Source organism: Tachypleus tridentatus, chromosome 7 (genome assembly GCF_004210375.1).
Source record: "Tachypleus tridentatus isolate NWPU-2018 chromosome 7, ASM421037v1, whole genome shotgun sequence".
Classification (NCBI taxonomy): Eukaryota; Metazoa; Arthropoda; class Merostomata; order Xiphosura; family Limulidae; genus Tachypleus; species Tachypleus tridentatus.
This window is the reverse complement of record NC_134831.1, coordinates 136,602,808-136,820,084: the sequence shown is the minus strand read 5'-3', so window position 1 is coordinate 136,820,084 and position 217,277 is coordinate 136,602,808. Positions and strand designations below refer to the sequence as shown.

The 217,277-nt window shown below is 33.0% G+C and overlaps 3 protein-coding genes across 16 annotated transcripts; 2 read left to right on the top strand and 1 right to left on the bottom strand.

Moving 5' to 3' along the window:
- Positions 1-583: 583 nt before the first annotated feature.
- LOC143256680 (F-box/SPRY domain-containing protein 1-like) lies at positions 584-36,281 on the bottom strand. Of its 3 annotated transcripts, XM_076514202.1 has the most exons (5): positions 35,571-36,281; positions 26,959-27,200; positions 17,284-17,367; positions 3,184-3,241; positions 584-2,610 (listed from the first exon to the last, which is right to left on the bottom strand). In XM_076514202.1, the coding sequence occupies exons 1-2, from the start codon at positions 36,150-36,152 to the stop codon at positions 27,015-27,017; spliced, it is 768 nt and encodes a 255-aa protein (XP_076370317.1). In that variant the 5' UTR covers positions 36,153-36,281; the 3' UTR covers positions 584-2,610; positions 3,184-3,241; positions 17,284-17,367; positions 26,959-27,014. The 3 variants fall into 3 exon arrangements, with proteins under 3 accessions (XP_076370317.1, XP_076370316.1, XP_076370319.1); XM_076514201.1 differs by having other exon boundaries at positions 584-3,241; XM_076514204.1 differs by lacking the exons at positions 584-2,610; positions 3,184-3,241 and adding an exon at positions 7,745-9,386.
- LOC143256679 (phospholipid-transporting ATPase IF-like) lies at positions 36,278-125,966 on the top strand. 11 transcript variants are annotated; one of them, XR_013031436.1, is made up of 29 exons: positions 36,278-36,486; positions 44,806-44,928; positions 46,392-46,481; positions 52,160-52,348; positions 57,147-57,275; positions 58,060-58,214; positions 67,087-67,151; positions 67,558-67,639; positions 72,420-72,558; positions 76,885-76,966; positions 77,939-78,054; positions 79,236-79,397; positions 81,449-81,609; positions 85,538-85,680; positions 86,629-86,732; positions 87,161-87,274; positions 88,862-88,984; positions 95,498-95,646; positions 96,142-96,295; positions 97,176-97,278; positions 97,656-97,801; positions 98,944-99,003; positions 101,195-101,243; positions 107,093-107,231; positions 108,792-108,857; positions 110,180-110,283; positions 111,297-111,459; positions 115,897-116,016; positions 121,779-125,966. XR_013031436.1 is itself a non-coding variant. In XM_076514194.1 (29 exons), exons 1-29 carry the CDS (start codon positions 36,421-36,423, stop codon positions 121,962-121,964), a joined length of 3,558 nt encoding a protein of 1,185 aa, XP_076370309.1. In that variant the 5' UTR covers positions 36,278-36,420; the 3' UTR covers positions 121,965-125,966. The 11 variants fall into 11 exon arrangements, 7 of the variants coding, with proteins under 7 accessions (XP_076370309.1, XP_076370308.1, XP_076370311.1 ...); XM_076514194.1 differs by having other exon boundaries at positions 101,116-101,243; positions 115,900-116,016; XM_076514193.1 differs by having other exon boundaries at positions 101,116-101,243.
- Positions 125,967-139,135: 13,169 nt separating this feature from the next.
- Gyg (glycogenin 1) lies at positions 139,136-155,375 on the top strand. 2 transcript variants are annotated; one of them, XM_076514191.1, is made up of 7 exons: positions 139,136-139,304; positions 148,503-148,644; positions 149,932-150,106; positions 150,517-150,679; positions 152,097-152,223; positions 153,240-153,420; positions 154,402-155,375. In XM_076514191.1, exons 1-7 carry the CDS (start codon positions 139,295-139,297, stop codon positions 154,606-154,608), a joined length of 1,005 nt encoding a protein of 334 aa, XP_076370306.1. In that variant the 5' UTR covers positions 139,136-139,294; the 3' UTR covers positions 154,609-155,375. The 2 variants fall into 2 exon arrangements, with proteins under 2 accessions (XP_076370306.1, XP_076370307.1); XM_076514192.1 differs by lacking the exon at positions 139,136-139,304 and adding an exon at positions 145,758-146,450.
- Positions 155,376-217,277: the final 61,902 nt, after the last annotated feature.

Genomic DNA, 217,277 nt, shown 5'->3' with positions numbered 1-217,277 from the left:
TTTAAAAGAAGGGACCAATTATTTGCAATTTATTTCATTATACACTAGATTTAAATGTTAAAAATTATAAATGATCACTGAAATTATTTTTAATATAAAAAACCTGAAGTCATAATTTTATAGTGTTTTATTGAGCTTTCTTTTCAATCATATGTAGTATGTTAACAGAATTAATATTAGAACTCTTATTTTAAACTACCAACACTACAGTTAAACATACAGATCTTTAAAAACTCAATTAACTAAACACAATTTTAACATTTGCTTAAAGAGAAGCATATAGAAATATAAAAGCCTTTAAGTACTGATAGTTAAAAGAACTTCAGGAATAATATACTTAATCAGGTTTATCACTGAAAGCTACACTTATATGTAAAGCTTTGGTATTTCCTTATTGTCAACATAACTATAGATTCAGAAACAGATATTTATTATAGGTTATAAAGTAAGTTATATATTAATTTCATAAATATACATTCATTGACAAAATCCATACAACTACAAAATATTCAGAAATTTTTCCACTATTTTTGTCTCTTTCCAGTATAAATTTACGATACTTGTCTTAATTTCTTAACAATTCTTTTTCCTATTTTAAATAAACTCGATCTATAAGTATAGATCAGAAGAACAATGTTATTCCATTTAAATGTTAGGCAACCATGAAAATGGCCTGGTTTTTTCACATTATTAAAGACAGATCAGGATGAAACAATTAATGTAGATAAGGCTGTTTAGTATCTGTACCACAATATAGGGTAGGGGTCAATAACATATGGTCCACAGGCCTGACAATCTAATCTGTCTGGCTCAACATTGCCTTTAATAAATTTAAAATAAATAGAACCTTGTTTGAAAACCACTCATTAGCAATTAATGGTATTTTAAATTATGAAATTGGTATTAAAAAGTGATTAGATCAATGGAAAGTAAGTTATTTGATGAGATTAATTCATTTATCATTGTGAGGGTGTGAGTTTTATGTGCATAGATCCATATGCATAAGGATTAGAAATTAGAATGAATGATGATCACTTTTCAGTAATGTATTTCTCTCTCTTTTTCATATATGTATATATATTGTTTGTGTATATGCATGTGTGTGTAATTTCCTGAACACATCCAGTGTCCATAGCCCTGATCTGACTGAGAAACAAGTTCAGTAGAGTCAATTCTAAAGTTTGCCTACTTTGGCAATAATTGTTTAATCATTAAACAATTATCACCAGAGTAAGTGAACTTCAGAATTGGTTCCATCTCTGCATCAATGTGGAGGTAGAACCATTTTCTTTAACTTAAACTTAAAATAAACTCAATTTTTTTTCAGCAAAGTTAAAGATGACAACAAAATATAGAAAAGTAGATGCTGAATTTCGAGTGTTCCAGGAAATTTGGACAGTGAACTATTTCTTCGTGGAACATTGTGACAAACCAATATGCTTAACTTGTCATGGACCTATAGCTGTTAATAAGAAATTTAATGTTAAGTGTCACTACAAGACAAAACACCAGAAATACAGTGACTTGACAAAGCAAATAAGAAAGGATAAAACTGATAAACTGAGGAAAATTTTGGAAATGCAGAGTTTGGTAGTCACATAACAAAGTGCAGAATCAGACAGAAATACACATGCCAGCTATGCAGCTAGTTCATTTACAGCTAAAAACATGAAGCCTTTCACTGAGGGGGGGAATTTATTAAGGAGTGTTTGATGGCAGCAGTAGACATTGTATGCCCTTATCTGGATAAAAAATAATTTATTTTCTGATATTATTCTCTCTGCAAGAACAGTTACATGATAGGTTAAGAAATGTCTGCTGATGTGAAACAAGTGCTATGTGATCATTGTGACAGGTTCCAGTACTTTACAGTTGCACTCGAAGAAAGTGCAGATGCAAAAGATACTGCACAGCTCCTAATATTTTTGTATGGTATCAGCTGAAATTTTGATAATGTTGAAAAATTCATTCAACTAGTACCTATTAAGGGCTCTACTACTGGAGCAGACCTACTTCTATTCTAATTTTAAGTTTTAAACATTGTCCTTCTTACTTATATACATGAAGAAAGGCTCTAAAATAATTATATACTATACAGATTTAATAAATGGGAACCACACTTTGTGAGAGATCTTTGCATGTATGTGCATATGCACAATTAACCAATTAAGTCATAGTACATAATACAAAACACCTTTTCCTCTGCAACATATATGAGAGAAATCTCAACATAGATGTGTCACTTACAAAGAATACCAATATCACCACTAAAAAAGAACCATGAAGCATTGAATTATTCTCTAATCTGTTTTCATATCAGAACTCATCCCTATGAACAATACTCCCTTTACTAATTTGATGTTTGTGTGTCTTTAGTTTCAGAAAATCTAAATTCACTCATAAATATGCATTTTCTACATATAAGCAGATTAAAAGTATGTTCACTTGCAAAATTTTTGTTTCAAATAAGTTTTACCCATTGAACAATAATTTTTGTTTAGAATACAAAGTCCCATACACCAGTGATAATGTGGTATCTTAAACTGTTAGTGCATGCCATCACCAAGCAAGTGTAGTTTTGGCAGGATTCTCATGTAGAGCCTGAACACTCTGAAATACCAAAAAGTGTATAAGTGCAAGTTGAAATCTGTCCTTAAAATGTGTAGTTTCAGCCAAGATAAAGTGTAATTACAGTTAATTTTCTATTAACCAATATATGATGTTTTAACAGTTTAATAGGTATATACTATACAAATAATTTATGCTGAAAATAAATTTTAATATTTTGCTTTCTCTGAACAAAGGAGTGTATGATCGTTGACTTCATAATATTCTAATTTGGAATTGGAATTTGTAAAAACAAAATAAATGAAATTTAGACTTTTCTGAATTATTTTAATTTCAATTGTACAACTTTATTATCTAATTATACAAAATAGTCTTATTTAAGGGAAAACAGACACCCTTCATTTAATTTAAAATCTTAATTCTTTTAGCTAACATGAACAAATTTTTACTTCTAATTGTAAGTATTTTCATTCTGGACTCAGTCTATACATTTTAAAATGTCCCAAGATGAAATAAAAGTTTATTGATAGTACGAGAAACAGCAGCTGAGAAGTTTTAGTTTTTAACAAAGTAAATGATGACTGTTGCCAAAATATACTTAGTTGTGTGACTTACATTTGTTCAACTTCCTTGACTTTTAGCTTGCTTGTTTGAGAGTGTCAGGTTTCCTTGACTTTTTAAAAAATAATAATGAAGTTTGTTAAGAATGGTAACAGAATTTGTAAAGAATCATACAATGATGAAATGGGTAGCCAGGTAATACTTATTATATGTTAACATCTCATCACCACTAACTAAGGAGCAGGTGAGTTGATACATATAGTAATTCTTTATCATAATATAATGTTTAAGGACGACAAGGGGCCATCTTGGCTGTCCCATCCTCTAAGCCAAACTAAAACTACTAAGTAACAAAACAAATTAAAACCAGATCTTATCATTCATATACCAATCAAGCTTTCTTTTAAACTTCCCTAGGACAACCACCCTATCTGAAAATTGTCTCAGCTGAAAATGGCTTCTATTTTGCTTAAATCTATATTTGTATCCTCTGGTTCCATAATTTTTGCAATTAAGTGTGAAAAAATGTTTATGCATCAACATTATAAATTTCTTCAATCAGATCCCCTCGAATTCTTCATGTGAAAACACTTGTAAGGGTCTCTTTGTATGACGACAACTCCATCCCAGGCATGATTTTAGTAACCCTCCTCTGAACCCTTTCCAACAATTCAACGTTTTTCCTAAGGTAAGGAGCCTAAGACTAAACACAGTACTCCAAATGTGCCCTAACCAGTGGCTTATACAATGAACTTATAACCTCTTTAGACTTGTATTCAATGTTACTGCAGATACAACCTAAAATCCTATTTGCCCTATCACAATAAACAGCACACTGCTTGGATGGCTTAAGAGACTGATAAACCATTACATCATGGTCCTTTTCTTTCATAACACTGTTAAGGTTATTTCCATACATTAACAGACACTGAAGTTGATATGTGTACCTAAAATTAGATACAGTAGTGTTTTACGTAAAAACAAAGACACAAAGATTCAGTTCACCTTGAAGCTGTTTTTAGAGTATAGTACAGGGTGTTCACGAATTTTGGAAACACCTCTGACAAATCATATCAGAATAACCATTTAACACAGAGATATAAAGCCTGTTGCATGTGAAAGAATAATCTTTAAACATGTGAAAGCAAGTCCAGAAGTGTGCATTTGAACACAAATTACCCATAACACTATTACTGGTCCTTTTAATTTTATAGAGGCACCTCTTAAAGGAAACAAGTGCCTTAACATGCAGTAGGATTTTGCTGGAAACATTACACTGTTACCAGCAAGGTTGAACTGTGTTAATGTATTCATAAAACCTTCACAAAGGTTATTCCTGCAATGTTACAAAATATCTGATAAGAGATTGCATATAGACTGTAAACATAACATGCAAGTCATTATTTACATGTTAAATAATGTTGATTACATATTGTGTTTAAACATTATTCTTGTATGTGTAACAAACCATTTGTTTTATGTTATATCATTTTTCTCCATATGATGTTTTAAAAGAATGTCCAAAATGTTTAGACATCCTATATATCAGTATTACTGGTGCATATTTATTCAATAAACTACAAGAATTTTCTTTCACATTTTTTTTCTGGGATAAACTTTATTTCATAACTGATGTGGCACAATGCATTTGAGTGCCGAAAGCAAAGTATGTCTGTGATTATATACCCCAAGATGTTTTAAACAAGTATGTTTATAAAATGGTGCAGTTTCATGGGCAAATAGATTTTTCACAACAAACATTATCATCTACTTTAATAACATCCAGTTTTTGTCAGTCTCAGCAATATGCATGCACCTTATTATAAATATGTGCAGGTACTTCATTTCAATGGATTAAACAAAGGACAGATGTAAATATACTTTAGTAGACATTCTGTACAATAAAAACCAAAAGTTCATCACACTATTTAAAAAAGTCTAATGTTACACTGTAGAATAATATTATAAGTTTATTGACTGATTGTATTATGTGTAGTAAAGTTTAGCCCTCACTAAACCAAAGCAATAAACATACACAAGTTGGAGTATTAATGTTTCTCTTTATTGAATATAGGCAATACTTAACTAATATAAAGCCTATAACAAGAGGACTTGGAGATTTTGGTGTCTGCATTTAGAATTCTTTTGTATTATTCTACAAATGTTTTGCAGGTCTCTGCTAGTCTAGAAATAAAACCACTGAATTCATATGAAACCTAGATAAAGAGGAATTGAGTTTAGGAAAGGGAGAGCTGGACCCTTTCCTTTGGAAAGAAAACCCTTACAATTAAAACCAATCAAAAATAATTCTTTCACTCTACTAAATACAACCTCACTTCAGGCCATTAGCCAGATTAAAAGTGCATTCCAACTGCTATGCTTCAGATAAGAAAATCAAAGACAAATTAAGAAAGTTCTTTGTTAAGCAATGCAAACTTAATTGATAACAAAAAAGCAAAATTAGTAAACTATGAATAACCCAATTCAACTTGCTCTATTAACAACCTAGAACTTTCTTCTCCACTTTTTTATGTCAATTATTAATTCTATAATTTCTGGGATTTCATGATATTAGGCTGTCTAACATCTTCTCTGTCATAAAAAACCTTGTTACAGTTTATGAACACTAACATAGATACATGAAATATCATCTAAGACCTACACAAAGTTAAGGTAGCTTATTAAAGGATTGTTATTCCAAGACAATGTAAAACTTGAAAGTGTAGCATTCAGTTAAGTTCATTAACAGCACACATACTTTACTTACAAAACTTTAGACCAATTGTGTTCACAGAAAAGCAAAATATATTGCATTAGTGAACAAGTGGCACACTCCATAATACATAAATGGCTAATAAATGAAAAAAAAAGAAAAGATGGATGGACCAATTAAATGGCAGTGCACATTAAGCACAAGGCAAATTAAATTTAAAATTTGCAATTTCTTGCTTTAATCATTATTTTTTGTCAAAATGTATTTAAAATAAAATGGATTTATGAGTGATACAGCATAAAAAGCTATCATTACATACAAAATCTGAATCATGATATAAATATTCCATCTTCTATTACAGCACATCAACTGTAAAATGCTTTCATGTAATAATACTTTTAAGAGGGATGTTTGTACATGTTTTGGATTTCCTGACAAAGAAGATGTCATTTCATTATCTAGCTAAAGGAACTATGCAATTTTTTTTTAAAAGAGGAGTGAATTTCATTTGAATTAGGCTTAGTATGAGTGGCATTGGTGCTTAACTTGCAAATAGCAAATTGTGAGATTGAAATCTGATGTCAAACATGCCTCCTTGTTCAGCTATGGAAGTATTATAAGGTGACAATCAATTGTACTTTTCCTATAAAAAAAGAGTAGATTAAGAGTTAGCAGTGGATACAGATAGTCACTTGCCTTCCCTCTGATTGATAGTTTAAAATTAAAGATGGCAGTAAACAGCCTTAATAGCTTTGCAACAAGTTTATACATATGCCTGTGACTGGAATAAAACAAAGACAAGGCTGAAAACCTAAACTAGATAAATTCTCAAAAATAGCTCCCTGTTCACATGTATTATGCCCAGTTCCCTACTAGGACTGAAACACGTATTTCTGGAGTCATGTTTACTTGTATTTTATACATATCTTGAGCAAGTTTAAAGAATCAGACTCTTGTGCTTGGAAAGCATGAGCCAGACTTTAACATGTAAATGGTATATCCTCCCATTACTGCTACTGTGCTGATAACACCGCAGCAACAAAACATATTATTCTGCTGCCTACTAAGCACCATTCAAACTGATCACAAGGGAAGATTTAAAAAGACATGTACATAGGTACAGCATTGTTAACAGTTAATATGGCTGAATGCACACCATACTGTCTGCTTAAAAACATTCTGACTTTTCAAGCTTTCTCATGAACATATGGTACATGAAACTGTGTCATGAACAAATTCTATGATCAACTGTTCCTGAAGAGTGTGAACATTTATTTGGATGTTTTAAAATATCTTGAAGAAACCAAGAATCAAATAAAGAACTGGATAACTTAGATTACTGCTATGTAATGCACAGGATATGCCATTTGTAGTTTTAAAGAGAAAGGATCTAGTATTATTCATTTATAATGTTATTAAGGAAGTGAACTCATTGAAGTTGTGTATGCCATATATTCACAGACATGTGACAACATTTGATATTTCGATCATAAAATTCAGTATGTCTGATCTAACACTGCTATTAACTTGCAAGTTTAATACAACTAACTTGTAAACTTATAACATATTGGCCAGTGAAGGCCATAAATTTCACAGTCTATGGAACTTCTGATTATTTTAAATACAAACTTACTTTGATGTAAGTGAAAATAAAAAACTGCACACTTTTAATTACAGAGTATCTGAAACTGAATTAAGGTGGAGGAATAATTCATCTAACAAAAATGCAAATAAATAATATTGTGCAAGGTAAACCATTTCAATAGGAAACTGATGAGATATCCCATAGCTCTGATTTCACTGGTAATACATATTCTGAATACTGCAATGGGGAGTAAAATGTCCTTTTCAGAAGGTGATTTGTATGCTCTGATTTCACTGGTAATACATATTTTTCAGAAGGTGATTTGTATGCTCTGATTTCACTGGTAATACATATTCTGAATACTGCAATGGGGAGTAAAATGTCTTTTTCAGAAGGTGATTTGTATGCCAAATGTGAAAAAACAAGACAAAAAATATTTCACTTGCAATAGATACATATTCTGAATATTGCAATGGAGAATAAAATGTCTTTTTCAGAAGGTTATTTATATGTTAAATGTGATAAACACCAGGACAGATCAATTTTATGGTAAATTTACTAGATGGCTGCTAAAAAATGTATTACAAATAGTTACAAACACCAAGATGCATGAACAACATTTAGACTGAATGACAGAATTAATGTTTAACATGTGATCTATATAAATTAAGATAGCCCTAATTGGTATGGCAGAGAAAATCATGTATTTTCCACACATTAAAACCAAATTACTTAAATGGGGACATTAGTAGAAAAGTATAGCAAGAACTAAACATTTAAAGTTTGACAATTCAATTTATATAAACCTGGCAGTTGATGTTGCAGGTTTTCAGTCAGTTCTACAACTACATGTCAACTCCTGACTGATGGATGAATGAAAAGCTGTGACTTAGTTCAGTACAAAAAAGGAATTATAAACCTGGCAGTTGATGTTGCAGGTTTTCAGTCAGTTCTACAACTACATGTCAACTCCTGACTGATGGATGAATGAAAAGCTGTGATTTAGTTCAGTACAAAAAAGGAATTATCAAAAACTGAGCTCAAAGAAACACTAAAAATCTTCCTCTAAAATGTTGTTTAAGAACTGATGACAACACTTTAAAATGCAATCATGAGCATTGCTGAGACAGTTAAGAATTGCTGAATGATGCTGTATTTATTGTGACTCTTTGCTTTTCAGATCCAATGATTCTTTGCTGAGAGTTCTAAAAAATGCAGTGTTTAGTGACAAACTTTTATCAGCAAGCACATTTTTGCTTAAATTTATTTACGTTTTAGAAAAAAAAGAATATTCACTGGTTTGAAATAAAATTCTGTGATCAGAAAGTTACATCCTACATATATTTATTTCAGTATTATGAAATAAAACACCAAGACAAGCTTCACTAAAATACAAATATACTAAATATAACTGATTAAATTTACTGTTACTTTACAATTCATTGATATTTACTTATCACCATTTATTTACATGCATAGACTTTGCAAGGACTGCACTCCAGAAATTAAGCACTTGTTCATACAAACCTGTTGGCACTACACAAGCAAAAACTATTTTTCAACAGCTGTTGCTTCAATGTAAACATGATAGTAATATTTTATATTTTCTTTTCATTACTTTAATACATTATTCAAAATGAATTTGAACAAACAAAAATTATCACAACAGTTCAACTTCTTTCTTGAATAATTAATTTTCCATTTGGTAAATGATGAAATGGCAAGTATAATTTCATGCATCATAATACAAGTTGTTTAGAGGTTTAGGTTTCTTTGTTCCAATCTGTTCAGAAAGCTGCCTGTCTTGCATAAGTTAGTGATCAGATATATACCACTAACAGGTCTTTATAATAAAGAAGTTACATTTTGTGGGAGTGATACCAGTAAAAATTTCACTGCACTGATCAGTAGATTTTAGCTCCAGCCTGATAGTTTAGTTGTATCTTGATGAATATTACTCTGCAATAAACATGCATTAACACCTTGGAATACATTTTGCAATATCTTAAATACATTTACAATTAACTGGCTAAATAACTAGTTATTTAATAGATGAAGTATTTGTCAAAATATATAATTAACGAAATTTTGTACAATTCATGTAACTGCTTAAGTTAATCCCATTTCATGTCAGATAAATCACAGGTTGTCAAGATAACAAATCTTAGTTACCAATGATGTTAACACAACTGACCTATAAGGTATTAAATCAAAATTCCTATTAGACTACATCATTTTAGTGTTTGTGTGTAAATACTAAAGTTATAATTTTCCTATACTGAAAATGCATTTCGATAGGTACTTCCCTCTTCTCACAAGATTAGCTTTTCCCATTTGTGCTGCCCTCTGTATGCAAATGTTTTGTTTCCATAATGCATGCCACAAGCCTTCTATACCCCTTTCACTTCAAAGTTGGGCAGAAGATGTAAGCAATGGAAGATTGTGGGAAAGACAGTGGGAAGTGTGAGCAGAGATAAGTATCTATCACAAATATATTTTCACAAAAGGAAAATTATAACTTCAGATACAGTACTTCCTTCCAGTCACAAGACTAACTGGAATCCCACATTAAAAATGAGGGACATGTGTGTGTGAAGAACAAAAGTACACCACTGAAAGTGTCTGAAGGATACTTTTGAAGATGAGGGAAACAGCTCAGATAACTAAAGGAAGGGCATTACACCACTTCTGAACCAGGTGCCTTTTCACCATAACCAGCTAGGAACAAACATGGTGAAAAGGAAGGAAGTACATCCAAGTAGGAGATTATAGGTATGAAAAGTGATCCCAACAGGATAAATATGGTAACACATCCCACACATGTAAAGCAGGTAATGGAGGATGTATTTCATGGTGTAAAATGGAAAGGGTGAAGCAGACCTTACTTAGAAAGTCAACTACATTCAAAACCCCCTCACTGGGTACTGACATCCATGAAGGTTATGATGAGAATCAAAGTAGCTTCATCTCAAGCCCTAAAATCAGGGATGTGAGGAAAACGCAGACTTGTACAAAATGGTTATTTAGCCAGAGATCCAAGAGTTTAACAGTCAGTATTCAAGGGAAGTGCACTGCATGAAATCAACAACTGTGACCATGAGACTGGTCCAAAATGTCCAAAGGTCAATAACATTCCTATCACAAGAAAATGAGGGAGAGTGTCTAGGACAGAAATGGAAATATACCATGTACTCACTCCATAACCCACTACACAGAAGGAAGAATTGAGTGAGGGAGATAGACAACCCCAAATTTGTGTGAAGACATGCTGATTGGTTCATTCAATATCCAAAACCAGTTTGCAAGGTACTGACATCTGTGTGAGGGTAAAATGAGGGCACCCAATTGAAGGAATGAACTTGAATTGAAATGTGATACAATTCAGATGAGGATATGCTTTCTACACTGGCAGAACACTACTATCCTGCTCTGAATTGCATAATTACAACCATCCATGTGGAACCAACCCAGTAAAATGCCTCTGTGGTTAACCACCTCAGCGGCTTGTAACTGGTAAATTGTAAGGACTCCCATGCTCCACTGGAAGAAGATGGAAGAATTGGAGTGTCTGGAGAAATAGTTACACCTGAGAAAATAAAATTGATGATCATGAAACTCTATTTTGTTAAGCAGACTATATTGATTTGTTCAGTCTAAGCATAGCAGGAATGAGCACCTATCTCCTTCTGCTTTAACCATGCCATCCATGGGTGTACAGTCACAGATCTATTTGTGAAGCACAAATCACGAGGTTATGTATCATCCAGTGATCTTATGATCTGCAAGGTGAATGTGCTGAGCCATGGAAAGAGCTCATGAATCAATATGGCATACAGTGTGGATTTGTTTGTGTATGTAAAGAATACCTGGTCAGGCACCACTTGCCACTGAGTAGGGTCCAAGAAATGGAATTTTAAGCATGAGCTCCTGGAAAAAAAGAAAGTATTAATAAAGACTTATCTAGCATTACAGCCACATTGAAATCTGAAGTATAGTCACAGGTGGTAGGCAAGAAGAAGCAGAAGCCACAAAGTGATGTAAGTAATGAGAGATGAACAACTTCTGAGGGATGATCCACGTGCCTGACTGTAGGAACTAACCAGATCAAGTCTTGTATCATGCTACTAAAACGTTTTGTCATATTGTATACTTTCAATTGTTACTTTTCTTCATTATAGTTGACAGTTGCTTATTACTCAGCACTTGCTATTTAATAAAAAGATCAGTAACACAACACTTGGGATGAGTTATTGGATCAGAATACATCACACAAGAGAGTGAGCAATAACAACCTCAACAGAAGGAAGAAAAATGGTTCACACTGGATAAAGAGACAGGAGTAAGTGGGATACCTGCCAATGTATATATGGGCCATTTTCATATAAATATCCAAATAGCAGTAAATACATGAACAATAAAATATATTGCATTTGAATATACTGATAGCATAAAACTTTTACATCAAGCAAAGACACCTGTAATAATGTCAATCAGAAAAAAATGCAAATCTAATGGATCAAAGTAAATAAAACAGTGTAAGTGGTTTATATCCATTATTTTTTCTTACCATTATGTGATCAGCTGAAGCCTTAGCGAGCAGGATCACTCATTTTTGGAAAACATTAGAGTTACATACATATTTGCCTGTATGAATCTTTAATATACATGATTGTTATATTGTATATGCATAAACTTTTTAGCATACCCAAAAATAATTTTAAACATTAAATCTATAAAACTGTCCTGCTTTTCTGATAAACAACTGTCTTTACTGTTATTCACTGGCCATTAGGCTGTGTTAAAAGTAAGGTTTACATTTGTAACACAAGATGTCACTGCTAAAAATGCCAGGATGTTTGGCAGCCATGATGTATTCTGCAGAGCAAACTATTCTACACCAGTTCTGAATATTTATTCTCTGTAAGTATGCTACACGCACCTGTCGTATAAATAGGTTGTCTTTACTAATGTTACCGTTGTTCAAAGAATAAAATTAACATAAAATTGAAAGTTTAAGATCTGAGTGAGGTTTATTGTATCTTCATTTTAAGTCATATACCAAAGTATATAAAAGGCAAGGTCACGGTGTAATAGGGTATATATGTCTTTACTGTTATTATGATCCATTAATGGTAAAAACATGTATATAATGGTAAAGACTAACCTATTAATTTACATAGTTTGTTGTTATACCTATAAGGCTATGTCACTGTCATGTATGCTTCATATCTGCAGCCAAGTTTTTAAAGCATATTGTCCATATATTATGCTGAAGAAACATTTATATTTGTCAAGTTGTATTAGAGTTTTATACATTAAACTGACAAATTTATTGCTGTGATCACTAAAAGGGAATATTATATTATATATTTCAGATCTTGTAAATTTTTGCAATGCTGCCTAAAAAACAGAAGTCAAATACAGAGGCAATGAGGATGTGTAGAGGGAAAATAAAGGATGATCCAGAATGATACCAACAGTACTTGCAGAAAGAATGAGAAAGATATCGCCAAAGAAAAGCACAAGGAAAGATTTTGGACATAAGAAAACTGTCAAAGCCAGAACAAGAAAGACAAAGGAGAAAATGGAAATGTGAGAAAAGGAGCCAAAGAAGAAAAGCAAATGAGAAAGTTGCAGCAATGGAAAAACTGGAAACCCCACCAACATCACCTGGGTTTTCTTGGGCTGGTCCCTCAAATCATCAGAAACAAGTTGGAAGAAAGAAAGTTAGACGGGCTGACAGAAAAGCTTACAGAACTATTGGGAAGCAAGAAAAGCAAATAAGAAAGCTGAAAAATAAAGTTCAAGCTCTGAAATGGAAAATAAATCGACTAATGAAATTACTACTACTAAATTCATGAAAAAAGAAAATGTAAATGAAATTTGATGGGAATTAACATTGATTGTGTGAAATGTGCAAGCTATAGTGATCCTTGAAGTAATATGAGGTCAGGTTCTGAACTTTTGACCTTTTCCCAATATTTACGGTCAGGCTGACAACCTTAACTAGACGCCGCTTCAATGTCGGTATTACAACATCGCTGTAGGTCAGAATAACAACGTCATATTGATGTTGCTTCTTGCTTATGGTCATGACTGACCTAAACCAACAAAAATACAACATCATCCCAACGTCATAATGCCCACTGGGTTGGCTGTGTTTATTATAGACCTATCCCTAACATATACTACAAGGATGTAATTGATTTTTCCAAATCATTGGGTTTGTATTTATATACTACAATGATGTAATTGCTTTGTGTGAATCAAGGGGTTCATATTTGATAATTATTATAGGGAATGAAATGTCTTTACCATTATAAGATTATCTTTACCGTTATGATGGTAATGGTAAAGACTGGAAAATGCTTGGCAATGAACACTCACTGCATACATTTATAAATACTCATCAAAGTCATGATAAGACATAACATTTTGCTTAAGTTCTATATGGTTTGATATTAATTGCTAGCCTTAACATAAAAATACTATCAATTTTATGTCTTTACTGTTATGACAGGGTCTTTACCGTTATGATGAGAACAGTAAAGACAGATCTACAAATATTAAAGTTTCTCTAAATTTATTAAAAATTAAAATCATGTTTGCACTCTACTAAAACTTGAACATGGGGAGTAATATATATTGATATAAAACATATGTGAGAAACTTAATTTTTTTATCATGTCTTTACCATTATTTGGACATTTATATGAAAATGGCCCATATGTCACAGAAATACCCTCAGATATCATCCACAATATAGAAAGGAATAGTTACAAAATCATTCAAGAGATTCCGACCTAGGTTCCATTGGATGTGGAGGACCAGCTGAAGGGATCACATATGAGTCTGGTTAAGGGGTAAGAAAGCAGTCAGCTACAGTACCTCGGAAGCAGAAAGTGAAGGAGCTAACATGGCATTCCAAATGGAACAGTTTTACAGAACAAAGTTGGAGAGGAGAAAATTGGAACTGACTGAAATGGGTGTTGAAGAAAACACTCAGATAAATGAGGTATTGGATGGGATAAAGGATGAAGAAAGAACTTCTCCAATTTAGCCAGTACTACTTGTCAACTCCTGTTTGAAATAAGCAAGAAAAAGTCAGTTGTCCATGAAAGCACATTCTCATAATATGAAGATGGAGAGTAAAGGTTTGTACCAGTTGACAGAAAATGTACAGTGCCAAATCCAGCCTAAATGGTAGGGCACAAAATTGGCATATCACCCCATGATGGACAAACTGAATATAAGGATAAGCATGCTTCCCTACAGGAATATACAGATAAGCAATGGAGATGTCTATCTTGGTCATCCAAAGACTCAGAGAAAAAACCCACAGAGAGAAAGGTAGGATTCCATGGTGAATCACGGGGTGTGAATATATCAGGCACTTTGATAATCAATCTCCAGTCCTCTGTCTTTATTGGAACTACAAACAAACAAGAGTAAAACCATGAAACTATGTGGAGCAGGTTTGACAGCCAGTTGTGTGAAGAGATCTTGCACAACCTCAAATAAAAACTGACATGACAAGGGATCCTGAGAAGAAAAGAAAACAGGCATGTGAGACAAGGAAGGGTAAAAAAAAGTATGACAAATTCCTCTGAAAAAACCCAGTGAACCAGAACATCAGAGATAAAAGGTCTCCACCAATGAACAAAGGACACCAGATTAGTCCTACCAATCCCAAACCCACAGAGTAGTCACTGGAACAACTGTTGATGTATCAGGCATCATTCTCAAAAATGACAAACATGGGCACCATGGGAAGCAGGAAGAGGAAAGAACTGGGAAAAGGAGAATTGAGAGAAAGGAATTGGTGCCACGCTCATCTCTGACTGAGATAAATGAGCCATCAGAGGAGAAAGGGTAGATTATTGTTGGATCAAAGTTACCCTTGACTCCAAAAACTCCAGGATTGTATCAAAAACAAAACTTTTGAAAAACAGGGCCACTTGAAGGTCCAGTAGATAAGGAGGTAGAGCTTAGGAAGGCACAGCAAACTCTGAAGGGGACAAACAATCAAAATCCTCTTCAACCTGGCCAGGTTTGAAAGGCTCATGAGGAAGTATATGATGCTCAATCTTCCTGTAAATAAAAGCTGATAAATCCCCTGATAAGTTACCTACACTTGTGGCCTAAAGTATGGTATAAGAAAAATAAGATGTACCCAAAGTGGTAACATTTACTTTGGAATTCATGCTTGATATCAAACAAATTATTAACAGCAAAACATGAATAAATCCAACACTTTCAAAAATAAAGTGGAAACACAAATTACTGAAATAACGTACATTAAGGCAAGCCACTTCAAGAAGTAAGAAACAAAAAGAAAGACATCTGCACTCAAGCACTGCCAAAGGAAAAGAGATGGTTCAGTAGTGATGCACAAAAGAAGTTGTGCATTACATGAAGGTAGTCCTCTTCTGTTAGTAGAGAGATAGTGCATATTGATTTACATAACAGAGATGTTGGAATCTTTGATTCCAATGGGGAAAAACATGAGGCTTGTAGCACGTGTTTACATAATGAGGGCAGTACAAATTTAGAAAAGTTATTCTCATTAGCAGAGAGAAGTACTGTATCAGAAGTACACGTAACTGTATACACATAATTCTGGAAAAAGCTATCTGATCCTTAATAAAGATACTTAACTTTCAAACTGTTTTTTCTTAAGGCAACATATCACATATCTAAGTTTTTATCACTTTTTTTTTTTACCTTTATGTAAAGCTATGCTGAACTGGAAGCCATACTGGACTAGCCAGTTAAATAAGAACAGAAAAAGTGTGCTATGATTACACATTTAGATCACAAGCCTATGACATCACACCATCATAACCAAGGTTGTGAAACAATGATTGGGTAAAATGGATAAAACTATACTTGTATTAAAGTTGCAAGGTCAAATTAGCATTATTTTGATTTTCCTCTTACGTGACTATGAGTGCAAAATTATGCTCAAGAGAAAAATCAGGAAATTCAAAAATATTTAATGTTTTTGACAAATGGATGCTCAAATCAGCCCCAAATCAAAATTTACAATTTTTAATGCATAACTTTAAATAAATATATTTTTATTGAATAAATTTTAACTGTGATGTTGTGAAAAATAACTGCAAGTTTATTTTCTATAAATTATTCAATTTACTGTTGCAATTTTCCCTTGAGGCAGGATTCATCTGTCCAAGCATGATAGTTAAAGGTTACAACACCAGTTGTTTGAAAAAAAAAGCATACTTTTTTTTATGTAGAGTTTGATAGAAATACATACAGCTTTGGAAAATCTTAGTATTCAGTATCATTATTCAAATAATATGAAAGTTCTTTCACTAAGGATGATGCAAATGAAAACAATTGCATACATTTTTATACACTTCAAAATAAGATATACTAACACACATAATATGCAGAAATGTTAATGTTATAAAATAAACTTTTTAAAAGTTAAATTGCAAAAGAGCTATATGATATAAAAATGGTTAATTTAAAAACTGATGTATGTAAAGGTTGATATTTTTAATATCAAAAACTATTTTCTCTTCACATTTATAAAACTATTAGTGAAACAATCCAATGTGTATTAAAACATTTCTTAATGTATTTAAAGGTGTAAAGCTATTAGATGGATAGTAAAAACATAAACATCAACTGTTAGAATTGTCTCAGCAGAATAAGAGTGAAAGATGTTTCTGAGGTGAATTTGCTTGTATGTAATGTTAATTTTTTTATATTTCATTTGTATCTTTTGTTTTTACAATTATTTTCTTTCTCAGGCACAAAGCATAAGAGTTCCAGAGGTCTGCTAGGTTTTTTGATAAGCTAATACACATAAAGTTCAGTTCAGACTCACAGATCAAATTGGACCACCAGGCTAGAAAAGAATGTACTTCACTAGCATCCTGGAATGATATGGATGGCTGCAACCTTACTAGATCTGAAATATGAAGTCAAATATTGTAAAAGCTATTGTTACAATGAAAAATATTATTTAATAAACATAATGCCCTTAAAAAAAAGTGTGATTTATATTTAAACGTTTCTTTAGGCTTTCAGATCATATATGTCCTAGAAAAAACAAAAAGCCATAAATTATACTCTACAAAACATGCAAGTTTCTCGAATGTACAACTGTTCAAATTAAACCCATTTCTCCCACTATTTAATTTTTTCTGTCAAATGGTACCATACAATATCTGACTAGTATGATAATATATTCTACTGTATACAATTGTCTTATTTTGTAATGCTGAGTACTGTACAATAAAAAAATCTGAACATGAATGTAAATCATTTTTTTAGTACAATAATAATGTTTGAAGATAAGGAAATATTAATATTTTCTTTACTCACCATATCACAGAAGAGATAACTATTACTATTCACCATTGCCAAAAAAAGTTTTTTTCTCACCCCTACATATCATAATATGTAATGCAGAAGTCTTTTCTATGATTAAATCAGTATTATACTATTCTCTTCAATCAATAAAATGGTGACACATCTTCCTTACATTGTACTACCCTTGAGTACTTTGTTAAATCAAAAGCTTAGTCCTAAAACGGTATATATCTCATGTATATTTTAAGGTAAGGAAAGAGTTTGATTGATTGATTGATTTAGTGTTTTATGGCACAAAGCAGCGAGGCTATCTGCGCCAGACATTCGGTAAAAATGTAAAAAAATAAATAAATAAATAAATAAATGTAGTAATAGACATAAATGGAACTGAAGGTAAAACAAAAAAGTATAAAACCAATGTTGACACCTAGTCTACAATGTTAAGATAAAAGGTAGAGTATAAGAAGTTGTAAGGTATTTACTCTAGCAAAAAGGTAATGATCATAACCCGCCAGGAAGATTAACAGGTAAGTTCAAGAACCACCGTCAATCACCTGAAGTTGGCCTTTCCAGTCCTGGTTCTGGGTTATGTGTCATAGCAGCTATTATCAAAATGTAAAAGAAAGTAAAAGTTTTAAAAGACACTCCGCAAAATCGTAATAATGAGTAGCCAAATGTCCAGTAAAAGGATAAAGTCAAGTAAATGGAGTAAAATTTGTAGAAGTAATTGAAGATAGAAGCAAAACGGCAATTAAGACAGAAAATGGCGTAAAAACCAATGTTGACATCCAGTCAACAAGGTTGTAAAGAACTACCTGTAGCAGAATGGTAATGATCGTAACCCGCCAGGAAGACTAACAGGTAAGTATAAAAACCACCGTCAGTCACCTGAAGTTGGTCTTTCCAGTCCTGGTTCCGGGTTATGAGTCAATATGGCCAGTACTAAAAAGTTAATTAGTAAAAGTGTGAAATGATATGCAGTAATAGTATAATAACAACTCGCCAGGATGACTAACGAGTAGTTCAAACGGATAGTTCAAACAGGAGCGTTAGTCACCTGAAGTTGGCCTTTCCAGTCTTGGTGTCGAGTTATTTAATGTTCTGGCTAGTGTCCAATGTCAAATTGAATGAGAGAGATTAAAACTGTAAAAGGAACCACAATTAAAAGGTGTAATGAATAAACATGCAACACTTAAATGAGATTAAAAGGTTAATGGCCATTAAAAATTAAAACATTATCAAGGTGGACAGAGTCACCATCACCAATAACTCTGTCCAATGTTACAGATTGACCCTGGGAAAAAATATGTTTAAAATATTGCCGTCGTTGAGAATTGTAACGATGGCAAGAAAGTAAAATGTGGCTGATAGTGATTTGAGTGTTACACAAATTACACATTGGTGCATCAGTTCCAGATAAAAGAAAATGATGAGTTAAAAACTGTGACCAATGCGTAGCCTAGTGAGAACAACTTCCTCCTTCCGAACTTTACGGAAGCTAGATGGCCAAAGTCCAATTTTGGGTTTGATTTGAAAAGTTTGTTGTCACGTTGCTCACTCCAAGTGGACTGCCAGCTGGCACGAGCCGACCCTTGAAGATAACACCATAGTCCATGTATGCGGAATAGGCATAGGAGTGATGGTGCTGAAGCAGACATATTTAGCTGCCATGTCTGCAAGCTCGTTCCCTTGAATACCAACATGGCCTGGTATCCAGAAAAACTGGATTGAAGTAGCTGCTAATGAGAAACGGGCCAGTCGGTTACGAATATCAGCGAGAATAGGATGTGAGCCAACGCGTGTAGCGATTCCAAGGCAAGTATAGAACTAAGCGAATCAGTATAAATAGTGCAGTTGGAGTACTGCTCAGCTGCAATATGATCCAGGGCAAGAGATATGGCATACAGTTCAGCAGTGAACACAGAAGCTGTAGAAGGGATTCTGCGTGCAACTACTGATCCATAGCAAACCATAGCAGAGCCCACTGAATTACCTGATTTGGAACCATCTGTATAAATAGGAACTGAATGATTGTTTGAAAGATATTCATTGAATAAAAGACGGTACTTCAATCTGGAGTATCTGCCTTTTTAGGTGACTGAAAGAAAGGTCACATTTGGGGCTGTAATAAGCCATGGTGGGATGGGCCGACCTGTGGAACATGCAATGTTATCCAAGGACAGACCAATTCATCCAATTGCTTCCGGATGCGAAGGCCAAAGCGAACAATGACAGATCGTCTGTTCTGAAAAGTACTGCCCACCGAGGAAGGAAAACACATTTCCAGGTGGGATGCTTTGGTAAGGAATGAAGTTTGAAGTATATTGTAAAGATAGTTGCAAACGGCGAAGGTGTAGAGAAGGTTCATGAGATTCAATGTATATACTTTGAACTGGAGAGGTGCACGGAAAGCCCCAGTGCAGAGTCAAGTCCTTGGTGATGAACGGGGTCCAGCATCTTTAAGGCTGAGGTCTGGCAGAGCCATAGACCATTGATCCATAATCGAGTTTCGATCTAATAAGAGCACGATATACCTTTAACATTGAACAGCGATCTGCCCCCAACTGGTAGAAGAGAGAACACGGAGGATGTTCAGTGCTCTTGTGCATTTGACCGAAGCTGCTTTAAGTGTGGTATAAAGGTCAGTTTACGATCAAAGATAAGCCCCAAGAACTTGGTCTCGGGACAACTGGCAGCAAAACTCCACCGATATGAAGTTCAGGATCAGGGTGAATACCCGTCGACGGCAAAAGTGCATGCACACAGTTTTGGAGAGAGAGAAATTAAAGCCATTCGCCATAGTCCACTTCCATTACACAATTGAGGGCGGTTTGTAGTTGCCGCTCAATATATCTCATGTTTGACGACTGACATGAGATGTGAAAGTCATCGACATACAGCCCATTCGCAACAGTGAGAGGGAGTTGTTCAGTGATGGCATTTATCTTTATACTGAAGAGTGTAACACTCAATACACATCCTTGAGGGACTCCAAGTTCCTGTACAAAAGAACGGAAAGTGTCGAACCCACACGAACCTGGAATCTCCTGTCCATTAAAAAATTTTAATAAACATGGGTAGATGGCCACGTAACCCATATGTATGGAGGTCTCAAGAAAACGCCATACCTCCATGTTGTGTCGTAAGCCTTCTCTATGTCAAAGAATATTGATACAAGATGTTGGCGGTTGAGAAAAGCTTCTCTGATAGATGTTTCAAGACAAATTAGGTGGTCTGTGGTGGAGTGCTGTCGACGGAACCCACACTGGGTGGGCGAGAGGAGGTTGTTTGATTCAAGGAACCAAACAAGACGAGCATTAACCATCCTTTCTAATGTCTTACAGAGACAGCTTGTCAAAGCAATTGGACGGTAGTTTGAAGGAATCTTGGGATCTTTCCCTGGCTTAGAGAAAGGTAAAATAATAGCCTGGCGCCAAGCATCAGGAAAAACATTCTTCTGCCAGATCCGTTGAAAACAATCAGAAGGACATTAAGAGAAGCAGGAGATAAATGGTGCAGCATGTCATAATGAATATCATCAGGTCCAACAGGCGTACTGGCAGACCGATGAAGGGCCATTTTAGTTCCACCAGGGTAAAAGGACGATTATAGTCAAAGAAACAGTTAGTTCGAAGGAAAGAGGTGATCGCTCCGCCCGAGTCTTGATGGCCAGGAAGGTGGAGGAACAAGCAGAAGTGCTAGATACCCGCAAAAGCTTTCACCTAGAGTGTTAGCGATGTTCGAACATCAGTCACCTCCTGACCATCAGAGAGTAAGATCGAGAGGGGATAGAATTGTAGTGTCCATTAACCTTTGAATCCTGTCCCATATGATCTTGGAACTGGTGGTAGAAGATATACTGGTTGTGAACTTAATCCAAGATTCCTTCTGGCTGTGACGTCTTACCCACCTAGCATGTGCACGGGCCCGTTGGAAAGCAACCCGGTTTGAAAGTGTGGGATATCTACGAAAAGTATCCCAGGCCCGCTTTGAGCCTTCCGTGCTAAGTGGCAAGCAGGATTCCACCACGGACGAGGATATCGTGGAAAGCGTGTCGAGGTTTTAGGAATACACTGAGCAGCTGCATGTGTAATACAGTCAGTTACCGCTGCTACACAGTAGTCTATTGATGGCTGATTTACGATGGCAGGATCAAGTTCTGAGAGCAGTGAAAGTGGACCAGTCTGCCTGATCCAGCTTCCACCGGGGCACGCGGGTAGGGTGGCATCGACCACGGCCAGTCTCTCTTATAAGGATTGGAAAATGATCACTGCCTAGTGGATTACTGTCAACCCTCCATGAAAAATGGGAAAATAATGAAGGGGAGCAAACTGAGAGATCAATAGCGGTAAAGGACTGACTAGGTGCATGAAAGTAAGTGGAAGAACCAGTATTGAAAGAGAAAGATTGTGATCAGAGAGCATCCGCTCTACAGATCGCCCCTCCCATCAATAATAGCACTTCCCAGAGGGATGATGTCCATTAAAATCCCTAGGATTAGAAACGGAGATGGCAATTGTTCAACGAGCATCCAGATCTGATTGATCATAAGTCTTTCCAGGGGACAGGTACAGAGAACAAACAGTGATGGTATGACCCAAGGAAATACGGATGGCTACAGCCTCCAAGGGTGTGTTGAGTGACAAAGACAGGGTGGGCACGTGTTGATCAACCAACAGTGCCACCCTCCATGTACTCGACCATCACACAACCTGTCATTTCTGTACAGAGAAAACTGCCGAATGGAGACAGTATCAGCAGTTTTGAGAAATGTTTCTTGTAAAGAAAGACAAACAGGATGGTAGGAAGCAATCAGCGTTTTGATATCATCCAGATTAGAACGTAAACCTCGACAGTTCCATTGTATCAAGGTGGCCATTTTAAGAACGGGTAGGTGAAGTGGCTGGAGAACCCTTCGGTTTACGACCACGTCTTTTTTTCTTTACTGTCTTTAGTTGGAGGAGGTCTATCAACCTCCATGGATCCTGCTCTGTGTCGGGTGGGCAGGTTTTGTTATTGGAAGGGGAATCTAGTGACTGAGGGCCGAACGAATAATTGTGTTGTCTCTTGTGGTGGGAGAAAAGATGTATCAGAAGAAATGCCTGTATTTGAAACTGAAGGACGTGGATCTTGAGGTGTGTTGGAAGATATGGGAGGGACAGAGATAGGTGTGGTAGTTGATTCATCAACCTTTTTAACCACGGAGGTCAAAAGGCTTTTCATTTGTTTTGAAAACGATTCTTTGGAGGCACAGAGAGATCTGTCTGCACTCCCACTGTAGTTGTGGAATGAAGTGCAGCAGCATATGTCGAGATGGAGTTGTGGACAGCAATTTCCGAGCCTCAGGATAACTAATGTTATGTGTCGTTTTCAAGCGCTGCACCTCTTTTCCTCCAACCATTTTGGGCAAGAATGAAAGTATGAGGGTGAGAACCATTGCAGTTTACGCAATGTGGGTTCATGTCACAGTCATAGGCATCGTGGTCCTTGCCTCCACAACGAGCACATGTCAGGGAACCACGACAAGATGTCTTTGAGTGGCGAATCTCTGACATTGGAAACATCGAAGAGGGTTTGGTATGTATGGCGAACCCTGCAAATGAGATAACCTGCCTTGATAGTGGCAGGTGCACGTGGTGAAGTAAATGTTAAAACGAGGGTATTTGTTGGCAGTGTAATTCCATCTTTGCGGTGGAGATCGCCTCACTGCAGAAACTCCTTGAGTGGAGAGACCAGCGAGAATCTCTGACTGGGAGCGTTCTTCAAATCCTTTCAACAATAACTCCTCGTGAAGAATTCAAGGCAGCATGGGGTGTAACCTCAATAGGTATATCCCCAATTGCCTTTGATTTCAACAGGAGTTCACTGTGTTGGGATGTGGATGTTTCAACTAATATGTCACCAGATCAAGTTTCTTTACTGATTTTGGAGAGCCAGCAAGTCCCTCTAGTCCCTTTTGAATAAAAAAAGGGGACATTTGCCCTAAAGGTTTTCCGAAAGAGAATGTAATATAAGAAAATGAGGTACATGTGTTACTGATGTTGAAGATTGCTGTTCTGAGTATTCAAGGCGTGGTAAACACCCATTGACTGTTTTTTACAATTTTATTTAAATTTTTTGAGGATCCATAGGAAAAGGAAAAAATTTCGGTACCCACTGACCCCACCCACCATGGAGCCCTACAAGGGGCGCACTACAAAGTCACGCAAGGACAATGCAGCAACGCCAGGGTTTCGTGAGCACTATACCCAAACACCAGCATCAGGCACAATGTCCACAACACCCGTTGAGAACTTCCAACACTGGTACTTGGTTGACTCTAGCCCAAGTGGACCAGCCGATTGACCCAAGGGGGGCCACCCAAAGGCCGCCCGTCTACAGGAATTCGAGGCCAAAGTGGTGTGTTAGGGTTGGACCCCTCAACCACCAGGATCTTCTCCTCCCCTTCACGGGTCGCCACGCACGGCAAACACGTGGGTGGATGTTTAGATCCCAGAGAAGGTAACCAGATAGAACAGAACCTTCCCTGGGAGGTCCCCTCACCACGTACAGGAATCCACACCGAGGGGAAGGAAAGAGTTACTTTCAGATTACTTTACCCTTTTTTCCATTGAGTAAGTAGCTACAATCTCTCATTGAGAAGAGGGACTAGTGCAGATAAAGAAATTAAAAGGGTGAGCTACTTTCTGAGACTAAGAAAACTCATGGAATATATGTCAACTCAGTGAGTAGAACTAAAGCAATTGTCAAAAATACCTTCTGCAAGATACTAAGGTGTCTCATAGGTAGAGAATGTAGTGACAGCTCAAATGGTCTTGTAATTCATCAGGTCTGCAGTTCATGTGTGTTTAGTGTGGCTAGAGCAATAAGTGAATACAAGAAAAATACCAGAATAAGCAGGTGTAGGGATGAATCACCTCAGGCCTCTATCCCAAGAAGAACAAATGACCCAAACAACTGGCACAATCATTGGAAACAGTCTGGTTCTTAGTATGGACATGGCCTGCACTACAGTACCAGGTAAACACCTCAGTTCTACTTCTGATTAAGGGAGGTGTTCTCTTATCCTTATACAAAAGGAATTACACTGACTAAAATGTGAGCTCTCTATACTGACCTACTCAGCAGTGTGGGCTTGGGAAGCAAGGGTTCTTTCACTCAGTTGAAACAGGAAGGAGGATGTTGTAAAGAGAAGAACACTGAAAAAGATGCATAGACTGAACTAGAATAATCTCATATGCATAATGCCCCACACTGTACAGTTGGTTATCTTACCACAAATAGAAACAGCAGATGCTAGCCATTTGTGAGGACAGGGACCACATCTGATGCTATCATTTTTTTTGTGAAGAAGAAGTACAGTTTGAAAGGTAAAATATAAATACTGACTGGGCAGTCTTGTAGTAAAAGTTGTTGAGGGTTGCAATGCAGAGTCTCAGAAAGAAGGGATAAAGAGGCCAGAGAGACAGAAACTTAAGCAAGTTAAATACAAAGATGAGTAGACTGAAGTATGGAAAGAGAGAGAGTCAAAATTTGAGAAGATCCTCAGTCTGAAAAAAAGGACTCAAAGGTTAAAAGACCTAGAAAAGACAAAGGTTCCCAACAAAAGAACTTTCGAGGAAGAAGTAGTAACTTAAAGTTGATGTGGAGCTGAGACAGGAAAGAAACATGAACACAAAAATTATTGTTCAATAAGATATATGATTTAATTAATCGATTTTTTTTTCTTTTCTTTAATGGAACCAAGATTGATTATTGATGTCTGCCTATACTCTATCTCAGAGTTTATGATGATGGCTAATTACCCTTTCCAGGAAACTACATCACAATCTATAAAGCACTTTTTCTCCAATCTTGTGATTTTGGTTACTTATGAAAATAAAATTAATATAAGAAAGATAATAATCCTTATCAGAAGCCCTAACTGAAATTATTTTCAATGTAAAAGTCAACAGCAGTGCAAAAGATCCTTTATTTGACAAAAGACTTAAGAAAATAACATATCTAAACAGTGTAGTGCTGAGGAAAGAATAAGCTTTTGATATACACAATGTGCTAAATGAAAGTATTTCTCATGAAGGATGTGTTGTCCTCCATTGGTGGAGAATTATAGTCTAATTGTGATTGCATTACAGACTCACATGGTACATGTTATTATGTATAGGAAGGGTTTCATTCAAAAGCTTGCCACAAGTGTAAAAAATTTTTCCACAGTGACATGAGAAAAGAGCCACTTGTTCTGTGAATAACTCAGTAGCATTTTTACAATATAAACTACATGTATATTACCAAAAGTATTACAAGGTACATGTACATCTGAGCCAGTGATAGTCACATAGAATAAATGTATGGTTGTGTGTGGTTAAAAAAGGTGGGAACTACTACACATGACTCATCTGAGTCAAATAGTCATGAAGAAAGAAGCTCATGAATGTTAAGAACAACAGTTATTGGATGTAGCAATGACACTGAGAATGGTTGTGACATCCAGCCTCTTTGCTTATATCTAAATTTAGTGTGGGTATTATAACAATGCTGTACTTTTTATACTAAAGGAATAATATGCAAAGTTGAGCATAAATATAAACAAATAATGCTCAGAATTTATTTTGATGAGACCAGAATCCCACTAGAATTCAAATGAACCTTAATGAGATATTTTGCAATGCTGTCCAAGGTGTTTCATCTCAATACTTTTGATAATACAAATTATGCATAATGTGTTTTTAATCCCATTATTTCATTATACATTATGAAAGATTTTTTTTTGAAGCACTTATATGGGTTAGTTTCAAAAACAACAACTGCTGAAATGTTACATTTATGGGCACATAAATGTCTACATTACACTACAAGTTTTTTTTAAGAATAAACATTCTTTTTAAGAATGTTAATATAAACTATTGCATAAAAACCTTTTATCACATGATCTTAAACAGCCTTATAAAGGCCAAAAGACTCAAAAATGGATAACTTATGTGACAACACTTTTGTTATTATTATAAACATGTTGCAAAATGTACAAGTAAATGTCGAATGTTGTAAAAAAATGTTAAACACATGACTGATGAAAATGGAAAGTTAAAATATATGGAGTGCATCACTTGTATTTATAGCATATTACAAACAGGAAAAAGAACAAAACATGTAAACATAAGTTTAAAACAAACCAATATTTATAACATACCTTCTGATCACATAGGTGTTTTAATACAAAACTGACTGTATACATATATATATTTGTCAACCATCCAATGGGTGACCTAAATATACCATTGACACTTCTGTGTTTCCATAAACTGCAGAGACAGCTGGGTAGAATTTCTTGTCAGGAAGTCCACGAAATGCAACACCAAGGAACTCATAATTACGTTCAAATGCTAAGGTGCTGTCTTCGCAATCCAAAATAACACGAATTCGCTCACCCTTCTAAAGTAATTTCAAATTAGAATAATGAGCTATTACAAAACAAACATACATATAAAATGAAACACTAAGGATTAAAATAAATGCTTCAATTCTAATGATACACTGAATTATGATGACTACATATCAGCTACAGTGTGCTATTAAATGAAAAATTGCTGACAAAATAACTCAGAGATTAAAAAGGTTTTCATTCTTTTTGGGGTTCATAAAGCTATCTTATGACATCCTTTGAAGAAAACAAATATTATTGATCTGTAACAGGCAAACTTCTCTGTAAAAGAAGTTTCAAGCAGAAAAATGTAAATCTAGTTAAAATACTCACATTTTTAAGCCTTATATTCCTTTTTAAGACTTCATTCTGGGGATTATTTGATTTGCATGACTTATATGATAGGAGGAGTATACTATCAAAAGTTTTAAATATTATATGCCCATTGAACATGCTGTAAATTTTTATATGCTAAGCTTGAAAAAAAGCTGCCCAGGAATAAATGATACAAAGTAATATGTATATGGTAACTTCAACATTAAGTCCTTCTCCTTTTCCTTGCATAAGTGAATCTCTAGGTATCTAGTGTTCAACATCCCCTCTCTTTCCTCTTTTGTATGTAAATGGACTGAAATATAACAACAACCTATATAACTGCTGGTGAATCCAATTTTCTGATTTGGAGATCCATAAACAGTAATGTAGATGATGTCATTGACAATCTAAGACTTCAAGCACTTTATGCTTTACTTAAGCTATTCAAGAAACAAGGCAAGAAAAACTCCTCACCAAACAGTAGCCTTTGAAAATATGTAAAAAAAAGCAAGTAAACAAGAAGTAAATGTCTTTGCTTGGAGAACTTTCTAACAGTTGACCTACACTTTCAGGACATTCATTTGTTACTTCTAAGGTTGCAGAAAACAATGGTAAGTGCTGGCCAATTTCATTTTTTTTATTTTTTACATTCTTTGTAAACTTAATCTAAAGACAACAATGAGCATGAACTATTTGGTCCTTAAGACTGTTCTTGCACATGCTCATTTGAGAAAAATTAAATTTTTCCTTACATGATCATGTGTTTCTAAAATATAAAAGCCTCCCTGTATACAGTAGCTGTTTCTTGCATGTATGCTGTTAAGATTTTTCATGCACCATTATTTTTGAAAAATGTGTCAACAAAGTTGTGTTTTGATGTGACTGCTCTTATATATATTGTAATCTTCATGCAACAATAGTTCACCACCAGTAGGAGGACAATACATATACAGTAGGTTCCCATAAGCACTTTTACTTGAAGTTAACTTCATTCTTACATGAAACAAGACTAATGTATACTGGTAGTAAGGGGAAAGGGTAAGAAGATCTGCAGACAGATATATATGAGAAATACATTTCCTGCTAAAGAAAATTTTAATTTTCAAAAGCATATACTTGTTTCTCTTTATACACACTAACTGGAATTCTACATTGATGTAGTGGAAAGGTCGGTGTAATTTGACAAACCTGAGGTCCTTTCAGAGAAAGCCCATGGAGTGTGACACCCTATAGTGGGGGCTAACTAGAGGGGTTATATTCATGAGAGATAACATCGATTTCATGCAGGGTATAGCCTTCACCCACATAGAAGCATGAAAGGAGATAGGGAAAATGAGCTAACGTGTCACAGGAATAAGCACAAAAAGACACGACCAAACAAGTATTTGCACACAATGGATCAACTGAATACAAGGTGTAGTGTGGCTGTGGAAATAATTACACAATATAGTTTGGTATTGTTTATTGTACAATTTACTCCCTATACATACAGCAGAAGAAACCTTTGTTGCATCTACCTGTTCAAAACCACTGGGAAATTGGCATATAATATAATATTAGGGTTACCTGCACTATACCCACATGGACAACCCTGCCCTACTTTCCACCATAGTGTGCTATCCATTTGGACTTTTACCCTGGAAAGATCACATAACTTATGAAAAACTCTCCAAGTCAAAGGGTGAAATTCACATTGAGGAGATCCCACAGAAGTAACTGTACCTGATCAGACCTAACCACAGTAGAGATATTTTACAGGAGAGAGTACAATGGGTAACTACAAAACCACAGTATGTATGAACCAACGTGGATAGTTTTAATATTTTCCATTACCTCTTACTTGATGTTGATTTGGAAAAGTATGTATGTAAGTGTATTTTGTGAGGGAACACAGGCCACTAGGTGAGTTTCAAGGTGACACCATTATTAGAAGTAAGTAAAATTTAATTAAACTACATGAGCAACATTAGCATCAAATGTAAGTAATAATCCAAACATGAATAATATACAAGTTTTAAATTCTTAATTTTATGAGGCAATATTAAACAAAAATCCTCAACTTCCCTTAGTACAAAAACTATAACATTTGCTCTCTAGATATCTTCTCTTCTCTAATTCATTTACCACCTCTAAGAAGTACAAATATTTAACATAAATTATTCATTTTATATTGTTATATCTCAGGCAAAGCATATTTTATAGCTTCAATCTTATCTGGTTACAGAGCCATAAAATTCAAAATCAGACTCCTTTTGCCAAGTCCATCTTTCACATCCTCTCTTTCCCAAGTTGTCAATAGTTATCTCTGATGCTTAATACTGTACTATTTATAACCAATACAAAGTTTTAATCCACCAAATGATGTATTATATTACAGTGTTTTTTGTAAAGAAAACCATGTATTTTACTTCCAATTCAATTTTTATATCCACAAGAAATACATTGATCAGCTTAGCTGCATTTTTAATGGTTCTTATCACAGATTTAGAAACCAAGAAAAATTATCTACTTCTTATGTATTATTATTCTGTATTCCTAAATGCACTGTTTAATTAATTAAATAAAATATTTAGTGCATTAGTGCCATTAGTATAAAAAATAGGGTCAGGTTTCATTGATAGTAGACAATAAAATGAAAGATTTGTCAGAGTAATATATTTTTTTGTTTTTGATGTGTATTCTTTAGTTGTTATTATAAAAGTAACTAAAAACACTTTAGTTTAGATAAGATTAGGTTAAACAAAATGAAGAAAAATAATAATAAAATTTTTTCTCAAGGTAGGCTTGCAACTAGCCTGTGCATTACTTAATTCGATCAAGAAACCTAAGCTTCATGTTTACCCAAGTGATTTACAACTTGTGTGGTGGAATTATTAGTTAGACATGGTTCAAAGGGCATTATCAAAATAAAACTTAAATATTAACACGTGTATACTGTTAAGAGTTGAAACTATTTTAAAATAAAATACAGATTCATGTTAGAATCTGAGGTCATTTCAGAGATAGAAAAAAGGCAATTTAGATTTATTCCATATATCTTTATGGTGGATATGAAATTGGTCAAACTGATCAACCTCATACAGAGTTAGGGTAAAGGAGATAAATTATATAAAATATAACAGTATTACTAAATAATAAGAACACAAGAAATAATTTATGAAATTTATAAAGGAGGTTTTAGAGAATACATAAATTAAATGTGAGATTTTTGAGACAAAAAATAGTATTTTTAACCTTGACATGAAAATTAATTGAAACTAGGAACAGTCAACATTTTGATTACATATATTAACAGATGATCAATTTTTAGTGACAATACTTCATTAAAAATTATGATTTTTGTTGTCTTTAATAGACTCTTAATGCTAACTGAAACCTTGTGAAATGATGTAATAGTATGGAAACTATCTATAAACTTCAACTTGGGGCCATGAACTTGGTCAGTTTGACTGAGCTCGTGGCAAGGGTGTTAACTCATTAAAATTGATAACAAGACCACACAAAAAAATGGAAATTGGTGAGGAGAAGCTTAAATGGAGGTGAAACATCCAGATGATGAAGAAAGTGTTGTGAGTGTTGTCCACCTCCCTGCCTGTAGCATCTCATTCTTTAGTTGCTGAAAGAAAGAGGTTAAGAGTGAGGCAAAGAATAAACCACCCAAATGAAGTGCTAGGTTCAATTAGTTAGTGACTGAAGATTCCTGGATGAGGAGATGTCACACAGCAAGAATAGGTAATTACAGACATCATGATAGGCAGCTCTGTGTTTTAGGAAATACCAGAAAGTAGAAGGAAGGACAGAAAATGTCAGAAGAGCATGAAAAGATAAGATGGAACTATGGCATAAAAAGGCAAAAGTTGTATACTCTCAACATCAGTTAAACAGCCTGGTAAATAAGTCAGAAAGATGGGCAACAGAAGAAAAGCCCAGAGGCATAAAGTGCATGATGGAACAGTGACAAAAAATACCATCTGTATTGGGGAACACAGAAATAAAGGGGTGAATTGAACAGCATAAAAAGAAGGGAAATGCAACATGTGAATCTGCCCATTTTTATCCCAGTTAATTACAGTTGCATTGTTATTTATACTTTTGGTTATTAGTTGACTCTTCCTCATCATGAATTCTGATGTTAACACTTCAGGCACCACACCTGCAACTAGTTCTATGTCTCAGGCTTCAGGAATTGGTCACGTGGTGGAAGATTTTTTAATGTTTATTTGCCCATTGTTACATTGGTCAACCTCTGTTTCCAGACCTTTCCTTACTTCCTCTCAAACAAGCTGAGCCTGTTCATGTGGACGAGGACTTGAGTTGCTTATTTCCACCTTCTGATGTTTTCTCATACCCCACCTGAAGAGTCAGGACTGATTTGGTCTTTTTAAGATTTCTTTTCTCAGGTATGTGACATTTTAAACCTGTCCCCCTATTTCCCATGAACTCCATCCTTCTTTACTACATAACCAATCTTCCTTTCCCTATTTGTTTTTTCCTCCCTTCCTGAATGTTTGGATACATTCTGACCAATTTGCCTCTCAATAGAGGGAAGTAGAAGGCATGTGTAAAGAAAAAAATTGCATATAGAGTGCAGCACAGGATAAGAATAGCTAATCTTATGAGTGGATAAAAGTACTGTATCAAAAGTGATGCTCTCTATGTCATTCAAAACTAAGAGCTCCAACACTGTATCCTAAATATGGTTGAAGCTGCTGGAAATCAAAAGGTCAAGGAAAAACAATGGGGAAAGGAGAAAACTAAAAAGAGAAGAAAAGAGAGAGACAGTGAGTAAGAACCTGGATGATCCAATAGCTGTTTAACAAAGAAGTGCTTCCATATGACTTGAGCCACCTGAGTACAAAGAGAGGTAGGTAGTTACTGGCAGGATGAACAGATGCTACTGCTCTTGGAGGATAAAACAGTAAGGGCAGATAGAGAGAAAGAAAGGAAAAAAGTACATTGACTACACAAGGATGTACAAGAATGGATAAAATGGGAAACTAGAAAAGTAACAAAACATTGATGGTAAATAACTTCTGACCAAGACTATAAGGTGAGAAAAACACTCCAAAGGCTTTGTGGCAAGTTAATGGAGCTGAATTAGTCATGTAGGAAAGACTGAGAAGGGTGACTGACAGAGCAGGGACCATCACCTCTGAAGAATTCTCAATCTCACAGAAATCTTATGGGGACAAAAAAAGAGACAAAGACAAGACTATCTGGATTTCAGAAAAGAGTCTATGATTGGAAATAAGAAACAAAATAAATAGCATAGAAAAAGAGTAAGAAGAAGGCAAAGATAGGAAAAGAAAGTCCTAGTACAGGATAATGGAAACAGAGGGTTAAAACCCTGCCAAAAAGAAGGTATTCTGGGAATATCCAAAACAGATTGAAAGAGAGAACCCACATGCCATGTTAAAGGAATTATGGAAATTAGGAAGATGAGGTGGGGAAGAGTAGGAATAATGTTGAGACAAGAAAATCTCATGATGAATACTAAAGTCAGGAGAAAGGAAAAGAATAAAACTTTAGCCTGAAAGCAAGAAATAACAATCAAGGAGGAATATGGGACACAGAAGAAAGGGAAAAACATTGTACAAATCAGACACAACCCTTAAGATAGAAAGAAATGGCATGTTCATCAACAGAGAACAATGAAGCCAGAGCAAAATCAAACTGTAGAAATAGCTGGACAAAATGTCAAACTTGCAATCAGGCACAGAAATGAAGAAAACACTAAAAATGAGAGGAACTGGGAAGGAAGGCAAAATCCATTAAATGGTGAAAACTAGCAATAGTGTCTTTCACTGATATAGAACTTCCAACAGCCACAAATGTGGTAGAAGCTATGAAGAGTTTTGAAACATTCGTTGTAGGGTACGTAAAGTTCTGCAAGGCAACATAGTAAAGGAACTTAACTAGACTCAGTTCAGATGAAATTTTGGTTTCTTGAATAGACCTAAAACTAAGAGATAATAAAGCTGCAGAAACATGAGAGTTCATGAGGTAGAATTGCACTAAAATGTCCTTGGACTTCTTTTTTTATACAACAATTGTTACGTACAGGTTTGTGGAATTAAGAAAATCTTAAAGAAAGGGTAGTGGCCTGGCAAATTAATAGATCATAGGCCTAGAAAAATGTTGGTGCACAAAAAATTTGAAGTACAGATAAAGGTACAGAATAATTTCTGTTAGCAGGGTTGAAAAACAATGTAAAAGGCAACCCTTAAACAGCTTGTTGTTTCATGTAGTTCAGAAATGAGAAACAGAATTAAAAATCTTAGAAAAGTCAAAAATAAAAAATAGGCATGTACTGAAACAAAGAAATAGGCAGAAAGACAGACACTATGACATTAAAGATTACAAAACAAAATGATCATAAAGGTCATGCAAAATCTTTCAAAAATAAAGAAAAAATGAAGACATCTACTAACATTACTTAAGAATGAAAATAATTTTGAATACAAGTGTTTATGGGGATCTAGAGTATGACAAAAATGTATTGTCTTCTTATTAGTGGAGGGCTATTGCTGCATGATATTGCATCATGTACTAGTACAATTCAAATAAAATATGCAGTTTAAGTTGGGAAACAGTTTAAGATTAGTGGCATGTGCAAAACATAGCTACTATATGCAAAGAGGTAAGGAGATAATTGTGAAAGTTAAATTTAAACCCATAATTGTTAGGAAATAAATTATTTCTTCCTTAAACTGCTGTAAAGTGATGGCTTCTACTAATGCCAATGGCAACTCATTCCATTAATCAATCACCCTATTAGAAAAATAAAATTGTCTTAACTTGGACTTAGATTATATTTCCAAATTTAAACTTGTATTATCTTCAGAATGCAGCAAAAAGAATTCAGAGGCTTTATGTGATTAATCCCTCTAATAATTTTGTAAATTTTAATAAGGTTTCTTACCCTTGCTTTCTCAAGAGATAGTAAGATAAAAGATTTTCTGCAAGATTACCCCTACTCAAAATCATCCTCGAAGCTCTCTATTAGATGAATATTCTTTTCTAAGAAAATAAGACCAAACTGTACATAATAATCCAAGAGAGACTTCACTATTGATTAATAAAATCAATGATTTTAAAAAAGAGGTTTTCCTGTCTCAAATATTTGCTGAATTTTGTTAATAAAGTTTTTTCTTTTGGATAAAGGCACCCCTAAACACTAACAATTTTGAAACAAAAATTAAGTCATCCCATATTCTTCTGTACTTAAGACAAAGAAAAAACACCAGGTATCACTCTAGTAATCTGTTTCTGAACTCTTTCTTGCAGTAGTAAGATTAAAATTGCATATGGTACCTCAAATAAGGATACACCAGAGTTTTATACAAGGCATTACAAAACTGTGTGTTCTTAAGTAAAGAGAAACAATACTTCTATTTTCTATTCTCATCAAATCTACAATGTACACCTTAAAATTTTATCAGGAATCATACCTAATCTTTCTCTTATTTTCTCATATTTCAACATTTCCCTTATAATAGATGTACAGGTATGTCATTTTGAAAGTCCACTCCCCAAATGCATAACTACATTTATCAAAGTTTTCTTATTTTTTCAGTCATTATACACTCATACAAATGAGATGTTTTTTATTTAATAACAAGTTACTTTTCTTCATTATATATTCTAGACTAGAATTTAATTGAATACATTTTTTTACAGCAGCATCTTATTACATGAAAAATATAGCATGCTTCATTAAAATTTGTGTGTGTATAGAAACATAAGAAAATATATCAGGAGACTATCAATTTCCTTTGGAGTCTTACTTAAAAGCCATATGAATTTTTTTCTTAAAAATACGTAACATTTCTGGTAAGTCTATTTTTTAAAATGACGGACACAACATTTCAATATAAAAATTGACACAACCTCAAGAATGCTTTTGAATCATGCAAAAAAAAAAAAGATAGATTGACATAACAATTTTCAAGTTACATAAATCATTATGGTTTGAGAAGTTTTAAAATTTTTAGGCCCAGTATATATTTGTAAAATGATTAAATTATTAGTTGCTCCACGTACATGGATTCTACTGCTTTACTTACCTCATACTTTGGAGCATTATTTAACTGTGGATAATTCCCCTGACTGTCACCATTGTGAAGTAAAAGATTATCTACAAGATTCCACCCCCAACTCTCAGAATTAGATCCTAACAACGCAACATAACCTGTACATTGTATTGGAGCTTTTTTTGTAGCAATTCCTATAACTGCAACTGTTCCCAAAGGTCCCTCCCACCACACCTCCCAACAGTGGCGGCCAGTTTTGAAACCTAATTTTCCTTTGGCGGCATCAGTACTCTGGGCAACTGGATTTCTATGTAAGGTAAAACAATTGGATTTAATATATATATTTCTGGAGCACTCACTAGGATCCCATGCATGATAAAATGCGCGAAGTTTTGCTTTATAAGTTGGAGCACTTACTAATACATCTGATTTGAGTGCATCTTCTGCAAGTTTTCGTACACAATGCATCCTCCAAACATCATTGTTTTCGTCATTCAGTAGTTTATACCAATGTCTACATACTAGATAGCAACACCGTAAATCATTTAAGTCCAAGAAACCGAATATTATTTCCAATACATTATGTGAAAGTTGAGCCCACTTCGCTGTAGCCATAACCACTGAAAAAGCTAATTCATCTCACGAAATCTCGTATAAACGAGAAGTGCGATTTTAACGTCTCACACAAATAGAAATCATGTTTTACCGTGGGTGAGAGACGAATGTAATTTAAGACTATTTTCCTTTTTTAATATAGTAATAAGCTGCAGTAGTTAAAGGATATGAATGAGATTATATGGTAGATTTATTCATTTCTTTCATTAGAACTAAGTCTCAATATCCAAAATAAAGTTTATCGTAAACATTAAACTTCAAGTTGAACATGAAATTAAAAAGCAATGACGGGATATTTGGACTCAAGCTCAAAAATATCCACAGGTTTATCAGGGTAAGTAGTGCTTTGTCAAAATGACGTAGTACGTATTATTGTTCATAACTAAGTAGAGACGTATTAATACTACTAATTAACGATCTTATAATATTTGTTTTAATAACAATGTCTTGTGTACATTAATATACACTTCAGAAAGTTCTGACATTACTAGCACAACGTTTATGTTCGAGAGAAAATAATTTTTGTTATTTCTCTCTATTTTTTACCTATTGACACTACTGAAGCATAATTCTAATATAACTTACAAATATTTTTGATTGTATACTTCTCTCTGTGGAACCATTGTTTTTAATTTACGGTCGAAATGATAGCATTTAGAAATCAACCGGTATTACGCCGTGCGCGGAAATGCACGCAACGAGCCATATTGATATTGTTTTTTAATTTTTAGAAAAAATATTCACAAAAAGATAAAAAAATATTTAGAAAAAGAAATAAATTAAAATTTAATACATCACGTGAATTAATCAAATAAAAAACTTGTAAGAAAGTTGTATGGCATTAGTACTATGTCGCAATGGCATAAATATTTTTTTGTTGAAATGCGCGTTTACATTATTTAGGTTCTCATGGTTTAGACTTCGCACTTACTAGGGTTAAAGTAGATAACTGACGGAAGTGTTACGTTAGCTTTTTATACTGTATTTTCTGCATCAGCTACTTCGATATCGAGTAGGAACATGAATCCAAATGAACATTATATCTCCACGTTATTAACAAAAATAAATTCCAATTCTTTGTAATTGAATACTTCATCTTTCAAAATGAATTTAGGCAGTAGGCCAATTAAGTAAACGGATGTTTAGCGTCGCTGTCCACATCCTTTTTTACAGCCACCTCCCCTTGTTTTTGGTGCAAACATTCTTTAAAAAAGAGATACTTAAAAAAAAGACTTTTTCGGAAACTTTAAATGCTTTAAACTTTCTGAGATTATGATATTTATCTCAAGTGTTAATCTTATGTCTTTAGTGAGTCATTTCGTCTTAATTTCTGTTACCATTTCTCTTTTTTAGCCCTTTTGTATCCCCCTAAAGAAATTACTTTCTTGAATTTGAAGCATATTATTTTAAAATATCACTAAAGATGTCCCACATTTTCTTTTAACTCTATACCTCAATTCAGTAATGAAAAATCTTTTGTTTTTACCTCAAAATTGGTTTCTGAAGTTTAGAAATTAGGATTTCATCTGATTTCTTTTATCTAAAGATGTAATAAAATATGTTTCCTTTGTCAGGATGAAATCTGTTATTTTTCTTTGCTAGCTGACGTTTAAAACATTTATGGTGAAAAATTTTGTACTCAAAAGCAGTTTTATAGAATACACTTTGTTCATCAGATATAATCTAATATTTCAAATTAATATAGAACACATCTAAGTTATAATTCTTATGTTTCTGCCTTGATACTTTGGCTATGCAAGTGTTACTTGTGCATCAAAAAGACACACTGAGTAGTTTTTTACTCACTGGAAAGCAACCACTGCATTTAATATCAGCACTTTCATATAGATCAGGTATGTGAATACATTTATAATATAAATCTAAGAGCTGTATTCTTTGTGTGTCTGTCAAGAGATTTGCACACCAGTGGCTCTGAACATACTCTTACCTAAATTCATGTGTTTAATGTGAACTGCACTTCTGCATAATGATTTGAGCATGCAACAATCACTCTCCACCAGACCAAAGTCTATGACTTCTGGGCCTGTGATGAACATGACAGTCCTTATTATAGGTTCTTTCGTGCACACTTGTGTGCTCCAGGGAAATATTTTCTACAGTTGTTTCTTCTTCTTTTTCTTATCTGTGTCTCCTTTCTTGGTTCATCTGCTATTTGGATGGGTTGCTTTCCTGAAAAAGTGTCTCTCCCTCACACTTCTTTGGGCTCCATTTCTTTGTTCAGAAATCTGTGGTAGTGTTCTTGATCCAGCTTCTTGTGTTCTAGCATCTATCCTCATTGTTTTGTATTTTTTCTTGTTTTTCTCATTGTTGATGTTCTGTCTTTTCTTAAGCCTACTAAATCTGCATTCCAGCTTCTTGGCCTTCTACTTCCTGACCTGCCACTCCCCAGTGTTGGAGTTGTTGCTCATCAATTTGTATTTCTCCTTTGAACCCTTTACACAAAGTTCTTTTACTTTTGAGACTTGTGCTTTCACTTCTGTTAATCATTCTTATGGGCCATGCTTATATGTGTCTCATTTAGTGGTAGTTGCTGAACCAGTGGTGATCTTCTCAGGATTTGTCTTCCTTGACTTTATGCCTCCTTTCTCTTCTTCTCATGTTTTTATTTTTGTGGCTCATTTGTATCATTACTACACTGGACATATCCCTTCTCCCTGATTGGATCTTCATTACTTCTCTGTCAGACTGGAGGGTTGGGTTCACCCAACATTTATATTCTTTACCTTTTCATTTTCCCATTTCCTTCCTTTTTTCATGGATTGTTTGATCAGGAACCATTATATCTATTTTGTGAGTGTCGTTTATTACATACGTCAAAGGGATACCCATTTCAAGGCTCTTTGTTTCCATGCATTGGAGTTGCTGTTTTGATTTTTTTCTCCACAAAGTTCATATTGTAATCTAGTCATCTAGACTGATGATTTGCCTTTCTTTCTCTAATAGGATTCTCTTCATCTTCTGCTTTTTATTGCATTTACTTTCTGTTTGACATGTCTCTCATCACTACCTTTGCAACTCTTTATCCTTTTTCAGGTCTCTACTTTTTTATACTTTAGTTATATCAGCAGATACTTTCATCGAAGATTGGTCACTCCTTTTTCTTTATACCTATCCTCCTCCTTATCTCTTATCTCACTTTAATATTCAATACACCTCATTGATAGGCTTAGTCCTGCTTTTCTCTGCTCCTTTATCTGGCATCTGGGCTCTCTTTTTTTCTGTCCCATTTTTACTTTTTTCTCTTACTTTTTCTCTCTTCCTTTGATACATCAGGTTTGTCCATTTCATTCTTTGCAGAATTGGATTCTTCATTGCCCTTTTCCTGATCTCATTCCTTTTGCCCTTTATCTCTTTCTAACTATCCATTGTGTCAGGATTTTCAGTATTGCTCCATCTGCTTCTTTCTTTGGGACATCCTAATGTGACCTACTCTGCTAATTTTCATTTTGTTGTTCAGCCATGATTTGCTGGTTTTTGGGGCAGATGTATTTTCTGTATTTTGCATTCTCATTTGCTGTCTGGTTTACTTCTCTTGTCCTCCACTTTATTTCAGTTCCTCCTCATTCATTGACTGTTTTGTCCTACTCCTTTGCCTAAGTAGAACTTTATTGCAGTTCTTACATTCTTCCATGGATCTTGAGTCATTGACTTCATGCTTACTGTTCCATCTTTCTTCTCTGTCTTGCTTATTGTCATTCAAATGCATATGCCTTCTGTGAGTTGTGCACTCTCTTTCATTGTACTTCCTTGGTCCAAACCAAACCTTTCTTATTAATACTTCAACTACTTGAGTGGTGAATGTCCTTTCATGTTTTGACAAATGCCTCACTTTCTTTTGGCTCATTCTTACTGGCTTTTGGATGAGACCCTTCATTTTGAAATTTGGATAGTTTTGCACAAGTCCATTTTCTTTTTGCTTCATCTCTGGCTCTTTCAAAACGTGCAGGGTTTCTTTTCACTCCAGATTCTGTTTTCCTCTTCATGTAACTACATACTGTCTTTGAGAAGATAAGTACATTTTCCTTTTAGGGACCTTCTTCCTTTTTGTGGATCCCATAAGATGGTTGGTTTTATCTTCGAGTATTCTTATTTCTCAAAAGTTACAGTGGGCCATCAGTAAAGGAAAATGCTCATTGCATCCATCCTGGCTCTTCTACTTAGAAATAGGGTATGATGCAAGGCAAACTAGATATGTCATTGTGATTTTTAATTTTTATTTACTTGTCTAATCCAAACCACACTATTTCCATGGAATATTTTGGAAAAAGTTGGCTCTAAGGAAGTTACTGTACACTTCTTTGGATCATGCTTTTTTGCTTTTAAAAATAGGGTTTCATGGTTTTTAGATCAACAGTTGTTAGATTTCATGTTACCTATTGAGGGAAGGTGTCCCAAATCAAATGCTAACCTTGCCCATGCCCAATATCCTCACCTTCTTATCCCTTGGTTTCATTTTTTGTTTTGTTTTTCATACATCTATCTGAGAGATTTTCTGCAGGTACCCTTACCTTTCTCTTCTTCACTTTAACCCACATATTCTCTTCAGCTCTGGCATTACATACATGTTATCTGTGCTGGAATCTTATCATGCAGCTTTGCCTCGGATCAATTTACCCTAGGTGTATCTTAGTGGTTTACATCTAACACCTTTTCTGAAGCATTACATTATTTGATATGCTCCCAGAAAGTATCGAATCTCAGATTGCATCTTTTACCAACAATCCACCACTCTCTCAACTTTTGTAGCTTGTTTGTCTCAGTTAGTGTCTGACATGCATCCTATTTATGTTTTTTGTTTTTCTCCCTTGGGTATGTGGTCCTCTGTAACTTTACTGGTTCATCTTGGTCATGTCCCTGTGAGATCTCTTCAGTGGATGCTTTACAAGCAATGGAATCTTGCTCTGGATCCTCTTTCCACCTCCATTTCTCTTCCTCCTTCCCTGTGAGATGATTTACATTGATGGCTGGATAAAGTCCATACATTGGTGGGTGTGCCACTTCCTCCCCCATTATAGATCTCCATCTTTTCACAGACACATCCATTCAGGGATGAGGGGCATGGGTCAATCAACAGGAAGCTTTGGGCCATTGATCTCTGGAAGAAACCATATTGCTTATCAGTGTTTTTGAACTTCTAGCTATACAGCTATGCATCAATTTCTCATCTTGCCTATGGTTGTATGGTGATGGTTCATTCAGACAATTCTACAATGGTGGTATATATCAACCACCAAGGGTCATCTACTCCAGAGATCTGTTTTAGGATGTTGGATCTATGGATCTATTGCACCGGGCCCATGTACCTCACATTTGTCTTATAGCATGATTTGTGCAGGGTGCTTTCAATCTAGTCTTTGGTTGTCTTTTCTGCCCTGACAAGATATATCCAACAGAATGGATATTAGATCCAATCATTTTTAGGGATCTTTACCATTAGTGAGGTTCTCCCCAACATTAATACATTTGTTACAGGCTTTAGTACCAGGTTGCCCCCATTTTTGTTACCAATATTGTATCCACAAGCTTTGGTGGTTGATGTCTTGAGTCAAGGTAGGTCCCACAAGTATCTTTATGTGTACCCTCCCATCCAATTGCTTCATCTGGTAATTTTTTATCCACTCCTCTCCTTGTTAGGTTCTTCTGATTGCTCCCATATGGCCAGATCAAGCTTGGTCTTCAAGGTAACAACAACTTCTATTTCCATCTGTCCCTTTTCCACGATTTCCCTCCCTTCCTTCTTCATCATCCCTAATCCAATATTCTGCATTAAAACCTATATATCCCGCATATTTATTCCTGGCTCTTGTTCTGCCCTTGGCAAGATGATCCAGTTTCACATGTTGAAAAGCTTCCTTGTTAGCTAGTGTTTTATGGCCATCTTTCATGGAAATATACCAATGCAAGTGGAAAGTTGTTTACTGTTAGTTCACTAACAGGTGGTTTTCTGCTGACAAGTCTACTGTAGCTTGAGGGTCAGAATTTCTTACCTGGCTTTTCAACCATGGATCTTTAGTCTCCTTGCTTTCCAGATTATAGGAGTGTACCATACCTTTCATTTTATTCAATCCCATAGGGTTTTTACTTCTTCTATTCTTACTGTGCTCATGCATTCATTCCAGATACATTGCCCTCCCAAGTGTCCTGTACCATTATGGAGTGTATGGGTATAGAAGAAAGGGGATTGATATCAATCCCTACCTTGTCTTGGGTGAATAACTCAGTGTGGTCTGCTTTTCAAAATAAGGTTTTGTGGTCACCCATTGCACTGTCTCTGGTGAAGTCTTTCTTTGGACTTGCCACATCACTGTCATCCTTCTTTCTTAGAACTGAGTATGTGAGTCTTTATCACTTTTCACACATTAGGGTGGTTGATTGCAGAGGCACCCTGTTGAATGGGTTCCACTAAAAAATGGCTATGACCATTAAAATGAAAGATAGCCAATGGTGCTCTGCTAGTGTAGATGAGATGTGGTCTTCAGAAGAATTGAGCTGTCACTTTGCAAGATGGTATGACCTCCTGAAACCAGTTACACAACCACTGGAGCCATCACCTTACTGAATGATGAGGCCTCCTGATACAATTTACATACACTCTGGAGTTCAGCCATCAAAATTGCAAATCACCCCTTCAATTGGAAGCCCTCATCATTCTTTTCTAAGGAGTTTTTGAATTAGAGTGAACCAATCACCATTTAGGTTGCTTATCTTCCTCCCTCACCTACTCTATTTGTGTTGTGAATCACAGCATTCGTAGAAGATATTGTAATAATTTTATCCTTGACTATTCTTCATTCTCTTCTTATGGGGATGCTATTCCTTTAAGACCTTGGCTTGCACCACAGTTGGAGGAGTTGATTTCATGCAGTAGACATCCATTCAATACTGGATGTCAATTCCCAGATTGATTATCAGAGATAATCCTGTTATCATACTCAGGAATTAGTGCAGGTCATAATCTGTGGTTTGTGGGTTTGAGGTGAAAAAAGTATCTTGATTCCGCTGTTGCATGGATGTCAGTACTCTGCAAGGAAGTCTTGTATATAGTTGAATTAGCATGTATGGTCTGCTACACTTAGACATACATTCTTGTTTATCCACTTTTCTCTTATGGGATTGAGTTAACTTTGCTTACTCTGGTTAGAATCACTTTCCTACCACATTCTCTCCCACTCTGATGTGCTCCTCATAATTTTCACATTTATGTCTTACACATTCCACACGTGGGCAAGAGTATATCTGGCTTAGAGATAGTGTGGTTCCAATCTTCTGATCTTCAGATCTGTGTCTCCCCTTTTCAGGGGTACCCTGTGGATGCTTTTGTGGATGTTTATTTCATTCCCTTTCCTGTCCCCCACCAGTACAACAGTAAGTCTATGGATTTACAATGCTAAAATTAGGGGTTTAATTCCCCTCAGTGGGCTCAGCAGATAGCCCAGTGTGACTTTGCTATGAGAAGATGCACATGCACGCTCATTCTTTTTCCAGTCCCTCTTTATTTTCAATGTGAGATTCTAGCTAATCTTGTGAGAGGGGGATAAGTACTAAATTGGAAGTTATCATTTTCCTATACAAATATGTATTTCTAGTAGGTACCTACCTTTCCTCACACTTCCCACCCTGATTACCCACTACTCCAGTGCTGACATCTGCCAAACTAGTGCTAGTCTGGTAGAATAGTGTAGAGGGAGTTATGTGCATCATGTGAGAATATCATAAGAGGTGATGCATAATGATTTACATGAGTGACATGTTGTAATATAGTAAATCCAATAAGTGGAAACAGAAAGTTTGTGGCATGCATAAAGAAAAGGTTTGAATATAAAGTAGAACTAAACAAAAATATCTTACTGTGTGAAAGGAGGTAAGAACCTATGGGAAATACATTTATAGTAGAGGAAAATTATAACTTTCCATTCATTTGACTGCACAAAAGATAAAATATATTTGGTAGTAATAAACATTTTTTTTTTTTTTGTTTCATGGCCTAATAGATAATATATGTGTTAAAATACCAAAAGAATATTTTATAATCAACATTTATTCACCACTTAAAACTTTTAAAACACTGACTGTAATGTTAGTAATAATAAGTCTATTCGTAGTCTAAATTCAGAAACATGACTTAAGGCTTAGCTGAAACACTACTTGGTAAATTTTATTTTGTTTTTGACTACAACTCAGTGTTGCAAAAGTTCTGAATTAAACTATTCTACTGGTGTATTACGAAAATTAGGAAAAAAAGACCCATTGAAAACTGAACCTTTCCAACAAATCAACAGGGGTATTGAGTATTCAACATAAACACTATACTTGATCTAAGAACAATCAGATGATAGATAGTTTTGTTGCTAACTGAAAATTTGTATTGTTGAGCATTACCACAAAGGAACATGAATGGATTCTTGACAGAATGGCAAAGAGAATAAGCCTTTTACAATTCGTGATACTATATTTACAAAAAAATGGAGAAACAAAGAACCTGATATATATATATATTGTTTTTATTTTTTAGGTCATACAGGTCACAGCTTTGAATAATATAGGTAATTTTTGAATATTTCTTTAATTTTGATGTTGCATTGACTGTGAATAATTTGTAGATACTTTAAATCTTACTTTTCTCTCATTCTAGAAAGCCTCAAGTCGAAAATCTTTCTCTCTGTCTAGAACAGTCTTTGTTGGACACAAGCACCCACCTGGCAGTGAAGATGAAGTTGAAGAAAGATTTCCTGATAATATCATAGTTACTTCAAAGGTATTATTTTTGAAGACATGTCACAGAAGAACATTTGTATTTGATTTATTTTCTAATTTTTTTGTGCAGTTGTAGAATTTTAACAAAACTCACAATATCATTTAGGTTATGTCTTATAGAGCCTCAAAATGGTTTTTAGAATTAAGCAACATTTAATATAAATATTTGTTAATTTTTTCTGAATTAGACACAAGTGAATCCATTTCGAAGAATGGCTTATAGTATTTCTTTCAAATCATCAAGAATACAAAAAGGCAATTATAATAGTCTGTAATTAAGAGATGGAGTCATGAGTTCAAGGTGCTGTTACAAAAAAGATGCGTTGAAATGAAGTGACCCATTTAAAGCTGATGCCAGTTTACTTATTATGAGAAAAAAAATACCTCTTCACTTAACAGACTGATTGGTTATGCTTTTGATTTTTATAATTTGCAATTTCTGGTTTTCATTGATCATCTTTATAAGGAACAGAAAAAAATAACCTGCACTATATGTTATTTAATTGCAGTGAAAGATTATATTCTGTGTTATGCTATGACAATGAATTTATTCAGAAACTTAAATGTGGTCTGTGTCAAATGCTGATTAATTCAGTTATAGGTGTGAGCTTGTGATGCAGATATTGATCTAAACTTATGACGTGGGCAGTACATATACATATAAGAGTATTGTTGTCATATAAAAAGTTGCATCTCAGGTCAAGATGTCTTCTTCCCTGTTTTATTTAATTTACAGACTTTTAGTACAAAAAAAGGTGCTTGCTCAAATTGCAACTGAAATTAAATAAAAACAGTGTGAATCAAACAAAAATAATGTAGAAGAAAAGTATTTTATTTTAATATGTGGGTGTGCTGAAGAACTGTTGCAGCCTTATAAACATTACCCGAGTGAGATAGCAGATATGATACCTTGTGGTTTCACAATATAGCTTTTATATTTAAATTTTGCATATTTTTTTATTTCAATAAGGAAATTTGCATTTCAACCATCCAGTCAGTTCTTTTTTTTTTTTCGATGAAATCTGTACATGTAGGTTTAAATTATATCACTTGCAGAGTAATTTGAACATTTATGTTTCATGTGTCTTATAAATCCCTAAAGAATATACAATTTTGTCTCAGCTAATATTACTATTTTTGTTACATCTATTTGTATTGTACGGGTGAAAATTGCTAAAAATAAGTACATATGATGAGTAAGGATGGTATATTAAGATTATATGAAATACCTGTACTTACTTACAAAGGAAAGTTACTTATTATAAATTTACAAATTTTATTTAAAATTTATTTGAATTGTTATTAGCATGCTTCATTTGTAAAACATGGATATTATTGTTATATTTGCAAAGAAATTTATTACTTCTAGAATGTAGTTCAAAAACATTTTATTAGTTGACGTTTACTTGTTTTTGGTTGTAATTAATCAGTTCTAACTGATTTGATTTTTATTCACTTTTTAAGTACACAATATGGAACTTCATTCCAAAGAATCTTTACGAGCAGTTTCGAAGAATAGCTAACTTCTATTTCCTGTGTATTGCAGTTATTCAAGTAAGTGAATTAATACCTTTTTTCATGTAATTTTGGTGCATCTATATATGTAGGTCTCTTTAACCTCTCGCATCTATATAGGAATGAAAGTATACACTGTTGTCATTTCAGGTCACTTACAATGTTTTAATTCTCTAACTATAGAGGTAAGTTTGAATTGACTGAACTTGTAATCATTTCATATTTGTTGTAGTTTTCATACAGTAATGTTTAACACAATATTTGTATCTTCACAAAATTTGGCAGATATTTGGTAAATTACAATTCTTTCGTACAAAAAAAATATAATTTTTTTAATAACTTGTTTGAAAGATTTGTCCAGGAATATATATATAACTTTTTTTTTAAACTACTGTGGCTGCAAATAGATTTCCTCGTTAAGATTAAAAATGCTTTGTCTCAAAAATCTCAAATTGCATTTGAGTCATCTATAAAACCTTCTAAGTAAATTTCAAATGTTTAGTGAAACTTTATATTTTATCTTATTTTCTGTACCCAAACTCTGTATGAGATTGGTCAAATCAAAATAAATCCAAATTATCCTTTTTCTCTTTTTAGAATGACTTCAAATTGTAATATGAAATTACATTTGCTGATTTTAAATGGCTTTAAATCCATAACAGCACACATTTATTTATATTTAAATGTTATTGTTTTATTTTTCCTTTGAACCCTAGGCATTATTTGCACCATTATAAGTTGTAAATTATTTAGTCTGCATACAATATACATAGTGCTAACAACTTACATTACTTGTAAGCTTACCTTGTGAACATTTTTTATTACGTTATTGTATTTATTATTTATTTTACATAACATAACCTGAAATTAACCGAATACATTTCCTGTTTTTACATTTTAATTAGTTTTATAATAATAAATAATGAAAAACATAAAGTACTTATATGGGTCTTCTTTTTTTGATGCTATCAGTGACACTTCACTTTACTTTTTGTGATAGTGATAATTTTTAAATGGGAATAAAACAATATAATATAACAGCTCATTTAAAAGAGTAAAGCCTTGTCTTTTTATCAGTTATAAATAATATGGTATTAAAGGTCAGAGAGAGCTAGTGACAATTTCAGAAGAATAGGATGTGACAGGTCATCATGGTACGAGTTGTCTGACTGTCTTTTTCGTAGTTTTGTAACAAAATAGGATTGAAGGCTAAAACAGTTATGCTTTACATGAGTAATGACGACATTATAATGAATAATTTATGTTTAGTTTCCTACTTCTTGTAAGGTTGGCAAATAAATTAGAGAACAGTGAATGCCCAGAGAGAAAATGTCACAATTCTCTTTGTAATGGAAATTCAGGATTTTTATAATGTTGCCTTATAAAATTAAGAACTTAAACTCATATGCTATTAAAATGTAGATTATTAGCTATGTTTTTATGCTATATTTATTGGTATACCATGAAAGGAAAGTAGTTTCATTTTAATTTTGAATATAACTGACAAAACCCTCTTGACATGCCTATGGATAGAGGATTAATAGAAATTGAAGTAAAAATTAACTAATGGTTATTCTTAAAAAGCAGGTACAAAGCTCCAGAAACATTTATATCTGTACGTGTGTATTTGTGTGTTTTAATATTGTAGTGTTAGAATATCTGGTAGTGTGGCATGAAATTCTGTCTTTCACTCATACATATAAAAATTATTTTTTATTGATAGAAAGATTAAGAATACTACTGTTACTTTTTGCACAACTAATTTTTTCATTTGGAAGAGTGCTTTTAGTTTTGGTTTTATTTTAAAAAAACAGTACTGGTCTCTTGGAAAAAATGCAAAGAACCATAAGAAATGGCATTTTATTTCACTTTTGGAGTGTAAGATGAATTTTAAATAATTGTACTTAATTTGTTGTGGAATAAAACTAAAAGCAATTTAGTTTTGTTTAAATTTGTGAGGTGATTACAAAATATCCTTCTTTTTAGATATTCATAATTTGTAATGGTGATTCCAATTTTAAGAGTATAAAGTAAGCTTTGAGAGAATAGAACCAAATATGTTCTTTGTCAAGTTATTTGGTGTTTGCTGTTTTTTATTTTTCCCTGGATAAGTGCACACAAATGGGTGCAAAATATTACATTGTTTTGCTGGTTGCTATTTCTTGTTTAGAGACTGAGTGAGAAGGTTGTAACTTCAATGTTCTTTATATTCTAAAATGCCAAAGTCATTGTAGTCTTTACAGACTTAGGCAGTGGTGGGATTCAAACATTTTAACAACTGGTTCTATCTCGCTTTACAAGCCTCCATATTTTGCAGTGAGAAATAATAAAAGTATCTTACTGAAATAACCTATTTAGCATGCTTTAAATATTTCCAAATTACCACTTGATAATCATCAAAATCTTTATTCCTTTAATGTTTGACTCTGTTGTCATCATCTGTGTGGTTTTTTTTCTTAGCCATGTTTGAACTGAATAAATTGGATCCTGTGCATCCAATGGGAGGCCAATCAAATTAATTGTCATCAGGTTTGCCACAATTTCAACTGTAAGGCAGCTTCTTTTATCTGAATATATGATATTCATTATTGAAAACTTTCTTTCTGCCTCTGTGGAACTAAGAGCAACAGTATTGATGATATTTATAGCCTTTTGTACAGTTCTTGGAATTTCATGATTATGGCAGTTTTGTAGGACATTTTCCACATAGTCATAAAAATTATTAATGCTTGTTTCAGGATGAAAGAGCTCACTGAATTCATACAATTTTTCTTCAGAGGCTTCCAAGGGACAACTTTATTAGTATTCGAAGAATCTGGTTCAAGTATGTTTACCTGTTCGTGAATTTTATTGTCATTTTCTTGAACATTATATTTTGATTTTAATGGATCAAAATCCATCAATCATATTTTTTATTACTGATTCCAGTAGTTTTTGATGAGGAAGGCCTAATATCTTTGGTTTTCAATAAACTCAGTTTTCCTTTTTAAAGGTTCCTCTACTTTCTTTGAGCATTTCAAATGCCTTAATGGCCTTTTTTTGTTACTTTTCAGCTCTTGCTAAATTCAAATTTCTGGATTGAAGGGCATTAGAAAGTGAAGAAATTTCTTGTAGTATATCTATCATTATTGCTAAATCCTCCAGGAAGAATTTGTTGCAAAGATGGCTAGCTATTCCTGAATATTTTTTCTCAGTAGAAAAATATTTGTATAGTGCTGGATAAGCACACCATACAGTAAGTGTTAATCTTAGGCTGAAAGCAGCCCATCCTGGTCCCAAAACTTTACCAATCATCAGAATTTCTAGTCCAATTTCTTCCAAAATGTTGAAAAGTTCCATTTTTTTTGTTTGATTGGTGACAGATTGTGTAGATTTTATCTATGAACACTTTGAAGTGATTCACTTATTTTATATCAGTGATAGAATCATCTAAAACCAGTTGCAAGTGGTGATTTAAGCAATGCCAAATTATGATGCCATGAAAATCATTTTTAAGTTTAATGCTCACCTGACTTGCAGTCAAGCATTACATCTGAATAGAATGCAACCAAATTATTTTTCAAATATCCACTATAAAATCCTACACCTTGCAGACTTTTTAATAGAGGTGTGTATATAGTTTCAGCATCCTGCCCTTTCAACTCAACCAAATCAAGAAAACATTATTGATGACAGATCACAATCTTCAATTTTTACAAAAATTATGATCACAGGTTTGCTAGATGTGGTTGAAGCTTCATTAATGAATATACAGAGTTTTAAGTTTTGTTCAATTGTTTTAATTTCCATTGGAATGTGGTAAACTATTTTAACAGCAGTTTTCCCAGAATGGAGTCCCACTCCCATGTCCAGTCTATTTTTTATTTGTGGTTCAATCTCATCTTCAATGTTTTGCTACACTGTAAATTGTATTAAAAACTTTACATGTAGAGCTGATATATTTTTGGTTTATTTTATCCAAGCATTTGGTAATTACATCATTTGCACAATCTTTCAATTCGATGAAAGATGTTCATTTTTTAATTTTTTCTGAGAGATGTTTGCTTCAACACTGTAGCCTCTCCACTCTATTGATATGTGAATTACCTTCATGTTTATGGAATCAAATTTGGCACAGTGATCACAACCAATTTTCTTTCTGCAAACAACCAAACCATATTTTTTCTTGAACTCCTCGGCCTGCTTCATACTTCAGTAATCTGGAAGAGCAGTTGCTGGATTTTCATCATCTCTAGTCTGCACAGTTGAAGTGGAAGTTTCATCACTTCTTGGAATTGCTGGTGTTAGATGTTCAATTGGATGTTGCTTTGAAGTTTCATTTCTTGGGGTTTTTTCTTACAAACTCCAGTATATCATGTTGCTGCTTCATTTTAGGGGCTGAAGCCTAAAATGCCAAAATTCCTTTATTCAAAAATAAATGTATTAATATAACTTCTTATTGAACTTTCACCACAAGGGCTAAAAATATAGAATTATTTTCTAATTATTTTTATAAATTTTCATATGAAAACTAATTTTGTAATCATCTTTTAATTTCATTTGATGGCATATAAACCAAGAAAATTAATGTCAAACTGTTTTTGCAAATATTGTTTTTAGGTGACTGTTCTGCTTACATAAGGAATTTTATTTAAGTATATGTCAACAAGCATAAATATAGTGAAATATAGTTTTACCAAGCCATACAATTATAACACAAATGTAGTACTGTGATGTTATGGTTCATGTTTATATCTATTATTGGAATAGTTTTTCTGTGTGAGTACTAGCCTACTAAGCCTAGTATCCAAATTTTATATCCTGTCAGTATGAAAATACAAGCAAAGATAGATTCAGTATCTTGAGTAAACACATGAGATGTATTTTATTCCCTTGGATGGTCAGATGCCATTGGGTACTATGTTTAACATTTTTGGTAATATGCATATTAAAAGAACTTGTCCATGTCTGAATACATTTAATGTTTAACTGGCACAATTTGGCTTTAAAAATGTGAGAGGCAGCAGTATTAACCAACCAGTACTGAAACAGTCGACAACGAAAACAAAACATCAATCCAGGCTAAATCTTCAATCCATGAACTTTTAGTTTTGCTCTAGAATAGTAAAACCTACAAAATAAAATTAAACCTCATAGTTTAGAGTTAATAGCATAGATGTCTGCATAGAGTGCATCATTTTTCAAAATCACCTTTTTATTCTCTGTCTGCTCAAAGTATGATAGATAACTGATACCAAATGTTCACACAGGTAAATGTAGGCCTACATTAGTCTACAGCAGTGCTCCTCTTCCTTTGTCTAAGATGGCTGATCTGTCACTTGTAGAGACCCATGCAAATCCAGCCTCAAACGTTATTGTACTAATTTACAATTGTGTTATTGTGCGACTTTACATTGCAAGAATCCCCATGGTGACAGTCAATACATTGTACATCTAGCATCAGAGGGCTAAGAGCCAGTATGACCCACTTTGGCGAACTTGTGAAATTTTAAGAATATGTTCTTACGAACCAGTTGAATCCTGCCACTGGACTTAGCACTCACACATTTTAAAATAAATGGGTATAATAATTTAAAATATAAACAATTTGTTGATGAGGGTTGGGTCTGATTTGCTCTAACTATGTGGAGAATGCCAGTTCTACATCAAAGTGTATATCTCTTCTTAGGTTTGTTCTCAACTAAATTATAATAATATATGCTTTGTTTCTTGTACAGCTAAGTATAAACAGTCCTGTCAGCCCACTTACTAGTCTAGCTCCACTGGTATTTGTGGTTACTATTACTGCTGTTAAACAAGGCTATGAAGACTGGTTGAGGCACAAAGCTGATCGCATAGTAAATCACATGCATGTTCGAGTTATCAAGAATGGAAAAATAACCAGAACAAAGTCTCAAAACATCCAGGTAGATACATTGAATGTTATATGTCTCTAATTTTTGTAGGAAGTTCTCTTGTTTTTACTAAGATGTTGTTCATGTTTTTGCTTTATATCCATACATTTTTATTATGTTTCTAAACTATGGGTAATGTTTAAGCTCACACAAACACAGTAACAAATATTCTTCATGTAAGTGAATGAAGTCAGTGCCATCCCAAGGAAATTAGAGCTTTGGGCTAAGTGTGAATTTAAGCCCCATGCACAAAGGTCACATTTAAAAAAAAATACAAGTACAGACTTTAAAATATGTTGTTATTGAACATTCAAAAGTTTTATTCAATTTCTACATATATTAGAAACTACAAAATGTAAACACAAACATTTTATTTATCTACAGTTTTATTTATGTCTTTTTTCTTGTTTTTTCATTTATAAAGTGTAATGGATTTACTATTATACATCTGTTTTAATATTGATGTTAATTTAAATTTATATTTAGAAATGCACATAACTTTTACTGTTAAAACTGTACTGCAAAATTCCCACCTATTCAGTAAAGTCGTAGAAGATTCTTGAATGTAAGAATCAACAATATGTGTCTATGTAAACTGGTGTATAGTCTACATTGTGCATGCTGAAGTTTCTAGAACCTCCTCTCTTTACATCTATAAATGTAACCAACAAGAGATGCCAAGAGATTATATATTATTGGTTTGCTTTAGTTGATATACTATACACCTAAATCCAAAGTTGTAAGGGTGATTAACATTAATTAATCAGGAAATTCAGATATTTGACAAGAATTGCTTATAAATTTTAAACACTACAAACCATTTAACTTCAGTTTCACATCAGACATTATTATTTTTATGAATGACATTATGTAACTTAGGTGGAACAAAACTTGACATAATAAATAAAGAAACCAGGGCTAGCTAGCTTCCCTGTTAAGAGAATTGTAGCTCCATCAACTCAAAATTAATTTGCTCATTGTGAACCCTCAATAAAGATATTAAGGAAGTTTCAGACCAGAAAGAAGATTATATTGTTTGCAAGTTTGTAAAACATTTGCATGTAGGTCATTATTTGTAACAATCATTGTTGTAAATTGTATTATTGTTTGTATATTAAAATATATTTGTTGCAAAAAAGAAACTGTCTTTATAAATCTTGTTGATAAGTATAATCAATTGGATACATATTGTCATTTATTTAACTTCAAAATATAAATTACAGTTAACTCAGTTTTAGGATATTTGAACTTGTATTACATAACTAAGGTCACAAAAACCATAATCAGAACTGAGATCACAAAGCACATCTGATATGATTGATATCAAGGCAAGAGTGTTCTGTTTCAGTTGAAGTATACCACTATGAAGCTCATTCTCAATAATTTTCACCTTTGCAGTTTTTGACCATCATTATAGAAATATTTGTAAAGTAATTTTAATGTTGCATAAATACTGGAAAATGATTTAATTCTTTTTCCTTTGATATGTAATGTTTGAATTTGTGATACTTAGATATAATTTCTTCTTTCTCCTAATATATGTTATAAATTAAGGCCAGCCTTTCATAATTTTCTTTAGTTTCAGCAGAACCCATATCATTAAGTTTTCAGAAGAACCCAAAATGATTACTGATTTCTTTATATGCTTCAATTTGTACTTTTTTATTTGAAGTTAGTGGATGGTAATTTTCAACCTTGAATTTTAAAATTTTTTTTTTAGGGGACATTTATTAATGTCACTGTAATTAGTTTTGTTTTTGCTTTGCACTCTTATTCTTCAGATTGACTTCTTAAATTCTGAATATATAACAATAATGACTGAAGAATGTAGACAACAAGAGATAAGTTTAAATTCCCTTTTTTCAAAATTTTACATCTTTCATTAAAACAGGTAAGAAAACAACTTCAAATTTGTTCATCTCCTTGCAGGGATTTTCAGTATCATGTTTTGTCTTTCTTATTTGACTAGTATTATTAATCAAGTAATCCAGAGTTGTTTGGATGCACTTCTAGATTTCATTTAAATTTCTCTTACCAGCATTTCTATATTTTTCAATGTGCTTTTTAAGGAATGGATCAAACATGCTAAGCAACTCTAATGATTCTTATAATTACTGTTGTGCTGTAAAACTTTTTGTTGCCAAACATTTCACAACATCAATAATCCTGTTGTCACCATTTGTTGAAATCTTTCAGTAATGCTGAGTCCATTTGGTCAAGTTCTTTTTCTTTCAATGGCTGCAGTAATTGAACTTACACTTTCAATGTTCATGTCCTTTTTCATGTTCAGAAATTTGACCGTCTGCATGCTTCCAGTTATCAAGACCCATTGTAGTAAAAATCAAATTTGTACTAGAAAATAAGCTGCAAACAAGGTAGTAGATTGAACCAGTCGATAGTGAATATAATAAGAACTATCAGTGAGCAAAATGTGACTTGCATTTAAAAGCTGAAAGCAACAAATACCTTTTCTGGACTTTGTAAATATGTTCTTAATTCTTAAAATCACAGCCATGATTCTTGCATAATGAAGGATCATTACTGATCATAAAAGGATGTAGCTTCTAATAGAATGCTACAAAGTGATATTAGTTGATAGATTTGCTTCAACTGAAGCACTTTTTTCAGTTGTCAACTGTGGTGCATCTTATATTACCTTGTAATGATAATGATTTGCATCTTCAGTAGATGATGAAGCAATAATGTTGTCATCATTATCTTTTTTACTGGGGATAAAATGTGTTGAGCTCACAGATGCAGAAAATGATAATGGGTTTGACTGTAAAGTGTTTTGTACTTGAAGAGATGAATCATTCCTACTATAATGGACATGATATGTATATATATATTTGTTTATGCACATAAATGAAATACATACACAGTGGTGATATCTACTGAGTGGCATCACAAACAAAAATTCATAAAAGATCTCACACTTTGGTTGCTCATGAATCAGACAGTTATAAAAATAATTATGGTATGTGGAACAACAATTTGTTTATCACGTAATGTAATTTTAGATTAAAGTATTCTCCTTACAACACAAATATGACATTCACTAGGACTGTACATGAGGGTTTGATTACATCTTTATTGATGTAATTTGTAAATATTGTACTAAAAAATAGAGTTATTTTTTCTGTAAAGGGCAACACTTTTAATACATAAAATCATTACAATTTATCTGAGCACAGTCCAAACATTTTTCATGTGTAGTTCTTCCCAGGAAAATCCTCTTTTAGAAAATGTGCATTTTTTTTCTTTTTTACTTTTTTTAAGGAATTATGAACACTACCATGTACTGCACACATGACTGCACATGAGGCATTTCTGCTAGTTTTGATAATTGAGCTGTTTCCTTTTTTTTTCAATGCTTAATTTAAGTTTGCAACACCACTCTGTTAGGTCCATTTATTCATTACAATAATATAATGGGGCAATCATAAAAATAATGCTATTTCATAAAAGATGAAATTTTGCAAACAAAAATGAATATTATGAGAGTGAAAAAAGTGATGAATGTGTGACTGCTAACTGATGCACATAAGTCAAATTAAAAGAACATATATTTGCAGTTTCAGTAGCTTAAGATGTAAAAAACATGAGATTTTATTGAGTATAATAAGCAAGAATAATAGATACTTTAAAAAATAACAAGCCATAGAAATCTACAAAACCAATAGCTTTCATCTTTGTGTAAGTATGAAACAGAATTCCTAAGAATTCAGCTTGGAAAGCAGAGACAAACACAGTGTAGTGCATCACTTGAATTAATTACATTTTGGATGAGGGTCTCTGATGTATAACCTGTGTCTTAAGATGGCACTGCATGAAGTAACAAAGCAAGTAGCTTTATTTATGTGTAACGTATAAATGTGCTTCTATAGCATGTTGAAGTTGTTTATGTATTTTATATATATATATAATCCTAAAGCAGTACAACATATTCAAAGTGTCTGCATAAACTTATAAATATATCTCTACATATTCAAATTGTGTGTGTAAACTATAAACTTACCTTTTCAGCATATTGATACTGTGTGTTTAGACTTTAACTGTACTCTTCCAGCATGTTGAAATTGTGTGTATAAACTGTGATGTCAAGAAAACCCACTTGTAGAGAAATATATATGCAAAAACGGCTCATTCGCTCTTCTATGTAAAATATTTTCTCAACCCAAACGAGCCATTTTGGATATATATGTGTGTATAAACTATTAACATATTCCCATGTCATGTTGAAATTGCATATATAAACTACTAACAAACTGTTGCACTTTATTGCAATTGTATGTAACTATATACATACCCTTACATTATGTTGAAACTGTGTGTAAACTGTAACTGTATTCTTACAGTATGTTAAAATTGATGTTTGAGTTTTAAAGAACAGATGCACATTGGTAAAAGTTATTCATGCTAACACACTACTTACAAGAAATTATTATTCCTCTCAGCTGTGTTTATGTTAAAACTGTAAAATTTGCAAACCAATTACTGTTTACAGTGAAATTGAAATTTGCAAGTAAAATGACAGTGTGACCAAAGAGGGCAAAGGGAAATGTTCAAAATGCGAGAAGGGCTTTTCATTTAAATTTATACATATTTTAGTTAAGCCTAACCAGATGTGTAACTCTACAAATAATGTTTTAACATGGATATCATTCTAGGTGTAATTTGGTTCTTTGGTGGCTATTATTTCATATGGTTAAAAAAAATCCCAAAATTCAGTTAATCAGAACAGTTGTTTTTCTTATGATTTTATAGTGACAATTTCATAATGTAATCACATGAATATGTCTTTAATTAGGTAGGAGATATTGTTAAGGTGAAATCTGATGAGGAGTTTCCTTGTGACCTTGTAATGCTATCTTCTAGCAATACAGAAGGAGTTTGTTACATCACAACAGCTAACCTTGATGGAGAAACCAATCTCAAAGTAAATGTGGTTGTTAAACTATTTTTCTATCACTCAGAAAGGTTTTATATATGTATAACTCATAGGCCTTTATGTAAAAAGAGAAACATAGCATGGTTGAAAATTGAGAAAATTAGCTTCAATATAAAAGTAGAAAAGTGTGGATTAAAAAGGTACACTTAATATATACTATTTTTACAATTACAAATTTGCTTATTGCTCAGAAAGAGCTCTTATAATCAAAGGAAACATGTACTCTGTTTTATTCTGTTAAAATCATGTTTGAAGTATGGGTATATACTGCAGTACAATAACATATTTAACTTAATTGTATTCACATGAAGCTGTGTTTGCATTTTGTAAATTTTTCATTTTGTGTGTACTGACCTAACTTAGTTGTCTAATTACCAGAGTGTTAATGATACACTGATGTGTAAGGAGTATTTATGAGTGTCACAATCTAAAATTTATAAACACTGAACAGCCAGTATTGTATGTTAATCTTTCAAACAAGTAACTTTCTATCTTTATTCATAATAGTGAGAAGATTATTTTATGGTTAAACTTATTCATGAAGAATCAAGGTTGTGTTTGTTGAAAAGGCTGGTGTTTATTTTTGGTTAATGCTGTTAGTATTCATAGATTAAAATATGTTCTATGTTGGAAGAACCTTAGTGATGCTATATTCTAAAAACCAAATGATCTATAGATATGAGGAAGTAATTTATTTTAAATAAGTAGAATTTTAATAGAGTAAGGTTCTGTTAACACTGCATTATTTTTTTATTACTGTTTTTCAATCCAGGTTCACGAGTGTCTTCCAGAAACTCGAGATTACCAGACGGCAGAGAGTTTCAGCAGCTTTTGTGCTTCCATAGAGTGTGAAGAACCAACAGCAAACCTTTATACATTTATTGGAAGAATGACATGCTACAAAAATATACAAGAAACTAGTGTTGGGTTAGGTTTTCTAAATATTTTTGCACTGATTGTTTTTGGTGTGGAATGAAAATTGTTAGTTATGTAAAAAGTGAAATGTGTATAGAGTAACTTTTGCCATGAATAGGAATTTTTGAAATTCTATTTATTATATCTGCTTTATTTTAAACTTATTACGATCTATTTAAAGGATGCATTTTAACAGTAAATGTAACGTGTGCATGTTATTATGAAACAACAATCATAAAAAAGAGCTTGGTGGTTTAGCTTTTCATGTTGACAGGTCTGGTGAAATAATCGAGTTGATTTTAAGATAGTGATTATGCAAGTTGAATTTTGTATGTACCATAGAAGGTGGCTGATTGTGGCCAAGCAATTAGTTGCAAAATTGTGAAGCTGAGCTTCTGTTCCATTAACAACAAAAAATATGAGGTGCATTATAAGAGTGACAGTCAAATCTCATTATTTGGTTTAATAATTACTAGTAATGAGCACTATTGACTAGCTTCTTTCTTCCTAGCGTGTTACTTTAAAATTAGAGTCAGTTACTTCAGATAGCCCTTGTGCAACTTTTCAAAATCTCCAACAAACAAATGAACAAAAAGAAAGAAATATAGAAAGATGTGAATCACATGATTTTCATAATCTAATACTTAGATTCATTCAGTTGTTTCTTATTTGCTTGGCACTACTGATTAACAATAAATACCTTTCATGTTAGCATATATGAAAATATGAAAGGTGCTGTCCTTAAGTTTCAGATTGTAATATTTAAACATAATCCATTGTCAGGAAGATAAGGTTTAGGGTTTCATTTGTATATTTTTGTGGAATTATAGAAAGAAAAGTTCTTTAACAGATGGTAATGATTTTTTTTTTAAGCCTGTGTTTCCCTTGTTAGTACAAGGTAAATTAGTTAAGAAGGAATGTAACATATATATGCATTTATATATTGTAATCTTATGTATTATATTACTTTCAGTTAATTTTATTTGTGCTCTTGATTGAAATATTAACAAATGAGGAAGAAAAGGTTATTCTATTTCTTGCAGTCCACAATTTTTCAACATTTTTTGGAGATAATCATATTTTGGTTTATTGTTTCTGCTTTAGCTACAATGAGTGTCATAAGGAGTGTTTTTGTTTGTTTTGTGTTCATTATTATATGACATTATCATCAACATACAACATTTATGGCTTAACAGTTCTTTTACTAGCAGTATAGAATATTGTCAGTAGTAATTTTTAGTATATTAATTTCAAGGCTGAATAAAAGGCAGTTTAACATATTGAGTTCTAAACATAATGTTTTGCTAGCTTTTCTATTTAAACCATACTCACCTGTAAATCTGAACCAAATATGGCTTGGGTTGTAATATTATGTTATTTTTTTCCACATGTAAATTTCATTTTCATTAGTTCAGAATTTTAATGTTTTAAGATTAAATTTCACTTGAGCTGTAGTTAAGCTAAAAAAGAGTAATTTTTACATTACCAAATATCAGTAATTTATTTTAATGTCTGGCTTTAAGTTAAAAAAAATTATTAGGTTATTCAGTATCAACATTCTTGATGTAGATATTAACCATTTCCTTATGGATCATGGCTCAAAAGCCATGTCATTGCATTTGATGACTCATATTTAAAGTTTTATTGAACTAATATTTCATGAATTTATGTCATTAAGTTTGGTATCAAACTGTAGATTATATTTCAGGCTTTTATGTAATACATTATTTTATTAAGTTATTAAAAAACACACCCAAACATCAGTTTTTCTGTGTCATGTGACATGTTGATTGTAACACTGGTTGAAATTAGATATTTGTGATGTCAAAATATAGTCTGTAGTTTTATACTAATTAGGAACTTAAATTACCAATACTGAAAAGCTAGAATATAAAATAAGAGCCTTCTGTCTTTTCTAATTGCTGAGATACCACTCATACTGAATCAAAGACAGTTGCCTCATAATGAAAGGATTGATGTTATAGTAGGTAAATGATATTAATAAAGTAAAGGATCTATTTGAATACCAAAATAGATAATCTTCATATTTGACTAGAAAAGTAGTAGAGAAAAAAAGAAAAGGAATATATAAACATGAAAAAAAAATTTAAGGATTACAAGGGACTGCTTGACCACTAGCATGTTAAAAATTAAAATTGTCTTAGTTAAAAATTACTTGTATTGCCAAATTTTATATATATATATATAGGTTTAACTATTCTCAATTAGGTCCTCTTTTATTCTTTTTCTTTCAAAATAAAACAATTTTAGAGATAATAACCTGTTTTCATATGACAACATTTTCATCCCAGGTGTCATTGTAGTAGTCCTTCTTTAGATCAGTTTGGTGTCCTTACTACCAAAGGGTGCCCCAGACCAAAAACAGTGCTTCTAAATGTGGTTCTAACCAGTGACCTATACAATTAAGTTACAAACTCTTTAAACTTGTATCCAGTATTTGTGTAGGTACAGCAAAAAATCCTGTTTGCTGTTCTACTAGCAGTGACAGATTTCTTGGATGGTTTAAAAGATTGATGAACAAAAACACCAAGATCCTTTTTTTCAATATTAATGCTGTTAAGGTTATTCTCACAATTTTATACTTATATTCAAATTATGATAAACTCATGTGCATTACCTTGCATTTATTATAATTAAAAGCTTTGTGGAATTTTTCATCCAACTCCACAAATTATCTCTTCATATCTAGCAACACCAAAGACTAATATCATCTGCAGATGTTGATACTTTATTGACCACTTTTCTATACTAACTTATTCCTCACACTTACAAATATAATTTTTAACAAGCTTTTAATATGGCACCTTGCCAGATGTTTACTGAAAATCCAGATGTACCAATTTCACATCTTTAAAACATTAAACTCTTCAAAGACTGTTGAAAGTTAGTAAATCAGTATTTCTCCCCAATAAAACTATTGGCTACTCAACAGAAGTTTATACTTTTATTAAGTTTTCTTTAATGACTTTGTAAACAATTTTTTTATGAGACTTTCAAAATCCTTTCTCATCACTGATGTTAAGACTAATGGGCCTTTAATTAGAGGGGCAGGTTTATTATCTCTTTAAAAGGAGGAATAACATTTTCTAACTTTCAATCTTCTAGAACTTTCTCACTATCAATGGATTCATGGTAGGGAAGCCAAAGTCTAGTAATGAAGATGAAGACAGTTGATAAAACAGAACATTTTATTTACAAAATTAGAATGTTTCAGAATAATTTATTCCATTCTAAGCAAGACGTGAAAACTGTGTTACAAAGACGATTATTAACTAAAACCATAATAACATAATCACTAGTGTACTTAGTTATTAAGGAAGGCCTCTTTGGTGTGGATTCCTGTACATGATGAGGGGACCTCCCAGGGAGGTACTGTTCTTTCAGTTTACCTTCTCTGGGTGACCCATGAAGGGGAGGAGAGGATTCTGGTGGTTGAGGGGTCCAACCCTAACACACCACTTTGGCCTTGAATTCCTGTAGATTTGTAGCCTTGGGGTGCCCCCCAAGGTCAATCAGCTGGCCCACTTGGGCTAGGGTCAACCAACTACCAGTGTTGGATGTTCTCAACAGGTGTTGTGGACATTGTATCTGATGCTGGTGTTTGGGTATACTGCTCACAAAACCATGACATTGCTGCAGTGTCCTTGTTTGGCATTGTAGTGCATCCCATCATAGGGGTCCATGGTGGGTGGAGTAAGTGGGCACCAAAGCATTTTTTTTCATTATGGATCATCCAAATAAAAACTTAAATAAAATAGTGAAAAAACAGTCCATAGGTAAACAACCACATCTTGAAGATTCAGAGCAGCAATTTTCAATATATGTAACACCTGAACCTCATTTTCTTACATTGCATTCTTTTTCAGACAAACTTTTAGGGTAAATGTCTCCCTTTTTTATTCAGAAGGGACTAGAGGGACTTGCTGGTTTTCCAACGTCAGTCAAAAAGCTTTGCTCTGGTGACATATTGGTGGAAACATTCACATTTAAACACAGTGAACTCTTCTTACATTCAAAGTCAATTGGTGATATACCTATGCTGCTTTGAATTAATCACAAGGATTTATTGTTTACAGGGATTTGAAGAACAACTGAGTCAGAGATTCTCACTGGTTTCTCCATTCAAGGAGTTTCTGCAGTGATGTGTATCTCCAGTTGCAAAGATGGAATTGTGATGCCAACCAGTGTCCTCATTTTAACATTTACATCACTGTGTCCACCTGCCATCGTCAAGGCAGGTTATCTTAATTGCAAGGTAAAGCCATACATTCCAAACCAGATGTTTCCAGTGTCAGTGGTTTGGTCACTCAAAGACATCATGTGATTGTTTCTTGATGTGTTCTCATTGCTGTGGCACAAACCATGATGCCTGTGAGTGTGAAACGGACACTCATTGCATGAAATGCAATGGCTCTCACTCATCTTACTTTCGTTCTTGCTTTAAATGGTTGGAAGAAAAAGAGGTGCAGCATTTGAAGATGATTCAAAACATTACTTACCCTGAAACTCAAAAGTTGCTGTCCACCACTTCATCTTGGATGTATACTGCTGCATTTCATTCCACTACTACAATGGGAGTGCAGACCGATCCCTCTGTATCTCCAAAAGAATCATTCTCAAAACAGATGAAAAGTCTTTTGGCCTCCATGGTTAAAAAGTTGATGAATCAACTTTAACACCCATCTCTGTCCCTTACCTACATTCCAACAAATCCCAAGGTACCCTTCCTGTGGTTCCGGGTATGGGCATTTCCTCGGGTACATCTTCTTCTCTTACCCCAAGATGCAAAGCGATCATTTGTTTACGTCCTTAATTACTGGAATTCTCTTCCAACAACAAAGACCTGTCCAGTCGACCCAGGGCAGGATCCATGGAGGTTGACATATTTCCCTCGAATAAAGAAAATAAAGAAAAAAGATGATGTAAACAGAGGGCTCTTCATCTAATTTACCTACATGTAAATAAAAATGGCTACCTTGATACAATGGAACTGTCGAGGTTTATGTTCGAATTTGGATTACAACAAAGCACTGATTGTTTCTATCATTCTGTATATCTTTCCTTACAGAAAACATTTCCAAAACCTGTCAATATAGTCACCTTTTGGCAGTTTTCTTTCTACAGAAATTACAAGCTGTGTGATGGACGAGTGCATGGAAGGGTGGCACTGATGGTTGATTAGCATGTGCCCACCCTGTCTTTGCCACTCGACACACCCTTGGAGGCTGTAGCCATCCATGTTTCCTTTGGTTGTACCATCACTGTTTGTTCTCTTTACCTGCTTCCTGAAGAGACGCATGATCAATCAGACCTTGATGCTCTTGTTGAACAGTTGTCATCACCATTTTCAATCCTGGGAGACTTTAATGGACATAATCCCCTCTGGGGAGGTACTTATATAGATGGGAGGGATCACTCTGTAAAGCATATGCTCTCCAGTCACAACCTTTCTTTTTTCAGTACTGGTTCTTATACTTATTTTCATACATCTAGTCAATCCTTTACTGCTATTGATCTCTCATTTTGCTCTTTTCACTATTCTCCCACTTTTTTTGGAGGGTTGACAATAATCCACAAGGCAGTGATCATTTTCCTATAATTTTGAGAGAGACTGGCTGTGGTCGATGCCATCTGATCCAAATGTCCCAGTGGAAGTTGGATCAAGCCAACTTGCCCTCTTTCACTGCTCTTGCAGAACTTGATCCTATCATCATTTGCAAGCCATCAATAGTTGACAGCGTGGCAGCAGTAACTGACTATTATACAGGCAACAGCTCAATGTATTCACAAAACCTCAACACGTTTTCCATGACATCCTCATTCATGGCAGAATCCTGCCTGTCACATGGCATGAAAGGCTCAAAAAAGGGCCTGGGATACTTTTCATAGGTATTCCACACATTCGAACCACATTGCTTTCTAGCAGGCCAGTCCACATACTCGGAGGGGAAGACATTAAAGCCAGAAAGAATCTTGGATTCAGTTCACAACCAGCATATCTTTTATCACCAGTTCCAAAATCATATGGGACAAGATTCAAAAGGTCAGTGGGCAATATAATTCTGTCTTCCTCTCAATCTTGCTCTGTGATGGCCAAGAAGTAGCTGATACCTAGGTAAAAGCTTTTGCCAGGAATCTAGCACTTGTGCTTCATCCTCCACCTTTTTAGCCATCAAGACTTGGGTAGAGTGGTTACCTCTTTCTTTTTGAGCTGATTGTCTCTATGACTGTAATTGCCCCTTTACACTGGTGGAACTCAAACTTGTCCTTCATCAGTCTGGCAGTACAATGGTTGGATCTGATGATGTCCATACGAGATGCTGCTCCATCTACCTCCTGCTTCTCTTGGTATTTTTCTGATTGTTTTAACTGGATCTGGCAGGGAATGGGCTCAGTGACACTGCAGAAATCTGTCTGCTCTGGCACTTTTACTGCTGTGCCTGTTCCATACATGGACTATGTATCTTAATTCAAGGCTTGGCTCCGTTCTACTTGGTATTCAACTTGGAGTGAGCAACGTGAAAACAAGCTTTTCCAAATAAAACCCTCTATTGTACTTTGGGCATCTTATTTTAAGAATCGGAAAGAGGAAGTTGTCCTAACTAGACAAAGCATTGGCCACAGTTTTTTAACTCATCGTTTTCTTTTATCTGGAACTGATGCACCAATGTGTTGTCTGTGTGACACTCGGGTCACAATAAGCCACATTTTGCTGTCTTGCCGTTGTTATGATTTTCAACGACAGCACCGTTTTAAACATGTTTTGTCTCAAGGTTTATCAATAACATTAGTAGTGTTATTGGCAATAGTGACACTGCCCATCTTATAAATGTTTTTAGTTTTTTAAAGGCCATTAATCTTTTTAATGCTAATTAAGTTTTTAATTTATAAAGTATATCTTTTTTTAATGTGATTCTCTTTTAAGAATTAAAGTACATCTAGTGTGATTTCAAATAATAAAATGGCCATAACGTCAAATAACTCGAAACCAGCACTGGAAAGGCCAACTTCAGGTGACTAAAGCTGATTTTTAAAGTACCCGTTAGTCATCCTGGTGAGTTATGATAATTACAGTTATGCCACAGAAAGTCCTTTACAACTTGTATTACTGTAGTTTTTCTCTTACTGCTGTAGACTAGATGTAGAAATTGGATTTAATGCTGTTTATCTTTTTAATTCAAAAATTACACTGTTTTTTTTTGCCTTAACTTCTTTTTATGAATTTTAATAATTTTACTTTAACTTTTTACCAGATGTTTTGGGTAGATAACCTAGTTGCTTTGCACTATAAAATACCAAAACAACCAACTAGCCATTAAAGAAAGCAGTAAATGGACAAATAAAACAATGAGTAATCTAGATAGATAGATATATAATAAAACAGCTAAGTAGGAAAATTTAAAACAATTATATTTTAAATCTGAAAAACTTTGTGGGTCAGACAGTCTTTAGCTGTGAGTTTTCTTTCTTTAATGTAGAGGTCATGGTCTGAAGAGTCTGTGGTAATAGTAAAGAAATTGTTAAAAGAAATATTGTGATTTTTGTTTTCAGAATGTGAAGGAATGGATGAGTGTGTGTGTTTAAGTAGTAGATGTTTGGTTCTGTTAGATACTCCTAAATGTTTGCAGACTCTAGTTTAGGATGAGGAATTTTGCTTGAATCTTTATCAGTAGATTTTGAAGAAAAAGTATAATTTAATATTCTAGCCATCTCATAATCATCATAAACAAGCCTTTCTGTATCATTGCTCATAGATTCTACATCCATTCCTAACATATTGCTTATCCTTGATGTATTTAAAGAAATCATCACTATTAAATTTTACATTTTGAGCCAAAATATTTTTCATAAATTCTTTTTGATTTTCTGATATCCTATCTGACTAACTCTTTTTATCTGTTGTAATATTTTTAATCTTTTACCATAGCAGTCAGTTCAAACTTCTTAAATTTATAATAATTTTCTTTCACTTTATCTCTTATACTCTTTGTTAGCCAACATGGATTTTTTACTTGCAGCCACCATTTTTTTTGTAACATTTCTGTTTTGAATACTTAAACATTTAATTTTTAACTTTTCCACATTTGTTCATGATCTCCAGTTGTCCATTTCACAATGGATAATTCTTGTTGTATTCCTTCACAATTTGCTTCTTTTAACATTTGTTACTCAATTATCATTCCAGATTTCCATATGCAGTAAAATATCAAATTTAATTCTTGTTCCAAGATTTTTCTCAATCTCCTTCCCTCAACTATTTCTCCTGTATTAGAAGTTAACAACAAATCTAAAGTAGAGTTTATTCTATTAAGTTTCCTGAATAGTTGCTGAAGAAAACTGTTCCAAATGGTTTCTAAAAACCTGTCTCCCTTTTGATTTGACTAACAAATGATATGTTACATCAAGTAACTGTGTATTTCTTTTATGCTTCAATGTTTTGTTGATCACCTAGTTTGTGTGGTTATGAAAATGCCTCACTGATTCTAGAATATAAGATGTTAGTTTACAAAAACGTGGAGAAGTTGACTGGTTTAAGATGTTCTGCTCTGGGTAGGTTTTTGAAATGTAGAAATTGTTCATCAATAGAACTGTTGATGCTTAGAATCACCTTGAAGCATCATTAAACCAGTAACGTTTTCCACTTTTGCCAAAATATATAAATGATATTTACAATACTAGTTTGGTTTGTAATGTGCCAGAAATAGTCATGGTGATCGTAGTTAAATTTTACTTATTATGTTACTGTTGAAAAATGCATTTTTTCTTCACCATTCTTCTAAAGCAGATGTCTTATAGAAGTAAAGTCGTGTATTTATAAAAAAAAAATTAAATTATGTATTTCATTTATATGTTTTTTATTTAGTTCTTTAGGGCCAGTAAATTTGTTATTGAAGGGAGCTAGACTTAAAAACACAAACTTTATATATGGTAAGGACATGCCTTTTTCTGTGATAATTTCTCGTCTATTTGTGTTATTGTGGTGATGAAGAATATTTTATTTTTTTCTTTCACTAATTGTAAGAAGTGCCATAACTTAAATACTTTTCTGTATTTTCGTGTAGACTGCTATGACGCCAGTCTTCTTAACTAGTGGGGGTTTTTTATGTTATAATATGGTGCTTCTTATTAGTAAAAATTGATATCTGTAATGTACAAATTTTAACACTTGTTCAAAATCAGGAGAACTTTTCAAAACCTGGAATTTTGCATAATATTTTATTAGTAAAATATTTTACAACTTTTATTCACAAAATTTGATTTTAGTTGTAACAGTTGGTCTTCAAATTTAACTTTTTTGTTGTCGTTAATTTATTCTTTTGTTGACATGTTACAGGTTGTTGTGTATATTCTGGTCCTGAGACAAAACTTTCACTGAACCTTAACCTTACATACAATAAATTTTCCACTGTAGAAAGGTGAGGTATTAATATGATTATGAATGTTGTTTGTTAAATCATTTAAGTTGTAGAAGTGTTGTATATTAGAAAATTTGCCTATTTATGCCATAAACAGGAATGTATATCAGATATTTTAAGCAGAGAAGAGATTGACTTAATCTGCAAAATGAGGTATTCCTATAAATTTTGAATTAAACCTTTTGCAACAGGTCATGGATCAAAGTTCATGTCATCACATTTGTTGACTTGCATTCAGAAACTTATTAAACTACTGTTTTATGAATTTATTTCAGTAAGTTTGGTATAAAATTATAGATTATAATTCAAACTTTATTATTGTACATGAATTAATTTCTTAATTTAAAAGTAAACATTGAAAGAACACATCTTTAGATATGTGAGTCATGCAATTATGTTGAATGTAGCACTGGTTCAGATTAGATGTTTGTGATGTCAAAATACCAAGTATGTAGTTTTGAATGAACTAGAAACTCAAGTTACCAATATTGAAAAGCTAGAATATAAAATAAGAAAATAAAATAAGAATAAATTTTACAGAGATATAGCTTATGTACTGAATCAGACACAGTGGCCCCATTCACTTCTTTCCATTGTAGAAGTTTCATGTTTTTTTATACTTAAATACAGATTAGTTACTAAACTTGATAAATTATAATGGAATTCCATGGAATTGATATAGTAATTTATGATTTTTTGGTTATTCAACAATTCATATAAAATCTTAAAAAAAAAAAATAAATTGCTTCATGTCCTCTATGTGCAAAATTTTAGAAGGCTTATTAACCTACATCCAGCAGCAACCAAATTCAAAGTTTGTAGCTAGAAGAGATAATTGTTTGTTTTACTTTTTTATTTATTGCTCTATATTTTAATAAGAACAAGTTTTATAACTTATTTCTAAATAGTAATAAATGTATATATACACTCACATATATAATGTATAATAATTGAAACGTGACTGTATATAACAAAATATTAGTCCACTAAAATACAGCCAAGGAAGGATCACTTTGTAAAGACTAAAGGTCAGTTTTTATTTTATTGGAAATAGTAACAAGAGTGCACATACATTGCATCAATGCAACTTATGTAATGTTAGCCAGGCATTACTGGAAAGTCAATATAATAAAAAATAATAAATATATAACATCAGGAGAATCTAGCAACTTCAACTAAACATTTATATTTTCATGTTATAATTTGTAGTCATTCTAGAATGAAGAATAGCATAATTTATATTTAATTTCTAATTTTTGTATGATGGTTATGAGATAATTCAAATTTACAGACTCCACATAATTAAGATAGAAAAAATAACAGGCCACATTGAAAGTCTTACTGAAAATAGACATTTTAAATGTATTTAGAATGTTTTAAATTGCACAAATAATAATTGAAAATTTTGGGACCAAAAACAGTTTTTAATCATAATAGGAAAATCACTTCACACTTGGACTAGCAGAGAAACAGACTCAATATTTTCATAAACCACTCTTTTGTAAAAATACTTCATTAAAAATATAATTTTTTTTCTACAAAAAACTTGTAATTTTTCACTAAAGATTTACCAAATTTTTTTGAAAATGTACATAATGCATCAAAGGTTATGGTATAAATGCTTGTGTGATTACTTTTAAATTTGTAGTATTTTGTTAACCTTCTTGACAACAGATATACTGAACATAAAAATTGGTTAAACAATCACCATTTTTTTATATTTGTATTTTAAAGGATAATGTTTTGAGCTAGTGCTCTTCATCAGATTGTACAGCTTATAAAAGAAGATGGATGTGCAGAATTTAAAAAAAATTGTGTGCATTGCATTTTGAATGTTTAGAATGAAATTTCTCTGTTATATTACAACATCTACATAAATATTACAAGTTAAGAAAACATAAAACAGATTTGAATAAAAATTTGAAAAAAATGTGAAGGAAGTGAGAATCTATATGGAAAAAATTGTTCCTTTAAAAACATTCATGTACCCAGGAGCTAACACTGAACCCTGTATGTATCTCAGAACAGCTGGTATGGGTATTAACACTTTTATTGATAAGGAGAGAACAATGTTTCGACCTTCCTAGGTCATCTTCAGATTAAGAAAGAGAAAGTTTGAATGTGACTGTTGATGGACACATATCCTAGGTGTGAGAGTATAAATGGCTATGGAATTGTAGGGGGCATCACAGGTGGATGTTGGGTTATTAATTAGTATAGGTATAAAGGTATTCCTTTATTATGGTTTAATTTTGGTTGCTTTTTAAGTTGGGCTTCTTTGATTTTGCATTTATTTGTATTTGTTTCCCTACTTAATATCTTGGTGTTTTCTATGGTTATATTTTGTTTATTTGATTTGCAGTTTCTAAAAATCTGTGAAGGTTTTTTTTGTGTTCTTTGAATCTATTTCTGTTCTCATGCTTGTTTCTCCAATATAGAAGTTGTAGCAGTTGTTGCATTGTATTTTATTAATTATGTTGGTGTTGTGTTTGTAAGTGTAGTTTTTACATAGTATGACTTTAGTTTTGTGCCTGGTTTATGAATAAATTTGGTGTTTACTGGAATGCTGTGTTTTGTTATAAGTTATAATAAACCAATATAAAGGAACACCTTCATACCTATACTAATTAACAACCTAACATCCACCTGCAACGCCCCTACAATCCCATACCCGTTTATACTCTTGTCCCTAGGACATGTGTCCATCAACAGTCACATTCAAACTCTCTCTTTCTAGGAAGGTTGAAATGTTGTTCTCTCCTTATAAGTAAAAGTATTAGTATCCATTCCAGCTGTTCTGAGATACATTTTTATTTCAAGTGGGTTTCTTGTCATCATGAAACACTCAACCCTATCAAGAAAGAACACATCTCTCATATTCCACATGTGCTAACATACCATTAGACCAACAAAGTCAAAGATAGTATACTAAACAATTATAAAATAATTACTGAAGACCCTACCACTGAATCATTTTTTTTGAGGTCTACTCCCTCCATTACTTCCTTTAGATACTATAAAAACCTAAAGGAAATCCTGGTATGCATTAACTTTCAAAACAAAAATAAAATGATTCTACAGGCATTTGCATGTGCAAATAAGAGATGTGTCATACATATAAAAGCACCACACATACATGAAGAAAAACAACTTTGAACATGCCATTGAACTTTCTACACCTGCCATTGCATGTATCATTCACTGCATAATTTGATAAAAATGCAGTGGTTTATACATTGGACAAACAAGCCACTGGTTCAGTGATCAAGCATCAGAATACTTAGACCATGTTAAACTGGAAAACCAAGATAACCTATAGACAAACATTTCACTATCAACAACCATACAGTTGAAGACATTTTGGTTTTGAGACTTACAAGTACTCCGACAGACATTCACAAAAGAGTATGACTGAAAAGGAGATTTATTCATAGTCTAGGAGCCTTACAATCATCTGGCTTAGATGAGTGTTGTTGTTGTTGTTTTTTTTGTTTCCCCTGTAGGTTCTAATTTCTTCTGTATTATTTTTCAATCTTAATTTCAGTGTGTTTTGTTTCTCTTGACTTGTAATATTTATGTATAAGATGTAAACCTGTAGAGAAATTTCATGCTCAACATTCAAATTGCTACACATGCAATATCTTATATTTTGTGCATTCACCTTTTATTATAAGCTGTACAATCTGATGAAGAACTCTAGCTCAAAACATCATCCTCTTTAAAATACTTATTGATTCTTTAACCCATTTTTTAATTTTAAGTAATTGTAAATTTTAACCACAGCTGTTACAAATATGTGTTAACTTGATTAGGATAATTCATTATGAAAGCTAATGTATGACAGATTTAAGAATTTAAACAAGACACCAGAAGAAAGTTATATTTTGTGTTATTTTTTATATTTGTAGAATTTAAATTTTATTCTAAATTTGTTAGATGCATTGTCAGCTTTAGAGAAAAATTTCAGTGTTGTTTGCAGTTACATTTGGTGGATGTTTAACAATTTTTTATCACGTTGAATTTGTTCGTAGAAAACCAATTCAGTTATTAAGAATTGGTGTTTAAGAACTTTTCAGTGATATAACTTTCAGAACTATTTTGGTTGCTCTATATACTATGAAGTGACTTGTGTCTGATTGCTTGTCCTTAATGATTTTTATTTTAATTTACCAACCCCTATTCACTCTGAAACTTTTAGGGGCTCTTGTGTATGCCTTCATTTTTACAAGTTTGCTAGCTAGTTAAATTTCCTCATTTGCTACTGCAGCAAGTTAGGTGCACAAACACAATGTTTCACCATTACTGGGGATGTAGCAAAATAATTGTCCTGCATACACAGATATTTATGTTGATATGAATAATAACCAGTTTATAACAATTAGTGTTACATTTATTGTAACAACATGGTATAAAAGTTGCTTTAATTGCATAGTTTAAGATAGACAAATTATAAGATTCATAAATGTCATTTAGGTAGATTACCATATAATAGTATTGAAAACAAAAAGTATAGGTTATTATTTTAAGTTGTCTAAATTTCCAGATGTCTCAACATTTTGTTAAACCTCATGTTAATAAAGTTATGCATTTTTAACTTGAATTTGTCAAACCTAAATACTTTTCAAAAATGGAAATCTTCACTTTGTGAGCTTTAATATGCATATTTGTAATTTGTATTATTACAATGTAAAACGTTTTTTTTTAATAATAAAGAGGTTTTTGACCTTGTGTTTTGACAGTAGTATTTTGTGGTATATATAATCTTATTTCTTCTTTCCAGGTCAATGAACAAGTTTTTGATTTTTTTCTTGGTACTGTTAGCTGTAGAAGTTACTTTAGCAACAGGAATGAAATACTTTTATCAGAATGATCCAGTGAGGGGCATTCCATGGTATTTACCTGTAGATGACAGTATAAGTGTAAGTTATAAACAATATCACAAAATGATTTGGATAATATTGTAAATGTGTAAAATATTTCCACACTATTAATTCATCTTTATGGCATTTCTGCATTTCTAATCATATTTACAATATTATCCAAGTAAATAAATAGTAAACAAACAATGAGGGGGTGTTGTCATGGTTAGTAACTTATAAAACCACTGAAGATGAATTATTGAGTTGTTAAGTTATTTGGTTAATGCTAGATACTGAATTACTAGCTAGTTTAAATCTTACATTTTAGATGCTTTTCTGTGGCCTTCAAGAAAGTCCCAGGAAGGAGTTTTTTTCCTTTATTTGTGGTAGTGTTGGTAATGGCTAGGATTCAGTCTTAAGTTTTCTTTTAATTCACACTGCGTGTCACTCCCAAATACTTGATTATATTGGGTTGAGGAATAATTCGTGAGCGTTTTTTCAAGTTAAAAAAATATATTCATAAATGAAACGTTTTCGCAAAATATTTCATGTCATTTGGTAGATAATTTTTTGCTCTAATAGATGGTGTGTTTGATTTTCATATGTCTTTAATTTTTGCTTTCATTTTCAGCTCATTAAATGGAATGTCAAGTGGACAAAATCGAGCATTTTCGACACCATCTGCTTTTCGCATTTAATTTCTTGCAATTTCATTTAAAACGATGCATACTATATACCTAGGTATTACATGAAATAAAGTATCATAATAAATGTTTTGGGTGTAATGTGTTCATGCATTGAAGTATTGTAAATATGTAACAAAATTTTTACTCTTTCTTGTTCTTGGGCAGAAAGTGTTATTTCCCAGTTGCTTATGTCTAAAGTAAATGGAAAAGACTTCTGTTTTTCTTTTCAGTCTATGCTTTTGTGACCTGGAAGTGTATAACAAAAACATGATGGGAGACTATATTTGGGGGCTGATACGTGAAAGTAATTTACATTACAGTCACAGATCTCGAAAAACTAGTCACTTCGGAACATTTTTGTTCATTTTTGTATAACTTTAGTATAAATACATGTAAATCTTGATTCATATATTGTTTTATTCAGACCTTATGTAAATGAAAATGTGCAAGTTTGCATGTTTTTTATATAGAAAATAGGTTAATTTCTAAATTTCGTTATCCAGGTCACAAAAGCAACATTTGAAGGGAATAATGGCCATTTTCTATAATTTTACAGCACAAACAATTAAAAAATAACGCATACTATCCAGGGACAACATTTGTGTTACACAGTGTTACCTGTTTTAAAAGTTTGAAGATGGACATCTGAGTTTTGCTCATTAAGCATATTATCAGTTAGGTAGATCTCGAAGTGTTCTTTTTATATTTCTTGTATGTTGTTCATTTTATTGTATGGTCATCTCTGAAATGATGGGCTATTATAGGTATATCACAGAGTGAGACCTTTCAGTGGTCGTGTGGATTTTACATTAAAACTTACAAACACAAAAAGTGCTGCTGATACGTATATTAATTTTTTGGGTATTTTTAAGAAAGCATCAGAAGTCACTTGTTGATTCAGTACACAGAGGTATAACATCTATATGTGAGGTATGTGTACTATGTCTTAGGTACCTGTGGTTAATTTAAAATGCATGGGCATGTTAACCATCTGTCTATCTATCTAAGCTGCAATTGTCCCTTGTTGGATGCTGCTGCCCATCAGACCAGTCCAGTATTTCCTATTCTTAGCATAACATGCCCATATGGTTCCTGCTTCTGCCAATATCTCATCTCACTTTCTTCTCTTTTTTATCTTCCCTTAGGATTTTATTTCCCTACACTAATTTTCCATTCCATTATTCTTAATGTCTACCTATTATCAGGATACCTTGCTGCATGCCCAGCTCTTTTCAGTTTAGTTCTTTAAATGAACCGTATCGCATGCATTATATTTGTTGTTTTTCTTATTGTGTTAATCATACATTAACCAAAATATCATCAGTCTGATGTAAAGACCATTCACTAGCAATGGAATTTTGACAACTTTGTCAAATTAATGCTGTGATGACAGTTTCTTCACCCAGTTTGAAATGGGAAGTTATATGGGTGAGTGCATGTGTAGAGCTGAGCACATGAATAACTTAGCTGTAATGTGTTTTGAAGGATTATGATAGGAGAAATGGTGTAGTAATGTACATTCACTTCATTGAGCATAAATTTTATCTATGAAAAACTTGCACCTGTTGAATTTCATGGATATTGAGATAGCTCATCTTTTTTCCATGCAAGGTTAATGGGTTACACTGACCTTGTAACTCCAAATTATTCATTAAGGTTTCCACACTGTGATTTACAATATGTTCTGTATTTCTTCACAAAATTTGTTAAGCTTTCAGTAGGCATTACAAGTTTTTTGTACATAAAAAAACGTATTTTTTAAACAAAGTACTTGTATTAAATCCTTCTTGAATAAATATGGAGTCACAGTGTTTATTGTTTTAAGTGCAAAGTGATTTTTACATTAAGATTAAAAATATTTTTCTTTATCTTAAAATTTTTATATTTCAATTTTGTAGCATATAAAAATACCCTAAATAAATATTAAACTTTTTTTTAGTTAAACTCATATTTATTATTTTCTCTACCCTAACATTACATGGAAACTTAGTTAATTTGACCAGTCTTCTAAACCTTAAACAAAGTAAATCTAGATTGTTTGCATATTCTAACAGGAAACAATATATTTTTATCTTAAATAGTTTAAAACTTATAACAATTTACTTTTGCCTCTAGTGAATTGTATTGCTCTTTTTACTATGTTTAATTAATAATCCTGCTATACATGTTGTAAATCATTCAGTGAATGCATAGCTAAAGTTACTTTATTGAATGATGTAATGCATCAGCTAGTCATGAGCATGTCATGTGGAAAATTATTATTATTTTTCTTTATTTTATCTAACCTTAGCTAGCCTAATAAGTTTCTGATTTTGTTATTTTCATTACTTGTGTGACAATAAATAAAAATTACATTTGCAAAACAAGAAATGTAGTACTTACATTTTACCTCTCACATTTTTTAATGTCAGTTGTTAATGGAATTTAAGTTTACTTTTTCATGCCAATCTTGCCAGTACATTAAATAATTTTTATATAATTAAATAATGCATCTGAAAACAAAGATTGATAATGTATACAAAGCAAACAATCTCTGTATGACTTATTATAATTTAACTGGTTTTCTATGTATGCCATAACAGCCTTAAAATAATTCCTTAAGCTTTTTGAACTGATCACTGCAAAAGAAAACTTTTAAACTAGAAATGAGATAGACAATACTCTGTTCTGAAAACAACATGAAGTAATACATAATTTGATATATTAAAACTGTGTCTTTCAGTTGATTATATATGATACAGTTTAAGATGTCAGAATTATTGGCAATAGGTGAAGTAAAGATGTGGCAAGTGGGTCTGATTCTCTAGTTTATGCCACTATAAACAAAAAAGATTAGAGACTATAGAAATTAGACTTGCCATGGTAATGTGTATATTATAATGAGTAATTTGCATTAAACACCACACTTCAGAACAGGAGAGTGAGAAACATGAGTGTCCACAGGAAGTACTTCTGGGGGGGGGGGCAAATGTGTTGTTTCATGTTACAATTTGAAGTAATTCTAGAAAGGAAAAAAAAAGAGTAATTTAAATTTATTTTATTGTCGTTTTACAAGGTGAGTCAAATAGACCAGCCTTATATAGAGTTAGGGTAGAGAAAATAACATATAAAATAAACCATTTTACAGGGAATAAAATTATATATAGAAGATTTTCTAGGTTACACAGATGAAGTTTGAGATTTTTCAGATGAAGAAAAGAATTTTAAGTGTTAGAATAAAATTCACTTTGCACTAGAAGCATGTATCCATGGAGAAATTCTTAGTGAAACTACTTCATTAAAAACCTGATTATTATTATTTTTTTGTGTGTGTCTATAAGTGACTTAATGATTGCTGAAATGTTGCAGCATTTTGTGAATATACACTAAACAGAAGTTATAGTATGAAAACTATAAAAGTCAATTTGGTGTCATGAACTCAACTGATTTGACCTATTCTATGATGAGAAAATTACTGAAGTGATTTATTATCTGAAATTTTAAGTATGTTTTTGTATAATAGTTTTCTTACAGGACATAAGTATATGTAACTAAGAGCTGTGGTCCTCTATTCATTGCTTTTATCTAATACTGTTTGTATTCTTGTTTTCCCTTTCATAATAAAAGCTTTAGCAAAAAGTGTAATTATTCTTTGGTAAATATGTTTATACAAGGATTTTTAAATTTCTGAAAAGTATCTAAAATGTTTTATTTTCTACAGGCAAAAGGAGTATTATCTGATCTTCTGGTTTTTGTGGTTCTTTTCAACTATATAATTCCAATTTCATTGTATGTTACAATTGGTAAGTGTAACTAAGGTGCTTATGCATATTTTGCTTATTTAATGCCAATTTTATGTTTAAAAATTTAACATGAGAATATCATTTAAGTTGTTTTCACCTTATTTAAAAAACAAAACCTCTTTTAGAACCTTTTGAGCCAGTTTTAGTAAATATTAAATTTGTTCATTTGCTATTAATTCTTATTTAGATATTCTAAAAGTATTTGTAAAAATATTTTTTTATTACTAAAAGTAGTATAGTTTAGAGATTACTGTTACTTGAATCACAGATTAATAAAAGCAAGAGTGAAAAATGTAAATCAATCAGTCATGGTCTCCTACTTCTGAGGGTCAACGACTAGAGTTCTTCATTATTCTGTATTCATTGCTGGTTGCACCAACTTGCCTAATTCAAGCTTCTCATCTTCAGGCCATTTTCTAATCATCAAGCCAAGTGAGTCTGTCTGCCTTTTGCTTTTCTTCCTTCATATTTATCTTTCACCATCTCTGCCAACCTTTTCTTCACTCTAATAATATATAAAAGTAGCACATTTTCCATTACCTGCTTATATCAGCCAGTTGTCTTTTAATACATCATGCTGTAATGCTTTCTCTTTAGTTTTCCCTTTTTTGTAGCTTATCTTCACCATTCATCTTTTATAACACCTTTCAAATGCTTCAAAATGTCATTTTGTTTCAGCATACAGGGTTCCCCTTTTCACCTTGCAAAGTGAGACTAACTATGTGTGGCATAGTAGTCTCTTCTTTAATTATAAATAGTAGGAGTTTATTATGAATGCTTGCTGAAATAGACACATGCAAGCAAATTTAATTTCATAAAACTGAGAAGAAATTGTTAATAAATAAGAAAAATGTGAATATATATATTCATCTGTATATGTGTATGATTGTGTGTTCATTTCATATATAATCCCTCCCCCATATATATAAATATACTTATGCTTATATGTTATTTTTATTTATTTATTTTTAGAAATGGTAAAGTTTACTGGTTCTTTGTTTCTAACCTGGGATGCTGAGTTGTATGATAGTAGTTCAAATGAATATGCTAAGTGCAATAGCTCAGACTTGAATGAAGAACTTGGCCAGGTGAGAAAATGTAGTTACCATAGGTAACTTATAAAGTGAGGGCATATGTTTATGTATACTTTTTTATTGTGGGTTTGTCTGAAAAATAGTCTCAGAGTGATTTGATTTATGAAATAAAATGAAAGATCCAATCACTGTTATGTTTGTTGTATCCAGTCTTGCTTGATGAGCTTGGGATTGAGTGAAACATGTCATCAGCAATGGATGTGGTTTGTATAGTGGGGTTGGTGTATTTTTATACACACTTTTAATTCTTGAAAATCCATCAGGGGCTAGATATAGAATGTGGGTTTAAAAACATAAAGAGCCTAATACTGATGTTTTATGACATATATAACTAAATGTACTGTGTTTTATTTTGTAATTGCATACAAGTAGTTATCTAACTTTCGATGGACTTAGAACATTCACAATTAACACCCTGAACAATCTATGATACATTAAAACACTTTCATTCACAATAGTTTATAATTTTAATTTTCAGAAAATAATGCACATTATTGCTATACCAAATCAATTCTTGTTGCTATGATTGAAGTATAAATTTTATTTGTACTTTCTTGCATTTTTTTTAAAGCCAGACTTAGTTTAACAACATTAATATCCATTGAGAATTGAATAAGATATCTTAAACTTGTTTTAAAATTCACCAATTACAAAAAAACTTTCTGGTTGAACAGATGAAATATCTGTTAACATTCATATTCCAAATATCACAATGTAAGTGGAAGAGTACCTAATTTTATTACTCCTACTTGCTACTTATTTGTCAGTTAATTTTAACAAATAAAGGATAAGTGTGTGTGTGTGTGTGTAAAAAAAATTTACTTAGATGTATTTTGAGCAATTAGTGAGAGAATAATAAATCCTTGTGATGAAATTCATTTATTTTCATGTATTGTTTTAACATTTTTTTCAATGAGTGATTTTTCTTTTTGAAATTTTATATTTTAAAAATGTAACTTAACTGACTAATGGTAGTTTCTACATTACTTTATATAATGAAATTCTTATATAATGCAAGGGCTTGTTGTTATAATTTTCTACTGCTATACAGTTTTAAAAGTATTTGCATGTGGATCAATTAAAAACATTAATAAAATTACATAATTAGCATTACTCTTCAGAAAACTTACTTATTAAGAAATGCCAAGTATCATATGAACCTCTTTCATTAACAGGTACAATACTTGTTCACTGATAAAACTGGAACTCTAACAGAAAATGACATGGTTTTTCGTCATTGCTCAATTGACAGTATCAAATACACAGAATTTAGTGGCATGCTTTGTAAGGTGTCTGAATCACAGGAGGGAAATCCTGAACCTCTCTTCCATTATGTTGTGAGTAATGTCTTCAAGTTAAAAATGTAATTATACACCTAAAGTGCAGTAAAGAAATAACTAGAATATTATGAGGCTTTTAATATGACATAAATACTGTATATGTTTATAACTTAAGTATGAACAAAAACCCACTAACTAGATGTTAGTAGGACCTTATCAACTCAACACAGCTCAAAACCTGATTTATTGATTTGTGTAGTTTTATTTAATGTTTCTTAAACTGCACTGAAATATTTGATGAGGATTATATTTATTTTGTGTTCCTGAGCAAAGAGATAGATAAATTGTGAGTTTTCTGAATTTTGTAAATCTTTTCCTTGTAGAAAAACTTCTATAGGAAGTTTATTTTTTATATTTATATTTTGCTATGTCTGTTTTTGCACAACTTATTTTACTATATTTTATACATTATAAATGACTGTGGTAAAACTTTGAAAAATACTTTCAAGTTGACACAGACAAGCTAGCTTGTACTGTTCTTTCCAACAAGTTTGAGTTGTAGTGGATGGCTATTTCTAGTTCCTTGTACTTTTCCAAGTACTATTATTCAGTTGCAAGTTAAATTCAAGTCCTTCTGTATAAACTTTCAGTGTAGTTGATATAGAGGAAGTTATTTTTAGTTTTATTATTTATCATTCTGCTGTTCTTTGACAAAAAGTTCCATGTAGTATGACAGCATCCTTTTTATCAAGAATTTAACACACAAAGTATGCTGTTTTTTAACACACAAGTATTGGAATAACTTTGTAATGCAAAACATTACTTACTATGTGTATTATTTGATAAAAATGATTTCTGCATGAGTTTTAGATAAGTCCATTTTATGATAGAGAGTTTGATCAGGAAAATTGTCTAGTGTCCGAGTTTAATTCTCTTACTACAGGTAGGTCAGAGTGAACATGTCATGACCTTTTAGACAGTTACATACAAAGTGTAAATTAATTACTTTATTATTAATGTATATGAATAAATTTGGGCTCAAAACATAGTTAATAAATCAAATTTTAATACACTGTAATTTTTAAGTTCCTGACTTTATAAGGCAGCATCTAAACAATCTTCAATCTCTCCTGGCATAAGAATCATAATATTTGTTCTCAAAGTCTTCTTTCTACTCTAATTTAGATGCTATTAAGGCAATTTCTAATTTGTATATACCTTTATAAACAAGAAATTTGTTGTGACAGCTTATCATATGTGGTTGGGATAGGTAAAATAACAGGTAAATTATAAAGTTTTACTGAAAAGATATGTTTTATTTAGGATGTTATGCAAAGAAAATGTGGAAATTTTCAAATGAAGAAATGTATTTTTAATATTAAAATGAAAATCACATTGTTCCAAAATACAGTTAGTACTCTGACTCTATTTTTCTATGAAAAATCTTTAATGAAGTTAGTTAATTAAAAGTCTGTTTGTTTGTTTTTGTTTTACAAAAGACTTGTAATGTTTACTGAAATATTGCTAAATATTCATGAAGGTACATGTATCATGTTAAACATTAGAGCTTGGAAACTGTAATGATTATTTTGTGTTGATAAGGTTGGTTAAAGTGACTGAACCCACATGGAAAGTTTTAACTAAGCAACTGAATTTGAGCTAAAAATAAACAGATTGGGCATGTAATGTTAAGTGAAACACAGTCTGTCCTAGATGTAAAGCAGCAATGCTGTGTTCGTACTTGTGTAAAAACTGAACAGTTGCTTTCTATGGAATCAGTGAATCAATCAGTAGTTTTTACATTTCATTTTTGAGATGTTTTTCTGTCACCTGACTTATATTAAAACCTTGGTGAAAGTGATGTGAATTTAATTCTCTGTATTTACAGTAAACTTTGAAGTCATCTTTAATGATGCCTGTTACTGTGTTGTTGAGCATTCCCTTATAAAATAGTGAGGGCCTTAATTTGTAGATATTACCTACTCAGCCAGTGAAGGGCATTACTGTCATTGACTTGTTTCTGCACAATGTGTGAAATTGCATTATGTGGGCAAAGTTTTTATAGTAGTGTACAGTTTCAAATTAATTCATTTTGTCTTTTATTTCAGGGAGCAGTTGAAAATTTTCTTCTTGCCTTAGCTGTGTGTAACACAGTCCAGACCTTTAACAATGGATCACTATCGCAGTTAAACAATTTTCATAACAGTTCTAACCTCGAATATCATGCATCATCACCAGATGAAAAAGCATTAGTGGATGCTTGTTGGAGGTGAAATTTTACTAGTAATTGTAGTGAACTTGTTGTACTTTCTTTGTAGTGAAGCTCATGTGATTGTGCTTAAATAGTTCCGAGAATATTTTCTGAGACTCCCTTTTCAACTATATGTAACTTTTGTTTTGATGATTTTTTTGTTAGTAGTTTCTTTTAATTTTATTCCAGTGTGTGTGTGATTAAACAACAATTACATTTTAGTGTTTAATAAACGTATTTGTGTGAACTGGTAATTCTCATTCCTTCAACCTTCTCTGACTAATTTTACCTTAATTTTATCAAGATCTTAAGTATTTTTCTGTTTCAGAAACAAGTAACTTGTTTAATCTATTTTTGCAACTAATTCTGAAGGCGAAATTTTACCAAAACTTAGCATTTACAGCAACTCGTTGGGCATCTGAGTTTTGAAGGAGTTACTTCTGTGAGACTCAAAATAATTCTTTCTATACCAGTCAATGTGAATGATTTGTACAAGTGATTTTGCACCCATTTTTCAACATTTTATTCATTTACTAAAGTTATGCGTTAAGTTGGTGAATATTTTGATGGTATATCCAGAATTTCAGTAAGAAACTTTTCATAGGAGTATCTGTATATTTGTTTGTGAAAATTACCTAGTTGTATCTGAATATGATTTTTTTGGAAAGCATAAACTGTATTTTGTAGAAAAAATAAAGGGAAGAAGGTACATCTTATTACTGTTAATTTCTGTGCTTCTGCTACATTTGTGTGTTTGTTAACTTGGGGATCTCTCTCACGTGTTTTTCTTTAGTTGTGTTTTGTGCCTGCTACCTAAACAGGAAAAGCTACTCTAACATGAATTTTTTATTAATACATTGCCTACAGATGAATGCTTGTGTTTGCATTGAAAAATTGGTTGCATTAACTAGATGTGTTTCAGAATTGTACGTTACACTTCCTTTCATGCTTCAAGATTCTGATACCCTTTCTTGATACGAATGATGTTAAAGAACTGATAAAGCTTTATTTAATAATAATTATCACATCCGTATCATTATTACATGCTACCATTTCAAAAATTAAGGGCTAGGCAAAATCTTAATAATATTACCTATTACCATGTGAAAAAAGTATGAATTAGACAAAAATTTAGTAAAGTATTACCTGCTCTAATTTTAGAAGAATACAAACTAGGCAAAAGAAAAAAAATCAAAATAACACAATGTGGGAAAAATATTACCTATTACCACAGGGGTTCCCAACTTGTGGGTCGCGATTCCCTGGGGGGTCGCGAAGCCTTGGCAAGGGAGTCACGAAGCCTTGGCAGGGGAGTCGCATAGCCTTGTTAGAAGTAGCTTGGGATAACATTAATTTTATTTCATCAATTACATTTTCATGCTCTTACATTTTTTTGTTTCGGTACAAAGCAAAACGTGTGCTACGTTAGTTCAATGCCATTAGGTGATATTATAGGTGTATGTATGCGTGCCTGTGAGTGAATGTGCCTGTGTGAATGTGTATGTGTCTGCAACTGTATGTATGTGTGTACTAGTGAGTAGAGAGTATGTGAGTGCACGAGCATGTACGTATGCTTGTGTGGCTGTTTAGCTGTGATTAAGTGTGTGTGTGCTCGCTGTCAACACATGAGTCACCTGTCCGTTGCTGATTGGTGGATGAAGAATCGCGTGACTGGCCACGCTCCCTTCCCTCCCAATACTTACCCCATCATTACTCTACCTGCACCCCCCACAACTAGTCAGTGTAAGATCTACAGTTGCCAAAGCGTTCATTATTCAACATTTTTATTTTATTTTATAAGTAAGCAGTAGAGGTGAGTTATGTCCATAGCTAAACGGCGCAGATACTCAGAATGCTACCTCAACATTGGCTTCACCACTGTGCTCGCCAGCGACGGCATCGAGAAACCACAGTGTGTTTTGAAACATCCAGAATACGCAAAGAAGGGTTTGGATTTCTTCACACGGCATGAACGGTGTCTTAAAAGCCAAAGAATCGATAGAAGTGGGTCGTTTCAGCAGCAGAGTGCAGCCGTAGTGGAAGCTTCATATGAGATTGCATTCGAAATTGCTAAACAAAAAAAGCTTCACACGATTAGAGAAACACTTCTTAAACCCTGCATGATGAAAGCAGTAAATCTTATTCTTGGAGAAGCCAGTGCAAAGAAGATGCAGCAAGTATCCCTGTTAAATAATACTATACAGAGGCTCATTTGTAAAATGTCTATGGATGTGAAGGAACAGGTTTTGACTGAAATCAAGGGTTCCGCTTTGTTCTCCTTTCAGCTCGATGAGTCTACAGATGTAAGTTCATGTTCTCAGTTGCTTGTCTTCGTGAGATACATTAATTCAGGTGACATCAAAGATGAATTCTTATTCTGCAGTGCACTTGAAACCACAATAAAAGCTGATGATGTCATGGAAAAAGTTTCAACTTTTTTTCAAGACGAAGATCTTGAATGGGAAAACGTGTGTGGGGTTTGTACGGATGGAACACCGGCTATGCTGGGATCGAAAGCAGGATTCCAGTCAAGAGTGAAGAAGCTAGCACCTCAAGCAAAGGGCATCCACTGCATGATTCACCGATATGCTCTCACCAGTAAGACTTTCCCTGCCTCTCTGCAGGAAATGCTTGAATCTGTAATCAAAATTGTAAATTATGTGAAGACTCAAGCACTCAACACTCGCCTATTCAAAGAACTATGCAAAGACATGAATGCTGACCACGAAGTCCTTCTCTTCTACACAGCAGTACGTTGGTTGTTGAAAGGAAACATTATTAATCGTGTCTTTGAAATGAAAGATGAAATAAAGCTATTCCTGGAGACTCAAGAAAGGAAAGATTTTGTAGCTCACTTCGAAGATAAAGTATGGAATAAAAGGGTTGCGTACCTAGCCGACATTTTTGACCAGCTGAACAAGCTCAATTTGAAGCTTCAAGGAAGGGAAACACATGTTCTCCTTTTTCAAGATAGTCTTCGGGCCTTTGTTTCCAAACTGCAGAACTGGTGTCAGAAAACCAATCTTGGAAACATCGCTATGTTTGAAAAAACTGTGTGGAATGACGGATGAGTCTCAGATCCAACTGGATCAGTTCCTCAAGGATGAGATTACCGAACATCTTCAGTTTCTAGAAAAGGAAGTCGAGCGTTACTTCCCTGAGCTATCACAGGAACAGGAGGTCCTGGTAAGGAACCCATTTTGTACTGAACTTGATGTATCCAGCATCCCAGATGATATCCAAGATGAATTTCTGGATCTAAGGAACAACTCTTCAGCTCGTGATCTCTTCAAGGTGAAATCCTTGACTCAGTTCTGGTGCGCTATGTATCAGTCATACTCCAAAGTCAGCATGATAGCTTTACGTGTCCTTGTTCCATTTGCTTCAACCTACTTGTGTGAGGCAGGATTTTCTACTCTTGTCGATATAAAAACAAAGAATAGGAACAGATTGGATGTTGGAGATGACATGAGACTGGCTCTAACAAACGCCCGGCCACAAATTTCAAAGCTTGCTGCTGAAATGCAACATCAGGCATCTGACTAGCTGGGTTGGATAGCTGTTCAAACCTATGTTAATATTATTTTAAGAAATAAATGTTCTTTTTGTGAATTCAGGTTGGACCAATGTGATTTAATTTGCTAATAAATAATTACAGAATTTTTAAATATTTTTTTTTAGATGTTTCTTTCCCTCTCCTTCACAGAAAATAAAAGAAAAATTAAGCAGCTGATACTAAGCCCTAAGTAGAGGGTCACATGGGTTTCAAACTTTTAGGTAAGTGGTCGCGAGTGCCAAAAGGTTGGGAACCCCTGTATTACCATGTCAGAAACATGTAAGCCAAACCTGGAATACTGATAACCTGTTATAATATGAGAAAAATACAGATTAATTGAAGTGTTTATGTATATAAATATCCTTTCCACTTTAACTCTTGTTTTTGCAGGCTTGGAGTTATTCTTCATGGTGTGTTCAATGACACCTACTATGTAACATTCAAGGGGAAACTCCATAAATTTGAGCGACTTCACATCTTAGAATTTGATTTTAACAGGAAATGTATGTCAGTGATAATTAGAAATGAAGAAGGTATGTGGATGAACCATTTTGCAATCAGTTAAGACTGTATACCTTATTGAATTACTTAAATTATTTAAAGTTTCAGGATCAACTTGATATGTATATTCAGAAATAAAATTACATAAAATGGAACTAACATTGCAATAATCTTAATTTTACAAGTATTAAATCAATTAGAAAGATGAAGTGGGTTTTTAAGTAGGTCATGCAGTAACAACTTATTAAAGTAATATACCTCCAGATTATAGAAAGAATAGTTTTACTCACCCTATTTGTAGTTGAAATTCATCTAACAATCTTTCTTTACAAAGTTGCCTATAACAGCATCAAAGAAACTTTCCCAACGTATTAGCTTGTGAAGGAACAAATCACAAAATCAAATGAATCAAAGTATGCAAACTGTACATTGTTGATGTTCAACATGTGTGCATGCACTAGCTGTCATACTATTTTAATGGAGCATGACTTGCATAGTTTTACTAATAGGTGGTAGTGATGTCACTCCAGATACTGCTGGAAGTGCAAGGTTAAACATATAGCATTTACTTAGCATGACAAGATTGAGACTAGATGTGCAGAGTAAAATAATAATGATAGATATAAAATATACATTTCATTGCATAATGTTGTTGCTTCATTTTTAGTTTTCTGATTGACCATGTAGTGCATGACTCGCATGTCCTAACTGCACATTATTGGAAAACAAATTTTCTGATTTTGGACAGAATTTACTTAATGGTTTCTTACAGGATATATCTACTGTAGATAAAACTTTTTTGTGTGTGTTAGACTTACTGTAATACTTAAACTTATTATGTTTTGCAACAAGTTATTTATCTTATTCAAAAAAGAAATTAATATTGGAGAAATATTATTTTTTGTTTTAGTTTTGAGTAAATTTACAGAAATGTAGTGTTAGTAAAATCTTAAAACCAAATTTGTGTCTTTAAATTATAGGAAATATTTACCTGCTTTGCAAAGGAGCAGAATCTACAGTTATCAGTAAGTGTGTTTCTGGTCCAAAAATTGAAACACTGGCCCATGTGAATGATTATGCTCTAGTAAGTTTGCTTTCAACACATTAGTATTATCATTTTTCTTTGAAGCCAGTAATGTTAAATTGCAATAAATATGTGAAAACAGTGAAAATGTACCAAAAGTTTATTGTAACTGTTGAAGAACCAAACATCTTAGTGAAAACAACTTGTTTTATTTTGACTAGATCGTCAGAAAATAAATACAGATTTTATAAATGAACTCACTAGTATAAATATCATAAAGGTTTTCAACTTTTATAGTTTGATAAGCTAATATGATAGTACTTCCTGAAATATATCAATAGCCCAACATTACCTTTTAAACATTGTAGGAAATTACAACAGACTTTGCATCTCACATACAATGTTTATTCTTCTGGCATTTAAATATGTTGTTGAACTTATTAATTCATTCTTAAGGAACTTGTTATGGCCCTTGTTTTCTTGTTTAGGAAGGGCTTAGAGTACTGGTAGTTGCCCACAAACAACTCTCAGAAGCTGAATTTCAGAATGTTGACATTAAAATAAAAACAGCTCGAGCTGAAATGGTAGATAGGGAACAAAAAGTAAGTCTTTTGAAAGTTCTATATTTATAGATTTTTTTTTAGTTGTAAATATTTTATTTTCAAAAGGAAACATTTCTAATTGAATAAGTAAATACATTGATGCTTTTCTTCTGTCTTGCTTAATGCTTTAAGTGTAACACTTTGTGAAGGGGTTTTGACTTGAAATGCATTGAAAAAAGAGAGATCATAGTAAATATTCCTAAATGTATAATTCTAATTCTAAACTATCTTTGTCTTAACAATTCTGAACTTTTTGAAGTAATTTGACATTTGCAGCAGTCTTTCATTTGATAATATTTAACTTAAACCCTTTTAGAAACAATTCCTATGTAATCAAGTATCAGTAGAAAAATTTGTTTGTCTAATTGGCTAACTGATCAGTTTAACATTACTCATCATCAGAATAGAGCAAATTCCTGTCACTATTTTCTGTTTGATTTTAAATTGATATTCAACTGATAAAATGGACAACATATAAATTTAAAAGAAAAAAATTATACAAAACACCATATATAGCAGTACATATAAAGTGATACACTTGAACTGGATATACAAATTTATCATGAAATTCTTGAACTAATTTATCAGCTTAGTGGAACCCAGTGTTGAAAGTTACTTATGACAGAGATCAGGTCTGACTTTATTTACAGATGGGAATTATTGTTATTTTGACTGCATGTGTTTTTTTCTGTTTTTAATGGAGAAGTACATTTTTCAAAACAACAAGAACTAATTTTTTACCTTTAGATCACTTTCAACAAGAAAAAGTGATTATTATTGTTTTCTCCTTTTAAAACTTATGTTACATATCATACTTTACATGTATTAAAATTTTGTTTGTGCTATTCTTTTACAATTTCAAAAACTGTTGACAATGCATTAGACCTATGTTTAAGTGGAAAATATTTTTAATACGGTTCTTACATAACACTAGCTGGAATAATGATCAGTTCAGATGTTTTTTTTATGCAATGAAAACTCCAGTTATTCAATATTTAGCTCTTAAAATTTTATCTTATATTGAACTTATTCTAACAACTTAAGGGCTTGAACACTCAAATTAAAAAAAAACTTTCATCTAATTGTTTTGGACAAGTTGATATGTAACACAGACCTACATTGTAATGTTACTTCTCTTTGGAATAACCTGCCTTAGACATCAATATGCATGTTTTACACAGGGTTGATGACTTCAAATAAATAGCTGAAACATCATAAATGGTATAAATAATAATAGTTATAACACTTTTGTTCTGTTTGTGTTTTTCTGTATCCACATGAATCTTTTCCATGTAATCAGTTTTTATTACATTTTTCATAGATAATGTATAACACGGGTATCTGAAGAATTCACATAATTAGCTGAAGTGTTATGTATAGTTCTTTGTTTTTTTTAATCATATTTTTCTGTAACCTTTTTTCAGTTTTAATTGCTTTTTTCCATCATATGTTTTTCACTATTTAATTTTTTCTGTGTAAGAAATTTGTTTGCACTTTTTGTGGATAATGTTTCTACTGTGAAGATCATGAATTAAAATATGTTTTTATTATAAACTTTGAAGCAGCTAAACTGTTTGATACTTGCAGGTTTTGAGGGTTTTTGATGAAATTGAACAAAACATGACATTGTTAGGAGCTACAGCTGTTGAGGACAGGCTACAGGAGGGAGTTTATGACACATTAAGTGCTCTAAAAGAAGCTGGAATAAAGGTAGCATAACTGTGGGAAGTTGGAGAATGCTTGAAAACTGTTTAATATGTTAAACTTTGTATTTAATGCAATAAAAGTGTTGTTTTCTCAACTACAAAGGCCTAGCATCGATGAAAAGGGTGTGTAACTCACAGTCTTTTAGGGTGCAGTATCGAAATCATTTGCCAGATATGCTCACCTATTCAGCCCTGTAGAGACAATATAACATATTGATCAGTCCCAGGATTCATTAGTAAAGAGTAGCCCAAGAGTTGGGAATGGGTGGTGTTGACTTCTCTCTGGCCTATCACCCTAAAATTAAGGATGACTAATGCAGTTAGCTCTTGTGTAGCTTTGCATGAAACTTCCACAAATAAACTCTGCTACACATAAAAGAAAAGATTTAATTGTGCTGTTTTTTAACTAAGTGTTGATACTGGTAAAAGACCTAGAGTTGTGTGACATTTATGTAGTGCTGTTAGTATTATGTTGTGTGACATTTATGTAGTGCTGTTAGTATTATATTGTGTGACATTTATGTAGTACTGTTAGTATTATGTTGTGTGACATTTATGTAGTGCTGTTAGTATTATATTATGTGACATTTATGTAGTACTGTTAGTATTATATTGTGTGACATTTATGTAGTGCTGTTAGTATTATATTGTGTGACATTTATGTAGTACTGTTAGTATTATATTGTGTGACATTTATGTAGTGCTGTTAGTATTATGTTGTGTGACATTTATGTAGTGCTGTTAGTATTATATTATGTGACATTTATGTAGTACTGTTAGTATTATATTGTGTGACATTTATGTAGTGCTGTTAGTATATATTGTGTGACATTTATGTAGTACTGTTAGTATTATATTGTGTGACATTTATGTAGTGCTGTTAGTATTATGTTGTGTGACATTTATGTAGTGCTGTTAGTATTATATTATGTGACATTTATGTAGTGCTGTTAGTATTATATTGTGTGACATTTATGTAGTGCTGTTAGTATTATATTGTGTGACATTTATGTAGTACTGTTAGTATTATATTGTGTGACATTTATGTAGTGCTGTTAGTATTATGTTGTGTGACATTTATGTAGTGCTGTTAGTATTATATTATGTGACATTTATGTAGTGCTGTTAGTATTATATTGTGTGACATTTATGTAGTGCTGTTAGTATTATATTGTGTGACATTTATGTAGTGCTGTTAGTATTATATTGTGTGACATTTATGTAGTGCTGTTAGTATTATATTGTGTGACATTTATGTAGTACTGTTAGTATTATGTTGTGTGACATTTATGTAGTACTGTTAGTATTATATTGTGTGACATTTATGTAGTGCTGTTAGTATTATATTGTGTGACATTTATGTAGTACTGTTTAGTATTATATTGTTGTGACATTTATGTAGTGCTGTTAGTATTATGTTGTGTGACATTTATGTAGTGCTGTTAGTATTATATTATGTGACATTTATGTAGTACTGTTAGTATTATATTGTGTGACATTTATGTAGTGCTGTTAGTATTATATTGTGTGACATTTATGTAGTACTGTTAGTATTATATTGGTGTGACATTTATGTAGTGCTGTTAGTATTATGTTGTGTGACATTTATGTAGTGCTGTTAGTATTATATTATGTGACATTTATGTAGTGCTGTTAGTATTATATTGTGTGACATTTATGTAGTGCTGTTAGTATTATATTGTGTGACATTTATGTAGTACTGTTAGTATTATGTTGTGTGACATTTATGTAGTACTGTTAGTATTATATTGTGTGACATTTATGTAGTGCTGTTAGTATTATGTTGTGTGACATTTATGCAGTGCTGTTGAGTATTATGTTGTGTGACATTTATGTAGTGCTGTTAGTATTATATTATGTGACATTTATGTAGTGCTGTTAGTATTATATTGTGTGACATTTATGTAGTGCTGTTAGTATTATATTGTGTGACATTTATGTAGTACTGTTAGTATTATGTTTGTGTGACATTTATGTAGTACTGTTAGTATTATATTGTGTGACATTTATGTAGTGCTGTTAGTATTATGTTGTGTGACATTTATGTAGTGCTGTTAGTATTATATTGTGTGACATTTATGTAGTACTGTTAGTATTATATTGTGTGACATTTATGTAGTACTGTTAGTATTATGTTGTGTGACATTTATGTAGTGCTGTTAGTATTATGTTGTGTGACATTTATGTAGTGCTGTTAGTATTATGTTGTGTGACATTTATGTAGTGCTGTTAGTATTATATTGTGTGACATTTATGTAGTACTGTTAGTATTATGTTGTGTGACATTTATGTAGTGCTGTTAGTATTATATTATGTGACATTTATGTAGTACTGTTAGTATTATATTGTGTGACATTTATGTAGTGCTGTTAGTATTATATTGTGTGACATTTATGTAGTACTGTTAGTATTATATTGTGTGACATTTATGTAGTGCTGTTAGTATTATGTTGTGTGACATTTATGTAGTGCTGTTAGTATTATATTATGTGACATTTATGTAGTACTGTTGAGTATTATATTGTGTGACATTTATGTAGTGCTGTTAGTATTATATTGTGTGACATTTATGTAGTACTGTTAGTATTATATTGTGTGACATTTATGTAGTGCTGTTAGTATTATGTTGTGTGACATTTATGTAGTGCTGTTAGTATTATATTATGTGACATTTATGTAGTGCTGTTAGTATTATATTATTGTGACATTTATGTAGTGCTGTTAGTATTATATTATTGTGACATTTATGTAGTACTGTTAGTATTATATTGTGTGACATTTATGTAGTGCTGTTAGTATTATGTTGTGTGACATTTATGTAGTGCTGTTAGTATTATATTATGTGACATTTATGTAGTGCTGTTAGTATTATATTGTGTGACATTTATGTAGTGCTGTTAGTATTATATTGTGTGACATTTATGTAGTACTGTTAGTATTATGTTGTGTGACATTTATGTGGTACTGTTTAGTATTTATATTGTGTGACATTTATGTAGTGCTGTTAGTATTATATTGTGTGACATTTATGTAGTACTGTTAGTATTATATTGTGTGACATTTATGTAGTGCTGTTAGTATTATGTTGTGTGACATTTATGTAGTGCTGTTAGTATTATATTATGTGACATTTATGTAGTACTGTTAGTATTATATTGTGTGACATTTATGTAGTGCTGTTAGTATTATATTGTGTGACATTTATGTAGTACTGTTAGTATTATATTGTGTGACATTTATGTAGTGCTGTTAGTATTATGTTGTGTGACATTTATGTAGTGCTGTTAGTATTATATTATGTGACATTTATGTAGTGCTGTTAGTATTATATTGTGTGACATTTATGTAGTGCTGTTAGTATTATATTGTGTGACATTTATGTAGTACTGTTAGTATTATGTTGTGTGACATTTATGTAGTACTGTTAGTATTATATTGTGTGACATTTATGTAGTGCTGTTAGTATTATGTTGTGTGACATTTGTGCAGTGCTGTTAGTATTATGTTGTGTGACATTTATGTAGTGCTGTTAGTATTATATTATGTGACATTTATGTAGTGCTGTTAGTATTATATTGTGTGACATTTATGTAGTGCTGTTAGTATTATATTGTGTGACATTTATGTAGTACTGTTAGTATTATGTTGTGTGACATTTATGTAGTACTGTTAGTATTATATTGTGTGACATTTATGTAGTGCTGTTAGTATTATGTTGTGTGACATTTATGTAGTGCTGTTAGTATTATATTGTGTGACATTTATGTAGTACTGTTAGTATTATATTGTGTGACATTTATGTAGTACTGTTAGTATTATGTTGTGTGACATTTATGTAGTGCTGTTAGTATTATGTTGTGTGACATTTATGTAGTGCTGTTAGTATTATGTTGTGTGACATTTATGTAGTGCTGTTAGTATTATGTTGTGTGACATTTATGTAGTGCTGTTAGTATTATATTGTGTGACATTTATGTAGTGCTGTTAGTATTATATTGTGTGACATTTATGTAGTGCTGTTAGTATTATGTTGTGTGACATTTATGTAGTGCTGTTAGTATTATGTTGTGTGACATTTATGTAGTGCTGTTAGTATTATATTGTGTGACATTTATGTAGTGCTGTTAGTATTATATTGTGTGACATTTATGTAGTGCTGTTAGTATTATATTGTGTGACATTTATGTAGTACTGTTAGTATTATATTGTGTGACATTTATGTAGTGCTGTTAGTATATATATTGTGTGACATTTATGTAGTACTGTTAGTATTATATTGTGTGACATTTATGTAGTACTGTTAGTATTATATTGTGTGACATTTATGTAGTACTGTTAGTATTATATTGTGTGACATTTATGTAGTGCTGTTAGTATTATGTTTGTGTGACATTTATGTAGTGCTGTTAGTATTATGTTTGTGTGACATTTATGTAGTGCTGTTAGTATTATGTTTGTGTGACATTTATGTAGTGCTGTTAGTATTATATTGTGTGACATTTATGTAGTGCTGTTAGTATTATGTTGTGTGACATTTATGTAGTGCTGTTAGTATTATGTTTGTGTGACATTTATGTAGTACTGTTAGTATTATGTTGTGTGACATTTATGTAGTGCTGTTAGTATTATGTTTGTGTGACATTTATGTAGTACTGTTAGTATTATGTTTGTGTGACATTTATGTAGTACTGTTAGTATTATGTTGTGTGACATTTATGTAGTGCTGTTAGTATTATATTGTGTGACATTTATGTAGTACTGTTAGTATTATATTGTGTGACATTTATGTAGTGCTGTTAGTATTATATTGTGTGACATTTATGTAGTACTGTTAGTATTATGTTGTGTGACATTTATGTAGTGCTGTTAGTATTATATTGTGTGACATTTATGTAGTACTGTTAGTATTATGTTGTGTGACATTTATGTAGTACTGTTAGTATTATGTTGTGTGAGATTTATGTAGTGCTGTTAGTATTATGTTTGTGTGACATTTGTGCAGTGCTGTTAGTATTATGTTGTGTGACATTTATGTAGTGCTGTTAGTATTATATTGTGTGACATTTATGTAGTGGTGTTAGTATTATATTGTGTGACATTTATGTAGTGGTGTTAGTATTATATTGTGTGACATTTATGTAGTACTGTTAGTATTATGTTGTGTGACATTTATGTAGTGCTGTTAGTATTATGTTTGTGTGACATTTGTGCAGTGCTGTTAGTATTATGTTGTGTGACATTTATGTAGTGCTGTTAGTATTATATTATGTGACATTTATGTAGTGCTGTTAGTATTATATTGTGTGACATTTATGTAGTGCTGTTAGTATTATGTTGTGTGACATTTGTGCAGTGCTGTTAGTATTATGTTTTGTGACATTTATGCAGTGCTGTTAGTATTATGTTGAATGTTGTATTTAGTTGTTTGAAATACATAAGCTTGAATTAATTTTATTTTACAGTCAGAATATTGATTTTTTCAACAGAATTTTAAAAAGAAATTTTAAAAACTTAGCAATACATGAAATAGTATTTGTACACATAACAAAAACTTGTAAGTGTCCTAATTACTCTATGAAATGTGATTTTTCTTAAAGTAGTTTTGAGTTATATATTAAATATTTTTGAGAAACCAGCCATTTTAAAATTTATATGTATATGTACATATGTGTTTCACAAAATGAAGGATTTGGTGGAATGTAACATATTTTTAACTTGTATTATTCCATTGTTTGATAATATTTTGTCCTTGGGTGATTGGAAATTCCAAAACTAGGGTACTTTTATAAAAAATAAAAAAATATTAAAAGTTACTTTTTAATTATCATAATTGTAGTGACTTGAATTTATTTTAATTGAAAAGTGTAGACCAAATGGGGCTTGTGCTCACAGTGTCAAAGCTATGACCAATGTATTATAAAATGTGTTGAGAAGTAAGAATCAGGCTATATTTTCAAGACAGGTCAAAAAACACGAGTAATCTGAAGTTAAAGCAGAATTGTTTTAACAAGTTATACAGTGGTTAGTGATTAAAGAGTTCTAGTAATATGAAATTTCTTATACATCGTAGTTTATGTGTGCTATTAACCCAGAGACAGCAGAACTATAAAACCAATAACATCTATAACCAGAAATTCCTGTTAATCACACCAATAGCAAAAAGTTACTTGAAGTTACACATTTGATATTATTATTTATATAAAGAAGTTTGAATAAAAGAACTGAAAAGATTAAAATACTGACACTGAAAATTACTTTTTTTTATTTATTTGTTACTATTTTGTTAAGTTCTGTGTATAATTAATTTTGATTTGTTACTTTTTATAATAATATTTTAACATCTGTATTTTTGGCATAACCTGTGACAAAGGATCAACGTTTATGGAATGTCTTTTTTCTCATCACTTTTGTACTTTAACTTTTCTTGATTTTTAGTCTGTGAAAATTTTTTTATGGATAAAGATTGTTTAGTTTGCTACTTTTTTTCTTGTTTTAGGTTTGGGTGTTAACTGGAGATAAAGAAGAAACAGCAATTAATGTTAGCTATTTATCAGGTCACTTTCAAAAAGGTATGGAGCTTCTGAAGCTTGTGTGTCAGAGGACTAGCAGCCAATGTCATAAAAAACTGAACAAAATTAAAGTTTTGTAAGTCAGTTTTTATTTTGGTTGTAAATGAAACTGGTTTAATAAATACTATTTCTGTAACCAGATAATGCTTTCTTTAGATATTTATGATTACTTATATATTTATTATACTTGTATTACAGTAGCAGTTATTATTTAGTTTTTGGTATCATTAGTATATTGAGTCAAGAGGTATGCATGTTATTAAAACAAAGAGGTGTATCACATAATAGAAATTTCAATACGATGTGACAACTAAATTAGATTATGTAATATTAAAACTTCAGGGTCGTGATATAATTAACAGAAAGTTTCCTCTGATTGAAAAATCATGTATTACATCTTAAACAACTGGGTGAATTTTTCTCTTTTTGTAAATAAAATCTGAACTATTCAGAATTCAATAGGAATTTATAGAGTTTTTTGTTTTATTTTTCAGTTTGCTATGGTAGTAATGGATATATATAGTTTGTTGTTTTTTCATTACTTGAAACTGTGGTTGCTGTTTATTTTCAGGATAGAAAAAGAACCTCTCAAAAATTATGCTCTTGTTGTAGATGGTCACACGCTGACATTTCTTCTCAGTGAGCTTCGTGACAACTTTTACAAAGTTTGTTGCCAGTGTAGTAGTGTCCTTTGTTGTCGTATGTCTCCCATACAGAAAGCAGAGGTTTGTTTTCATTCACTATATTAATGTATATTGTGTGATGAGAGTCTTACAGAGGCAGGCAGTAAATAGTGACCACGTACATATCAGGTTATTAAATCTTTACGTTGTATATAGTATATAGTGATGTTTCAGTTTGTTTTGTTTTGTTTTTTACTAAACTTAAAGATATGTGAACAGTGTTTAAAGCACATAAAACTTGACTTATCTCATAAAAACCCAAAGAACATTTCTACCTTATATTATGGTTTCTAAAATTTATCAACATTGGAAAAAAACTTGATATTTAACCCTAGAATGTCAGCATTAAGTATTCAATTATTAAAATCAGGTGATAGTGACCCTCTGTTTGAATTCTAGGGCTTAAATATGATTTGTCCAGTTATCGAGATTTACAATATATATTTCATAGTGCAACATATTATAAGTTGTAGTATGGAAACTGTAATGATCAGTTTGGGGTCAAGATCGAGGTTGAATTAGTTGAACCCTTCACAAGAGAGTTAATTGAAAAGTACAGTAAAGTTTACTATGAAATAATTAATTCTATGTTATTGTCATTTAGTTTCACTAATAATTAATAATTTTAATTGTGTTTGATATCATGTGCTATTTTGTTTATTATTTAGGAAATGTTTAAATAATTTATGATTAATTAAACTGTAGTGTTTTCTGTTTTTTCAGCTGTGATGTTGAACATGCTAATAAGCTATTTCTTTAAATTTATAATACTCTGTTTGCTGAATAGCTATTTAAGGTTAGTACAACCATCTAGTAAACATTAAAAGAAGAAAGCCATTGAAAGCAAAAGTTATCATTGTCTAATTTAAGGTCTAGGACAGTTGGGACTTGTATTATTTGATCAGAATAGGTTTTATTGCAGATTGTTAAGTTCATCAAGAATGGATCTGAGAAGGTTGTCACTGCTGCAGTAGGGGATGGTGCGAATGATGTCAGCATGATTCAAGAAGCTCATGTTGGTTTGGGTAAATCTCTCTCAATTAATTTATGGAGTTAAACAAAAACTTCCTTTTATATTCATATATAGTTGTGTGTAGAATTTAGTGTATATCTGATGTAATCCTTTTCATTTCAAACTGTTGTTAAGGTGAAGAAGCTTAGTATGGAGTAATAGTATTAAAAATTAGAGAAGATATAAAAGTGTTGAGATGTCATATAGATACAAAATGTTAAACCTGTAGAAATCATTAAGGTTATGACCAAACTTTAATATCTTATATTATAATTACAAGAAAAATGACACACTGTATTAAGTTGTTTCAGTGATAAGTTAGCTTCTCAAAGTTTCATATTTAGTAGTAATAAAAGGATTTCAGTTATATTTAAGTTTTTGAATCTTCAGGCATTATTGGTAAAGAAGGCCGCCAGGCGGTACGATGTAGTGACTTTGCTTTTGCTCGTTTCCGGTTCTTGCTACGTGTTCTCCTTGTTCATGGTCATTACTACTACATTCGGATTTCAACATTGGTGCAGTACTTTTTTTACAAGGTACTCTCTGTTTTGCTTTTTTCTATCATACTAAGCCAAAAGGTCAGAACAGAACAGTAGTAAATTGATGTTTATAGTTCAGAGTTATAACCCAAACTTTGGTAATGAAATGGATCTAGGTTGCATTGGTTTGTGTTATTTTTAAGAAAATTGTGAACTTTCTCAAATCCAGTTTTATTCCTTTTGTCTATCAGTCTATAAAATTTATATTAACTTCATTTAGTGATGCAACCTGTAAACTATAATTCGTGATGTATATAATAGATATTTTGGAATTAAAAAAAAAAAATTGCATGAAAGTTAGTGTATTAAACTTTGATTTATTAATTGTTTTTAGCTATGAAATATCCAGTTATGACGTATAATCTTAAAGCTGTTAATACTTTATTCTGTTTTTTCACTTTTCTGTGTTCTAGCTAGGCAAACAATACATTCATCAGTTAACATAAAAATTGTAATATAAGAGGTATTTATATAATTTGTGACATGCTTATATTATTAAATTCAGAATTGCTTACAATACTCTTAAACATTTGAATTTTAAGTAAATTGGCAATACAAAATTAAGATATGTTAACTCTGAATACCAAATAGAACAAAACAACTGATAATATTATATGAGTAAAAGAATTTCTACAAAAACTGCTGTTCAATACAAATAATGAGATGGTTAAAAAAGGGCAAATGTATAAATATAGGAGATATCTGGGAAATGCGTTGAAAAAAAAGTCTTTATGAAATAATGTGAAAGTGAACATTTACACACACTATAGTAAAGCCCATTGTTCTCAGTGGAGCACAGGAGAATGGAAATGACCGTCAAAGATGCAGCTTAGTACAAATTATTTTGTGGTGTTAAAGTTTGATCATAATCATCATAGGCTAGCCTTGCTAATGCTGCTCATATGAAGGTTAAAAGCCAAGATGTTTTGTTGTGTACTGTGTATTCAGAAATTCATGATGTATTGGATTAGTAACTGAGTAGTCTATACTACTTTATTTTATTTGGAACATAAATTTTTGTTTTTAGTCGTAAAATCATCAGTTATTAGGTTTATGCTATATAATTAAAGTTTTTTTGAAATTGTTTGGCTACATTTCATTATTAAATATATACAATAGTATACAATATTATTTTTCAGAATATAGCTTTTATCATACCTCAAGCATATTTTGCAAGTTATAGTGCCTTTTCTTCACAGGTAACAGTATATTTTCTTTATAGGTTCTTATTAGTTCTAATTATTATGAGCAGTAAATCACCATTATTATGCTTCCCACTTAAACACTTATGTCACATATGTATTAATTGTTTCATACACAACTTAATTCGTACTTTGTTCTTGACATGGTGTAATGTTTTATTTTTATGAAATATTGTTCTTCATTGTGGAAAACTTCTAAGTTACTATGCTTTATAATGCTCTGATATAGTATAATTGGGCACAAGTTCACTGTACTAATTTGTCCTAGATTTATATTTTCACACACAACTTCTAGTTATGGGCAGGTCATCTCATTTCTTGTTTTTCAAAATAAGCACCTTCCTAATCTTTTGCTTTTCTCTACTTATTTACTTGTCAGTTATGAGATGACTTTATCAATGCTCACTAAAGTACAGAATTGGAAATCTATTGAAATTGATGTATTTTAGTCTAGCAGTTCTATCAGAGAGTAGTATACCATGTAATATAAAATATAAAAATTGATTTATATTCCATTTTTGTTAAAACAGTGCTTATGTCTTTGGCTTTTATAGAGCTAGCATCTGATGAAGGCTATGTCCCAAAATATTTTGCACTGTTTTCTAAAAATTGAATGTATGAAAAACATTTGTTATACTTTGGGAATGTAGATTATTGCATGTTTTAGTTTGGGGATGGTGGCTTTTGCTTGTTTTACTCTCTGGTAAATACTTTCTGTTAAGGCTATCCTTGATTTAATTAATACCTTTTTAACTTATTATTGTATTATTTAAATATTCCATATTAGTCTAGCTGTTCTTCAAACCGGTCTTCTTTTCAATAGGTCTTTTGTCAAATAGAATTTTACTTTCATTTAGTTGAACGAGTTTGTAGATTTTTCTGAGAATTTTTTTTTCTTTTTTCTTTATTTTTGGATTTCTCCATAACCCGTGGTTATGTTTTTTTTAAATCAATCAGACTTCTGATCCTAGAAACTTTGAGTCCAAGTAATGCACCATGATATTTTATGATTCTTTATTAGTTTCCTTTATGCATATATTCAGTTTATTCTTACTTCCTAGTTTTCACTTGTAGTTTGAGAGAAGCCTAAGTGCACAGTAATCATATTGCTTTCTTTATGTATCTGGATCTACAAAACCTCGTCCCTTATATCCTCATTTTGTAAAATTTATTCCATGTTTTTTGGCCATAGGTCTTTTCCATCATATTATCTAGACTTCTGTGTTTGGTTTCTCTGTTTTAGCCTAAATTTGTTTTGTACTTTTTGTCTTGAGGAATGATTTAAACTTTAAGTCAATCTCTTGATTTAGAACATCAATAATGCCTATTGTTATGTCTTTGAATAGTCTATTGCCCATTTGGATGTGACAAAGCTATGTGATAGTGATGCACATAGTCTGCTATTTCACTTTTGTTTCTTGCCATCGTATATCATGCTATGTGTTTAAATATCCTATAATCTCAAAATACTTTATTTTTGTTATTATAATGAAATTTTCCAGTATTATAACCCCAATTTTTTTTGGTGAGATGTCCTTTTTCTTTTCTTTTTTTACAAAATTTGTGCTTTTTTGCATAAATAACTGATTACAGAAATATGGATTACATATTAATAGATTGTAGTTTCAAAAATTTCACATGCTCCTGAAATTTATAAATTATTTTAATACTTTGTATATAATTTAGTTACTCGTTTATTCTACAACAGTACCTTACTTCTAATGCTCTTTAACATTGTTAAGACAGTTGTATTCTCTAATGTTACACGTGTTGCTTTCTGTTTCTTTTTTTAAAATAACTTAATAATTAAATGTGACAAAGAGCAGTTGCTTGAATCACTGTCACTTAATAATAATAATAATCAAATTTTGCTTGTTTATAATCAGTTTACTTTTATTACGGTTTCTTTTGGAGAATTGTTGTATTCAAAGCTTTATGAGGTATACAAGTATTAATGTGCTGTGAAGCTTGAACAAAAGATATTTTAATCTTAAGGAACTGTATATTGCTAAAACATTAGGTTATGCACGTAAATAAAGGCAATTTTTAAATCTGTTTGTTATCAGTACTAAGAGCTGTTTATCAATTAACTACTGGTGTTTTCTACAGCCAATTTACCATAGCTTTTATCTTATGTTCTACAATATCTTCTTCACCTCACTTCCCATTCTTGTGTTTGGCTTGACAGAACAGCACCTTAGTCAAAAACTCTTGCTCAACAAACCACACTTGTACAGGTTGGTTTATCAGCATATGCTTACTTAAACAGTATTTCATAGTATGACTTGTTTTATGTTAAGATGGTAAATATGATTTATTATGCATGTTGCAACCAAATACTAATTTTGTAAATGGTATTTTGTGTGTGTGTGTGTGAATTTTTTTGCACAATTTAATTTATAAAACTCTTCATGTAGAATTTTATCATTTGTGTATAAAGCTAGTTGGTGTGGGTATTAAAACTGTAATAAAGTACAGAGAAACATTTTGACTTTCTTAGGTTATCTTTAGGTTAACAAAAAATCAAACTAACCTGAAAAACCTTGTTAACACAAAGATGATCTAAGATGGTTGAAATGATGTTCTGCACTTTCTTTTAATTAGAGTTGAAATAACCATACCAGCCATCTTTAGTAGAATATATTTTTACTTCAAGTAGGTTTCTTGTCATCATGAAACAGTGTGCTTCACTGTAGCTGCACTTGTATTGGCTCCGTAGAAAGTACTTAACTAAAACATTATTTAATTTTTTTTTACGTGAAAGGTATAGATTTTTTAAATAATTACTGTATTTGAAATAAATCTAAGGATAAGCCTAATAGATTAAGTTGGCTTCTGAAAGCTAGTTAATTATTTCAGGCTGGTGAGCAGTTTTTAAGTGTTGAGTGCACAACTGTATATCAAATTAGAAAAATTTAAATGAAGTAACCCTCTAATACTGTTTCAATGATTTTTTACTTAAAATAATTTTAATTTGATGTGTGTAATAATTATTTACTGTAATTTACAAAGAAATATAAAAATGTGTTTAAATTTACATTTCTGGACATATGTGAGGAGCTTCACCTGTTAACGACAAAGTTAAGTATTGTGTTGTGTCCATTTTATTGTCCATTCTAGAGCATGAGTTTATATTGCTAAGAAATTATCATTACTTGAGAATATAGTTGTCAAGGTTTGTTTTTTTCATATGACTTTCTCTGATTTTATTAGGACAGCCTCTTTTCCCACCCTTTTCTGATTTCGCAGCATTTGATCAGAAGTACTAAAGTAGCTCAGCTTTGAAAATAGCTGTAGGCATAGTTTAAATACCATTGGAATGAACAAATTATAAACTATTTAGGTCAATGTAGAGTGAATAAAGTTATATAAGAAATAAATTATTGTGGGAAAGTGCTCAGGTGTTGCTGCTGCATTGAAGAAGTTTAAAAGTAGGAACAAACCAGAGACATGGGAAGTTTTTATAGTATCTATACAAACCCTGATGGACCTTATTATGACTGGAGATTGTATATTGTAGGTGAAAACAAAATATTATGTACACTGAAACCCTTATTTGTTGTTAAGTGTATCCTATTCAATAAACACACATAAAGTAAGGACCTTATAAATTTTTGAAAAGAAGTTTATTTATTAAACATAAGTTGATTTCAATGAAAATATTACTAGCAAGAATATTGTTACTTAGTCTGATTTGACATAATTTTGAATGGTCAGGTCCAAGGATACCAATAAATCATTGCAACCAGACGTAGTAAATATTACAAGTAAGATAAAGTATCAAAATGAAGACACTAAATATATCAGTCAAGTTGAAAATTATTGGATATACATAATGAAACTTCCTGAAAGGAAGTATTGATAATTACTTACAATAAAAAGCTTATTCTCTTTGTCACTATGTTGAGAATGCTTTTTTTTCTTCTCAATACTGAACAATACACATGGTAGCTAAGCAACAAAACTCTCACTTGGTTTTTCTTAGGCCAATTATACTGTTTATGTTGAATGATCAATATTTGTGTTGATTTCTTAGAAAGACATTTTTTTTATTCTTTATATTTGGATACCTTCACTGATATAACAGCAAAATAGTTTAATTCAAAGGTTTTATGACATTGAGGTTCAGCCAAAAGGAAAATAAAATTTACCAAGTAGTGTTTCAGCTAAGTCTTATGTTTATGTATTAAAGTATACTGCATATAGGTCTATTATTACTGATAGTATGGAGTCAGTGTTTTAAAAGTGATAAATGAACATTATTTAATAAACATTTTTTTGGGATTTTAATGTATTATCTACTTGGCCTTAAAATATAAAGAAAAATAAATATTAGTTACTACCAAATATCTTTTATCCTTTTGAATGTTTTTGTCAGAATGTCAGCACCATGTCCTGTCCTATAATACAGTGAAAAGATTCAAGAGTGCTATATTTAAGTCTCTTTCAGAATGCACACGTACTCTTGTTCACAATAACTTCTCATTTTTCTGCATAGTATTTACTAAAAATGTGTTGATTAAAGAATTAATTCAAGGTTGATGAAATAAATGAAGATTAAATGTATTTTAGAGGTACGGACAAATTTGTTCTAGTTGAATTTTGTGAGTTTTATTAATCATTTGGTAAAGATTTAGTGTCAACTTTTGATGGGCTTTTATTCTAGTGTTTTATAAAAATATTGTTTTAAAGCATCAATTTTGAAATTGTACAACATGAAAAAGGATTGAAAAAGTAATTTTGATTTTGAATTTTTTTAATCCAAAATTATATATTATTTAGTAACTTTGTTATATGTTTCATGCAACTTATTTAAGTATTTTTACTGTAAGAAGGAAAAAATAAAGCAGAGGATGCCAGTGAGACATCTTTGATCTGGGAAGGGTTAACATGTTTTAAAAATTAAATTGATTTGTGGGTGATGGTTAGTGTAACTTTTAGCATTTATTTCTGAATGATACTTTCTATTGTTAAACACAAATGAAAAATGTTTGCATCAAAATTCTAAAACGTTAGAGGAGTTTCCTGATTTCATGAATAGTGTTTAAGTAAGTAGGTCATTAGTATAAACAATAACAAAAATCCATGACCCTCACTGCAACCCACTGAGATTTATCTAAATTTTTAACAGGGATGATTATTGTCTCCCTGTTGACAGATTTCCACTATTTCTATTCTAACATTGGCTGTGCACCCAGTTTAATCAAGTCCCCATAGAAAAATGCTGGGGCCATGACAAAATACTGGTGCTAGAGGATTCGATCCAAGATTACCTTGTCTGCTTTGATGTTAGTGCTAAACCACATTCAGTATATGAAGCTTCTTTTAACTGGCTGATTGAGAGACAGCTAACCAATCACACAATGTCTCTTGAAACTGAAAGTACCTGACCCAGAAATGCATGGACTCCTTTAAAGTTCAATAGTGGATGAGTGGAAAGGAATGGTGTAGAGGTGGGCATTATAATTTTCTGTATCTGCTTTAATAGCACGCACATTTTGCCCAGTTTTTATAATTACGTAAATTATGGTATAGCCTAAATTCTCAGAGATAAGTACGATTTGATTAAAATTTGGGGAAGCTGGTATTTGACAAAGTTCTTGAAATTATTTTCAGTAATTAAGGGGCTTTTGCTACAAATGAAAACTTGTTAAAAGTGTACTAAATGTCTGCATTTTTGAGATTATTTTCAGTTTAATACATTGTCATACACAAGATGGGTAAATTAAACCAGTGATGAATTTCATACACACAAGAAATCAGGCAAAACCTATGGTTTTGCCTGCATTTCCTTTTTCTACAAAATAAATGTTGAGCTTGTGATTTCTAAGAGAGAAAGATCATAATCTTTATGATGAACAGCACAATAATTGAAAAAAAAAAAAATTAGGTTCAGTAGAGGCTCTAACATTAACATACATGATAATATTGCATATTTGCCTTTTAAAACACTCATTTAAATTATCAGTAGTTTGCCCTAGAAGAATCTGATTTTGTACAATTATTACCCCAGTATTTCATGAAATGATAAATTTGTACACAACTCTGATCATTGCAATTGATTGTATGTATTATCTGTCTAAATATTTCATGAAAGGACCAACTTGTATGTTATTTTGATTATTGGAACATGTCGTTGTCATACCAAACATATTTATCCTTTCAACCATGGGGGCATTATAATGTTACAGTTAATCCCACATTGGTAAAAGAATAGCCCAAGAGTTGACAGTGGGTAGTGATAACTAGCTGCCTTCTCTCTAGTCTTATGCTTCTAAATTAGGGACGATTAGTCCTTGTGTAGCTTTGCATGAAATTCCATAACAAACAAACAATCATTGAAACATGAGTTAAAGTGACAATGGTCCAATACTGATCATTGTAGCAGTAAATCCTTCTATAATGGAGCAATGGCATGTCCATCTGTATATCTATCTACCTATGAATGTGACCAAAATAATAAATACAGTGGTCCAATTTTTTGTGAAATACAACAAGATCACACTGTGTGAGGTGGTGATTAAGCCTTATGAAATGTGGCACTATCTAGTGCAGATAGCTCTTGTGTAGCTTTACATGGATATTCAATACAAACAAACATTTTAGGGAATTCCTTTTTCAATGTTAAAAATTAGGGTATTTTGAGGATTTAATGATGAGTTATTTTTTTTAATTATTGTAAATTCCAAACCACTTGAAAGTCAGTGGGGGTGTCTACTTTCTCATCAGTGTAGGTTACTGTGACAGTTTGTTTCAAATAACTGATTTAAGCACTGTGATGACTATAACTTTGTTGAATTTTCTGATTAATATCTTTTTTTAAAAAAAAGTTTTGTTATTTTTATTTTCTCTTTTCACGCACCATTTAATACATACAAAATAAATCTTATGCAGTTGATTCTCAAGACATATGTTTCTGAAACACAGTTAATACTGAATGGTTCTGTCTTCATGTTAAATGTATGTCTTTTCTGTGTGTAAACTTCAGCATGATCAGCGTTAGTTTTCATGAACTATTTGTTTTTTAATCATTAATCTTAAAGGTAGTCAGAATAGTTTGATAGGAAAATGATTTATCATGTTTTAATATGCTATTGAACACCATTACAAACACAACTATAGAAAGCACAATAAAAGTTACAATGTAGATAACATGGCCTAAGAAGTATTATATACTTGTATGTAAGTATTTAAGTGGTCTGTTATGAATTTTATGAAATATTTCAAAAGAACTTCAGGTTGTAAGATAAACATTCAAATTAGGTCATGGCTGCTGAAGATTAGCTCATTACTACTTTTCAAAGCACAGTTTATATTATATCCAAGAAATAGCCAATAAAATGTTAAGGAAAATTTTGTGAATAAATTCTATGGTCTTTGGTAAATAAGCAATAAATTTATGCTAAAATCTGGAGTTCAATTCTCTATGGTGGACAAACTGCAGGTAGCCCATTATGTAGTTTTGTGCTAAAACAACAACAAATCAAATCTGAATTGTATAAATTAAGTAACTAAATTCTAAGATAATAATTGAAATATATATTCTGCATTGTGAAAGTTGATAATTTGTGTTCACAAAGTAGTGTATACTTTGCTTGTGTAATTCAGATTGGTATGTAGGAAGTTTTAAGAAGTTTTATTAGTTGTTTATATAAGTGTGTAGTTAATTTTGAACTATAAATCACCAGTTTAGTTGAGAATCCATCATCAGAACCAGGTTACAAACATTTGACTGTTTGTTATTATAAAATTAAGACTTGTATATGATGTGTTGGAAATCAATAAATTGTACTAGAACTGAAAGTTTTGAAAATGTAATTTTATCACTAATGCATTATGTACAGAATTGTTTGTGTCAACATTGTATTCTTATCCTTTTTCGTTCTTTCTCTTTGAATCATGTAAATTTCTTTGATTGTTATACTGGAAGCTTTGAGTCTGAGCTCATTTTCTTCATAAAGAAAGAATTTCTCACTTATTTGTTAACTATTACATCGTATAATGCAGTTTGCAAGTTTTTTTAACTATTTAATTGTAAGTGTATCTTTTTCACCTTCGTATCAACTAATTTTGTTTCTTGCTAAAGGAGTATACGAAGAAATGCCAAAATGACTAAATTACAATTCACCAAGTGGATTATACAGGGATTTTGGCATTCACTTGTTCTTTACTTTGGTACACATCTTTTTTGGATAAAGAATACTACTTGTTTTTTGGATGGTCAGGTTGGTGTTTTCTTTTTTGACATTATGTTTATTTTTGAAACCATTTTATTGCTAAATAATTATCTTGATGCACTTACAGGTCATTATTTTCTTTATAAAATACTAAAATTTGGAGTGAACTGTACAGAAATTGGTGGCTGTTTTGGAAATCACAGTGATGATAAAAAAAACAACAACTAAAATTGCTTCTCAATGAAAACTTAGCATTAGAACTATTATGTATTACAATTTCAAGTACCCAAAAATTGAGTTAAATTGTAATTTAGATTAAAAGTTAAATAAATGTCAATATGTATCCAATTTGTGATACTTGCCAGCAAGATTAATGAACACAGTTTCTTTTTTTTATACAAATACATTTTAATATACAAACAAAAACAATTTATTATAAAAGTTATTAGAAATAATAATTTTTGTTCAGTAGTTTTACAAACAAACAATATCGAGTCTTCTATCTGGTCTGGAACTTCTTTGGTATCTTGTCAAGGGCTCAAAATGAGCAAATTAATCTTCAGTAAATGTAATCCTCTTAACAGGGAGCTAGTAGCTCTGTGGTTTTGTTTTCCATTGATCACACATTGAGTTTTTCTCTGCTGAAGTTATATAATGTCTTCATAAAAAGTTGTAATATCCAGTGTGAATCCACTGAGGTTAAATTATATGTAATGTTTGATTTTTTTATTAAAGTTCCTGGTCAAATATCTGAAGTTCTAAATTAATAAGCAGTAATCTCAGTCATAGCTTTCAAGGATTGTAGCACCCCATCTGTAGCAAATAAATATATATATTGTCTCTTAGCACATCATGTTGGTTATGTTTATAGGCATGATAGAATTTCTAGAATTTTTAGCCTGCACAACAATATAGATGATAACTAGTGTTTATACACACACACACACACACACATATTGTTGATTCTTACACTTGAGAATCTTCTTCATTTTTAGCAAATAGGCATGAATTTTACAATACAGTTTTAACAGTATAAGTTATGTGCATTCTTAAATATAAATTTTACTTGAACAAAGCTGTCCAAAAACATTAGAACCCAATTGAGCGAGAACAATAAAATGGTGAAGCTGAAATAATAATAAGAGATAGATATGTTGTTGTTCTTATTATAACTACTTTTGTTGTCTTGAATCATTTAGTGATTAATAGATAAAGGTATGATTGGTCATTCCTCAACCAATGAAAGTTTATTATTTATTTCTAGTCCTTGATATCATGAAAATGTTTTAGGTCAAAACAGAATAAGTCTGAGTAAAAGTAACTTTGCTTTGGGAAGACTTCATCGATAAACAAAGAAACATTTTAGGAGTTTCCATTAGTTTTTTGAAGATTGATATTGACCCATAAATTTACATATTTAGATGCAAAAATTTTTATTGTTCAAAGTTGTTACCAAAATATAACATTTTCTGTATGATTGGCTCAGTTTTTGGTTTAAAAATTCTCTTTCAACAGTAATACACTGTTTAGAAAATAGGTGTATATATATAAATAATGGCTTTCATGTTTGTTCCATGTTACTAATCAAATATATTTATTTTTATTTAGAGTCTGGGTTCATGGAGTTTTGGAACTTTAGTATTTCATATGCTTGTTTTCATTGTTAATTTGAAGGTAAGTTTATGCTTCAAAATGATATAAAACATAGTTCAATACTATCTGTATTCATCTCAATACTATAATGTTAAAATTTACTTTTAATGACAACTTTTTTAGTCTTATGCTATTGTGTTCAGTTTTTCTGTACTGAATAATTTAAACAAATTATTATTTAATTTTGCCTTTTTTTTAGTGTGGTAATTGCTCATATTATTAAGTATATAGTTAACATTTAACATGTAATTTTACAAAAAAAAAACAAAAATTATTGTAACATTCAATTTCAGGCCTAACGTAGAACCATATTAACTTTGAAACTAAACATAGATTAATAATTTGTTTTACATTATTTATATTTCTATTATTTGATTAAATAAATTACTTGGAATGACAATCCTGTAAAATCATTTACACTTCTTACTTGCAAAGCAAATAGATTTTTTACACAAAGTAATATATTTTTATGAACAAAATAAGGTATTATTTTTTCATCTGAGAAACAATTCAGTTGACTCGCACATTAACAGAATTCATATATTTGTTCAGCTCATTCAAACTTCAAAAGTTTTAGAAAAAGTTAATCTTTGTTGATTAATATGTGTTAGATATAAACAGTAGCCATTGCAACTGTAATAAGCTATTTTTCATAAAACTTCTTGAATTGTTTTCATCTGCTGGTTGTGGAATCAAAACCTGAAACCCAACATACTTGCTTTTTGTGTCATGATGATGTTAAAATGTGACATTCGGTTTTACTCTTTGTAAAGAATAGCTCAAGATTTGACTGTGGGTGCCACTGGCTGATTTCTTTTGCTCTGTTTGGCAATTCAAAATTAGAGATGGTGGCAGATGATAACCTTATCTGCTTTGCCTTAATTGTTAGGTTCCACAGAGTAAAGTACTGGCTGAAGTGACATTTTTTTCCATGTGATGGTTGTTTTCAACTAAATTTTTACACTTCTTTATACAAAAATATGTGCACATAAGTTATTGCAAAAGTAAAAAGAATGCACTTTTTTATGTATAAAACAACAGAAAGATTTTTAAAGTAATTTTTGTGCAATTTGCACCTGAGTGTTTGCCATGCAAACAACATGTTTTAAAATTTGAAAGTACTGTTTCTTTTCCAGCCAAGTCTGGATACATTTCTTGAAATGTGTAACTTGCAATTACAATGCAGCAGTCATGCATAAAAAGTCAATCATCACTATTTTTTAATTTTTTAGCATTTTTCTTATTATTTTGATAAAATGTTGAATGTATTACTGAAAAGTTTACAATAATTTTAAAATATTGTGTAATTAATAATTACCTGCATAATTTCTTTTTATACCTAGTTGTGCTTACATACAAGATATTGGACAAAATTATTTCTATTTTCATTATTGATAACCATCCTTGGCTTCATGGGGTTTAATTTCCTGTGCAGTGGAGTTATATGGTAAGTGTCTTTTAGAGCTACAAGATAAAATTGTATCATAACAATATGTTACATCTTAATATATAAATAAATTTTATTCTCAACAATTGTAAAATTAATATACTTTTTTTGCTCTGTTAACTTTTGCTTTAAATCCTATAACAAACTCACTTATTTATAACCTTTCAAAAGATCAATATTTCTATTATGTTTCTTTCATCTTTAATGTTAAGTGTAGACCTAAATTGTAATGTTAATGTATTTGTGAAAAAATTGTAAGTGTGTGATTATTATAAATATTTGTTTCATAAACATTACTTTTTGGTCATTTTATGAATTTTCTTTTTAATACCTTCTTTTTCCAGATATTTATTATGAAGAAAATTATAGGTAAAAGAAAACTGAACATGTGATGTTCATATGTGAAAAATTATAAATATTTTACTTTGTGGTGGGTTGTACATGGCTTGATGATCAATATGCCATACTGTGGATCCTAGTCCATAGTTTATGTCATAATGTTGAAAGATTTTTGCCTTGCACTTTGGAGAAGTGAAAGTCAGATCTCCTTATTTGAATAGAGTAACTCAAAGTTTGTTGGTGAGTGCTGTTGACTGGCTGTCTTCTTTCTAATATGCTGCTTCAAAGTAAGGATGGCTTGTGCAGATAACTTCTGCATAGCTTTATGTAAAAATATGAAATGAAGAAAAATGTTTTGTGGTTACATGTTAAATATTAACTGATCTCCTTTTTTAATACAAGATTAATATTCTAAAGTTGCGTGTTTTTTATTCATATCTCAAAAGCTGTATTCAAGATAGAAAGATATATCTGAACCACGTGTTGGTTTTCCTTTTGAGCTCTTGTAAGTATTATATCGTGGTCTCTTCAGTTTTTATTTGTATTAGATGTTTTTGAAGGATGCATGTTATAATTCTTATTTACTGTTTTAGTAGTGTATTTAAGGGTAATAAATTTCTTTTTTTTTTGTTCATTATTGTTAATTTAAAACTAATATTTCTGGAAATCTCCAGGAACAGTAACGTCATGTTTTGGGTGTACATGAAACTCCTGTTGTCACCATCCTTCTGGTTGTTGAGTGTTATTGTTACTGTGACTGCTTTGTTGCCTGATATTTTGATTCTACTTAAGGATGAATACAGTTTCACTCTTCGAAATATATCTGACAGAACTAAAGTAAGTTAATTCAAATATACTTTATTATACTGTTGTTTAAAAGTGTTCATGGATATTTATACAGAAATCTTTGTCTCTTAGAGTCTGTGTTTCATCTGGACCAGAAGAAAAGTTTTAATTTCTGTAACATTTTTGTTTAATACTTTAAAAACATCATACTTATATATAGCTTTTACACCAAATTCTTTTTTTCCTTGTTCATTTTTTATCTGCCTTTGTTTTGCACTTATAACTTTCCATCCTTTTTCTATTGCCAAAGATTATTACTAGAGCTGTGACGATGCTACCAGATCTCTTAACCATCTGCAATAGCCATGTAAACAATACTGCTACTAAACTACCTATTTTTGCTGCATTGTGTTGTCAGTGTAGGATATATTTACACTTTTAATAAGCTGAGCAAGGACTGCAAGTCTAATACTAGCTCTTCTATCTTTCACTGAAACTTCAGTAAGTATTCTTTGCATCATTCATCACAAACTGTTACTATAAAGCACACACACACACACATTTATTTTTTTAATTATTATTATAGGTGTATGAGGGCTGGGTAACTTCAGAGTTATTTATAGTTCAATTTGTTGTTTTTATGTTTGTCAGACTTAAGCTTTTCCCTCAGTTTTTCTGTGCTGATTACTCCTGTAATGTATGCTGAATTCTTTTTAAAATAATATTTGTTTCCTTCAGTTTTTTCACTGTTTAAAGGATGAGAAACATTTTCATCTTTTCCTTATGATAAGTTACATGGTTTATTTCTAATAACCTGATTTACCTGGTTGTGGAGTTTCTAAGCTTCAGGAATGTTGCTCAGTTATCTTTCTTGGAAGTTTTAGTTTGAAAAATGTTCAGTTCTTCTTCGCTGGTAGAGCTCTCTCTTTCTTTCTCTAGTGACTGAAAATATGTGTTTTGTTAAGTTTTTATAACCCACAGATTCTCATTTTTGATCATTTTTCCTTATTTATCGATTCTTTTTCTCTTAATTTTTTTTTTTTTTTTTTAATTTAGAATTTTGACAGACCAAGTAGTAGATGTGTTGTGGTAGATAAAACAGTTACGTTTTTTATCTTTGTAAACCTCTGCCTGGTGATCATTGTACAAATTAAATAATATAATCAGAGCTTTTCAGTCTCCTGGTTGATATTCATCTTTTACAGGATGCTTTTCAGTCTGCTGTCAACCACTGCAATATCATACCTTCAGTAAACATCAGTTTACCTTTCTGAATCCATATAGTAAATGCTGTTTTTCATTTTATGTTTGTAAACATTTTACATAGATAAAAGTTTTACCCCAGAAAAAACTCAATATATTTTGTACTTTACATTTAGAAAGTACATTCATTATTTTATATTAAATACAGTGGCCTGCCTGGTCATGTGACACCCTCTTTTAATTAAAAGTAAACTTTATTAGTATTTTGTATTTTATGGTCAGTAAAAAAATACTTATTTATTACACATAAGGCCTACCTGATTTCAGTGACACTGTATGTATTACCTACCTCATTCATATGATGGTGGCTTTAGCCTCATATTGAGTTTGTGTTAATAAAACTATTATCACAAGCAAAGTATAGAACAGCAAGAACTATCTGAGGGATAAGTTTTACCATTATATACTCTTCAAAAAAAGAAATGCAAAAATGGATATTTTTGTTATTTTAAAGAGAAATATATGTACTAACGTTACAAGCTCAGAGTATGTGATGTTACACGTGTTAAGGCACTGATTGTCAGACCAAAATGACAATAAAAGTTGTGCACTTTGAAAACGGAGGAAAACATTGGATTTTTCGCCAAAACTCATTCGTGTCCAATAAATTTGTTTGAAAGATATGCATGTTCTGCAAGTGCAACATGTGCAAAATCCCTATAAAAGTGACGGGTTCTCGGTTTCCATAGCTCAGTGTTAAGCCACCAACACGCAATACAGTTACACCAAGACTGACTGAAGCACAACGCAACAACGCCATTGGTTGTTTGGAAGCAGGCTAATCTCGATCAGATGTTGCCAGAGCTGTGAATGTCCACCCAAGCATCATCACAAGGCTATGGAATCATCACCAACAACATGGATCAACTCGTGACCGTCCATGATCTGGCAGATCTCGTGTGACCACGCCCGCACAAGATCGCTACATTCGTTACGCCACCTTCGAGATAGGACCACCACTGTGACGCCTACTGCCTCAACCATACCAGGGCTGCGTGGGATTTCGATCAGACCGTATGCAACCGTCGACGAGATTCTTAGGCCCCATGTGCAACCCATCATGGTGAAAGTCAACGACGTTTATCAACTTGACAACGCCCGTCCTCACACAGCCCGACTCACCACTGTCTTTTTGAGACACTACAACATAAATGTTCTTCCCTGGCCCTCCAGATCACCAGATTTAAACCCCATCGAACATCTTCGGGACGAGTTGGACTTACGTCTGCGACGGCGACAACCTCAACCGCAGACTCTACCTCAGCTTGCAGCAGCTTTGCAAGTTGAGTGGACAGCCATTCCACAGGATGTGATTCGTCATCTCATTGCTTCCATGGGCAGGAGATGCCAAGCAGTTATTGATGCTCACGGGGGGCATAGTCGTTATTGACGTTGAGTGACGTTAAACTTCACCTAGTGAGCGTGGACTTCGCCTTTGCAGACTTTGGATGTTCAGCTGTGAATGTGCAAAGTTTCACACATGTCATACAGAACTACCAGAATAAACTTGTTAACAATATGTCTCAAATTTTGCCTTTTGCGTTTCTTTTTTTGAAGAGTATATTTTTTGCTATTACACTATTATTTTTCCACATAATTCTTTCTATCAAAAAAAAGGTAGATTTCTTGGGAGCCATGCAAGTCTCAAAAATTCTGGAGAAGTGTAGAATATGCACACAAAGTTTAACAATGTGTACTTCAAAATACCAAACCCAAAGTGTGTGCAATCTCTTTAATTCATAAAACCTCAGTCATAGGGAGAATAACAAACAGTTAAATTGGTGCAAAAATATTGTAATATTATTTGTCTCCAGTAGGAATACATTAAAGTTCAAGAAGCAGCTCTAGAAAGAATATATAACATAATACTAAAAAAAAATTACATTTATGGGGGAGTGGACAATAAAGTGGTCCTCCTTGAAAATGTTAATTTGTTATATCTTTTATTATATAGCAGAAAATATGTAACTGTTTTTATAACTACTCAGTGAGATCTGTTGAGATATGATCTCAAATCCTATTTTTAACACTCGCTTTTGTAAATATCTGAACTTTTCATGATTTTAGTTACATTTTCTCATAAAAAGTGTTGCGAATCTGATGTAGTTTTTAGTTCTTCTTATTACAATTAACCTACAAGATGATCAAACAAGTTTCCCTGCAATAATTAACTGTAAAAATGAAACTTAAAATGACCCAAAGTAGTTTCATGAGTTGGCATTCCCTTGGATTTCAGTACTGCTTTATATTGACATGAGTTTCTACAGATATTCCTGAATGATTGAATGCCATCCTTCTTTGAGTACTTCAAAAAGTGCATCTTCTGTGTTTGACTTGTAATCTTTCATTAATTGGTTTAACTCAGCCCATAAATTTTCATTTGGATTGATATTAGGCAATTGACCTGCAAAAGAAAAAAACAAAATCACAAAATGGTGTTTTACATCTAAGTTCTTTACAGGTGTAATTCAGTTATTATTATCATTAACACTCCAGTTTATTCATTTCACACTGTAAAAAACTTAAAATTTTGCATCAGGCATAAAATATAATATAATTAGAAAAATCCATACTTTAATGTTTAGCATTTTATACAATAAGCCTTTTTTAAACATCTTTATATATTGCCATTTTACTCAATTTAAAAACCACTACATCTGTGTACATTACATTTGTGCTGTATCTACAAAGTAATTTATTGAAATTATGATAAATATTATAAATTTAAAAAGATAAAAAATTATGCAAACAATTTGGTTGCTGCTACATTTTACCTCAGTCTCTCATTGTATGAATCCTAGAATAATTTTCATCTGTTCACAGTTAAATAAACCAGAATCCTAATGTTTGCATTATGCTTTTTTCAATGTGTGTGTATGCTTTTGTAGGATAGGGTGAGGGTTCTTAAGTTTTTCTAGCATTTTATTCCTAAACCTAAAAAAAAATTCAATACAAGTTTTTTTTTTTTTTAATTCCACACTTTCATCACAATTTAGATGTATTTTTGTAATTAAATTTACTTTCCTTTATTAACTCTCTTTGTGAAACTCTAGTCTTTAGGAAATTACATTGTTACTTAATATTCCTAATTGTATTTAATAAGCAAAAACAAACGTTTTGCCTTGTTTTTGTTTAATTTATTCAACCTAGATATTTCAATAAGACCTTATTAATTTACTTCCTCCCTAACTTAAGACATAGTTTAATTTATTTTTAACTGTATAGCAGTATTCTTCAATGAACTCCAGTACCACACAGTCTACCCTATTGGTCAACAGACGCCCCTTAATTACTCAAAAAGAAAGTTTCCAAGATGATAATTATGAAGCAAGAAAGAAACAAATGGTAAGGAATGGTAAAATGATTTTTGTAGGGAAATATTGTTTATTAATTTTATGAATTATAATATATAACAGCATGTTTATATATGGGTGATCTTTAATACTTTGATGTATGGATTATTTTTTAGATAGTGATGATATTGTGTTGAAAAATTACATGAAACATTGTTAAGGTTTACTGTTTGGAACAGTTATTTTAATTGTTCTCCTGTCTCCTGCCATGCTCTACTTACAAGGTTAGCTTTTCCAATTTTGTGCTGCCCCCTATATGTAAACTTTTTTGTGATACATGTCACAAGTCATCCACATCCAACTACTGTAACCAAAAATTCCAGCATTTCTCATATGTAAATCATTTTTTGTCATCTTTCCATCAGTAGGTGAGCACTACTGTCATATGACATACCGATTCTATACATTACTACCAAACCATCACTTCTTGCTTACCAGTGCTTGAGTTCAGATGCCTTTCTTTTTGTTCCTTACATCTTAAAGTGGTTTAACTTAATTTATTTTTGCTGTGAGAAAATATTGAATTCTGAAGTAAATGTTGTTACTTTGGTTACACATCATTCATTTGATACAGTGTAGGGGATTTGTTGGAGGATTTATTGGCCTTTATTTGCAAGGAACTTGAGCATTATATAGAACAACATTTGTCTCTTGCTGTGGTCCATCTTCCTCTGGAGCCTTTTAAACCTGGCTTAGCCAGTGAGGATTTTATAATTTGTTTCCTATTCCTCCTAGAGTTTACTGTGCCCTCCCAAACCCTACCTGAGGATTCTATTAGTCCTTTCTGTCTTTTTTTGGATTTTATTCCTCAGGCATGTGATGTTTTACTATTGCTCCTATTTCCTATGACCTGCATTCTTCCCTATTCCATGATTCTGCCTTCCAACCTAATTTAGTTTTTTACCTATCCCCTGATATTCAAGTTCATGCTGAGCATTATGCCTTCCAGTTATGTGATGGTAATAGTATACTTTGTTCCCTACTAGCTTCAGATTTCTCTGCCTTTTCTTATCATATGGCATACTGTCCATATATGGACCAACAATAATGGGTTCAGTTTTGCCCATTTGAGAAGCAAAATCCAAATTCCCATTCATCTTGCTAAAGCATAGTATTCCCATCTTTATCTTATCTTGACAACTCTTTTGTGGTACCTCTCCTCTATCCACTTCATGTCTGAGGCTCTTCACAGGAACCCTCAGGGGTTTCCTGGGGATGCTTTCTCCATCCTCACTTCCACATTTGACTGTCTGTTGTTTTTTGCTCTGGCCCTGCCAACATGGATTATATGTTATTGGGATCTTTTAGGTTGTTGATGCTATGTTGTCACAGACCCATCCCCTGGCCCCTTCTATGAAACTTTTGGATGGACTAATTTTTGAGACATTTTTGGTACAATACTGGAGCCTTTGGTGTTGAGGATAGAGTCAGTCCAATAACAATCTACCCTTTCTTATCAGATGGCCTGTTTGTTCCAGTTTGAACTGAATGTGGCACCAGTTTCTGTCTCCTGCCCCTCAACTTCCCAGCTTTTGCCTATTCCTTCTTTCCATGATGCCCCTTGTTTATTGTTTTTGAGAATGATGTATCATACACCTACAATAGCTCCATTGATAACCCTGTAGATTGTTTGGCAACCATTTTTCATTGGTGGAGCCCTTTCATCTCTGATGTTCAGGTTCACTGAATTTTGTCAGAAAGATTTGTCCTACCTTTTTTTACTTTTCCTCCCTTGTCCCACTTGCCTTGTTTCCTTTCCTGTTCCTTGGGAACCCTTCTTACATCAGTGTCTACCCAAGGTGGTGCAAGATTTCCTTACACAACAGGCTATCAAATCTGTTCCGCATAGTTCCGTAGTTTTACTTCCTGTTTGTAATTCTTGAAAAGACAGGTGACTAGATGATGGTCATTGACCTGTCTAGTTTCAATTGATTTGCTCACACCTCACACCTTACACTTCACCATGTAATTCTACCCTAATCTTTGGTGGGCTTTTTCTCCAAGATGAATGATTCCAATGCTTATCTGCATATTCCCATATTGAAGTGTTCTTGTTCTTATCTCTGGTTTACTTATTGTGGGGTGGTGTACCAATTTTGTACTCAGTCTTCCATGTAAAAGTATCTCATTCATCTGGATGTTTTTGTCAATAACTATCTCAGTTGGGCCTAAAATTCTTTCTAGCTCTGTTCCATGGAACTGGCCCTTCAGAACACAGTCCACTCCTACACATTTTGCTCATGAGGTTCTGTCACTTTTGGGAATGTGGTCTTCTCATGCCCCTTGGCCATGCTAAATGTGACCCCTCTTCATGGGTCTTCCGCAACCAGTAACCTTTCTTGAAATACCTTGGATTCCTTCCTACATTGCAGAGAGTCTTCAGTGGTGGTTGGACAAGGCTTATACATTGCTGGTGTCCTGTTTTTCTCTGCCCTCAAATTTACATCTCTTCATGGATATGTCCTTTCAGGGCTATGGTACATGGGTTAATCACCAGGAGAATCTAGATTATTGGTCTGTGGGGAATTTTCTCTTCATTTCATTGTCTTCAAACTCCTAACTGTTCATTTGGATTTAGGTCACTTTTTTACCATCTCCAGAAATTGTCTGGTCATGAACCATTCCAATTAGTCGACAGTGATGGCTCACATCAGTTGCCAAGGTGGCACTCAGTCGACATCTTTATGTTTTCTAGCATTGAATCTTCTCCTTTGGGCTCACGATCATCACATTCATTCGATGGTGAGTCACATACCAGTGCTTTCAACCTTGTGATAGATCATCTTTACTGATCTGACTGGGTTTAGTTGACAGAGTGGCCCCTTCATCCCCAATGTGGGTATTTCTCATATTGATGCATTTGCCATCACCATCAATCACCAGTTACATCTGTTTTGGTCCATAGTTTCTCATTACCAGGCTTTGCTGCAGTGCCTTTAGCCAAGATTGTCCAAACAAGTTCATTTTATGTTTATCCTTCTATTCAGTTACTTAATCAGGTAGTCTCCATTACTGATACCACACTTTGCAAAATCCTTCTGATTGATTATTACTGGCCTGCTTGACCATGGTTTATCTAGTTGCAGTTGTTCCTTTTCATTCCTCTTCCTTTATTCACCTACCTTCTTCGTCAGCCCCAGTAGTCAATTCTGCACATCATGTGCTTCATCTTCACATTTGGCTTTTATCTGGACCTTGGTGAGAAGATATGGTTTATCATGTCAGGTAGCATTTTATTTATGTCATTTTGTTTGTCATTCATCCATAGTTGTGTATCAGTAGAAATGGAATGTTTTTTGCACCTGGGCCCTGACTGGGAGTATTCCAGCTTTTTATCCTATGGTTGCTGATGTGTCTTGAGTTTCTTACATGACGTTTTGAGAAGGGGGTCTTCATTCTTCTCAGTATTAGGTTATTGGGCAGCTCTATTCCATAATTTTCTAGTTCCTGCAGGGTCTTTTTTTCCCTGTCCTTGCCATTTTGAACTGTCCTCTCTGGAAATGCTGAGCACCTATTCATCTGGTACTTCTGGATTTTAACATTAATGTGGTGCTCCATTCTGTTACTTTACCTCAGTTTGAGACCATCACCTTATGCTCTTTGTTTCACCTATCTTTTAAGGCATATTTTCTTCTCTTGGCCTTCAGGCTGTAACCGTTGTGTCTGTTTGCTACTGATGTCACTCATGTACTGTAGTACCAATCCTATCTTCTTTATCTGGATTGTTCCCTCCTTCCAAATACCTTGTTGGCTCTTGAGGGTAATTCCTCCTTTTGCTCATTTCCCTTCCTTCTGTTTCTCTTCTCTACCCTTATCTTGATCCAGTTAGACTTCTATGCCCATTGCACATCTTTTGTTGTGATACTGCCTGCATAGCTTGCTTTGGGGGTTTCCTTCCTAATCTTTTTATCCCATGGCAGTCCTCTTCTTCTTTGGATTATTCTCCTTTTACTCTTACCAAGTGGTATTGCCATTTAATCTAGTTGGCTTATTCTTCTGTGTCCCTTTTCCAACATGCTTTGTTCTGTATTACCACCCATCAAGTCCAAAACCTTATTTTTCCTTGCTTCTCATCTTAGTCGGCCTTTGTAGGAGATTCTGCAGTCAGGCATGTAGACCATCCCTAGACATTCTTCTTCCATTAATTGTGTCACATAATGGTTTCTGTTCCCTTGAGGTATTGCTTCCCACCTGTGGGTATACTTCAGGCTTTGGTGTGGCCATGATATTAGGTAAGTATTTATTAATGTTTTCTTTCATCTTCTTGCTTCAAATTTCATCTCTTGGATCCCCCTCTATGATGAATTATACTTGACCAGGTATTCTTTTCATACACAAACAAATTTGCACTGTAAGTTATGTTGATTTGTAAGCTATTACTATGGCTCTGCACACTCACCTTGAAGATTGGGTGTTTCACAAGATCACAATAATAGTCCATAATCTTGTGATATTTGCTTCATAAATAGCTCTTTTCTGCACCTTATCACCTATGGATGGCATGGGTAATGCAGAAGGGGATAGCCGCATGTCATAGTCATGTCTTGATCGAATAAATCTGTATGGTCTGCTTTTCAAAATAGGGTTCCATGATCAGTTGTTACACTGTTTCTAGTGTAGCCATTCCTCCAGACTTTCCAGCTTTCTTTTTCTCCCTTTTTCCTTATCACTTACCAGTTCCAAGCACTGAGGTGGTTGACTACAGAGGCACATCCTACTGTATGGGCTCAACATATATGGATATAACCTGTGGGCTTCTTTCAGATATCAAGTGAGCCAATCAGCTCAAGTCCTAACACAGATTTGGGGTTGTCCATCTTCCTCCTTTGTTTCTCTCTTTGTAATGAGTCCCCTAGGGTGTACTTGGGTTATTTTTGTTTCTGTCTTTGGCACTCCCTCATTCTCTCTTGCAATGGGATTGTAACTGACTTTTGGAAGTATCAGAGAAGTCTCATGGTCATGGGAATTGATTGCATGAAATGAACTTCCCTCACATACTGGATGACACATTCCAGGATTTGTGGCTCAATGCTAATCCTGTTTCATGCCCTAGAGTCTATATTTTCTTTATATCCATGATTTTAGGGCTTGAGATGAAGTCAGTATGATTTTCATTCTACTCTTACATGCATGTTGGTACCCAGTAAGGAGGTTTTGGATGTAGTTGACTTTACTGAGTACAGTACACTAAGCTGTAACCATTCTCACCAGTAGGACACATTTTTCATTACCCATTTTACTTCTTTTGGATTGAATTTCCATATTTTATTTGGTTGGGATCACTTTCCTGACTTATCCTTTCTTCCTTTTCTGCCATGTCTGTTCTCAGTTGGTCACGACAAGGAGACACTTGTTCCAGAAATGGTGCAGTGCCCCTCCTCCAATCACCTGATTTGTTTCTCTCTTCAACAAAAGTATTTTTTTCAGACACTTTTAGGGGATACATCTGTTCTTCCCTCACACAATTTTCTAGTGTTTGTAGCTTCTGCCAAACTTTAAAGTGAGGGTTCATTAGTAGAGCATAAGTGGAGTATCATGTATTACTTTCCTTTTGGTGGAGAAATTATACACAATGCTTTGCATGAGAGACACATTGAAATAATCTTTGATTTCAATAGAGGGTGCAGAAGTGTTTTGGCATGCTTTATGAAAGGAAGTTCACATAGAGAGGGCAGCAAAAAATGGGTAAAGCTGAGGGAAGTACCTATCAAATACATTTTCATTATAGGAATATTATAACTTTACTTATTGTAGAAATGGTCTTCAGAGAGCTATGACAACACCAAAGATTTCTTATTGGAACACAAGAACAAAAGCAGATATCGAGGTGATGATCAACAGAGAAGAATTAGGAAAGTAGTAATTCACACTCCTTCTTGGTTTACAGAAACTAAGAGTACAGGACAAGAGGAAACTAGAATACTAGAATCAGAATTATAATACATTCATAGTGAGTGAGTTGAAATTTAAAGAAAGTATTGGTAAATACCAAACTTATGTGTCAGAAGGTAAAACTTACTGCTTAGTGTTTTATACACACAACATATATATATATATTTTATAAAAGTGACAGAGAATTCAGTCAATAAATTTTGACTTAGATTAGTTTTTGTAATCTCATAGCAGTATTTTCATAGTCCTAAAAAAACCAAATATTTTTAAAAACAATGCTCCTTAATGCACATATACTTACAAGTTTAAGTATTATTAATTATAGCTTCCAAAGGTCTTCTTTGAGGTATATTATTCTATAAAAGTTTATTTCTTTACATCAATAACTACTAAAGTTTTGTGTTTATGCTTTACTTAAAGAGATTAATTACTAGTATTATAGAAAAACAAAAAATTGTTTTGGCAGGCTGGTAAGTTGAAGAGAAATAAATCAAATATTTTTTGAGTTATAAAGATATTTATTTACTTTATATACATTTCTCTTTTTGAGGAATAGACACATGGTTTAAGATACAATCATAACACTTTGGTTTTGTTTTTAAGAAATAAATAAACAGATACGTGATAAGGAAAAAAATAATGGAATTTTATCAAAGTTGTCTTAAGCAACTGTAAACTTCTGTTAGACACTTAATAAAATGGTAAAGACAGATGGTAATATACAAATATGTATATAAACACACAACTGTTACATAACACTTGCCATTGTATCAGAAAAATTGACTTTTGGTGGAAGCAGGTGTGAGAGAATTTTTATTTTGTTTGTTTTGAAAATTAGACATTATTACTCTGCATACATACAGAAAAAAAGAATGGTGTGGAAACAAAAAATATAGTAGAAAAACAGAAGGTATTTTTGTTGTATATGTATGTCAAAGTCTAGTTCCAGTTATTTTAGCAGTGTGTACTCTTGGTTTTAAGCTGGACAGATTGAAAAAGGATTTGTATGAATTAAAGTTGTAGAACTTATGTTTTCAAAACTGTCAAAAAACACCAGGAAAGGAAGTAAGTATTTCAGTCAGTATTTTGTGATGAAAGGTCACAATACTCTAATAATGTTTTTAAACAATGTATATTAAGTCAACAAAAGTATTTCAATCAGTATTTTGTGATAATACACACTAATAATGTTTTTAAACAGTGTATATTAAATCAACAAAGGAAGGAAGTATTTCAATCAGTATTTTGTGATGAAAGGTCACAATACACACTAATAATGTTTTTAAACAATGTATATTAAGTCAGCAAGGGAAATTAGCATTTAAATCAGTATATTGTGATAAAATATTACAATACACTAATAATACGTTCAAATAAAAGCTTGTACTAATGATGTTTTAACTATAAAAGTGCATAAATAGCCTTGTAACCATTCTTTGTCTTAAACCAACACACACTGTTCTTACATTATCTGTATCAACTTATATTGGTCTATATTTTAAATAAACTGTGATAAACTAAAAGAAGTTATTAATATTTGAATTACAATTAGTTTCAAATATTTATTCTACTTTATTACATGAGGTTATGAAAGTGAAGAAGTGGATTAAATAGCTAATTTTTAAATTTAAAAAATGCAATTTTCTTAGAATTAAGGAAAACAAAGTTAGTCATTAATTTCACAAATATTTAGTTTATTACTACCATAGTTTCACCAGTAAAGGCATCTTTAAGGACAGATTGAACTAACTTAAACAGAGATATATACATATGTCTGATTAAGTAGTCCAGTTAGAACTTGGGAGAAACTTAACTTGATATGCTCATTTAGAACATTGTGTGGATTTATTATTAGACTTCTTATTTGCTTAAATGTGATTTGTTTTTCGTTTCCATAAGATGGGATGCAAAAGTGGTAAGCCTGTTTAAGATGTGATTTCGTCTTAAGAAAAAAAAAGAAAATATAATAGTTTTATATAATATAGAATATGATAGTTTTTTTTTCAAGAACATTTAATAAAATCATCATTAAAAATTGAAGAGAAAGTAAATTTACTTTTGAACTTCACAAAAATAAGAATGCTCAAATAATAAACGTTGAGAAAAAAAAACAAGGTATGTGTGCTTTCTTCTGCATCAGAAGCAAAAAGTGTTAAATGTATTAGCATGTAAGAAAAAGGAAACTGTTAGTTTAGGTGGCAGGGAAGATGTGTAATGTACAATCAACAAGGTCAGAGATTGAGGTTGCATAGTAAAGTAAAACAAAACTTTAGTGCAGTGTTTGAGAAAAGAAGCCGACAAAAGAGGATCTATAACTAAAGAATTGTGTTAAACTTTAGTGTTTTCTTGTTTTTATGAATATTACTTATTTTTAGTGAATTATTTGTGTATTTCTAGGAAATACTTTATATAAATTTTGGGCATTTTAAGGTAAGCTTTCATGATAAAATAATTGAAATTAACATATTAGTGTATAAGTTTAGACATTTTCATTGCTATTGACGTTTCTTTAAAAGTTGATAAAAACAAAAAGATTATCATGTAAATTTGACAAGTAATGTGCATGTATTCTTTTGGCAGAAAACTTTATAATTTTGTTGTGAGTATGAAAAACACAAGAGTACATGTACACAGAAAAAGTGACCAAAGAATAAAGTTGCTTTGGCTTTGATATTTGATCTTTAGAATATCAAAAAAGATTTTGTGTATCTGTTGGAATAATTATATATTAGTATTTCATTCCCCTGCATGTTCCCTGCACAAGCCTTTAACATTGTTGACATATGTATTGACAATTGTATTGATTTTTTTTAACTGTTTAAAATTCAAAGTTACTTTGTTCAGCATGACACATCAAAGCTGATTTTTTTTTTATTGGGCCTAAGCTTCTATATCTATTGTTTTGTTAGTGAAAATGATTTTTATATACCAATTTTACATGGTACATATTTTTTTTTACTGGTTTTGATCTCCAACTTTTCTTTATGTAAACAGAAAGTAGTGGTATTGAATTCTGAGAATTTCATCATTGTATTCATTAATCTAATCGATTGATTTTTTGAAAAATTATTCTGTTGTTCTGAGTGATTTCTTGTGATTAACTTTGTTAAGAAAGTTAGTTACCCATTTCAAATGGAATGAAGCTGTATTTTTCTTATGAAAAATGTGGTTGTTGGTTATTCTTAGAAAGTATATGTTGTATAAAATGTTTAAATATTGAGGTGATTGGAGAACCAAATATAGCAAACAATAGCTGTTGATTTCTTTTTAATAAAATTAATCAAACCAGATATCAACGTCTTTTTCTTACACAATAATTTATTTGTAAAGTTAAAATAAATCCATGAACATAACTGCCTGTTTTACATACTGAGTCATTTTTTTATTCTTTTAAGCTTATTTGTTTTTAAATTGCCTAAATAAACCTTTAGTAATTTTCAACAATTTTCTTTCCAAGGTTTTGTAATAAAGTCCTCTAAAACTTTTTAGCTGTTTATCATCAGCCAGTGTACAGTGTTTTGGTATTAACAATAATTTTAAAATGTCACTCTTCAAACCTGTTGTCCTGCTTGCCAGTTTTTTAAATATAAAGGTGTTCATTCTCTCATTCCTTTCCTTCTGCTACAATCTTGAATCTCGTCACACTTTAAGTTCACTTTTATCTTTCTGATTCTGACAATTCAGTTTTTGTTAACTAACTTTTGTAGTTAAGTTCTTCAACCATAAAGGTTACTGTTGTAATATCTTACATCTGACATTTTGTAGTACCTCATTTGAGATTATATTTCTTTTCTCCAGGACAAATAGATGAAAATCTGTCATATGTGGCTGAATTGTTAGTGCTAATGTTTGCTCTTATACTCTATTGATTGAATGCCTAACATAGTAACTATTGCTGTGAAGATAAAGACAAAAGTTTTCTGTTATTCTAATGCAATACTCTTAATATATTTTATTCTAATCTTAATAGGCATTGGTGCTGTTTTCAGTCAGTGTACTTTTGATACAAACTAGTGATAAACTCTGCAGTTTCTCTTTGTATCTACTAGTAAAGATGGCTCACGCTATGCTCTAACTGAGTGCTGATGTACAACAATAACATGAACAAGTGTAAAACTCGACTTCATGAAAAAAAAACTTTTATAAACAGTATAAAAATTACTCCAAAGAAATATTTATGCCATATTTTCTACTACACAAAAAATTGAATAACAAAATGTAAGGACTCTGTAAAGTTTATATTTTTAACTGTAATCAAGATATTTAGATTTCATTGGATTGTTATTCAGTTGACCATATTTTTGTAAGAATATATGTATATATTGTAATTTTTTTTATATGTAAATAATACACTACCAAAAAATATTTTCAGAGAATACACATTTGTTAATATAAATTTACTTCCAGTTTTGCCTTCCTACTTTTATAAACATGTTTATTACAATGGTGGGGTTTGAACACATCCTGGAAAACTTGAAGAACTTCATTTCTAGGCCTAGAAAATGGAGAAAAGCATAAGTCACAGAAAACTGTGACTATGAAATGCATTTCCTGGTCCAGTAACAGTTATCTCATTTTACTGAGCAACTAACTAAATTAAAATATGGTTAATTAAATAAAATATAAGCTGAAAAGGTTTTGCAATGGAGTAGATATATGAGGGGTGATGCAAGGCTATACATTTTCATAAAAATGGATGAAATGTTCTGGAATATTCCTTGAAGATTATTTTAACCAATATATTGAATCTTTCCATGTGTAATAATAAAATAATACAATATGTCTTGCAATTAGTGAAAACCACAATAAACAAAACACTGTTAGAAGTCTGATATTAGAAGAACTAGGTTCAACACATTTATGCATCCTTCTCAGTCTCGCATTTCTTTAGCTTCTCTGGTATCAAGACTTTGACAGTCAGTTCTGTTTACTGTAGTTTTTCACTATTTACTGTGCATATTCATGACCCCTCTAACCTTTAGGCTAATAAAGCTTTTTCCAGACCCTCATTTATGGATATGATGAAAGTTTATGTTTTAGCTAGAATCTCATAAAACCACAAGTCGTGATATGCTCAAACTTCAAAGCATTTATTTGTATTCAAACATTAAGTAACTCCTTACCAATGAAAGTCACACATAAATTTGAAATGACTTACTGCTCCCTTAAAAATGCCACATCATTTAGCCCGATAGAAGAAATTAAACTTGTTTAGGTATTGTTCCTTCCCAAGCTTATCCTGTCTTCTTAAAGGGACAAGTTTATCCTTTTAAGATCCTCTTAGTAACAGAATGAAAAATTTGGAATTTTACATGTTAAAACATTCAGTATTAAAAAAAATGAACAAAATTGCTCTTTTTTAATTTCTTGTAAAATGTTAAATAATTTCATAAGCCATAGATGTTATTTTTTTTCTTTAAGAAAATAACTTTATTTATAATAACACACTTTAAATAGTAAAAATACAGGCATTTGTTTACCAATAATATTAACTTTATGCAATATTGTATTTTGAAAACTTGCATAATGTCACTTTAATGTGTTTTTGTTTTGGATATCTGTGCAAAGCTATTTGCATTAGCTGTCTAATTTTCAATTGATAGACTTCAGGAAAGACAGCTAATCAACAGCAGTCATCTCTGATTGTTATGGGCTATTATAATAAGATAGTGGAATTTTACTATCGCTATTACAATGTGCCCATAGTTCGGAGCACAGTTTTGTGAAACAAATGAAAACCGTGAACCCTTAGATTCACAATTAATCAAGCTAACCGCTATACCACGCCCGATCGTTTTATCAATTTTAAAATATATGTTTATTGTATATAGGATCATTTAAAGATTTATATGCGTTCTCTATTCACAAATTATGATACCAAAATTGTAGACATTATGGTCATGTGGTCAAGGCAGTGCAAAAAATGTTACTGGAGAGCAATACTAATGGAAAGAGACAAAAGGAAGGCCAAGAAGAAATTGGATGAAATACATATGTGAATGGGCAAAACTGGACTTATATTAGAATGACAGAGGAAGGGAAGGCGTGGCATACCATGACAGCAAACGTTTTGTATGAAGATACCAAATCCTAACCAGATACTGAAAGACAAGTGAAAATGTATTCCTACTTTTGGAACAGCTCTGTAACTTGCGTTGGTACCAAAACAAGTCTGATAACTTATGTTTGGTGTATCCACCCATATATATATATATATATGCACACACACATATGATGGATAACAGAAAGCGTCTATTTCTCCAAATCATTTTATTTCCTTTCTTAACTTTATCTAAACCTCCAAAAACTACGGAAGAAGAGAGTTCCAATACTATAATAGCAAAAGTCAATGCATGCTGTAATCTGCTATTATTAAAAAATATATTAAACGTTTTTTGTTTTACTTTAACGGCTGGTTGCATTATATAAGATGTGTAATACAGATAAACATTAATTTTACCGACAGTAAATTTTCGAATTTTATTTAGATGTCCCCTGGTGACACATCAGTAAGTCTGTGGACGTAGGCGATAAAAATTGGGTTTTGACACTGCGATGGGCAGAATTCAGATAGCCCAGTGTGTAACTCTGTGCTTCACAAACAAAAATCTATCGACACAATGACCAACAATATATTGGAATGAAGTGTATCCCTTTTTGTTATTGTTAGTTAATAAAGAAAATAACATTTTCTTATAGCAAAGCCACTTTAGGTTATTTAAGTTCACCGAGGGGAATCGAACGTATGATCTTAACATTGTAAATCCGTAGACGTACCACTGTACCAGCCGGAAACAATAATATAGTAGATAAATGAGAGAGAAAAGAATTCAGTCTAATATTTCTTATATAACGAAAACTTGTTGTTTTAGACGTTTCTGGAGAAAGCAAAAAACGTTCATTTGGAAACACTATTAAACAATACTTTAGCATAAAGACTATTGGAGATTAAATATTTTTCACTTTTTGAGCCTGTTACACTTGCAAGGATAATAAAAATGCGAGAATTTACTATAATGTAAATTTAAAGTGATGGAAAAATAATTTTAAAAGTTGGTGTTAAAAATGAAGAATTACCGTAACAATCAGTGAGTATTAATAAGTCTAGTTCTACATTATACTGGTGTAAGTTGATCAAGGGAATTTCATATTCAATGCAGTTAAGTCCCTAGGGAAGCAGGTTGCCCCGTCGCTCCAAACATGTTCGCCCTTTCAGGCGTGGGGGCGTTATTAAGGTACGATCAATCCCACTATTCGTTGGTAAAAGAGTTGGCGGTGGGTGGTAATGACTAGCAGCCTTTCCTCAAGTCTTACACTACTAAATTAGGGACGGCTAGCGCAGATATACCTCGAGTAGCTTTGTGCGAAATTCAAAAAAAGAAACGCAGGTTGAATAGGGTTGAGATGCATTTTTTAAAGTTCTGGAAAGTCACAAAGGCCTACAAAAAAGTTTATAGAAAGGTATCAATGTTGTTATTAAAATTAGTTCAATAAATACCATCTTTGAAATTAGTTTCATTTTAAAGTGTTAATTAAGTTAAATTGAATATTTGTGATTGTATAATATATACATCTGTCTTGTGTTGTTTTTTTTTGCGAAATTAAGTGATAATTGATTACTTGTCTCATGTGAAATAAAATAAAGCATTTTTGTTTTGTTTCAATTCTATTTGAAAAACACTAGAAGATCACAACATTTTGTGAATAAATTTGAATATTCTTTCTCGTAAGTTATGGGATTTCGTAATGTTTTCTTGGTTTATTTTGTGATGCTCGCCTCTTCAGCCGTGGGGTGTTATAATGTTGCGGTCAATCTCATTATTCGTTGGTAAAAGAATAGCCCAAGAGTTGGCGGTGGATGGTGATGATTAGCTGCCTTCTCTCCAGTTTTATACAACTAAATTAAGGACGGCTAGCGCAGATAGCCCTCGAGTAGCTTTGCGCGAAATTAAAAAAAAAACCAAACCAAACTAAAACTATTTGAGAAAACACAGTTCTATTCGGTGTTCAATGATAGGATTGTAAAATATTTTGAATGGATTAAATCAAAAACGTTTTGAGTAACTGAAATCATAAATTGTAAATGAAATGTATAGACAGTAGCCTGGATGTTATATTAATTGCAGACTTGGTGAACCAAGTGTTTTACTAGATTATAATGGAACATTTTCAATCAGGTAAATTGAAATAATTTCTAAGCATTTATATTTATAAATATTTTCTAAACAGTGTTTTAACACAAGATGCATTTGATTGCAGGTTGTAAGTGTGACAGCGAATATGGCAGAAAAAACAACAGTGTTAATCTTATACCTGGAAATAAAGTCACAAGAGAGAAGTGGTAAAAGTGTTGGTGGTTTGTTTGTTTTTAATTTTCGCGCAAAGCTACTCGAGGGCTATCTGCGCTAGTCGTCCCTAATTTAGCAGTGTAAGACTAGAGGGAAGGAAGCTAGTCATCACCACCCACCGCCAATTCTTGGGCTACTATTTTACCATCGAATAGTTGGATTGGCCGTCACATTATAATGCCCCACGGATGAAAGGGCGAGCATTTTGGTGCGACTTGGATTCGATCCCGCGACCCTCAGATTACAAGTCGATCCCCTTAACCCACCTGGCCATGCCGGGCCATAGTGTGGGTGGATTCTAGTGATCAGAAATACAGGTTGTCACCTGCTAACCCGAGCCAATTCATGTGTGTTAAAACTCGTTTCACTATTTCAACCACATTTATTTCCTACTGAACGTGAGTACTGTTTGTATAACTGCCATACAGTATTTTAGGGAATGAGTAAGGGTCAAAAAGTGAGCTGTATTGGCTATTGTTCTAAGAATGGCAACAGTTGGTTAAATAGGAATAGGATATTGGTTAAGCAAAGATCTGATGAAGTCTGGGAACCGAGGAGTTAACATGTTAATGTCTATTTTAGACATTTTCATTGGTGTTGAGTCTTCTTCAAAAGTTTTCAAGTGTAAGGAATACATATTTTACTGAAAAAGAGTGTGAGCACACATGACGTTTGTAAAATGTTGCTTGCTCAGGATAATCCTTTAGTTACACCATATCTAAAAGTAGTTTTTAGAGAAGAACATAACTGTAACTGGCCAGTTACAACCCTCTTTACAACTTATACATCTGACTGACATTTGAGATACTTGGAAGTCACCTAACCCTATATTTTCAATCTAGACTTTTGCTGTTCAAAACATAACACATTATAATAGACCATTTTGGCAGTCTTGTTCTTCAACTAGCCAGGATATAATTTCTTTGAGGAACATTAAGGCACCAACAGTCTTTCCTGGGGTGTCTCATTAGAGGATGTTTGATTGCCACTAGATGGAAATCCCAAATGTGTACTCACTGCAGTAGAACCACTACACTTCGAAGCTAAAGATGAGTTTGAATAAGTTAAAATATCTGAACATTAGAAAGAAGGGTATGAGATACCCCTACACACTTGACTAGCACCTTCTAACAAAGCATCAGAGACTTTAATTGTCCCCACCGCTAACAGAAGAACAAAAACCTCTAGGAGTACATTTGCAGTCTGTTAAATTGCCACCATCTTAAAGTTCAGGGCTTTAAGTATAAATTAAGGGGCTTCTACTTCAATGGCCAGCCATTCGTCAACTAAAGACCCTATAATACCACCAAGGAAAAGTGTAGAATCTGTACACCAGCATTAGACAAAGAGTCATGACAAAATGGTCTTGCAAACTACATTAAAAACAACTGGGTACCAGCCAGTCGTGAATATCACCATCATGCAGTTGTCCTTACAGTGTAGCATAATCATTTTCTATAATAACATTGTCAAGATATGGTCATATACAATTGGAAAGAATACTCTCTGTTCTGGTGCTCAAGACCACTTTCCCAGTTGAAAGAAGTGTGCCAGCTACAGACAGAGCTGGCTCTGATGAGGTAGGTCTAGGCCACAGTTTCAGAAATCACCAGAGACATTATAAGTCTGTTAATGATACGTTACCATATCAGAGGAACTGTTGTCAGGATCAAAATGATAGTGAGGTTAGTCAAACCTCATCTCTGCTGGTGTAATAAATATGTACATTTTAAATTTAAGGGTGGTACTATTATCAGTACCTCAGAAATTTGTATTCATTTTGTTTCTTTTTTCTGTATTGAGTATTTATTTCACATGCATCACTAATCCATTTTAGTACATGTATAGACAAACAGATAATTTATAGTTTTATATAAGCCCCAAGGGTTTTGTTTTCTTGTTTTGCACATACTTTTCAGCGTATTTAAAAATTTAATTTTTGTTAATGTCAGTCAGTTTGTTCATTATTATGTAATTTAAGTTATATCATGACTATAATATTGATCAAAGTTAAAAGGATTTTGTTAGAGTATTGTACATATAGTTTAATTACTTTTTAGTTTTCGTTCTGATTTGGTTTAAGGTTAGATGATTTATTTTGTAATTATGACTTTATATTTTGTACCATATTGAATTATTCTTGTAATCAGTGAACTATGTTCGAGGATATTTTGTTGTGTTCGTCATTATTAATCAATTATTATTGCAATTTGAATTTTGTTGCATGTATGACTTGTGAAAACGCCTGTTTTGTGTTTTTTTGGTCTAAGCTATTGAATAGATTTTGTATTAAAGGTTTTATTAATGTATCAGTGTTCTTGGATTTCATTGTGTTAATTTGAGCAAAGATTAATTTTGGTTAAGGCTTTTTGTTTTATATATCACTATTTCATTGCAGTTTAGTATGTGTTCAAAAGAATAGTCCCTTGCTGGGATAGCAATAAGTCTACGGATGTAGAACGGTAAAGTCAGGGGTTCGATTCCCATTGGAGGACACAGCAGATAGCCCGATGCGTCTCTGCTATATAAAAAAAAACACTCGCACTCCAAAGAATATTTTAATTATAATTTGTGAAATTCAAAGGTAATGTTATCATCATTAAAAAATAATTTTCTTTATGCAATATTTCATTGTTAAATAGTCTAATTTGTCCTAATCATTGTTAGAAAGGTTGTCAGTGTGTAATTCATCGTTTGTGAATAATTTTGATTTGTTAAACAGTTGTGACGTCTGTGTTGTTTGTAAGTTTTACAAGGCGATAAAAGGGTTACAGTATTATTTGACTAAACCATGTTTGTAGATTTTATCTATTTTAAATTTAATTGTCAGCTTTGGGGCAATCTTAAATAAGAAATGCAGAATGACTGTGATTTATAAATATATCACGTTTTTGCCTTTTCATTTTAACATAGAATTATTCAAAATTTGTCATTTATTCTGATCGTGTGTCTACAGTTTTTACACAGCAGAGTACATTCTACAAGATACTCACAGTGTCCATTTTATCAGAAAACCTGAGAAATTAAATGCTTAAGGGTGAAACAAGATTTATCTTCTAGAAAACCTGTTGTCTTTTCAACTAATCTATTGCCCTCTGCTAGTGCAACAGTAAGTCTACGGATTTACAACGCTAAAATCAGGGGGTTCGATTTTTCTCGGTGGGCTCAGCAGATAGCCCGATGTGGTTTTGCTGTAAGAAAACACACACACACTACTCTATCAGAAAGGCATTTAACCCAGTAGCAACAAAACGCCCTTCTGTTTCTTCTTTCATTGCTTCTGATGTGACACCGTTTTTAATTTATAGCCAGTAGAAACGAGCCTCTTGTGTTTCAGTTATTGCTCAACCGATTGCTCTGCACAATGCATGTAGTCCCCCTGTTTTTTCTTCTCAACTAACGTTCTTTCTTTTGTAGTAAATTTTCTAAGTTGTTGCCACCATGTATGTAATCATTCAACAAGAGTTCCAAATATTAAAAGAAGCAGAAAAGCATGATATACATCAGACTCATAAACTACAGGTTTTCATAATACTTTGTGTTACTGTGACATTTCTTATGATGATCTTCTACCTTAACATTCTGTGAGTCAGTTATTAAAGTTTAAACGCTCGTAATGCTAAGTTCAAACGTATGCTGATTCTCATTTTCTTAAGTTATTACAGTTTGTGAAACTTTGTTTGTATAAAATACTGATTATGCTTTTCCTGATCATTCCATTTATCATTATGATCATTTCCATGGAAATTACGGTTGATTTATTTCTTAGGGAAAATGTTAACTGCTACTCAGTTGGAACTTACAAGATTCCTTCCTTTGAATGTTTATATGTTAAGAGTATTTGTGGCTCGAATCATTCATTTTGTGCGCGATTTTTGTATTACCTTTAATTGCAGAGTTACTTTGGATGGTAGAAGACATTGACTTCTTATAGGTTAAGATTTCAATGTATATTCCCATGTAGGGAAATGAGCATACTGAGACCAATGTTAAAGAAGTAGAAGCTTTTATTGGTTCTTATAATTTGATTTTTCTTAATGATGATTCTCCTACTAAACTCGATTATAGCACTGGAAAACTTAACAATGTGAACTAAATTCTTACTTTCCCAATATTAAGATGTAAAATTCCTGATATGTTCTTCCTGACTACTCTGAAAAGTGTTGTTGTTTTATAATTAAGTAAAAACCTACACAATTGGCTATCTGTGCTCTGCCCATTACGAGTATTGAAATCCAGATTATAGCACTATAAATCCGCGGACATACCACTGCGCCACTGGAGGGCTTCCAAGAAGTGATGTTTTTTCTTGTGAAACAACTTTATATGTAAATTATGTTTCTCAGTATTTCTGGTTTTGCTCAATAATCGTAATTAAATATAACTAAATGTCTTTTCGACGTGTGCCTTGAGGAATGGAGATGCAAAGCAGAAATTCTATTTTTTCATATTCAAAAGCTACAAAGAAAGTACTCTGAATCACCACAGACACATTAAATGTCACACACAGAGATATATATGTCGTCGTAAGCGGATAACATAGAGACAGGTTTGTTCTTTTTTGAATAAAACTTCTCTACTTCCCTTGTTTTGAGAAATATCCATAAATTTTCCGATTTTCATCTTCTTGGTTATGTTATCTAGACATAAAATCGAGTAATGCATTTTCTATGCAACTGACTTCTCCTAGCGATTTTTATTTGACACATACACGTATTGTTCCTACACCTTATCTCATGGGACTTTCAGAAAATGAATATGAGCTTCTTACTGAATTAGAATTATAATCTGCACTTTTTCAACGAAATTCGTCTCTTGAGCTGGATGGTATTATTTTATGTTATTTCAACTTGATTCTCAAACAAGGAGATTTCCTTTGAATACAGTTAATATTTGCTACGGTCTTGGTACTTGTCAAATTGACTCGAAACATGTGGATATCATACCAGTTCCTAACGCTGGAAAATCAAATTCACTTTTGACATCTTATTGTCCAATTATGTTATTCTCTTGTATTTTTAAAATCATAGAACATGTGGTTAACATTCAATTAATTTGGTCTCTCGAAAATCATGATAAACTATTTTCACCTGAAGTGAGGTTTTTAAAATGTAGAAGTGCTACTGATTATTTATTAGCTCATGGAGAATCTGTAAGCCTAACAACTGTCACTCGTGGATATGTGTTGGCTAGTTTATAAGAGGTTATTCCTACGTTTGATAATAGTTTATTCAAAAACAAATATAATTTCGGAAGTAGAATTTTGCGATGGCTCCACAATTACATGCGTGGACATACATTTTCAGTCACAATTCAAACTTATTGTTTGGCTATAAAGGATTTTACTAGAGGGGTCCTTTCGGCCTTTGAGTTGAACCCCATCCTTTAATGCTATGTTAAGGTATTTTATACCTTAAAAGAAGTGATAATGGTGTAATTTTTCAGCAATGGTTATTTATGTTTGTACACAAGGACTTACACACGTGATATTAGAGAGTGTTCGTCATATGCATTTAAATGTAAGAAAACAGTTATTACACAAAGGAAAATTGGATGTACCTAAATTTCATATTACAAACACAAATATCTCATTAGTAATGTGAATCAAATGCTTTGGAGTGATTGATACTAGACAATCGTTGGAATAGGAAACAACATATCTTCCTTTGATTAGTTCATGCTTGTCTAAAACGGATTAATATTCTTAGAACTATCTGTAGTATGTTGTGAGAATCCTCTTACTCTTTTGTAATAACATTTAAAATTGGGTTGTTGTTGTGATTCTGCTCCTTAGTAAAAGCTTCAGATAATAGATATTAAAAAAGGTCTTACTCATTTTCACTGAGAGCCTTTACAACGATACGTACTCTTCCTGCATTACAAGTTTTAGTTCCTAAGGCAGCTACAGCTTTGTGTCAACAATATTGATTGAACAATAACTACTTCAGTACTTGCATCGTTTAAGGACCTGTACTATTTCATTCCTCGATCATTTTTCCAACCTTTATCTCTACTGGTGGGATACTACTCCACTCAGTGTTTTTCTAGAGTGTTCTGATATTTTGTATTTTAGTTTTAAAGCCTTTTTTCCCCCTCATTCTCTCCTTTAGAACCTCAGATTGCAGGGATGTTTCTTCTCCTTACCCAACCCTCCAATGTTTCAATGATAAATCATTGAGTTTATAACGCTAAAATCAGGTTTCAGTACCACTCACTGTGGGAAATTACAAACATTTCATTTTGTAGCTTTGCTCTTGAAAACAAATTCTCATTCGAGGTGTCACATGTAATGATTTATCCCGGATGAGTTTCCAATTTATTATGTTATATATTACGATTTCAAAAAGCATGAACTGAGTTAAATTGTAGTTTTGATTTAGAAATTAATTGAATATCGATATGTATCAAGTTTATGATATTTACCAACAAGACTGATACACACAGTTTTCTTTCTCAACACAAATATATTTTAATATACGAACAATAATGCAGTTTGTTTGTTTAGAATTTCGCACAAAGCTACTCGAGGGCTATCTGTGCTAGCCGTCCCTAATTTAGCAGTGTAAGACTAGAGGAAAGGCAGCTAGTCATCACCACCCACCGCCAACTCTTGGGCTACTCTTTTACCAACGAATAGTGGGATTGACCGTCACATTATACGCCCCCACGGCTGGGAGGGCGAGTATGTTTAGCGCGAACCCGCGAATTACGAGTCGCACGCCTTTCGCGCTTGGCCATGCCAGGCCCGATACAGTTTGTAATAAGAGTTATTATAAAACTTGATAACAACTTAATAGCATGCAGTTTGCAAGGTTTTTACATATTTAATTATACAATACATTACAAAGGTAATTACAATTCACCAAGTGGATTATATAGAGATATTGGCATTTACTTGTTATTTACGTTACTACACATTTTTTTTTTTTTTTTGGGGCCCGGCATGGCCAAGCATGTTAAGGCGTGCGACTCGTAATCCGAGGGTCCCGGGTTCGCTTTGCACGAAAATTAAAAACAAACAAACATCTTTTTTGGATAAAGAACAGTACTTGTTTTTGGATGGTCAGATTGGTCTTTTTTGTTAACATCCTGCTTATTTTTTAAACCATTTTATTGTTAAATAATAATATTGATGCATTTAATTTCATATATTTTCAGGTAATTATTTTCTTTATAAAACTGTGGATTGTATAGAAACCGGTGGCTGTTTTGACAGTCATAATACCGAGCATATGATAAAAAACACTAAAACTGACTCTCAATGATAATTCAGTGTTAGAGCTGTTATATATTACAATTTCAAATAGCCCACAACTGAATTAAATTGTAATTTAGATTTATAAGTTAAATACGTGTCGATATGTATTCAATTTGTGATACTTGCCAGAAAGATTAAGGCACACAGTTTCTTTTTTAATATAAATATATTTTAATATACAAACAGTAAGACAATTTACAATAATGGTTATTAAAAATAACGCTTTTTTGTACAGGAGTTTTACAAACTTACAAACAATACTGAATCTTCTATCTGATCTGAAACTAAATATTTTATCGACGGTTCACGATAAGTGAATTAATTCTGTGTTAAAACACAGGCACCCTTCTCTTGACGGGAAGCTAGTTGGCTTTTTCACACGTGAGATTTTTTTTCTTCCGACGAAATGCCCTTTTCCAAAGTTAATTCACTGAATTTAAACGGTTATTAATGTTCGAAATATATAAACGTTCCTGATCAAATATATGTAGCTTCCCGATTGATAAGTGTTAATCACCATTATACAGGGTGTTCGGAAAGTCACTGTGCAGTTTTGTCTGTTAATAAATATATAAGTGCACAGTGACTTTCCGAACACCCTGTAGCTTCCGAGGTTTACAGTATACTAGTTGTCGCAAAGTAACAATATTAAACTGTCTCCCCGCGTATTGTGATGGCTATCTTTTATAATAACTCATTAGGCGAGATTCTGTAAAATTAAGCAATCACTAGTATTTTACACACAGAGAGATAGTTAATTCTCACGCTCACAAATCTTCTACAAATTTAGAGAAAAGGCAGGGCTTTTGCAATACATATTTCACAATGTACATTATATGCATATCTAAATATACGTTAAACTGAAACAAACATAGATGTTAAAATAAATGTATAACAGTAAATCCGTCATATAGGGTTCTTTGTAATATTATTGTTATACTTAGTCGCATAGAACTTCTTAGAAACGGTATTATTTTACAACACTGTCTTGCTCATTTATCAAAATTTCATGACTACTTTAGAATTTATACTTTTATTTGGACATATCGTTTGTGTAGAGTTTCTATAGTTGCTCACTTAGTTATCCATGCCTCTTGTACATAATTCAGTTAACGTTTGAAAACACCCGAAACAAAGAGGATGAGGAGCCATGGTTCATTTTATTGACTTTTAATTATGCGCGAATATGCAATAATCAAATGTTATATTTATTAAGCTGATATTTTTATAAGAACTATCAGATATATTTCATTTAGTTTGTAGATTTATGATAGTATCAAAGTTCATCATTAAACACGAACCAATTGTGTTTCGTCAGAAACAGGGGTACAAGAAATATATTCCTTCACCAGCAACAATGCGAACCTTTTTCCACCCCTTGTGTTTGGAAATTAATTACAGGAAATTTTTCAAATTGAGCGCTTGATGACGTAACGACGTAACACAATATTATCTTTATTCTCCCCAATTATAAACAGGCATATATTTCGTAATGATGTTTTGTTTTATACTACAAATTATTTTATAAGCAAATTACCAAACAGCATACAATTTTTGCGATTAGATCACACGATAAAGCAAGCAAGGTAGCCTCGTACTAAAAGTCTTTCTGCGCAAACTCACGAGTACAGTAACAGCCGGAAGCGTGGAGTCCTCGATCAACAGGGTACCAAAGGAAGGTTTATTTTGTTGGGTTTCTGAGAGAATACTCACTTAGAGATTGTTGTGTGCTAGTGGTCAGACGTTCCTGTTATTGTGATATATTCTCCAGCATGACGCAAGGTAAGAGTCATTTTAGTGTTAGAAGAAACTTGTTCAATATAAATACATTTAGGGTAAATAGAGTATTAATACATAATTATATGTTAATAACGCAGGTAATGTGATTTGTTCTTCATGATTTAGGAAGTGTAGAGACTAACGGAAGAAATTGTATTTCATTATTTTATATAATATTACTAATTAAATTAATTGTACGTTGTAAGATATTACATAAGCTTTTACAATTGTGTAATGTAAAATTTGGGAAATAACTGAAACATCACAAAAGATTAGAAATTGTTATAATAAAACTCGAACAGTTTTGAGTTTGAAACGAGAGTGGTTGGTTGAACTTTCAAAATAGTTATTGTCAATTCTTAAGAAGATCCCAGTTCCCAGTAATAAGATCTCTTTATTTTGATTGGTTGCTACCCTTGTTGTTGTTATTAACTAAATCCACAATAAAATAGTTAACTTTTAATAAGTGAACTCTGAGTGTAAATAAGAGTTTTTAGTTCAAGGATATTAAATATTTGTTATTTCCACTGGTTGGGTAAGAACTCTCCTATAACTTCCATAGGTTATAAAGTCAGCAGTATGTTAGTAATATATTAAAACGCCCGTCGAATGTTGGGTGATTTAACGTTACTGAAACTTAAATTTCGCTCTTCAGATTGTATTACTCTCGTTCTGCTCAACACTTGGTGACTGTTTGATTGGTATGAAAGTCGTGCTACTTCCAAGGAGTTTTTCACATCATTCTGATATACGAGTGGTATATTTTTGCGGATCGGTATCGATGCTTTGAAACTACTTGAAATAAATACAATGCTGACTCCTTAGCGTATTTAGTACTAAGGCATTGCGAAATCAAAACCCAGCGTTTTATATAAACGGTTGGGTGGGTATACCACAACGTGGAACAGGTGGTGAAGTACATAGACCTCTGTTCTGTTGTAGTTCTATCGGGCATAAGAAAAAACCTGCAGAGGAGTGCAATACAGTGCAAATTCACAGAACGCGAGCTCTGTTTAAACTCTTTCTTCTAACAGAACTTCAATAGATTACAAGGTATTTTATTTTTATACATTGTTTAATTATCATAAACGGTTATTCAATTGACGTTCTATTTGCCTAAGAGTAGAACTTCAATTGCTTATCCAATAAAAACAAATCTGCAAGCCGAATTTTTTTTCTGCAGAAACTCACCTTGTATTATATTCAGTTTTTAATATCTTCCATCTTGTTAAAGTCGGCTAAATAATTCAATATAATTATTCGATTTTCACGTGTTTCCTACTACACGTAACAATAATCCTGAAATATTGATCGCTAGCGGAATTTGGGTCAATGTTGTAGGCGAAAAACTTGCAAATGTAATTTTAAAGAAAATATTCTTTTTATTTAGAAAGATCTTCACGATTAAAGACTATGGAACAATATTGTACAGTTCTCGGTATTTACCATATGAATATACATACGGTAAAACTTCGCACAGGAAGAACTTCCTGTCCCACAGATTAAAAAGCAGGACGCTTTTTTCCCAGAAGAGTGCTTTAAACTAACATTAAGAACAATAGGAAAACTATGGGTATCTTCACCTGGAATTTATATCAAGAATTGATGATGCAAGTGAGAACGTTGTTACAAACTGATTGGTCACAAACTTGCTATTGATGGTGTTAAATTCAGACATGCCGCTACGAATTTTATTTTCCTAACCTCCCTCTCAGGCACACTCTTTGATAAAAACGTTATGGAACTACTTATTCGTTACAACAACTGTTCCTAACTAAAGAATTCGGAAGGAAAATAATTAACTTTATATATCGTAAAGTTGTAGTACTTGCAAAGTCGGATTTATTGTTAATAGTTTAGCTTTAACTAAAGCGTTCCACATTAAACTCCATTACTAGTGCCATCGTTCGATATCTGAATGTATAAGAGTAGCACGGAAAATAAGCATTTGAAGTATGGGAGCACCCTCCCCCCACGAACATAAGGGAAGAGGTCAGTGTTCCTTTGCGATCACCGAAGAACTAGTCTACTCTTATAAAAACAGTTACTGGCATGCGTTTTATTGTATAACGAACCTTTAAAATGTCCTTCAAAGGCATCGCTCGGCGCTGGCACGTGTCTCTCTAGACCTCCATTTGGTGTCTTAAAATCAGAAAAGAAAACTATGATCTATGTCGCACTGAAACGCCGTAACTTTCCGCGCCTACGGGCCCGAACCCCGATTATTTTAAGCACTTAAGACACTTTTGCTGTTTCTAATGTTTTTAAAATTAAACTTTTTACATTAAATATTTTGTTTCTTTAAGAAATTCACTTCACTTTAAACTGAGAAATTTCTTTAGAAAATGTTCACTAAATAAATCAGTTGTATAAGTTGTCGGTAGCGCTATTAACTCCTGTAGGTTAAGTTTGTCGTTACGTCATTAAAAATATTCACAGCTAACTTTAGGGCAGCTGTTTTACATAGTAACGGAGTTATTTCGGTGCTCAGACCTACCTGAGGGGGTACATAGGGTAAAGACTAGTACAGCTACTACACAACCTATCATAGTTGTGGTTCCCTGATAACTAGAACTTTAATTAAAAGTAACATTTTTGAAGTTTACACTAATGAGTAATATCTTGCGGATAAAATCTATTCTTACATCATTCCTATGTATATTGAACATCGGCAGTGAAACGGATATTAGTAAAATTTCCTTTTTTCCTATTTTGTTTTAAACGTATCAGGGCAACTGAACACGAGTTTAAGATTTGTAAAGTACAGGGTAAGCTCTAGCTGAATGTTTCTATAAGGGCTGATTAACACTGGAGGAGCACTTTGGAGTGTAATCGATCTTCAGAAAAGTAAAGGGGGGGGGGGGGCGGGTATATTTTTCTCATCAGGGTTGGTATTTAAGGGACGGACTTGAAGGTCCAAAAGTACCCTTAATTTTTGACCGTAGGTTTATAATGACTTTCTTTTCATATGGAGTTATTGTATATTCTTAGTGAAATGAAGATTGGAGTGGTTAATGGTCTTATTACTGACGGTAAGTTTACATTAAAAATTCAATGTATGAATTGCGTAACTATTTTTTCATAAGTGTTTTAATTACGTCGTGGCCGATTGACAGATTGTTTCTATAAACACAAAGCACGCTTACTTAAACTACGTTAGTGGTAGAACGGCAGGTAAAAGGGGCTGGCAGAGCTATGAAAGGGTTTTACTGTGCTTGAAGTAAACACAAGCAAACATTTTTAATTCTAATTATTGATCTAAATAGCTTAATTATAGAAGCTTGTAGGACTCAGAACCGCGACAAAGTTATACTTAGTGTAAATTTAATACACTAAATTTAGTGTTCGTATTTTTTACCACTTTGTAGAGAACTTTGACTTGCATATTAAAACTTTTAGATTGTATTGTGGATAGATGCCTTTCCTTAGAAACGAAACTATTTAAAACTACCAAAATGAAACCGTTGTGTTGTCTCGAAAAGTTTCATACCATTGTTTTGTACTTGAAGTTAGCCCTTTTTAAAATTACCTTTTACCCATGAAACTTATTCCTCAGATTAAATCTTGTATTGAGAAAAGACATCTTTACGAAAACTTAATATTTGGAATAGAGCTGACTGTAATAAAAACAAAATACGAAGTTTGTCGTGGATAAATTTCAAGTGATCTCGTTATCTTCATGGGTTAAACAAACCTTAACTCTTACGGGGTTTCTATTAATATTTCGTAGGATTATCCTTCGAGGTGTAGGTGTAAACAGTAACCACACACGTAGTACCGAATATCATTCAGTTGACACTAGAAACCTTTAGTCTGTCGTCTCCACGACTAGCAGGGACGCTCGGATGTACGTCACCTATTAGTATGTAATTTAACTGGTGTGATTACCACATACTGGTGAACACTTAACGTCACTTTTCACATATTTAAATCGTAGCCTTGGACTTTAATGCATTCCAGAAACCTTAAAGGTTAAGATTTTTCCCTAAATTTTTGGTTCAGATATTTCAAATTAAAAAGCTTAATTTTTTAGCTGTGTAAATATTTTCTTTTATAGGGCAGTTATGTGTTTTATATTTCTAATGGTGTGAACCATAAAGTAGGTTGCAGCTTATTTTTGGACAAGTGTATATAAAGTTTCTGCGTTGATGCAGGCACTTCACAAAATATGTAACTCGGGGATATTCATTTCATAAGATTCTTTGGATTTGCAGTGTAACTCATCCTCGGCTATAAATTTCTATCAACATGTTACATAATGTTTTTTGTCAGCATTTGATGTAAGAAAAACCAACTAGGTTCTTATTTGTAATATTTTCCATGTTTCCAAGATGTTTTGGTAATTGTTAACATGAACAACGGGTACAACAAGTCTGGCTTCGTCCGTCATTTAAACGTTATCCCCCAATCTTGCAATTGCTATTAAAATTATCATTTGGGCTTTCTCATTTGCTATTATTGGCATCGAAAAGCCTTGTCTTGGACGTCAAAAGTACGAAAAACAAAGCGCTTAACGTTGTTGATGCCGTAATACCGCCTGCATAAAGATGGTACCATTGATGGCTAGCTATTTTCAGTAACGTATTCTATACGTGTTTAAGGAAGTGAGTGGCGTAACAAAAGTTCAAGGCTATAAAGTGTAATGCAAAAACAGAAACGTGTTCCTTTGGCGGTATGATTCTGTTAAGTTTTAAGATATTTAAATTATTTTTGCATTTACCTCTTCGCCCTCAGTATAGAATTCGAAACTCCAAAGGGCAGGAACTACAAGATTTATGAAATTTTAAGAACAAATTAAATCTGAACTATTACTTTTTACAAGCAAAAGCGCTAACACAAACGTTAAGACAACAGGAAAGTCAAGCAAGACTCCTCAGTATCAGTGGTACGTAATTCGTAGAGGCAGGATTACAGTAAAATAAGCCGCCACCTTCGCTTTATCAATATTACAATCAAAAGCTTGACCTCTTAAGTCAAACCTAATTTAATCTCAAGTCTGCTAGGAGAAAAAGGAACTTGAAGTCACTAAGCCATAATTAAAATATAAAAGTATTCAATAACAAATGAATAGTGGTTTCACTCTAACATTACCACAATAATTTCTTGTTTAATTTATACATTCTTTCTTTCACTAACATAATTTAGTAGTAACGTAGTATGGTCCAGAAAGTTAAAATATTGAATTTCAACATGTTTTTCACAAAGGTGAAACATTTTACTTTTAAACTGTTAACAGGTAGATTAGAATGTTGCATATTTTGTCAGTTCGGCAGTACTTCCCTAATGTCATGAAGTGCTGTGCCAACACCAGTTGAAGGTTAACAAGTTAGCAGTTGCTTAAAGTCTTATTTTAACGACTCTAACCACCACATTTTCACTTCACAGCTTTAGGCACTAGCTTTTCTTCAATTTGTTTCCCGCGTATAGGAAGAAGTTCAACCTACGACCACTCGCGCTGAAAGTGAGTGCCATACCAAAGAGCGAATTATGGGTCAGACGGGCCTGGGGCTGGTTTGTTTTTTCCACGCTTCTTATAAGCTTGTCTAGACTAAGTAAACCTTGTAACGGTCTTTTCTTGGGCCGGCGGTAGAACCCCAATGGTCTCATTTTAATCCGCCCCCTTGTAAAACCATGTTGCCTAAAACTTGCTGAATTTTAATGTACGAGAAGAAAATATCTAAAAGCGTTAAGTGTGGACGTTAAGATAATAAAATCGAACTTCGCTCCTATAAGTAACTTGAATTTAGGGACCACCGGCGTTCAGGCACCATAAGATAAACCTGATCTTGAGTGTTAGCGTAGTGGAGCTTCATTATTCATGTGACTATGGCGAAGGTTGAAATTATAATTTCAATAACCTTGGTCTTTTTCTCTGTCATCATTCGTTCGTACTTTACTCTGTTTAAAGCATAAAAACTTGTCTAGTTTTAAATCGTCATTCGTAACATATTTTGTTTCTGATCTTATAAATGTTTAAGTAATACTTTTACCACAAGTATAACTCGTTCACGTAATTTTACTTCCATACGCGTACAAAATAGTTTTAAACTAAATGCATGTATATCAACTGTTTGTAGTCATTAATTTATCAGTAATACGTATCCATGTGCTCCTAGCTATTGGATTTTCTGTAATATTAAAATAGCCTAGATTTTATCTTTAGTACTCTCAGAAACAAACATGGACCGTTTTCTTTAAATTTTAATTGTCGTTCTGTGCATTATATTTTCAGTATAACAATTTTAATATAAATTTCATTAAGTAACAATTTTCAACTACTTTGACCTAAATTTTAAAATCTAGACACGGAATGCCGTATTCTCGTGATCTGTGCCTTGCGTCATAAAACGTGTGACGCTTTGGTTCCAAATAAGTCTTAGCGAGTAAACTGAAGACTTTGGCCAAGCCCCAAGTGCGAAGGCTTCAATGTCCCGAAAATAGTAGGGAGGCGAAAGAGATCAAACAAGGTTTTGGTAGAAAGATGCGAGTCTCTACATGACGCTTGAAATACCACTAGTTAAGGGGAATGCAACACACTATCATATACCAGACTTCCTTGAAGTTGGAAAATGTTTAGTTTCGAGGCGCCCAACAAGCGAGATAAGATGTATATAAAATCAAATCGTTATAAACTGAATGCTAATAGTCTTCATCTGTTAAATACTGTTGAGATAAACTGTTTTTAGGTATAGCTTCGTAAATTATTCGAATAAATCTATTTTCTCTAAACTTCAAAACGATGTGAGTTATGTGAAAGTCAAATACTCATCTTGCCTTGACTAAACTTTCAGATCATTTTGGGATTATTTGCGCTGATGTTTGACAAAGGTTTGACTTTCAACGTTGTCTAGAAGCGAGATAATAGGCCGATATAGTGAGACAGCTTAGTTTAATTAAGGCTGAAGTAAAGTTGCACGCAGTGCTTAAGTGAAAGATGCACGTAAACTTGCATAATCAGCTTTTTTTTTATGTGCGCAGAGAATTTTAGAACTTGCATCTCTAACGAATTTCTACAAAGTGGGAAATTGTTACTTAACGTAGTCTCCTGGTTACTTTGAAAGTTGTCTTCTGTCGGGCTGAAAAAGTAAACATTCTTGGAATGTGAGGATGTAGTCTTTCTGGCAATTAGACGAAACTAAACGCTACCAGGTTTGTACGTAAAACCTTTCTAAAATATTCTTAACTTGATGTTAAAAGCCAGTGCATACTGACTGAAGTACAATCAACACAAGATAACACTAATCCTTCTGGAATGTTTTTATTGCTGAAATTTATTGCCAAAGCACCACCTACTACCAAAACACGTGACCTATAAAAAAAAAAAAAAAAATCTGACCATAAGAATATGGTTATGAACCTTGAATTACAAAGTGTCAATGACTATTGCATGCAACTATTTCAAGTTAAATCTTCATCAAAAGAATCTAACTATATAGAAAATAAAGTATAAGCAGCTGTGCTGCTATCTCATCAGAAATACTTTGGATGTGGGAAAAGAGTGAAAGATGCTAATTTGGTGATCTTTAGTTTTACTTATCTTTCAAGATATTGAACAAAAACATGGTCTGAATACATTTGCTGTAAAATCCTTATCAATGCTATAAATGTAGTTAGTTTGTCCACCAAACTTTCATTCCTTTTAAGTTGCATACTCAATCCCTTATTCTTGGCTGCACCTTTTTTCAGGCATAACATGACTTTTTTTTTCTTTTTTTCTTTGACTTGTATGTCATGACTTACTAGCACATACCAATGAATCCTCATCAACTAGATCTTAGTTGCTGTTAACCAACATTAGCTTTACAATAGCAACCTTGCTACTCAAAACAACCTATACTTTACAGAACCACCCCAATTCTTTAAGATGTGGTGGTTTTTCATGTCTCAAATGGTCTTAACTTCTTTCATAGTAATACCATGGAATCTGAATGAACAGTTTCTTGTATCTGTATATGTTTTTATACAGCCAAATCAAGCCATACCAATTAGTGATTTGAAGCTTTAATGAAGTGATGCTACATGCTCTTTGATTAGGATAACTTCATAAATTTAGTAACTTGTGCTTAAGTTGGCAAATTCACCCACAGGACTTTAAGAACTTGACAGTCAATCTGTTATTCTGACTTGCTTGGCTTCACCAATACTTGTAGCTGAATGTTCTTTTATTCTTTAGTTTGCTACTTTGAATTGTTTTTAATCTGAATCATACCAAATGCTCCACACTTAATGTTAAGTGAAGTTACCATAAACATTTAACTTGATAGTTTGCATATCTGTGTACAAAACATCTAAGTGAAATTTGAGTAGTTTTTGTTTAACTTTGCACTTGCAGCTTAGTTAGATCAAACTTAACAATTTTGGGTTGTAAGAAACAGTATACCAAATGTTTGAAAGTTACTTAAGTCTGTCATATTTGTACCTTCAATTCCAGTAAAAAAAAAAAAAAAAAACTTGGACTTTCATTTCTTGATAGTTTACCACAACTTTTGAAATAAGTCTAACTCACCCTGACAATGAAGCTGGATTATCACATTCAAATCTGTAGAAAGTAATCTTATCACTGAGAACTGCCTTACAGGTTGTCTTCACCACATTACTGTGCCTTGATATAAACAGCTTGCTTACATCCACCAAAATATGGGGTTTGTTGATTCTTCCTCCATGTACATACTACTGAACTTCAGTTTGCCTGATTATTTACACATGTTTAAAACAATCTTAGAATATATGTGCCCATGCACATAAATTGACTTAAGGGTCTGAAGTTTCAGATTTTGACTTGTAAATCTATTTGGAATAAATTAATTTGGTTATGTTTGTATTATGCCTAAATATTTATTGACATTAAAATATTTCTATGTTCAGAATATGGTAGTACTTGTCCAAATGTACTGACACGCCAATGTAAACATGTGCATATGAAGGAAGGACTAAGAGGGAAATCTGCCCTTTACATTTCATAAAATTCCACATATTGATATAAATTTCATTGTAATTAAACTAATTATAGTAATAGTTATTAAACCTAACTTGTTTTTTAAGCACACAACTCTTTTCAGCTTTCACTTACAGCTGAGCTCCTATACATGTCCTTCCTTAAACAGATCTGAGTGTCCATGAATGTAAAATTTAAATTTCACTTTGAAATGTGGCTTACTGAAATAACTTCTACTTAATATCCTAATTCTACTTTATTTCTAGTGGAAGATCAAGCATTTGTTACCTTGGCTACTAATGACACCTATTGCCTTGGTGCTTTGGTTCTTGCTCACTCCTTAAGGAAAGTCAAAACGTCTAGAAGATTGGTAGTTCTTATTACTTCTGCAGTAACCACACACATGAGGTAAATATTACTTTTGCTAACAAAGTGAAATACTTAAGTTTTCTTTCTTAAGGAAAATCTGTTAACATCTTGTAAACATTTAGTAGGACTTAAATTTTGATATAAGAACTTTACATAGAATGTTTAAATTAAACTTTATGAAGATTTAAGTTGTATTAAAACCTCTGAATATGCAAGTTAAAATACATAACTAAGGCCAATGGAACTGCAGGAGAACAATGCATCAGAATTACACGTTTTTGATACTGGTGTAAAGTCACTAAAACCTACAGAAAGGGTATGTTAAACATTCATACTTTAATCATAATTTTCAGATTGGGGACTTAAAGCTATCCCTATCCTGGAAAATTACTTAACATGAGGATTATCCAGAAAGATCTACAGAAAGCTGAAACCCAGCCATAGTAAATATCTAGTGTCTTATAATGAGAATCTATGAATAAAACCCATATACACCACTCAGCAGTAATATAAGTTAAATGTTCAAGTTGCTTCCACTACATTTGAAGTAGTCTTGCTGCTTAAATAGTTGGAAAGTGTTCTTTTGTTTCATGCAAATACTGTTTCTCTGGATTATAATATGTGTGCTCAGGCTATGCCTTCCTACTGCAAAAGCTCTATGGAAATTAAATTGCAAGTCTGTTGTAAGAATATTTAGAGCATAATGATAAACATGGAACAGTAATGATGTAGTAAGGCTCTTAAATTTTAAAATACCCAGTACCTGAAGTTTAGTCACTAAAAACATGACTAAACTATCAAAGTATCCTATTTGAAAACACCTTAATTATTCATAAGGCTTTAACCTAAAATTACACGTATAATTTTACTTATCACTGATAGCCTGCTCAGTCTAAATGTCTGAACTGCTCTTGATTTGAAAGCAGTTCCATGTTTGATTTGTGATTGATACTTGTGTTTAGATCATGACAGTCTACTGTGATTGGCTGGTTTCCATGTACCAGAGCTTTAATGATTAAGCTTGCCTTTGCTGTTTACCTAGTTAAGATTTTCATTACTTTTTGCCCAAGTACTAACTGCTACATTAGCCTGTATGGACTTACCTACTACATGAATAGTAACTTCATCAGTCTGAAACTTAAACAATAAATTGAAGGTTATTTAACATGACAGCTTGTCTTACTTGTAATGTGAATTCTTACAATCCTTTAATTACTTAATAGGATATAATCAACCTAACAATGGAATTTTCCTGTTAGGTTCACCACTCAAGGTATCTGAATCATTTTTGGAATTGTATGGTAAATGAATAACAATTTTATGCAGGTCTCTGCTGGCTAGTGTTTTTGATCTCATAAAAGAAGTGAATGTAATGGACAGTAAAGATGAAGAAAACCTGACCCTATTAACTCGACCTGAACTAGGCATTACATTCACAAAACTCAATTGCTGGAGGCTAACACAGTTTACAAAATGTGTTTTCTTGGATGCTGACACTTTGGTAAGGGTTTAAACAATTTTTTTACTTGTTTAATAAACATCTGTGATTCTGAAGACTTCAATGAAAACATTTATGCCTTATTTAAAGCAAAATTATTACACTTAAATACATCTGCAATTTACTTTTTATTACGTTTGATATGAACATTTTATGTACTCGTATTTGAGGTAGTGGATTTATAGGGTAACTTTGCTAAAATATTTTTAGTAAAAGTTCAGGTAAACATCCTTTATGCAATTGATTTTCTTTTTTTTTTTTTTACAATGTTTAAGCACTTTTATATGAAAGGTACTTTTTATAGTTGGTGTTAATTAAGACTTCAACTTGATAAACAAAATACTTCTGTAACAGTCTTACTTTATGTTGCATTTGTCCTATTTTTATGTAACTAAGAAAATATGCTTTATTAGGTGCTATCCAATTGTGATGAACTCTTTGATAAAAATGAACTCTCAGCAGTAGCAGATGTGGGCTGGCCAGACTGCTTCAATTCTGGAGTGTTTGTGTTCCACCCTTCCAATGAAACTTACAAAGCCCTTGTTAAGTTTGCTGTTGAACAGGGAAGCTTTGATGGTAAAGTTTTGCAGATTTTTTCTATAGACTAACTTAAACCACAATTGTAATTTGTACGTCTCCTCTCCATTAGTGGCAAGCTTTGAAATTTTGTACTACAATAATTGAAATATTTGACTTAAATTTAAGCTTCAGTTATTAAATAAGTGTTAACATGTTTCCAAACTTTTAATTTGACATTTGCAGTCTAGCTGTAAACATTGTTATTAAAGTTCAATTTCATTGGTATCCAAGAATTTAATGCATAATTGTAGCTTTAAAACATATTCACTTAAGTTTTTGTTCACTGAACTACCTCTTAAATTTTGGTATTTCTTCTGTTAAAATAAACTTTAGACCACAACTTAAATTACTTTCACTGGATGGGAAAAATGGCCTACCTCAGGTATGCTCTACCAACCTCCCAGGTGAAACATCTGCAAACTGAAGTTTCCTTTCATTTGTTTTATTTGATTTGACCATACCTTATTCTAAACTACACTTGAATATTAGGTACATTGATACTGTAATATGATCTTTAATCTATTTCTTGAGGTACTACCATCAGCTTAAAGTTAAGTCAACTTTTATTCAAACATTTTAAAGCTCCTAAGTGGATGGGACATATTAGATGGACCCAAAAGATCCCTTGTCCTTAAATTTTGGTTTAAGCCTGACTGTTAGTAAGCATTTAAAGTACATAAACTTGTGACAAGCTTTACTTAAAAGTAAAGTTATTGGTTATTAGATATAAAATCTAAGTCTTCTCTGAATGGCATGTATTTAAATGTTTTTTTTTATTGATGGTGAGCAATGACAGTAAAATAGAAGACATTTTGTTTTATTTTCTAAACTTCTGTTGTTTTTTTTTATACTTACTACATTATTAGTAAAGAATGGTTGTAAATAGTCTATAAAATGTAGCTCTTAAACTAAATACTTGATCTTGTACCTGTATCAGGTGGAAGACAACTTGCATGTTTGTACCTGTAGTTTCTACATGCATAAAATGACAAACTTTCCAATTTTGTTTGATTTTAATTGTAACTAAGTGTTTTTTTTTAACTCTTCTAAATTAAATTATTTTAAAGCTAATCTTTATCTTGCTGTTTTCTCTTAAGTAGTTATTTTATAAATTTAGTTTTACTACATTTTCTGAATTTTACATAAGTACCCTTCCAACATTTTATCCATAGAATATTTTTGCTATCACAGTAGTTAAGTAAATGTACAAAAAGGTAAATAACAAATGTGGGTGGGATAAAGATGATAAAGGTTCAATGTTATTTTTGAGGATTATTTTAGTCTTAATCAAATGAATATAACTATTTTTCAATTAAATGCATAACTAGTAAAATGTCTGGCTTACTGTGAAAGTCATTATACTTGGTAATCATGATTGTCATACCAGATGTATCAGCTGAATGTTTAATTGCAGGTGGTGACCAAGGACTGCTAAATATGTTCTTTAGAGATTGGAGCACAAAAGACATTTCTTTCCATCTTTCATTCATTTACAACATGAATTCAAATGCTAGTTATACTTACTTACCTGCATATAAGCAGTAAGTGTTTTTCTACTACTTTGCATTTTATTTCTGTAAAACAATATTCAATGATTATGAATTTTAATACTTGAATTATATTTAGGTATCACTTATTGCACTAACTCATTGCTATACTATGAAATTTTATACTCTTATTGATGAATTCCTAAAACTTTTAACCTTCCCATTTGATTATTTAATTGTTTTTAAAATTAATCACTCAGTTAGTCATCTTCTGCAATAATTTTAACTTTTATGAAAGGCTTGGTTGAAATCTATTATTGCTAAGAGCTAGTGTAACTTCTAGCTTGTGCTCAATTATTTCAGACTTGAATTTGTTCTTAATATTTAATTACTTCGTGGTCTACCTTGGTTGCCTCATTCTCTAAACTATGGCCACAAATTAAATTTTAAAACCAGTCTATTAACTATCAAGCTTTCAATTAAATATACTGCTTCCATAATACCCTGTTAGGAAATAACTCTTACATAACCTGAACTTGTCCTCTGTTCCCATCATTTTTCATATTAAATGATCCATCAACACTTTCAATTTTCTTTTCATTCTTAAATACTTAAGATACTTCTCATGATACACTTTTAATAAGTGTTATCTCAGGCACTGTTTTAACTTTGAACACTCAAACAATTCAGTAGTTCACTTACTACAAATGCCACTTAACCAGAGATCTATAAAACAAAACTCTAATTTTAAACTTATTCAATATTTTTGTAGATAGAAATTAATTTTGATAGTAAATGTATCTTAAGTCTACTTAATTTAAAATGTATTGGAAAGAAATTGCACATAAAATACACAGCAGTTGTTCCTGTGTTTTTGCTAATTATCTTAACTTCATGAAGGAATGGGTTAAGTATTTTCATACTTAACATTTGTAGAGAACTGTCGTTATTCTATACAAATCTTTACTTAAGCATTAACTTGATACCATTTTCAGTTTATAATAACTTCATTTAGTTTTTTTCTGGCTTGTATGACAATTGTGCTGTTTTCTTTCTTGACATATTCCTAGGTTTGGCAAAGGTGTCAAAATTGTTCACTTCTTAGGTGCAATGAAACCATGGCAGTACAATTACAATCCCTCCACAGGAAATGTAGAGACTGGTAGTGAGTGCCAACATGTCAAAGAACATCTTCAGTACTGGTGGCACCTTTTTATTCAGCTTGTTCATCCTAACCTCCAACCAGAATGTGTAAGTTCTTTTAATTGCTTAATCATACTTGGTTCTTACTGTGTGAAATTGACTCGTTCTTACTTCCGTAATATTTTAAATGTTATTGAGCTTGGAAGACTTGTAGCTATTCCTGCAAGATTCACTCTATTTACTGTCATGGTTGAGTAAGCACTATGAACATAATCCTTTGTAAGCAACATTAAATTATTTTCAACTATTTCTTTAATAAATCTAACTCCACTGTCAGTCCAAGTACTTAATTATATGTTATGTAATTATCAAGCTTGGGAGTTGATACAATATTGTGCGAGAGGAAATGAACTGTAATTCTTACTTGCTTGAAATATAATTTAAGAAATTTGCTTGCCTTTATAGGCAAGTCTAACTCCACTATAGATGCTGACTTTTTATTGACAGTGAAGGAAGCTGTATTTTGGTTTCCTTGGTGTCTGTTTAACTTTTAACTCTTCCTATTGAATAGTATTAATTTTCATTTTTACCACAATCTTTGAATTATATTAGAACTGTTTCTTCATTGTTTGGTTTCTCCTATAATTCAAAGAATTTATAGGAAGAATATTGGTGCTTAGCAGTGAAGAACAAACCAACAGTCAATTGGTGTCATAATTTAAGCCATTATTTCCTTACAGCAGGGAGTTGCAAATCCTAAGGTGATGCATAATTTGCTTTAATTAATAATTGCTATATAATCATAGTAAAGGTAAAAGTTAAATTATTTTGAGGTCGGTTAAATTGTACTAAAGCTTTAGTTTTCTGATGCCTTGAATGTGAATTCATCTTCTTACTAAGTTTAGTGTAATTTACTTTGTTATAACACTTGGTTAATGACTAATGAAGGTAATATTTTCAGTAACTTTAAATCAATAAAACTTATTTTTTGATACTTTTCCCTTATATTTAAGTGAAACAACTTGTTGCAGCAGCAGTAATTTGTCACTATTTCTAAAGTTCCTTCTAACATCTTTATTAATGTTTTAGACTGGACTAGCAGGCCAGCTGTCAAAAATATCTGTTTCCAGTGATAGACAGGAAGAGGGAGCAGCTTCCCCATACGAGTTGGCTCTTGGAGGATCTCATGCTCGGCAGTTTGCCTGGGAAAGGGGTCAAATTGATTACTTGGGTGCTGACTCATTTGAAAATATCAAACAGAAACTTGACAATGCCATTAATGGCTCACAAAATTAAAATTCCATGTTAAGCATGGGTGATAAGTTTTGTGCCTTAAATAGAAAACTGCAGTGTGTGAGAGAGAAGGTGGGCTTCCCATTTCCTTTTGTGAAGTTAAGTTCATCTGTCAGTACCACATTCTAGTTCATAAGTATGAATGAACACAATGTTTAAGCTTTTCTTTTGTACCTCAATTTTTCCAAGAATGTTAGGAAAGCTCCAGGAATTTTTAACTTTTCATACTTTTTTTTTTTTTAAAATTTAATTGCTATTTATATTAAAACTAATTTGTTTCTTTTGAATTTAAAGACTAGTAAAACCTACCTACTTTAGTGAATTATAACATGGCTACTTTATTTTGGTATTGGAAATTTAATTCAGAACTAGGTCAGTCTTTTTTTAAATTAAAGACTTTTACATCTGTTTCACTAAATGTTGCAAGAATTGATCTTATTTATTGAACTTTTATACAACCAACAACCACTTAATGTATTATGGTAATTACTAATAAAATGAAATTCCTAGAACTTGTTTAGAAATGCTTAATATTCAGAAATGTTTTTATAAGTTCAGCAGTTTGTACATAGTCCGGTTATTCCTTTCCCCCAAAAGAAAGTCTTTAATATCTAACTTTGTAGGTTACTTATTTTAAATGTTCTTTTCTTTAAACATGTTTTAATGTTGCAACTAATAATTATAATAAACTAGGAACAAATCAAACTAGTTATGTGAAACTGACATCGATTGTAAAGGATATCTAATAAATGCTTGAAACAACAACTTTATTCTAGTCTCAGGTTTTAAATTATTTTGACTATATATATATATATATATATATATATATATATATATATATATATGATTTAAGAGCTGACTTAACTAAATAGGATAAAAATCCTCTTTCAGAAAGCAGCACAATTGGAACACTAGTAAACTACACAGTAACTGAAAATGAGTCTTTGATAGGAAGACCGAATCAGATGCACTGATTTTAAACTCTTTTATGAATGGTTTTGAATCTAAATCTTGGAACATTTCTTGACTGTATGCAAGTCATGGAGATGTTATTGTAAACACATTTGTGCAATTGTTATCAACTTTAACTTTATAAACAATCCCTTAAACAACCATTGACCATTAAGTTTCATATTAACAACACTAATTCTTGTGTCAAACAATAACTTCAAGCCATGGCACTATTGTATACTCAAAAAAAACCAAGTGTGCTGCTTGAAGAATTGTTTAAGACTTGGTAAATTTCATTGTAAGTAAACTCCTTTTAGTTTAAAATACTCTCAAACCTTTATAGACGTGATGTATAACAACTGTGGAAGATAGGACAGCTTGAAATAGGGGGTTTAGTGAAAGGTACATGACTTTCTACTTGACTTTTAGGGGGTTAGGGGTTTTATCAGTTTAAGGAACATGTTTTCTAGTTCTAAACATGTATAAAATGCTTACTGTTTATGTTTTGCATGGTAATATACAAGATTACAGATTAACAACTGTTAATATGTGTAACAGAGAAACTTGTACTATATGGTGACATTAAGAATAGAGCACATGTTGGTTATTGAGAGGTTTATTAAAATTTCTGATCTTTATCTAGAATCTGAACTTGAAGCTGTTAGTAGGTTGGCATAAATATTGTTCATCTAGACACAACTACCATATTGAAACTTTTTTAGATCTTCACAATACATGAGGCCCTGCATGTTGTTTTTTGAATAATCTTCAGTGTTGGGAATTCTGGTCTGCCACTGTAACGAAGGACAAAATGTCCTTCTTTACGGTTGTTGAGAAGGGACAAAATGTCCTTCTTTACGGTTGTTGAGAAGGGACAAAATGTCCTTCTTTACGGTTGTTGAGAAGGGACAAAATGTCCTTTTTTACGGTTGTTGAGAAGGGACAAAATGTCCTTTTTTACGGTTGTTGAGAAGGGACAAAATGTCCTTTTTTACGGTTGTTGAGAAGGGACAAAATGTCCTTCTTTACGGTTGTTGAGAAGGGACAAAATGTCCTTCTTTACGGTTGTTGAGAAGGGACAAAATGTCCTTCTTTACGGTTGTTGAGAAGGGACAAAATGTCCTTCTTTACGGTTGTTGAGAAGGGACAAAATGTCCTTCTTACGGTTGTTGAGAAGGGACAAAATGTCCTTCTTTACGGTTGTTGAGAAGGGACAAAATGTCCTTCTTTACGGTTGTTGAGAAGGGACAAAATGTCCTTCTTTACGGTTGTTGAGAAGGGACAAAATGTCCCTTTACGGTTGTTGAGAAGGGACAAAATGTCCTTCTTTACGGTTGTTGAGAAGGGACAAAATGTCCTTCTTTACGGTTGTTGAGAAGGGACAAAATGTCCTTCTTTACGGTTGTTGAGAAGGGACAAAATGTCCTTCTTTACGGTTGTTGAGAAGGGACAAAATGTCCTTCTTTACGGTTGTTGAGAAGGGACAAAATGTCCTTCTTTACGGTTGTTGAGAAGGGACAAAATGTCCTTCTTTACGGTTGTTGAGAAGGGACAAAATGTCCTTCTTTACGGTTGTTGAGAAGGGACAAAATGTCCTTCTTTACGGTTGTTGAGAAGGACAAAATGTCCTTCTTACGGTTGTTGAGAAGGGACAAAATGTCCTTTTTTACGGTTGTTGAGAAGGGACAAAATGTCCTTTTTTACGGTTGTTGAGAAGGGACAAAATGTCCTTTTTTACGGTTGTTGAGAAGGGACAAAATGTCCTTTTTTACGGTTGTTGAGAAGGGACAAAATGTCCCTTTACGGTTGTTGAGAAGGGACAAAATGTCCTTCTTTACGGTTGTTGAGAAGGGACAAAATGTCCTTCTTTACGGTTGTTGAGAAGGGACAAAATGTCCTTTTACGGTTGTTGAGAAGGACAAAATGTCCTTCTTTACGGTTGTTGAGAAGGGACAAAATGTCCTTCTTTACGGTTGTTGAGAAGGGACAAAATGTCCCTTTTACGGTTGTTGAGAAGGGACAAAATGTCCTTTTACGGTTGTTGAGAAGGGACAAAATGTCCTTTTTTACGGTTGTTGAGAAGGGACAAAATGTCCTTTTTTACGGTTGTTGAGAAGGGACAAAATGTCCTTTTTTACGGTTGTTGAGAAGGGACAAAATGTCCTTTTTTACGGTTGTTGAGAAGGGACAAAATGTCCTTTTTTACGGTTGTTGAGAAGGGACAAAATGTCCTTTTTACGGTTGTTGAGAAGGGACAAAATGTCCTTTTACGGTTGTTGAGAAGGGACAAAATGTCCTTCTTTACGGTTGTTGAGAAGGGACAAAATGTCCTTTTTACGGTTGTTGAGAAGGGACAAAATGTCCTTTTACGGTTGTTGAGAAGGACAAAATGTCCTTCTTTACGGTTGTTGAGAAGGGACAAAATGTCCTTCTTTACGGTTGTTGAGAAGGGACAAAATGTCCTTCTTTACGGTTGTTGAGAAGGGACAAAATGTCCTTCTTTACGGTTGTTGAGAAGGGACAAAATGTCCTTCTTTACGGTTGTTGAGAAGGGACAAAATGTCCTTCTTTACGGTTGTTGAGAAGGGACAAAATGTCCTTTTTTACGGTTGTTGAGAAGGGACAAAATGTCCTTTTTTACGGTTGTTGAGAAGGGACAAAATGTCCTTTTTTACGGTTGTTGAGAAGGGACAAAATGTCCTTTTTTACGGTTGTTGAGAAGGGACAAAATGTCCTTTTTTACGGTTGTTGAGAAGGGACAAAATGTCCTTTTACGGTTGTTGAGAAGGGACAAAATGTCCTTTTTTTTTTCTTTTTTTTTTTAACCTGAAATTGCAGTAATTTGACCTGCATGTGCAGGGAAAGAGGTAGTGTAATTTATTTAAGCATCTTGTCTGCGATGATAACTGGTGCTAAGTAAAACTCTACCTTTTTATAGTGACTTTGTGTTGGATGTAAAGATCTTCAGTACAAGTTTTGGTGAAGCAGGATTTAGTTTTAGAGAGCTGATTTGTTATGAATACCAAACTGTCTATACTGAAAAACGGTAGTGCTTCACAGATAAATTTTATCATAAAAGATTGAAATATGTTGCTATGGTATCTTCTGTTAGAAGAGGGTTAAGATAACTGTTAATGCTTCAACCCACTTAATACCCTCGGAGTAGTGATTCCGCATAGCATACAAATAGTATTTAGACCTTCTGATGTAACGTTATATGCTTTACAAGAACGTAGACTTGTCAAACGTGTATTCAAAATAAAACCAATTGCATATAGTTCACACGATCAGTGATTTTCAAATGCGTAGATAGAGGCTCCCTACAAGATGTCTTCAACATAAATCTGAATGTAACTTATAATGCATACCATCATACAAGTAACACGTATCATAACTTTGTCAATAGATGAAATTTATTTGTGGTGGTAGTAAAGCTTTTAGTTGCATACTTTACTAAAGTGGCCAGGTGGTTAAGGCACTCGAATCGTAATTTGAGGGTTGCAGGTTCAAATCCCTATCACACAAAACATTCTTGCCCTTCCAACTGTGGTGTTATACAAGTGACAGTCAATTCCACTATTTGTTGGTAAGAGTTGGCGGTGGGTGGTGAACTAGTTGCCTTTCCTCTGGTCTTACTGCTAAATTAAAAACTGTTACTTTAAACAATCGGGAATACGAATCGTTGTCTTAATCAATAGAACATGCCGTTGATGAGTATAGTGTACTTAGACAAATGCATAAGTAGTTAAGTTAGTCTTAGCTCCAGCTGTTCTTAAATGTAGGAAAGAGGGTTAAGTCGTGTATAGGAGCTAAACTTAAAATACGTTTAGTTAGATTAATGGATATTATTTCAGGGGGCCAAGGACATCTGTGGGGACTTATCTTTGTTGTCCCATCCCCGATCTTGTTACAAAGTCTCGTATGAAACACTAGCTACTTGATACAACCTTCTTACTTTCACGTGCTCAATATTTGTTTTGTAGCGACAAAGGTTTTTTCCATAAATCATCAAATTGTTTTTGATTTATTTTCTGTGTTAAAACTTTCTTATTAAACGAATTACGGTAACACAATTCATTTTTATTCGTTGTTTTCACTAAGCATATAAGTCTAAACAAATGATAGCTAGTAGATATAAGAAACTCTAAAAGCATAGAGATCCGCCACGAGGGGCGTAGATTTTTTACACCCGATGTGGGGGGGGGATGATTTTTGCAACCACTTATGTGGACTGTTCAGTTTGCAAATTGGTAATCTCTGATCACGTGAACCTGAAAGCTGTAAACATGCAGTCTCAGAGTAATCTTGTTGCCACGATACTTAAAGGTTTCCATGTAGGTTTGTATAAGTGAGGTGTTGTAAACAGTTTTCAAAATGTTAATATGATAAAGACAAATGTCGCAGATTAACTATCACATGAATTTATTCCTGCACAGTATAAAATGATGGCCATTATACTTTACAAGGTTACTAAACTTTCATTGCATGAATTACGTTTTCAAATATTAATAAAATTAGTAATTATCCTTTAAGTTTATCTACTGAAAAACTGTTCAGGATGTTTGATAAAAAATAATTAAAGTGTCTTTGCGAACTCTTTAAAATTACACATCAATATAATGTAGCACATAATTATTCATACTTTTCACTGAAGTAAGATTCATTTAGTCCTCTAGTCTACATGTTCCCAAACGCAGACCTCCTTTATGATGATCTGTTTATGAATTCTTTCATAAGCTCTTCTATATTTATCTTGTCGACCTCATGCTTGTGAGTGTGACAAACTCTCACATGGTTAAGGCGGCACTGAGACATAGTTGACCTTAACCACGTCTTCAACCGTCTAAATGCAGAAAAGCTGCGTTCACATTCGCAGCTGGATACTGGACATACAAGCAAAATTTTCACGAGAAGAAACCCTTCACTAAACATCTGCTGGCTTGTTTTATGCATTTTACAGTAAGCATCCTTCGCACCTTTCAGAGATGCTGCTTTTGTTGTTCCTTTGAACATGGGCAACTGAAACTCGAGCCGTTGTGCAGAGATTTCTGGATAGAAGTTTATAACCGAGTTGTCAATCTTGCCAGATGTGATCATGTTCTCAAGTGCCAGATATTGCCTCAAATCATTGTTGTCTGCATTGAATCTAGTGGTCAGATGTTTTATGACTGTGTCCACAAATTCAAAATATTGGTTTCTGTAGTAATCTCTAGCTGTTGCAGAATGGTGTGCTGAGTCATCACCTGTGATCCTTCTGGAGGGTCTGCGAATGCGTGGTTGTTCAATAGGCACCAGATCTAGGGAAGTTACTTTTTTCTCAGCTTCGTCAACTATCTTGTTGTAATTTTCCTCTGTTTGCAATACTCACAATTGCTCAACTGTCATTGCAGATGCTTCAGTCATGCCAGATACTGTCGCTGATTTTGCTTGGAATGCACGGCTTAGTTCCTCTAATGCAGCTAATGGATGCTGAGCCATCAACAATCCTAAAACTGTCTTTCCTTTGTTAAATCTGTCCAGCAGATCTCGTGCTTTCACTGCTACATCTGATTTTTAATTTGCTAATTCAGACAAAGAATCAACAATGTCACTATAGTGATCATTAGTACATGTAATTGCAGGTAGGCGGCACAACCAGCGTGTTGGACGCAGTGGGCGGATGTATTTAACTGGACCATTGTAGCTGTCTGACGGTACAATATTTTCAAATATTGTCTTGTATTTGCCTGACCTCTGAAGCAAGGCACCAAGTTCATGTACCCACTGGATAGAATCTCGAATACATTCACAAGCTTCAACTGCATGTTGCATTATTAAATTAGCCTTGTGTGCTCTACAGTGAAAAAACAAAGCTGACGGTTGCTTTTCTTTTATTTTTGCCTGGCATCCACTCTACGCACCACTCATGTTAACGGCCCCATCATAAGTTTGTGTTCTTAATCCTGACAGTGGTAAATTGAGTCTAGTCAGTACATTAAGTATAGTCGAGGATATTGTTTCACCAGTTGTATTGGAAACACTGTACAAACCAAGAAATGTCTCATGGACGTCAAGGTTCTCATCTACGTATCGTACACATATTGCTTCATGTTCGGCACCTGTAACATCTTGAGTGTCATCAACCATTAATGCAAAGATTTTACTTTGCTGCACTTCGTGTGCTATGTTCCTCAGCATTTGATGGCTGAATATCTCCATTATTTCATTCTGAGCTTGGGGTGATGTGAATGTGGTTTTCTTTGACAAGTAGGCTGTCAACTCAGGATCTTCCTTTTCCAGAAGCTTCATTAACTGCAGGAAGTTCCCCTACGTATCAGTATGTCCACGTAATGCTAAACCTTGACGCAGTAGCATTTTCTCTGTAGCGACTTGTAAACGTATAACCAATAATAATGATAAGGCTGGAGACACGTTGCAAATATGCATTTAAGTATAGAGGGTTCGAATCCATGTCACACCAAACATGCTCGCCATTTCAGCCGTGAAAGCGTTATAATATTGCGGTCAATCCCACTATTCGTTGATAAAAGAATAGTCCAAGAGTTGGCGGTGGGTGGTAATATTAACTGCCTTCCTTCCAGTCTGACATTGCTAAATTAAGGACGGCTAGTGCAGATAGCCCTTGTGCAACTTTGTGCGAAATTCAAAAACAAACAAAGAAATATACACAATGTTTACTCTAATAAAATGAAGCGTTTCGGCTAGTATAAAACTATTTCCAAATAGTATAATAGTGCTTAAAATGGTTTCTATATTTCTGCGATGTTTCAATGGTTTTGAAGAAATTAACTTTTAGAGTGGAAGTTTCGATTTTCGACAGTATACGGTGTATATAAATCACACAGTAAAAGGAATACACAGTTACGGGAAGAACGAATGGTGTATATAAATCACACAGTAAAAGGAATACACAGTTACGGGAAGAACGAATGGTGTATATAAATCACACAGTAAAAGGAATACACAGTTACGGGAAGAACGAATGGTGTATATAAATCACACAGTAAGAGGAATACATAGTTACGGGAAGAACGAATGGTGTATATAAATCACACAGTAAGAGGGATACATAGTTACAGGAAGAACGAATGGTGTATATAAATCATACAGTAAGTGGAATATATAGTTACAGGAAGAACGAATGGTGAATATAAATCACACAGTAAGGGAGATACGGGATACATAGTTACAGGAAGAACGAATGGTGTATATAAATCACACAGTAAGAGGAATATATAATTACAGGAAGAACGAATGGTGTGTATAAATCACACAGTAAGGAGGATACATAGTTACAGGAATAACGAATGGTGAATATAAATCACACAGTAAGGAGAATATATAGTTACAGGAAGAACGAATGGTGTATTCAAGTCACACAGTAAGAGGTATAAATAGTCAATCACAAAAATAAGTCGATAAAGTCACTTAATAGCACCCTAGTACTTTCAACAGGTCGAGATAAAATTTTATATACATTAGAACAAGGGTGGCCAAACTGCGGCTCGTGAGCGGCATGCGGCTCTTTGACATATGCACCTCATGGAAATATGTTGGCTGAGCTTCTTTATGCATTATAATTAATGTAAAAGATAAATAAAAAATTTTGAAGCTTTATAATTACTTACCGCGTATAAACTGAGAGTTACTGGATTAAAACGTAAGTTTAATGTTCATGATGAGTAAATATATTTAAGAATTTAAATCCTAATTTTAATGTTAGATTTGAGTCAGAGAGTAAAGCAATTTCAGATCAGCAAGGATTACAGAGGAATTGTACTGGAGAATCAGTAATCATACAAGCAAAGATTACAGAGGGATTATGCTGGAGAACCAGCAATCGTACAAGCTGATGCTGATAATGTTAGTTTTAGTGAGCGTGGCTTGAGATCCCGTGATTGTGGCGTATGTGGCTGTGTTGCGGGCAGTAAAATTAGCGGAATGTTAGTTCGATACTGAGTGCTGTAGAGTTTGGTTGCGTTGCGCATGTTGGAGCTTATTGTTTCTTTTAATATTAATTTTTTAGAATTGTCTGTGAAATTTTTGTGAAGGAAGATGGCGTTATCAAATTTTAAGAAGCGAAAATATGAAGATGAAAACAAAAATTTCAAGCCCAAGTGGGAGGAAGATTTTACATTAACTGTTAAAGAAGACAAACCTTTGTGTTTTATCTGCAATGTATTACTCAGTTATTACAAAGCCAATAACTTGAAACGCCTCTATGAAACAAATCACAAAAAAACTTTTCGTCTGATTATCTCCCTGAATCAGAATTACGGAAAAAGAAGTTAACTGTGTTAAAATCATCACTAAATATCCAGCAGACACTGTTGACATCGTTCAATAAAGAACTTGATACAACGACTGAAGCTAGTTTTGTTATATCATGAAATATTACTCGTACTAAATGCGCATATTCTCATGGTAAATTTGTTAAGAAGAATATAGCTGAAGTTGTTGCAGTGTTAGATCCAAACAACACAAAAGTTCAGCGACTAATAGCACAAACACCAGTTTCACGTCACACTACAGAAAGACGTATCTCTCAGATCAGTGCTGATGTTGCTGGCAAAATGATTTAAAGAATTCCCTTGCATTTAGCTTAGCTCTTGACGAAACTACAGACATACAACACAGTCCACAGCTGGCGGTATTTATTCGTTATGTTTCCTCTGACGTAACTGTGAAAGAAGAGATTTGGGGCTTAGTGGCACTAAAAGAAACAGCTCGTGGTGTTGACAGATCCTAACTTCGAGATGCTGATATTCCACTTGATAAACTCGTTAGTGTTGCAACAGATAGAGCACCTGCAATAGTGGGGAAAAAAGCAGAATTAATTGCACTTATAAAAAGTGATCCCAGCTTTCCAGAGTTTCTTCTTGTTCATTGCATTATTCATCGTGAACACCTAGCAGCCAGATACTTCAAGTATGAAGATGTTATGAAATTTGTTCTTGAAATTGTCAATTTCGTACGCTAGAAGAATTGGAGCTTGAAGATAAACCCAGTGATGTCTCTTTCTACTGCATTGTGAAGTGGCTATCAACTAGCAATGTCTTAAATAGGTTTCTGGATCTGTTGGAGCCTATTATTACTCTTCTTGAAGAAAAAAATATTCTATCCTCAACTGGGAAATGATGAGTGGATGCAAAATCAAATGCTCCTTGCTGATGTAATGAATCATCTACAAACTCTCAACTTGGCACCCAGGAGAAGGATAAGGTTGTTTCTGATCTTACTCAAAAAATTTTCAGCTTTTAGAATAAAATAAGACTTTTTCAAAGAGACATATTTTCAAGAAACTTCAGTTACTTTCCCAATCTCAAAAGAAAAGTAAATACATTCCTTGATATTGAAATAAAATACCATAAACTGGAAGAATACAAAGATAAATTACAAGAACTGCTTGATTCCCAGACAGGTTTAAGGACTTGCAGAAGCTGAAGCCCTGCTTCGCCTTTCTTGTAAATCCATTCATGGTTGATGTGATCAATGATGGTTGTCCAACTCTTGAACCTCTGGTTACAGAATCATCTGCTGTGGAAATGGAACTAATAGAACTAAAGGAAGACCTGGGTCTAAAGATGATCCATATATCCCATTCTACAATTGAGTTCTGGAAGCATGTTCCAGGAATAAAATATCCTAAACTGAAGAAAACCAGTATGCGACTTATTTCAATTTTCAACACAACATACTGCTATGAATCACTGTATTCTGTAATGAAGTTTGTGGAGTCGAAGCATCACACTATCCTTACAAATCAACACCTGACGGAGCTAATTCGTACAGTCTTCACAACATATCAGCCGGAATTTCAATGACTCACAACTAAGAAGTTCACAAGACCTCTACTAGCAGTAAATAGCCTGATAATTGTATCAATGTCTGTTTGTGTCAGAAAAATATTATGATAAGACTAAAATTTTGTAAGGTGGTATCTGAATAAAATATCTCTAATTTTATTGTTTTACATATTTTCCTCCATGTTTTGACCAGATATTTATTAAGACAAATAAATATCATTAAAATATCTGTTTTTACTACTTTTATTTTTGGCAGTCTCATTTAATGTTAAATAACATGCAAATTTGTATACTTTCCTAAGATGTTTCTGCAGCTCATTACCGTATTAAATACGCTCAATGTTGTTAAAACAATGATCTGCCAGGATTTTGAAAACATTTGGTATATATATATGTGTACTTTGTAATTATTGAAACTAATACAAATTAAGTGTTTAAAAACTACAAACATGAATAAATATTATTACGCACATGTATTTCTTAATATTTATATAAAATTTATGTAATAATATGTACATGTAATAATAAAAACGTGTGTAATATTTGTTCATGTCTTGCAGCTCTCATGCATCTGAAGTTTATCGTATGTGGCTCTTACGTTAAGCAAGTTTGGCCACCCCTGCAATAGAACATGGACATTTTTTGCATAAACATACTTCACTTTGTTGTTGTTGATCAAAAGTGTTATGAATTTAAATTGTTGAAAACGGATTCATGTCACTAAGTCCTAACTGATAAAAGTGCAAACAATCTATGGAACTATAAGAGAAATGTATTTATTTGCACCAAGTGTATGAGTAGATAGTGCATGGACATTGCCCTGAAGGGGGTCTGAGTAAGTGCGGGTTACTCTAGCCCTCGTGCACCATATATAAATACACTTGACAGTTGTAAAACCAAAATTTGAAGGAAGGAGGAAGAGGTTAACGAAACCTGACCATCCTTCCTGGGTTGATAAACATCAATACTCAAATACCTATACAGAGAGAGAGGTCATCTACAATGTTTTTCTTTCGACGTTATGTCAGGTATAAATACAAAAAAGTGAGAGCAAAATGAGAAAAACAGAATACTATTCTACTGTTTCAGATTTGTCATTCAGAGCGTCGTATTTCGAGACATTAGAAGAATTCCTTTCCTTCTAGAAATCACAATCACGAGGTTTCATTTGTTCAGGAAACGAATAACCAAACCAAGTGTCTCACATTACCACAATTAAAACCATGAATCTGATTAAATGGAGGTGAATGTGAAGTGTGTTTTATGCCTCCTTGTTTTAATGTAAAAATTTTGCAAAACGTGTCGTTTGTTCTAAGTACATGTGCAGTTTAAACACAACTCTATGTAGTCCAGATAAACTTTGACTTTGTTCTAGCTCCTTTTGTTCCTAAACTTGACATGACCTACTAGTAAGGATGCTCGACTTGCAATTTGTGGGTCGCGGGTTCGAATCTCCGTCCCACCAAACATGCTCCCCTCTTTAAGCCATGAGGGCGTTATAGTTACAATGTGGCAGTCAATCCACTATTTATTAGTAAAAGAGTACTCCAAGAGTTGGTGACGACTAACAGCTTTCCCTCTAGTATTTAACTACTAAATTATGGACGGCTAGAACAAATAGACCTCCAGAGAATAAGCCTTTTATAGTTAGTGATTGCGCACGATGGTATTAACGTGATAATAACTCTTAAGCTGTATACTAAAATGAAATGATTATATAATTAATAATTTCAATATAAGAAAACAATCCATCACACTTGGGCCCATCAAGTAATGTCATGACACTGTTAGTACAAACACGGAGACAAAATAAGTTTTGTTTTTTGCATGACTTAAAACTATTAGCAACTAGTTTGTAAAACCTATTAAGAAGTCAGATGGATGTGACAACAAAACACAATATTTATATAAATATGGGTATATGGTAACCCTTTAAATATTCACTGTTTCCCATGGGCAAGAAAAATCACGAAAAATGCATTGGAAACCTCAATGGTTTCTAGAATATGCATGTCACAAAACCCAAGTTAATTATCAGAAGTAATCTTAACATTATTTTTCTTTAGAGGAATTAAACATAAGCAAAGTAGTCATTATAAATTTATATAATCACAACCCTCTTGCGATTAGAAAAGTAAGTATTATAAAAAAATAACCATGTTTTGTTTACAAGTTGTAGTCCTCCTTACGAAACTCATAACAGTCTGCAAAGCGGGCTATTAAAAAAAACACTATACCCTTAGCAAGATAAGTATGTTTTGCCAAATTTACTTTTGTTTTAGTAAAGAAACTAGCAATAGTTTTGAAAACCACTTCAACCTTTACAAAACCATAAACGTTCTGAAAACTAAATCCTTACAGAGAAGCCTAATTATTCTTAAAATAACAGCTACACTTATAAACAGTATGATTAGTTGGTAGTCAAGTACAAAGCTACGCAATGGACTACCTGTGTTCTAGCCACCACGTGTATCGAAACCCGATTTTTACAGCCTGAGCATGCAAATATGGTTAGCCCAAACACTGTAACCCTTCTTCGAGACCCGAATGATCTAGAACACCTACCAAGTAAATTGATTTAATTGTGATTTTTAAACACGTAAAAGTTCCTCATCGAAATAAGGACGTTAGGAAGTGTAATAAAAAAAACACTTTAAAATATTGTTTGTAGTTACATACAAAGCTACACAATGAGTTATTTGCGCTCTGCTCATCACGTTCTTCAGTTTGTAAAGTAGCTAACACATTTCGAGCGAAACAGATAATTCATTGATTTTATATTTAATTTTTCCAGTTTGCATTGAAAATTTATACAAGAGCATATGTATGAAAAACTCGATACTCCAAAATAAGTGTTCATAGAATCTAGTTTCAAATGGCGCTCAATTTTACCAATACAAATTACCTTACAGTAACTAAAAATGTATTTTCATTGAAAAGAGCTAAATGAAGTATTAAGTCGAAATTTAAAATGTTAGCTAAGTTATTAAATAACATTATCTTGACAGAACAGTCACAATTTTTGCATTTTTATTGTTGTTTTTTTCATTTTTTGTTACGCGCAAAGCTACCTGTGCTCTGCCCACCATGGTTATAGAAACTAGGGTTTTAGTGGCATACGCCTGTAGATTTACTTCCTAGCCACCTGGAGATTTACGTTTTGAATACAGGAATAATATTTAGAAAAAATAGAGTTCTGTCGATAATCTTAACGGTGATATATTTTTGATCAACAATTGGCAATAGATTAATAATTTTTTGGTGAATATATAAAGCACTTAATAAAAAAGTGTATTTATAAAATTAATAAGTAAACTTAAATTATGGCACGTATGTTTAGGAAGTTACGTTGAAGGAATGCTTATCGTCTGGCTCGGCTTTTTATCGGTAGAGAGAAAGAACAAAAAACGGCTTCTATACCATGTGATATTATATGACAGGGAAAATTCTAAGTGATTACGAGAAAGGAAGCTTATGTGGATGCGATTAATATAAAGGCATCAAGAGAATTAGAAGAAATTCGAAATATGACTAAAGTTCGAATACAGGACATTGATAACAGAAGTAATACGAAAGGCAATTATTATTATTAAAATCACCCAATGTAAAAGCAATGACGTAGTTATGACGCCAGATAGGTGACCAATAAGAACGCAACTTGTATTAATTTTGCAACGAATACTCACGCAGTGCATACGACTAATCTCGAAAGACTGCTAGATTACACAGTTCATGAAAATAGTAGTGAACTTCTGCAAGACACTCGATCAAATGTTTCAATGAAACAATTTCATGGAAAAAACGAAACCCATATTCATCGAGAAACACAACTTCTTTTCTCGGCTAGGTTAACAACCGCTCTTCCAAAACTGCACCTAAAGCAAAATAATACCTGACACAAACCCAAGGAAGACCGGCAAATTCAAACAACAGTGTATGAAGAGAAAATAAAAAATAAGTCTCCAGGTGAAGATGAAATACAAGCTATTCTTCTAAAAAAGAGCATTCCGAAATTGTTTGACTACCTTAAAACACTTTTTAATCTATCTCTATCCACAGGATATATCCTAGTTTCTTGGAAGATTGCTAATATATCAATGTTCCATAAAGAAGGAAAGCCAGCAAATAAACCTAACAGCTACTGACCAATCAGCCTGACCAGCTGTGCAGGCAAAATTCTCGAAAGAATAATCAGTTATAGACTCGGATCCGGCATGGCCAAGCGTGTTAAGGCGTGCGACTCGTAATCTGAGGGTCGCGGGTTCGCATCCTCGGCGGGCCAAACATGCTCGCTCTATCAGGCGTGGGGGCGTTATAATGTGACGTACAATCCCACTATTCGTTGTTAAAAGAGTAGCCCAAGAGTTGGCGGTGGGTGGTGATGACCAGCTGCCTTCCCTCTAGTCTTACGCCGCTAAATTAGGGACGGCTAGCACAGATATCCCTCGAGTAGCTTTGTGCAAAATTCAAAACCAACACAAACAAACAAAAAGTAATAGACTCTCCAAAAATGTTTTGGAGATAACATCAAAATTACGAAAAGAAGAAAATGGATTCAGGAAATTTAGACAAACGACTGATCACTTAATCAGATTAACCGAAACTATAATAAATAGCTTCAATAAAAAGAATGCACTGTCGTTTGCTTCCTTGATATCGAGAAAGCATTCGACGCTGTATGGCACGATGGTCTAAGGTTCCGAATGAATTAAATGGGACTACCGCGTGGAATTATTCGCTGGCTATCTAACTTTTGGAAAATAGTAGAGTGTAGAGTGGTTGTTGAGGGTACCTTTTCTGAGTACTTTACTCCAGAAGCTGGTGTCCCTCAGGGAGGGGTGGTTAGCTCTATACTCTTCATCATATATGTAAACAATATGCCACTGAAGGATCCAAATCATGGATTCTCCTCACAGTTCGCAGATGATGTGGCAGTCTGGAAAAGTGCCGCAACACCCACAATAGCAGTCACTTACATACAACTACAACTAAACAGAATAAGTGAACACTGTAAAAATATAAAATAAAAATAAACACAGCAAAAACAACACGTAGTCTTTACGAAATTGACAAAACACAAAAAACAACAGCCAGAATTTATTTGAATGGCACACGACTTGAGACTGCCCCATCGACAAAATTTTTAAATCTAACCTATGATTCAAAATTAACTTGGATTTATCATGCCAACGAAATTAAAAATAAAGTCTGGCGAAGAACTAACTATGCTAGGAGTCTAACTGGCAAAAACAGTGGAGCATCTACAGACAACATACTAAAAATCTACAAAACATATATTAGGCCAGCAATAGATTATGCAGCTCCAGCATGGATAACTGTAAGCAATAAAATAATTAAAACCAAACTACAAATAATCCAAAACACACTCCTCACAATAGCATACAGAGTTTCAAGAACTGTATCATCTCAATTCATACACAAATATTCGAACATACCAACCATACCAGATAGACTCCTACATAGTACAATAAGGTACTTCGATAAGAATTGGATGAAAAACGAATTACTATGCGAACTAGATAGGTACCTCATACATGATGAAGTTAGTCCTAAATATCTCTCCCCAGTCAATTTATATTTTAAACTTAAAAATAAATAAATACATAAATATAAATAATAAATATTAATTAATTAAAAAAGTGCCACCAACAAACTTGACATTCTGCTGATAGAGCAAAATAACAATTATATATGTGCCACAATACATGGACATTGCCCTGAAAAGGATCAGAATAATATTCAGTTCAACAATTACAAATTCCAATATGGCAAGACCATATGTACGGGGAGGAGGAAGAGGTCATAGAGAACCTGACCCTCCAGGATATGAACATTTCTTACCCAAACACCGAGAGAGAGAGAGAGAGAACAACAACAACAATCAAACAGTATCCACAACTACAGAGGACACTACCAATTGCAGCTAAATTCAGACAAACGTAAGGACCTAATCTATGGAAATAGAAACCGACATACCCACACAAGAATACGAACCTCAGGAAAGTGACCCAAGCCAGTGGCTTGAGTCGCCATCCTTCTTCACTCACACGTTAAAAATTTGATGAATGATGTTACAGAGATGCTGTCATTGACCAAATGTTATGTCAACATCTCCCATTTTAACTAAGTTAATCAACTTTCTAGCTTACTATGTCTGTATTAACAAGCTCTTTGACCCTTCAGTCTACGAGGTTAAGATTTTTCATTATTATATACATTTACTGATTCTATTTTCTCTCCCAGTTCTAGCATTAGATAGATTTTTCGGCACCAAACCAGTAAAAAGTGAACTTCTTGACTCGTAGATAATCGCCATTTATCTATGTGGTTGTCAGCCGTAGTATTTGCATCAGTTGCCAACTTTTGTTTTATCTACTTGTCAGATGTTTTTTGTTTTTCTGTGCTATAGGTGTGCACATGTGTGTAAGAATGTAAGCTTAAGAATTTATTTTATTTTTCAGAATTGTTTTATTTTCCAAACCAGTCTAATTTATTTCTCTCTTACCTTTAAATCGTTATGCATACCTTATACCACGAACGTGGCAAAGGGGAATTGCATGACTTCGAACATGTTGGCTGTTTAACTCCCAAATTATTGTTGAGAGGAAGAACTGTTTCAATGAGGGCTGAGTCTGTATACAGTAGTCGAACAGCAGAGCAACTCTAGCCAGAAGTGCCAAAGTCAGGCTGCACCAAGTTACTTATATTACCAAGTCTTTTCTCCTTTCTCGTTATAAGTTTTACTTCATTTGTAAAATTATAATCAAAACATAAGGAGATGCTGAATAGAGGCTAATCGTACACAGTGGCTGGAAGTTGAAATCAGAGAAATTATTTGAATTTTATCAAAAACATTGAAGGTAACGACAAAATACAACATATATTTATTTAAATGGAACCTTAAGAAATTAGAAATAAACTAGGTCTGAATTGTTGATAAAATGATTAAGAATTATTCACATATTATCACACTGGACTATAAATTCTGAAAAAGAAAGACATATGTATGAGGATTCATAACTTGTAGAGATAGAAGCAAATATCTATAACAGTGCTAAAATGTTCCCATTATCATTATAATCTTTCTATAACTGATCAACCACATAATCATATCACAGATATTCTGTGGTAACTGTGCTCCATGTAATAAATTAATTTAATACTCAAGACAACATTTAATTCAGTGCAATTATTCCATGAAACAACAGATAACATCCTTGAACATCTTATGCCATAGAAAGTGACACATAGGACTGATTTAGAATATGATCTAGTCTGGATTTAGCAGAGCTCGAACTAGAACTCAAGCAGATTTTAAGCATTTTATTTAGTGTATTAAACATATAGACTATAAGAGTAGGATGTGCCACTGATCATCAAATAATCTAACACAAGATTTCATAATCAGTTAAAGGCATGTCAAAACAGATTGTAGTAACTGGTTTCTTAAGATATACAGGATGATCAGTGTAGTAAGTTTTAGTTACTCCATAGCAGATAAAACAAAGTGAGATCAAGGCTTGCAACCTTTTAAACCAGATAGCTTAGATAGTTACAGCACATATACAGTTAGCACTTTGAGGGTTGCAAAATAACTCACTCTGAGCTTTCATTCCTTTGCAAAATTTTACATGGAATAGTATGCCATTTTTAACATTACTTATAAAATTAAAACACTCAATCTCAGCATGTACCAATCAAACACTGAATAATGGAGCTTTAACAGCTGATCAGCATAGCTTAAACATTTGGACCATTTCCATGCTAAGAAATGGTGTCTTTATTCAAAATCTGATTGACATCATAAGCATTTAGTTGGTGAGAAATGTGTGTTTGTGTGTTTTCTTATTGCAAAGTCACATCGGGCCACTTGCTGAGCCCACGAGGGGAATTGAACCCCTGATTATAGTGTTGTAAATCTGTAGACTTACTGCTGTACTTATGGGGGGCAGGTCAGAAATTAACTGAATGTTGTGAGATATGTTTTTCCTTTTTTTACAGGGGTTTGTAAAACCTACACTAATTATAGACTCCTGTCATAGGAAGAAAAACATACATTATGTACATATTTTAGGGATCTTCTGATCAAATCACATAAATATGGAATTGTGCAGAGATATCACTTATGCTGGTAATAAAATAGATCGCTGTTATTGAATAGTATAATTTTGGGATAGAACAGTCATTTTGCATTTGGCTTGAAAGTGTTGTGAGTCTGTGAGGAAAATATTTTGTTAAAAAACTCCACAAGGAAATTATATTCTAAACCTTTTCCTATTACTGAGGAAGTTATGGTTAGATATATAATTATGTAGAACACACAAGCACTACTAGATAAACATTTGTGCAGATTAGTCCATTTTATTACATACAGATGTGGATCTTGACTTTAAGAGTATTAATGTGTCACACAAGTGACACATTCATAATTTCAGTTCTTGTGGGACTGCATATAAATGTTAAAAATTGAGAAAGATGATAATAGCAGTTTGGGATATTTTTATGTTAATTATTCATACATAGGATTTCCAGCATTATCGTAGATAGATTTTTTTGCAGTTTTGTTGTTTTCCCAGGAAGAACATATAATTTGTGAAATACTTATAAAGGTGAGTATTTTGTTGCACCCAGTTATAATTGGGAGGTGCTCAAACACTTAAGACTTGTTTTTGATGAATCGTATAAAGAGAGTTTGGAGAAACCACACAGAGGGGTTGTGTGTAAATGACATAATAACACAGCCACAAATTGGAAGAACATAAGGATAAAAGATTTAAATTTTTAAAACTCTGATATGAATCTGCTCTTCAGCAGTTTATTTCTTGTATAAGACTGTTAAATGGTTAGTTTCATTGTTGTATGTTATTTACCATGTCCTTAAATTTGTATATACTTTTGTGGGATGTGTATATAGATGTCACAAGCTACATTTAGTGTAAATGTTTGTAATAGCTTTTTATGGTAGGTGAATGAGGATCATTTCAATGGTTGAAATAACTTTGTCCTGTCAACTTTTTTATTTTCATGTTATTACGTACTAGCTTAAATAACCAAGTAAATGATACTACCAAGCTTTGAGATACAATATTATAATTAGGAAACATATTGCAATTGAATATAACCATATTTACTTTTTAATTACATTGTTCTTTGCTACTTTCACTAACTTAATCTTATCATGATGAAAGATTTGGAAACATGTAAATTAACATACCTCTTTGTATGTAATTAGCTAGTATCAGATAAATTTTTATTTTTTAAAATAATCTTTTCCTATTGTTCTATTTTTCCTGTTTCTCTCTGTACAACTTTCCTTTTTTAGTTTTATGTAAGGACTTTGAAACTTTGTCAAGTAACTTCTGAAAATTGATTAGTGAAAGCATTAATATATATATATAATAAAAATAAGAGTACAGTGCAGGTTAAAACCTTGCTAATTTAGGAAATAAAATATTTATCTTTATTCCTTTGAAACTGAGTTTCTGTGCTTTCATATATAATTATTTATAACATGTAAAAATGATCTGACTTTACAATTATAATACACTACATGGCCAAAAGTATGTGGACACCCAACCATCACACCTATACGCACTTGTTGAACATCTCATTTCAAAACCATGGACATTAATATGGAGTTGGTCCCACCTTTGCTGCTATAACAGCCTCCACTCTTCTAGGAAGGCTTTTCACTAGATTTTGGAACATGGCTGCGGGGATTCACTTCTATTGAGCCACAAGAGCATTAGTGAGGTTGGGCACGGATATTGGACAAGAAGGCCTGGTTCCCAGTTGGCATTTTAATTCATCCTAAAGGTGTTCAGTGGAGTTGAGGTCAGGTCTCTGTGCAGGCCAATCAAGTTTTCACACACCAACCTCAGCAAACCATGTCTCTATGGACCTTGCTTTGTGCACAGGGACATTGTCATGCTGAAACAAAAAGGACCTTCCCCAAAATGTTGCCAGAAAGTTATAAGCACACAACTCTCTAGAATGTCATTGTATGCTGTAGCATTAAAATTTCCCTTCACTGGAACTAAAGAGCCTAGCTAAAACCATGAAAAACAGCTCCAGACCATTGTTCCTCTTCCACAAAACTTTACAGTTGGCACTATGCATTCAGGCATGTGCATTCTCCTGGCATCCTCCAAACCCAGATTCATCCTTCAGACTGCCAAATGCTGAAGTGTGATTCATCACTCCAGATAATGCTTTTCCATTATTCCAGAGTCCAATGGCAGTGTGCTTTACACCACTCCAACAGCTTGGTATTGTGCATGGTGATCTTAGGGTTGTGTGTGGCTGCTCGGCCATGGAATCCCATTTCATGAAGCTTCTGACGAACAATTATTGTGCTGATGTTGCTTCCAGAGGCAATTTGGAACTTGGTAGCGAGTGTTATAACTGTGAACAGTTGATTTTTACGTGCAACACACTTCAACACTCAGCAGTCCCGTTCTGTGAGCTTGTGTGGCCTAACACTTCATAGCTGAGCTGTTGTCGTTCCTAGATGTTTCCATTTCACAATAACAGCACTTGTAGTTGATCGGGGCAGCTCTTGCAGGGAAGGAATTTGATGAACTGATTTGTTGGAAAGGTGGCATCCTATGACAGTGCCACGTTGAAAATCACTGAGCTCTTCAGTATGACCCATTCTACTGCCAGTGTTTGCTATGGAGATTGCATGGCTGTATGTTTGATTTTATGCACCTGTTAGCAGTGGATGTGGCTGAAATAGCAAACCCACTAAATAGAAGGGGTGTTCACATACATTTGTCCATGTAGTGTATATTAAAATATATATGCATATTTCTTCTTCTTGAAATATATTGTTGCACTAGAACTGCTTTAAGGAAAATGTTGGAACTCTTTAGTATTCCATACAGGAAGCTCATGTCCTAGCAATAGTTTCCAAGTGTTAAAAAATGAACAGAAAGTCTATTACTATTCCTCATTTACACAAAGTGAATACTTAGTTTTCACTTAAACCACATTTTAAAGTTGATGCTTGTTTGTTAAATCATCATTTATCTATCAAATTATAGCAATATTAATTATTATCTGTAGACAACTAAAATGCATTATTTTAATTATAATTATATTAATGGGAATAAGTGTATGCATTCAGCTGTATTTGTGTGTGTGTTGAATTAACTTCGATAATGAAAACTTCAACCAGTGTGACAGATAGATCTTTTGAATTTTTGGTCAATCAGAACATAAAAGAAATAACAGAGTTATTGAAGATAAAATTAATGAAATAGTAAGCATGCATGAAAACCAACATAATCAGGGGGATGATAGAATGGATATGATAATATCCAGTGAATGTTCTATGTTAACTGTAACATTCATAATAGTCATTATTAATGGAATGAATGTCTGTTTACATATAAAATATTAACAATACAGTGGAACAAATGTAAACAAAAAAGGGACTGTGATTGAATGATCGCTTTCAAGGGGTGGCCACTTAGAGGGGTTCCACTGTATTTATACAATTATGAATTTGTAAATAGAATCAGTTATAACATAAGTTTAAGCAGTAAAAACAAATTTTCTTTTAAGAATATCAATTATTACAGAATTTTTTTAATGAAAAAATAGATAGAAATAGGAACTTGTTTAGTGTGTAAATTATAGGCTATCATACTTCCAAAATTATATTGAAATATGTATAGATATTTATCAGTAATCCAACTACTTAAGGAACAGGCTTATTTAACATTATCATTATTCAAACATAAATTTTTTGCTTTGTTACAGATAAATGAATGTAGCCAAAATAGATGTACATTTCAAATTTCACTGATAAATTAAAACAGTATAAAACTTCATTTTGTCAGACTAACTGTTCTCTTCAAAAGCCACATTTCACACACCTAACAGAAAATAAAATACAGAAATATACAAAGTAGATCTGTACACTTTTTAAAACAAACTTGTTAAATAACAAGGGTAGGTTAAACAAAACTGTGCTTTAAAAACAAAACGAATATATGACTGTGCATAAACAGTGGGTCTATGTTGGATTAAATATAAGTACATTTTCATAATAATAATGAAAAATCATACACTTTTGTCACTGTGATCTATTTAACTATTGAAAAAGTGTTTCAGCTCTATGTTTAAAGTAGTTTTAATACTTGGCTCCTGTTTGTTTTTAAATCAGTTGAAGTAAGAAATGTTGGGTTACCTTTAGTTTTAGGCCATAAAAATTAAAGATTGTTTGTTTTGAATTTCGTGCAAAGCTACTTAAGGGCTATCTGCACTAGTTGCCCTTAATTTAGCAATGTAAGATTAGAGAGAAGGCAGCTAGTCATCACCACCCATTGCCAACTCTTGGGCTACTCTTTTACCAACGAATAGTGGGATTAACCATCACATTATAATGCCCCCATGGTTGGTGTGATGGAGATTTGAACCCACAACTCTCAGATTATGAGTCAAATGCCATGCCGATGTAATCAAAATAAAAGTATGCATTTATTGCACACTTCATAAATTTAAATATCAGACTTAAAAAAATTGCATGAATAATTTTGGTTTGAATAGCCAACCTTTACTTATATACAACCATAGCATGTGGAAATTAGTTCACATCTTGCATTACTCATGTGAGAAAAAAACAGTATGGCTTGTCCAGTGTTTGGATATGTATCACTTTGAGTTCGTGACAAGTAGTGATACAAATACTTTTACAAACTAGTAACAGTTTTCTTCCTTGTTTGTTTTATTTGGGATAGTGAATGACATGTACAACTTGGGATTATGGTATATAGTACTTAGACCTGCCTTTAATTCGAAAATACAGTAAATCAGATTTTATTCATTTATTTTGAGTGAACAAGAGTAGAAAGCCTGTCCAGCCCTAGTACCCTGTTTGAGTCCAAATGATTAAGAAACTGGCCAGTCTAGTAAGTTAAAAACTTTCATAAGTACAATTGTTTTGAGTAAAATTTCAATTTTCTCTGTTCACGTAGGTTTGTTTCTTTCCTTTGTTGTCTGTATTCAGTTTATTTTTAGTTTAGCAATCCTGAACCTGCATTTTTGCAGAAATGTTTGGATTTTCTGTTGAAAATCAGAACATATAAATACTTTACCCTTTATGTCCATTAGGTTTCTGACGTCAGAAATCAGATGCAATTGTTTAACCATTTTGGCTAATGCACTATATATTCCTTAAATTATTGCAATGTTATAAATAATTGTAAGTTTAATCTAATTTACAATGAAATGTCTTTTTTTCTCATCTTTGCCTTTTTCTGAATAGAAGTATAATAACAACTATCATCCATTCATGAACTTTAAGGTTTAATCAAAAACCTAAGGAGAGAAAATACTTCATATCAAAAACAAAGTAGCTTATAAAACACAACTTGTGATTTTCTAAGCTGATTATTTTATAATAATACTGTGATGTTTCTCAAGGTTGTTGTTTGTTCAAATCTAAGTGCCTGTTTTGAAAATAAATATCATTTATAGGATTCTTAGGCATAAACTTGGGATAAATATAGGTGAGTGTTTGTATAGAGATGAATAAGGAAGGTTGACATTTAGGTTTGGTTGAAAAAACATAAAATAGTTATAAGTTTTACTTTACAGAAAGAGAGAAGGCACTTAACCAAGAATTAAAGTATTGCTTCAAGTCCTTCATGTACACTAATCTGCATATCATTTTACATTTGTAACTAAAATAATACTTATTATGCTTTCTTTAAAGCAATTATCATTCTCTTTACTTTTATTTACTAAATTTGTCCAGCAACACAAGGACAAATTATGATGGCTGGACAGTTCACTACTGAACAATCTGTTCTTGGACATTTTGCTACCTAATAATTTTATGTGGTAATATCCCTTACACATCTTATTTAAGAACACAGATATATTTTATCAGTATTATTTCATTAGACAAACACTCCAGTCAGTAAAATATTAGAAAATATTAGTTCATTAACAAACAGTCCTTCAAAATAAAAAAAGGTTCTTATTGTACTTAAAATTATGAAAGATCTGAACTTTCTAAAAAATGATTCAGGCTGTTAAAAAGTGAGAAAATATTTTTAAAAACACTGGTAGTGAATGATCTTATGAGTTTCCAGTTTTTCCAGTGTGAAAGTTTTTTGTACAATCATAATAACTGAGTAGCTAAGCCAGACACTCTATTCATTACAAAGGTATAGGAATGTGTCTTCATTATTATGACTAGTTAGCATTAATATTTCTGACAAATTGCTGACAGTATTACATTTTGCATTCTTACAGTTAATTGGTTAAAAATGTTAGACAGTAAAACAAATTTGCAACCTCCCATAAAATTATTCTGGAGCTTGTATCTAGTGCTGTGAAAAATTATTTATCTCAGTACTGACACAATAGTTACAACAAAACATTACCCTGTTCCAAACAGGAGAAGCCAACTTGAAACATCATATCACCAACAAAAGTCACACAAGATTCGTCAAGTCTCAGAGCAAGTAGATAAATCACCTTAAGCATATTAACAGCACTAAAACTGAATATTGAAAAGTAACAATTATATGTTTTGTTTTTTCAGAGGCAACTACAAATAACATTATAATAGTTTTTTGGCCACATAAATATGATAAATTTTTAAAGTGGGAATAACTCTAAATTTGGGTGTTGGGTTTTAATTTCAGTAATGATTAGGCCTGATTTAAATTTTAGTATATTTATATAGTAAATGACATGTGTTTAGCTTAACTTTGGTGTCATTAAAATTTTCCTTTTGCAATAAAAATATTTAAAATATTGTTACAGTTGATTACATAATGGCCTTTTTGGTATGTATATTATTTATTTTAGTAGCATTTCTAAATGGAGTTCAGGTAGTGATGTTATCTAAGTAACAATATATAGATTGAATACAACTTGCATTGAAATATTTATTTGTGTACAATACAAGTGTAGATGACACCTCTTTCACATAAATATCTGTATTTGATGTCAAAGTTCTGTGTGTATGTATCTTCTACTGTTTAGATAAGAAGACAAACTGAAGGTCTATGAGGTTTGGTGTTTAGTGATATTAAATACAAAGAAATCACCAATTGCATGTGCATTCATTAGCTACATTTAGAGACAGACATTTAAAGAAGTATGGACATGTACCCAGCCTTAAACAGTTATTTTTTTCTTCAGCTCTGAAAGTATTCAATGCTAAAATGTTTTTAGTTTGGTGACACAGTGATGGAAGTTCTATCTTCTGTTCCACAGTACTAATTAGTTGTCTTTCAAATGCTAAACAGATATATGCTGAAGGATGACCCATTTACCTTTGATGTCCATGACCAGATTCATAACTTTGTGAAAAAAATAAGGTAGGGGAAATTGATTCCTATTACTGAGATCAGAGAGCAAGCTCGGTATGTTGGAAATGTGGACTTTGAGAGGGAAGTAAAACAATTAGGGAGATTGGGAATTACTCATAATTTTCACATTTAAACAGTCTTCAAAAGCTAGAAAATGAAGGAGATATTTTTCCATATCAAGAAGTCAAAAAAATGTGTGTAAACTATCAACTACTGGGAGAAACCAATATAACTGGAAGACTTTGGGAATATTTCACAGTTACACTAATTTATGAAGATAAAGGTGAATTTGACAATGATGATGATGGAGAAAAAATTCTTCTTACTTCAGCATGGATGCCATCTGAGACCATCTTGCGTGTGTAAAAATAGCCAATAAAACTTTGAAAATTCGAAGTGTTTTCCAAGTTGCCAAAACAATGCTGGTGTTACCCTATTTCAATTTTGAAGGAGAAAGAGGCAACTCAATAATAAGAAAAATAAACCCTTATTCAAGTCTTTACACTAGCACAGCAATAAAACTCCAGCAAGGCCAGGTGGTTTGGGAGCTTGACTTGTAATCTGAAGGTCACAGGTTTGAATCCCCGTCACACCAAACATACTCACTTTTTCAGCCGTAAAGGTGTTATTACGTGATGGTCAATCCTACTATTTATTGGTAAAAGAGTACCCCAAGAGTTGGCGGTGGGTGGTGATGACTAGCTACCTTTCCTCTAGTCTTACACTGCTAAATTAGGGACAGCTAACGCAGATAGCCCTTGTGTAGCTTTGTGAGAAATAAAAAACAACAAAAATAAGCAATAAAACTGGCCAACAAGGAACTTTATTGCATCTTTTAACCATAACAGAAAGTTTTGAGAAGAACCAAAGAAGAAAAACAAAAACAGCATGGCTCAAAATTAAAAACACATGATATTTTTTAATTTGTAAACACTGACTGTCTGTGGTAAAGGTGTAGTTATATGTTGTATAAATTAAATAATAGTTTTTGTCTTTTTCAATTTTAATGAATTATGGTAAAAAGTACTGTATGGCAAATTCTTAGGTGTAAGATTATGTATATCTTAACTTGATATTATACGTTTCCTGCATAAAAAAATAAAAAGCACCAAAAACCTCCATAATATAAAGAAATGTTTATTGGATATTTTTTCATCAAAATTTATGCTCAAAAACGCACTAAACTGCGCCATACAACACCAATTTTCCTAACATTTTACAGAGGGAACATAACTGCATAATAACAAACGATGTTTTAAAAAATCATATCACTGTAACTTATATTACTGATGCTAACAGAAGTAGTCATAACTGACATTAACGCCAGACGCCCAAATTGTTTTGTACCTGTACTTATGGTTGGATTCAATCTAGTTATCTCATAAAATGCTATGATCGCAGAAATACTACTCTATTACATGATCCATAAGTCGTTGTTTCGTCGTAACGTCACATTACTTTTACTAGTGGTAAATCTGTGGACGTACAAACCTAGAAACCGGGTTTTCATACCCGCGATGGACACTACACATAATACAGAAATTGTAACAAGTTTTAGTTTCTGCTCTGTTATTAGCATGTTACTGTCGGTTAGAAAACTAGAGTTTGTTTCTAATATATAGTTTTGACTTTTTTTTTTCTTTCATTCACTTAGGCTCGGTATGGCCAAGTGGTTATGGCGCTCGAATCGCAATCTGAGGATTGCAAGTTGGAATCTCCGTCCACTTTTAGCTATGAGGGCGTTACAATGAGATGTTTAACCCCACTGTTCATTTGGTTTGTTTTGAATTGTTTTTTTTTTTAAAGAATGTTTGTTTGAATTTCGCGCAAAGGGCTATACGTCCTAGCAGTGAAAGACTGGAGAGAAAGCAGCTAGTCATCACCAAACACCTCAAACTCTTGAGCCATTCTTTTACAAATGAACAATGCCCGACTTGGCCAGGTGGTTAAGATACTGGACCAGGGTCTCGGGTTTGAATCCACGTCGAACTAAACATGCTCGCCATTTCAGGCGTGGGGGCGTTATAAAGTTACGGTCAATCCCACTATTCGTTTGTAAAAGAGTAGCCCAAGAGTTAGTGGTTGGGTGGTGATGACTAGCTGTCTTCCCACTAATCTTACACTGCTAAATTAGAGACCTGCGCGAAATTCAGACGAACATTTAGTTTTTGAGAAATACTTCTTACACTGAGAATTTTTGTAATCAACATTTCCATTCATTTTTTATTAATATTATAACTTCATCTTTTGTTACATCTTCCTCACTGTTAAACATTCTCTGTATTTCAAATATTTCCAATGTCAACTGATCTCTCTCTTCTTTTCCCAGTGAAATATTTTAATGTTTTTTACACCTAAAACGTTCGATTCTTGATAATCGTTAAGTAATGCCTACAATGCATATTACATCGCTTGACATCACAGTATCAAGTTTTAAAGTTTTCATATGTTTTACTTTATTTCCCAGCTGATAATCTGAGGGTCATGGGTTCGAATCTCCGTCGCACCAAACATGCTCGCCTTTTCAGCAGTGGGGGCTTTATAATAGGACTGTCAATCCAACTATTTGTTGGTAAAAGAGTAGCCCAAGAGTTTGCGGTGGGTGGTGATGACTAGCTGCCTTCCCTGCTAAATTAGGGACGGCAAGCGGAGATAGCCCTCGAGTAGCTTTGCGCGAAATTCAAAACAAACCAAACCAATGAACTGAAAAAACAGAACCTTGAATTTACTGACGTTAACTGGTTGAAAGAGCACCTGCCCTAAAAAGTTAGAAAGAAGTGTTAATAAACTAAGACTTGAAAATATGAATACAAACAAAAGGTTCTACTGTTGCTTATAAACTAGAGCACAGACAGAGTACCCTAAAACAGATGATCAAAGAAAACGTCAATAGTTTATTCAGTGTGAGAGGTCCCAATCTCCCACGTACGGTATTCGCGCTGATATTTAAACTTGTTATTCCCTCTTGAGAAACATATATTTGTCTTCCTTATATTAAAACTAACTAAACTATGTATGCTTGTATATCAGTGATTAGAAATACCATTGGAAACGTAAGTTTAACGAAATATCTAGTACAGTGCAGTGTTTCATCATACAGTATTGAAACTTGTTTATTTGTATGATACTGGAAAAACGTTTTTATTACACGATGTACAACCCCTAACTTCGTGAAATTTTTATCCTGTGTGCATGTAGAGTTGCAATAGGGATCACGATTTTCCTGTTTCGCCCCAGTTTGGGAAAATCGTGGAAAACATTACTTTTATTCTATTCGAACGTACAGGAAAACTGGACACCTGAATTTGCAACGCGTAGTGGAGCAAAACGAAGGTGAAGAAGTCACACGCAGGTTCGACAATTACGGAGTATTTGGTAGGTTTTAGTCTTTGGACAAGAAAAAATGAATTCCACAAGGATTACTATAAAAGGCCCAAATCGCTCATATCCACCATGTATTGTCAACCATACCAACTGCTAGCACCCCAAGTGAGCACTGACGCCACGGGTAATCGGCTAGTGACACTAATAGCAATGTTAGTACAATACAAAAACAGTTTTGTTAGGTAGAAGACAACATTATTTGATCTATCTTTTCTTGCGCTATATGAGGTTTGAAAAAATAAAATGAAACAATTAGAAACTGCACGTATTAGCGTTTCGAAGTGAGGAGTCAACGATCTCAAATTCGGGATGTGGCGTTATTGAATACTCTTCGAGGTCTTAGCTGTGGATAAGTTATAAAAGTAACTACCAATTCTGTTATTCCTTTAAGATTTAGAGCTTCCAATGATCTTTGCTACCGGATGGTTGCCTCTCTCTGGTTATACAGAACCTCCGATGTGGCTATTTAGTAGAGTTATATACAGGGTGGCACGTAAGTCCCTACCCATCCATATATGTTATGTATGAGACATTTTCCTCAACATAACAGAGGTTATTGTTCCAAATACCGCGGTAACAGCTGCCTTTAACTCATCATTAGTATTATTGAATATAACATAACACATGGATGGGTAGGGACTTACGGGGCATCCTGTACATACGGTATAGAAAAGTTGAACAAAGGAATATGGCATAGATGACCTGTATTACGACAATCACGTAAAATACTATACTAGTTGGAGTACATCCAGTAAAGGTGATAAGTGGGCACATGCTTATATACAGTACATCCGCTATATCATAACAGTTTTTCAATCGACAACAATTTACAAAGCCAACTTTAACCAACCTATACTTACGCTGTTGGAAATTAACTGTTGAGTTTATACTTGATGTTAATGTAATGGAATTATGAACTATGACTGATGTTCTTTTCATTTAACACGACTGAACTCGCATACGTATAAATAGTTTCAACGTTAATGTTTATTTGCATAAAACTACAGACCCATTTTCTAACTCCCATGTCAAATATAATAATATTCAGACAGTAAAAAAGAAAGAAAATGCTATAAGAAATATGACTGGATGTACATCACATCTTGGTAAAGCAGCTTATCAGACGTATAATTTCTTACGGTTTTAACTGTTGTTTTACCTGCCCCTGGATTGTCCCCCTCTAGGAGAGCGGTTATTCTACGAATTTACAAAGATAAAATCAGGAGATCGATTCCCCTTAGTAAACAAAGCAGATAGTTCGATGTAGCTTTTCTATAAGAAAAATAAAATACACACACACACACACACACCTACACCTAAAGCTCGTGACTCCACGTGTAATGCGAAAGAATACGTGATATAACCAACGTGAGGGCGGAAACAACGCTATTGGTAGTGTAATAAAAAAAATGTAAATATTAGTTTACTGTAAGCCCGCTGTAAAGGGGAAAATAATTATGTGGATATCGCTGTGGACAATGACTTTAATAACACTACATAACAAAATTTTTGCTTTTTCTTGTTCCTGGGCAGAAAGTGTTATTTCCCAATTGCTTACCTAAAGTAAATGGAAAATACCTATTTTTCTCTTCAAACTTTGCTTTCGTGACCAGAGAGCATGTAACAAAAACATGATATTTGGGGACTGATACATGAAATTAATTTACATTACAGTCGCAAATCTCGAAAAACTACTAACTTTTAAACATTTTTGTATAACTTTACTGTAATCCCGGGTCGCGCCAAACATGCTCACCCTCCCAGCCGTGGGGGCGTTACAATGTGACGGTCAATCCCACTATTCGTTGGTAAAAGAGTAGCCCAAGAGTCGGCGGTGGGTGGTGATGACTAGCTGCCTTCCCTCTAGTCTTACACTGCTAAATTAGGGACGGCTAGCACAGATAGCCCTCGAGTAGCTTTATGCGAAATTCAAAAACAAACAAAATTTAGTCTAAATAATGTAAATCTTTATTCATGTGTTGTTTTATTCAGACCTTATGTAAATGAAATAAATAAATGACATAGTGTAATTAATTTGGATGTTTAGATTTTATCACACTTTGAAGAATACAGTGTGGAAATTGTTTCTTTCTTAGAGAAAGATTAATATCATGGTTAAAACCTCTATTCTTTATGTATGCAGGTTATATGGTGCTTTACCATTTTCTCCTCTATCTGTCTGTCGTTAAAGAAGTATTGAATATCATTGTTTCACCAGTTTATCTGTAACAAAATGCTTATCCCTTTGTGTTATTTTTCTTCACAATAAACTCATACAATTTCTTATATGGTTGATCTTATATATATATAAAAACTGGTCCATAAGAAAAGCTTGCCTGAGTTTACTATATTTATACTATATTTCCGTAAAGGTCTTCCACAATCGTCACCATTACCACGAACTGTATAGTGACGACATCGAACGTTGGACTGAATAATATCGAAAACGAAGTTAGAAATGACAAAAATATTTCATAAATATATCATATTTAATACAAACAAGATGTATTATTCTATTATTCAAAAACATATATTTATTTAATCACAAGCATGCGTAAAATGTTTTGTTCAGGATTTTCTGGTAGAAAATATACTTACAATTTCCAACAAAGACAGGTAAGATATACAGTTGCACGTATAATCATTAAACAACATTAGACAGTTTCGTACTACCTTAAATACTATTAAACCTCTTACATTTAAAGAAGCTTTACTTATACAACAACTAAAACCCAAAATAAACCAATACAAAGGAACACCTTTATACCTATATTAAGGTATAATGTAGTCCGTATATTAAACAGTCCGAAAGTATATATATTTATATACTTTATATAACACTTGGGCTACTCTTTCAACAACGAATAGTTGAATTGACCGTCACATTATAACGCTCTCACGGCTGAAATGGCACGCATTTTTGGTGAGACTTATAACTTAAGTTTTAAGTTTTATTCTATTCGAACATCTCTGTTAGACTTTCTTGACTTTCAGTTGGCGAAAGCTAATATTATGTCATGTTTTTTTCAAAGGAAAACTAAAAAAAGGTTTTTAAAATGACGTATTATAATACATGTTATTATCTTAAAGTTTTTCCAATCGGAAGTAAATATAAAGATAAGTGTTCATAAATATCAGGTATTCAAGATAAGATCAAGCCAGGTATCAACTTTATCTCGAAATGATATCGTACCAAACAGTTGTATCCATGGTCTGTATACAATATGGGCCTGGCATGGCCAAGCGCGTAAGGCGCGCGACTCGTAATCCGAGGGTCGCGGGTTCGCGCCCGCGTCGCGCTAAACATGCTCGCCCTCCCAGCCGTGGGGACGTATAATGTGACGGTCAATCCCAGTATTCGTTGGTAAAAGAGTAGCCCAAGAGTTGGCGGTGGTGGTGATGACAAGCTGCCTTCCCTCTAGTCTTACACTGCTAAATTAGGGACGGCTAGCACAGATAGCCCTCGAGTAGCTTTGTGCGAAATTCCAAAAAAACAAACAAACTATATACAATATAAGCTAAGTATAACAGTACAGTATTTTTGAATTTACGAGAAAGGGTACGCTGTTGACTGTTTTAAGTGACGTATCTAATTGAAACCTCAATTTCAAGCTATGGTTGACATATCTAGTACGATTACATATTTTACTGGTGATTTATTATTTTTTAAAAAATATTTTCTTCCAGGCCTTTCAAGGTGATTAGTTAATAACTTATCTCTCGTTTAAACTCTATACTTGCACGCAAAGGCCTTTGCAATTATCCATGGAAGTTACCTCACGATATGATAAGTAACGGTGCAGAACTTACTCACGTAATACAACAGATGTTTAGTGAAAATTTTCTTTATATACAGCCAAAACATAATCTTATAACTGTATACCATTATCTGACATTTCAAATATCGTAATAAGCTAATTTAATAATAACGACATCAGTACACAAAGAAACCGCAATCTTGTGTAATAAAATGTATAACATCTAATGCAATTCTCCAAATTTCTCCTTCCGAGTAGCAATATTCTCAATAATTGTTCGAGTAATTGAAACAAGTGTTACTGAGGCGCAAAACGTGACCAAACTTTAAACAACTGTTCACGTACCGACAGGTGCAATTATTAAATTAAATAGTACACCACCAACGTTTTTAATAATAAAATAAATCCTTTTAAAAAGAAGACTCTAAATTAAGAAATCAACAAAAGAAATTCCGATTTTGTGTATATACATTTTATTTTATATTTTCAGTATACATAATAGTAGAAATAAACGAATATATAACATCAAAATGTTGTTTTTATTTAATTAGACTCTTAACGTTTTGCTTTACAGCTTCTTCAGGAGCATTCGTTAAAGCACAAACCGAAACTGACAGTACAGAACTTCAAAATTCAACAAAAATAAATAAGTTTTAAATATCTCTCAAGAAAAGTTTCCTACATTTTGCACTTGGTTAATGAATATTAAATCAGACATTACATGAAAAGAAAGAATATTAGTTAAGACTTGAGAATAAATGGTGAATTATATATATACAAAACGAACTAACCACCGAGTCAGAGATTTTTATTACAAATGCTAACAACAAACAATAAAATGCGATAACAGATAAAATGGTAACAGTAGAAAATGATACCTCAATCTTGAGGGAATTTCTTAGAGTCCGAGAAGAAGATATTGGATAAACCATGTGTCCTGTTAGGATTTGTTAGAAACATTGAAGTATCTAAACTGACTTTGCCGAAATTTTGTGAATAAAGAAAACATAAAAGACAGAAAAATATGGAAATTTAAATGATGAGAAACAGTAATATGAAAAAAAAAATTACAGAGAAAAATGTCGAAATCCTCTTTCCTGATTCCCAATCTACTCGATAATTTTGAAACTCTTGTTAATCCTATGTGAGCTATCACACTCTAGATGTGTTATGTTCGTATAATTTTGAAACTCTTGTTAATTTTATGTGAGCTGTCACACTCTAGATGTGTTATTTTCGTCAAATCAATTCTTTAAATCATGTACCTGTTATCGCTTGCTTTTTCTGTTTTTAACAACAAATCTATCAGTTATATATTATATTACAAAATATTTATCAACCAGTATTCAATTTTTTGATGACGTAGTTATAGCTTCAAGTAAGAAACAAGGCATATTTTCCATCAACTTGATCAAGCTGCAGAACTTTTTAACAATATCATGATAAATACAGATCGATATAACTTCAAGATCCTTGAATTATGAACCAATAAACAAAAGTATTTCAAACAAAAGAAGGGTTCAAAAGCTGGATTTTCATCTATACTTCCGCCAGTAAAGACTATTGACGGTCTTGATGTCTTTATTTATAAAAATAAACAAATAGACAAACTTTTTTCCTCACACTATCATAAGATTATTCATCAAATTTTGAGGTTTACTGAAGCTACATAATATGCAGTCCTTCAGTTGTGTCAGCTCAACTAACAACAGAAAATGCTAAAGGTATAAATTACCTTCTTTCAATGGTACAGGCCCGGGATGGCCAGTTGGTTTAGGGCGTTCAACTCGAAATATGAGGGTCAAAAGTTCGAATATCCATCATACCAAATATTCTCGCCCTGTCAGCCGTAGGAGTGTTATAAAGTTACTGTCAATCCCACTATTCGTTGGTAGAAGAGTAGTCTAATAATTGGTAGTGGATGGTGATGATTAGCTGCCTTCCCTCTAGTCTTACACTGCTAAATTAGGGACGGCTTGCGCAGACAGCCCTCGTGTAACTTTGCGGGAAATTCAAAGAAAAAATAAATCAATGGTAATAATAATCACCATAATCAGAACATTACAGTTGATCAACAGTGGCAAGCGACAGAAAATACATTTGTCAGATTAAAAATTAAAAGTGTGGATGTTTTCTATTTATTACAAACAGACGTAAAAGACCGAAAAGGCTTATGTGGTGTCAAATGAGTTTGTTTTAACTGACAGATTTTTTAAAAAAATATCTCCTGGGTTCGCGAAAATTGTATCGCAGTTGACCATAAGTCTAAAATATCTCTATTTCTGATACACACAGAAAAGCGAGTTTTAAGCTGTGTCCAGAGATACAAAATGTGGAGAATAAATTATTGAAAGTGGGTAATATGGTTTGATAAGTAATGTTTTATCCTTTCCTATATTCATTGTTATGCTTGTGTTGTCATGGCTGCTGAAGGTGATAGTGTGGAATTTTATTTTGGAGTAACCTTTTGAATAACACCCATCGTTACGGATCATATTAACCTCAAATGATGCGCTCTCATCCTCATGAACAACTTATTTTTCTTTATCATAATGCAATCGTTACGCGCGCGGTAATCCAGGGTCGCGGGTTATCCTCGGCGAGCCAAAACGCTCAAGGCGTGGGGCGTTATGATGACGGTCAATCCCACTTTTCATCCTCGGTGGGTGGTGATGAGCTGCCTTCTCTCTAGTCACACTTATTAGCACAGATAGCCCTCGAGTAGCTTTGTGCGAAATTCCAAAACAAACAAACAAACAAAACAAACATAATGCAATAATCCACTACCGTTATAGTTTAGAGTTACTTTGGTCATCTTCATTAACCAAAGCAACCAACAGATCTTAATCCAATTGAACATCATTAACCAAAGCAACCAACAGATCTAAATCCAACTGAACATCCTCAGAATGAATTAAAAAGTTACATTTGCCTCTTTAATTCTCTGCCAACCATTCTCAACGAACAAGGCACAATCCAGCAAGTCAACTATCGGTGTCTTATGAAGTCTACCCAAACCAAGACCATACTGAACGATGGCTTAACTCAGTATTAAGTGGTGTATCTAATAGACGACCAGCCGTTGTATTAATATACAACACAAACAGCTAATGCGTACACTGTAAATAAAGACGGGGATTAGACCTAGAGCTTTGATTATGTTACATTTACAGTTACAGGTGTGAGATTATAAATTATTGGTTTTGTTTTTGGAATTTCGCACAAAGCTACTCGAGGGCTATCTGTGCTAGCCGTCCCTAATTTAGCAGTGTAAGACTAGATGGAAGGCAGCTAGTCATCACCACCCACCGCCAACTCTTGGGCTACTCTTTTACCAACGAATAGTGGTATTGACCGAAACATTATACGCCCCCACGGCTGGGAGGGCGAGCATGTTTAGCGCGACCCGGGCGCGAACCCGGCGCGAACCCGCGGCACGCCTTACGCGCTTTACTTAAATTATTGGTAAAGGAAGTTTGTAAATTCATATTAATATAACTTATACTTACCTTTAGCACTCTTTCCAACTTCCCTCGCCATATTTTGTTCTGGCGAGAACAAAGCCTCAACAAGTCTTTAAGGTAAATTTCTTAGTTTTTATCCGAAATAGTAACAATAAAACTCTAATAAATAAAAATTATGTGTTATTATGAATGATTGCCACGAGAGAGCAGGTTTACGCGTCGCAATAACTTGAATGTGATTTGTTCGAAGTTTAAAGCGTTATAATTTTCCCAGGACCTCAGAATACTTTGCACTTTATAATAACCGCAAAATTTATATATGTTAACATATTTTCAAATTATAATTACGATTATAATTATCATCTCTCATTTTTGAGTTGGGTGTGAAAAACATGAATTTAAAGTGGGGCGAGTGTTTGTGACTTTCAATAAATCATCCATTAGAAATTGTAAATATTTTATTGATAACGTCTGATTAAAAGTAAACTAACAACAATAAGTTAGAGCTAAAATAATCTATAAACCATTAAAGTTAATCCAATAAAACAAATTGACAATAAACAAATATTGTCATAAATCAGTTTATAAGAAAATTAAAATCTAATGTTTTAAATAAGTTGAATCATGATTCTCGGCAGTAATCTTACTACCGTAACACAATGTATTTAGGCCAATTTAGAATATTTAGGTTTATTTTGAAATCATTATAGAATATTTTTTATAAGTGTAAAAAAATAAAACTAAGAAGATATATTTACCACATGAACACTTATATTAATGAAACTAAATTTAAAGAAAAACGGAACATACGCTAAGTTACAGAACTCACAGGAAAGTTACTTTGCTCCTAAAGATTCAAACAACTTAACAAATACTCAACAAATTAGATGGCGCTCATGTTTTCCCGATATTTAAGATGTTGAAATTTTATTCCTTGATGCTACTGAGCCCTACTGGTAGAAATTTTTAGTTAACATTTTATAACTGATAGCGTTTGTTTGTTTGTTTTGAATTTCGCGCAAAGCTACACCAGCGCTATCTGCGCTAGCCGTCCCTAATTTAGCAGTGTAAGACTAGAGGGAAGTCAACTAGTTATCACCACCCACCGCCAACTCTTTGCTACTCTTTTACCAACGAATAGTGGGATTGACCGTCACAATATAACGGCCCCACAGCTGAAAAGGCGAGCATGTTTGGTTGGAGCAGGATTCAAACCCGCGACCCTCAGATTACGAGTCGAATACCTTAACACACCTGGCCATGCTGGACCTGCTGACATTTTATCGAGGAAATTTGTTATTGTGTAGAATACATTTCTTTAAAAACGTGCAGATTCTATTTTCTTTGTGGAGTGAAGTGGATTATACTTTGAAGTATTGCATTACTTCAAAGTGTGCAAAGCGAACAATTATTCTTCACAGAAAACGCGTCACAGTAAAATATTTTGTCTTTGGAAATAAATAAATTGGTCAGGTTTGACCTTATTTTTTGTGCGACTTCTTAAATCTTTTGGAAGGGATTGCTTATCTCTGTTCGTTATATATATATATATATGTTATTAATTGATCCCTAATAACTTTAGTGCATGTTATGTAGAACAAATATTGGGGTATGTCACGGATTGTTAAATGTGCAGATACCCGTTTTTTACTTTCTGTGGTTTTTACCTCACCAAACAGTTTCTAATAAAATTCCCACGCCTAAAACATTTTTGAACTGAAGAAGACTCAAGGTGATAGATATCTCTTTGTGGCAGTACGATTACTCAAGGAGTACAAATTTGATTTTTCCACTATTTTTCCCTTTAAGACGCCCCCCGCTAGTACAGCGGTATGTCTCCGGATTTAAAATCAGGGGTTCGATTCCCCTCGGTGGGCTGAGCAGATAGCCCGATATGGCTTTGCTCTAAGAAAAACAAAAAAAACAAAACCCTTTAAGATAGAAAAACAAATTACGATTATAGAAAGTAGGTTATTTGCTGTTTTATGAACTATTTGCATTTCTAGATAATAAATAACTGTTTGAGTTTTAATATGCCTATCTTGTAAGTTATGTGACATATTTTTGTTTTCTACTGCCATTTTCTATTATCCGTAATAGTGTATATTATTAATTAATGATTTTAACAAGTAAAAGTTTATTAGCTCAATTCTTGATTGGACAAGAACAGAAAACTGGATTTGTATAGACTAGGTGTCTGATGTGCTCGTTTGGCCATGCCCACAGTTTAGATTGATTTTAAGTGTTCAAAGTAACTTTATCACCATCTACTAAAATATCCGAAACTAAAGTTAATATACCTCTTAGACCTTGAAAAGCTGTTTGTTTTTCTCTCTCTTTTCTTCAATACGAACAAAGACGTAAAAGATTGTACACAAACATTTATTATTTGACACTGACATATTTTTCTTGTCTGTAAATGACACAATAATCAAGCCATATATATCCAGACTATTGCTACACAAATGAATAGAAATCGAATAAAAGCTGCTACAGTAGAAATATTAATGGTCTTGGAAATGCAATAGGAAAACATGGAAATGAAAGGAACATTATTACACTGAACTAAAATAATATTTTTTCCAATTTCTGTGTTATAATATATATTTGTGCCCGGCATGGCTGAGTGCGTTAGGTGTGCGACTCGTAATCCGAGGGTCGTGGGTTCGCATCCCAGTCGCGCTAAACTTGCTCGCCCTTTCAGCCGTGGGAGCGTTATAATGTTACGATCAATCCCATTATTCGTTGGTACAAGAGTAGCCCAAGAGTTGGCGGTGGGTGGTGATGACTAGCTGCCTTTCCTCTAGTCTTATACTGCAAAATTAGGGATGGCTCAGGTTTCTCCTCCTGGTTGGGGGCTGTGCAGTAGGCTAACAGTCTGTTCACTTAAAAAACCAGCCTGTTAATGAATCCGAAAGCGATTGCGCCCCTATGTTCCTTCATGGAATCGACTGGCATAATAATAAATAATAATAGTAATAAATATATATTTACTTATATGAAATACACTCTTCCAGGATACAAAATGTCATTAACTATTATTAGAAAATTTAATAGCCTTGGAGAAGGAAAAACAGCATCACAAGTACAATAGCGGATAGACATAACTGTGCTGAGGTCTATACCAAAAAATTACAAAATATCGTAGTTAATGTACTACAGTTGATTCTCGTTTAACTTGGCTATTGTTTTAAGAGGATTCTATAAATATTTATAACTTCAACAAAATCTCAATGAAAATTCCCTCAATTAGTTAGATGGATTAGTTATAAATGCACCTGTTAAATTTTGTTTTTCAAAAATCAATATTTTCATATTTTGTCTTCTTTAATATTTGACATTTTAACAATTTTTCTCTCTCTCTTTTAGATTAGACCCTGCATGGCCAAGCGTGTTAAAGCTGTGGGACTCCTAATCTGAAGGTCGCGGGTTCGCAATGCCTTCGCGCCAAAAGTGCTCGCCCTTTCAGCCGTGGGGGCGTTATACAGTACGGTATATCTCACTATTCGTTGGTAAAAGAGTAACCCAAGAGTTGGCGGTTGGTGGTGATGACTAGCTGCCTTCCCTCTAGTCTTACACTGCTAAATTAGGGACGGCTAGCACAGATAGCACTCGAGTAGCTTTGTGCGAATTTCAAAAAACAAACAAACTCTTTTAGATTTTTTTTTATCTATGCACCACGTTAACATTTATAACATAAATATCTCAGTATCTTATTAGGTTACAGTTTCCAACTGAAACTGTTTATATCTTCCATGCGAATATAGGATTTGTTTGTTGTTACACGCACAGCTAAAACAATGGGATATTTGTGCTTTGCCCAGAGCTGGTATTAAAACCCAATTTTAAGAGTTATAAGCCCTAAGTCTTGCAGCTAACCAAAATAATGCACTTAATTAAACTATTATAATAACAACTAAGACAAACTGTTTTGTATTAAATAATTTTGTTTAAAATTCTTATTTATTTTACACCTAAACTGAATTTTATACAAATTATATGAACAAAAATAGGTTATGCAATGAAAGATTAGCAAGTACAATTCTTTTTAATATTTTTGTGTAGAACATATACAAATATAAAGAAAACTCTCAGAATTCAAGCACTTGTTTCTCTTGGAAGCAGAAAACATTTTAAATTCATAACTATTTTATATGTTAAGGTAACATTTGGAGCGGCATTTCAGTTCACTTTTTTAATAAGAGTTTTATAATGTTAGCTATTGCTTTCACAAATCAGTTGTTATGACGTGAACGCCTTTTTCAAGCTGACGAAGCATGATTATGACCCGAGTATGGCCACGTGGTTAAGGCACTCGACTCATAATCCGAGGGTCACGGGTTTGAATCTCCGCCGCACCAAACATGCTTGCCCTTTCAGCCGTGGGAGCGTTATAATGTGACGGTAAATCCCACTATTCTTTGGTAAAAGAGTAGCCCAAGAGTTGGCGGTAGGTGGTGGTAACTAACTGCCTTCTCTCTAGTCTTACACTGCTAAATTAGGGATGGATAGCGCAGATAGCCCTTGAGTAGCTTTGCGCGAAATTAAAAAACAAACAAACAAACATGTTTGTGATTAATTTTCTTGTTATTAATTATATCTTACATTTTTCTATATCTAACACTTTCAACCCGAAGCATTCACACAAATTACCTTAATGTTACAGAGTGTCTCCACCTGTTCAGCAGAAAACTCCCCTTTGAGAATATTTCTAATATCATCCGCAAATCTTATGTCAAAATAGTACAAACACATGATTCAGGAAAGAGAGACGAGTTGGTTTCTCGAGATAAACAGAGGAGAACTTCCTCCCAGTTTATGGTTCACGACTTGTAGGGACGAGAAAATGATATAATTGTTTTGTTCAAATCTCACTATTCTATTAGACAAGAGCAATCCAAGTGTGTTGGTCGCAGATGCTGCCGTATAGCTGTTTCAACTTCAGTCTATCAATTCAAGATCATGTACAGATGGCACGTATGTAGTTTAGTACAAAATTTTGAAACAAACACACAAACAAATCTCAACTCATGCAGCCAAGGACACAAAAAATAATGAATAGGATGGGAGACCTTTTAATTTACACTCAGTAATAGAATGAGTGGCTGAGTAAAAACAGAACGGTATAAGTGATAAATCGGATTTTTGTTTCACGTATAACGACGTTCAGTTAAGCTCAAATAAAACCTTTTGTCGTATCTTATTTATTTCAATTGTCAGTAATTGTTTGTTTGTTTTTTGAATTTCGCGCAAAGCTACTCGAGGGCGATCTGCGATAGCCGTCCCTAATTTAGCGGTGTAAGACTAGAGCAGTGGTTCTTAACCTTGTTGGAGGTACTGAACCACACAAGTTTCGTACTTGCATTCACTGAACCCTTCGTAATTGGAAAAATAAAATTATTTTTTTTTTTTTAAATTCAAAACATAAGTAAATATTTTATTAGTGCACAAAATGAACCATGCATCAGTTGCACACAATATCACTGTGTTCAAAGAATAAAACCAACAAAACATGAATTTTACACAAAAACAAAACCATAACTCAATGAATATTTACTGCAAATCAATGTGACTTTTGCTGTTGCCTTACAGAGACAAGTTCAGAAATGCGCGGCTTCACCTTGGCAAGTGCCACTCTCATATCATTTTCGCAACAAAGTCTGTTCTATTTCTTCGTTTTTATGTCTACCATTCTCGAAAAGGATTGCTCGCAAAGATACGTTGTAACAAACGGTATGAGTATCTCAAGGGCTTTCTTAGCAATAAGAGGGTACGCTACGATTTCGTGACACCAAAACGTTGAGAGCGTTGTTGTTCTGAAAAGGTGCTGTTGAACCTGATTCTGCTGAAGTTCAATGATTTCGTCGAGGTATTCATCATTGACATCTGCTGTTGCAACATAAACGTGAACGGCTGTCTCACCCATGCTGGATACGACTCTCTGGTGGGGACGTATCTGTCGAGAACTTTGCGAGCTCATCTAAGTGCATGGCAATTGATTGCTTCAGTTCCTCGGGTACAGAAATGTCTCCGATTTCAAACACATCTTCGATCTTATTTACACAGTCGTCCAGCAGGGGAAAGTTTGCGAAGTTTACATTCTCTGTTCGTCGTTTCCATAACGGTAGCTTTTTTTTTTAAAAAAATCATTCAGGTTTTCTTCCGCTTCAATGATGTTGACTCCACCGCCCTGCATCTGTTGATTGAGACGATTGAGAGCATTGAAGATACCGGCCATGTATGCCAAAATGAGAATGAACTCAATTTTTTGAAGCAATCTGCATGACAATGTTGGTGCTGTCGCAAAAACAGGGCGAATTCCACACGCATGGCAAAAATACGATTCAGCACCTTTCCCGGGATAACCACCGAACGTTACAATGGTACAGAAGCTCGAATTCAGAGCCCATTTCATTACACAGCTCTTTGAAGATGCGGTGCTTCAGGGCACTATTTTGCACAAAGTTTAGACATTCCACTACAGTTTTTAATACTTCTACCAGATTTGAAGGCAAGGTTTTTGTTGCCAACTCATGCCTGTGCAAAACACAGTGCGTTACAATGATGTGTGGTGCATCGGCTTTCACTAGCACACCAAAACCAGAGTTTCGTCCCAGCATGACTGGAGCTTCGTCCAAACAAACTGCAGAAACCATATCATACGAAAGATCGTTGTCTCTGAAGAAGTCATCCAGAAGTTTCTTCACGTTGGCTTCTTTAGTTGTTGTTCTGAGAGGCTTACAAAATAAAAAATCTTTTACCTCGTCGTTCTTTACAAAGCGCACGAATACAACAAGCTGGCTTAGATTGGAAACGTCAGTGATCTCGTCGAGTTGAAGACTGAATTTTGCTGGGCTTGAAATCAGATCTGCAACTACTTGAGCCAAGATGTCATCGCTCATGCCATCTGTTCTGCTGCTGGTGGTGCCATGTGAAAGAGGAATTTGGGATAACTTATTTTCAGCAGCTTTTCCCAACATGATATTCGCCATCTTCAACACAGCTGGTTTTACGAGTGTTTCACCAGTGGTGTGTGGTTTGCCCTGCTTGGCGATCAAGTACGCAACTTCATACTATGCTGTGAGGATCGGTTTGTCGATGGGTACAAAGCCGAGAACAGGTAAAGTAGCCTTTTCATCGAACCTGGCTCTCTTCACCTTGAATTCAGCAAGCGTTGTGTTCTTGTATTTCCTATCTCCATGCAGCTTTAGGGAGTGTTCTCTTTGTTTTGCCAGTGCTACACTAGAATTGCTCAACTTGACATTACAAATCATGCATTGAGGACGCTGACTCCCATCATATTCCGTTATACACGTGAATCCATATTGTACGTATTCGTCCGACCACTTTCTGTTTTTACTCGACATAGTTAGCATGAAGGGATTGAAAGATTAGGAAAATATCACAAATGACGCACGATTACTACAGTCACAAGTCGATTGCTAATAGCTCGATGTTCCCTGCAGCACAGATATTAAGGCCAAGTGATGTGACGTGATCAGCCGCAGCCAATGATGGCCAAGTGGAGCATGATGTCACGAATCATACGAGTGGGGTGAACGGAACGGACACACATACAGTGTGTGTGTCTTGACCTCCGCCGAACCACTGAGACTGACTCATCGAACCCCTGGGGTTCGATTGAACCCAGGTTAAGAACCACTGGACTAGAGGGAAGACAGCCAGTTATCACCACCCGCCGCCAACTCTTGGGCTACTCTTTTATCAACGAATAATGGGATTGAACGTCACATTATATGCCTTTACGGCTGGAAGGGCGAAAATGTTTGGTGCGACAGGGATTCGAGCCCGCGACCCTCAGATTACGAGTCGAACCCCTTAACTCACCTGGCCATGTCGAGCTGTCAGTAATTACACAGAAGTTACTGAGCATGTTGTGAACTGAAAGGACAAGTATTACTTTATTCGCTAGGTGATGGGTCATTTGTGGGAAGCTTAACTAGTGAAACAAATGTTTTATTGTTTGTTATTAGGTCCAAAGCTACACATAAGGGCTATCTATAAAGGTCTCGTGATGGGCACAACACAGATAATCCATTGTGTAGTAGCTTTTGTCTTAACAATAAGAAATAAACGTCCAACTTGTTATGCTTACAGTTGACAACTATACTAAATTTGTTGTTTTTCCTGTATTTATCTTTTTTATAAAACAAAATGATTTTGAAAATAAATCACATTTCCAACTCCTACAGGTATTTTTTTAAAAATAAAACTTGGAAGTTGTAATAACTCATAAGACTATCTTTAATTTTCTGATTTCTCAATATCTTTGAGCTGAATGATCTCAGCCGTATTCGTACTCGCTCTTTCAAAATCGAATTTTAATACATTGAAACGTTACGATTGCCACTCAGTTCGTTAAACGATATAGTAGAAATAAATAAATCATTACGGATTAGTCAGTCTGTTAGTAATGTTAAATGAACAAATAAATTGAAATAAAGTTATTTTCGTGAAGATTCCATTATGGCAACTTGTGCAACACACTTTAAAGTTAAAAAATAGTATGAAAATTTAAAATGCGCAACAAAACCTTATTTGGCTGACGGCCAAAATCAAAAGACTTCACATATTTCGGTAGCTTCGGGTTACCATTATCAGGAGTGAAAAAAAATACTTGACAAATGGGTAGTTTTATAACAAAAAGGCTTAACTTATTGTAATTTACGTGTATTATACATAAGGAGTAAATATTGCTTTCCAAAACACCAGCTAATCCTTAATCTCTGTTTAACAAAGAATTATTTATTTTACAGCATAAAAGCGTTTTTCATTCTCTCCGTTAATTAAGTTTACCTTGAGTGTTAGATTCATTTAAAGTTGTTTCTTATCATTCAAAAGTGTTGGAACTAGGGAAGCTGGCCGTGTTACTACCCTCTTACATATTTGACTTATATAGCAATATATTTCTAATTACGTCTATATTTTGTTACGTTCACATCTAATTTGATATATACTTTTTTATTTATTTTAAATGTCTTTTTCAGCTTTAGTGGGGCCTGGGATGGCCTAGCGCGTTAAGGCGTGCGCTTTTTAGCTTTAGTGCTGACGGTCAAATATCGTTTAAGTTTGTTAATACTGCTAAATTAGGGATTTAACAAGCTTTATGGGAAATATAGTTTGTTAATATTTTTAATAATAGGAATAATATAGAGATTTATGAATATGCTGGTGATTTTGCTGGCTGTACATTGTACGTACGGTAACATTACCGTTGATGTCAATATTATATACACTGTTTCCATGCTTGATGAAAATTAAATTATATATTTTTGTATAATACGTACAAAAGTGTCAACATTGTAACCTCTATTATCAGCAGCGTTTTATATAATTCAGTTTATTTTTTCAAATAAGTAGGATAAGAACACAATTTAAATATTCTGTCTACATAACTATGAAAACCTGATAGTTGTTGAGAAGATGAGTGATATTATGTGTGTTTTTTTCTCTTATAACAAAGCCACCTGAGGCTATCTGTTTAGCCCACCGAGGTGAATCGAACCTCTGATTTTAGCGTTGTAAATCCGTAGACTTACCTCTGTACTAGCAACTGATGTGGCAACATGGATCCTGAATGTAGTTTACGATAAACAGTTCTGGAAATAGTTCCATTATTATTTCTTTTAACAAGAACGTCCACAGAAGGTAAACATTTTGTTCAATCTAAAACTAAATAGACCTAGAAGAATCAACATTAATTAGATTATTAGTAAATATTTATAACTCAATACCTCCATGCTGTTAAATCAACAATTTGTCATTCAAGAATATAATCCACCAATCAGGTTTTAAAGAAGTATTATCGACGACAATACGTTTGAAACTACCTATATAAACGTCGCATAGTAGTGAAGAAAGGGAGCACCTGTGGTTAATCTAATTTTCTGCTCAAAGCACTTTTCACTAACTTTAAAAAACAATGTTAACACACATTTTAGTTAAATTAATGATGTCAGTTATTTCAGTTCGAGAAATGGAAGCTTGAACTAATCTATCGTGAAAACAATTAATAGCATATTTCAACTACTTTCATGTAGATTTTCACCCCTGGTAGTAGTAGCGTAAAGAAACCAAAACATGTAGAGTTTTCTAATATAAGTCTTTGGCCAAATAAAACATGGCCTGGTGGTTAAGCCACTCAACTCATAAGCTGAAGGTCGCGGGTTAGAATCCCCGTCACACCAAACGTGCTCGCCCTTTCAGCCGGGGGACGTTATAATGTGATGGTCAATTCCACTATTCGTTGGTAAAAGAGTAGCCCAAGAGTTGGCGGTGGGTGGTGATGACTAGCTGCCTTCCCTCTAGTCTTACACTGCTAAATTAGGGACGACCAGCGCAGATAGCCCTCGAGTAGCTTTGTTCGAATTTCAAAACAAACCGAATAAAGTTTTATAATCGGTTTTAAACGTGATCCTATTTTTTATTTTAAAATTATATTTTTATACTATAACGTACGGTGTACGTAATTATGAATAGTTTTAAAGTTCAGTAGTGAATTTTATTAATCATTATTTTTTTAGGTTTACTTGAAATATACTTTATTTATTGATGAGTGCACAAAGTTCTATTTTCCTCACAATGTTGTTCATTCTTTGTCTGTTATTAAATTCAAAACTACACAGCTGTATCCACTTCAGAGATCTAACCTAAAATTTTAGTGTTGTCAACTATCAATGTTATTACCGTTGAGTTAAAGGGATTTGTGTCACGTACTATGATATTAGACCAAAACAAGACCCCTTAGCAGAAAATTTATAATTATAACATTCATAAAAATAATTAGTGTATATGTTCTATCAGCTTGAAACGGACTAAATAGCTTAAGTACATTTTAAACTACGTAAAAAAAGCTTTCAAACTGAATCTTGCTATGCACGAGTTGCCTTTTGTAATAAAATAGATTTGAAAACGTTTAAATCTCCAAAACTACGGAAAACCTTCACATTAAAACAGGTTAATGGCTCAATAGATCTCACGTTAGTTACTTGTAAAACTTGGTAAATTCTGAATATGTCAAGTAAGTAATTCATTATTAAATTATTCACTTAATTTCTGCTTTAAATGTCACAACAGTTTAACATTATAAAGAACCACGTATTTACTTTAAAGGGAATAGAATAGCTAATTACAATTTTGTTACATGTTGGCATATCACTACATGATTATGGAAAAAGAAAAAAACATACGTATCACATTATGTGTTTTAGTTTCGAAATCCTGTAGTTTTACTTTTTTATAATTCAAGTAAGTAAGATAATTGAATACAAACTAAATGAAAATAAAGTTCTGTTACTAGATGTTACGCCTACATCAACAGAACATTCTCATTCTTGCACAACAAACGGGTACATTTACAAGTAGAACCCAGAAAGAACTACAATTGTACATTAATTAATGTTTGATCCAAATGCTAAAACCTCCAATTAATGCTGAATCAATTAAAAATGAATCGTTGATTTTATTCAATATTAGTTGATAAGTAAACCGATATCGAAATTGCTGAGTTTCGATACTTTGTTTTTGAATCGGAAATGGAGGAGTGTATAAATTTCAAATCTGTTCTGTAGATGGAACTAAATTCGCTACAATTCTTAAAAGTGGAAAATATTGATTTTATATCGTTAGGCTTATTGTAGCGTAAGAATATTTCGTAGAACAAAATCAATGAGAGATATATTACATCAAAGTATTTCTTCTAAAGACCACATAAAACATAAAAAAATATATTACTTTTGAAGAATATACTTATATATTTTGTCTAATTATTATATCACTGAGAATATAAGCTGTTGGTTACGTACATTGCACTTATTTCATTTTGAGTCTTAAGGATTATTATAAAGCAGTAAGGTCTAGATCCTGGAAAATAACAACATAATTATATATATGTACTATGTTGTAGGGAAATTTTGGTCAGTAAGTGGATTAAATTATTCTTTAGAGAATTTAAACTGAGTGAAACAATGAAACTCACTAAGTTAAGAATAAGATGGAAAGTAATACGAAATAAGTAACGTACGTTGTACAACAAGAACCTAAAAGGTTCTGCTCTACAGAATTCTTTGAGGGTCGCGGGTTCGAATTCCCGCCACACCAAACATGCTCCACCTTTCAGCCGTGGGGGCGTTATAACGTGACGGTCAATCCCACAATTCGTTGGTAAAAGAGTAGCTCAAGAGTTGGCGGTGGGTGGTGACGAGTAGCTGCCTTCCTTCTAGTCTTACACTGCTAAATTAGGGACGGCTAGCGTAGATAACCCTCGTGTAGCTTTGCGCGAAATTCGAAACAAACCAAACCAAATCTACAGAATTCACGCTTTTACCAAATTTTGTTATTACATTTTCTTTTTTTATAATATTGTTTTTTTTTATGAAACTTCAATTTTTCAAACCTTTAAAGTCATATGATAAAAAATAAAATATGTAAATGTGAACTTAGTCTTTTAAATGTATGAGTCCGAGTGCGTTTTTGTTTTTAGGTTTTCTAGTTCACGTGTCAACAGAGTGGTTTTGTTTGGTTTGTTTTGAATTTCACGCAATGCAACACGAGAGTTATCTGCGCTAGCCGTCCCTAATTTAGCAGTGTAAGACTAGAGGGAAGGAAGCTAGTCATCACCACTCACCGCTAACTTTTGGGCTACTCTTTTACCAACGAATAGTGAGATGGACTGTCACCTTATAACGTCCCCACGGCTGAAAGGGCGAGCGTGTTTGGTGGGACGGGGATACGAACTTGCGGCCCTGACTTTACGAGTCGAGTACCTTAACTACTTGACCATGCCGGTCCGAGTGTCAACAGAAACCTAAAAATCGAACAAACAACGGCGAATTTTTCATCCACGAGTTCATCAAAGCTGGTTATATATGAACATATATATCAAGCCCTTCTTGGACTTATGAAGTTACGCAACTCGAAAAATTAGTGTTAGGGAAGGAATTTTCATTAATATCATTAATGTTTTAAAGTAATTTAGGTTTTGTGATTAGTCATATTTCCGAAACATAATGACAACAAAATATATCTTTTTCGTTTATGTATTACCTGGAGTCTCATTTTTACGGTTTATTAAAGTTTGATGGACGTGAAAAAATATGCTCATAAAAGCAGATGGTAATTTGGAATATACGTGTACATATATATATATATATATATATATATATCAAACATTAAAGTTGTTCGCAATGACATAGTGTCCCGAAATAAAACAAAATTATGTGGTGATAATACTTCATGCTCAAATTTCCAGGGACGCATCAAAATAACGATCACGAAATTCAATTTTTAATTCAAAGTATAAATCTTTATGATTATTTTATTAGTAAAATCACGGTTTGATAAAACACAAATCATATATTTGCATAGTTTAAATAAACTAAAATATATTGTGGTAATTAATTATCCCTTCTCTCTATATACATAAATATATATATTTAATCAAATCACCAAGAGGTTAGAATTAGCGTTTGCTTTTATTTATATTTTGGATTTAGGCTGGTTAATATCGCTTCATGTTTTTAAAACCACTCTTTGTTGTTGCCCTTTTAAAGATTAAAAATAGGAATAACCGTTGAAAACAGAAAAGACATGTACAATCGTGTGTGTCTTTTCGTATTACAAGGCCACATCGGGTTATCTACTGAGCCCACCGAGGGGAATCGAACTGCTGATTTTAGCGTTATAAATCCGTAGACATACCGCTGTACTAGCGAGGGGCGTGTACAACCGAGAAAATTATAGGAAATAGTAAAAATAAAGGTAAACAACATTATAACAACCTTTATCACAGGTTTTAATAAGCATTTTCAGAGAAATATTTCCAATAGTAGAATACAAAAGATGTGGGTAAACCAGATTACTGATTATAAACAAAAAAGTGAAATCATTATAGGAACAATCGAACCAGTTCATAGACAACGAAGTTTGTGTCAATAGGGACAGGGGTGCACCAAGTTTACAATTTTATTCTGTTAAATATATGTAAGGTTAGCCTTGCAAATAATAAAACATTTTTATGTAGAGTTTATCTTATAAATCCACCAGTAAAACTAACCACTTACAAATTGAACAAGCTGTAAAGAATTTTATGGGAGTAATCAAACTCAAGGAGTTTTAGTCAAGACAAAAGTAAACTGATAACCATGGTGGTATCATTCAAAGAGATAAATCAAGTTTTACACCGACAACTGGTATCATAATTTAAATGGATACTTTATGCTATCAGGTGAAAAGTACCGTTTATTTCAACACAAGTGTAATAGTATTTTGTTGTTTATGAGAATTTGTGGTGTGTACTAGATGGATGTATACATTTGACGATAAACTTAGAATGAAAACGATTTTTACTCTCCAGAAAATATTAAAAATACATTTAATATAAATCAACGTTCCGCCTTTGTGATTTCTTTGCTAATCTTTCTTTCAATATAGACAATGATTACGTTGTTTCCTTGGAACACCTATTGTTACAGGACATCATTGTTCTACTCACCGCGTTATTATTGTGTAGATGAACTATTAAAACTCCTTATTTAACAATTAAAAGTTATGTGATAGATGATTAAGGCTTTATATTGGAATTGCCTAGTGAAACTCGTCATAACACCAGTTTAACTACACTAGATATGGCATATTTGTATACTGAATGGTATTTGCAACTATAAGTTATTTTTGTGAATGTTATCCAAGAGCTTCTGCACTTTAGTCGAATGTTTGTTCTTATGTGATGACACATTAGCTCAAATACATTGAAGATTATTTTATTATATGGAATGAAGATTTAAACATGTTTAAGTTTAGTCAAGTTTTAAATGGTATAGCTTCAAACATCAAATTTACTACTGAAAAGGCTTGTAAAACTATAGATTTCTTAAATGTACTGATTGAAGTAACTAACAATGGTACTTCAGAAACTAATATTTTTTACAAACCGAGCAATCCCCGCACATATTTAGATCTTAGAAGTAACCATCCTAGACACGTTAAAATATCCCACATACATTAGCAAAGAAAAGTGCGCAAATTGTTAACAATAAAGAAAAAGAAGTATTCAATTAAAATTAATTAAAATGTTTTTATTAAATATTAATTGTCCAGATGGCGTACATTTATACTATAACAAGAGTCGTACATGATACTAATGTTATTGTAACTTATAGACAACCTACAAACATAAATTGTTTACTTTGTGATAAACAAAATATGGAAAATAGACAAGACAGTATTACTCATATAAAGAATTTAAGATGTGAGCTCTGTGATCTAGGTTATAATGCAGGGACTATTATCACCAGTTTCATAGGTAAAATATTATATTTAAAATTAAAATATCTTATTCTTGCGGCTATAAGAACTTCATTTATTTATTTAAATGTACAATATGTGGTGAAAAATACGTCGGTTAAACAGAAAATGTAAGATTTAGAACAAATCAATACACGTTTCATGTCAGAAAACCAAGTCAAAGCCAATTAAGATGCTTAGAAAAAAAATCCAGTTTCGTCATCACGTGTTACAGAAACACTTCTGTTTTCCCTTTCGGTTTCATTATAATGAAGTAAAAAAGAGATTAATTTCTGAAAATTATTTTAGAAAATTAATCTGAGAGTAGTTTGAATGTTATATTTTTCAACAACTTGCTACTTTGTTATATTTTTAAATTGCATTTTATTATTTCTTGTTTAATTGTTTTGTGAAAGTTATAAGACGTTCTAAAAATATTTTCTGGGTTGTCTGCAATTATCTATATGTATATTTCAACTTTGTTAAAGACTATATGTATTACATGTTCTTTTTAAATTGGTTGGTTCAAGAGCAGTGTGTCAACGCTCCGAAAGTGCTGTTAGCTATCGGAAGTTTAGGATGGAAATAACAACAAACTATTTGTATTCCGAACCTGTTGGTGCTTTGAATATTTAATTATGAGATGCATTTAATAAAATCACCCTACACATGCATATATATATATATATATATTTTGTTTAAACGCTTGAGAGCAGTAACAAGTAATGGTAATTTTAAAACACTCAAAATATAACTTAGGTCACTTAGGTCAAATAAATTTATAGTTTGTTTTGAATTTCGCATAAAGTTACTCAAGGGCTATTTGCGCTAGCCGTCCCTAATTTAGAAGTGTAAGAGTAGAGGGAAGGTAGCTAGTCATCACCACCCACCGCCAACTCTTGGGCTACTCTTTTACCAACGAATAGTGGGATTAACCGTCACATTATAACGCCCCCACGGCGAGCATGTTTGGCGCGACGGGGATGCGAACCCGCGACCCTCAGATTACGAGTCGCACGCCTTAACACGCTTGGCCATGCCGGGCCAAGAAGGTGAAACAAGGACATGTGCTGTCATCGATATTCCATAGTTTGTATATGGAATTGTTGACAGGAAAGGTAATTACTGATAGAGAAGATATCAAGGTAGAATAACACAGTAGGTGTAATTATGCTAACGATCTAACACTTATGGATGAATCTCTAAAAGAGGGATGATGTTTGCTTGACGGGATCTATGATAAAACTACGACAGCGGCAAAATCCTGATCTGGAGAAGTTCCCAGAATATTTATTTCAAAACAATGTAAAGGAGTTGAAAAGTATGGGAACTTAACTTAACTTGGGGACGAATGTGAAATAAGGAGAAAGATGAGAATGGCAAAAACAGAATTTTTTAATTTCAAATAATTACTCAGAATTTTTTAAACGAGAACTTAAGGAGATACTACTAAAATTTGTATGACTGCTCCGTCTTTATGAAGTAGAAACTTAAAGTCTGTTTACTGAAGCAGAACTACAGTTCAAAATGTTTTACATAAGGTGTCGTTGACGAATGACGAAGATCAGCTATGCAGAAGGGAAAACTAACATGGAAACGTTGGAACGTGCAAAGACAGCTACTGTTGGAAGTGTAATGTGTGCTACTTTGGATATATAATTCCGTCTAAGGAAAGGTCGGCGGAAGTTTTAATGGGTAGAATCGAAGGAATGGAAGAGAAAGGCAGACAGAAATTTACTTGGCTCCATTACATTAGAAAATTAATTGGAGACAATAAGCTTAAATTAGTAAATATGTCAAAAATCACGAAGCGAAGAATAGAGCACCACACCTGTAGACCCTTGATTCAGAAGGTACAAAATATTTGAATAATTGAGAACTTTATAATGAATATATGAATTAACTATCTAAAAACAATAATGTCAAATTACTCCTATAATTTTTGTTAATTATTTCTTACTGTTTAAAATCGTGATACCACAAGTGAAAGTCAACATGGATTTACCAAAAGGGACATTTTATCTGATGATGGAAAGGTTACGGCTTTTCGTACTTATATTTTCATAATTAATAAATGAACAAAGTTTGTCTATATTAAACTCTCGGGTATTTTTAGGATGTTGAGATGCTCAAAATGCCATGGAACATTTGGTAAAGTAAACACTTATTTAGTAAATGATCTACAAATTACAGAAAGTGTAAGCTGACTGAAAAAAATTCTTTGAATAGCAATGTATAAGTCTCTCTGTTACTAGTAATAGAAGTGTTAGAATTTTAGGATGAATTTATAATCATTGTTATTATAAACCAAGAGAGGTATTCATCTTTTTATATAAATCACTACTTAGGTCTCACATGGAATATTACGTACAATTTCTGTCTCGTTATCTAGGAAAATATTTGTTTTGTATTTAAGCACAAAGCTATGCAAAGGGCTATCTGTGGTCAGCCCACCATAAATATCAAAACCCGATTTAATAGCAATATAAGTCTACAGACATACAGCTGTGCCACTGTAGGGGGGGGGGAATATATAGACTAATTAGAAATGATTTAGATTATGGCTACTAGGGTGATTCCAGGATGGAATTAACTCAAAATTATTTTAAGAAGGGAATTTGTGAACTTACTTTTTCAATGTGTAAGGACCCCATTAAGAGACTTAATTATTCCTTGTTGTTCGCATATTATATCAAATATTTCTTGTTGTCCGTATATCACATTAATAATTTCTTGTTGTCTGTATATTATATTAATTATTTCTTGTTGTCTGTATATCATATTGAATATTCTCGATGATTTTCAGTTATTTGCTATAAAACTTTACCCACAACTTCACAATGTTTACATTGTCTCTTAAGCTGCATATAAATCACTTACTTATCTTTGTTTTAAAACACTTGGGTCTGGCATGGCCTAGCGCGTTAAGGCGTGCGCTTCGTAATCTGAGGGTCGCGGGTTCGACGAAAACGACTTGTTTTCCTATTATAAACAAAAAAAAACTTCTTTCGTGTTTTTCAGCAATAAGTTCAAAGTTTAGATTTTTTGTTTTGTTTTTTCGATTTTACTTTTGCTATAAGAGACAGTTTTACAGTTCGTTCTCCAAATGTGAGTGGAAACTTCGGGGTTCGTTGATTTATCCTCCTCATGCGTGACGACGAACCCTATGGTACACTTTCTATATGAAGGTACAAACCATGAAGTTTGTTCTTCATCTGCAAGCGTCCTTCGTTGGTACAACGGTAAGTCTACGGATTTACAATACTAAAATCAGAAGATCGATTCTCTTCAGCAGACACAGCAGATAGCCCGATGTGGCTTTGCTATAAGAAAATCCACATACATTTCTAAGTAGAAGACTTATAATTCATTCCCGTATGTAAATACAAGCCTTGTAGTTCACTTTCCATCCGTAACCACGAGACTCAAGATTTCTTCTCCGTCTGCAAACACAAGACTTACGAATTTATGATACGTTCTCGTCTATAAAAACAGTAGTTGTAGTTCGTTCTCTGTCTGTAAATACAGAATTACAATTCGTTCTCGTCTATAAGAACAACACTTGTAGTCTCCAAGTACAAGACTTAGGATTCGTTCTTCACCTGTTGGTTAGTACTCTGACACTGGATATGAAAGTATGTTCATAGAAACTTCAGTTCGGTTCCCCTCGGTGGGCTGAGCAGATAGCCCGATGTGGCTTTGCTATAAGAAAAACACAAACACACAAAACACACAGAAACTTCAGAAAATTCAAGAACAGGAGTTCAAGACGATAAAACTTAAACCCCTAACAAAATATAATATATGTATATGTGTGAACAACCTTCAAACAGGAAAAGGGGCCTGGCATGGCCTAGCGCGTTAAGGCGTGCGCTTCGTAATCTGAGGGTCGCGGGTTCGCATCCCCGTCGCACCAAACATGCTCGCCCTCCCAGCCGTGGGGGCGTTATAATGTCACGATCAATCCCACTTTTCGTTGGTAAAAGAGTAGCCCAAGAGTTGGCGGTGGGTGGTGATGACTAGCTGCCTTCCCTCTAGTCTTACACTGCTAAATTAGGGACGGCTAGCACAGATAGCCCTCGAGTAGCTTTGTGCGAAATTCCAAAACAAACAAACAGGAAAAAATATGTGATTGTTTTCTTTTCATGTTAGTAATCCTAATGAAAAAACCAGACCAATCAAATTAAAAGTCTACAAACATGCACGCCACAAAAAATTATATACGAATACAACGGAAAAGTATCAGAATAAATATAAAAATGTGAGAAAAATCAACTTACTTGATTTTACAACTTGCATATTCTTTTAGCATTGAAACTTCTTAATAAACCATCCGTAGAAGTTTCCAAAAAGTGGATGTTATGCCTGGGATTTTTGAACAAAATAATTTTATCACAGTCAGCCAGTAAACGAACAGTCTAGTAGATAACGTTTTTAACTCTCTGGTCTCTAGTTCAAATCCTTCAACGTCATTATCAGGAGTCCACCTGAAAGGAGCGGTAAATTTAGATCTAAAACACATTTAGAATAATTAACTACAAAAAAAAAGAGGTAGTTAATGACCAATGATATAAGTTACATTAGTTATATCTCCGATTACAAGCTGAAAAATAACTATTCAATTTCTGTTTTAACAGTGGCGTTTGAGAATCAGAATCTGTTTTCAGAATTACTGGGTGTAGTTTTCAAAATATCTTTATTTCAAACTTGCTTGAATTACATTTTTTTCTTATTCAATTTATCGACGTTTGTGATCATACGTTTAAAAGTCGTTTGTTTTTTTGGTTTATTATAGGTATTCTGCTTTTTGGAATTCCTTAAATGGGCCAGAGATGGTGAGGGTGCACGACTTGTAATCTGAGGGTCGCGGGTTCTAATCCCTGTCACACCAAACGTCCTTGCCCTTTCAGCCGCGGAGACGTTAGAACGCGACGCTTAATCCCACTATTCGTTAATAAAAGAGTAACCCAAGAGTTTGTGGCGGATGGTAATGACTAGCTTCCTTCTCTGTAGTCTTTCACTTCTAAATTCGGGATGGTATAAACCTCACATAGCTTTACAAATTCAAAATAAAATAACACACAATTTCTTTAAGTGTTTTATGTCTTCATATGAAGAGATCATCAAAGAATTATCATTTTTTCATACGATCAACTTGATTGATTTTTTTATTTGTCAGACACTCCTTTTATAATTACCTAATTTACGTATAATATGAATAATACGATGTATTTTATAGAATAAAGTAAACTTTCAGGAATTATTTTCAGACATGATTAGCTTTTATTGACTGTTTCCTCCATTTTATATCAGAATTGTATTTTATTATTACATTCTGGCCCTGGCATGGCCAGGTGGTTAAGGCACTCGACTTGCAATCCGAGGGTCGCGGGCTCGAATCCCTGTCGCACCAAACATGTTCGCCCTTTCAGCCGTGATGGTGTTATAATGATACGATCAATCCCACTATTCATTGGTATAAGAGTAGCCCAACAGTTGGCGGTGGGTGGTGATGACTAACTACCTTCCCTCTACTCTTACACTTCTAAATTAGGGACGGCTAGCGCAAATAGCCCTAGAGTAGCTTTGCGCGAAATTCAAAAACAAATATTATCGCATTCCACTTCTGGTTATTTCTTTCTCACATTGTTTAAGTCCTTTAAAATAATTTTATACTTTTGAAACCACATTAAAGACATGGAAGACAAAAGATAAGGCAAAATACGATCAACAGAATGACTTGATAATTACATTATATTTCTGAATGATATTTCGATCTAGTTCTAATATTAACTTACTTTTACTCTCAATTCAATTCTGTATTACGTTATAATCTCTTACAATTTTTCTTATTTGTACAGTTTGACAATAATAGTTCATTCTGATGATAAATTACCTCCTTACGTGCTTTCATCAATCTTTGACATAAATGGTGAAATTTCAGTGGCACAGCGGCATGTCTGCAGACTCCCATTGTTAGTAACCGTGGTTCGATACCCGTAGCGGGCACAGCATACATATCTCATGGTGTAGTTTTGTGTTTAATTGCAGTTAATCAATCTAAACTTTTGTTGTTGAATTTTCCTCAAAACATTCTAATAAATTCGATTTTTATTTCCAAAACTCTTTTAATAAAGAAGCGTATAAGCCTCCCGCTAGTACAACGGTATGTCTCCGGATTTACAACGCTAAAATCAGGGGTTCGATTCCCCTCGGTGGTCCGATGTGGCTTTGCTATAAGAGAAACACACAGAAAGATATGATTTACAATAAAACGTGAAAACTGCTTCCGCGGTGTAATAATTTCAATAAAATAGAATTTTTTATTACAAATGGTTTTGGTTTTGTTTAAATTTTCCGTAAAGCTACTCGAGGGCTATCTGCGCTAGCCGTCTCTAATTTAGCAGTGTAAGACTAGAGGGAAGGCAGCTAGTTATCACCACCCACCGCCAACTCTTGGGCTACTCTTTTACCAACGAATAAAGGGAATGACTGTAAATTTATAACGTCCCCACGGCTGAAAGGGCAAGCATGTTTGGTGTGACAGGAATTCGAACTCGCGACCCTCAGATTACAAGTCGAGCGCCGTAACCATCCGGCCATACTGGGCCTGATGAAGATGAAGATATGGAAATCACGATGCTATAAAAAAGAGAAACCAGCTCTAAAAATGATTAAAAACAATTAAAAAGGGTCAAGTAATTCTGAGAACAGAAAGGTTATAGAAGTTTAGAAAATGGAAAATTCGATGATATATATTACATACATACCAGCAGAATATTTAAATAAAATAGAAATTTTAAAGATTAAATATCTGACTGCAATTTTAATGCAATTAATAGAGAAGGAACAAATCCAGCATACTTTAAAAACTCTGTTTTGGTTCCTGTCTTCAAGAAATGTAAAACTATGGAGAGATGCCAATACATGACTATTAGCTCGATTGTCTATTGTTGAAAGCAATTCTCAATATAAGAAAATGCAAGGTTAAGAACGAGCTGTCAGCGTATAAAAATGATTTTAGAGAAGGTTGGACTGGACGCACGCGAGAGATCATATTTGGCCTCAGGATATTGGGTAAACGAGTCGTAAGATAGTGTATACAGTTTATAGATGCTTCATAAGCATCGGTAAAACTTCTGGCAAAGTTAATCACGAGAAGCCAGCAAAAGGTTTGTTTGGTCAGATAATACGTGTCGGTATTCCTGAATCATTTACGTTGCAGTCAGTAAGAAGGGTGTGTTTGTTTGTTTGTTTTTGAATTTCGCACAAAGCTACTCAAGGGCTATTTGTCCCTAATTTAGCAGTGTAAGACTAGAGGGAAGGCAGCTAGTTATCACTACCCACCACCATCTCTTGGGCTACTCTTTCACCAGCAAATAGTGGGATTGACCGTCACACTATAACGTCCTCACGGCTGAAAGGGCGAGCATGTTTGGTGTGATGGGGATTACGAGTCGAGCGCCTTAACCACCTGGCCATGCCGGGCCTCATTATTATAAGCAGATTGTTGCCACCCTTATTCACATAATCTGACATTGTTTTACTTATCTTCAAAGTAATATAATAAAATTACAAGCATTTTTTTGTAAAAGCCATGACCAGAAAATGTCTGTGCCTTCTCCTCATTTAACGGCCAGGCATAGCCAGATAGTTAAGACATTCGACTCGTAATTTTAATGCCGCAGGTTCGAACCCCCGTTACACCAAACATGCTCACTCTTTCAGCCGTGGGGGCGTTATAATGTGACAGTCAATCCCACTCTTCGTTGGTAAAAGAGTAGCCCAAGATTTGGTGGTGAGTGGTGATGACTAGCTGTCTTCCCTCTAGTTTTGCTAAATTAGAGACGGCTAACACAGGTAATCCTCGTGTAGGTTTACATGAAACTAAGAAAATCAAACTCTTCATTTACTTTATATAGTATACACATGAAAACACAGAGTGGTTCATAAAAAGGACAACTGAAAAAGTATAATGAATGGTTACCTTCAACAAACAGCTTTAAAAATGTCAATGACTGCTGTAGATTACTGGAGTATTAGTACTGGTCGAGCTGGAACTACAAACCTGTACTTCGATAAGCATAGATTTTCCGTGTAGTTTCAACAGAAACTCCCGACGGATAGATTGTTGTTGGAACTGGTTGCGAAACTCCAGCAAGCTGGGGGAATTTGGAATCATTACTATTCATTTGTCAATGATAATTAATGTGACTTTAATTAAGTGCATGACGAACATTTTCTGTTCATTGAAAAAACAAGCTAATCGGAAATCTAGCTTTGTCTGTCTTGTTTTCTTATTATTGTAGTTAAATACAACGTGTAGTTGTAGTGCAGGATTGTCGCCTTCGGAAAATTAATAGAAAATTAGTAATGTCGTATTTATTTGTGACTATGAAATAAATAAAGTGGTTAGTTTTTACTGTTTTGGCTGAAAGATAAATACGTTGGTTAACTTTTTGTTATTTTGACTGTGATATATATGCATTGGTTAATGTATTTGTTTCGGTTTTTTACTGAGATGAGTATTGTGGTTAATATATTGATTTTTAGTTGTGAGATATATTCAGTAGTTAACATGTTTATTTGAAGCTAAGCGCAAAGCTAAACAACAGGCTATCTATACTCTGTCCACGACTGGTATCGAAACCTGGTTTGTAGTATTGCAAGTCCTCATATATACCGCTGGGTCACTGGGAGCGATCAATTAGGAGCTTATTTCTGTCTATACCTCCTTTTTTTTACATTATGTAATACGATATTCGATTTTCCATACTGGTTATTTTTTTATTTTGTGTGGATCACAAACGTACAAAAGAATAACAAATGTGATCATAAAAGTGAAATGATTTAATTCTGAGACCGAGGAAAGCAAATTACTTAATGTTTTAAAATTAACATTTAGAAAACCAACTGTATTACAATATAATTATATCATAATTTTCTATGTAACTTTTTAACGCATAACTGTTTTTTATTCAGATAATTTTACTTTGAACTTCCATGGGGTAAAATAATACCATGTTTTATATTTCTCGTATACGTTATCTGTCCACAAAACTCTGTCCGTGTTTACTTGATGTGAAAAATAAAGGTTGTAAAGGAATTATAATATTTCAACCTGAATGGAATCTTATGCGCACACAAGCCAAACTGTCAGTTAAGAGAACTCTAGGATTTTGACATAGCCATTTATGCTTTTTAACTACTGCCCACAGGAAAGACAACCAGTCAACAAACACCTGCCACTACATGGAGTTTGTTCGGCTCCATGAATTGGATAACGGGTTTGACTGTCACTTTTACAACATGGTCGAAGTTTAAAGTGCGGACAGTGTTTAGCGACATATATATATATATTTAAATTTACATAATCTTGAGTCGAGCGTAGTACATATAATTTTAAATAAATATTTATTTAAGTGTTTTCAAAATTATAACCTATCAAATTTTACAATACTTGTTACCTTATTCATTTGCTTGACGTTTTGTATGTGTGTTGTTGTTGTTGGTTTTTTTTTATATAGCGAAGCCACATCGAGTTATCTGGTGTGTCCACTAAGGGGAATCGAACATCTGATTTTAGCGCTGTAAACCTGTAGACTTATCGCTCTCTCTAGTGGAGGATTGAGATTTTGTGAAGTAAACTGATGATCAAATAGATTTTAATAATATTTCACTACTCGCGGAATCTAAGCCTTTTTGTTTGAGAGTTTTATTTATCTCTCTCTCTCTATATATATAATACCTTGTAAGAGAGTGTAGCATTTAAAATGAATTAGAATCCATTGTACGAGAGTACAGCAAAATCATTTTCTGCTGTTCGCAATTACGAAAGTAATTTGACATATCCAGTTGATTATGACCCGGCGTGGACAGGTGGTTAAGGCACTCGACTCGTAATCTGAGGGTCGAGGGTTCGAATTCCCGTCACACGAAACATGCTCGGCTTTTCAGCCTTGGGGGCGTTATAATGTGACGGTCGATTCCACTATTCGTTGATAAAAGAGCAGCTCAAGAGTTGTCGGTGGGTGGTAATGACTAGCTGCCTTCTCTTGGTCTTACACTGCTAAATTAGGGACCGCTAGCACAGATAGCCCTCGTGTAGCTTTGCGCGAAATTGAAAACAAACAAAACCGGTCGATAATAAAACTGGAACGATGATACAGTTTTATTACCGTTTATGTAGACGTTAACTATGCTTTCTTCTTTGTAACTGAAGTTAACCATAAATGTAATAACTGAAGTGATGTGACGTTTTCAAACGTGAGATATAAAACATGACGTAACATTTCATTAAGCTTTGAGATTTAAGTTTTTGGACACATGAACAGTAAGATCGACAGCTAAAAAATCCCCATAGTTTGGATTCAGTTTTACCGAATGGGATCATTCTAGCTTGTTTATTTAACCACATTGTCCATTATGGTATTACAACATTCTTTCTTGTATTGGTTGTACGTGACTATAACGAAGCTTTAACAAAGACAACGAATTCAACGTAATCAACGAATAATTACAATATTCAGTTTGAAGAACAACTTTTCGCTGTTTGTCATCATTTTTAGGCTGCAGTAGGAAGTCGTTAAATATGTCGGGTAAGAGTTGAGAAACCTTATTGATCGAACTGTGGCCAACAGGCAGTCGTGC

What these genes read in the sequence shown, in the direction of transcription:
- Gyg (XM_076514191.1), top strand. An exon ending in GCAGTAACCACACACATGAG is followed by an intron (nt 148,645 to 149,931) that starts GTAAATATTACT and finishes AATTTTATGCAG; the next exon opens with GTCTCTGCTGGCTAGTGTTT. An exon ending in CTAACCTCCAACCAGAATGT is followed by an intron (nt 153,421 to 154,401) that starts GTAAGTTCTTTT and finishes TTAATGTTTTAG; the next exon opens with ACTGGACTAGCAGGCCAGCT.
- LOC143256680 (XM_076514201.1), bottom strand. Translation starts at nt 36,152, where the DNA reads ATGGCTACAGCGAAGTGGGCTCAACTTTCACATAATGTATTGGAAATA. An exon ending in ATAATGCTCCAAAGTATGAG is followed by an intron (nt 27,201 to 35,570) that starts GTAAGTAAAGCA and finishes AAATTACTTTAG; the next exon opens with AAGGGTGAGCGAATTCGTGT.
- LOC143256679 (XM_076514193.1), top strand. Translation starts at nt 36,421, where the DNA reads ATGAAATTAAAAAGCAATGACGGGATATTTGGACTCAAGCTCAAAAAT. An exon ending in TGTGTATTGCAGTTATTCAA is followed by an intron (nt 46,482 to 52,159) that starts GTAAGTGAATTA and finishes TTTCTTGTACAG; the next exon opens with CTAAGTATAAACAGTCCTGT. An exon ending in TTTTCATTGTTAATTTGAAG is followed by an intron (nt 108,858 to 110,179) that starts GTAAGTTTATGC and finishes TTTTATACCTAG; the next exon opens with TTGTGCTTACATACAAGATA.